At 36.4% G+C, this 252,404-nt stretch overlaps 17 protein-coding genes and 1 long non-coding RNA gene across 22 annotated transcripts; 10 read left to right on the plus strand and 8 right to left on the minus strand.

Annotated features, from left to right (window-relative positions):
- Positions 1-5,378: 5,378 nt before the first annotated feature.
- LOC112056283 (glucose dehydrogenase [FAD, quinone]) lies at positions 5,379-47,548 on the plus strand. Its single transcript, XM_024096688.2, has 11 exons — positions 5,379-5,532; positions 34,711-34,860; positions 39,423-39,543; positions 40,273-40,418; positions 40,534-40,792; positions 41,566-41,827; positions 42,888-43,123; positions 43,825-44,068; positions 44,619-44,883; positions 45,729-45,869; positions 46,398-47,548. The coding sequence occupies exons 2-11, from the start codon at positions 34,711-34,713 to the stop codon at positions 46,485-46,487; spliced, it is 1,914 nt and encodes a 637-aa protein (XP_023952456.2). The 5' UTR covers positions 5,379-5,532; the 3' UTR covers positions 46,488-47,548.
- On the minus strand, positions 47,543-66,878 carry LOC112056282 (microprocessor complex subunit DGCR8). Of its 2 annotated transcripts, XM_024096686.2 has the most exons (11): positions 66,522-66,878; positions 59,884-60,151; positions 58,780-58,911; positions 58,549-58,691; positions 57,205-58,004; positions 56,532-56,647; positions 56,076-56,198; positions 55,267-55,454; positions 54,470-54,607; positions 53,446-53,565; positions 47,543-52,592 (listed from the first exon to the last, which is right to left on the minus strand). In XM_024096686.2, exons 2-11 carry the CDS (start codon positions 60,137-60,139, stop codon positions 52,311-52,313), a joined length of 2,298 nt encoding a protein of 765 aa, XP_023952454.2. In that variant the 5' UTR covers positions 60,140-60,151; positions 66,522-66,878; the 3' UTR covers positions 47,543-52,310. The 2 variants fall into 2 exon arrangements, with proteins under 2 accessions (XP_023952454.2, XP_052739221.1); XM_052883261.1 differs by lacking the exons at positions 47,543-52,592; positions 53,446-53,565; positions 54,470-54,607; positions 55,267-55,454 and adding an exon at positions 55,496-55,841 and having other exon boundaries at positions 66,522-66,872.
- Positions 66,879-68,784: 1,906 nt separating this feature from the next.
- On the minus strand, positions 68,785-79,733 carry LOC112056281 (BRCA1-associated protein). The gene is made up of 11 exons (XM_052883262.1): positions 79,395-79,733; positions 78,446-78,683; positions 77,749-77,913; positions 76,914-77,089; positions 76,134-76,310; positions 75,768-75,870; positions 75,115-75,206; positions 73,526-73,712; positions 72,423-72,572; positions 71,501-71,618; positions 68,785-70,712 (listed from the first exon to the last, which is right to left on the minus strand). The coding sequence occupies exons 1-11, from the start codon at positions 79,471-79,473 to the stop codon at positions 70,560-70,562; spliced, it is 1,638 nt and encodes a 545-aa protein (XP_052739222.1). The 5' UTR covers positions 79,474-79,733; the 3' UTR covers positions 68,785-70,559.
- Positions 79,734-81,106: 1,373 nt separating this feature from the next.
- On the plus strand, positions 81,107-84,214 carry LOC112056799 (protein unc-45 homolog B). Its single transcript, XM_024097287.2, has one exon. It carries the CDS (start codon positions 81,295-81,297, stop codon positions 84,112-84,114), a length of 2,820 nt encoding a protein of 939 aa, XP_023953055.1. The 5' UTR covers positions 81,107-81,294; the 3' UTR covers positions 84,115-84,214.
- Positions 84,215-84,264: 50 nt separating this feature from the next.
- Positions 84,265-87,186, plus strand: LOC128198342 (protein unc-45 homolog B-like). The gene has a single exon (XM_052883260.1). The coding sequence runs from the start codon at positions 84,276-84,278 to the stop codon at positions 87,084-87,086; it is 2,811 nt and encodes a 936-aa protein (XP_052739220.1). The 5' UTR covers positions 84,265-84,275; the 3' UTR covers positions 87,087-87,186.
- Positions 87,187-87,236: 50 nt separating this feature from the next.
- LOC128198341 (protein unc-45 homolog B-like) lies at positions 87,237-90,258 on the plus strand. Its single transcript, XM_052883259.1, has one exon. It carries the CDS (start codon positions 87,248-87,250, stop codon positions 90,056-90,058), a length of 2,811 nt encoding a protein of 936 aa, XP_052739219.1. The 5' UTR covers positions 87,237-87,247; the 3' UTR covers positions 90,059-90,258.
- A 1,664-nt stretch (positions 90,259-91,922) lies between these two features.
- LOC112056798 (MOG interacting and ectopic P-granules protein 1) lies at positions 91,923-96,954 on the plus strand. The gene is made up of 2 exons (XM_024097286.2): positions 91,923-92,081; positions 93,204-96,954. Exons 1-2 carry the CDS (start codon positions 92,060-92,062, stop codon positions 95,849-95,851), a joined length of 2,670 nt encoding a protein of 889 aa, XP_023953054.1. The 5' UTR covers positions 91,923-92,059; the 3' UTR covers positions 95,852-96,954.
- A 4,610-nt stretch (positions 96,955-101,564) lies between these two features.
- On the plus strand, positions 101,565-104,898 carry LOC112056801 (uncharacterized). Of its 2 annotated transcripts, XR_008251072.1 has the most exons (8): positions 101,565-101,703; positions 102,964-103,025; positions 103,211-103,282; positions 103,486-103,558; positions 103,764-103,836; positions 104,041-104,113; positions 104,318-104,390; positions 104,596-104,898. It is a non-coding gene; the product is annotated as an uncharacterized LOC112056801 (long non-coding RNA). The 2 variants fall into 2 exon arrangements; XR_008251073.1 differs by lacking the exon at positions 103,764-103,836.
- Positions 104,899-105,846: 948 nt separating this feature from the next.
- Positions 105,847-119,156, minus strand: LOC112056796 (phenoloxidase 1). The gene is made up of 12 exons (XM_052883265.1): positions 118,939-119,156; positions 115,699-115,894; positions 114,869-114,977; positions 114,252-114,372; positions 112,897-113,105; positions 112,024-112,276; positions 111,167-111,319; positions 110,549-110,683; positions 109,675-109,856; positions 108,707-108,849; positions 108,103-108,338; positions 105,847-107,018 (listed from the first exon to the last, which is right to left on the minus strand). Exons 1-12 carry the CDS (start codon positions 119,047-119,049, stop codon positions 106,788-106,790), a joined length of 2,079 nt encoding a protein of 692 aa, XP_052739225.1. The 5' UTR covers positions 119,050-119,156; the 3' UTR covers positions 105,847-106,787.
- Positions 119,157-125,670: 6,514 nt separating this feature from the next.
- Positions 125,671-135,620, minus strand: LOC112055261 (phenoloxidase 1). Its single transcript, XM_024095287.2, has 12 exons — positions 135,389-135,620; positions 134,483-134,678; positions 132,881-132,989; positions 132,552-132,672; positions 129,438-129,646; positions 128,822-129,074; positions 128,576-128,728; positions 128,343-128,477; positions 128,069-128,250; positions 127,858-128,000; positions 127,121-127,356; positions 125,671-126,792 (listed from the first exon to the last, which is right to left on the minus strand). The coding sequence occupies exons 1-12, from the start codon at positions 135,497-135,499 to the stop codon at positions 126,565-126,567; spliced, it is 2,076 nt and encodes a 691-aa protein (XP_023951055.2). The 5' UTR covers positions 135,500-135,620; the 3' UTR covers positions 125,671-126,564.
- On the plus strand, positions 130,752-133,241 carry LOC112055264 (2-(3-amino-3-carboxypropyl)histidine synthase subunit 1). The gene is made up of 2 exons (XM_024095289.2): positions 130,752-131,115; positions 131,531-133,241. Exons 1-2 carry the CDS (start codon positions 130,869-130,871, stop codon positions 132,544-132,546), a joined length of 1,263 nt encoding a protein of 420 aa, XP_023951057.2. The 5' UTR covers positions 130,752-130,868; the 3' UTR covers positions 132,547-133,241.
- Positions 135,621-136,970: 1,350 nt separating the features above from the next.
- On the minus strand, positions 136,971-139,481 carry LOC112055265 (protein ABHD11). The gene is made up of 3 exons (XM_024095290.2): positions 138,972-139,481; positions 138,068-138,435; positions 136,971-137,241 (listed from the first exon to the last, which is right to left on the minus strand). Exons 1-3 carry the CDS (start codon positions 139,395-139,397, stop codon positions 137,103-137,105), a joined length of 933 nt encoding a protein of 310 aa, XP_023951058.2. The 5' UTR covers positions 139,398-139,481; the 3' UTR covers positions 136,971-137,102.
- Positions 139,482-140,220: 739 nt separating this feature from the next.
- LOC112055260 (protein ABHD11-like) lies at positions 140,221-143,709 on the minus strand. The gene is made up of 3 exons (XM_024095286.2): positions 143,405-143,709; positions 141,012-141,382; positions 140,221-140,356 (listed from the first exon to the last, which is right to left on the minus strand). The coding sequence occupies exons 1-3, from the start codon at positions 143,612-143,614 to the stop codon at positions 140,221-140,223; spliced, it is 717 nt and encodes a 238-aa protein (XP_023951054.2). The 5' UTR covers positions 143,615-143,709.
- A 1,419-nt stretch (positions 143,710-145,128) lies between these two features.
- LOC112055252 (protein ABHD11) lies at positions 145,129-149,006 on the minus strand. The gene is made up of 4 exons (XM_024095276.2): positions 149,000-149,006; positions 147,802-148,133; positions 146,938-147,302; positions 145,129-145,272 (listed from the first exon to the last, which is right to left on the minus strand). Exons 1-4 carry the CDS (start codon positions 149,004-149,006, stop codon positions 145,131-145,133), a joined length of 846 nt encoding a protein of 281 aa, XP_023951044.2. The 3' UTR covers positions 145,129-145,130.
- Positions 149,007-150,082: 1,076 nt separating this feature from the next.
- Positions 150,083-186,515, plus strand: LOC112055259 (elongation of very long chain fatty acids protein). Its single transcript, XM_024095284.2, has 7 exons — positions 150,083-150,235; positions 157,250-157,328; positions 162,708-162,898; positions 164,150-164,290; positions 167,268-167,373; positions 185,170-185,303; positions 186,251-186,515. Exons 2-7 carry the CDS (start codon positions 157,268-157,270, stop codon positions 186,419-186,421), a joined length of 804 nt encoding a protein of 267 aa, XP_023951052.1. The 5' UTR covers positions 150,083-150,235; positions 157,250-157,267; the 3' UTR covers positions 186,422-186,515.
- A 1,736-nt stretch (positions 186,516-188,251) lies between these two features.
- Positions 188,252-195,299, plus strand: LOC112055258 (splicing factor ESS-2 homolog). The gene is made up of 8 exons (XM_024095282.2): positions 188,252-188,541; positions 188,656-188,809; positions 189,996-190,136; positions 190,882-191,075; positions 191,927-192,097; positions 192,971-193,161; positions 193,709-193,837; positions 194,922-195,299. The coding sequence occupies exons 1-8, from the start codon at positions 188,389-188,391 to the stop codon at positions 195,241-195,243; spliced, it is 1,455 nt and encodes a 484-aa protein (XP_023951050.2). The 5' UTR covers positions 188,252-188,388; the 3' UTR covers positions 195,244-195,299.
- Positions 195,300-195,811: 512 nt separating this feature from the next.
- LOC112055256 (uncharacterized) lies at positions 195,812-210,901 on the minus strand. 3 transcript variants are annotated; one of them, XM_024095279.2, is made up of 6 exons: positions 210,616-210,900; positions 207,190-207,310; positions 199,863-200,069; positions 198,409-198,645; positions 197,415-197,701; positions 195,812-196,978 (listed from the first exon to the last, which is right to left on the minus strand). In XM_024095279.2, the coding sequence occupies exons 1-6, from the start codon at positions 210,626-210,628 to the stop codon at positions 196,578-196,580; spliced, it is 1,266 nt and encodes a 421-aa protein (XP_023951047.2). In that variant the 5' UTR covers positions 210,629-210,900; the 3' UTR covers positions 195,812-196,577. The 3 variants fall into 3 exon arrangements, with proteins under 3 accessions (XP_023951047.2, XP_052739227.1, XP_023951048.2); XM_052883267.1 differs by lacking the exon at positions 207,190-207,310 and having other exon boundaries at positions 210,616-210,901; XM_024095280.2 differs by lacking the exons at positions 207,190-207,310; positions 210,616-210,900 and adding an exon at positions 200,593-200,627.
- A 7,815-nt stretch (positions 210,902-218,716) lies between these two features.
- Positions 218,717-243,610, plus strand: LOC112055250 (fatty acid synthase). The gene is made up of 38 exons (XM_052883266.1): positions 218,717-218,970; positions 220,478-220,670; positions 221,439-221,559; positions 222,183-222,386; positions 226,977-227,093; positions 227,262-227,443; positions 227,603-227,745; positions 227,979-228,182; positions 228,269-228,455; positions 228,949-229,111; positions 229,407-229,576; positions 230,444-230,595; positions 230,679-231,011; positions 231,837-232,021; positions 232,585-232,704; positions 232,775-232,884; positions 233,028-233,215; positions 233,323-233,477; positions 233,560-233,811; positions 234,170-234,287; positions 234,383-234,634; positions 234,726-235,157; positions 235,242-235,391; positions 235,506-235,621; positions 235,816-235,966; positions 236,352-236,523; positions 236,678-236,790; positions 237,097-237,261; positions 237,610-237,782; positions 238,500-238,649; positions 239,712-239,912; positions 239,997-240,099; positions 240,211-240,352; positions 240,769-240,919; positions 241,652-241,799; positions 242,003-242,179; positions 242,288-242,390; positions 242,603-243,610. The coding sequence occupies exons 1-38, from the start codon at positions 218,794-218,796 to the stop codon at positions 243,208-243,210; spliced, it is 6,981 nt and encodes a 2,326-aa protein (XP_052739226.1). The 5' UTR covers positions 218,717-218,793; the 3' UTR covers positions 243,211-243,610.
- The last annotated feature ends 8,794 nt before the right edge of the window (positions 243,611-252,404 follow it).

Here is a 252,404-nt window from a genome sequence, read left to right on the forward strand (position 1 = left end):
ACGTTAAATGTTACACGGAATATAATATTCTTTATATATATATTTTTTATTCTTTACAAGTTAGCCCTTGACTCACCTGAAGGTAAGTGATGATGCAGTCTAAGATGGAAGCGGGCTAACTTGTTAGGAGGAGGATAAAAATCCACACCCCTTTCGGTTTTTACACGGCATCGTACCGGAACGCTAAATAACTTGGCGGTACGTCTTTGCCGGTAGGGTGGTAACTAGCCACGGCCGAAGCCTCCCACCAGCCAGACCTGGACAAATTAAGAAAATCTCAATCTGCCCAGCCGGGGATCGAACCCAGGACCTCCGTCTTGTAAATCCACCGCGCAAACCACTGCGCCACGGAGGCCGTCAATATTACAGCTAAACAAAATAGCTTTATCAAAATCCTATTGCAATATTTTCATTGAAATACAATTTATTAACATATCAATAATAATAAGTCACGCTCTGGTTTGTTAAAATTTATCTGTTGATTTAGTGCGATTGTTTGAAACACTTCCTTCATTTATATCAATTCAATGTCTTCGTTAAGCAATTAGAATGAAATTGTTAATTAATTTTTATTGCCACAATACATCATTCTTTAACAGATTAAATAATGATTAAATTCATATTATGCTAAAACAATTTATAGGTGTAGGCAATCTCTGATTCTACTTAACGGATTGACATTGAGATTGAAAATTCTTTTAGCCACAGAAACTCACGTTATTTGCAAGTGCCATAGGCTATGTTTTAACGAACGAAGTTCCCGTTCCCGTATGCCTACGGGAACTTAACAGGTGAATCCGCGGGGCGTCTGCTAGTTTATTCTATCAATCAGCTACCTACCCTTCAATCCGAATCATAGCAATGCTGCTTAGTGGTACAATAAGTATAAGTAGTAGTACAGACAATAATAATTAAAAGACTTAGTCCCGTGTAAATAACTAAAAAGACAATTTTATTTAAGGTAGTATGGTATATCAGTGGCGAAGGATGGAATTTAGATAAAGGTAAGCTGTCTCAAAGAAAAGGAAATGCATACAGCGTGATACAAACTCCGGTTTCTCATATATCTAGATACAGTACAACAATGAATATGTATGAATTTTAAAGGTAACCCGGCGGGAATCGCCTTGCATGAACCCTTCGCCGCTGGTATATACTCGTAGGTTATTGATATATTGATATTATTAACTAAAGCTACTGTTACACATGCTCATTTCAAGCACGAAAGCATGCTACTATTGAGCAGTTGCTACTTATTAGCATGTATATCACAACATTGCTAATAATGAGTATGCTTATTTCGAGCTTGCTCAAGAATCAACAGTCGTGCGATTTATGAGCATGCTACTTGCTGCGCGGGTGGAAGGTGCTTTTAGCGCGTCTGAACAGGTTTGCTTATTGAGTATGCTAGTCGATCAGCATTGCTATTCTGTATTCTCTTCACCTTCATCACTCCCTGTCTAACACGATACTATAGACAGAGAGCGATAGATACAAATTAGCATGTGTAATTGGAATGTTTGCTTTAAACATGCTTATTCAGGAGCATACTTAAAAATGGCATGCTTATTTGTAGCAAATGAAAACTGATGATAAGCATGCTCGTATGGAGCATACTTAATAGCACGTTCTTAGCATGCTATTTTAGAGCATGTGTAACAATACCTATAAGGTTTATTCTACGCGTCAGCTTTAGCGTTTTCCAAGTACTGTGATTTGATTCTACACATATTCAATTATTATAAATATACTTTCCAATCTCCCAGACGGGTCTTGTCATTTCGATGGCTGATTTTCGTAATAATTACTGTTCACTTAGCTAATAATGGTTTTAACATTTAGTTGAGATTAAAGTACCCTTAATGTCAGGGCTAGCAGGACATAAGTCAGTTAATCCGAGACGGATTTCATGTCTTTCTCTATAGCTCACAAGCTGACTTCCGCGACTTCGCTTGCGTGGCAATCTCTGGTACTAACTTAAAGAACAGACTTTCAGTTTTAATATATTTAAGAGCACACCAGCTTTACGAACCGATTCCGGAACAGTTTCTGTGTCCGAATATGGCGTAGCAATCAATCAACAACTACAACTTGTGAATCAATAGGCGTAATAGTATGTAACAGTGGTGTAGTAGTTTCTATAATAATAATCAGTCGCCGAGACGAGAATTTAGTGGTAGTCGTTAGTAGCACAGAATACATAAATATTACAAGTAAGTAAGTAGTCAAATAAGTCGTCAGTATAACGTCAGTTACCCCTCATTCGCACGAGAGTTTTTTAACGGACGTTAAAAAAGCATTAAATTAAGGTCTATTTCCAACGTCCAAAATTGAAAATGCAACAAAATTTAAAATGATTCTGTTCTGACGCGTCACGACACGACACGTCAGACAAATGTTAATCCGGCTTAAGCATATTTCGCTTGGCAACATCTTCATAACTATATCAACAGGTGAAATCGGAGTCAAACGTCAAAAAGAAAAAAAACAATAAGTACTCTCTATTTTTAATGCACGACTTAAATAGACTCTGCGTTATCTGATTTGCAATATTGACCTTTACGTGAACGTAATTAGTACATAGCGAGTTAGTACGGAGCAAGCATATTAATAACAAATCTGCAATAGATTTTGATAGAGTCAGAAAAACAATAAATAATGTAAAATATGAAACCCCAAACAGACAGACAGACGTCTGTCTGTTTATCCTTTTTTATGTTAACCGAGCACCACGCTGACAGTCAGACAAAAAAAATTTTTTTTTTTGCTTCAGTGTCGAAATTATGACAGCTCCAACTGTAAGTACTAGCGGACGCCCGCGATTTTATCTGCGTGAAAATCGATGTGAACTTTTAACCCGTATTTTACCCCTTTCTTTTTATATCTGTGCACGTTTTTTATATCAAAAATAGTCCATTAATCATTTTACAATATATAACTTAAAACAAGAACGATTTATATTAATAAATTTCAACAACATATCGGCAGTTTTTTGAACAATCTTGAATGACATTATTTTTATTATAATTTTTGGAGTGGATGTAACAATTTATACAAATGCAACTGAAAAAACGAAGGACCTTCCATACAAACTTTCAATCCCTGTTTTAACACCTTAAGACTAAATTTTCGCGACTAAATGTATCCATCCATATAACCATATTCATATTATCTTCGTCTACAATCGTGCACTACTTCGTCTACAATTATTTGAATTAATTCAGTAGTTTCAGCGTGATGCCCAGTAAACAAATACACGGACAGACAGACAAATAATAAAAAAAATATATTTTTGGCTTCAGTATCGATATTATATAATGAAACAAACAACAAAAATTTTCAAAATATCTTCAATGTACAGAATTTGACCTGTTACAGTTTTATTACAAGTATAGATTGCTTTTGCTGTCGCTACCGACGTAGGTGCGTCCAGTCGTCCACATGTGTCCTACGTGTGGCGCAATCAGTGGAAAGTTGCTCTGCACTTATCTATGTATCGTAAACTTTACTGCTAAGCCCGTATGTTAATATTATATTTAAGATATTATACTAAACGGTAGATAGATATGTATATTTTATGCTAAGACTTTAAATTGTTTATTACTTCGCTGTGTCCAGATATCACCACGCAACTCCTCAGTAGGTGACGTGTAGTCGAGACAGATTAAGTACCTATAGTCTAAAAAAAAAATATTCATACAGCCGAACGTAAAACCTCCTCCTTTTTGGAAGTCAGTTAAAAAGTGGAATTCATAGACGTTGTAGGGGCACCCCCAGGGAATCATTCAGCCGCTGAGTGTTGAATTTAACCTCAATTTTTTGATAATTTACAACGTCTATGAATTCCACTGTAAGCTCCCCTCTATAAGATGACCTTCACCGACTTGTCTGCCAGATGAAAAGTTTATCAAATTAAATATATTGCCAATGCCTAAAGAATTTCAGTCCTAATTATGATTAATTAACAGTTTATTAATTTTTTAACTTTTTACAGGTTTGGTTAATAGACAAATGTCATACCAATAAAGTATGAAGTCTATAAAATATGCAAACATTGGATATTTTTTCCCGTCACAACTCTAGAGTATGTAGCTATAAACAGGTAACTTGATAGTAGTAACTAGCACTAGTCTGTTTAATGATTAAAAGTTAAGTTGAAATTTCATTAGAAACACGATAGTATAGGGTTGTCTGCGAAATATCAGTCCTGGATCCCGGACATCATCATAATCCTTATTATTAATATTTCCTTGACTGATTTTTTTTTGCCAACCTATTGACAATATATTTATTGATATACTTAAAATTTAATTTAATAATGATGTGTAAAAACATAATAACAAACATTTTAACTACACGCGTATTACTTAATAGTATTCAAAGTATTCAATATTCAGAATGGCTACACTGTTGATAGCTCGACGCGCGTTGAAATCTTTTGTACAACGAATTAACCCATGGTTATTTTTACTTCGTACGTAAAAAAGAGTGTTATACGTTTGACGTTTGTGCTTGGGTATCTCAGTGTTTGTCTGAGACATCGTAGCTTCTAAAATCTAGATAATAATAATAATAATAAAAACATTTATTTAGCCAAAACAACATAACATAAATAAGAAAAAAACATGAGAATTAATACTAACTTAATACTAAGGCTTCGGCTGAATGGGGCGCTGCCTCAGCTCTATGCTACAGCTAAGTAACTGTAGTAACTAAACGAACATACCTATCTTAATTAGTTTTTTTTTTATTTGGTTCTTAGCTAATTTGAACTAAAAACTAATTTTAATGTATAAAGTTACATAATATATATAATTTTTTTTATATAAAATTGCACAGAAGAAAAATGTTTGCTAACTTCGCAAACTAAGAACTAACTAAGAAGAAATAATTATATTAGTTACACATTTATAGTAATACTAAGTAACCACACCGGGTCATCATTATATTTTGACGGCCTCCGTGGCGCAGTGGTATGCGCGGTGGATTTACATAACGGAGGTCCTGGGTTCGATCCCCGGCTGGGTCAATTGTGATTTTCTTAATTGGTCCAGGTCTAGCTGGTGGGAGGCTTCGGCCGTGGCTAGTTACCACCCTACAGACAAAGACGTACCGCCAAGCGATTTAGCGTTCCGGTACGATGTCGTGTAGAAACCGAAAAGTGGTATGGATTTTCATCCTCCTCCTTACAAGTTAGCCCGCTTCCATCTTAGACTGCATCATCACTTACCATCAGGTGAGATTGTAGTCAAGGGCTAACTTGTAAAGAATAAATAAAATAAAATAAATAAAATAGCACACTTATGTCTTAATCAAAACCGAGCTTAATCTGTAGATCTTTCATTCAGGTCTGAAAAATAGGATTACATAAAGAAGTATTTACTATTTACCGGCGGCAGTCCGTCGCAGTCTGTGGCTAAAGTGCGCGAGAGACGCACGCGGACTTACAGTACGTGTGAGTTTAGAACGTTCGTTTTCATTGGTCTGAACTTTGACAATTTTGTGTGTGTGCATTTGGTTTGACACAGTAAGGTAAGTGTTTGTTTTCCTTCAATTTATTATAACATATTAATTTACTTCATTAAGAGTTGAATAGCATTACTTACGAGCATCGGCGGAAAGTTGCCAGTTTATCGGTGTTTTATAGGATATATTTTGGAGAATGTGCTCAGGAGCTATTCGGTGTCATACCACCTTCGCCTTTTTACCATCGCACCGCAAGACATCGGGTGGGTTTTCATCCCTATGTTGTAGATGTCCCTAGGACCCGTACAAAACGCTTTTCGTCTTCTTTTCTCATACGCACGGCTAAGGTTTGGAATGCCCTTCCCAAGTCTGTGTTTCCTGAATATTATAACTTGGGTATCTTCAAAACAAGAGTGAATAGGCACCTTCTAGGCAAGCGTGTCCCATCTTAGACTGTATCTACACTTACCATCAGGTTAGATCATGGTCAAACGCGAGCCTATTTGCATTAAAAAAACAAAACTTTTCGGAAGTTATCCATTATAAATAGTGATTAATTGATTTATTAATTGCGAATCTTTGTAGCGGCATTTTTTACATCTCCTGGGGATGCTACGGCATTAACACAGGGCATTAATACAGGATTTTTTACCGGATCTAGGTGGGTGTGTGCTTTGATTCAGTCAGTCATGGTTAATAGCAAAATTAATTAATTAGTCCTAATCTTTAAGAAACCAAAATTTTGTAATCAATATTTAATTATTCTCTAAGTTCTCGTTCCACACATCTCCTCTCCAGATCAAAATTATTTTAAAGTTAAACTAGCAAAATATTCCGTATAATAATCCTAATTTTCTGTGTATTTTCAGTTTTATAATTTAAAAATGTGTTTTTATATTAATTCGTGGTTTGAAAAATATAGTGCAAAGTGTAAATATTATATTTTTATAGTATTTGAAATAAACCTATAAACACATGAGATTAAAAAACTTTTCCTCAGTAACAAACACAATGTAGATCATTATTAATATATTCTTTTTTTTTTTAAATAATTGTAATCACTTTAAAATGAACCCTGACCCGATAAACTTGAGCAATATTCCATTAGCATTGTAACGTCGTACCGGGGTTAATCTATTTCGTATTAACATCACCGCCAAACTAAAACTATGTCTCATACTTATTGTAATCTTTCATAAGCCATTGTCGGCTTCACTGCACGGTTGAATCTAAGAGCTCGGAATTAAGTCCAGTTTTTTAGCTATTGTGGCTTGTTTATAGGTTTAATTTTAATCTCAGGGTTGCTCACGTCAGGCTAAAAAAAGCCCAGGAATTAATATCACTTACGAGTATATTAAAGGTATTGATGAAGTTTTATTTTATTCCAGGATTATCTACCTTTAATTAAATTTAAGTTATTAAGAGACAAATCAATGATTTCCTAAAAGAACAAAAAAAGAAGGAATTGGATGGAGCTTTTATAGGAATTCTTGATTTATGTTATTTATAAGTAATTTGTCGACTATTATATCTTTGTGACTATCAGCAGATAATGTAATATGGTATCGATTGCATCGACTGTCAGTCTATCTATTATTTGATTCGAAATGAATCTCTTGACCTTAATAAGGTAATATCATCCGATTTCATACAGTATTTTGTAATGTATACCTAATATAAAGGTCAATGGTTGCAAGCTAATCTGAAATATAACTACTTACAGAGAAAAATAAGTATTCATATACAATTCATAGAACATGTTATAAATAAAAAACAACACTGTACTGTTTCCATAATGCTCTACTGTTTGTATAATGCTCCACTATATATCGTAAAGTGCTATTTTAAAAATTCCGTTCTATCGCAAAACAATACGTTTCTAAATGTTTAATTACAACATGTCCTAAAGATACCTTTCCCACGATCATTTCATATCAACTTACCTCACTGTCATTGCGATCATTACCAAAAAAACTGTAGCACAGCGCAATAAATCCTAAACAGACATTAAAATGGGTGTTAACGATGGGAAAACGTGTAATTGATACTATTTTTATAAGAACTAAAGCATTGTTTCAAGACCTTTCACATTCTACACATATAATATATATCACCTCGGACTAATTACTTAAGGACCTGCCTCGCTATAGCTTGGCAACTTGGCAACTTCGTTAACACTCTCAATGGTCCGCCCGGGCCAAGGGGTATGTAGCGATGAATGAAAAACCCACGACTGATGCACCTCACTTCTCCGAATTAATGTTAGAAAGCTACTTTTTATACTGGAACAATGCTCCCCTTTTCCTTTCAACTAATAAGCTAACCTGATAAGTGTATATTGACTTTTCCTTTTAATATTACTTTTTCACACCAATTAATTAATCTTTTATCTTTTCGTCGTCGTCGTCGTCATCAACCCATATTCGGCTCACTGCTGAGCTCGAGTCTCCTCTCAGAATGAGAGGGGTTAGGCCAGTAGTCCACCACACTGGCCCAATGCGGATTGGCAGACTTCACACACGCAGAGAATTATGGTAATTCTCTGGTATGCAGGTTTCCTCACGATGTTTTCTTTCACCGATTGAGACACGTGTTATTTAATTTCTTGAAATGCACACAACTGAAAAGTTGGAGGTGCATGCCCCGGACCGGATTCGAACCCACACCCTCCGGAATCGGAGGCAGAGGTCATATCCACTGGGCTATCACGGCTTTTATCTTTTACCAAGGGGAAATTTAGTGAGATATTATTAGTAAGCAAACTAATACTAGATATTATTAGTTCACTTGACCGTGAAAACTAATATGTAATTGAATCACGATTACAATTATTATAGATGACAAAGAAATAACGGAAGTTTATTGTGAAAAAAAAAATTGTTTGATAATTTGAGATTGTATTTTTATAAATGGACATGTTCTCATTACCATCAATTTGAGGTGTAGATGTTAGAGTTTGGCTACTGAAAGACTAAAGAAGAGACTAAAGTCGTGTGGCATTATTAATATTTTTTAAAAAATGCATATGTGTGAATACATTACTGCCTATAAAAAATGCAATTGTATCTAGCAAACTGTGTTATTTCAATATTTGCGATATCAGTATCCAGTTCCATTAGCCAAATACTAACATCTACTTCAAATTAGTAGTGAACGTTGAACATGTGTATTAGTAAAACATTAATTAACAATTATTTCAAAACATGAATTTCGAAATCATAAAACATTTTTTTAATAAACATCCGTACTTTATGTACCTGTAATAACCATACCCTGCAGACTGAAATACAGCAATGCTTCTTGACTGTTTAGATAGGCATACAATGTAATAATAAAACTTTCTGTGTATTCTGTTTTGTAAAGTTAGAATGAAAATCGAAAATCGAAGCTGGAAATGTGGTCCACTCAATTTACTAACCGTGATGTAAGTTAGCTACCTAATAGAATTCACATCAAATCAATAAGAACCGCATTTTTCTACTGGAAACTGTAATTTACCTACTGTATGATATAAACGATAGGATAGGATATGACGTGATAGCCCAGAGGATATGACCTCTGCCTCCGATTCCGGAGGGTGTGGGTTCGAATCCGGTCCGGGGCATGCACCTCCAACTTCAGTTGTGTGCATTTTAAGAAATTAAATATCACGTGTCTCAATCAATCAATCACGTGTGTGAAGTCTGCCAATCCGCATTGGGCCAGCGTGGTGGACTATTGACCTAACCCCTCTCATTCTGAGAGGAGACTCGAGCTCAGCAGTGAGCCGAATATGGGTTGATGACGATGATATAAACGAGCGGTTGTCAATGGGCATCGGATGACATTTTTTTTCATAGAACTTCAATGTTGATCAGTTATCTATCCTAATCTATATTGATATTATAAATGCGAAAGTAAATCTGTCTGCCTGTCTTTTCACGGCCAAGCGGCTGAACCGATCAAAATGAATTTTGATATTATGATAAATGGGACCTTGGAGCAGAACATACTACTACTATCCCTTTAGTAGTACTTTTTATCCCTAAAATAAAAAGAGAAGGGGGTGAAATAGGAGTTGAAAGTTTCTACGGAAAGGCGATAGCGATAGCGATAGCGTAGTCATTAAATAAATAGTGAATACGAAATCAGGTGATTTAAGAATAACTAACAATAGTCTAGCTGGTAAATTTCGTATATGTCAACTAGCTTACGTCAAAGATAGTGAATTTCCCTGCAGACCTAAGAAGCAAATTCTACTTTGACCTTTTTCCCTTAGCCTTCCATTCCTAAATGTTTTTAAGCAACACCAAACGTGCGATTGTTAACAACCTTAACGGAAATCCGGCCAACAAAAATACAAATCAAAGTAAACTTGTAATTAATAGATAACATAACTTACGTGTTTCTAATTCTTTTTTTGTGAAACAAATACCTTTATAATTTCAACATAATCACAAAATCTCACATGATTTTATCATTTAGTTTTCCTTTCAACGCATTTTTGCAATATTTTCTACGGTTTTTCCATTAACTCGTTTCCTAAGCATACGTCTTACATCCTTAGCTCTTGTAACTATATTCATAAGAACTATAATTCAATATCACTTATCAGAATAGTGTTTTTGTCAACGTATCAGTACACTGCAGTGTCCCAATTTTCTCACACACGTATTTACTAGTACTTCAAAGAAATAAATACTTTATACACAACCATGTAAGTCATATATTTGCTTGCACATTTGGATGTTTTTGCTTTATTAACTTTAAACTGCACTTCAGCTTTAGATATACAAGCAAAAAGCAAGTGCAAAGGTAATAACGTATGTTGTGCTTATTTATATTTTGCCTAATCACAGATTTAAGAGCAAAATTTCAACATTATTTTCATTTTCATAACTGGCGGAGAAAACAGATGGTCAAACTATGAAGTAGCCACGTCATCAGCAATACTCCATAAGAATGCTAGGAATTATTAAACTAAATCATATTACACAAATTTTTTTTGTTAATTTTATAACACTAGTACTCGCTTTCTTTTTAAAAGATCGTCGGCGGTAGGCGTCGATTAATCGCTCAATCGACGCCTCCCGTGCCAGAAGGCTGGCCTATATTTAGGCCAGAGAATTAGTATTGCCATACAACGTGGCAATACCGCCAGCCTCCTGAGCATTTTACCAATGAACATCGATTCGGACGAATTCTACGACGCCTAAGTCTGTAGATATAATGATATTTCCTTTTATAAAAATTTTATAATTGTGTAAGGATCGTTTTCCCAAATTCAATTACAAAATATCTATTGTTTCTCACATTTCAAAACACAAACGTGTGTGTACGCCATTGTTGCGTGTGTAATTGATCCTAATTAACACAGATGTCACACCTAGATTAGGAATAAATACCTGCAAATATCTTGCGTGCCGTGCGCGCCGTACGCCAGCTATTCTACTTACCTACGTAGTAAATACATAATATAATCTTTTAAACAAAAAAAAATCAACCGACTTCAAAATCATAAAATAGACTAAAAAGCGAAAAATAAACATCGTAAAAAAAAGGATAATAGCACATACGATGTTTATTTTTTGCTTTTTAGTCTATTTTTGTGATTTTGAAGTCGGTTGATTTAAAAATAGACTAAAAAGCGAAAAATTTACATCGTATGTGCTATTATACTAGTTAGTACAGTTTGTTGACGAATTTGATATGAATACTATTCATATAAAATTACAGCTTTCTAGCTCTACGATAACACACTAGACTACATGGCAAAGACATAAGGGCTCCTTGTTGGCTACGGAACAATAAAAATCAAACAATCTATTCTAATATTATAAAGCTGAAGAGTTTGTTTGTTTGATTGAACGCGCTAATCTAAGGAACTACTGGTCCGATTTGATAAATTCTTTCAGTGTTAGATAGCCCATTTTTCGAGGAAAGCTATAGGCTACATTTTATCCCCGTATTCCTACGGGAACGGGAACCACGCGGGTGGAACCGCGCGGTGTCTACTAATCACAAATATATACCGTCGTCTACCAGGAAACGAGCTGTATTGTTATGAAAATACTTATTGTAAAACGAATGTTCTAAATTATATTTTTATGACCTTCCTTTATAAATTATTACTACGAGTAGGATCTCAATCATTTCAAACTGAACACACTTTGGAACTAAAAATACTTTTTCAATAACATCAAAATTGTTTTTGTAATAATAAACTAAATTGAACATTGTTGATTAAAAAATAGCAATCGCTGTTATTTTTCTTTCGGTTTTCTTCTAAACTAAGTCTGAATAATAACCCTGAAAAATAGTAATAAAAAAAAACTCAATTTGGATTACTTTTTTAAGAAAATGCCCAAAATAGAAACGGGCCGGACACAGAACCTCCCATTTTTTATCAGTTAAAAACAAACAATATCGTGTACATCAAATAAAAATTACTGTGCACTCTGACTACCATCTACGTCGTTAGTCCCGTGGTCTTTGGATCAGGAGGTAATAGGTTCGAATCCTGGCTATGAAATACTGAACTTTTCTTTCTTTCTAGAAACTTTGAGTAGGGAAGTTGGCTGTGTACCTATCTTGGAGAGCACTATCAATATTATTATCATTAAGATCTGCTATCCCGTCAACCTGCATTGGAGCAGCGTGGTGGGTCTAACCTCCATACCCCTCTGCTTTAAGGGGGGAGGCCTGGCCAGTTACGAGTACTGTGCCGTCTAGGCTAGGGCCAATTGGTAAAAAAAACTTAGCTTTTCGAAGCGTTTAAATTAAACACACACGTTCCACTCTCACTTATGAAATGTAATTAAGAATCGATTATCATTATATTTTTTTCAATGTAGTATAGGGAAAATGTGCAATATCATTATACAATAAGTCTCTTTTGTGGCCCCTAGAAAGTCAAAAGTACATATTTCCACATTCTTTAACTATGGCATATCAGAGTATAATATACCGGAGTTATATAAAAATTCATGAAATCGTATCGTCTATTCCTTTCTACATACTTATTACTTACTTAATTTTGCGGGATTTGTGAGAAACTGAATTTCACGCAGACGAAGCGCGTAGGGCGTCCGCTAGTAATTCAATATTTTATAGCTTAAGTAGAATACTTGAACTAAGGACCTTTTAATCTGAAGGTACATAGGCTAACCACTGGACCAAACAAGGCAGTTAAAGCAAGGTATAAAATAAACCGCAAAACGGTTCATCAAATATTTATTGGCCCTTAATGTCAACAAAATGTCAGTTAGCTCAATGGCTGTTCAAACTAAGATTAATGGTAACTTAATAAAATAACTCATTAATTCGCAAAGTTATGTAGGACGAAACAAATTGCATTAATATAGAATGTACTTGCATCACATTAACAATGATCGGTCCTAATCGAGTACAATATATAAATCGACTGAATTTTTTATAGTGAATCTTGATATCAACACCGAACCGAATATGGGTTGATAATGATGATTATGATGATCCCGGTTGCTATACAAGGTTCATTAATCTCTAACTCCTAACTAGATATTGGATTGAGAATTGGGCAGTTCGATTTGTCGACAATAAAAACGGAAGTAACAATATTTCCATTCGTTTCCGTAACAATGTCTTATTAACTTATCATCAGTGTGAGTTTCGAATAAATCCGTATCTTTTTATCTAGTAGACTAGTTAGTTTTTGATGTACCGGTGACTCTTGAACCAAATTTCAATGGAAAATTTGTACCAAAATTATTGTTGTAAATATTTTTTTCAGGTTTCGGACATTGAAATAAATAATGAAAATGTCTATAATCTATATTCTAATTTTTAAATTTAATAGAATTTAATAATATAAAGAAATACAGAAGAATTTCAAATTCACACTGCCGAGTTATTAACGTAACGGGTTGGAGACTTTAGAATGCCGTAAACGTAGATATGTCTTTCATTGTGCGTGAAATCATCTTTATGCTTAATAAGTGTAAGTGTTCTGAGAAGTAAAATTTTACCACACTTTGATTGTAGTTCTTATTAGTAGATACAAAAATGACAGACATTACATTGTTAATTCATCATCATCATCATCATATCAGCCGATGGACGTCCACTGCAGGACATAGGCCTTTTGTAGGGACTTCCAAACATCACGATACTGAGCCGCCTGCATCCAGCGAATCCCTGCGACTCGCTTGATGTCGTCAGTCCACCTGGTGGGGGGTCGGCCAACACTGCGCTTACTAGTGCGGGGTCGCCATTCCAGCACTTTGGGACCCCAACGTCCATCGGCTCTTCGCACTATGTGCCCCGCCCATTGCCACTTCAGCTTCGCAACTCGTTGAGCTATGTCGGTGACTTTGGTTCTTCTGCGGATCTCCTCATTTCTGATTCGATCACGCAGAGATACTCCTAACATAGCTCGTTCCATCGCGAAACTTGCGAAACTTCAATACCGAGCGTATTAAAAATGCGATTGAAAACAATCGCGGCTCAAAAGTTTTCGCCAGAGATCTGTCTATTGGACAGAGGCAGCTGACGCGTTTGAAGACCGAGCACGGTAATCTGATTTCTTCCAAGCCCGAGTTATTAAGTGAGGTCGAGAAGTTCTATGGACAGCTATACACGACTACTCAGCAGCCTGTTAACAACTTGGCTAAGGACCCCAGAGCCAAGTTGACCCGACACTATACCGAAGATATCCCGGACGTCAGCCTATACGAGATTAGTGTGGCTCTCAAACACCTGAAGAACAATAAGGCGCCAGGTGAGGACGGAATCACAGCAGAACTCCTGAAAGCGGGTGGAAAACCGATACTTAAAGTCCTTCAGCGATTGTTCAATTCCGTCATTCACGAGGGCACGACGCCTGAGGCGTGGCATAGGGGCGTGGTGGTTATGTTCTTCAAAAAAGGTGACAACACCTTGCTGAAGAATTACAGACCCATCTCGCTGCTAAGCCATGTTTACAAATTGTTCTCGAGAGTCATTACGAATCGTCTCGCTAATAGGTTTGACGACTTCCAGCCTCCCGAACAAGCCGGTTTCCGAAAAGGCTTTAGTACCATAGACCACATCCATACGCTGCGGTAGGTTATACAGAAGACTCACGAGTATAACCAGCCACTTTGCTTAGCGTTTGTGGACTATGAGAAAGCCTTCGATTCGGTGGAAACCTGGGCTGTGCTAAGGTCATTGCAGAGGTGCCGAATTAATTACAGGTATATCCAAGCGTTGAAGTGCTTGTACGAAAACGCCACTATGTCAGTCCGTATTCAGGATCAGACTACGAGGCCAATCCAGTTGCAGCGAGGAGTGCGACAGGGAGATGTGATCTCTCCGAAGCTATTTACCGCCGCATTGGAAGACGTCTTTAAGCTTCTGGACTGGGGCGGACTTGGCATTAACATCAATGGCGAGTACATCACTCAACTGCGGTTCGCGGACGATGTAGTCATCATGGCACAGACTCTGGATGACCTTAGTACCATGCTTAATGACCTCAGCAGCGTTTCTCAACAGGTGGGCCTGAAAATGAACATGGGCAAAACAAAAATAATGTGTAATGCTCATGTATCGCTCCACCCAGTTATAGTTGAGAACGCTGCACTCGAAATTGTAGACGAATACATATACCTAGGACATATGATCCAGTTAGGTAGGTCCAATTTCGAGAAAGAGGTGAACCATCGAATCCAACTCGGCTGGGCTGCATTCGGGAAACTTCGTGACATCTTTTCGTCCGAAATTCCTCAGTGCCTGAAGACAAAAGTCTTCGAACAGTGCGTGTTGCCAGTGATGACCTATGGTTCCGAGACTTGGTCGCTAACTATGGGCCTCATAAGAAGGCTCAGAGTCACACAGCGGGCGATGGAGCGATTGTTAATTATTGCCCTTTATTTATATTATTGCTGATACAAATTAACTGGCCTAGAACTTAAGTTACAGATAAGTATTATAAAACAAAAAAGCTTTTCGGAACGGATCAAAAACAAACGTGCCAAAAGTACGTGTGGAGATTGCAACTCCTTGACATTAGGTAAACGATCATCTTACGTTCACTCGAACTTGGAGCTAGGGTTGGCAAAACTCGATAGATCGTCGCGCCAGAAGGATAATTAGTAATGAACCGATGACACAGGCCAAATTGCAGAGTTTCGGTTCAGTTGTCTGTCGGTTTTTTACCGGATATACTTACATTGAGAAGTGGAAATTTCCTCTTTTGAGCGCCTCATTTTTCATGACCCGGCACATCTAAAATTATTTAACATCATTAGTGTATACAGGCAGGCGTTAGATAGATCGCACGAGAGATTTTTTTAAAGACGTTAAAAAGCGTTTAAATATAGTATGAAGTTAAATGAAGTTCTATTTTCAACGCCCAAAATTGAAAATGCAACACTGCTCGAAAAAAACGTCGTGTTGTGTGAACATATACTTGGAAATGCATTTGTTGTATTTGAACGCTTTTTAACGTCTTTTAAAAAAACTCTCGTGCGAATGATGGCTAATTTTAGTTTGCACAACTGTAGTTCAATTTAGGATGTTACATTTTCTGATATGTCTCTTGTAAATAGCCTATAAGCAAAAACTTTAAAATTACAAACAATATTTTTGTTGTATAATTTGTAACGCCGATAATATCATTAACTTATATCAAAATGTTTCGACATTTTCTTCCGTTTTCTGCCTTCACTTTTAATCAGAATTAATATTTTATCTGTTAACTGAATCAAGTTACATGAGGGCTTTTCCATTATTATATGAACCTAATATAAAGACAAGGTTAATTTACTTAATTTAATAATTTAGTTTCTTTATCTCTTAATTGAATTTTACTTATCGTAAAATCGGAATGTACACGTAATTTAATTAAAGTAATCTCCATTTAAATATCAGCCAAATCTTATTTGTAAGTACATTTTTCATATATTTTTTTTTATGCATGTAGATGTTATTTATTTATTTATTTTATTTATTTATACTTTATTGCACAAAATAAAACAAAAACAATAACAAAGGAAAACATAGAAAACAAGTATGTGCAAAGGCGGTCTTATTGCTTATAGCAATATCTACCAGACAACCTTTGGATAAAGGAATTAATGTAATTAAATGCGGGATAGTGCAACAAAAAAAAATATATATATATAATAATAAAAATAGTATATTTATATATAATACATGTATAAATATAAAATATACATAATATATAATAAAATAAATAAATAAATATATAATAAAATAAATATATAAATATACCTGAGTAATAATTATAAAGAAACTACGAATTACAACTATACAGGTAATATTTGAATAAACGACTTTTAAAAGTTCCCAGTGTCTTTGAATTACGTATTTCATAAGGAAGACCATTCCAGAGAGTAATTGATGTACGTGTAAATGACTTATTATAGAACTTAGTGTGGCTAGGAGGAACATGCAACCGACTGTTTGTACAAGCTCTCAAATTTTGGCGCTCAGTATTTGAGCCATGAAAAGAAAATTTCTGTTTTAATAAGAAGGAGTGCAAGGATGATAAAGGATGGAGTATAAAAGAGACAGAATATGCAGTTTACGACGTTGTCTGATAGGAAGCCATTTCAAACGAGCACGATATTCAGATATGTATATTCAGATATGTATATTCATGATATATATATTCAGTTATTTTCTCATTATCTTTATTTTTTTTTTAATAATACTCGCCGAAGAGACGAATATTATAAAGGACCCAAAAAACCATGGATTTCCCGTTTAAAAACTAGCCAGTATACAATCTATGTCCAATCAAAGTTTCAACCAAATCAGTTCCGAAAAATAAATATTTTAAATAGTGTAAATAAAACATACTTAGCAAACTATTTATTTTAGATAATTTGTATATTTTGACGACCTCTCTGGCGCAGTAGCTATGCTGTTCTCAACAGTGAGTTCTTAGGTTCGATTCCCAGATCAGTTTAGGATTTACATTTTCTAATTTGGCCCAGATATGGTCTGTTGGTAGGCATCAGCCGTGGCTAGTAAACACCCAACCGGCAAAGACGTACCGCCAAGCAATTCAGCGTTACGGTACGATGTCGCGCAAAAACCTATATCTCTTCCAATAAAACCCGTTTTCGTCATTAAATATTAGGTGACATCACAGTCAAGAGCTAAATTGTCATTCAATTAATAAAAAAAAAAAAAAAATATTTAAATTTTGACAACCATACGCTACGAGTTTAATGATGAGACGGTTTAAACATTGTTATGGAAAGGCCTTGCAATACTTTCGCATATCGAACGACTAGCGGACTCACGCAACTCCGTTTGCATGAAATTCTAACTTTAGTAGTAGTAATCCAGGATATAATGTAAACGTATTCCAGACTTCATCCACATTGTAGTTGCAGTGTGAAGCAACGAACATTTAGATACACTTTTATAATATTAGTATGATGTATATTTTAAAGTGTAATATAGAATATTGTTTTTTTTTATAATTAATTTGTTAGGTATTTTGTTAGATATAATCATGGGGGACAAATGAGAAATAAACACCGCCAACCATTTAAAATATTAGCTATATAAAAACATATTTATTTAACCCATTGAACGAAAAAATACTGTGCTGTTAAAATAATAAACAATATTTATTTAAATCTCGAGAATTTGGCCTATTAGAGAGTTCAACGCGCTTGCAGTTCCACTATTTCATTATAAAACGTAATAAATCATGTTAACACTTTATATTCATAGTACATTAAGATGCTTGTATATTAGTAATATAAGATGCAATAACATGAGGTGCTCCTGCTGCAATAAGGTACTGTATACAATTAGTTATTATATTAATTTGTCCAATGACAAGTTAGCCCCTGTTATTTTATTTTTTAATTATTAAATAAAGTTTTGAAATAGAACGAATTAAACAAAACAAAAAAAAAACACCGTGTTTAAATTTCCGTCCCTAAATTTAAAACTCAAGCTTCAAGAAATTTATTTCTGTTTAGCGCAAATTACCAGCATACAAGGACCACAGTCTGATACGATTATGCATCTTGAGAGTAATGGGTCTAAATTGCCTACCTCGGCGAATGCCGGCGCACTGAGTGAAAATTAATATAATTTATCTGGTAAACCTGTGGAAAGCATAATCTTCTAGACTCTAATAGATTAACATTAGAATCCGATCCAATTTAAATTCATAAAAACTGGACGCAACATACGTGTACCTTCACGCAACTTTGGTTTGTTACATTTCATTCACCCCCTTCTACATATTTAAGGGTTACTTACTATTATGAATCGCATATAAAAAATGATAAAATAAAAATTATAGTACATGTTTGTAATGCCTACTGCCAGGACCAATTATTAGGGATCTACATAAATTTACGAACAAATCTCTCAAAAATCTCTAAATCAAAAATATTTAATACCCTATCTCTGAACAGAAACATAAGACCCTGATAAAACCCATATCTTGCCCATTTTTAAATTCACACTGTTTCTTCATATTGGAAGAAGCCATATTCTAACAAAATACCTAGTTTCAAGCCAAGGTACTAAAGGTTTAAATGTTACCTTCGTACTTATAAACGCCACAGCCTACCTTATAATTACACGTAGGTACTAATAACAACAGCAAATGACAACTTCAGTATTTGTGGTTAAGGAACATAATAGTGTATAAAATACCGTAACAATATACCTATTCTCTAACCGACAAAAATACGGGAAAGATTCTCAATCCAACCCGTATAGGTATTTTTAAGTACTAACTTTTTACTTATCTTTGACAAGGTCCAAATTTGATGATCCTTTTTATTGGAAAGCGTATACTTCGAAATTGATTCCATACAAATTTAGAATAAAACCTAAGGGTAGGAAAACAGGAGATGATTAATTGTTTACTCATTACTTTTAATTTTACAGAGTAATTTGATTTTAATCGAATTTATATGGACAAAAGAGATGTCATTACATAATGACATTACATCTTAAATAACAAGATCTTATTATAATTGGATTTTCTTAAGAATAATTAAAAATGTGATGAAAAAACGACATAGTGCCGAGTGCATTGGGTCCGTTCCCGTGATCCAGTTCACACGGCACTGAGCGAGATAACATTTGCAATTTGTATTGTTATAAATCAGCCAAAAATTACGATGATTACGATTTTCTTTTGCATTAAAAAAAATTTCAGTCAATTCACAATTTGATTTACATTTCGAAGTATTGTTTGCTAATGTTCTGTTATTGTAGGATTGAATTCCGTAAGTTACTTAAATTAGTTTGTTTTTTTAAATCAAAATTGTTCCAGCTTTTCATTTAATTTTTTTTTAGATTTGTTTATATACCTAACTCTCAAATATGACCAATCTGTGCATTATTTTCAGTTCCAAATCTGGGCATTATTTTTGATGTCCCGGTTGTTAAAAATCAATAGAAGTATCAATAGTAGTAAAAATAGAAGTCAATAAAGAGATAATTCTACTGAATAAAGTATAGATTTTTTCCCCGGCCTAAATATTTTTAGGGTTCACGAACCTCCGAGGACAAAAACGGAATCCATAAAGGATCACCTATGTGTGTCACAGATATTTTTTTTAATTGAGCAAAGGTTCTCTCATAATGCAGCAAGCCAACAACCTCTCTACAATTTTATTTTCTCACTTACTATTAGTACTACACGACGTTGATACCTAGATAGCCTTTTCCCTTAAAACTGTAGCATGTTACTTATTGCAGTATGTGCGTGTTGCATAATATCCCGACATGAACTTATCTAACCACTAGGCGTTGAACCTTAATCTAGATATCTTCCAGAGTCTGTACGTCATATATGAGAATGTTTTCTACAATCTGACTTCGTAATCTAAACACGAGATAGTTTGGTGCGTATGCGCCAACAACTTTTTAACATTATACAAGAATCAAATTAATAATTTTTATGTATATTTTTTATATTTACCGCCAACCTACGCTGGTGCAACGTGGTGGGTCTAAGCTCCAAATCCAATAGGCCAGACCAAGTAGCATGTCATTAAAATAGGCTTATCATTATCAATTACTAGCCGACGCCGCGCAGTTTTACCCACGTGGTTTCCGTTCCCGTAAGAACACGGGGATAAAATATAGCCTACAGCCTTCCTCGATAAATGGGCTATCTAACACTGAAATATTTTTTTTAATTGGACTAGTAGTTCCTGAGATAAGCACCTTCAACCAAACAAATAAACAAATAAACTCTTCAGCTTTATAATATTATAGTATAGATTTAACTATAAATATAAAATTGTTATATTACTCGTCAATAGCTCCAGGGATAGGGGCTAGTATCAACCGAAGCTCACTGGTTCGATCCACGTTGAAATACGACGTACCCATTCGTAACACAGTCTTAAAACTAATCGAAAGGGAAAGGAATATTGCTTATATTAATAAAACAGATAAATATAGGTTCATTAAATCTTATATTCTTTAAAATATATAAAATCAAAAATTTTTAACCTTTAAAAGTAAAGCTTTATCTTTTTAAAGCTAAAAGACATTCTAGGCGTTGAATCAAAAACAATTTAGAGAAAATATTCGAATTTCAGGACCTCACAATTTCAGTTCACCTAGGGTTTTATCTATACTAATATTATAAAGCTGAGTTTGTTTGTTTGTTTGATTGAACGCGGTAATCTCAGGAACTACTAGTTCGTGATAGCCCAGTGGATATGACCTCTGCCTCCGATTCCGGAGGGTGTGGGTTCGAATCCGGTCTGGGACATGCACCTCCAACTTTTCAGTTATGTGCATTTTAAGAAATTAAAATATCACGTGTCTCACGAAGGGAAACATCGTGAGGAAACCTGCATACCAGAGAATTATCTTAATTCTCTGCGTGTGTGAAGTCTGCCAATCCGCATTGGGCCAGCGTGGTGGACTATTGGCCTAACCCCTCTCATTCTGAGAGGAGACTCGAGCTTAGCAGTGAGCCGAATATGGGTTGATGACGACTAGTCCGATTTGAAAAATTCTTTCAGTGTTAGATAGCCCATCTATCGAGAAATATAGGCTATATATTATTCCCGCGTTCTTACGGAAACGGCAACCATGCGAGTGAAACCGCGCGGCGTCAGCTAGTTATTTATAATTTACACTGAAAGATTTTATTTTTAATTGCTTCTAAGAGGTTTTAGATTACCGTTGTTCATATTATACTTTCGAATGTAAGATTAGATTATACTTAAGGATGCGTGATAGCCCAGTGGATATGACCACTGCCTCCGATTCCGGAGGGTGTGGGTTCGAATCTGGTCCGGTTCACGCACCAACATTTCAGTCGTGTGCATTTTAAGAAATTAAATATCACGTGTCTGAAACAGTGCAGGAAAACATCGTGAGGAAACCCGCATACCAGAGAATGCGTGTGGAAAGTCGGCCAATCCGCATTGGGCCAGCGTGGTGGACTATTGGCCTAAGCCCTCTCATTCTGAGCGGAGACTCGAGCTCAGCAGTGAGCCGAATATGGCTTGATAACGAACGAACAAATATTATTCTTTCATTTTTATGTATAGTACCAAGTAATTTTATCAAAGTTATATTTTTACGTCTTATAATAAATGTTCTTAGGTACATATAGGTATATATTATGATAAAAGACAATAGTGTACCTAATTAAGTACAAGTTGGATACATATCCGAGCTATGTCAACATTGTCAGGGGTCAAGCTCAGAACAACTTTTCTCTCACGACAGTCTGGTATAAAAGTATGAGTCACGACTCACATTAATGTAACAACATGTAACTTTGTGATTTTATGCACAAAATCTTAAAGAGCTCGCAGCAATAGCTATTATCAAATCAAATCAGATCTTACTTTAGTCCTGAAGGCCCTAATGGGTCTTATGGGCTCTAAAAATACTCTCTTTGCGAGGAATAACGCCAGCCAATGACGATCAAGTCAGCAGTGCTGCCTCCATAGCACGTAGGGATATAGGTAGTTAAAAAACTACCAACCAAAGCAATAACCATATTTCGACATTACCCAGTGCCCACATACCTACGCGCTTTAGATATCGCTGTATACTTGAGCATCTGTGGCCGGCGTAAGATATTGGTTGATATATTTTTTTTATTATTCTATACAAGTTAGCCCTTGACTACAATATCACCTGATGGTAAGTGATGATGCAGTCTAATATGGAAGCGGGCAAACTAGTTAGAATAAAAGTCTACACGACTACGTACCAGAACGCTAAATCGCTTGGCGGTACGTCTTTGCCGGCAGGGTGGTAAGCTTCCCACCAGCCAGACCTGGATCAATTAGAAAAATCTCAATATGCCCAGCAGGGGATTGAACCCAGGACCTCCGTTTTGTAAATCCACCGCGCATACCACTGCGCCACGGAGGCCGTCATGTTACTGTGACAGAAGTGAAGAACAACATAAAGTAGCTTTCGCCTGCATCGCTAGCGGCGAAGATATAATGCAACAAAGACTCATTTATAACGTCTTATTTATTACAGTATCCGGCTTAAACATGCGACGAATAATCTAATCTAGATGTAGATCTAATCCATTTAACTATCGCACTAAGACGTCGGGTGGGTATTTAGGGACTTCTCGCACTATACAGCCACGACCAAGTCGTTGGACGTGGTCGCAAATGCTACGGTTTGTCTACGACCAGATTAACGGTCACGACTCCGGTCGTAAATTGACCAATGGTCAATTGTTATTCGGCTTGCACAACACTGGCTGGCCTGAGTGCATTCGCTGTCACAAAACTACAGTTTATTTCTTTTTTTTATTATTTACAACTGAGCCCTTGGCTACAATCACACCTGATGGTAAGTGATGATGCAATCTAAGATAGGAGCGGGCTAATTTGTTAGGAGGATGAAAATCCTCATCCCTTTTGGTTTCTACACGACGTCGTAACGCTAAATCGCTTGGCGGTACGTTTTTGTCTGTAGGGTGGTAACTAGCCACGGCCGAAGCCTTCCACCAGCCAAACACTCTGTTGTTTCATGTAAGATGGTGCGGGTTCGTTTCACTCTTGAAAGTTAGTCGCGATTCACGGTAATAGTGTAACACTACCAGCTTTCCAAGTTATTCTAAAAAAAGAATTTTATAAATAAAAGAAAATATTAATATTTCATAGCCCAACCCAGACCTATTAATTCTAAGCCGCGTATTCTAACCACAGGAAAAACGAGGCAGTTATGGTACACACTTTATTTATTGTAAACTAGGGCAAACCAACGTTCGTTATGCTATATGATGTAAAAATTTACCTAAGAAGAATACAAGAAGCGATGCAAAAGGTGCAAGGGCGCTACACTTTCACGTATAGCCTTACGTTGACTCGTTGAGAGTGTAGTTCGAAGATTATAGTGCTCACTCTTTGGCCTTGCAAACAAAACATCCCGTAGATAGTAAACGTGGTAAAAATGACACATAAACGCTGCTTTTCTAAGGCCGGACTCAACACCCACGGCACTTGAACTGGGTCCTAACTGAAAATCAGTGCTGCATAGTTCTTTTTTGTGTAGGAAGTATGTGGCAAAATGCTGAGTTAGAGCCTTTTTCTAGGTTATGCCACATATTGCAAAGCATTCTTCTTTTATTGCTCCACTTTTTGCGTGGACAATTAAGCTGTGAAATAATTTAGAATTTAAGAATGTAATATGTGGCATTACTTAAAAATAAAGATCATTCTATCTTTCACCCAGAGGTCAGTGTTCGATCCCTGCAGCTGGACTATTGTCATGCCTACTCCTAACAGACTTTCAGATGTAAATATTGGTCGTATTTAAAAAGATAACAAACATTATTTTCAAATATTTTTAAATAATACACAGAATTTTGCTTCATTATAGGTGATGGAATGTTTTATAAAGATTATTATTCATTACTAGCAGAAGCCCGCGACTTCGTCCGCGCAAAAACCCTACTACTACCCTACCCTACTCCCACTCTACAGCTACCCTACCGTACAGGGGATGAGTAGGGACTCAACCCTTACCCTACTCTACCCCTGACCTACTCCTACCCAACCCCTACCCTACCCTACCCCTGCCCTACCCCTAACCTACCCCTACCCTACCCCTACCCTAATCCTACCGTGCCCCTAACCTACCTTACCACCCTACAACGCGACGGAAGTGGTTAAAAAATGGAGTAATTTCTCCCGTTTTCCCAACATTTCCCTTCACTGCTCTGCTCCTATTGATCGTAGCGTGATGAAAGTATACTATAACCTGCCCAAGAGTATGAAAAATAATTGTACTAAGTTTCATTAAAATCCGTCGAGTAGTTTTTGTTTCTATAAAGAAAATACAGACAGACAGACAAATATTTTACTGATTGCATTTTTGGCATCAGTATCGATCACTAATCACCCCCTGATAGTTATTTTGGAAATATATTTCATGTACAGAATAGACTTCTCTACAGCTTTATTATAAGTATAGATAGATGATTAATATATTTTTTTTTATTTTACATCTCGAAAATCCCTATTCTATTGATGAATGTATGAATGTGGTCACAAATAATGGTCATGGGAAAAGCATTCGCTCTATTTTAGGTAAAGTATATCGTCTAAGTGTCTCACAGTTCGCACTCCCGGTTTGGGCATCAGTGCATTTCCGTGCCGCACCGGTCTGGCGGGATCTCAACTATTTTCTGTATGTGTAATGTGTATATAACTAAACCATATACCGTCAATTATATCATCACTGTTACTTCCTCATTGCTTATTTGAACATCTATAAATATACGTAAATATTCGAAAACTTAAATTACATACAGTTCTCCTGATTCATTTCATTTTAAAAAGTTACGTGATAGTAGTGTTATTTTTTTTAGTAAATAATCTAAATCTAAAAGTTCCATAAAACGCATTGTTAATAACTATATTATTTCTATAACTTGTTCATTTCATGCAAAAATTGTTAGACGACAAAAGAGGTTACATTAACCACATTCGATGTTTACAACTGTCAACGGCGCGATGACAATGCGGCGACTGAACTCAGGTTTGCTAATTAGCATAGTTTTAACGTACCACTCGCGGTCTGCGTAAACCTTTCTACCTCTTTTTTCTACTAACATCATTGATTTCATGAACAAATATCCATTTTTATTTAAAATCATAGTAAATTAGTTTAAATCTCTTAAATAACAGTGCTTAGAACACGTTTGTTTTTACGCAAGATCCTACGAGTAAATACTTAAATAGATTAGAAGTAAGGTTTCGAAGAGTTAAGTCGATCGAGACGAATGCAAGACTCACTCTGTTGAATAGCGCTTTCCTATGAAAAATAGTATTGACAGGCACAGACAGATAAGCAACTATGTGGTCATAAGGATTCCGGTTTTTACTTGAATGCTACGGAACCCTACCCAGACTAGTTTTCAGCCCATCTTACCACAAATATGTTATAACGATGGCCGGTGTTATGTCACTTCACGTGAGAAGCGATCATAGACCACTGGCGAAAGCTCACGCGATGTTTCACACAACGATGTAATCTACTTAGTCATATCTAGTACATCTAGATCAGGGTTTCTCAAACTTTTGGCTCCACGAACCCCTGTTAAAATTTCCAAGTGGCAGCGAACCCCTTACTAACTAATGAACACACCCATCAGACCCCACTTTACCCCACTTTGAGAAACCCTGATGTAGATTAATTAAGGTAAATTTTCTCAAGACTAAATACTTAATAGCCTAATATTGGTCCAGGATCCGGGTAGCATTGATTACTATCAAGTTAATTTTTGTGTAAGTAGCTTCATCTTGATGATACGCTAAACTTTTTTATCCACGAAAATTCTTGAGTCTGGTAGCTAACAGGGTTACTAAGTAATAAAAAAGTCAGAGCATACGCACGAGATAACGTGCCGTGTAACCATGCAATTTGTAGGACGATGTGGCTGTTAAGTTTTCAGGCATAATATGTAAAAATAACAGTTAGTTAGTAATAATTATAATAATAGCTACCAGAATCAAGAATTTTTGTAGATAAAAAAGTTGAGCGTCTCATCAAGATGAAGCTACTCACGGAAAATTAACTTGATAGTAATCAATTGTAAAAATGCTTCTCGGATTCTGGACCAATATTTGACTATTAAGGCTCTTAAGTATTTAGTCTTGAGAAGATTCACGAAATGTTCTTCGGATCCTGGTCTATCTGTGTGTAGTTGGGAAATACACCAATTAAAAACCTACTCCGTCAAAAACTATTATGCGCAATAAAACGTGAACTATTTATCTCTCGTAATTTGCAGGCGAGGGAGGGAGGGAGAGAGGGCGCTACTGTGCCGGCATTCACTTCGACGTCTGTGTTTTTAATTGAATTAAAAATAGTATTTGTGGCGAAACTGCGATAAAGTAGTGTTAAATCGACGTGCAATACTAAAAATCATATGGACAAAGAATTATTTTACTGTGAGAGTGCGTATACTGTGCAAAAACCGTCAAAAATTAAAGGACTTGCAACGGACTTTTTTCAATTGACTTGAAGTGTAAATAATTTAGAACTTGTTAAATACAGTGAAGTGGACAAAAATAACCATCAAAAACATTATACTGTTATTGTGAACCCAAAGATTATGTGTTGCATCAAAGTGTATAACCTCAAAATAAGTATTTTTTCCGTTAAGTCATCCATCTCATATAAAAACAAATCAGCGCCATCTAGTGACGAGTAGCTCAACAAGAAAGATTTGAACACGTCTTTATAGTGAATGTAGTTTGCGCTACTTACCACAAGAGGGTGTTAGTATATAAAACGTATTAGCAACACCAACTTACATTTTACGATAAAAATGGATGAAATCAAAAATATACTTAGAAATATGCAATACGACATGAAACAACAAAAGGCTGACATGCTAGATATGAAAGAAGAACTTAAAAATACCATTATTAGCACCATAAATGAAAGGTTCCATGGTCTTGAATTAAGAACTGAGTTATTAGAGCAACAACTTGATTTGCAGAAAAATAAGATAGATAATATGGAGAGATTCATGAGGAAAAAAAATCTACTATTTTTCGGTGTCGAAGAACGTGAAAGATCATATCAGGAGCTGTTGGAAATTGTGCTAGAAATAATAAACAAGTATTTAAATATTGAATGCAACGAAAATGGCGTTGAATTTGTAAGGCGACTTGGAAAAAGAGGGGAAAATATGAGACCCATTGTCGTTACGTTAAGCACTATGGGGCTAAAAATTAAATTACTAAAAAGCAAGAAAAAGTTGACACCATCACCTTTCTACATAAAAGAAGACTTTCCTCAAGAAGTACTAAAAAAACGCAAGGAACTTCAAATAGAGCTAAATAAGGAGAGAGACTTGGGAAACAGGGCAATCATAAAATACGATAAACTTATCGTTTTAGGAACCAAAAATAGAGTAAAGGAAAATGTCTCAAATGAACACAGTGAACAAGGGAAAAACGAAAAGAAAAGGAACTCATCAGAATCACCAGAATCACTGAGAGGCTCTAGCATTAGCGGAAACAAGAAACAGGCAACAAAAACAAAAACTACAAAAAACATGAACATGACAAATTACCTGTTCAAAAAACCAACGCTTAATTTTCAAGGATCCTCCTCCCAGCCAATACCCCAACAAAACAATAAGGAAACAACACAATAACAATTAGCGCGAACCCCTCTCTACTCCAGTCTCCCAAGACGGCTGGTCACCGCGGGAGAACCAGACCGAAACCCTCCAGAGATAAATAATTTAGTAACAAAAAACCGAAACTTATTTTATATAGCTACATACAATGTAAGAACTCTATCGACTCATGCACACCTCCTAGAGCTATTAGTCGCACTAGAAAATACAAAGTTCGACATTATCGGCTTGTCGGAAGTGAGACGTCTGGGCAACACTATACAAGAATATGAAAACATAATTCTATACTATATAGGACAAACCCCAGGACTATACGGTGTAGGATTTCTCGTAAATAGGTATCTTAAACACTTTATAGAGAGTTTCATTGGCTTATCAGAACGAGTGGCGCTCTTGAAATTAAATATAAACGGATTTAAAATAAGCCTTATACAAGTATACGCGCCGACAGACGGAGCCACTGACGAAGCAAGAGAAGCTTTCTATGACACTCTCGAAAGAGCTGTAAAATTATCTGATGAAAACATGATAGTTATGGGCGACTTTAACGCACAAATAGGGCAACCGACACGCGAAGACAGTCAAGTTATAAGCAAATATGGATACGGCAAAAGAAACTGCAGTGGCGAACGACTGATTCAGTTTGCACATGAAAATAACCTCAGTATAATGAACACTTTCTTTAAAAAGAAAAACAAACAAAGGTGGACATGGAGATCGCCCGATGGAAATACCAAAAATGAACTAGACTACATACTTACTAACATACAGAAATCAGTGCAAAACATAGAAGTACTAAATATTCAGTATCCTTCAGATCACAGGTGCGTCAGAGCAACTTTTAACTTAAAATCTATTAAAAAAAGAAGAAACAAATACTCAAGTTGCCCGAAAAGCACTTTGAAAAGTACTGCAGAAACGTCCAGATACTTAGAAACACTGAGCTCATATCAAGAGGTTCTTAACCATCATGAAGACGACACAGTCCAGACCTATTACAATAAAATAATAAACGCTATTGAGAATAGTCTAAAAACGGCTGTTTCACCTAGCAATAAAAAGATACATTGTAGTGTTATATCTGAACGCACAAGAAGGCTAATAACGCGTAGAATAGACCTACAAAAGACCAAACCTAAATCAAGATCAATGAAAAACGAACTAAGTGCTCTCTACAAACTTATAAGCAAGTGTATAAGACATGACTACAATAACCACCGACACCAAACCATAGAAAGACACCTCAATGCATCAGGAAGCTTAAAAAGAGCATACAAAGCATTAAAACCACATAAGACGTGGATTGAGGGTCTCAGCGAATCAGATAGAGTCACACAAAATAGAAAAAATATACTCCATATAGCCACTACGTTTTACAAAACCTTATATGATGCCCCAGAGATAGAAAACGCAAGTACTCTACATTTTCATATGTCTCAGGAAAAACATATTAACACCACGGAAATAAATCCAGTAGAAGAAATAGAAATAATAAGAGAAATTAAGCACCTTAAAGTAGAGAAAAGTCCAGGGCCGGACAAAATAACTAACGAAGCTATAAAAGCGGCTTATACCATTCTTGCCACACCTCTGATGATTCTCTTCAATAAAATACTAGACACCTCTATAACGCCTCAGCAGTGGTCAGAGTCAGATATTATATTGTTATATAAAAAGGGCAATCCCAACGACATAAGCAACTACAGACCCATAAGCCTTCTGCCGTCGATATATAAACTTTTCTCTTCAGTTATAAAAAATAGAATAATCTCTACACTTGATTCACATCAGCCAATAGAACAAGCAGGCTTTCGAAAAGGATACTCTACAGTAGATCACATTCACTCGGTAGAGCTACTTATTGAGAAGTACCAAGAGTACCAACGACCACTCTACATAGCGTTTATAGATTACCAAAAAGCGTTTGACTCTATACTCCATTCATCAATATGGGAAGCTCTGTACTCGCAAAATGTAGAGGCCAAATACATTAGAGTGATAAAAAACATTTATAAAAACAACACCAGTAGAGTAAGGCTAGAGTCAACAGGAACCCCTATTCCAATTAAAAGAGGAACCAGACAAGGGGACCCGCTGTCACCAACGATTTTCATTGCAGTACTAGAGACCGTTATAAACAAGTTAAACTGGAATACGATGGGCTTAAATATAAACGGAAATTATATAAACCATTTGAGATTCGCTGACGATCTAGTCTTGCTCTCTGAAAACAGCCTAGAGCTAGAGCATATGATATACACGCTGCAACAATCGAGCCGACAGTCTGGCCTAGAAATCAACTTCAAAAAAACAAAATTGATGACAAATGCATTAAAAAATGAAATTAAAGTTGAAAATACTTCGATAGAGTTTGTCGATTCGTACATTTATCTGGGCAAGCAACTCTCTTTTGATAATAAAAGTAACGAGCAAGAAATTGAAAGAAGGATAAAAGGGACATGGAAGAAATATTGGAGCCTTAAAGAAATTTTCAAAAGTCAAATGCCAACAAAAATTAAGAGAAATGTCATGAACACCTGTCTCTTACCGTCTCTCACATACGCCTGTCAAACATGGAAATTCACGCGAAATGTCAAGAACAAAATAAATTCATGCCAACGGAGCATGGAAAGAAGTATGATGAAAATCCGAAAAATTCAAAAAATTCGCAACTCTACTATAAGAGAAAAAACAGGAGTAATAGACGCACTAAACTATTCTATGAGATTAAAATGGAGATGGGCGGGCCATGTAGCAAGAATAAATGACGATAGATGGACTTCTCGGCTAACGGCATGGACAGGGCCTGTAGGTGCTAGAAAAAGAGGAAGACCTAGAAGTAGATGGGCAGACGACATTGAAAGGACGGCTGGAAAACAGTGGAGGAAAAAAGCCACAGATAGAGAGTACTGGTCATCTCTGGAGGAGGCCTTCACCCTCAAATAGAGGGGTTCGCACAAAATTTTTTTACAAAAATTTAAAAATTGTAATTTATTTTTTTATAAATTTTATTAACACTAATATGTATATGTGCTTACTTATGTGCGAAATAAAAGGCTTTTTATTTTTTATTTTATTTATTATAATTTGCAGGCAATAAAAAGTATGTACAAGTCTTGTTGCGTTAGCAATAATCGCTACAACAGGTTCAAATTAAGAGCAAATCTCGTGTTGACTAAGTATACTGATTATTGAGAACTGATTAAATAGATTGTTGCATTGGTGTGCTACCAAACATCACCTATTGGTTTTAAGAGTGTTCAATATGTAATTTGGTGGTTACAAATGGTTCTGGATCTCAGATTCTAGAAAAGTTAGGAGGCTGATATTTGGGTAAATGATATTTCAAAGTGTTAACTTCGTTATGACTATACAAAATACACAATTTGTAAAACTTTTCTCGATAGTTTATTTTTTTGAAAAATACATGTTTTGCTCACATTTTGCTTTCAATATCAGGAAAAGCAAACTTATTTTCTTCAATTTTTGTTTTGTATAGAAAATTAGATATATATCTTGAACATGGCCATTTTGTTTTTCGTTATGTTGTTTAATTTACTTGCAATTAGGTAAAAAATGGTTTTGGTGCTCATGTCATAAAATTTGCGTCGCGCGTCAATCGCTCCGTGCTTTTCACTCACGTGAAAGTCATAATTCGGCGTCTCGCTTGCGCTTCGAATTTTATCCATATCGTACCGACGCGCTACGCGCTCTTAATATACGTTCACTGCCTATGATGTAGGAAGGGTACCTTTTGCGGACGTATTGTTTTAATTATAACTCGCAGAACCCCCGCGGTTTCTGTGGGAATACGGGAATAGAATAGGGAAGCCTAATACCAAGTACAGTATAGGTCGTTGCCTAAGACACTTTCAAATTAATAACGTTGCTTACTATTGGTAAAGGAATTTTCAAAATCAGTTCAGTAGATCCAGAGATTACCCCGTACGACCTCAAAAACTTTACCTCTTTATAATACTAGCTGACGCCGCGCGGTTTCACTCGCGTAGTTCTCGTTCACGTAGAAATACGGGGATAATATATAGCCTATAGCCTTCCTTGATAAATGGGCTATCTAACACTGAAAGAATTTTTCAAATCTTATCAGTAGCTTCTGAGATTAGCGCGTTCAATCAAATAAACAAACAAACTCTTCAGCCTCTTAATATTAGTACAGATTAGAATAGACAAATAATAAATTACTCTAATTTGAAACTATTATATTGTGTACTCATTAAACCTAATAGTTTCAACTGTTTCAACCTATAATATCAACGTGTGTTAAACTTCTGTCAAGTTTTTCATCCACCACCACCACATCTCCATTAGTTGAGTTTTCACCATTAAGTTCAACATTTTCACCACAAAGTGTGGTTAATCAGCTTCACTTCAGTGAAGCGGAGCTAAGAGAAAACATAGATTATTCATAGATTATTAGATCAGAATCTTGATTATTTTCTTCTCACGTTATTTTTAATAGTAGTTTCGATACGGATTACATTCTTTGGTAAACTGTTGGGTTATTTGCTAACCCAGTTTCCAAAATAGTAGCCTTTTAGTCTAGTAGAGATTTATAGATCCTGCGAACATTTTTTAAAATGGAAACAAAATAATAACCGATAGTTCCTTCGACGCGCAATAAAATTCTCATGAAGACGTATTGTTTTTCTTTACTACAAACCAATAACGAAAAGCAAAAATGCTCCTCCCAGCTTTTTGATAATAACTTAAAAACCGTAAGTAATACTGTAAATCTGACAGAGATCCTTAAGAAAGAGAAAAAATATCTGTAAGGAGGAGAAAACTGCATCTAAATCGGTTCACTCGTTTAAGTACTACGTTGCCACCTCTTTTTTTTGCGACAGGGGTTAAATACACACAGGGACAGCCTTCAATCCTTTCTACTGGTATATACTCGTAATTCAGTCGTAATTTCCTACATTTCGTCCTCGACATTAAGCGCCTCTAGACTCACCGACTCAGCCCAATTATGTTCATCGACCGATCGATCAACGAAACCTATTAGATATATTTACAGATACCGATCTAATCGTACTTTAGCGTTAATTTTCTTCAATTGTGATTGTATGTAACGGACAAGGTCTCTGATCGAGATAATGTTGTGTTTGCTTGGCTGCCCATTGAGTGCTTGTTTATGGTGTTATTCTACCAATGTGTTGGTTTAAACTTGAAGGTTGGCTTGTCCCTTTAATAGGGTTTAAATCTTGTCCATTTTATTTTTTGGTTAGTAAATCAAAACATATTTGTCAGCACCTATTATAATATCTAGAAAATATAAAAAAAAATTTTGTTTGTATAAATTTATAATTTTGTTTGTTTATATAAATTTATTTTGATTACCTTATGTTGGCTTGTTTGTAAAGGATGTAGTTAATGCTCAACGACATATTATTATTATTTGCGTCGTTTTGCAAGCGATGTGTTTTTTTTTCATTTGACATGCGACCAAAGACATAAGTTGCATGGCGTAATGGCGAGATTAAGCGCCCTGCCCGAAATCATTTATATTGATCGCTAGCTGCCGCCGCGAGGTTTATCCCGCTTGGTTCCCGTTCCCGTAGAAATACGGGGATAATATATAGTCTATAGCCTTCCTCGATAAATGAGCTATCTACACTGAAAGAATTTTTAAAATCGAACCAGTAGTTCCTGAGATTAGCGCGTTCAATCAAACAAACAAACTCTTCAGCTTTATTATATTAGTATAGATTGAGGACTTCTAGAATATTAATACCGATAATTACAAAACAAGTTATATTATGTTCTTACACATATTGAGTTAGCACATAGAGGTTAGAAGTTTACCTCAACGTTCCGCCTGCAGCAAAGTTTACCAATACGAAAGTTCGCCAAAGCATGATTTAACCGGCTCGAGATGACAGAATCATATCTATAGTATATTACGTTACAAGGACAGAGGTTAACTAGTTTTTTTTATTGAACCGCTTGTGCAAATCGCACATTGAAATGTATGTCATAATTAAGTACCGTAAGTAGAGTAACTTACATAGTAATTAATCAGTTTGTTATTTATTGTATGGTTAGTTTAACGAGATACAAGATTAAGGATAATAGAATAAAATTGATAGATATTCTATTTTGGGTAAGACAGTTTGGTTTTAGTTTTTTATAGAAAGGTTCTACACCTTACAGGCGCGTTTGTGTACCTAGTGGGAGTTTTCAATATTTTCATACTGTTACTATCACGTTGACGTAAACGCGAATTTATATGTAATTGAAACAGTTGTGCAGTAGTGCCACTAGATGGGCTGTTTCAATTCCTAAGAAATTCGCGTTTACGTTAACGTAATAGTAACATTATCAAGCTGCCACTAGGCCCTCTGAGAGAGTGTCAGCAAAGCAAAACCATGTTTAAAAAAATACTAGAACCGCTGTTTCATCCACGTAGTTCCCGTTCCAGTGAGAATACGGGGATAAAATATAACTTGTAACAATCTCAAATAACGTGGCTTTTGAGTGGTCAAAGTATTTTGAAAATAGATTCATAGATTCACAGATTACCCCTACGATACCACAAACTTTACCTCTTTACCTCTACCTCGCTCCACGAAATATCTCCCATTATAAAGACTATTTACGTGTTATTCCAGATGGCAATAACCTGCGACTGTCCCATGGCGCAGCCGGGGCCGACACTCGCCGCGACGTGTGGCGGCGGCGCCTTCATGCTGTTCATGGGGTTGCTCGAGGTGTTCTTGCGGAGCCAGTGCGACTTGGAGGACCCTTGTGGTAGAGCACAGGTATGTACATCAATATCGGACTATTCAGGCCTCTTTATAGGAGAGACTATTTTATACTTAGACCCACTACGCTGCTACAAAGTGGGTTAGCTAGCGTTAGGTGCGTTGGTTAATCTTTTCACGGCCATTATCAGAAGATTTTAGTCCATTTATTTAGCAACTATCATATATAATATATACAACAGGTTATTCAGGCCTCCTTATATGAGAGACTATTTTATACTTAGACCCACTACGCTACTACAAGTGGATTAGCAAGCGTTAGGTGCGTTGGTTAATCTTTTCACGGCCATTATCAGAAGATTTTAGTCCATTTTTTAGCCACTATACATATACAAGTTTAGTTTAAAATTATACTAAAACTATCTACTTAAATTGACTACCTAAACCTATATATAAACTACATATGTATTATAAAAATAAAAAAGGGAAATATACTAAATTTAAATTATATCTAGGGACTTATCGTAGAATTCGTCCGAATCGATGTTTGCATTTGCATGCATTATTATGCGCTCCGAGGCTTGTGTGTATGATGCATAAGTATGCATCTATTAAAATAAATTTCCAAAGTAAAGCACAAGAATTTGATGAGTTCTGATGGATTTTAGCGAATATTTGTATGAATGGAATGTTTATGGGTTTATGCACGGTTTATAAATAGAACTGGACACGGTAGATGACAATATTACTTACTCTGTCTATGCCAACCCATGTGGAGTTATCACGGCGTCAAAACGTAGTCGACGTCACGCAATCATCTAGATCAGAGGTTCCCAAACTATTTTGTCTCATAGACCACTTTCTCTAGCTAGCTAGCTGCTCCCGGTGGACCCCATGCAGCTATTTGCCAAATTTCGACAAAATGTGTATTTAAAAATAGGTATGGAAATTTGCGTTGCGCCTCAGTTCCATACAAATTAACAACAAAAGTAACAGTTTTCGAAAAAAAAGTGAGATTTTATTTCTGAATTAATTAATTTATTCAATAAATAATTTATTAATTAATTTAGAGAAAAAAATATCACTTGTTTTATTTAGATACCGCCTCATTTGAACTAGATGAAACTAGATGAAATTTCATGGAAACTAGAAAAAAAATGGGTTTTTTGTCAAACCAACGTAGACCCCTGTTGAGTCTCTCGTGGACCCTCCGAGGTCTACCTAGATCACTATGGGAGCCAATAATCTAAATGAACCGCAAGAGTAAATGTTACGTATGTCCTAAATGATCGATCGCAGCGGGTCATAGCAGTCGGTCTCAAATCAACCGCAAATCATCGCCGGCAGCGGTTGGTTGCGACGTACCTCGACGACGGTGCTTCGTGAAATGACACGTAACTATCAGGGCTATGAACTAGTGAATTGGTGATATTAATAACACCAAAATCATTGTCATATTAAAGAGCTGTGATAGCCCAATAGATATGACCTCTGCCTTCGATCCAGAGGGCATAGGTTCGAATTCAGTGCGCCCTTCATACACCACCAACTTTTCAATTACGTGCTTTTTAAGATATTCGTTACGTGTCTCAAACGGTGAAAGAAAAACATCGTGAGGAAACCTGCATATACCTGAGAATTTTCTTAATTATCTACGAGTGTGGTGTCTACCAATCCGCATTTTGTCCCAGCGTGGTGGACTATTAGCCTAACCTGACAAACTGAGAGGGATTCCGTGCTCTACAGTGAACCAAATATTGGTTGTTAATGATGAATCAACCTACTTTATCAGCCCACTTCAAGTTCAGGGCTCCCTCCTTATACAAAGAGGGGTTTAAGAAGCTTAGAACCACGCTTATTCAATGCGGATTGGTGGGGTTTAATATGCCTTTAATTGAAACATCGTGAAGTCGTGGTCCGATTCCCGCCCGCTAGGGTAAATGTCGTACCCATGTCATTCCCGTGCATTTTTCTAGTTTTCGAAGCGTTTGCCATCGTTGAAAGAGAATCAACGAGCCATTTGACTACTAGGCTGATTCGACGACTTATGACCTATCGCACCGGAAAACGCAGTGTTGGTCGACCCCAGTAGATGACCCGATAACATCAAGCGTATTGCAGGGAGCAGTGGATGCAGGCTACTCGAGGTTTTCAAAGTTCTTACAAATGGCATATTCCCAACAGTGCACGTCTATCGGTTGCTAATGATAATGTAAAGTAAAAAACAATTTTAAAATATTTTTTTTTATTGAAATAACATAATATGTAGACAGCCCTGACAATTTATTACAGCAATACTGCACGTAGATCGAGCCTACAGGCATAGCAATGAGACAACTCGCGTCTTTTGTTCCAAATATCTTCCGTAATCAGCATTATTATGTAAAATTCGCGTAATTTATTTAGCTTTGGACACTAGATCCAACTGATTACGATGCTGCCTAAACTTTTTTGTTCGATCGTGATTCCTCTGAAATAGTTAATCGTTAACGGTCACGGAGTTTTTATAACTAAATAATCGTGACAGTTTTTATTAATAACTGAAATTTAATGATTTCGTAATTGATTACATAATGTATGAATTAAATGTAATGAATTCATCGTGATCGGTAGTAATTGTAATAAAGCTGCCTAGAAAAAAATTAACGTAATATATTCAAAAAATCGCATATTTTGACGTTCTCAAAGGTATCAAATCTTATGGGCCTGGGTATAGGGGACAGTCCTATAGCTTGTTAGTAGCAAGTTCGTTGATGATATGCGGGCGACGGGGGGAACGGATTGCGCGGGTGTAAAATCGAGCGCGCGGGGGTAGAGGGAAGGACTGCGCGGGTATGAAGTCGTGCGAGCGGGGCATCGCTGCCCCCCTCCCGGCCATTGGGAGTGTTACGAACGAATTTGCCAAGCTATAAAACGTTAAGTACTTGCCAAATGATATTAAGTACTTGCCAAATGATACTTAACATCGTTATAGACCACATGTAGGTTAAAGAAAAGGTCTCAAAACTATACATTTTTAATTTAAATCTTAAAAACATATAGTCTGAAATTTGGGAAAATCTCGACAAAATCTGCGCAATTCGATTCCTGAACTATTTATAATGATCCTACATACGGTACAGAACCATTGATGGACGAGTCCGAATCACACTTGTCCATTATTTGGTTAATAAATAAACAACATTAACGTGTTTATAATCTGGCAAGTTCGTTGATAACACTCCCATGATATGCGGGCGACAGGGGGAAAGACTGAGCGGGTGTGAAATCGTGCGTGCGGGGAAGTGACGTGCATCAGTCGTGGGTTTTTCATTCATCGCTACATGCCCCCCCCCCCGGGAATGTTACGAACGAAGTTTTCATGCTATAACATTATGACAATCGCTGATACGCACACAACAACTGATAAGTTCACAAAGTACACGTATTCAATCACATCTAACAACTTATCGTTCACACAAGTGTGTGAAATGTTAATGCTCATAAATGAAAATAATTATATCTTTGCAACGGCAACGTATCGCTATATTACGTTAGAATTTATCATCAGATTGTTATACAATCACCGGGAAGTGTGAGAACGGAAATAGAATTGGAAGATAACTGCTTGAGACTTTATTGTTGTAAGCTTTCATTTGTTTTAATAGTTTAATTAGGTAATATAATTAGATCGTGACGACCTTGTCGGTCGAATCAGAAATGAGGAGATCCGCAGAAGAACCAAAGTCACCGACATAGCTCAACGAGTTGCGAAGCTGAAGTGGCAATGGGCGGGGCACATAGTGCGAAGAGCCGATGGACGTTGGGGTCCCAAAGTGCTGGAATGGCGACCCCGCACTAGTAAGCGCAGTGTTGGCCGACCCCCCACCAGGTGGACTGACGACATCAAGCGAGTCGCAGGGATTCGCTGGATGCAGGTGGTGCTCAGTATCGTGATGTTTGGAAGTCCCTACAAAAGGCCTATGTCCTGCAGTGGACGTCCATCGGCTGATATGATGATGATGATGATGATGACCTTGTCGGTGCAAGTATCCGAATGAAGGGATCGTTGATTTTTATCTTTCTTTCAATATTAAAAAAGCTTCATTTAGCTGTTTAGAATAGAATAGAAAATACTTTATTTGTTAACATAACACATTGAAGACTTAAAACTAATACATGTACTGATACTTATAACTATTATTTATAGAATTAAATGTGTTGTGCCAATAAAATGGATCCGACTCAGCTAGAATGTTGCGGGTACATCACTACCTACAACGCTGATATTCTGCCAGATCCTAGTGAGAGAAGAACAGAACATAGAAACTTAGCTTATAAACCTAATTTAAGAGTAAATAGAGAAAGCAGTGTAAAACCATTATGAAAGAAAACAAAATTTAAATATAGAAAACAAAAATTATAAATAACGTTAATAAAGAAACCCTACATACTTACACACTTACAAACAAACTTTCGGATTTATAATATTAGTGTGATTTATATATCATATTACCTTAATCACTTAAGCTAAACGAAAAACTAACGTTATCATGTTTCAGGACGAGCAGGCCCAAATAAGACTCGCTTAGACTTCGCTTAGAGTGGGGAAAATTTGACTTTGAATTTGTTATTTACAGTACCGTCGTCACATGGACTCGGTGTATGACTTCATAGTGGTGGGAGGTGGATCGGCTGGCTCCGTGGTAGCAGCTCGGTTGTCCGAAGTGCCCGAGTGGAGAGTGCTGCTACTGGAAGCTGGTAATGGAATTACAACATCATCCTATACCTTAAAATGAATCTAATTGCCAGAAATTTAAAATTACCAGGGACACTGCGCTTGGTCCCTTGAAGAGAAAACAAAGAGCAGTGTTGGTCGACCCCCCATTAGGTGGACTGATGACATGAGCGGGTTGCTGGGAGCCGCTGGATGCTGGCGGCTCCAGACCGTTGTGCTTGGAGGTCCATGCAAGAAGCCTATGTCCAGCAGTGGACATCCATCGACTGATAATGGTGATGATGATAATGGTGAGAGCCAGGAAGTTGACAGGGCAGCGTTCGGGAAACTTCGCAACATTTTTTCGTCGTCGAATTGGACGTTGAGGACCCAAGGTGCTGAAATGACCCCGTACCAGAAAGAACAGTGTTGTTCGCCCCCCCCCCCTATTGGATAGACCGAGGATATCAAGCGCATTGCAGGGAGACGCTGGATGCTGGCTGGAGTCTGGTCTTTGCATGTCCTTGCTGGATGCCTGGGTCTAGCATGGACGTCTGTCGTCGTGGTTGCAACAGTATCATCTTTACAAAAGTCAAGTCTGTCAGTGAGTTGACTGGTTCGGAAGATAGCTGGCAAAAAAGCGGAACTTATTTCTGCAAATAAAACAGTCATCATAATTAGCTACACATACTCGGCTCACGAGAAAAAAAAATAGCGGAGTATTTTAAGCAAGGATTTCAACCATTAATCATCTGGATTTTCCATATTTTTAGGTTTTGACGAGCCCACAGGTGCTCAAGTGCCATCTATGTTTCTGAACTTCATCGGGTCCAGCATCGACTGGGGATACCAAACGGAACCAGAACCCGCCGCTTGTCTCGGGGAAAAGGACAAAAAATGCTATTGGCCTAGAGGAAAGGTAACTACTTTTTTTTTAATTCTTATTAGACTTGCGCTTGACTACAATCATGACTGTATGTATGTTTTTTTATGTATGTCCAGCGATATTAACTCCCATTCATTATATGATCCAGGTACTAGGCGGTACATCAGTTATGAACGGCATGATGTACATCAGAGGATCCCGCAAGGATTACGACGACTGGGCGGCGGCTGGGAACGAAGGCTGGGCCTACGAAGATGTGCTGCCTTACTTCCTCAAGTCCGAAGACAACAAGCAATTAGACAAGATGGACAGGGGCTACCACGCGACCGGAGGACCTTTGACTGTGTCTCAATTTCCCTACCATCCACCTTTGAGTTACAGTCTTATTAAAGCCGGAGAGGAACTAGGTACATACTTGGATATTGTGTTTGAATTTGTCATCACTGAAAGGTTGTCGTCCCCGTCCGCTGAACTTTGTCGTACTCCTAACACAGTCTTTTCCGACTAATTGGAGGGGAGTGGTCACATTTAAAAGATATGGCAAATATTATTTTGAAAAAAAAAGTGTCCCATTCCCGTAATCTCAATTTTTTTGTACAACAGTAATTATTATCATTGCTCAACGCGACCAGTTCAATCTTAAAGCTACTGTTACACATGCTCATTTCAAGCACGAAAGCATGCATGAAACAATTGACCAGTTGCTACTTATTACCATGTGTATCGCAACATTGCTAATAATGAGCATGCTTATTTCGAGCTTGCTCAAGAGCGTCAGCGTCAGCGTCGTGCAATTTATGAGCATGCTACTTGTTGCGCGGGTGGAAGGGGTGTGCTTTTAGCGCGTCTGAACAGGTTTTCTTATTAAGTATGCTAGTCGATCAGCATTACTATTCTGTATTCTCTTCACCCTCATCTCTCTTTGTCTAACACGATACTATAGACAGAGAGCGATAGATACAAATTAGCATGTGTAATTGGAATGTTTGCTTTGGACTTGCAAAAAAGCATGCTTATTGCTAGCAAATGTAAACTGCATAGCAGCATACTTAATAGCACCTTTTTAGCATTTTAGAGCATGTGTAACAGTACCTTAATTATATTTTTTGTTGATTGCTCTATCTTCTATGTTCTAGACATTTCAAGCAATTTCCGTACACAAGTATTTTTTTATAAACAGGGTATCAAGCGGTGGACTTAAACGGAGAACATCACACTGGTTTCTCCATCGCCCAAACGACGAATCGCAACGGGTCCCGCCTGAGCGTCGCCCGCGCCTTCCTCCGCCCAGCCAAGAACCGCCCCAACCTGCATGTGATGCTCAACGCGACGGTCACCAAGGTGCTCATCAACCAGACCACCAGACAAGCCTACGCTGTGGAAGTGAGGAACAGCTTCGGTGGCACGGAAGTTATATTTGCCAATAATGAAATTATTATAAGGTATATATGTCTGTTTGTTTCTAATTTATATTATACTTACTATTGTAATGTGGGTTTTTAGATAATTAACAGATAAAGATGTAGTTTAAACGTTTGAAGAAGTTGATAATGACTGGGACCGGCGGCTTATCATTATTTTCAAGGCTCGGGGGTGTAGCAGTTTCACTTAGGTAATTACGACCCAGGACTCAGGCCCAAGACCCAGTATTTACTAGATACATGAGTATTAAGTACAGTTATGTCTTTTACTTCGGCGGTTCACCTTCTTCTCGACACCGTCGATCGTGAACCTCCGAATCCAACTCGGCTGGGCCGCATTCGGAAACTTCGCGTTATCTTTTCGTCCGAATTCCTCAGTGCCTGAATACAAAAGTCTTCGAACAGTGCATGTTGCCAGTGATGAGCTATGGTTCCGAGACTTGGTCGCTAACTATGGGCCGCATAAGAAAGCTCAGAGTCACACAGCGGGCGATGCTCGGAGTATCTCTGCGTGATCATCGAATCAGAAATGAGGAGATCCGCTGAAGAATTTAAGTCACCGACATAGCTTAACGTGTCGCGAAGCTGAAGTGGCAATGGGCGGGGCACATAGTTCGAGGGGCTCCAGGTAAAGGAATGGCTGCCCCGTACCAGAAAACGCAGTGGTCGACCCCCCACCAGGTGGACTGACGACATCAAACTAGTCGCAGGTATTCGCTGGATGCAGGCGGGTGTGCGAGTGCAGTATCGTGATGATAGGAAGGCCTATGTCCTGCAGTGGACGTCCATCGGCTGATATGATGATGATGCTGATGGTATTCACTTAAAAGTACCTACCAAACGGATATTGCATTAAGATTTACAAAGAAGTAACAATTTGTTATATACTCAGAGGCACAATTATCCGCGCCCATTTTAATATACTGGCGTCATATTAAACAAAATAGAAAGTCAAGCAGGAAAGTATTTTCAGAAATGGATACCGACTAACGATATAATATTATGGTCCCATTCCGCCAGAGGGACATATCTACTACCGTCATTGTAACAATCTTAACACTAAACGACGCACTGTTTTCAGCGCCGGTGCAGTAGCGTCACCCCAAATCCTCCAGTTGAGTGGTATCGGAGACCCTGAAGTCCTCTCCCGCGCGGGGGTCAAACTGGTCCACAACCTGCCAGCCGTGGGGCGTAACCTGCACAACCATGTCGCCCACTTCCTCAACTTTCACGTCAACGATAACAATACGACACCACTTAATTGGGCAACCGCTATGGAGTATTTGTTATTCAGAGACGGACTCATGTCAGGAACAGGTAATACTTGAAACACTAATAAAGTCAACAAGCGAGACGAAGATCTAAGCTATTAATTACTAACTCATCAAAAGTATTGTCAATAATCAATAATCATTTATTTCAATTAGGTTTAGTTTACAAGCACTTTCAAATTGTCAGGTAGGTTATTAATATTATAAAATAATGGTGATAATAATTAGTCGAAAACTTAAATTAAAACGAGGGTCCCAAATGCGCCTTGGTCCGAGAAGAGCCCACAACAAACTTAGCCATTTTTTTTTCTTTTTTAGTTTATCACCATTTAACAATAGGTATAGGTATAAGTAGCCAGTCATGTAATACATTTCATTTCCAAGTTTTTTTATCGTTTATATAACACTATAATACGACTTTTCTATAAGCTTGCGTTTAATAAAAACTTTGAACTTATTGGTATTCTTTAAAATCTATCAATCAAATAAAATCGTTTAATCAAGTGCAAACAGCAAGAAAAGATCTATTCTTCTTGTACCTAAATTCAATAAAGTTTCTCTGATTCGTAAACCATGCCTTTGAGACAAAAGTGAATAGACATATTCTGATACTTTGTCCCACCTCTCAGAAGGCTACATCTCCATTCACCATCAGGTGAGATCGTGGTAAAGAACTAAAGAGCTAGCCTTATTTAATGTTAAAAAAAACACAAGATAAGTACGGATTCACACGTTTGTTATTTCCAGGAATATCGGAAGTAACAGCTCTCATCAATACGAAATATTCGAAACCGGCGGACGACAATCCAGATGTCCAACTGTTCTTCGGCGGATTTTTAGCGGATTGTGCGAAGACTGGCATGGTTGGGGAGAAACTTGGCGACGGCTCCCGCAGTGTGCAAATGTTCCCAGCCGTCCTACATCCCAAGAGCAGAGGCAAACTCGAAATTGGCAGTGCAGATCCATTTGCCTATCCCAAAATTTATGCAAAGTAAGATTTACGCACATACCTACCAATTTATGGAATACTTACATTTTTAGTACTTTACATGTAGATTAAGAACTTATAACGGCCAGATTATCTTCGTTTTATGAAAGCTGAAAGTGTCTTTCGTGCTCCTATAACGGTAAATACAGTAGATAGACAATTATTGAATTCGGACCGTACTTGCTCTAGACTTTCTATCTATCTAGATATCTAGACTCTCAATATTCTCCAAATATTATATAAAGCAATTTTTATATATTTTCTACCAGGTAGATACTACATGACAATAAAAAGATCAAACTTTGAAGGTCTTTAGCAAAGGATGATATGACATGATTAATTCACTTTTCTTTATAAGACTAGGTATGCTGACGAAAATATTAAAACAAAATACTAAAACGGTTACAGTTTTTTCCAACTTTAGATATATCATACCTGCTTGCCCATAGTGGAAACGTACGACGAACGAACGGAACAAACTTTAAGCTTTTATAATAAAGTATGTGTGGCTATCATAGACCTTCGTTCTATATCGTTATATTTTTATTCACAGCTACCTTACTCACCCGGACGACGTCAAAACACTGGTCGAAGGCATCAAGTTTGCGATAAAACTGTCAGAAACGAAAACCCTCAAGAAATACGGCATGAAACTTGACAAGACACCAGTAAAAGGTTGCGAAAAGATCAAGTTTGGGTGCGACGCTTACTGGGAGTGCGCGGTGAGGATGCAGACTGCTCCGGAGAACCACCAGGCTGGATCCTGCAAGATGGGACCGAGGGGAGATCCTACAGCTGTAGTGGATAACTTACTGCAAGTTGGTGTTACATTCTCTTCCTTACTGCTTAGGTTCTAGCATGTAATATAGCCTAGAGAGCAGTGATATCCCAGTGGTATGACCTATGTGTTCTAATTTGGCACGGGGGCAGATAGACAATAAAACTTCTTCTTGAGCTTGAATCACATTTATGTAATAATATTTAACATTTATAAAATACAACAATTAATGTAATTTATAATTTAACATGGCGATGACAAAAAGGTCAAAAGAGTAAGAGTGACATCTCGACAGAGTTGCCAGAGTGCAAAAATAAACAGTGTTGTCACATTTAATAGGAGCAATAATTTAGGGCGTACATACCTTATAGATACATACATACACACAATTCAACACTCTGAAAATCGAATCAATAAATCCTGAGCTGATGTTTTAAGCTTAGATACCCATCTATTAGTCAAATATATTCTCATTAATTTAGGAACGAGTTGATTAAAATTATTATTACTTGTAAATTGACTGGCCTAACTTTTATTTTGATTGTTGATAAATATTCCACAGCAAGTTTGGCTAATTACGTTTGCCGACGCAGGGGTGTCGAGAAGATTATTAATTTAATTATTTTATTATTATTAATTTAATTAAAGACATTACAAATCTATTTAAAACTAGTAACGATAACGGTCGAGGTGTGAAATAGAGTGTCCGGTAAAATTATGTTCCCAGACATTCTACACGTTTTGCAGATTCGGCGGTTTAGTTGCTACACGTGTAAGTAAGGCTGCGGTTCCAGCACGAGCGGAGCGACGAGCGTAGCGAATATTGCAGCATAGTACCGCGGCATGTAACAGGCTTTAGTATACAAGCTATTTGTTGTCTCCCAGGTGCAGGGCATCGACAGACTCCGGGTAGCAGACGCGAGTATAATGCCTGCGGTGACTTCGGGCAACACTAACGCCCCTACCGTCATGATCGGCGAGCGAGCTGCAGACTTCATCAAGAAACGCTGGCTGGGAGCTAGCAATGTAAGTTTATTATCTGGCTATTTTAACAGCCCACTTAGTGCTAGGTCTCTCTGCTTAAAGGAAAATCAACCAATGATGTTAGAAGAAAAAAGAAGTAGATATGTTAAACGTGGACCGCAAGTGGCATTTCAAACTATGCTAATTAGCAAAGCTGAGCTCAGTCGCCGCACTGTACGGTGTTTGACGGCCTCCGTGGCGCAGTGGAATGCGCGGTGGATTTACAAAACGGAGGTCCTGGGTTCGATCCCCGGCTGGGTCGATTGAGATATTCTTAATTGGTCCTGTCTGTCTGTAACTATCATTCATTTTTATTGAAAACTATCGTACCGGAACGCTAAATCACTTGGCGGTACGTCCTTGCCGGTAGGATGGTAACTAGCCACGGCCGAAGCCTCCCACCCATACCTGGATCAATTAAGAAAACCTCAATTTGCCCAGCCAGGGATCGAACCCAGGACCTCCGTCTAGTAAACCCACTGCGCCACGGAAGCCGACAAAATGTGATGATAATATGATGTTCCTTTCCAGGCACCGTATCCTGTGAGCGGTGAGGGTGGCGTCTCCAACTTGCTCTCAGCGAGTGAAACCCGTTACCCAGGGTGGCAATTATGGGGTTGACTCAACCTTAAACCCGCCTAAGAAGAATTATCACCAGCCGCCAATTGTTCACAATATTTTTGTTTACATCTGTACAAATTAGAAAAAATAGATTTAAGTAAATAAATATGTTTTGAATATTAAAATATTCACGAAATTTAATATATCTAATAGAAGGACAGCCTGTAATAGTCAGACCTCCCTCATTTTATAATAGCTAAAAGTAGTTTCAGCCGATGCTCCTACTATAGCCTCCTGCCTACCAGAGATATTTTTTGTCTATTACGTTCTTTTGCTCTTACGTACTATTAGTACAGATAAGTATTGTGGGCAACTAAGAAGTTTGGTCATTGGTTGCTTTGTAACATAACGCCTTTGAAGGGTCGAGAACCCTGAACAATGCAAGTACAAAGATAAATCGAAAGTTATATGTTTCTCGGCATAATTTAAGATATCATGTCCTAAGTCGTCAGCCACTCACTTGGTTTCGTGGTAACTATTCGAAAAACACTATTATAAATATTTTTTTTTTTTTTGAAATTTGAACTTTTTAAGGGAGGGTAAACCGCTTCGTAACGTAACACCTCACGACGCCACTGACTTCCATTTTACTCGCTCATATGGCAGTATAATAATGATCCAGTTAGGTAGATCCAATTTCGAGAAGTAGATGAACCGCCAAATCCAACTCGGCTTGGCCGCACTTGGGAAACTTCGCGATATCTTTCCGTTCGTCAGAAATTCCTCAGTGCTTGAAGATAAAAGTCTTCGAACAGTGCGTGTTGCCAGTTCCGAGTCTTGGTCGCTAATTATGGGCCTAAAAGAAGGCTCAGTCACACAGCGGGCGATGGAACGAGCTATGCTAGGAGTGATGGAAATATGAAAGTCTCTATAAAGAGTTGAATTGCAACAAACTTTGCATATGAAGTCGTAAAAAAAGTCTGGCTAATACAGGCTGTTTAATCCAATAAGTATTTTAGAATTTACTTAATGTAATAATTTATCTACGAATATAAGTTGTAAAGTACTGCGCTTTTAGAAAATTAAGTTAAATATTTATAAATAAAAAACCAATGTGTTGATATATGTTGTTTATTTCGCCCAAATAGTATAAAGATAAAGTCTACTGCCCTACTAGAATCAAAATGCAATACATGTTTCTTATATTAGGATACATGACTCATTTGATAAGATATTTCTAAATATAATCCATCCTACTTGACGTAGACGTGTATACTTACTTTGTGATAATTATAACATAATTATATTTAAGTCAAGGTCATAGCTCTTAATAAAAAGAACGTTCTCATAAAAAAATATCAATATTGATTTAAACGATTTTTTCTGAAGGTCCTTTATGCTTTTTTAAAGCAAGTAAAACTATTATAAAAAAAAATCAGCAAAATAATCTCGTTATCTCAAATCGCGCATCTTAGGTTAGGCTATCCATGACTAGTCTAGACCTACACGGCCTTATTTATAAACATGGATTAGGATTTAAGCCTCAAATATCTTCAATATAGTGAACTTTAAACAATAGTGATGAAAAAGTTGACGTTTAAAACTTATCCATATTTATGAGAATGGGGCACTCCCCTATACTCATAAATATGGATACAGCGAGTACAATGAGTATGTTCACACTTACACATGTGAAGCATACATTTTCCATTTACAACAACATATTCCAGTTGTCACCGAAAATAAGACGCAAGTCACAATGAAGTGACTAGAGTGACATATTGACTTTTAAAGTTGTAGGTATAATATGACTGTCACCTGCGTACGCGACATTTCTATAGACTATATTCTATGGCCCTAAGATGCGCGCTACTAGATAACAAGATAAGTTTGTCTCTCTCACTTGCGATTGATAATAGGAATGATGATTGTGCTAATGGTAAAGCAATTTTGTAAAAGGGTATCTGACTCATTACCTACTTTCGGAAATACAGGAATTTAAAGGGTCAATTTTGCGGTGCTGCCACGAGTCACTAAAAACGCTCCACAGTAAATGTCACGAAAGAATGAAGATGTCATAATTTCATAAGATCCTTGGATTGAATGACCTTATTTGCCCGAATGTCTTGTAAAGATTAATATATTCAAACTTAGTCATCATCCCTATTATCTCTTGGCACGAGATTTATGCCCGAGTATTGCTAAAACTCACATGGTACAGCCACGGCAATTCTACTTCAGAACCAAAAAAAAACATACAGACGAATTGAGAACCTCCTCCTTTTTTTGTAGTCGGTTAAAAAGGAAATACTTTCGCATTTGCCGGGGCTGGTTTTTTAAAAAGAACCCTAAAACTAGAGCAATGTACTAATTAGGTATAATTCTCGCCAAATAAATACCACTCTACACACGAGGCGTATCTATATATATTTTTTTTATTCTTTACAAGTTAGCCCTTGACTACAATATCACCTGATGGTAAGTGATGTTGCAATGTAAGATGGAAGCGGGCTAACTTGTTAGGAGGAGGATGAAAATCCACATCCCTTTCTGTTTCTACACACCATCGAACCGGAACGCTAAATCGCTTACGTCTTTGCCGTTAAGGTGGTAATTAGCCACAAACCAGCCAGACATAGACCAAGTAAGGAAACCTCAATCGGCCCAGCAAGGGATCGAACCCAGGACATCCGTTTTGTAAATCCATCGGCATATCGGCCAAGTAGGCCGTCAATAGAGCAGACTAATTGTTTGGCGCTAATTATACTACCATTATATACCAATATCCATTTAGATGAAAGCATGAAGTCTTAAACACTAGGTATATTTTGACACATAGAAATCCTACTTTAAAAACTACCACAAAATAGAAAAAGTACATTTACACTACAAGTATTATGAAATTGAATGACTAAGAAAAGCAGTTAAAAACAACTCTTCGAAAGTTAGATACAAAAATCATACCAACTTACTAAAACTAATAAATTAATAATGTCACCAAAATGGTTTTGTAAAGACCACAAAAAAACGCATTAAATTGAGCAATTGCATCCGCTTTATTACAAGTCGGTTAAATAACTAAATATTGAAATGCTGAATTAAAACTTCTAGTTAACATAATATTTTTTAATAAAGTAATTCTTAGTATTGTGGAAACAGTGGCGTGCTTTTCATAGATACATAAACACAATGCATACCTTGAGAATTTTCTATTTTGTACAATTTGTACCTATAGTGCATTCCCTAGTTAAAAACCATGTGCACGCCATTGCGTGGATATAACACTAACTTCCACATGATTCCGACCGGAAATCGAATCTGGGTCTACCTGATAGAGCACTTCAGACCACGCAGACTTGCGCCAAAGAAACCAATTCGGTCACCAACCATTCAAACACGGATTTGCATTTGTAATAGGTTATCCATAATTTACTTCACTCAAATTTCATAATTTTTGAGCCCCCGCGTGGTTGCCGTTCCTGTAAGAATACGGGGATAAAATATAGCCTACAGCCTTCCTCGATAAATGGGCTATCTAAAACTGAAAGAATTTTTCAAATCGGATCAGTAGTTGCTGAGATTGGCGCGTTCAATCAAACATACAAACTCTTCAGCTTTATAATATTAGTATAGATGTAAATATAGGTTATGATAACTTTATGATTTTTAGGGTTCCATACTTCACAGGAAAAAAAATGGAACCATTATATCACTTGTCTGTCTGTGTTTCAAAACCCTTTATTTCTGCAACGCGGGGAAGTATCGAGTTAAAATTAAAACCATATAATCAGGTCTACGTGTTAAGTTGTTTCAACACCGATGCATGCACGAGGAATTAAATTAACATAACTAAATGCTATTAAATTAATCCATTCATAGCCCTAAAAAACCCCAAATGAAAACTAAGAATATTATAACGAATTGTGATTTTAGGAAACAGACGAAGTCTACTACTTAATATTATAAATATGATATGATTTGAAATTTCAATTTCCACTTGATATTATAAATGTCACAGAGAGCCCCAAATGCGAGCAAAAATTCGCATGCGATGATTTGTCTGTTAGAAATGTCAACTTTAAATTTACCGCCTTACACATACTGTCATTTGATTTTGTCTTTTTATTTCATAATCTGGTTTACTTTACTAGCGTAAAACATTGTTATATTATATTCATTATATCCTTTTGTATCTTACATGAAGTGGTGTTATTTCATACTAAATCAATACTCTCAATATTTATCTGGTCAGTCAGGTCAGGTCAGGCGCAGGGAGAATCAACGAAGGGTGACAATTTATCATGGCGATATTCAACCATAGACTCTCTATATTCAACTATAAATCACGTCATAATCAATAAAATGTAAAAATTTTCGCTTCCAAAACTTGGAAATTCGCGTTTGAATGTTTATTATTTCTCAGGTAAACTTGATCAGTATGTGGTTATTTAGAAATGGGCTCTTTCACACTCTGGACAAGTGCCCAAGGCCCCGGAATGTAATATTGATACCCCTCGCCTCTAGGTTGCACTAACTAGTATATGCCTAGGTAGATGCCTATAATGTATATCTCTTTAGTCTATCGTTTGAAAGAGAGAGTCAAAATCATAGGGTCAAATTATTCTAAAAGTTACAAAGGTATCAGAGTGACCTCGTAATTCTACATAAATATCGATTATCGTATTTCGACTTGCGTAAACAATGGTCGGTCAAGAACAGCAAGAGTCAATGGTTTTAAACAAATGACTGTATTGCCTTTACCATAGAGATTCGCCATGTAAAAATAGCGAAACAATAAAAAAAAATTATAATCAAACATGAAATTCACTGGTATTTGGGAAACTCTGTGAAATCTGCCCTTAAAGAACAGAGGAAGAAGGAAGATGACACTAACACTTAATTTAAATTCCTAAATACATTTATCAAATAGTTAAATAATTACTTTTCCCCGACTGTACAATATTTATCTAAAGTACAGAGGAATTTTGGAATTTTGTTTGTAAAATATATCTCAATTCAATCAATTGATTAACAATTTTCTATATAATTATGTATATAATAAGATTCGTCTCCGTTTTAGGACGCAAATAAATTAATTCCTGAATCTTTTAATTCTAAATTTGTAAACGCGTACCATAGATCATAAAGTTCTTTACATATACAACATCAACATAAAAATAGAAAATACAAATTACTATATTAGCAAAAAAGTCAATCAGTCCTCGTTACGAGTGATATACTATAATTTGATTTTTGCTTTCATTACAAAACTATTGCATGCGAGTATTGTAATATTATTAAAATAATGTCTTTCTTTATTTCATTAGTTTTATAATAAATGAGAGTAGATGAAATTTAATAAATTATATAAATCATAAAGTGATTAATTCAATAGTCCACTACAGTCTCTAAATTAAAGATTTGGACTAGAGATTATCATTTGAATCGTCCAATGGATATGATAGATTTGGACTGGAGTGTGGCCGACAAAAGTAATTATTCGATTACATAATTATAATAAAAATACACGACACATTTACCTCTTATAATAAAAGAACGCACAATCATGTAGAAAATTTCACTTAAAAACTGGCCAATCTTGCTTTGACAGTTAACCTTTTAACCTTTAAACATAGTCCAATATTCAATAAAATCCCAAATTCAGAGCAAATTCAACCTTAAGGTTTGAGCTTAAGGTTGAATTTGCAAATGTGACTACTTGAATTGAGTGCCAAGAAGTTGTGTTTAACACTCATTGAGTGGGGACGTTTTTTGGTCGCTGATTGTGCATCCACTTTTTAATAGGAGATCGATGACAACTACAATATATAGACGACTATAAGGAAACGGCTAAATATTATATTGATTAACATATGAACGCATTTAGAGATCAACGTTGTTAAGATTGGACCCCGAGTGTGTGGGGAGATCATTGGTGACCAATAGGGTACCAATTGGCACCACGGCCTCATCCCTTTCCTTCAGCTTCCTCATCTCATTGCGAAGCTTTTCCAGCACAGCGTAGTTGGGCTCGTTGTGACGAGCCTTGTCCTGGAGGAGGGTTATCTGTTGCTCCTCGAGCTTCTTCTCTTTGCAGCTCTTAACAGATTTGGAGCCGTACAGACGTAGCAGGGAGCCCCAAGAGCGTACATGTGGATGCAACGCCTAGGATACAAGTAATTTCAAATTGTTAAAGTTCGTCTGTGTGTTTGGTACCTTATCATGCTAAGCGCAGATGCGGTATCTCAATGATAGCAAGTTTCGAGATAATTGAAGTTATGTAAAAGTGAAATAGAAAAAGCTTTCTTAAAGGGTTTTCAATACTTTAAAAATAAAATACCGCTATAATATTTAGTTCATTAGATGCATATTATGCAGCTATCCGATGGAATAAAAATCAAATAAATGGTTTTTTTTATATACCGTTTTTGCGCTTAGCACGGCAGCGCTGAGGCCCATTTAGATGAATAATAAAAAAAATTACTGTGATAAAGAAATAGAAATAGAAATATTTTTTTTATTATTCATCTAAATGGGCCCCAGCGCTGCCGTGCTAAGCGCAAAAACGGTATCTAAAAAAAAACATTTATTTGATTTTTGGTCCTAAGAGCAGTACTGCGAATTTATATCCCAGAAAAGTTCCTGCGAGATTTTTTAATTTTATTTGCGGTGTATAAAATAAAAGTAATATTTAAAACAGATGAGGCTGCAGCATCATTCTATATTAAATTATCATTTGTAATCAAAATTGTACATATATGCAAAATATGTCTGGACAGACATGAAACTATGCACTAACTGTTAAAGGATGGGTTTCTTCCTCACCCATTGGACTATTTCCGTATTCACATTTACTTACACTGACTAAGAGATATAGCAAAGATCCTTTAGATTTCTTCTATTATAAGAGATATCAATAATAAATTAGGAACTCATATCTTAAGAATTAATCATATAATCTCAAATGAGTAGAAAAATAATCTTTATTTATAAAATAAAAGAAACATAATGGCAGTACCTGCAAAATAGACTGCGAAGCGCGCTGTTTGGCGGTCTTCTTGTTCTTACAGACGACGGTAGCGCTGTGTTTGCCCACCTTCATAGTCAGCTCGATCTCCTGGCAGGCTATCTTCTTCATCTGTTGTACAACAATAAAAAAAATGCAAATTATACGAATATGTCATATTCAGGAATTTACCTAATGTATATGTCGTATATGTATTTGACGGGTTAGCAAGATCAACGTTAATTATTGCGATAATATTAGAATCAGGCGACGCTCGACCAATAGGAAACGATCACGTGACTGTCCATTAGCATTGCGTCCATAAAGGCGCGTAGCCGGTACGCTTAACTTAAAGAGTGAGGCACCCTGCCCCCACTATAGTCTGCTAGTTGAGCAGTTCAGTTGTAATCGCGTTCTCGAAATGGATAATCGTCTTCCATTTGTTAAATAGTAATAGTGATATAGAAGATAGTGGGCGAGTTATCCGTATAGTCCGGCCGTTGCATTGTTAGTTACTTGGCTGGGAGGCAACACGAGCGGGGAAGGGGAGCGTTTACATGTTGTAAAAGGGCCCTTTACCCTGCTACTAGCGGTTGCCTGCCGTAATTCCGCTCGTGCTTGACTACCTGCCCTATGATAGTTAATCCTGGTTTACATCTGATAGTATCAGTGCAAGTTAGATTATAAACTAACGTATTTTACAATTTAACGGTGACATATACATATTTTACTATTGGTCGACGCACCACCAGGTGGACTGACGACATCAAGCGAGTCGCAGGGATTCGTTGGATGCAGGTGGCTCAGGATCGTAATGTTTGGAAATACCTACAAAATGACTATGTCCTACAGTGGACGCCCATCAGCTAATAAGATGATGAAGGTGATATATAATTGACAAAATCATGGCGCTTGGCGTCGTTCAGGGCCATGACACACCAGCCCCACTAGCTACGGAACCTCATCCTTTTATGAAGTATGTTAAAAAAGATTTTTAATGATGATGATGATGATAATGATGATTATGATGCCTTACCTCAGTGTGAATATGGCGGTCGCTGGCGCCAAAGTTCCTCAGCAGGCAGGTACGCAAGATGGCGTGCGGCGAAGGCTCACACGTCGCCGCGCAGAACTCCGCGATGCGGGGATCCTCAATAGTCACGTAGTCGAAAAACTGAGAAACAACCAAGTCCGAAATTTCAAACTAATGTATCCAGGAAAAATATGTCAAACGCAAATAAAAACCTATAACACCACTACCACCTATCTACCATTGCCTGAATTAAGTCAATAAAAAAACTACACACTGAAGCAGAACTTAATAAAAGATACCGGCGAATTGAGAGCCTTCTTTTTTAATCGGTTAAAAATTAAAAGAAATACATCTAAGCATAAACAGCATCGCAACAAGTTCTAGAAGTGTACAAAAAGGGATTGTTTCAAAGTTATCTAAGAACGCCATCTACCTGTACTTTTAAATAACAAACACCGTTTCATTATGCCTGTAGATGGACGACGACGACGAGATGGATGACGCACATACCGGACTTGACACCGCCCCAGCGCAGGATAGCGAGTAATTGCAGTCCGCGCGGGGCACATGATTGACATCGTCGACTCAAGGTCTCAGCCCCGAAAGGGGCTGGAAGAACATGACCGGGGGAACAAGATCCCCCGCGCCTTACCCGGGCAAGGAGGCATAGCCTCGAGGCCCGTACCCCCACCTGGATTTTTGTCCGGGAGGAGATGACCTGCCTGCTGCCTGTAGATGGCAGGATCGCCCGCAATATACGCGCGTCATATTTTTAAAAACATAGATAAATAAAAGCTTACGCCGAAGTCGGGGTCAGCGTTATTTTCCGAAGGAGGCGCGTCGAGGTACTCCCGCATCTCCGGGATGAGGATGTGTATGGAGGCGCGCGCGGCGGCGTACTTGGCCTGCCGCTTGCTTGTGCCGTGCCCCACGCCGTACTGCATGCCGCCGATGTACACCGTCGCTTGGTACGGGGCTTGCGCGTTCTCTGCAAGTTAGTTCTTTATGGCAAAGCTTGGTACGGGGTTTGAGCGTTGTCTGCAAGAAGTTACAGTTGTTTATGACAGAGCTTGGTACGGGGTTTGAGCGTTCTCTGCAGGAAGTTAAAGCTCTTTATGACAGAGCTTGGTACGGGGTTTGAGCGTTCTGTGCAGGAAGTTAAAGCTCTTTATGACAGAGCTTGGTACGGTGTTAGAGCGTTTTCTGCAAGAAGTTAGCCCTTGGTGCGAGATTTGCGAGTTTTCTGCAAGCGAGTTACAATAGTAGAGCCCTTTATGGCAGAGAGTGATACGGGGGTATGCGCATTTTTGCAAGCAGCACTTAACCGTACCAAGTATTTGCACGAAAAAAGTTTTGTACAGGGTTTGCGCGTTCTCTGCAACGTTATTTTGTACTTAATCTAAATGAAAATAAAGCATATTATTATTTATAGATAACTAGATGGCACTATGGAGATATGGAAAGCCTAAAAACGTAACAAAGGTGTCTCTGAACTGAGAAATTTTAATAATTCTTTAACGATCACTATCAGAAATTTTTAAATGCTATAGTATGACGATTCATACCAAGCAGCATTATATCTTAAAATCATAGAGAAAGTTAATGTTACCAAGTTGCTTGTACTCGTAGACGGGCTGTTTCTGCAGAGCACGGCACACGTACTCGTGAAAAACGGATAAGTAACTGCCGCCGTTCATGTTCATCACCCAGTCGCGCTTGGCTCCCTTGCCGCCTGCAACATTCAAAGCGAAGCTATGTGACTAATGGGCCCGCCACAATGTGCTTTACGTATTGCGCAATTGGGTATTTGACAATTTGTTTTATTGTGGATCACTCAACGAACGCCCCATACTAAATACTTTACGTTGCACACACAAGCGCAATGCTGTAAACTTACTGTTACTATACAAGAGGATAGTGATGGCCCTTCCTTTGATGTCGTACATTTAAACTAAAGGCAAAAGCGTCATTCAGGAACAGAAGTTCAAATACAGTATGACTATAAATTACCTATGCTACACATAAAACAAACACTATGAAAGTAATATATAGCAGAAGCCCTTACCATTACCATCTTGACCAGAATTTACGGGTATCGTGATGAGTTTGGTGCCTTCAGGCAATTTAGGAAATTGCATTGTTTTCTTTGCCTTTGCATACTTCCGACGATCTGCCCAACGACTGAAATTATTTCAATATTGTATAAAAAGTTCAAATAAAACTATAAAACGACTACTTCAAGCGTGTAAGAAATCCTAACACTTGTAAGTTCTAAGGTAGACAGGTAGGAGCGGAGCGAGGTTGCGGAGCGAAGTGACTTCCCGAAGAAACTTCGCCGCTCCGCTTACCGGTTTTATATGAATTTTTAAACTAGCTCTCAAGTCCACTTCAGAGAAGCGGAGATTTTGTGTAATCCTATTTGTTAATATTTCTCCGTCTCTGGGTTCCGCTGCCTCGATCTGTTTCGGTGGATTGGCAGCCTAAAATTGAAATTCGCAAAAATCCTTTCTTAATGAATCGCTGTAAAAACAAATTACTCGACTGAGTGTTTTTGTCAATCACTAAAGTAGCGTGCGCTTATTAGATGCAAAAATGCACTGCCTATCCTGAGAACCACAAGGGACATTTAAAACTGAGAAGCACAAGGGACATTTACAACAATTCTATTAGTTGTGTAATATACAATTTAGATTCATACATATAAACGTGAAGCCTATTAAAACGTGAAATTTACTTACTTAAATTGTAGAACATTTACGGACTTAAATTTGAAAAGCTTTTTGCAGTAGTCATTAAACTGTTCTGGTGTCAAACACTGTGTTTTCCAACTGTTGTTCACAGACTCGACCCGCGGTGCTGGTATTATTTCACCGCTGGGCAGTACCACTGGCCGTCTATTGATAGGTATTTGCATGTCCGAAAGAACGTCAGATATATTTGCCTTATTGTCTGATTTTTCACCACTCCCTCCTGCTGAAACCTCATCTTTAGTCGCACTTGAACCTGCTTCATTAATTCCCTCAGTGTTTATCTCTTTCTCATCGCTCGATTCTGTAGCATTTACCGAAGTAATTGTAGTATTTTCACTTTTTGTTTCATTATGCACAATTAAATCGTCAGTAAAGTCTAATTCCGCTGGTCTCTTGAACTGGCCGCCGGTATCATTATCATTTAGTCCTGTCGACGTGCTCGTAGTACCTCCCTTTATCTCTCTGGTATTCTCTTTGTCTGTATCAGTTTCCATTAAATCATTTTCATCCTTCATCTTGTCACTATTTTCAGTTTTCTCACGTAAATGTTTAAAGGGGCATCTATTTTTATAATTATCGCCTGCACCAGAGGTTTTACCAGGAAACAATAATTGCCCTTTTTTCTCGTTACCTTCAGGTTTATTACCAATATTTTGTTTTGTCACTTTTTGTGATAGATTTTTGATTTGTTCTTCTAATTTACGATCCATTTCTTTTTGTTTCTCATCCTCTTCTAACGCACGTTTATATGCCAAGCAAGGTATGGCGCTAATAGGTATATCGTGTCTCTGAAATGCATGTAAATTATTTGAGATGGATATTCAGCATTGATCTTTGAAGACAGAAGATGAAAATAATTTCAACAGATAACTGATTAATTATTTATACATACTTACAGGATTATCTTGAGCCAAAAGATAATTCTACGTGGTCATACACCTGTGATTTTTGGTTGAAACCTTTTGTGAGATTCTGTTATTTAATTTTACGATCATATGATTTACATGACAAGTTACCATACATACTTTATAAATTAAATCGTTTGTTTAAAAAAATATATATTACTACTAATCTGTTTACAAAAGTTTTATTAATGTACACGAAAAGTATTTAAATGCCAATGATTTAGTAAGACAATTCTTATGAAGGTGTAGTAATTTAAGGAATCTTTTGACATTTTCACAATTTCGTTATAATCATGTATAACATTCATGCCAGTTTTCAGCTTCTTGGATATTTATGCAAGAGTAAATAAGTGTTTTGACAGGACAACTGATGGCGTAACATAAACAAAATCCAAGTTTTCCTTTGTTTTCTTTTTCAATCGCTTACCTTAATATTACCCTTTCCAATGAAGTAGGGTTTTGAAAGGGTACATACTCGTGTACCCTTGTGTAGGTATACAGGCATTCCACTTTGATGTCTTACAGTCATCCAATCTATAGGTAGCACTTCGAACTGATTGACTCCCTTTTCTAAAATGGATGGAATAATTTAGTAACATAAGTTTTGTTAAATTAAAATAATATAAATCACTAGTCAGTCCAGTAATACTTGCATTACCTTCAAGCACAGTTTTTGTACGTGTAACATATGGTCTTGCTTTAGGCTTAGTAGGTCCTGCTTTGAACCCTTCTGGTAAATCTTCCTCTAGCATTTTTTCAATCTCTTCCTCGGGTAAACCTTCGGAGTTATCTAAAAATTTATTTGAATTCATCTTACCTATTGTAGTAACAATTAAAATGCACTTAATGATAAGTTTAGTTTATCTAGTTATCTATGAAATCAGACTTTTATAACCAACATTTTCTGATTTATTTATACGTGGATTGGCGCGCAATTCTAATTTCGGAACGATAGAAGCTAGACACACGAACTAAGCGACCAACATCGCTGGTGGTTGCGTACTTGCGCGTCGAAGCATGCATTTTACTACTGAATCAGCATATAAATAAAGAAATTCTAAATCAAATTGGATTGGTCGATTGGAAAATAGAAATCAAAGTGGATCAAGCGTAAGCGTTTGTCTCAGTGGGTGGAGCCGGGCACTGCACCTCATAATATCAGTGCGCTAAATAAATACTCATAGAAAGATGAGATGGTGATTGTCTGCTAGACCAGTGATGGACTTGTAGATCACAGCTTCTTACCGAATGTCACAACAGTGACGGCAGATGTCTATTGCCAAGAATTGCAAACAATGATGGAGAAGCTCGCAATTCGCAAAAGCAACCAAGACTGGTCAGTCGCTCTTCCCGTTTCTTCTTCACAAAGCTTCTATTGCAAAGCTACAAGAGATACAGCTGGAAGCTCTCCATCATCCACCGTATTCACCGAAACTTGACCCAACAGAGTTCTACTTTTTTCAAAATCAAGACAACACTGTAAAGGGATAAATAAACGATGGTAGTTTATTTATCCCTTTCAGTAGAAGTCTGAAAGACGGGAGCCGATGAAGTCAGCGAAAGTATTTTGTAATAAAAAATAGCGAAATTGTATAAATAAATATTTTGGGCCAATACTTTACAGTACAAAAATTTTTATATTTTAAAATTTCCATACGAATCTCCAATTTCATAGGTAATAAGACCTACTAAATTACATAAATAGCAATTTAATCTCAAAATCCAAGATAAGCTAAGAAAAAAGTACTTTTAAAATAAATACCATCAGAACTGTCGGAATCTTCTGCATTGCTATCTTCCTCATTAGACTTCACCTCATCTAAGACTTTGAATTCTCGTAGTTTTTGTATGTCGTCAGAATTAACAAAGCTGTTAATCTCTGGGTCAACCTTGTCTTCATTTACTTCCATATCATGGTCTACTTCTTCTTTTTTGGTTTTAATCTCAGGAGTAATATTCTCATTATCCACTTTTGGTTTCTTTAATGGTGGAGATGTAACTTCGGTTTCTTCATTCATTTTAACAATTCCCTTGAAAATTTGGTACAAATTTGGTCACAAAAGCTAGGCATATGATAATAAAAATAACAACTTACTAAATTCTATGATTGGATAGAAGCAGGCGTTACTTTGCGGAAGTTCATCATGATTATATAATGATTTATTTATTTTGCTATCATCCGCGAAAATTCGGCGAACCCACGCGACAACGTCACCCAGGTCCGACAAAATACTCTCTACGTACGTTTCACCCCGAAACCGGAGCATCCTCAGGAGATGTTGACTCTACAACGTAGACTTTGCAATTGCACGTTGTAGAGTCAACATCTCCTGAGGATGCTCCGGTTTCGGGGTGAAACGTACGTAGAGAGTATTTTGTCGGACCTGGGTGACGTTGTCGCGTGGGTTCGCCGAATTTTCGCGGATGATAGCAAAATAAATAAATCATTATATAAATTCTATGATGTTCAATGTAAACGTATGTAAATGTAAACTTAATAAAGTTTATGTATGCAACCTAAATATTATATGTTTTAATTAAATAAACAAATAAAAGAAAATGTAACCTTTTTTCGCTTTAAATGGACTATTTTTGATAATTTTATATATGATCCTATTGTATTTATGATTCTTGATTAAAAACAGTGTGTACATTTAATGATAAAACTTGAAATATATTATATAGTACAGGGACTATGTTTGACCACTTTATTCATTAACAACCTATATTTGGCTCACTGTGAGCACGAGTCTCCTCTCAGAATGAGAGGGGTTAAGCCTTAGTCTGCCAATCTGGCCAAATGCGGTTTGGCAGACTTCACAAACAGAGAATTAAAATAATTCTCAGGTATACAGATTTCCTTACAATGTTTTTCCTTCACTTTCACAAAACTGAAAAGTTGTAGGTGCATTCCCCAGACGGGATTCGAACCAATGCCCTCCAAATTTAAGGCAAAGGTCATACTAGGCTATCATGTTACACCATTCTTTTACTACTTATTACTATCAAACTAACTTTCTATGAATAGCTTCATCTTGATGAGATAGCTAGTCTTTTACATTAAGAATTAATAAGCAGACTTTGTGACTTTATAAAAGCTCATGCTATGGAGTTTGGACATCTGCTTTGGGAGGTTGCAGGTTTCAAGGACCCATACCCACAAATGTCCATTGTCCATGTATAAAGCATGATTTATTATATTATCATGGTGGTTGTATTATTGGCATAATATAACCACAACCATGTCAACACACCCAGTCGTCGGTCAATTAACTTTGTGGCAACCTTTGAAAAAACACTGTTAAAGATCAAACTAAATCTATAGCATCACTAATCACTTAGAACTCCAACATCTATAAATTCTTCTAACTGTGACCATCGTTACCACAGTTTTGTAACAGTTTTCTTGTTCACCTGATGATTAACTCTGCACTATCTTGAGCTTCATAGTCAGTGATCTCATCTCAGATTCTTAAGTCATAACTTATATTATTTTTAATCAAATAACATAATATTAATAGATTTGAGCATTAAACAATCTTGGCCTAAAGTCTTATAATAATTTTAATTTGACGGCATTACTACTAAACTTAACTAACTTAAATGTAATAAAGTTGTGTAACATATTTATTCCATTTGAATAAAAATTATATAAATATTATACAATACATGGTTTCATACACATCAATAATATTTTAAACTAACTGAACTGTAATCCATTACAATAACCATAAGTTTAATAAATTAAATAAATAATCATTTGACAAATAGAGACAAAAATCATGAGAGATTGGTAAAAAGAATTTGTTTCAGTGGGAATACAGGGATAAAATATGACAAAAAAATTTCAAAACAGATTCAATGGATACAGAGATTACCCCATACAACACACAATTTTTGGCTCTTTAAAACATTAGTATAGATTAATATTTATAACTCTTATAGTATTTATACTGGCTACCTAGCTGTCTATAGTCCAAGAGCTGGTAAGAATTTTTGGGTAGGTATTTGAGGCAAGCTGAAAACTTGTCCTGTACCTCTCCCTTTATTATAGATATATATTATAGATTATATCCCAATACGAAACTGCAGACCTGGCTGGTGAGTAGCGGGGCTAAATCAACCCCCAAATTTTTAAAATTTTTTTTTTTTTTTATCCAAAAATATACTTGAGGCAATTTGCAATTTTTATATGTTGTAGTTTAATATTTATAGAATATAAAAAAAATAAGCCAGACGATTCAGTCGGGGTTTTAACATTGCCAGGCGCGTTCAAAAATATTTTGCAAAAAAATATAAAAAATGTATTTGAGGCAACTTGAAATTTTAATAGAGTATTATTTATAACTAAAAAATAAGACTCTCAAAAAGACAGATCATTTCGGTGGGACTTTTTACCTGCCAGGTGATCTTATAAAGTAATGATTACAAAAATATAAAATTACAAAATCAGATTTATTGAAATAGAAAAATTATATACTAATAATACAGCTGCAGAATTATTATGAGTATACAAATATCAATGTAATTAATTCCCTGTCATATCAGAAAGAAATTGTCATTCTTCTTCTGTAGATGCTCCTTCATCAGAGCTATCAGAATCAACTTCAGATTCATCTGTGTCTAATTCGGATACCCCTGCATTATCTGCGAAAAGTAATATATATGGATTGATTAAATAAATCATAGTAATTAAAATACAGCGGTTAAAAAAAAAAAACTATGTATACGCACCTGTAGTATCATTTCCAATATTATTTTGTTTATTGTTTTCATGAACAATAGCGTCGAATACTGATTGCGGCATACAATCTCCGTCGAACCAGTGGAAATGTAGCGTATCCTCATGAAGTGTCCATCCGTTTCTATTCGGTGTCAAACTGCTGGGGAATCGCAAATATGCATTTCTCCAAATACTCGTTATATATTGCGTTCTTAAAAGATGTTGTTGTAATTCAGCTTTGCACGGAGGTAAAGTAGAGGGATCACAATTTTTTAAAGTTTTTTTGAAAGGTTCATCTTCAGTGTTAGCTTTGTAAGTTACACAAAATTTTTGAAACCGTGCTGCATTTATATTTGATATATTTTTATATCCATAAATTTCACAAATAAATGCTTCCAAAATTGGCAAAATTTCTTCACGTGATCCGGTAATATGTGCAACTCCAAGATCTGTTAAAGCTTTCTGATAATTTTGATTTTTTAACTAATTTTCCACTAGACATTTTAAAATAATTTAACTTATAAATCGTGTAGCACAAATATTAGAATACGACTGAGAATAACAACTCCGAAATTCCAACTAAAAATCACATGGTAGTATGGCTGTAGTAAGTCACGTGACCTCGCCAGAGCCAATAGTAACGCAGCTAGCAAGAACGCAGACAGCTGCCGATAAACGCTCTATCTCACTCTACAGTTTGTCTATAGCGCTTCGCACTCGCACCCATACAAAATTTGTTAGATCACCTGGCAGGTAAAAAGTCCCACCGAAATGATCTGTCTTTTTGAGAGTCTTATTTTTTAGTTATAAATAATACTCTATTAAAATTTCAAGTTGCCTCAATTACATTTTTTATATTTTTTTGCAAAATATTTTTGAACGCGCCTGGCAATGTTAAAACCCCGACTGAATCGTCTGGCTTATTTTTTTTTATATTCTATAAACATTAAACTACAACATATAAAAATTGCAAATTGCCTCAAGTATATTTTTGGATAAAAAAAAAAAATATTTTTAAAAATTTGGGGGTTGATTTAGCCCCGCTACTCACCAGCCAGGTCTGCAGTTTCGTATTGGGATATAATAGGAGAGGTACAGGACAAGTTTTCAGCTTGCCTCAAATACCTACCCAAAAATTCTTGCCAGCTCTCCTACTACTAAGAGATAACGACATACTAAAAAGTATAGAACCTCACTATGATGAAATCAAACAAAATAAACAAGCTTTTTACAAACATTTTCAACAACAATATCAATGATTCATTTGTATTTCAAAATTGGCACATATTGATGCAGTTCCCTGAGTTTGAGAGCCTGGGGCCTAGTTACCGCTGTATCAGCCGTATTAATAATATGGGGCCTCCAAATTTTGTTTTGGAGATTTCTCACTATCTATTGATTGAAATTGTTTCAAATGCTTTATAAAATCTGAGTTTGGTAAAGCTCTTTTAAAAATTTTGTTCATAGCAATTGTGGTTAAATCAAAAACAAATACACTGAAACATTTCAAAAAATCAGTTCAGATTTTGGCTGTAGTTTCGGCCCGATTTTAGCTGAAAAATTTTCACCGAACCTAGACCAAAAGTGAAACCGAAAGTTTAGTCTGACACTGTATTGACAATCTTGAATCACATTATGGATAACCGGTCTATGTTTATAAAATGATGTCTGAAGTTTCATTTGAATAGAAACCAGTGGCAAATGCAAGCCGATTCTCACCGGGTTAACTTTAATAATCCATGCATATTCATTGTTGTACTGTATCTAAATTTATGAGAAACCAGAGTTGGTATCACACTGTATGAGTTTCCTTTTATTTGGGATGGCTTACTATCATCTAAATTCCATCCTTCGCCACTGATAGATAGTACTGATTATTTTGTTTATTTGATTTTATTTAGACTTTTGCAGTTTTCAAAAGTTATTAAGTGAGCAGTTTGATTCTAGCACAGCACAACCATTTGAAAGTTATTTTTTTTTATATCAGTGCTGTGAAAGCAGATAAATAATCTTTAATTTGCAGATAAAGACACTTAAATTTTATTACATTTAAAGACAACATTTTCAGGTTGACACTTCAACTTTTGACTTACAAAGGTTCTACTGTTTATGGATTCCATTTGGTTTGGTACTTCAAAATAGGCTACTCGACTGCTGTACAAAACTAAGAAGATTTTTGCATATAGGCAGTTTAGAAAATCTAATCACATTTTTATTTGTGAAAATAATCTTGTAATTGTAATATTTTTAAAAAATAAAATTGTATTTTTATCACGTCACCACAAACACAAATAATAAACTGTGACAGCATCTGTTTGTGATTGGCGCTTGCGGTGATGTGATATATCACATCACTCCAAACGCCAATCAACTGTTATCTCTATGAATGACGTCACTTGCTAATGTGTTGTGTTTCGGTGGCAAAAATTTCAAGTAGATATTTATTCATTTATATTAAATTTTTTACTGGTTATTATTGATGGTACAAAATAAAATATAGCTTATGATACTTCCATAATTCAGATTACACACTGTTTACAAAAGAGGCAAGTAGCCTATTGCTAAGATGACAATACAACTTAACTTAGATTTGTAGTCATGACAGAAGATTCAATGTTAAACTTAAGCGCAGCAGCAGCATTCAGTTTCAGTCACTTAATGATGTAGAAATGTAACTTATGCCACAATATTAACAAAAATAAAAATGCAAACCATATCCAAACTAAGCTTTTTACATATTTTACAATGGGATGTTTTGATAGAGGATATTTAACAAAAGTAAATGCACATAACACTAAATAGTGGAATACGCAGATTGGTTGACTAATGGCTTCCACTGTACTCTAATGATATCTGTTAATATCAAGCCTCCCACCCAAAGTGCCTCAAAAAATTTCTTGTCTGTAAAGTTGGTTTACTGACGACAGTTGAACGTGACAATGTCATAAGAAAATACTGATGGAATGGTTGAATTTTTCAAAAGAAAATGTTTGTTTTTCTAAAATACTGTAATAATCTTCATAGACCAGAATATACTTTATTTCTTGTAAAAAAAAGTTGGCAACCCTAGAGCAAGGGAACAACGCATGACGTCATCTTTTTTCGAGTGTGCAGACTGCTCCATCGAATTTTATGACGTTGTCACGCCAAAAGTATATGACAGTGAAAGCATTATGATAAAAAAGTTACAGTAACTAAAAAAAAAGTTAAGAAATGACTATTTGTGGTAACAGTTTACCGTACAGTTTAGAATAAAAATAAATAGAAGACAAAGATTATCCACAAATAACGATAGCATAAAAATCCAAAGAAAATACAACATTTGGACTTTTCCCATCGCTAGCTGCAGACTTTCGCCGAATCACTCGATAAATAGCCATCAATCAAATATAGCGACGAAAGATACGGAATTGCGAGAGACTTATTCTGGGCGACTGCGGCATTACAGTTAAATCTCTGACAAAACCGTAATAAAATGCAACATCGTCCACTTTGGCCGCAGACATCCATAGACATCCATATACAGTTGCGTCCTGAAAAAATTTCACGTCAAGCGTATGCAAAGTGGTCCGAAAGCATTTACAGTGTGTACCATCTACATTTTTAAAGTTTTCGATTCTTTGCATTACAAGACCACTTTGCAAAGGAAGACAAGCACAAATGTTACACTCTCTCACCTTTTTTACAGCAGTATTAGGAAATTGAAATATAGAGGAAGGAAAATTCTTTCTGGATGAAGGAACCCCGCCTGTTGCCTATTCCGCAGGCGCAACGCAATCGATCGGTCGGTTAGTGACCTCGGGCTCCGACGATCAATAGTCCAAGACGTTGACGGTTGACCTACTTCAGTTTGGGTTATATCCACGAACTTTAAAGTACATTAAGTTTGTTGCATAGTAATAGTAGACACAATTATAAAATTTATACAAAATTAATTAATTTTATGATTTTAATAATGTTAAAGTAGAGAATTTTTAAAATTATTTGACGACCACAGACAAATGTGTCGTCGTCTTCATCAATGTCATCACAATGTCATTCTCATTTCTCATTCGTCCCAGATTAAATAATAGATACTTCATTTGTCGTCTATGGATACTACGTGTATCGTCAAAAATTTATTTGTATCGTTATCGGTCAGTAATAAACTTATAGGTATTTTTATCTATATTGTCGGCCATAGAGGAATTAGAAGGAAATCAATTGGTCTGAGTTGTCGGCAGAGTTGTCCACTAGTTTGTAATAAAAACAATACTAAAAATCATCGATTCTTTCGACGGAACAGCGAAACATCGATTCTATGTAACGAGTTATGCGATGTGTTTGTAAGTTTGTTAGTCCGTGTAAAAACATTAAAAGTCAAACACGTTTGATCCTTTTGCAAGTGGTCTGAGATTTAGATACTCGTTTCGTTAAGGTTGCCAACTCGGTGGAATTTTTGGGTCATCTTTCCTGAGCTTTTTTTCTAATGGCATAAAATAGGACTTCTTTTGTACGCGACTCAGATCGCCACCCCCTGCTCATACTCGCTTCAACGCAAGCGTTATGCGTTAGTATATTGGCACAAGCAACCTTTCTACGTGAATATGGTGCAGTGGATTTAGAAGACTGAGGTCCTGGGTTCGATCCCCGGCTGGGCTGATTGAGGTTTTCTTAATTGGTCCCGGTCTGGCTGGTGGGAGGCTTCGACTGTGGCATAGAAAACATATGTAACCCTGGCTAGTTACCACCCTACCGGCAAAGACGTACCGCCAAGCGATTTAACGTTCCGGTACGATGTCGAGTAGAAACCGTGTAGATAAAAGATGTGGGTTTTCACCCAATTCCTAACAAATTAGCCCGCTTCCATCTTACTCGTAGCTTACATCATTACTTACCATCAAGTGAGATTGTATTCAAAGGCTAACCTGTAAAGATTGTCTAACAAAATACGCCCATATACACTTAAGAGGCAGCAAGTTCCAAGGGTCCACGTCCAGCCAATGTATATTATGGAATTGAAATTTCGTTTATGGATTGGATATGGATATAGGAATGATTTATTATACCGGATACGGATATGAAATTATTTTTGATTATCCGGTACTTTCAGATAATTTCGGTTTCGGTTATTACATTTTCAAGGAATTTCAAAAGTAAAATACAAATAGGAATTCGATAAATTCCTTAACACAACACTTTAATTTCAATTTGACAAACTATTCGTGAATGTAAAATTGCTAGTTAGATAAAATTACAAGTTAGTCTTAAAGTATGTTACGACCATAGATTTACGATTAGGTAATGGTTACGACAACAGAAGAAAACAAACAGTGCTTGTGTGGATGCTTCCGACGGATCAAAACAACTTGTCATACCGTGTTTCGATTTCGCTCCGCCTCTATCAGTGTTACCAACTCTCAAAAATATTTATTCCTAAAATTTGTGTCAAATACCACTAAAAAAACTCTGTGTCTCCGTCAGTCGCCACAGAGTGGTTGTAGAATTACGTATTATATGTCGTTATAAGTCGCTAGGTCAAGAAAGAAAAACCAATATTATCAATTTAAAAAAAATAAAGAGTCAAAAAATCCCTGAAAATACCCCTAAAAAAATCCCATCGCACTTTTTTACCCCCTAAATCTGAGGTGAAAACCACTAAGTTGGGAACCCTAACCCCTATCCGGTATTATCCGATACTTTTTTTCGGATTTCGGATTACGGATATTTTTTCATATCGGATATCCGATAGTTTTTAAAGACGGTTACGGAGCTCATCCCTGATATCTACAACTATTTTATATTTTCTAAGGCATATCATAAAAAACCATGCACCCAGTCGGCAGATAGTTTCGTGATAAACTTCCGCTAAAGACACCTAAACTTTAATCTATAATAATGTTTTTCGAAGGGTTCGTGAAAATAACGATCACTAATTTTAAAAGAAAGAATAAACAATACAACTTTTGTACTAATTTATTTTAGCTTAATAAAAATATCTTTCTATAATATTAATAATTATGTTTATATACAAACAGACAGAAATACAAAAAATAATAATTTAGGTTTAGACGCCGCCTTTCAATTCGAATCCAAACCCTTTGACTACTTTCAAGGTATTTTACATACAGAACTATTTAAAACTATACTATGTGCGCCGTAGCATGGTGCGGACGACAGTTGCCTTATGACGTTCATAATACATACTATTATCGTGAAGCGCGGCAAACTTTCAAGCGTGAAACGAACTGTCACCCGCACCTTGCTACAGCGCACGAACTGTAGCGAACTCGGTCAAGCTTCGCTTGATCCCTACCCTACCCTACTCATGTACCAAATAAGCGTAAAGCAATGCGCAACAATACTGCATAGCTTTATGGACTTTTCAAGTTTAAAGAAACCTTAACCGAAAATTAAAAAAAAGAATTCCCATATAGACCAATAAAAACTTTGTGTACGAAAGTTCAAAGGATTTGAATCAACTGTAGAGTTTAATTATATCTTTCAAAGTTTACTACTAAGTATTTAAAAAAAATAAGATTTTTAATATCATACTCTGAGAAGCCTGTAATGTCAAACATGTAAAACGTTGTCGACAAATAATGATGAAGTTGAAATATTAATCTCTCTTTCGCCCCTACGTAGCGAAATAGAGAGACATTAATTATTTCTCTCGTCTCGAGTTACGAGTATGTCATAGTGCGTAATTCAGGCCTAGATTGCAATTGAATTATTTTAAGAAAGTAGGTCTTTACTGCTCTTTATTCCATTAGGGTTCATTTACACGAGCAGCAACGAGACGTCTCGGCGCCACTCAACAGCAGTCAACGGCAGTCGACTGCAGTCGTCGGTAGCAGTTGTCAGCTGCTGTTGGCAATGTGCTGCTCGTGTAAATGAACCCTTACTAGCCGACGCCCGCGCATTTCCCGTTCTCGCGAGAATACGGGTATAAAATATAGCTTTCGAATGGTGAAAGAATTTCCACAATCGGTTCAGAGATTCAGTAGATACCCTACAATATCACAAACTTTACCTCTTTATAATATTAGTACAGATATGGATGTATTATGTAAAAAGGGTCAGAGTCTTTATCATCAGTCAATCGAGCGAAAAGCGAGCTTTTTCAGATTATCTCTATGTGATCGAATCAGAAATGAGATCCGCAGAAGAACCAAAATCACCGACATTCTTCAACGAGTTGGTTGAAGTGGCAATGGGCGGGGCATATACTTCGAAGAGCCGATGGACGTTAGGGCCCCAATTATTATTGCTGGATGCTGGCGGCTCAAAGCCATGTTGTTTGGAAGACCCTAAGGCCAAGTGCAGAAAAGGCCAAGGAAAAAGAAGAAGAAGAAGACGCTTAGGCTGTCTGTCCACCAAAGCAGACCGAGGGAGCGTAGCGGAGAAACAGAGTAATGCGGAGCGGAGTTTGCTTACTGTGTCTGTCCACCGTCTGTTGCGGAGCAGAGTTAAAATAAATGAAAAATGTTAAATTTAATTTATTTAACCCCACTCCGTTTCCCGCACCGCTTACTGGTTTTATATAAAAGTCCCTGTCCACTTAACAGGAACGGAGATTTTGTGCAATCCTATTGGTTAATATTTCTCCGTTACTCGTCTCCGCTGCCACGCTCCACTTTGGTGGACTGGTAGCCTAAGAGAGGGGTCTAGCTGACGTCTATCGGTTGATAATGATGATGAATGACGTAAAAAGTCCCTTGTGTGAAAAGTTCAGTCTACCGTCGTCTGCGACGTGGCTTGACGGGCGGTTGCACGGTGACGCTGGCGGATGCGATCTCGTCTTGCGTGGTCCCCTCCACCTTCTCCAACTGTCCACGCGCCTCCACGAAGAACATCACGTCGCGGAGTTGCTCTTTCAGATCAGCCACCTGGTTAACATACAAATATCTTACACTATTCGCGAAATTGATTGATGTTAATCAAATACGATAGTCTACTCTAGACACAAATTTCGATTTACTACTGCAATTTTTAATTGTTGTCGGTTTTGCCCGAATCGAAGAATTCGAAGCGATCTTATGTTTGAACACGAAGCGCCGCATTCACTTTAGACGCGAGGCAAGGCAGAGTTGCACGAAGCGAAGCGATATTTGACACCTACATATTTAATTAATTTACTTCGAGAGTAGGGTATTGGGGGTGATAGCATTTCATGGATTAGTCGTGCGGGTCTATGTGACACAGAGAAAAATGTACCCTGTACCCGAGTGTTAAAGAGTACCTTTATAACATGCTAAAACTAACATTCTCCTTAGAACCTTACTAGAGCAGCTTTGGAAAAAGCAGCAGGAAAAAGAAGAAGAAGACCCTAAGGCTGTCTGTCCACCAAAACAGACCGAGGGAGCGTAGCGGAAAAACGGAGTAATGCGGTGCGGAGTTTGCGTACTGTCGTCTGTTGCGGAGCAGAAAGAGTGTAGAGTACCCGAGTGTTAACTAGTACCTTTATAACATGCTAAAACTAACATTCTCTGCTCGTATTATTCTCTTAGTATTATTCGCTTAGCCACATTTCATAAAATCTTACAAGAGCAGCTTTGGGTACCCATTCTAATAAAGAACTAGCTGCAGTTGCTAGTAAGGCCAAGGTTTTAAGGTGGTGCTCCTCCAAAGACACCCTGCTGTAGCTAGTGACAATGTATGAACATATAACAGTTACCTCTGCGAGGAAGGCTTCCTCCCGCTGCTGCGCGCGCTCCTGCCACTGCTTGTGTGACGAGGCCAACGCCGCCGCTAGCCCGCGCTCCTCCGACGCTTCGTTTTGTAGCGACGACACTCTGCCAGAAAGCAATTTAACCTTATTTATTGATTTATTCATTAAGATATATCCAAATGATAGGAATTTCAATTAATAAGGAGAGTTTGGGCGAGCACAGAAGCATCGCCCAATGGGGCGGAACCTCAGTGGCGTCACCGAGGAGTTTGGGCGAGCATAGAAACATCGTCTGATGGGGCGGGACCTCAGTGGCGTCATTAGCGAGTTTGGGCGAGCACAGAAACATCGCTTGATGGGGCGGGACCTCGGTGGCGTCACCGGGGAGTTTGGGCGAGCATAGAAACATCGTCTGATGGGGCGGGACCTCAGTGGCGTCATTAGCGAGTTTGGGCGAGCACAGAAACATCGCTTGATGGGGCGGGACCTCAGTGGCGTCACCGGGGAGTTTGGACGAGCGCAGAAACATCGCTTGATAGGGTGGGACCTCTGTGGCGTTACCGGGGAGTTTGTACAATCGCAGAAACATCGCTTGATGGGGCGGAACCTCAGTGGCGTCACCGGGGAGTTTGGACGAGCGCAGAAACATCGCTTGATGGGTTGGGACCTCTGTGGCGTTACCGGGGAGTTTGGACAATCGCAGAAACATCGCTTGATGGGGCGGAACCTCAGTGGCGTCACCGGGGAGTTTGGACGAGCGCAGAAACATCGCTTGATGGGGCGGGACCCCAGTGGCGTCATCAGGGGGTTAGGACAAGCGCAGAAGCAGAATAAATGGGCGGAACGACTCGTAAAGGGCATCTTCTCTAAGACTGAGAACACCGTAGCAGTGTGGTCACACTCTGAAGTCTAAGCTAACAACACTAACTTGCTAGTGAGATGGCTCAGCTTGCGCTCGAGGGTTTTGTTCTCCCGCTCCAGCGCAGAGACCCGCTGGCGCAGCGCCGTCGACTCCGTCTCGGCCGTGAGCGCGCGCTCCTCCGCGGCGGTGTGTTGAGCAGTGTGCTCACACTCTAACCTAAAAAAAAATTGGTGTTCTGTAAAGTCAGTGATAGTGATTTAAAAAAAAACATGTGCATTTGGGGACGCTCGACCTTTAACTATTTAGACTATGGACCTGTTTCGCACCCAAAATCACCAACAAAAAAGTCTGTCGTTTTGAGGGGGAAGAAACTCACACATCGAAAATATTTAACACCACTAAATATATTCTGTGTCCAAGGTCCATACACTACACGCGTTAGATCATTGATTTTTGATCTTTGCCAGAGGGGTAACGGTTAGCGAGGCAGGTCCTGTTATTAATGGTCGAAGAGCTCGACGGCTGCCACCTTAGACCATTTATAACAGGACTTGGCTCGCTAACCATTACCTCTCGTTTAGTGTGGAGGTAATACCTAGATGGCATCACCAAAATAAACATATGAATACGACCTATCTTTCAAGGTCAATGATTAGTATCAGCCTTATTTATCTACCAATAAAAAAACAACACGCGTTTTATTGATCCTATTTTACTACAATTTACAAAGTATTTTATTTGTTTACATAAAAAATGCATAGTTACAATCACAAAACTAAATGAAAACACAAAGTTGGCAAATGTAATTAAAATGCTGGAGACGGGCAGCCCTTTCACATGTTTACGTACCGCGCGGCTGTAGGTATTTATTTCAAAAATACGGCCGAGTTACAATACTGCTTGTATATATTTTTACTGTGGCAATGTGTTTGTTAGTCTGTGTAAAAGTTACGCGTGTGTGTATTGCGAGTCAAATTTATAGTTGCGTGTAGTGTATGGACACTTAATGGTGTTAAATGTTTTCGATGTGTGAGTTTACCTCGTCCCCCTCAAAAAATGACAGACTTTTTTGTTGGTGAATTTGGGTGCGAACCAAGTCCAGTTATTAATTGTCTAAGGCTGCCACATACGTGAGAGAAAGTGCTTCCTCTAATAATTAATATACTAACTGTGCGATTTTCTCCTCGTAGTACATCCGCTGGCTATCGAGCTGCTGCGTCAGTATGTACGTGAACTCCAACTGAGCGGAGTCCAGCTTCTCCCCCCCGCACGCCGCGTCCGCCGCGAGCCCCCCATCAGCCGCTACCAGCTTACCATCCGCCTTGTTTTGGACCAAACGGTGAACGAAATTGTCCCCTGAAAATTTCATTTTTTTTTTCATTTTCTTTACAAAACAATCTATACTCTATATTACTTATTACTTATATATAAAGCTGAAGAGTTTGTTCGTTTGAATAAACGCGCTAATCTCAGAAACTACTGGTCCGATTTTGAAAAACTCTTTCAGTGTTAGATAGCCCATTTATCGAGGAAAGCTTTATTATTCCCCGTATTCCTACGGAAACGAGAACCACGCGGGTGAAACCGCGCGGCGTTAGCTAGTATTATACTAATTATAAAAGAAAATACAATCATAATAGATAATACATTGCCAAAAAATACTTAAAAAATATAATAAAGAGTTTTTAGCATTGAACAGCGGAAATAGTGAGTACATGAGTATTATTCAAAGTATTGTTATTGATACTTTTAAAACGTGCTTTTTTATTTACATTTAAAGAGCTATAATTTAGGTCTAAAATAGAAAATTCGTAATAATATTATTATCTCTTAGCTCGAGAAACAAATGCGTGTATATTTTTTATAAAAGATGGGAGGTAAAAATAAATTTAATTTACGGTTGGGGCGAATAGGAAGTTTTAATCGGTATGAAAAATTTATTTTAGATTATTATTTATTTAGATCATAGAGCCCGGGACAATCGATCATGCTATTCATTACTTTTTAAAAGAATGTGATATAAAATATAATTTTTTTTAACGTTTTTAGGCAGGTTGGGCACTTCTAGGAAGACAAAAAGTACTGAACGTTTCTCGGTTGAGAAAAGCACTACTGTGGGCTTAACATGCGACCAACGACTTATCTCGCGCAGAGAAATAGACAAACTTAAAAGCAATAGCGGCGCAACCGCAAATATCGCTGTATTATTCATTGTGTTGAGGCTGGGACAACTCTGCATCCATTGGTCTATGTTTTGTCTATTTGGTCGCATGATAGGCCTATCGGCATAGAGAAAACCACTGAACGCTTTCGAATAGGGAAAAGCATTGAACAACTGGCTAGTTAACAATTTTTTAAATGGTCTTAAATTGTTCATAATCGTTCTACTAAGTTGAAAAAAAAATGATCATATTTTTTTGAGAAGTGATTACATGAAAATTTCAATTTTTAAATATTTTTTGACAATACGAGCCAAAACGCTGTCGGCCATGATGGTCTATTTTAACTGTTTCATAACATCACGTTAATTGACAAAAATATTATTTATCAATTATTTATTGGTTATAGACTTTAGTACATCAAGTAACATTGTGACGTCACAAAATGGATGACAGAGTTTTTGACGTTCGTTTCGTCGAGCATAAACAAAGACACAAAATTACAAAAACTTTTTCGTTTATAATATATGTTTTTGACATCATATATAATGTTAACACAACATGTTTACAAGTTTGCTATGAGTATGTTATTTATTTACCTGCATAATCCCAAACTCTATTTGAACCTAATTGCAATGCGTATGTGTGATTTGAAGCAAGGAAATGTTTGGCTGCATGCCCTTTTTCATATCTGAAAATAAAATAACGTATAATGTATAAGTTACAAAATTAATTAAACATTTTTCTACAACAAATTTTAATTAGATAAATTTATAGAGCAAATTAAACTTATTCCACTTTTGGCAACAACTATTGAATTGTAATATGGAATATATGAAACAATTAGAAGCAATATTGGCGAAATAATTATTCAATTTTATTGAAATTGCTTCAGATGGCACCACTTACTTGCTTTATTGTCGTTTGTGTTGCTCCAAAAATTTCCCATGCAAAAACTTGTTACATTCTTATATATTAATCTATGACATCTATACTAATATTGTAAAGAGGAAAGATTTGATTGTTTGTATGTTTTTAATAGGCTCTGGAACTACTAAACTGATTTGAAAAAATCTTTTACTGTTGGAAAGCTACACTATCCCCAAGTGCTATAGGCTATATTTTAACCACCAGGAACCACGCGGGTGAAAACGTGCGGCGTCTTCTAGTATTTCATACACACACACACACACACACACACACGCACTTTGGAATTTCCAATTTAAGTAGAAATTGTTGTATATGTACGTACCTGCCGCATCCAACATGTCCACAGATGAGACAGATCCACAGAGACCCGGCTTCTAGACCCTCCGCTATCCCCGACGCTTCCTTCGACTCATCACCATCGCCCTCTGCAAATCATTTTCACACGATAAGTTTTGTTTGGAACTACAAGTTACGGAACGTTTTTAAGAACATGTAAATTTTTAAAGAACGTGCCCCATGCATTGATTTCAATAATAGTTATGTAAAGCACTGCACTGCACGCCGGCAACGATCTCTACCTGCGGCGGTGCCGTCGCTCTCTCACCGCACCAGGCACTCCGCGTGGAACGCGTGCGAGCACTGCACGCTCAGCACGCCGGCCACGCTCTCGTCTGTGCGCTATGCCTACCTGCGGCGGTGCTGTCGCTCTCGCACTGCATACAGAGCGCGTGTTCCCGCGGCTCGGGCGTCTGCGCACATCGGCACACGGGACAGCGCGCGTCGCGCCATCGCACTAGGCACTCCGCGTGGAACGCGTGCGAGCACTGTACGCTCAGCACGCCGGCCACGCTCTCGTCCATGCGCTCTGTAGAGATAAAATTCGATTTATTTACATGGTTGGCCTTAAAATGATACATTTTATATTACACATCATACCATTAGAGCATTTATATGCCTGACATGCATACAGAGTACAAACTCCTCTGGACTACAGGAGAGATTGAAACAAACCCTCATCAATGGCAGTTAAACCAGAACCAAGGTAAGATTGTATTTTTCAACAATAAGTATCTCTATTTTTTATATTTCATACTGCTTTGTCTTTGTTTTTTGTATTTGAGAAAAACATTCCATGTCCTTTATGAGCTGTTTTTTACTGTTTGCACATAAACAAAGTAAGTGTAAGTTTGTAAGCTCTATCGGCGGCCTGCTGAGTTACTGGAGCGAGCTCGGCTGGATGCAAATGAATCCAGCAGTGACCTACACATAACGGCCAATCACAAGGCCAAGTGCGGAAACGGCCCAAAAGGAAGATTGTAACGAAGTGTACGGAACACCAAGCAGCTCGAGCAAGGATTCCGACACTCGCATTCTTGGAACATTCGAGAAGCCAGCTGCCGGCGCAGACTACGTCGAGCGGATGACTCATCGCAGACTAAACCGAACCCAGAGGTAAGTTGTAAGGTACCTAGACAGACAGGGCAGGTGGGCAGCTCCGTGTGCGAGGCGGGCGGGCTGCCGTGGCGCGCCCACTCCACGCGCGACACCCACGCCATGTGGCACAGCGCGTGCGGCTCCAGGCTGCTGTACGGAACACCGGAGAACGCTGCGTGGAACTCGCGCGCTGACTGACACGTACGGAACCTATTATTTATAACATGTTATATAGACTCGAATGACCACGGCGCTAGAAAAACTGATGACACAGTAAAAATTTAAAACATTTGCAAAAATAGGTGCAAGTTATATACCAATAATTAAAACTTCTCTATAAACTGCTTGAAGACTGACTAATAATGCACAGTTCTATATTAAAACAGCATTCTATTGTAATATAGAACTAGTGACTCATTTTCTGAAAGAAACCAAATTTGAGAGAATATCTTGACATATAAGACAAAATGTTGTAACCAATTAAGTAACTGTTTTTGTTTATCAACTGCAGTCATTTGCTTTAATTTCTAATGTATCAGTTATTTTATTCAGTACCTAAAGACCTTTTCGTCATAGAGGTTGTCCAGAGGTACACAATCATATAAATTTCAGCTCTCATGCAGTATTACTTGTTTCAGCCTTAAGGGCATGGTTGCCAGTGTACAGGCTACTTGCCTGCTGTACAAAACTAAGAAGATTTTTTGCATATAGGCAGTTTAGATGCCTAGAAACTCTAATCACATTTTTATTTGTGAAAATAATCTTGTAATTGATGGGTCATCTACTTGGTTTGTTAATTATTACCATGGACAAAATTTTTTATTATAACTATGCACAATAAAAATCAAACTCAAGTAAAAAAATCTTACGTGAGCAGTGCCATATAATGGTCTGGTGAGCCATCCCTCAACACTCTGACATGTGAGATGTCATTTTGGCAGGCTGCAGCAAACGCCAGCAGATCAGGGGCCCCCAGAGCACCGGGCACTGACAGCAGACACAGTGTCTTGGCCTCCTCGGCTTCTTTTAGCTCACTACAACAATAATAGTAACATCCATCATTCCATAATATAAGCATTCATGTTAAGAGTAAGTCTCGGCGGCAGTCAACGGCAGTCGTCAACTGCAGTCAACGGTAGTCAACTGCAGTCGCCGACGTCTCGGTTGCTGCTCGTGTAAACGAACACTAACTCAAACACATGAAAAATGTGTATCTAGAATTAAATATTAAATAATTTGAAAATATGTATGACTAGCAGACCCCGGTGACTTCAGCCGCCCTTTCTGAATCTGGCCCTGTCATAAAATCTGTTCTTACTTGATGTCTAGTTTGATTTTTAACAGGCTTCAAAAAAAGCAAAAGGTTTCAACACTGTTATTTTAAGACACTTATCAGGTCTCATATGCACAACAAGAAAGGTAAAGAGGTATTTTAGGTCTACAAATCACAAGCTAAAATTTCTTTGAAAATTTTGATGCTGTGTATGTGTTAAGATTAAGTATTTTTGTAACAAATATTGTTTACACATGAAGAAAGAAAGAAATATAGTTTTACAAAAGACTTACTTTTCTTTATAAAGATGTAGGATCCCTTTAGTAACTTCAACTAAAGGGTTACCGCAGAAGAAACTTATAGATTCAATATCCTCTGATGTGCTAGTCTCTTGAGGTGGCCGTCTAGAGCTAGTGGGCAGGATGCCAGTGTCAGTGTTTGGACCAATAAGGACACTGGCATATGTCTCCACTGTGATTGTTTTGGAGTCCCGAGCACCCCTGTCTCGTTTCTTTAGCTCTTTGGCTGTTTCTGGTAAAAAATAACACAATTTTGTAATGTCATTAAACAGCTGTATTGTTGGTCCAGGGTTAACTAAATTGACTTCATATCACAAGGTCCAGGGTTTGAGTTGTAGGTAAGTTTATGATATGCTGAGTTTTTTTTGTATAAAATTTCCAATCAAATTCTCAGCATGGTGTTATTGTCATTAACATCTGATGATGGTTGTTAAAGAAAAATATTATAACCTTAAGCCCGCCAACCAGCTTTGGAGCAGTGTGGTGGGTCTTGCTCTATATCCTCTCTACTTTAATAAGGAAGGCCTGGTCCTGTAGAGGGCCATCAAAATTTGTATATTTATTTTTAAAGAATTGTAGCCATGTCTTCTTGTAAATATTAAAAAACAATAATATTTTGCGATTTATTTGAGAAAATAAAAGTGAAAAACTAAATTTTTTGCTTGAAATACAGGATTTCGTAATGATTTCACCCAAGAAGAGCGAAAACGTAAATACGAAAAGCAGCTCAAACAAAGAGCTTTGACTGTTTAACAATGATTTTTACATTGATAATACAGTCAATACTAATGATGGCAATCTCGATAAATTATTTAAAGTAAACGAAATGGTGTATGTACTACATAGGTAAAACAAGTAGGGTATGTGTATTTCTACAACGTTGTAATACGCGTATTATATTATTACGGGTACCTTTACTATTAAGAAATTCAGATTAACTTACCTTTTTCAGCTACAGAATCGCACATTTCGGGTAGCTCTTCATCAATTTCTATACGTAAAACACACAAAGAGACAGACATTTACACAATATTGTTCCAAATAATTGGCACAAAAATAAATCTTAAATCCTATGCCAGTCTGGAAGGACTGCTCATTTGTAAGCTTCAGTTTTTACTTTATGAAACAAGAAATAGCATTTTAATTGAACACAGACTGGATCACATTTCCTAAACTTTAATAATGCTTTACAATTTTACATGAATTCTTTAATTCTTTTTATACAAATAAAAACAGCTGGAACCTTTGTTTATTTTCTAATAATTTCTGAAGGATTATGCTGTAAAACTTTGTGAGCGATCAATGACGTGACAACCACAGATTATTATTATACTAGCAGGATTATGCTGTAAGATTTTTGAAACTCATTTTAGAAAGAAAGAAAGAAAAAAGCTTTATTAGAGAACAATTTGTTCTTTGAACAAATTTTGTTGTGTGAATTTAATGTAAATTTTACTGCGTTGAGAACATTTTAGGCCCCTTGAGATGCTGATGTTTGATGACTTACAAAGGATTTACAGAATAGAATAGATATGTATGGATTATTACATCGATGGATTCACAAAACGATAAACGCAACCACAGATTCAACTCATTTCCCTCTTCTACGATTAGTAACATAAACTTCATAACATAATCATAATAACAGGACCTGTCTCGCTGGACATTACCCCTCTGGCAAAGATCAAAAATCAATAATCTAACGCGTTTATAAAAACTGTTGCTATAGAATCGATGTTCATTCTTATAATCGTTATCGTCGTGTAAAGAGCTCCGTACAAATGTCGATTTATGTAGTTGAACGGCATAAAAAAACGGTCAATAACTTGTATTTAAGTATAGTATGGCGTAACGTTTCATTTGACGGCCTCCGTGGCGCAGTGGTATGCGCGGTGGATTTACAAAACGGAGATCCTGGGTTCGATCCCCGGCTGGGCAGATTGAGATTTTCTTAATGTGTCCAGGTCTGGCTGGTGGGAGGCTTCGGCCCTGGCTAGTTACCACCCTACCGGCAAAGACGTACCAAGCGATTTAGCGTTCCGGTACGATGCCGTGTAGAAACCGAAAGGGGTGTGGATTTTCATTCTCCTCCTAACAAGTTAGCCCGCTTCCATCTTAGATTGCATCATCACTTACCATCAGGTGAGATTGTAGTCAAGGGCTAACTTGTAAAAAATAAAAAAAAAAATTGTAAGTATTTCTACCTTGATTTTATCAAGTGATAAAAATAATATCTGAAAAGTATCGAGTCTTTTGACGGCAAAACATCGATCAACTAATCGAATATTCTATGTATATATTCTGTGGATAGTCTAAGCGATGTGTTTTTTTAGTCTGTGTATATATGTGTATACGCGTGTGTGTATTGCGAATCAAAAAAGTTGTGTGTATCTATCAGAATATATATAATGGTGATAAATATTTTAGATCTGTGAGTTTACCTCATCCCCCTCAAAAAACGACAGACAATTTTGTTAAATGTGATGCATCTTCATTATCTAATTACTCTATGCCTTTCCCTTATCCCCCAGATTATAATTACTATAACTGAACCATAGACTCTGGAAGAAATGAAGACAAAATGTTCAAAGTCAAACAACTGTAACTGTCAGTGTCATGTGAAGAGTGTCATATTTGAGCTACTTGTCAATGTCATAGTAGATCTCATCATTTGACGTTTGTGGTTCGGATCTCGGGTTAGGTTTACAAAAATACATTTTCTATTTTAGTAATTTAGTGAGATGTACGAGAACTTGCTAGAATACTCACCAACATCAAGTATATAAAAGCGAGTCCGATCGCCAAAGTGAATAAAACACCGACCTAGCAGATATCTGACAACAATGATAGATCTTACAGAAGCTGAAAGTTACAAGAATAAAGGCAATGAAGCCTTTAAGTCTGAAAACTACGAAGAAGCCGTATCACTATACAGTAAGGCTATCAATTTAGCTCAGAAGGACACACGTGAGTACGCTACGTATTTGAAGAATCGTGCAGCAGCATATCTTAAGATGAAAGAGTACCATAAAGTAATAAAAGATTGTGATGAAGCTTTATCAATTGTCCCCGAAGATCCAAAAGCTTTGTTTCGCCGCTCACAAGCGTTAGAATGCTTAGAGCGTTTTGAGGAGGCATATAGAGATGCTAAAACGATATTCACAGTGGATCCCAGTAATAAAGCGGTACAACCAATTCTGTCGAGATTGTATGCTATTGTTCAGGAAAGAGTTAAAAATGCAGCACAAACAACTTCAAAAGTGGACCAGATGTTTAAACTAGCGTTTGAAATGAGTGAAGACATTGAGAAACGTGAAAAAGCTATAGTTAACCTACTTGTTCTGGCGAAGGAAAACACAGGTGCAGAAGTGATGATGAAAAATGGTGTTGTCAACAAAATACAACAATTGGTGAAGATTGAAAAGAATATGGATATATATGTGAATGCTATTAGGGTTATTGGCCAACTCTGTAAAAGAAATGTAGATAGGACGAAAGAAATTATCAAATTGGTTGGAATCCCATGGTTTTTAGAAATCATTGACAGTGAAAATGAAACAAGAGTTAATGCTGCTCAATATTGCTTGCAGATCATCCTGAATACATTTTCAGGAATGGATACCAAAAAAGATACAAAACCGGACACTTCTCTATGTGAACAACATAAGAGTGAAATTGATACACTACTGACATGTTTGACATACTCTATTACTAATAGAGTCATAACAGGCTTAGCTAGAGATGCGATTATAGAACTGATTATGAGAAACTGCCACTATAGTAGCCTTAATTGGGCTGAAAGGTTTGTTGAAATTAGGGGCCTACAACGTTTACTTGAAGTTTGTAGTGAATTAGAAGAATACAAGTATGAGTCTGCAATGAATATCACAGAATCGTCAAGGACAGTAGCTGCTGCCTGTATGGCGAGAGTCTACGAAAACATGTATTATGAACAGGCAAGAGAAAAGTTTCACAGTCAAGTTGATGATTTTGTCAAAGATAAGCTTTTGACTCCTGATTTGGAATCTAAAGTAAGAGTAACAGTAGCTATAACATCATTACTACGTGGACCTCTTGATGTAGGAAACTATATTATATCAAAAGACGGTATCTTAGAGATGATTTTAGTCATGGCTCAAACAGATGACCCTTTACAGCAAAAAGTTGCTTGTGAATGCTTAGTGGCTGCTGCATCAAAGAAAGACAAAGCAAGAACTATCATTAATAAGGGTGTTGATATTTTAAAAACCTTATATTCAAGTAAAAATGATGCTGTGAAAGTTAGAGCATTAGTGGGTCTTTGTAAAATAGGAAGCTTTGGTGGAGATGATGCATCTATACGTCCTTTTGCTGATGGATCTACAAAGAAATTAGCAGAAGCTTGTACTAAATTTTTAACCAATCCAGCTAAAGACAAAGATATGAGGAAATGGGCAGCAGAAGGTCTTTCTTATCTAACTTTGGATGCAGATGTAAAGGAGGCATTGGTTGATAATAGACTAGCTATCCAATCTCTTATTGAACTAGCAAAATCAGGTGATCAGTCTTGCTTATATGGTGTAGTTACTACATTAGTTAACTTATGCAATGCCTATGAAAAGCAGGAAATGATGCCAGAAATGTTAGAACTTGCAAAATTTGCTAAACATCATATACCAGAGCAGCATGAACTAGATGATCCAGATTTTGTTAATAAAAGGTTGACAATTCTTTGTAAAGCAGGGGTGACAACTGGCTTAGTTGCCTTAGCCAAAACAGAAAGTCATAATTCAAGAGAGTTGATTGCTAGAGTTTTCAATGCCATATGCAGCTTGCAAGATTTAAGAGGCATTGTAGTGCAACAAGGTGGGGCCAAAGTTCTTATTCCTCTGGCACTTGAAGGTACCAGCAATGGAAAAAAGCAAGCCACACAAGCTTTGGCTAGAATTGGCATTACAATTAATCCTGAAGTAGCATTTCCTGGACAAAGAAACTTGGAAGTAGTAAGACCTTTAGTAGCTTTGCTGCACCCTGAATGTACTGCCTTGGAAAATTTTGAAGCACTGATGGCACTTTGTAATTTAGCAGGTATGAATGACACTACAAGAAAGAGAATATTAAAGGAAGGTGGGTTAGCTAAAATTGAAAATTACTTATATGAAGATCATTTAATGTTATCTAGAGCTGCAGCACAGTGTGTATGCAATTTAGTTCAATCTGATGAGGTTATAAAAGCCTTTGAAGGTGAGAATGACAGAGCTAAGTATTTATATTTACTGTGTCAGGAAGAAGATGTTGACACAGTCATGGCTGCTGCCGGTGCACTGTGCATCCTAACTTCAGTCAGTAAAATTTGCTGTAGAAAGCTATTAGATCTGAACTCTTGGGTTGAATCATTAAGATGCCTATTAGCTAACCCAAACAATGAAGTTCAATACAGAGGAGCGTACATGCTCTATAATATCATAAATGGTGACCGAGATACAGCTGCAAAAATATTTGAAACTGACATAATGGAAATATTAATGGCACTAACAAAATTAGATAATCCAGAACTAAACAAAGTCAAAGAGTATGCAGAAAAGTGTTTAGCAGCAGCTGAAACTTTAGGAGTTATTAGAAAGCCAGAAGAAGGAGCACCTAGCCAGTCTATTCAGGAAGAAAATATAGAAGAAGAAGACTAATATCAGTATAAAATACTACTATTATTAAATGAGATTAATATGAATAAAATAACTGTATTTAGTATTAAAACATGTGTGAAACTTTTTGTAGAATGAAAAATGAATATTTAATTTTTTTATTACTGTCTTTTTTGTGTTATCATAAATAAGTAATATTTTATATGTTTGTAACTAAACTAATAACTAATAAAGGCAATGAAGCCTTTAAGTCTGAAAACTACGAAGAAGCCGTATCACTATACAGTAAGGCTATCAATTTAGCTCAGAAGGACACACGTGAGTACGCTACGTATTTGAAGAATCGTGCAGCAGCATATCTTAAGATGAAAGAGTACCATAAAGTAATAAAAGATTGTGATGAAGCTTTATCAATTGTCCCCGAAGATCCAAAAGCTTTGTTTCGCCGCTCACAAGCGTTAGAATGCTTAGAGCGTTTTGAGGAGGCATATAGAGATGCTAAAACGATATTCACAGTGGATCCCAGTAATAAAGCGGTACAACCAATTCTGTCGAGATTGTATGCTATTGTTCAGGAAAGAGTTAAAAATGCAGCACAAACAACTTCAAAAGTGGACCAGATGTTTAAACTAGCGTTTGAAATGAGTGAAGACATTGAGAAACGTGAAAAAGCTATAGTTAACCTACTTGTTCTGGCGAAGGAAAACACAGGTGCAGAAGTGATGATGAAAAATGGTGTTGTCAACAAAATACAACAATTGGTGAAGATTGAAAAGAATATGGATATATATGTGAATGCTATTAGGGTTATTGGCCAACTCTGTAAAAGAAATGTAGATAGGACGAAAGAAATTATCAAATTGGTTGGAATCCCATGGTTTTTAGAAATCATTGACAGTGAAAATGAAACAAGAGTTAATGCTGCTCAATATTGCTTGCAGATCATCCTGAATACATTTTCAGGAATGGATACCAAAAAAGATACAAAACCGGACACTTCTCTATGTGAACAACATAAGAGTGAAATTGATACACTACTGACATGTTTGACATACTCTATTACTAATAGAGTCATAACAGGCTTAGCTAGAGATGCGATTATAGAACTGATTATGAGAAACTGCCACTATAGTAGCCTTAATTGGGCTGAAAGGTTTGTTGAAATTAGGGGCCTACAACGTTTACTTGAAGTTTGTAGTGAATTAGAAGAATACAAGTATGAGTCTGCAATGAATATCACAGAATCGTCAAGGACAGTAGCTGCTGCCTGTATGGCGAGAGTCTACGAAAACATGTATTATGAACAGGCAAGAGAAAAGTTTCACAGTCAAGTTGATGATTTTGTCAAAGATAAGCTTTTGACTCCTGATTTGGAATCTAAAGTAAGAGTAACAGTAGCTATAACATCATTACTACGTGGACCTCTTGATGTAGGAAACTATATTATATCAAAAGACGGTATCTTAGAGATGATTTTAGTCATGGCTCAAACAGATGACCCTTTACAGCAAAAAGTTGCTTGTGAATGCTTAGTGGCTGCTGCATCAAAGAAAGACAAAGCAAGAACTATCATTAATAAGGGTGTTGATATTTTAAAAACCTTATATTCAAGTAAAAATGATGCTGTGAAAGTTAGAGCATTAGTGGGTCTTTGTAAAATAGGAAGCTTTGGTGGAGATGATGCATCTATACGTCCTTTTGCTGATGGATCTACAAAGAAATTAGCAGAAGCTTGTACTAAATTTTTAACCAATCCAGCTAAAGACAAAGATATGAGGAAATGGGCAGCAGAAGGTCTTTCTTATCTAACTTTGGATGCAGATGTAAAGGAGGCATTGGTTGATAATAGACTAGCTATCCAATCTCTTATTGAACTAGCAAAATCAGGTGATCAGTCTTGCTTATATGGTGTAGTTACTACATTAGTTAACTTATGCAATGCCTATGAAAAGCAGGAAATGATGCCAGAAATGTTAGAACTTGCAAAATTTGCTAAACATCATATACCAGAGCAGCATGAACTAGATGATCCAGATTTTGTTAATAAAAGGTTGACAATTCTTTGTAAAGCAGGGGTGACAACTGGCTTAGTTGCCTTAGCCAAAACAGAAAGTCATAATTCAAGAGAGTTGATTGCTAGAGTTTTCAATGCCATATGCAGCTTGCAAGATTTAAGAGGCATTGTAGTGCAACAAGGTGGGGCCAAAGTTCTTATTCCTCTGGCACTTGAAGGTACCAGCAATGGAAAAAAGCAAGCCACACAAGCTTTGGCTAGAATTGGCATTACAATTAATCCTGAAGTAGCATTTCCTGGACAAAGAAACTTGGAAGTAGTAAGACCTTTAGTAGCTTTGCTGCACCCTGAATGTACTGCCTTGGAAAATTTTGAAGCACTGATGGCACTTTGTAATTTAGCAGGTATGAATGACACTACAAGAAAGAGAATATTAAAGGAAGGTGGGTTAGCTAAAATTGAAAATTACTTATATGAAGATCATTTAATGTTATCTAGAGCTGCAGCACAGTGTGTATGCAATTTAGTTCAATCTGATGAGGTTATAAAAGCCTTTGAAGGTGAGAATGACAGAGCTAAGTATTTATATTTACTGTGTCAGGAAGAAGATGTTGACACAGTCATGGCTGCTGCCGGTGCACTGTGCATCCTAACTTCAGTCAGTAAAATTTGCTGTAGAAAGCTATTAGATCTGAACTCTTGGGTTGAATCATTAAGATGCCTATTAGCTAACCCAAACAATGAAGTTCAATACAGAGGAGCGTACATGCTCTATAATATCATAAATGGTGACCGAGATACAGCTGCAAAAATATTTGAAACTGACATAATGGAAATATTAATGGCACTAACAAAATTAGATAATCCAGAACTAAACAAAGTCAAAGAGTATGCAGAAAAGTGTTTAGCAGCAGCTGAAACTTTAGGAGTTATTAGAAAGCCAGAAGAAGGAGCACCTAGCCAGTCTATTCAGGAAGAAAATATAGAAGAAGAAGACTAATATCAGTATAAAATACTACTATTATTAAATGAGATTAATATGAATAAAATAACTGTATTTAGTATTAAAACATGTGTGAAACTTTTTGTAGAATGAAAAATGAATATTTAATTTTTTTATTACTGTCTTTTTTGTGTTATCATAAATAAGTAATATTTTATATGTTTGTAACTAAACTAATAACTAATAAAGGCAATGAAGCCTTTAAGTCTGAAAACTACGAAGAAGCCGTATCACTATACAGTAAGGCTATCAATTTAGCTCAGAAGGACACACGTGAGTACGCTACGTATTTGAAGAATCGTGCAGCAGCATATCTTAAGATGAAAGAGTACCATAAAGTAATAAAAGATTGTGATGAAGCTTTATCAATTGTCCCCGAAGATCCAAAAGCTTTGTTTCGCCGCTCACAAGCGTTAGAATGCTTAGAGCGTTTTGAGGAGGCATATAGAGATGCTAAAACGATATTCACAGTGGATCCCAGTAATAAAGCGGTACAACCAATTCTGTCGAGATTGTATGCTATTGTTCAGGAAAGAGTTAAAAATGCAGCACAAACAACTTCAAAAGTGGACCAGATGTTTAAACTAGCGTTTGAAATGAGTGAAGACATTGAGAAACGTGAAAAAGCTATAGTTAACCTACTTGTTCTGGCGAAGGAAAACACAGGTGCAGAAGTGATGATGAAAAATGGTGTTGTCAACAAAATACAACAATTGGTGAAGATTGAAAAGAATATGGATATATATGTGAATGCTATTAGGGTTATTGGCCAACTCTGTAAAAGAAATGTAGATAGGACGAAAGAAATTATCAAATTGGTTGGAATCCCATGGTTTTTAGAAATCATTGACAGTGAAAATGAAACAAGAGTTAATGCTGCTCAATATTGCTTGCAGATCATCCTGAATACATTTTCAGGAATGGATACCAAAAAAGATACAAAACCGGACACTTCTCTATGTGAACAACATAAGAGTGAAATTGATACACTACTGACATGTTTGACATACTCTATTACTAATAGAGTCATAACAGGCTTAGCTAGAGATGCGATTATAGAACTGATTATGAGAAACTGCCACTATAGTAGCCTTAATTGGGCTGAAAGGTTTGTTGAAATTAGGGGCCTACAACGTTTACTTGAAGTTTGTAGTGAATTAGAAGAATACAAGTATGAGTCTGCAATGAATATCACAGAATCGTCAAGGACAGTAGCTGCTGCCTGTATGGCGAGAGTCTACGAAAACATGTATTATGAACAGGCAAGAGAAAAGTTTCACAGTCAAGTTGATGATTTTGTCAAAGATAAGCTTTTGACTCCTGATTTGGAATCTAAAGTAAGAGTAACAGTAGCTATAACATCATTACTACGTGGACCTCTTGATGTAGGAAACTATATTATATCAAAAGACGGTATCTTAGAGATGATTTTAGTCATGGCTCAAACAGATGACCCTTTACAGCAAAAAGTTGCTTGTGAATGCTTAGTGGCTGCTGCATCAAAGAAAGACAAAGCAAGAACTATCATTAATAAGGGTGTTGATATTTTAAAAACCTTATATTCAAGTAAAAATGATGCTGTGAAAGTTAGAGCATTAGTGGGTCTTTGTAAAATAGGAAGCTTTGGTGGAGATGATGCATCTATACGTCCTTTTGCTGATGGATCTACAAAGAAATTAGCAGAAGCTTGTACTAAATTTTTAACCAATCCAGCTAAAGACAAAGATATGAGGAAATGGGCAGCAGAAGGTCTTTCTTATCTAACTTTGGATGCAGATGTAAAGGAGGCATTGGTTGATAATAGACTAGCTATCCAATCTCTTATTGAACTAGCAAAATCAGGTGATCAGTCTTGCTTATATGGTGTAGTTACTACATTAGTTAACTTATGCAATGCCTATGAAAAGCAGGAAATGATGCCAGAAATGTTAGAACTTGCAAAATTTGCTAAACATCATATACCAGAGCAGCATGAACTAGATGATCCAGATTTTGTTAATAAAAGGTTGACAATTCTTTGTAAAGCAGGGGTGACAACTGGCTTAGTTGCCTTAGCCAAAACAGAAAGTCATAATTCAAGAGAGTTGATTGCTAGAGTTTTCAATGCCATATGCAGCTTGCAAGATTTAAGAGGCATTGTAGTGCAACAAGGTGGGGCCAAAGTTCTTATTCCTCTGGCACTTGAAGGTACCAGCAATGGAAAAAAGCAAGCCACACAAGCTTTGGCTAGAATTGGCATTACAATTAATCCTGAAGTAGCATTTCCTGGACAAAGAAACTTGGAAGTAGTAAGACCTTTAGTAGCTTTGCTGCACCCTGAATGTACTGCCTTGGAAAATTTTGAAGCACTGATGGCACTTTGTAATTTAGCAGGTATGAATGACACTACAAGAAAGAGAATATTAAAGGAAGGTGGGTTAGCTAAAATTGAAAATTACTTATATGAAGATCATTTAATGTTATCTAGAGCTGCAGCACAGTGTGTATGCAATTTAGTTCAATCTGATGAGGTTATAAAAGCCTTTGAAGGTGAGAATGACAGAGCTAAGTATTTATATTTACTGTGTCAGGAAGAAGATGTTGACACAGTCATGGCTGCTGCCGGTGCACTGTGCATCCTAACTTCAGTCAGTAAAATTTGCTGTAGAAAGCTATTAGATCTGAACTCTTGGGTTGAATCATTAAGATGCCTATTAGCTAACCCAAACAATGAAGTTCAATACAGAGGAGCGTACATGCTCTATAATATCATAAATGGTGACCGAGATACAGCTGCAAAAATATTTGAAACTGACATAATGGAAATATTAATGGCACTAACAAAATTAGATAATCCAGAACTAAACAAAGTCAAAGAGTATGCAGAAAAGTGTTTAGCAGCAGCTGAAACTTTAGGAGTTATTAGAAAGCCAGAAGAAGGAGCACCTAGCCAGTCTATTCAGGAAGAAAATATAGAAGAAGAAGACTAATATCAGTATAAAATACTACTATTATTAAATGAGATTAATATGAATAAAATAACTGTATTTAGTATTAAAACATGTGTGAAACTTTTTGTAGAATGAAAAATGAATATTTAATTTTTTTATTACTGTCTTTTTTGTGTTATAATAAATAAGTAAGATTTTATATGTTTGTAACTATTACATAAAATAAACTATGAACAATATTTTTTTTTCTCTTAGCACATTATTTGATTATTCTACTCAGTATGAAATCTAGAAACAGTTTAATTAAGTAGTATTGATTCTAGAAAAAGAAACCATTGACCTTATCATCATCATCAGAAAATAACCGCTTATTGTTTTTTTGTATTTATTTTCTTATAAATTTTTTGTAGTCAAGGGCTAATTTGTAAATAATAAAAATAAATAAATAAATTTCATGAATATCCTTTCTCATAACATTAAGGGTCATAACTTGCATAATATATTCTGCATTATACCTATCCACATTGGGCTAGTGTGGTGGACTATTGGCCTAACCCCTCTCTTCTGAGAGGAGACTCGAGCTCAGCAGTGAGCCGAATATGGGATAATAATTATGATGATGATTCTGCATTACATAACACTACTACTACTATTTCCATTGCAAACCCAATAATAGTTGATTTTGACATATCGGTAGGTACAATCATGAATCAGTGATCAGTCTTTCCTTATTTTTAACATATAAAATAATATCTACAGGTACTAATATTGTAAAGAGGAAAGAATTGTTTGTTTGTTTGCATTGAATACTGAAACTACTGAACCAATTTGAAAAATTCGTTTACTGTTGGGAAGCTACATTATCCCTGGGTGCTTTATGCTATATTTTATCCCCGTATTTCTACGGGAACGAGAACTACGTGGGTAAAACCGTCGCGTCTGCTAGTACTATAAAATATAATTGCTCCTTGGTCCAGTGGTTCAAATCTTGGATTGGGCTATGAGATAGGAACTGATTTTTTCTTTTAAGAAATTTTCAGTCCTGAGTTGAAAAGTCGTTGGTATTATCACTGACATATTTAATAGTGATAGTTAATGAATTTAACATTATCACTCTAAACTCGCCAACCCACATTGGAGCAGTGTGGTGGATCTAAGCTCCATATCACCTCGCCTATAAGGAGGGAGGCCTGGCCCTGTTATGGCTGCGCTGTTTATGATAAAATTAAATAAGTAAGTATGTACCTACCTACCTACATATCATTGCCATGACCTTAATCCATTCCTAAGGTCACTTACTAAATGAATATCAAATTATCAAGTAAATAAAAGTATTTCGTGTTTTCATAAGTAAAGGACGTAGGTAATCATTGAAGTCCTATTACTCATTTTGTTAAGATTCATACTCATAATTTCATAAAAAAAATTTCAAGAAAAGTTGCACTTTTTGCGGCTTAATTGATTATTTGTCTTCAATGGTTCTGGTTCATACACAATGCAAAAATAATTATTAAAACCAAAATGAATAAACTCCATAAATCTGAGGACTCATAAGTTATCCGGTTAGGTTTTTAGAAATCCTCTCAGGTACGGTACAATTTAAATTCCAACTCGCACTTGGCCATCTTTTTTAAATTTAGCGCTCCTTTTTTAATCAGTCTTCCCATTATGGAATACCGCGTCCTTTCCCCGCTGAGAACTCTCCCATTCCCCTCTATCTAAGCAAAGGTCTTTTTCATGTCGATTTTCATCCAGAATATATTTTACTTGATTATTAGTCATATTTAATAATCAATTTATAATATAAGTTTTATTAAAAAAACAAAACTCAATATTGTTTATTCAGAATTAATTTAAAATTTAAAAAGCAATGTATTTTTGTGAATACACTGTGAAATAAGTCATAGAGCGTCTGTTTGTTAATCGGTACAGAAAATGACGTTGATAAAAACCTTTTAAATTGACAGCTTGATTTGGTTTGGTTTCCGCTACTGTGCTATTGTGCTATTTTTTTGGTTTTACGTTAAATAACTCAAGAAAATGTCTATATCTACGGCTACAGGTACCAAAACTGATTAAATACTCGTATCTATTATCGAAATTTTGAGGTGTTCCTATATAACTACCATCAAACATGATGGAACTATGTTTTCGGAGTAATGCCATGGAATCCCATATGGCGGTCCTTACTCCACATGATTTAGCGACGCTACGTAACGAAAAAAATGGATTTTTTTGTAGGCTCCAACTTGGGAACTACTTGATTGCTTCATATCTGCCCTAATTTCTAGGTTAATTTCGTAGTTCAAATTACGTTAGGTTAATTTTGTATTCTACTTTTTTTTTACTTTTTGGCGTCAGCCGAGTGCTGACGCCGGACACGGACAACTTTTGAAACGTAGACGCTGCTAAAATACTGTGAAAAATAGAACTTTCAAACTGTTTATTTGGACGAAATTCCAAATGATGATAAGTTATGTATGTTCTATATTGAAAAAGTTTTAAATATTAAAAAAAAAATCTTCAAAATAAATTCTCTTTCTCCTTTTTTATTACTTCCATAAGTCAACCAGTACCATTCATACAAGAAGCCCCATTACAGAAAGTTACAACACATATAATTTTTCAGTGATTTTAGATGAACATACTTAAAATGCTGAAATTCAATTTAATTAATTTAAAAACAATCTCTAATAATAGCAGGAGAAGTAAACACTCCATATATCTCTTTTGAAAATATGAATTCACCATACTATATCTTCAAAAATGCTAAAGAAGCATCATACTTTGTAATGTAAACACATATACTAATCTTTATTACTAATGCATGATGTTAATAATAAAATAAATAAATATATATTTCCTCATATAAATAAAATCTCTTTGGATCCTAAGCCTCCTGATCCATCTTGGTTGAAAATTATGGTAGTTTTCAATGGTCTATCTTAAATATGTGTCAGTTATGCAGCATTTACAATACAATATAACAATTTACCTGGTTAGTCAATTTTTTACAGGTAAATAGATTATTGAAAGCTAGTCAGCATGAACTTAACACTGGAGTACAAGTTAAAAAAGTTGATGACAATAATATCAGTCAGAGAGACTTTCAACTTTCCACTATGTATGTCTGAGCAAAGTTATTTGTGATTGTCCTCTTAACAGTTTGTTGTTTGTTTTATAGATGAACGCACTGAAGGAGATGACGATACCTCACAGGGTAGCCAACCCAAGGATGACAGCAGTGACTCAGAGAATGAAGAAAATGAGATTGAGAATGAAATTCAAAACCAAAATGGTGGTTCCATTGGCAGAGACAGTCCTGAAGTGCATGAAATAACTAGTGATGAAGAAGATTGTGTAGTGACAAATGACGATGACAGTTCAAATTCTAGTTCAGACTCTAACGATAGCTCTGAAGGGTCTCAACAAAGCAATAAAGATAGAGATAAAGAAAAAGACGAACAGCCTCTAGAAAATGGAGGTGAAGAATCAGATGTGGAGGAAGTTTCCATTGAGGACCCTCTGAACCAAACCCACAACAAGGTGAAACCTATTCTTATCAGTGATACTAAAAGTCTGTCAGGTTTAGCAACAAAACAGACTGAATCAAACAATGGTGAAGATAACAAAGAGCCTACAGTAGTTATTATTGACACCAATTCCATTTTATCTGGTAAAGGATCAACCCCAGTTGCTAACAAAACTTCAACTAGCACATTAGATGCACAGAACTTGTGTCAAAGTATTGCTGCTAGAGGAACAACAATCACACCAATTAGTTGTAAGTCAACTCCTCCTCGATCTAATCAGAACAATGTGCCTGCAGCTGCACAACCAAATATTTTGCCCTCTTTAACAGATGACATGTTTGTTGTTGAAGCACCATCTTTCATTGTTCCCTATGTATATGAAAAACCATCTGTTAAACCATTCAGGGAGTTTGTAGATAAGCTAGGCAAAGAGCTTGAAGAACTGAAAATAAAAGAAGAGCAGGAAAAGCTAGAAAAAGAGAAAGCAGAAAAGGAAAGGAAAGAAAAACTCAAACAGGAGAAAATTGAGAGTGGTGAAGAAGTTAAAGATGAACAGGACAGTGATGAGGAGGGCAAGAAAGTTGCTGAGGAGGCAGCAAAAGAGAAGAAGCTTGAGAAAAAGCAACGAAGGAAGCGTAGAACTGAAGAGGATGACGATTCCTGGGATGGAGAGTCTTCCAGTGAATCTGAAGAGGAAGGCCTCAGTGATTGTGATATGGTTGTAATTAAAGAAAAAGAGGAAGATATAAAAGATCCAATTAATATGATTGTAAAGGGGATCAAGGGTAAAAGTGACAGTTATTTTGATTGTTCTTTAGGGCAGTTTTTCATAAACATTGGACTTAACTTGGTCCAGGAGTATGTTCAGAGTGATTTGTTAAAAACACAAAATAGAAAGTTATACAAAGAAAAGAAGTCAGGTCGCAGCACTAAAGCTACTGAAAGTGCTATTGCATCACTGAATCAGAATTTAGCATACAGTAAGAAGCTCAATGCACCGTATGCTCTAGAACAAAAGAGATGTGATTTCTGTAGCTTTAAAACTGAATCCATTTTAGTTATGTCTCATCATTTGGAAGCACCGCATATGAAGAACAATATTTACAAGTGTAACACATGTCCATTTGAGATTCGTAGTCCACATGACATTTTGTACCACATGGAGGCTGAGCATAACATCAGGGGACGACTGGAGCGAGCGCCTGCTTATCAGCAGTGTCCCAGTTGCCATTTTGAAGATAATAGCAAAACTAAACTGGCACGTCATCTTATTGCTTGTGCTAAGAAGTTTAAACCTGAATTCAACCTCTCTCCACCTCTCGAGTGGGAGCCCCCAGCAAAGATACCAAAGTTATCCAGAGCCCGGAACAATGTTGTAGGACCATATCAATCCAATTACAATAGATCACAAGTGGCAATGGGTCCTCTAGGACGTCCACCAATGAATATGTCGAACCCTATTATGCCGAACATGCCAGTATTGGGACGTCCACGAGGCCGACCTCCCCTCGCTGGTCCTGCACGTGCACCAGTTTCAGGAGTGCCCATAATTCGCAGTGGAGTAATGATCATGCATAACAACCCTCCTAGTGGGACCACAATATCTAATTATCCAATTTTACCCAATAGCCAAGGAAATCTGTCTGCTACACCTAAGATATCCATTACACCCTTACCACGTGCCCCACAACCCTCTTCGTCAAATTCCAATGTCAACTCCAAAGCTACATTTGTGATTTGTGAGATTTGTGATGGTTACATCAAAGATCTGGAACAGCTGCGGAATCACATGCAATGGATCCACAAAGTAAAGATCCATCCTAAGATGATTTATAACAGACCACCACTTAACTGCCAAAAGTGTCAATTTAGGTTCTTCACAGACCAGGGTCTGGAGAGGCACTTGTTGGGCTCGCACGGATTAGTGACAAGTTCTATGCAAGAAGCTGCCAACAAAGGCAAGGATGCAGGTAGATGCCCTGTATGTGGAAGAGTTTACCAGTGGAAGTTGCTCAATCACGTGTCCAGAGATCACAATATGACTCTGAAGCCTGCCCACTTGTCGTACAAATGTACAGTGTGCACTGCAACCTTTGGTATGTACAAGCAGTTTGAGAACCATGTCTACTCCGCCCACAGTGTAGTGGCCAAGCGTGTGATAGACAAGAAGAACTCTGGCCCACCTTCCAAGGCCCCCGACACAGATCCATTGCTCAAACCACTCAAAATAAGTGATGAGATCACTATTATACCTCAACCTGCTAAATCATCAGTGACCATAACCGCTAAGGGTAAATAACATTAAAATTTGGAAGTGTGATAACTGAGTTATAGCCCATATTGATTTGCCCAACTTGTTTGTCAGTGATGCACTTCCATGGTTTCAGGCAGTATTGTGTATATACAAGCTATGTAACACCATTCATAGATTTAACATTAACATTTTAATGTTCAAATCTAATGATATTGTGACTATTTTCACTAACCAAGCAAACTTGTTATTTTATAAAAAAAAAAAGAATTAAATTAATAGAGTAAGGTGTAAATTCAGTGTATAAATCCAATAATAACCAAGAAAAGAATAAAATGTTTTTTATAATCCTTCCATGTCTTAGCATCATTTGACTTGTGTATGTGACGTATGTGATGTGGTTTAAATGTCACAAATTAAAATTTCCGAAGGTAAGATCTGCATTGTGGCTGTAGTATAATAGTTGATGAAAGTTATGAATGTGCATCTTTGCAAGATAGACTTATTATTTACAATAATCATTGTTAAGTAATTTATTTGCAAACTTTTCTTGTGTAACCTGTGAAAACTATAAATTATTGTCTGCCTATTTTTATTTATAATAATACTTAATAATTTTTATTATTAATTTCAAATAAATGTATTATGAAAATATATTATAGGTAGACATTAATGTTAAATGTAAATCAATATGTAAGGTGTTAGTATAAGAATATGTTGTAGGTTTAAAATTATAAGAGCATAAAATATCAATTGAATTTCCTAATCCATTTTAAATTTTGGCAAAATGCTTCCAATTTGGATACAAATTTTGAGTAACACATCTGTTTTATTTATTCTGATCTCAGGCTAAACTGGAGTGTTCATTTGGTAAAAGTTTACTAAATTGTTAAAGTACTTATAGAACTGAAATTATGTTTTTTTTTATTATTAAATAAAAAAGACCATTATAAGCCTATTTGATTTAGAAACTTCTTTAAAATTTGATTGATATACTCCATTCAACAAACACATTTGGTAAGAAATCTTTTTTTGTATTTATAATTATGATAAACTGCAGATGTGCATCTTATGTTCAACCTTAAATAAATGATTTTTTTATTAATTTCGATGTTTTGTTTCAAGTTTTTAATAAATACATTTACATATTATTTTGCTTTAATTGTATAAATAGCTGTTGTGACTGGAAAAACAAACAATTCATAGTATTCAATGCTATTTTTTTTAGACACAAGTAATCTGAAAAGTAAGAGCCTGTAATGGTCAGACCTTCGTCTTTATAAATGATAGCAGAATCCTGCGGTTTCACCCGCGTACTACAATGTATCTAGCTTCATAGTGATTTCTTAGGAATGGGTAGTTTTCTAAATAAAATTAGTAAGAAGTTAAGAACTGATTAGTGCTTCTTGCTGTGTTAGATGAAATCACTTTTTTGATTGGATAACTTTACTTTTTTTAGTCATATATTACATAGACATATAGACAGCATAATCAATTAATTCATTAATCAATTCTCTTTTTTTTTCTCGAAAACTTGAAATTTTTACTCAGCTGCAACATAGACATATCCAAACATATCCAAAGATTTTCCATGGTTACAGATAGGTATAATCTTCCCATTTTTTGTTGAGTTTTGGGAAATGGTAGAAATGTAGGTGGGGGTCCAGAGGTGAGGAGGTCTACCGTAACCAGCTATGTAAAAAAAGTTTTGGAACCTCTGGTATAAATGGAACGCTTATGTTCTCACCATAGGTAAATTTGGTAGGCAACTATGGAGATTGTACCGTAGTGGATTTGAGCGGTAAGTAGCTTATTTCAAGGGTCCCTTAGACCTATGGTAGGAGCATGGTCAGAGAAAGGTCATTGAACCTATCTGTCATAAATCGACCCGCCGCCATTTTGATTTTTACTAAAACCGCGGCATGTCACGTAGGTATACTGACGTAGTGATTATATATAGCTATATATTATACTCTTTGATAAACTGTACGTACCTATAGATTTACGATTCGGTACAAGTGTACGTTGTATGGGTAGAGGACAAAAAAGGTTAAGTAACATATTTTATAGACTATATTAGTTTATCCCCGTATTCTCACGGGAACTATGCGGTTAAAACCGCGGTTGGTCGGCTAGTGTAGGTAGGTACTAATACCTAGGCCTAATTCGGACTACTTTAGTATTTTAGTTGAGTATGAACAATTTTTGAATTTACCGCCCAAAAATCGTTCGTCTCGACTAACATACTAAAGTAAAACTAGGCCTAAGTAGGCGAAATGTGCGTATTACATCTACCTGCGAAAAAAAAAACTAAATTAGTAGCTAGGTATTTTAAAAAAGTTTTATAAAATAATAGTTAACTTAATTAGCAGAGCTTTATTTGACTTCCGTGGAGCGAAAGACCCGTAACCCCACGTATCTTTTAAAATATCATATGTTGGTAAGGTACTTATGGATTTAATGCCCCAGAAACACAATGCTTCTCGCGCTGCCTCGATTTTGCTGTGTCCACACACTATTCTACTCGCGTAAATAATCGCGATGGCACCTATTAGTCCTTTGACTCGCACTCAATAACGACAAAATAGGGAGTAGTGGGCAGGACGAGCGGCATGAAATAAAACAGTACGAGTAACGATTGGGTCGATGTTACGCCGTATGTAACGCCGCTGAGGTCCCATCACAGAGCCTACGACAGTTACAATCAGAAAAAAACCTCTCTGCCTATTTCCGACGGCACTCATGCACCGTGTGGCAGGCCGCTTACAGAGTTTCTGCTCACAGGATTCGATTGCAAGGAACGCTGCAAAGAAGTCGTCAAACTGTAGCCTATTTGTTGTGCCTGTAAAGTAAATCAGTAGTGCCTAGGTAGTAAATCTATTTATGTATGAGCCGTGATAGCCCAGTGGATATGACCTCTGCCTCCGATTCCACAAGGCGTAGGTTTGAATGCAGTCCATTATGTCATTTTAAGAAATTAAATATCACGTGTCTCAAACGGTGAAGGAAAAACATAGTGAGGAAACCTCTATGCCTGCGAATTTCCTTAATTATCTACGTGTGTGAAGTCTGCCAATGCGCATTTGGCCAGCGTGGACTATTGGCCTAACCCCTCTCATTCTGAGAGGAGACTCGTGCTCAGCAGTGAGCTGAATATGGGTTGATAATGATGTGATAGAGCTCTACCGGGGAATTCCCCGGGAATGTAAGGCCATGCTAATTTCTGCCGCCAATCAACAATGTTGCGTTTCGGTCTTAAGGTCTTATTTTAACATTTCCGTATATTGTGCGTTATGCTGCGCAATATAAGATTTTAGGTATCCCCGGTTACATAGGGGCGCGGCGGCAGGGCATCACCGCGCGCCTCCCACCCACCCGAAGTCGCCTCACGTCTCGATTTTTGTACGATTGTTGTAAATCGTACAAAACCATAACCTAGACGTCATAAAGCTTGCATCTGACTATACCTGCTTGTTATCTACTATAATATTACCTGATGACGATGCAGTCTAAAATGGAACCGGGTTTACTTGGAAGAGATACTTATTCCATCGCGTACTCGAACTTCTGACGTATTCCACGTGACATCGCAAACGAAGCTAAATCCATTTGCGGTACGTCTTTGACGGTAGAGTGGTAACTAGCCACGGCGCTTGCCTACCACCCAGACCTAAGCCTATTTAACTGAACCCAGGGCCACAGTAATTGAGTAGGAACACTACCAATTGCGGCCAGAGAGGTCGTCAAATCTAGTTAGGTTTCAGGCACATGAGGCTCAGGTAGATGGGCACAAGGCGACACGAGTATAGATCTCGGCAAGTAAGTTGCCGGCAAAATGGCAGTCATGTCAAAGTATTAACGCGTACTCCATGGTTGCCTAGTAAATTAAAGATGTCAAATGTAAGTGATTATAATATCGTCACGGTATTGCTGTGGAATTACTCTGTGTTACTTCGTCAGTCGCGTCGCTAAATTCCTAAAAATGTTTTTCTGCATAAAAGCCAACTTATAAGCCGCTATTTAGTTTTTGTTTTCATTTTGAGTAAGTGCCGATGGCTCTATGCGGGACCACTGCGTCGACACCGAGGGGTTTGGGCGAGCGCAGAAGCATCACCTGATAATAATCGCTCGCTATTAAGACCTTGCTTGCCATGTAAATTATTGCTAAGTGTTGTGTCAGAAATGGTATTGAGGTATGCCATCTGCTTCATTCACACCTATAAAATAATCTTTTGCAAGTTGTAACCATTATTCTTTAGACTGAAACATAACGGTGCATGGGTGTACCAAAATCTATACTTAAATATTTCTGTAGAGAGGTCAATTCTGTACATGAAATATATTTCCAAAAAGGGTAGGGTAGGGGTAGGGTAAGATAGGGTATGGGTAGAGTAGGGGTAGTTGAAAGTTTACATCTACTTTCACGCAGACGAAGTTGCGGGTGTCCACTACTCTACAAATTGATATCAAGGCCTATTAACGAAATATATTTTAGCCGAAATTTCACGATTTTTAAGTTATATTGTTTTTTCTACAAAAAATCACTATGCAATTTAGTCGTACCTACTATGTGCTGAAATAGTACCTACATTAAGATACATATAAGTTGAAAATTACAGCCGAGGCGATATCGCTATCCCGAGCTGTAGGCGAGGGTTACAAGTAAGCTGAGGCTGTAATTATCAAAGCGCACGTATGTTATAAGATGTTTTACAGCATATTTGTGGAGAAACACACTTTCTGAAAATGAATTTGCATCTTTGTCTGTTTTCCATATGATAAAATTTTGATACGCATGTATGTATCTATCGGTCGATTTTTCAGGCACGAGTCTCAGAGTAGGTACTCTTTTTACGCTACCTTTGGGACTTCTAGCGATGTCGAATTAATAAATTCATCGATACTTTAAAATTAAACAAATACAGCAAAAAGAATAATTTTTACTTTTTCACAGACAGAGAAGTAGCGCACCAGCTTAGAGCAAAGCCAGTATTACTAGTAAAGTAAAATAAGATGAGTGGGGGAAGATCGAACGGTTTTTTGATTAGTTAGCAGTGTTATGTTTGACGACTTGTAGTACAGTACATATAACTTATGCTAAAATTATATCTATAGTGAATAAAGTACAAAAAGAAAAGATACTTTCATGTCATATCGATAAATCCCTGTTATATTTATTCGAAAGCAAAAAAAAAAACAGGGGGAAATATGAAAAGGTGGTAAGTAAAGAAAAATAATGAAAAAGAAGTCTCAGTGGAATTCAAAGAGTTTAAAATCACTATGTTATTTAAAATAAAACTAGCTGACGCACTGACGCCATGCGGTTTCACCTGCGTGGTTCCTGTTCCCGTAGGAATATGGGATTAATATATAGCCTATAGCCTTACTCGATAAATGGGCTATCTAACACTGAAAGAATTTTTCAAATCGGACCAGTAGTTCCTGAGATTAGCGCGTTCAATCAAACAAACAAACTCTTCAGCTTTATGTATGCAATCGATGTTCATTGGTAGAGTACCCAGAAGGCTGGCAGTATTGCCATGCCACGTTGTGTGGCATTATTAATTCTCTGACCAAAATATAGGCCAGCCTACTGGTTACGGGAGGCTTTACGTCAATGACACCGAGAGATTGAATGGACGTTTCATGGCTGTACGGTGTAATACCTTTTCCTTTTCCCTATGGGAAAGAATAAAGAAAAAAAAATTGACCTGACATTGACAATTGGCAGTTGACGTTTGACATTTGTCATTTTCAATTTTCATGGTGGAGGGAGTGGTGTGACTGAAAAAATAATTTCACATTTTACGTTATTTATTATTTATTTGTAATTTGAAACTGCATTACATGCGATTGAATTTGAAACTACAGCTCAACAAAATAGGAATACATCTTAAATTGTACGTATGAATTATTGGTTTCTCATATTTATTTTGTTTGTGTTAGGCAAACACCACGTGGATTGGTTCCTGAGAAGTTTTAACTTTTTCGAAAGTTTTTTGCTGCTTCCAGCTTCTTTTCTTATTAATATTATTATATTTGCTCCATTCTAGAACTCCAGATTAAAGAAGTTCCGAGACTATTCTATTCTCACCAGTTAACTATTGTTAAGGTTATGTACCTACATCTATTCAAAGATTTTATATTTTATATTATTAGATGAGTCACTAACGCGTCGAAACTGAGGCGAACCCAAGTGGCTAATTGCCTTGATTTCATCTGGTCTCATAGTATACAACGAAAGTTATTAAATATTGTCTACAATGTTGAGTTGTGGGTTTAGGTAGTGTAAAAACTATATTTAGATAAATATATAAGTAATGTAAGTAAACACAAAATTGCGCATGTGTGCGTTCAGTGGAGTAGATAAATTCAGATCACTTTTTTCAGTGATTTTGTAGGCATGTAATATATTTATAGTTTTTATTATTGTTGCATCCATTGAAAGTAGTAAGAAGTGATAAAATTAAAACCAATGAATTGTATTTTGAAAGAATAGAGCTAAAATTTAGTAAATATAATAAATAAGACAAGTTGAAAATACAGCCCAAGTAAAAATAGAAAATTTGACAAATTCTAAATAAAATATTGGCAACAAAAATATGTAATGCATGTAGATTGTTTGGTGAAAAAATTCATTTTATTTGTGAATTTGTTTACAATTGAACTACATTATGTGTATATGTCGGAGACCGGATGACATCTGAAGTGGTGAAACACTATTGTCAAATGAATTGCCTATTCTCTGTATTATAGATCTCACAATTATCACTAAGAATGTAACCGATAACCCTTGAATGGCAGAGCATAACCTTGAGGAGTTCTGGGGGCTAGTGACTCCAGGTGCAGTTTTAAAGGGATCCCTTGATGACATACATTAAACATTCACAGTTACTGCTCAAGTTATTCCCCGAAATATTCCATGAAGGGTTATCTAACATAAGGAGTGAACGGAGTGGAGATTAATAATACTTAATAATTAAATATAAAGAGCCAATGCCAACATTTTTTATTTATGATGATAAATAACACGAGCCAAAAAAGTGTTTATTTGAAAACTATTTGATAACTAATATGATAGGTCTGAATATTTTAATTAGGCCTTTGAAACTAGATCCATTTTCTGTCTTGTTCTTAATTATTGTTTTATTATTTAACAGATGGAGGAAAAGAAAGCAGCCCAGAAAAATTACAAAATTTATAATTTGCAACAAAAACCAAAGTAAGTTACAACAACATCATAATTTCATTTTATAAATACTATGATGATAATTAACATGAGCCGAAAAAGTGTTTATTTGAAAATCATTTGATAACTAATGATAGGTCTGAATATTTAAATTAAGATTTCAAAAATGCCTAGTTGTTCTGCAATGTTTTTAATTTTATGGTTTCATTATTTTACAGGAAAAGGAAGGTGGGATTGGAAGCAATTTATCCAGACAGGATAAATTAGAAGAATACATAATTTAGATCAAGGTAAATTATCATTACAGACAAAATTATAATTTTATTTTAAACATATTCTCCTTTTAATTATGATGATAATTAACACGAGCCGAAAAAGTGTTTATTTGAAAACTATTTGATAACTAATGATAGGTCTGAATATTTAAATATGATTTCAAAAATGCTTAGTTGTTCTGCAATATTTTTAATTTTATGGTTTCATTGTTTTGCAGAAAAAGGAAGAAGGGACTTTTAAGCAAGTTATCCAGACAGGATAAATTACAAGAAAACATAATTTAGATCAAGGTAAGATTATCATTACAGACAAAATTATAATTTTATTTTAAACATATTCTCCTTTTAATTATGATGATAATTAACACGAGCCGAAAAAATGTTTATTTGAAAACCATTTGATAACTAATGATAGGTCTGAATATTTAAATTGACACTTCAAAAATTTGTAGTTGTACTGCACTGTTTTTAATTTTATGGTTTCATTATTTTACAGAAAAAGGAAGGTGGGACTGTTAAGCAATTTATCCAGACAGGATAAATTACAAGGATACATAATTTAGATCAAGGTAAGATTATCATTACAGACAAAATTATAATTTTATTTTAAACATATTCTCCTTTTAATTATGATGATAATTAACACGAGCCGAAAAAGTGTTTATTTGAAAACCATTTGATAACTAATGATAGGTCTGAATATTTAAATATGATTTCAAAAATGCCTAGTTGTTCTGCAATGTTTTTAATTTTATGGTTTCATTATTTTACAGAAAAAGGAAGGTGGGACTGTTAAGCAACTTATCCAGACAGGATAAATTACAAGAATACATAATTTAGATTAAGGTAAGATTATCATTACAGACAAAATTATAATTTTATTTTAAACATATTCTCCTTTTAATTATGATGATAATTAACACGAGCCGAAAAAGTGTTTATTTGAAAACCATTTGATAACTAATGATAGGTCTGAATATTTAAATATGATTTCAAAAATGCCTAGTTGTTCTGCAATGTTTTCAATTTTATGGTTTCATTGTTTTGCAGAAAAAGGAAAAACGGACTTTTAAGCAAGTTATCCAGACAGGATAAATTACAAGAAAACATAATTTAGATCAAGGTAAGATTATCATTACAGACAAAATTATAATTTTATTTTAAACATATTCTCCTTTTAATTATGATGATAATTAACACGAGCCGAAAAAGTGTTTATTTGAAAACTATTTGATAACTAATGATAGGTCTGAATATTTAAATTGAGACTTCAAAAATTTGTAGTTGTTCTGCAATGTTTTTAATTTTATGGTTTCATTTTTTTACAGAAGAAAGAAAAAGGGACTTTTAAGCAAGTTTTCTGGTCAGGATGTATTACAAGCAAACACAATTTAGTTCAAAGTAAGATATTATTGAGTATGCTGCAAAGAATCGTGTCACTTCATCCCCAACTGATGCTGGACCTTCCAAGAACCAACTTGTAGGCACAGAAAACATAATATGTAGTTAGGTGTTATTGATGTGGTATTGTAGTCAATGTCATGTAATGTATTTATCTAGTACTATTATTATTAATTTTGCTAGTATAAAAGTTGTAACTATAATTTTATTAATATATTTGTTAATATTGTTTTCTTTGTTTGTTATAGTACATAAACCCTTATTCCATGTAGGTACTATACGAAATTAATATTGTTTATATTTATACTAATATTATAAAGCTGAAGAGTTTGTTTTTTGGTTAAACGCGCTAATCTCAGGCACTACTGGTCCAATATGAAAAATTCTTTCAGTTTTAGATAGCCTATTTATTAAGGAATATATATTATATACTAGCGGACACCCGCGACTTCGTCCGCGTGAAACTCGATGTAAACTTTCAACTACCCCTACCCAACTCTACCCCTACCCTACCCCTACCCTACCCTACCCCTACCTTTTCCTGATTTTTTTTGCTATAAACCTCACGGAGCCCGAGACCTTTCCAATGAATACAAAATCGTGGAAATCGGTTTGTGCGTTCTGGAGTTATAGCGTCAGGAAGGAAAACCCGACTTATTTTTATATAGTAAGATATTAACCCAGTATTCCAACGGGAACGGGAACCACGCGGGTGGAACCGCGCGGCGTCAGCTAGTTTTTGACATGAGTCAATTAGCCTCAATAGCTCAACGGTAAGAGCGTTTGGACTCATCACCGAGGGGTGGTGGTTCGATCCCCGCTCCGTTGGTCTATTGTTGTACCCACTCCTAGCACAGTCTATTCCGACTAGTTAGAGGGGAATGGGAATAGTGGTCATATTATAAAATATATGGCAAATATTCTTTAAATATATATATATATATTATTAGCTACATGGATTGCAGGGTAGCTATATGTTTGGGCTGCCACGGCACACACGTAGGCAAGGCCAAGTGGAAGCTTTTTGCACCAGCGCTGCAGTCTGGTCTGATAATAATTAGGTTATTAGGTTATCACATAATCGAGAATGAAGCCAAGAACATAGAAATATAAATCTTAATCTTATAGATTGTGTTTCGAAATGTTAAAATTGTCGTGTCGTAATAAAAGAATGCAAATGGTGCAAAATATTTTATTGGGGTCACTTACATTATAGCTATTTACATACGTTTATTTACATCAGTTATACATATATCTAAATACCTACATAACCATGAGCATTTCAATTTCAATTTGCAGTCTATAGTAATTCTTTATTATACCTATTCGATTCGAAGATTAATTTTCTACGACCGGCCGCCATTTTTAAATTTTCCTGTAGATAGTCAAAAATCCGTTCAGTTGCGTTCAGTATTGTTTGAGTTTATCGCGAACAGACAGACATGCGCGTCCTTTGTCTTAGTTGTAGGGATAGAGCTCCATTGCTACGAATTACGATGGAGTGTTTCATTTGTTTCGATTGTTTCTTGAGAGTGACTGGGTGCGTTCGTCTAACTCTTGCACAGCGACGTCGTATATCATCGCGACCATAGATTAACGATTCGGTACAAGTAATCGCGACGCAGCGCAGGTGTGACATACAATGTGCTGGTCTGTTGCGGCGACGCAACGCAACGCACTTATGAGACATCTCCCTAATACACCATCCGTCAATATTGTTTGGTACGTACGACAGCTGTGATACTAATCCAAAAGATCAAGATCGTCAGACTACGGCGTAGTTAGTAGGTATAAAAAAACCTCATCATCGATTCAAACCTAAAATATTAATTTTGGCGGTTACCTAATAGCCGCGTTATTATTTAAAAAAGAAAATAATAACACACAAGAATATTTGTGCTTATTTTTTTCATCTTTCACCATTTTTATTATTCGGAAAACTCATGTCCTCTCGGAATTTAATTCCAGCCTCTTTATCGTGGAGCTATAGAGGATTAAATTAACTATTGCTATTTCTGGCTAGTTTGATTGAACGGCTATTTTATCTAGTTAAACATACGTCCGTGACTTATTCAATTTAAATGGCGGTCACAAGGTCGTTTGTAAGCAGGCGGAAACTTTAGTTCGTAGGGTTCCTAGGGTTTTGTTCAGTGACGTTTTGTAGACGGATGGTAATGTCGGTGAGGGACATGTTGGGTAGGGTGGCGAAGTCCTGGATGTTGGCAGCGGAGGTGGAAGGCCGGTCGAATGGATATCCCATGTTGCGTCTATCGGGGTATAGCCGGTCCTTTAGACCGCAGAAGCTGGATGCTTCTACACAGGACAACTGTTGACCTTCGGGGTTGTTTATCTGAAATTGAGTTAAACTATAATTAGAACAGTGATATTTTCGATTAATGCTGATGGTCGACATTTGTAAGGTGTTACATACAAGTGTTTAATAGTAGACAGTTGAAAGTCGGCGCGTTGGTTCAATTAATTGGATTCGAAACTTCTCTCTTAGCTATTTCTAGCTAACCCTAGGCTAGGTACTAACCCAAAGTCCCTAATCCGTGTTCACGGCAGGCGAATAGATATCAAAGTCAGGGGGCTTTGCTCCGAAACTGTTTCCACTATAGCCCGACGAGTGTGAGAGAAGAGCCAGAGGTTCAGTGTGCCTAGTGGTACTTTTCAATGTTTTCATATTGTTACTATCGCGTTATCGTAAACGCGAATTTATATGGAATTGAAGTAGTTGTGCAGTAGTGCCACTAGATGGCGCTGTTTTAATTCCTTAGAAATTCACGTATACGTTAACATGATCGTCACAGTATCAAACTCCCACTAGGCCCTCAGTTCATTCACACAAACGCGCTTGTCATCGTACCACTACATACTTTTACCTACCTACAAAGCATCCGGACTTTGCGGAACGATTGTATACAGTTTATGAGAACTAAAAGCGTCAAGTTTGTAGTTGGAGAGCATGATAAAGAGATCGCAGGGCGCGCCGGGCTCCGTGCCTCTGGGCGTCAGCATGTGCTGCGGCCAGCCGCAGCCGCAGAAGTTGAAGCTTGTTAACGTGGGGTTGCGGATTTCCCGTAATGATTAACTATAAGATAACTTACGGCGTCAAGTTCGTAGTTGGAGAGCATGATGAAGAGCTCGTAGGGTGCGCCGGACTCCGTTCCCCTTAGCGTCAGCATGTGCTGCGGTCAGCCGCAGCCGCAGAAGTTGAAGCTTGTTAACGTGGGGTTGCGGATTTCCCGTAATGATTGACTATAAGATAACTTACGGCGTCAAGTTCTTAGTTAGAGAGCATGATGAAGAGTTCGTAGGGCGCCCCGGGCTCCGTACCCCTGGGTCTCACGTATGTTGCGGCCAGCCGCAGATATTGAAGCTGGTCAGCTACAGTTGTGGTATTCCCTGAATGATTGAATTGAATGATAACTTACGGCATCAAGTTCGTAGTTGGAGAGCATGACGAAGAGGTCGTAGGGCGCGCCGGGCTCCGTTCCCCTTGGCGTCAGCATGTGTTGCGGCCAGCCGCAGCCGCAGAAGTTGAAGCTGGCGAGCGCGGGGTTACGCGCGTCACTACCCTGCGCTCTCAGGTCGCGGAATGTTTGCTCGAACGGGATGGTCAGCGATGACTGCGACGACTGACGGACGATTCTGTTTTGTCCAGCGTTCACTGGGGAAAAGTGTAAATATTGATGAATAATAGAAAAATATGTACCATAGAAATAATAATTAAAAGTCTGTAAGGCTTGTACCAGTGAAAACCTTTCACACGATACCCAACCTCACACGGTTAACTCAATTCAAAAGGCCTGAGTAGGGAGGTTGATGTGGTTTTATTTTTTTCTTTTGAGATACGGAACCCTAAAAACGATTTAAAATAAACGTCACTCATGATTTTAATGCTATGATTATGAGGTTCTTATATTCGAGGCCTGGGACGTGCTTAAAAATATTAAATTATTTCTTACTTTAGAAGCAACTCTCAGTTGGAGAGTTGATACGAATCTATTCAATAATATAATAAAAAAAAATTATTACATGGCACAACGAATCTGTCCATCTCTATGAACATCTTGCGCTGGTCGTTGAGGATCCACGGCAGGTTACGTTCGTCGAACTTCGGGCAAATGAATATACGGACAGTTGTGCGGTTTGCGTTGCCTGTGTTGTTGGCCTCGATCCTGGAAGAAGATAAAGTACATTAAAAGAGTTGTTCATCAAACTTGTAAGGATCGAATTGTAGCTAAGTATAAGGAATGATGAGGCAATGTCGTAGCTGCCCAGGGGCTAGGCAGTGCAATGTCCTGGGGCGCTCAACCTCAGGGACCCTTGAATGCTTACCACAAAATTGCGATCGAACTGTACTTAAAAAATTTCGAAAACGAAAAAGAGCTGATGAATATTTTTAATTGCCAAAATGTAACCAGTTTAAATAGTAGTGGGACTCCATTTTTTAATTTGCAGCAGGGCCTTTGGTTACCTAGCTACGTCGCTATGATCATGTTTAGCAGGCACGGATACAGCGCTCTTTTTCTTCTTCTTAATTTAGCATCTCTGTAGGTCTATCAGGAAACACCGGCGCCGGAAGGACATTCCACATCTTTTCTTCATTTCTTGTTAGGAACGTTGACGCAAACGTGGGTCTTAGACCCAAACGTAGACCTTGGGTCTTAGATGGTCGCCAAACGACTTAAAAATGTGCCGGGTTGCTCTAATAGTTACCACCCTACGGCAAAGACGTACCGCCAAGCGATTTAGTGGTACGATGTCGTGTAGAAACCGAAAGGGGTGTGGATGTTCATCCTACTCCTAACAAGTTAGTCCGCTTCCATCTTAGATTGCATCATCGTTTACCATCAGTTGAGATTGTGGTCAAGGGCTAACTTGTCAAGACCAAAAAAAAATGGTCCAGCAATGATACCGCGGACCCCCATAAACATACTCGCGGACCCCCAGGGGTCCGCGGACCACAGGTTGGGAAACGATGCTCTAATGTATATACGTACACATATTGGTAGGGGCGATGGTTGAGATGGGTGAAGCGCGCGTACACGGCGCCGCGGTCGGAGAAGTCAAGCCCCCGCGACAGATCCACGTCGCTCTGCATCCAGAACGTGTTGATGGTGTTCATTTCGCCCGTGCTGCTTTCGATCCTAGCTGACGTGATTTGAACGCCTGGGTTCTCTAACTGAGAATTACAAATAATAAACACAAGCATTACTCAGTAACCTTCATTTCACTTTCGATATAAGCTGGTGACAGTTTAAGCCGTGAATAGCCCAGTGGATATGACCTCTGCCTCCGATTTCGGACGGGATCCGGTTCAGGGCATGCACCTCCAACTTTTAAGTTGTGTGCATTTTAAGAATTTAAAAATCACGTGTCTCAAACGGTGAAGGAAAACATCGTAAGGAAATCTGCATACCTGAGAATTTTCTTAATTCTATGCGTGTGTGAAGTCTGCCAATCCGCATTGGGACAGCGTGGTGGACTATTGGCCTAACCCCTCTCATTCTGAGAGGAGACTTGAGCTCAGCTGAGCCGAATATGGGTTGATAATAATGATGAACAGTTTAAGAAATAGGTAAGCATATACTCGTAATTTGGTAAATAAAATATTTAAGGTGTTTTAAAGGTACGTAACGACTTATTTGTTTTGCAAAACCTAAAGTAGTTATAACGCACAGGCCAGAGTCGTCAAAATTAAAAACTAATCTTTCCCACTGCAGTTGTGGCTTTAGTATAGTAGGTATGTTTTACGAGATATTAACATATGCGCATCAAAATCAAAGGTTGCAATGTCAAAGAAGACTAGAAGTTTGGTGCATACTATTGGTGAGTACCTACCTAAATATATTTAATTAGGTATAAATTATATACCTCAGATCGTGAGTAAGGCCGAACGTTGCCAGATTCCTGGAATCTCTGGAAAAGGTCGTCGACAAAGGCGTGCCAGCAGTAGAAGAAAGGATCACGCATGTTAGTTGACTCGTCAGCCATTACTTGGAAGGATTCCTAAAAATAAACCACACAGATAGGTAAGTAGATACCTACGTACTCACAAAATACTTAGGTACTATAAGATCTCGAAAATCCGAGTATTTCAGAAGTTCGTCTGGTTTTTCAGCCATCCTGGATTATGTACCTACCTATCTAATACCTAATGATTAGAACTGAAGGAAATAAAAAACCGACATTCTTGAGAACTAGCTCGTCTCGTTGGTCACATCTTCGGATCACGAGGACTGAGGTCAACTCATGGGTTCATCAGACCGTGGGCTAGCTTATGCCCGCTAACGCACATTGAAGCAGCTTGATAGGTAGTGGGCAGATTAAATAGGCTGTCGAATTGACGATGATACTTCCTGAGAATTAAATTAGGCTAATAACTAAGATGTAATACACTATGTATATCTTAGTTACTACCTTAATTTATTATGTGCTAAAACCAAGAAAAATATGCGTTTTACTGTTTATAAAGTACGAGTAGGTGATTACCAGATATTGCATGTTTGGATCATGCATGTAGCCAGCGAAACTGTGTCCGTTATTGTGGAGGGAGCCGTAGAAGTCGCGGTTCGGAGACAGAATGCTGGACTCCACAATGTTGCCCAGGGTGTCGATGTCCAGAGTTTGAGTCGAGCCGTCAGCCTGCAAGATAAAGATGCTTTAGTGAAAGTTCTTTCACTCTAGAGGTGGGAAACCTGAGGCTTGTAAGCCACAGTTTCCCCTTCATGTAATATTTACGTATGGAAAAAGAGATGCGACCTTATAATCAAAGAAAGGCTTCTTTTGGTTATGTGGTCGCGTTTCTTTTTCTATACGTAAATATTAAATAGGCACTCGACAGTAGATAGAAAATCTGTGTAAGCTTTCCTGCTTTCAACTCCTATTTAGGCTCTCATAGCCAACAACCCAACAAGACATGGCTAAACTAAAAGGAAACAGTACATGATCTGTCTGTTAGCGGATTAACTCAGATACCTGTAACTGGGATGTAAGTCAACAACGTCGACAAAGTCGTAGAATAAATTTCGGGAAATGTTTTACATGTAAAGCAGGGATAATTTTTTTCCCGTTTAACTCATTATGTGGGGAGTCGTTAGATAGGTCTTGAAAAATATTGTAGGCCTGTAAGCACCGCAGTTCGATTTAGTGATCTGTTTTGAAATATTAACATTTAAAGTGTTATTTTGGTTAGAGTCGTATCGCCCTCTGCCAGATAATTGGAAAACTGTCAGCTTATAAACCCCACAATGGTACGGTGGGCTTAAGCTCCACATCCACACCTCTCTCCTTGAGAAGCGTTGTTGTTGTTAATGATGAAACAAAATATGAACAAATGTTTCACCCACCATTCTGACCAATCCAGTAGAGATGGCCTCCTCAATGTTTCTCCTCCAACGGTTCATATCGTCGATGGACACGACGAGTCCGTCCACTGGTCGGTTGAGGTCCGACCACCGCATGTTGGCCTGCCGCGGCGGCCAACCGCGCGATGTCGTCAAACTGTCCAGCTTAGGGAAGTACGCTTCAGGGATTGGGTCGGTGAAGTTGTTAAACTTCTTCACTCTCGCTAAGCTGTTTAGTAAACGTTCTCCGTTGTACCTGGGAAATAATAAGAGTACCTACATAAAATTATCTCACATCGTTCGTTCGTTATCAACCCATATTCGGCTCACTGCCGAGCTTGAGTCTCCTCTCAGAATGAGAGGGGTTATGCCATTAGAGCACCACGCTGGCCCAATTTTGGCAGACTTCAAACACACAGAGAATTGAGAAAATTCTCAGGTATATCTGGTTTTCTCACGATATTTTTCTTCACCGTTTGAGACATGTGATATTTAATTTCTTTAAATGCACTTAACTGAAAAGTTGGAGGTGCATGCCCCGGACCCCATTCCTCACACCCTCCGGAATCGGAGCCAGAGACAGAGTTTTACTTTCTTAAAGAGCACATAAGTGCATTTTAAGAAATTAAACGTCACATGTCTCCAACGGTGAAGGAAAAACATCGTGAGGAAACCTGCATACCAGGGAATTTTCTTAATTATCTACGTGTGTGAAGACTGCCAATCCGCATTGAGCCAGCTTGGTGGACTCGGTCGCTCGACAGTGAGCTGAATATGGGTATGGGATAATGATGATGATGATCCGCGATTTAGCGTATATTCTAAGATTTTACTTTCTTAGCTCACAAACTCACAAATTAATAGAGAAACAAATACCTGGCAATTATTTGCTGGTGCATATAGAAGAACAGTTCACCGCGGCGATCTTTAGCGACGATTCGTCTTTGGGTGGACGAGAACGGATACACCAAATGCCAATGCCAGTGGTGAAGGTTGATGCCAATGTCCTCACGCCAGTATGCCAGTCGGTGTTCAATGTCCAAGTCCGTGGCGGTGTAGTCTCTTGGAATGATGATCGGGATACGCTGGACAGATAAATTGTTAGTCGAAATATTTGGTTAGCAATTTTAGGGTTCCATAGACAACAAGGAACCCTTATTCGTCAAGTCCGCGGCTTATTAAATGTATACTCAGTGGCACAATTATCCGCCCACTTCTCGCGTCATATTATGGTGGGCGGTAGTGACTCTGAGTATATAAATTATTTTTAAAATTCAAATGATTGTGTAGATATTACCTATATATTTTTATACAGTCACATTATAGATAAAACCATCGTCAATGATGCAGGATGTTATAGTTAAGGATCGTTTTAACATAACAATGTTTTATAAGGAAAAACCACGTTTAAATAATATATGAAAGTTCAGTGTGCCTAGTGGGAGTTTTCAATGTTTTCATACTGTGACGATCGCGTAAACGTAAACGCAAATTTATATGAAATTGTAATAGTCGTGCAGTGGTGTCATTAGATGGCGCTGTTTCAATTCCTTAGAATTTAGCGTTTACGTTACGCGATCGTCACAGTATGAAAACTGACACTAGGCACCTAGCTGCACTTGGATTGTGGTCCCAATTAAAAATCAGCGGTGCATGCATTTTTTAATATCATTTAACAAACACCGTTGAAATAGAAATGTCTTCTTTACTCGTATTTGCAATAGCTGAGCCATGGGATCATTTTCTAGGCTGTGTCATACACCGCAGGGCAAGACTGCCAGTATTAGGAGAATTTGTGATGCGAGGCAATATTTAAACAGAGATATTTTCTTATTAAATTAATAAATAACTTAGCCAGCATTTAAGCGAACTTTTTTTCTTTTAACTAACGGTTTTAGGTATTAGATGCGTAGGGAGGAAAGTCATATTACTAGAAAAATGTTGAATGTGCAAGTGGAAGGACAGAAGTATTGTGTGAAAGCGGACATGGGTGTAAAAGGAGTGGATGATGAGTTAACGAGTAATAGAGACGAATGGAAAAGATTGATATATTTTTCCGACCCCACTTAAGTGGGATAAGGGTAAGGAGATGATGATGTTTTCGAATAATTATTATGACCATTATCTTAAGTTTAATATACCTGACGTTTCGAAAGAGCTTGTAAACTAAGCCTATTTGAAATAAATGAAGTTTGACTTTGATGATTTTTTATAGGTAAAGGTATACATACCGGAGCTCCCTTATCGGCAACGGCCGCGGATTCGCGAGCTTTAGCAAAAACTTTGGAATCCACGAATTTGGATGGAAAAGTTTCGGCGAAGTTTTGGATTGGAATATTACTAGTATCATTTCTGTAACAACAATATTCATTATAATGTATTTGTTCCTAGTTTAAAATTGAACTTCGGGAGTGTTACGAACAAATTGGCCAAGCTATACGTACACATATAGTAATTAGCTGACGCCGCGCGGTTTTACTCGCGTGGTTCCCGTTCCCGTAAGAATACGGTGATAATATATAGCCTATTGCCTTCCTCGATAAATAGGCTATCAAACACTGAAAGAATTTTTCAAATCGGACCAGTAGTTCCTGGGATTAGCGCTTTCAAACAAACAAACAAACCAACTCTTCAGCTTTATAATATTAGTATAGATACTAAAATTTGCGTGGGATTTTACATCTGTACCTACTAAAATGTTCTAACCTGATAACTCTCGACTGTATATATGTTATGAAAAATGTGAGCAGGGTAGCGAATTTCAGAGGTCAGTAGGAGGCCAAAATTCAACAGCCTACTGACGGCATGTTTGTAAATCAGCCTCTGAGCCATGAGAGTAGTTACCCACCTGTGCATCAAAGCAACGGAGTAGCAGTAGTTGAACAGCTGAGGGTTTAGGTTGACCCGGGCGAACACGCACGTTGACAGCAGATCCTGCAGCTGATTCTCTGGTACAGCTGAGAGAGAAAAAAAAGGTTACCTATATCTCCTTCACTATTATCAAGCCATATTCGGCTCACTGCTGAGCTCGAGCCTCCTCTCAGAATGAGAGGGGTTAGGCCAATAGTCCACCACGCTGGCCCAATGCGGATTAGCGGACTTCACACACGCAGAGAATTAAGAAAATTCTCTGGTGTGCAGGTTTCTTCACGATGTTTTCCTGCACCATATGAGAGACGTGATATTTAATTTCTTAAAATGCACACAACTTAAAAGTTGGAGGTGCATGCCCCAGACCGGAATCGAACCTACGCCCTCCAGAATCGGAGGCAGAGGTCATATCCACTGGGCTATTACGGGATTCCTATATCTCCTTAAGTAAAAACAATTAATACGTACACTTATCTTTAAAAACTGTGTGGGCTAGTGAAAACCTTTTCTCGCATGGATCTCAAATAGGTACAGACAGTTATACGAGTATATCCCTACTATACATAAATATTTATTTATTTATTTTTGTTTAAAAAAAAATATACATACATGTAAGTAAACAAATAGTATACATACATGTAAGTAAACAAAATTGTGCATGTATGCGCTCAGTTGAGTCGCTAAATTCGGATCACTTTTTGCGGTGATTATGTAGGCACGTAACATATCATAGTATGAAATAATCATTGCCGTCAATACTTCTCAAATGGGAGGATTTTTCCCCGTACGAAAAAAAAACAGTCATACCTAGAAGTTCATCGATAACTTCGTCAGCCATTTCTTGGTGAGCGGGAAGGAACACTGAAAATTCAGCATCGGCTGGCAGTTTTCTAGCCTTTGTGAATGCGGGGACCCTCTGCAGACTCTTGAGTGGAACCACGCGGTTGGCCTTTTCTCCGAAGCGATTGTTGATCTCGATGCCATTGGTTTTGTAGTCATCGCCCTGAAAATTCGCATCTGTTTTATATCGCCTCTTTTATTAAATAGTTACTCTTTATTGAGAAATAATTTAATTATGCCCACAACAAAAATATGCCAATGTGGAATGGTGGCAAGAATACTGGCGGCATTTCCGCATTTTTCTTACGTCTTTCCCAATACTTATTTCATTGATCTGCTTCTATTGGTCGTGTGTGAGTAGGTATTATTTTTTTTAAAGTATTTTTCTTATTACTTATGATTTAAATATCCTTTCTCAGTGGCGTAGCTAGGTAACCAAGGGCCCTGGTGCAAATGAAAAAATTGGACCCCACTACTATCTAAACTGGTTAGATTAAATAAATGAATAACCGCCTAGCGCCTGGGTAGCTACGCCATTGCATCTTCTCCTATTAGTTGTGAGTTACCTTACTTATATGTATACCTACTTCAATAAATAGTAAATCTTGGTTACAGGGTGTAGGTACGTAAGTAGTAAGGTATGATATACAGTATACTAGTATAGAATGTAGGGGCAAATTCATTTTATGTACATATCCATTGTATATCTGTGTGCTGAAGACATAAGGAAACAAAATAAACTAGTCACCTTATATAATAGGTAATTAATAACACAAATCAAAACATGTTGACACATAGCTGCCTACCTAGCTACAGTTTAGGGAAGAACCGCTGTTAATTTAATCAATTAATAAATATTATGTATTAGGTACTTGAATACCTATTGCTTGCAGAACTGAAAAACAAAGAGTTATTCTTTGCATAAGCTTATTTGCATAAGCTTATTGACATGGTACTCAACTGCCGGCCAATATGGATGATGACAGTTTTTTAAATCTTCTATACTTATAATAAATCTGTAGAGAGGTCAATTCTGTACATGAAATATATTTCCAAAATAACTATCAGGGGGTGATTAGTGATCGATACTGATGCCAAAAATGCAATCAGTAAAATTTTTGTCTGTCTGTCTGTCTGTCTGTCTGTCTGTCTGTCTGTCTGTCTGTCTGTATGTTCTTTATAGAAACAAAAACTACTGGACGGATTTTAACGAAACTTGGTACAATTATTCAACATACTCCTGGGCAGGTTATAGTATACTTTTCATTGCGCTACGATCAATAGGAGCAGAGCAGTGAAGAGAAATGTTGAGAAAACGGGAGAAGTTACTCAATTTTTGAAGCTTCCGTCGCGTGTACAGCCTTAATGGTTAAAGCTACATAGAAATCATGTATGACGGAAATGTTCTCCATAAAATTATCTATAAAAACACAACAGCATATATATGTCTATCTTTTATGGTTGACTCACAATAACACGTGTCACTCCCTATAGCTTAGCAGTTCGGAGATTTCTAATTATATTTGTCTACTCTTATGTTTATAACACTCATTACTCATAAGAAAGTTAACATTTTTACCTATTCAATAAAAAAAGAATCATAAAAATCGGTAAAGAAACACCAAAGTTATACATGAAATATGCTAAGCCATCGCGCGTGAATACTAATTCATGCTTTAAGGATTATTTTTGTGTAACGGTTGCCGCGCTCGACGCGACTCGCGGTGGGAGGAATAAATAAAGAAGTGCAGCCTTAATGAGTAGGGTAGGGGTAGGGTAGGGTAGAGTAGGGTAAGGGGTAGGGTAGGGGTAGGGTAGGGTAGGGGTAGGGTAGTGGTAGGGTAGGGGTAAGGTTGCTATAGGGTAGGGTAGAGGTAGGTTAGGGTATGGTAGGATAGGGGTAGTTGAAAGTTTACAACGACTTTCACGCGGACGAAGTCGCGGGCGTCCGCTAGTTGTATATAAAATAGGAGTACGGTAATTATAAAGCAATTTTGTAAAAGTAAAAGGGTATCTGCGATCATTACTTTCGGAGCTACAGGAATTTAAAGGGTCAGATTTGCGGCACTGCCACGGATCCCTGAAAAACGCCCCATACATAATGATACGATTTAATGACGTCGTAGGTGCATAATGATGGTTAGATTTGTATGGACGGTCAATCAAATCTCCGTATTCCCATGGGAATTGGAACTACGCGGGTGAAACCGCAAAGTTCTGCTATGGTTTATAAATCGCAAAATCCCTACAACCTCACAAACTTTACCTGTTTGTTTATAATATTAGTATAGACTAGTATAAACATTTATATACAGGGTCACTGGAAACTTATAGCGATCCCTTATAGCTAATGATCCCTACCATCACCCCGATGGTAGGGATCATTAGCTATGAAATTGAATTGTATTTGGACAAAAATGTACAGATTCCGAAAAAAAAGGCTTTACTCTGTTTTTTTTAAGAAATGTGCTATCTCTGTTTTCATTAAAAAATTTGGTTATAAAGTAAAATTTACATATTTAGGAATTGTTTTTGGTGTTTTTAAGTTGGCGATTTAATAATAGTACAAAAAAGAACCCAAACGTTATACTTTTGAATCATGACTTCTGATGATGAGCGAATCTAAAAATTTTTTCAAGAAACTGAAACTCTATGAAATACAATTTTTCACTTAATTCTCCAAATCTTCATTTACAAATGGTACGGCATTTCTGTTATTTTTTTATATTATTATTACGTAATATGGTGTTATCAAACAAAAAAAACATCAAAAACAACCATTATATTCACTTTGAAGTAGCGTTTACCCACATTTCTTTCATTTTTGTACTAAAAACACCAAATAAAACCCCGTAAATACGTAAGTTAATTCACTTTAAAGTGGAGTAACCCACATTTCTTTTAAAAATAAATCCTCTTTATTTTGATATCGGTACATTTTTTCCCCTTAAAACCTAATGCAATTTGATAGCTAATGATCCCTACTATCATCCCTTAATCGCTAGAAGTTTCCAGAGACCCTGTTTATATAGGTCATACATACTCGTATAAAATACAGGCAACAAATGTTTTGAAAAGCTGAAAGTCCGAATTCGAATGCAGAGAACGTGGTTTTAGGACAAGATACCTACATAAGTTCAGCAGTGGACGTCCATAGATAATGATGATGATGTAAGATTCAGGATGTTTAAGAATTTAAAAACTTACCAAGAACTGTTCAGTAAGTTGAAACAGTACATTTTCGTTACCCTTTGGCGAAACCATAGGTTCATTTGGGCGGTCGAAGAGCACCTTGAAATTTTCAACTATGTCCGACATTTTTAATCCTCAACACCCGCTTGAGGCGACAACAAATAAAAAAAAATATATTTTAAAAGGAAATACAAATAGAAACACACTTCACAGAAGCTGTGAAGTGGTATGGTTAGGTTTACACTGGCCCGTATAATTTATACCTACTAATTGAATAGATCCGAGTGCAAAATTGTATTTAAGTACATTGATGACACAAACCACAACGGTATCGATAGTATTGGCGTGAGAATAAAATAAAAACATACATGAGTAGCTTATGCTCATACGGATGTGGTCTTTAACCGAAATCACGAGGTGAAATGCAAAGTCACAACTGTGTATCTACTTATGGAACGTATGGGAGGTGGTCTTCAAAATACTACAGTTCGTGCGCTGTAGCATGGTGCGGGTGACAGTTCATTTTAGTCTTGAAAGTTTGCCGCGATCCACGTTAATAGCAGGTGCGTATTATGAACGTCATAGGTCATAGGGAAACTGTCACCCGCACCATGCCACAGCGCACCAACTGTACGGGAGAGATGTCTTATGTTTTTGTCACGTAGTAAATAGGAATTCTGGATTTTTTTTATTTATCTTGTTTTTTTTTATTGAGAAAGAATACAATAAGGAACTTAAGCTAACTTACCCTAATAACTATACAAATCATGCCCACGTGGAATGGTGGCAAGAATACTGGCTGCATTTCCGCGCTGGACAGCCAGGCTGATCCTTTAAAAATGAGCCAGCTATTCTGTCACCAGTCGAGGCTACTAGCCGCGGTGAAATTATTCGGTAAAATTTTTTGGTACAAATATGTAACTCTCTGTCAGAGAGGCATACTTGAGCCACTTACCGGTTTCAGCTTTTTCTGCTGCGGCTCCCGGTCTTGATTCTGTCTCCCTGATATGACACGGTGCTAATATTGTGTCGACGCATGTAACGTCCCACATTCGGGCCCGCCCCATTTCCCAGGGAACCAGCGTCAATCCATCAGGTCTCTTGCCATCATCCCGACTGATTCCTGACGGCTCGATTAGCGCAGGAATATTTGTGGTGGCTAGAGCCCTTTTTATTATATCATTAAGAGAGCCATGCATTAGAAATAGCCTACCGCCACTCCTTTGGCATGAAAGCTCGTGGATTCCAAATGTACTCACCTCTTTTCCACATGTACATTAATTGTGCTCTAAGCACAATGGTGTAGGTACCCAATCTGAGCCCTAGAGTAAACTAAACTTTCATTGTCTGATAAAGTGCCAAGATTTTTCAATGGCAAGGCATGGAGGCAATACCCAGATTCCTTTTCGGATAATGCTAGAAGCCTGGCTTTATCTACAGCACATGTAAGATTTTGAACTAAATTTTCATGTGTCAGCTGAACCAATGGAGCATCCCAAAGTTTTTGTGTAGTACGTTCCTTTGGGATGTCAACGTTGGGACACCTGACCTTCCAACTCTCTAGAGCCTCTGTGGCATAGGTTATGCAAACTGAATTGGAATTAAGAATACGAGAACTTGGCTCTTTTATACTATGCACAGAGGAAAGAAAAGCCGGAAGAGCATTTATCTTGGATAGGCTTGACTACAATCATGCCTGATGGTAAGCAATGATGAGGTCAACTCACTTGCCTAGAAGATGCCTATTCACTCTTGCCTTGAAGGTGCACAAATTGTAGGTTTCAGGAAACAGAGACGCCGGAAGATACACACAGTAAGTAATTATCTAATAATAAAATTAAAAAAATACAACCGACTTCAAAATCACAAAAAAATCCAATATTTATTATTGTTATTGTTATCTAAGCTAAAATACAACCGACTTCAAAATCACAAAAATGTTTATTATTATTATTATAAATGCTTATATTATTATTTTATTTTAAGTGACTAGCGGACGCCCGCGACTTCGTCCGCGTGAAAGTCGTTGTAAACTTTCAACTACCCCTATCCTACCCTACCCTACCTCTACCCTACCCTATTCCAACCCTACCCCTACCCTACCACTAACCTACCCCTACCCTACCCTTCACAACCTCTACCCTACCCCTACCCTACTCATTAAGGCTGCACTTCTTTATTTATTTCCCCCCCCCTCCCCCCCGTGAGTTGCAATGAGCGCGGCAACCGTTACACAAAAATAATCCATATAGCATGAATTAGTATTCACGCGCGATGGCTTAGCGTATTTCTTGTATAACTTTGGTGTTTCTTTACCGATTTTTATGATTCTTTTTTTATTGAATAGGTAATAATGTTAACTTTTTTAGTTAGGGATGAGTGATGAGTGTTACAAACATAAGAGTAGACAAATATAATTAGAAAGCTCCGAACTGCTAAGCTATCGGGAGTTACACGTGTTATTGTGAGTCAACCATAAAAGATAGACATATATATGCTGTTGTATTTTTATAGATAATTTTAAGGAAAACATTTCCGTCATACATGATTTCCATGTAGCTTTAACCATTAAGGCTGTACACGCGACGGAAGTTTAAAAAATTCAGTAACTTCTCCCGTTTTCTCAACATTTCTCTTCACTGCTCTGCTGCTATTGATTGTAGCGTAACGAAAAGTATACTATAACCTGCCCAAGAGTATGTAGAATAATTGTACAAAGTTTCGTTAAAATCCGTCCAGTAGTTTTTGTTTCTATAAAGAACATACAGACAGACAGACAGACAGACAGACAGACAGACAGACAGACAGACAGACAGACAGACAAAAATTTTACTGATTGCATTTTTGGGATCAGTATCGATCACTAATCACCCCCTGATAGTTATTTTGGAAATATATTTCATGTACAGAATTGACCTCTCTACAGATTTATTATAAGTATAGATAAATTATAAGTGTAAAACAATATTAAACATTTTGATTATAAATCCTTAAACCATGTTTAATCGTTATTTTCTTACATTAATTTTTCTTAATACGTACAATCAACCAAACAAAATTTAAAAATACTACTTAGTCGTACGAAATATGAAGATTCAAAATCTTCTTTGTTTATGTTGACAGTCCCAACCCATATAGATAAAAAAATATCATCAGTATGAATTAATCTAGCCCCATTACATGATAGCTACTGTACACTTTTGAGAAGTAACCTTAACAGTCTTTCGTACCCATCATCAGACCCCTAATCATAGTCTCGAGCGCGACCCATCTAGATGTAATGTTCTTATCAATATAAACTAATCAAGCCCAATCACAAGATAGCTATTGTAAAGCGTTCTGGGTTCACTTTCTTTCGTCTCCGTTACTAGACCCTTTATGACAGTCACAACACATCAAGATGTAAAGTTCTCATCGATACAAATTAATCAATCCCAATTACAAGATAACTACTGTAAGCCGCTGAGGGGTTCCCTTAGCTGTCCTTCGTCTCCATCACCAGATCCCTAATGACAGTCACAACACCTCAAGATGAAAGTTCTTATCAATACAAATTAATCTAGCCCAATCACAAGATCATCATCATCATCATCATCATCATCATCATCATCATCATCATCATCATCATTGTCAGCCGATGGACGTCCACTGCTGGACATAGGCCTCTTGCATGGACTTCCAAACAAAACGTCTCGTGCCGCTAGCATCCAGCGGCTCCCTGCAACCCGCTTGATGTCTTCGGTCCACCTAGTGGGGGGTCGACCAACACGGCGTTTTCCGGTGCGGGGTCACCACTCCAGCACCTTGGGACCTCAACGCCCATCGACTCTTCGAGTTATGAGGCCTGCCCATTGTCACTTCAGCTTTGGGACTCGCTGAGCTATATCAGTGACTTTAGTTCGTCTGCGGATCTCTTCATTTCTGATTCGATCACGCAGAGAAACCCAAAGCATAGCTCGCTCCATCGCCCGCTGAGTGACTTTGAGCCTTCTTATAAGGCCCATAGTTAACTAAAGCCAATCACAAGATACATACTGTAAACCGTTGAGTTCCCTTAAAAGTTCCTCGTCTCCATCACCAGGCCATTATGCCAGTCATAACTCATCTAGGTGTTAAGTTCTCATCAATACGAATTAAATACGTCCAAACACAACTCCTGTAAATCGGTGAGGAGTTCACTCGTCTGTGCTTCGGCTTCATCATCAGATCGACACCAGACCCTCATTGAATTGTAGTGCTTTAATATACTTAATGAAAACATTAACAAACGCACTATTTGCCCCTGTAACATTCAAAAGTTCCTCTCGATTTCTCCAGGATTTCATCGTCAGACATGATTACTATGGGACCAATTGAAAAGCAAACCCTTTCAAACAAAAAAATAATTTATCAAATCGGTTCAGGCGTATTCGAGTAAAAAAAAGATTCCGACGAATTGAGAACCTCCTCCTTTTTTTGAAGTCGGTTAATAATATTGCTAGGTAACGCCGTATTGATAAAATTAAAAATAAATATGAGCCAAATATTTATTTTACTTTGTTTGAAAATATTTAGAACCAGTTTTCAATTATGATCAACCCATATTCGGCTCGCTGCTGAGCTCGAGTCTCCTCTTAGAATGCGGATTGGTAGACTTAACTCACGCAAAGAATTAAGAAAATTCTCTGGTATGCAGGTTTCCTCACGATGTTTTTCCTTCACCGTTTCACCGGACCGGATTCGAACCTACACCCTCGAAAATCGGAGGCAGAGGACATTTTTTTATTGTTTACAAGTTAATCCTTGATTACAATCTCACCTGTAGGTAAGTGATGATGAATTCTTAGATGGAAGCGGGCTAACTTATTAGGAGGAGGATGAAAATCCACACCCCAAGTGAGACTGTCCGGGTGTAAAATCGTGCGTGCGGGGATGTGAGGTGCATCACTCATGGGTTTCTCATTCATCGCTACACGCCCCCCGGATCGCGCAGATCATCGGAGTGTTACGAACGAAGTTGCCAAGCTTATACCTACGCTTGTTGTCTGATATGTACCTACATTCGCAACCAGCACATGCATTTATCACCTATGTCCAAAAGTCTTTGTACTGAGACTTCGACCCCTTGATATAGGCATAGTATAGATTAACGATACAGAAACACAAAAAGCATTACAAAAACTGGCTCTCTGTACCTATACAGAAGTCGTCGAATATTGGTGGCTCTCTCGTCTAGCTGTGTACTTTTGTAGGTAAGCGGTGTCTTGTATAACTGTTCTGTTGTAGTTACAAGTTTATGATTCGTAACCGGAAATAGCTAAAACTAGACCGAGGCTTAGCCATTTCCGGTTACAGTTAAATGCTACCTACACTACAGGCTCAACATAGGTGGTCTATTGATACTTACGAATTAGGTGATTTTACGTTGCAGATTTTCGTCGCTGACCGCTTGAAACTGCGTGCGTGGAGTCATTACTTCATTTTACCTTATTTACCTACCTAAATACAATTGCGATAGATAAAGTACATACCAGCAAGTCAGGAAGGGGCAACATAGCAGGAAGAATATTAGATTTGTTACACACGTAGGTAAATACCTAAAACTATAACTTTTGTAACTACACACACTATTTACCTACTAGTATTTTAGGTTTAAGATGATATTATGGCTCATAAAATGGCTTAACCGCTAACATGAGAACATAATTTTATTTTGTACTAGCGGACGACCGTGACTTCGTCCGCCTTTAGACCTATTTAATCCAGCCCTTACAGTAGTATCGCTGTAAAAATGGAGTAACTTCTCCCGTTTTCCCACCGTTTTCCTTCACGGCTCTGCTCCTACTGATTGTAGCGTCATGAAAAGTATACTAGGTAGGTATAACCTGCCCAGGAGTATGAAAAATAATTGTACCAAGTTTCGTTAAAATCCGTGGAGTAGTTTTGTTTCTATAACGAACATACATACAGACAGACAGACAAAAATTCAAAGATTTTGTATGTAAAATGTACCTATTTGGCCGCAATTTAAATAGTACAGCAGTCATTTTAGTCAAAATTAGATTCTTTTAGTTGTCTCAAAACCTATTTAAATGGTAGGGACGTCTATCAAAGAGTACAAAAGTCAAATGCAAATATCTCATTTCCAATGGGATTTTCGCTATTTGTATTTATTATCAATATTGTAGAAAATTAAATTCCCTACAACTTTTGTTTTAAAGCTTTTTGCGTTGAATCGTTTTTGATATAGAGGGTGGAGACTCGGAGAGTGAGCGGTTAAAGGGGTTTTGAACCAAGTTATTTTTTTTCCATCTAAGACCTTGGTTGGAGGTTGACTCATGACACACTCACGGATTTTTTTTTATAATAAGTAGGTAGTATAGAGCCGTGATAGCCCTGTGGATATGACCTCTGCTTCCGATTCCGGAGGGCGTAGGTTCGACTCCGGTCCAGGACATGCACCTCCAACTTTTCAGTTATGTGCATTTTAAGAAATTAAATATCACGTCTCTCAACCGTTGTGAGGAAAACTGCATACCAGAGAATTTTCTTGATTTTCTACGTGTGTGAAGTCTCCCAATCCGCATTGTGCCAGCGTGGTGGACTATTAGCCTAACCCATCTCATTCTAGTGAGCCGAATATGGGTTGATGATAAAGTAGAATAGTACTTAAGTACCTAAGAAAGAACAAGTCACAAAATTAATTATTTTAAGGTTGCAACTTTGTCGTTCATTGCGTTGTTTGCAGACGAAATGAAAATATAGGTATGTGTTTTTTTAAATTGCTTTATTAAAATTATAACTACATAATTAGAGTATTGGATCACGTTTTGCTTAAAATAGTTAGTAGCTCCTTAAAAGTTATGCACAATACTAGGTAAAGTAATTGTGTACCTAATTACAAATACATTTGACTTATGACTATCAGCCTTTCTTTTAGTAACTAGGTTATATTCGATTATCGGTAATTTATTACAGTAATCTATGATTATAAAATATTAACTGTAATCTAAAGCTAAATATAAAATAAAAAAATAGTTTACACAACTGTTTACGAAAATACGATTTTTAAGTTTACCGTACTTTGCATGGGCTAATTAAGTAACTCAATTCAATGATTGCGATTATCTCAATCATCTATTTATTTAGCTATTAATATTGTATTGTCTATGGGCGGTAACATTTTAAACTTTCTGTGGTAGGTTCTGAGCTTGTGTTATTTTATAAAAGCTGAAAATAATCAGCACATGCCCAACTATCAAGTTTGGATCTTAGCTTCGGGAGGTAGCAGGTTTCAAGGATCCAGACCTTCAATCATCTAGGTTTAAAGCAAATTCTAGTTGCTAACTAACTAACTAAGTATCTTAGTTACAAACATACATTTTTAAAGATCAAACCTTAAAGTGTATCTAGTGAAAGATTGCCACGAAGCTGTGTAGGGCGTCTGGAGATGATTTGAGTCATACACCGTGGAAAAAACAAGTTTTATACTTGGACAATTGAGGGTCAAAAATCTTGGAAACTGTAACATCCTGGTGGAAAAGCTGGTGGTTTTTGCCGAACTACATACTTACCTACCGTACCTATAGCTAATAGCTAATATAAAACCGTTTATTTTGTTACTTTGCATGGAATTCGTAAAGTTGGTAAACTTTATTAAAATTAGTTTGCAGCATTTTTAGGATTCGGTTCAGTAACATTTTGTAAGCGAATTGTAATGTCCTGGCGGAACATATTTGGCAGGATGAAATCGTCAATGTTGGCCGCAGTGTTAGATGGTCTGTCAAAAGGATAACCCATGCTGCGTCTATCAGGGTACAGCTTATCTTTCAAACCGCAATAGCTGGAAGCCTCCTTGCAGGTTAATGTAGAACCATCTGGATTATTTACCTAATGGATAGAAATTGTGTGTAATTAATTCAATGGTTAAATAAGAAAAGTTGTGAAGATTCATTTAATTAATATTTTGACAGTAGAAAAACATTTTAATATTACAACTGGATTTTAAACTACTATTTTTATACAAGTATATCCCGGTTTTGAGATTAAATAAGAAAGGTTGTGAAGGTTAATTTAATTTGATTAATATTTCGAGAGTATAAAACGTGTACGACGTGTATAAAACGTGTATAAACTATTTTGTTTATACGAGTGTAAGACGGAAGTTAGAATTTATTCATAAAAAGTCATAAAAAATAAATATATGAAGTGAACTTACGCTATCCAGGTCGTAGTTAGAGAGCATAACGAATAGATCATACTGTGCACCCGGCTCCGTGCCCTTTGGTACCAGCATGTGCTGTGGCCAACCACAGCCGCAGTAGTTGAAACTGACCAGATCAATCTGGCGAGGGTCAGTACCCTGCTGTGATAGGTCTCGGAATGTCTGCTCGAATGGAATCGATACGGATGATTCTGACGATTGGCGGACGATTGTGTTCTGGCCAGCATTTACTGTTACATAAAATTGATGTCATTAAACCTCCAAGATATTTTATTGTGAATCCTTAGCGAAGTAATTTTGTATTGGTGATTGCATTTTATTTTTTGTCCTTTTAAAAATACTGAAAATATTTTGATGTAATCTTATACTTTTAAGGACATAAATACATCTGCGTATGAATCACCATCGTCGTAGTCGTCCAATTTATTGCTGACTGTATTTTGCGTGTATCTTTCAGTTATTTTGCTTTGTATTATAAAATATGATTTAAGGTATAATCGTAATATATAAATGCGAAAGGTCATCAACACAAAATTTCGTAAGCTACTTGACGTACAAAGATGAAATTTGGCAGGGAAGTAGTTTACAGGTAGTCCTTAGATGTCCGCTAAGAGCGGATTTTCCAAGAGGGCCGGATTAGACCTAAGGGCTAAGGGCGGACGAAGTCGCGGGCGTCCGCTAGTATTGATTATGAAAAATTCTGAAAATTTTAAAGAAGTTGTAATAGTTACGTGGAATGACGAATTTGTCCATTTCGATAAACATCTTGCGTTGGTCAGACAGCGCCCAAGGAAGGTTGCGTTCGTCAAATTTGGGTGCGATGAAAATGCGCACAGTGGTACGCCGAGCGTCACCAGTATTGTTCACGTCAATACTGTAAAAATAAAAAAATAAAAATCAACTTGAAAAATAAAAAAATATATAATTTTAGGCCATACATACACATATTGGAATGGGCGATGATTAAGATGGGTAAAACGAGCGAAGACGGGTCCTCTGTTGGAAAAGTCCAGACCACGTGACAGGTCAACATCACTCTGTGTCCAGAAAGTGTTAAGGATATTCTGGTCCCCGGTGCTGCTCTCAACTCGCACAGACGATATTTGAACTCCTGGATTTTCCAGCTAAAATAATTGATTCGTTATTTTAGTATTAGTACCATAAATTAAGGTATTAAATATTAAATATACTTAGTAAAGTCTGAAGATTACTGTACCTCAGATCTTGTGTATGGCCGAACGTGAGTAGACTCCTTGAATGTCTGGAAAAGATCATCAATAAAAGCGTGCCAACGGTAGAAGAATGGATCACGCATTGTTGTTGCTTCATCAGCCATTACACTGAAAGATTCCTGAATCAAATAAAAACACACATGTATAAGATATATTGATAACCAAATAAAGTAAGAAAAAGATAAAGGCATATCATACATGCTTTAAAAGAACTCACGAGATACTCATGTTTAGGATCGTGCATATAAGCAGCAAAGCTGTGCCCATTATTATGGAGTGCGCCATAAAGTTGCGGATTTGGCGACAAGATGCTAGACTCCACCATGTTGCCCAATGTATCGATGTCTAGAGTTTGTGTTGTTCCATCTGCCTAAAAAAGATAAAATTGACATAACAAGATTTAAAACGGCTTATATTACGTCACTTTCATTTGCGTAATAATTATGTTAATCATTACACTTACTTTTTGAGCAAATCCAGTAGAAATAGCTTCTTCAACATTTCGCCGCCATCGTCTCATGTCATTGACGGTGATGTTGAGGCCATCAACGGGACGATTGAGATCTTGCCAAAACATATTAGCTTGCCGTGGAGGCCATCCACGCGAAGTGGTAAGACTGTCCAACTTCGGGAAGTATGGTTCAGGAATTGGTTCATTCCAATTGCTGAATTTTTTAACTCTAGGGAGTGAGTTGTTGAGGCGTTCTCCGTTATATCTGTATACAATTTTTCAAGGATTTTACCTTATTTTTTAATTTAAATAATGAATTCATGAGGAAGGAGTATGTAATTTGTCAAGGTGTTGAGTAACTTGTTTCAAATACGACATATTGTTGGAATTCTGATTTATGGAATTGTTTCTCGGAATTCTTTAGAGTCAGAGATTTCTAAACAGATGAAATAGGTAACGTGTAACTACTGGTAGTCCATAATAAATCGACAAGCTTGTAATCTTCCGAGAAACTGAGATTTCATTTTCTTAATTGAATTCCTCTAAATCTAATAAATGAAGAATATAACAGATTAATTGACCGACAATCACAAAAGCTTGTCGGTCAGTATAACGAATAAAACTTTACCTAGCGATTATTTGTTGGTGCATGTAGTAAAATAGTTCTCCTCGTCGATCTTTGTCAACAATGCGTCGTTGCCTAGCAGAGAATGGATAAACAAGATGCCAGTGCCAATGGTGAAGGTTAACACCAATATCTTCCCGGAAATAGGCCAGGCGGTGTTCATTATCTAAGTCTGTTGCAGTGAAATCTCTTGGTATGATGATAGGTATACGCTGTAATAAAAGAATAATTTCCTTTAATAAAATAGATTAATGCCCAAGTAATATATATCTAACTAACCTAAACAATATATCGATATTCAATACATCAAAACTACTTAAGTAGATAATAGTTAAGATAATAACTACATCGAGTTAGTACATAATTTTAGCTTTCATATAGTTATTAAAAGCAAATTATTTGGAAAGGGTGAACCAATCCTAAAGTAAATTTCACTGGAAGATAGAGGTGGTTTTTGAGCAATATAAAGGCTTATCCTGAATATCTTTCTTACAGTATAATTTATTATGGCGCCTTAATAATGAGTAGGTAGATAAGAAATAACCAAACAATTTTTAAAGTTTACTTAAATCTAATTGTTCAAATATCTGATACATATTTACAATTATTGGTTTTAAGTTCATAAACCTAACTCTGATTTTTAATGGAAATTATGTGATAGCGACGATTGTGAAAAATTTTGTACACGTAATACATATCACTTAATTGAGAAACGTTTCGTTCCATAAAGTTGTTGATATAATTACTTTTGTTTAAAAAAATAACTATATTACATTTTTTATTAGATACATATTTTTGTATATTTTGTGAAAAAGAAAAATGACAGAAAAGTCCATCTTTCAAATGGTATTGGGAAACGAAACGTAATTTGGCGAAGGAGGAAGAAGTCACGTACACACTACACAGCGTAGGGATGGTCGACATTTGTAAAACATCGATGTTGGCATCGATGTCATTATCGAAAGCTCAACTTCGATTATCATCACAAACCAAACATCGATTTTGGGGAACATCGATAATTTTGGCAATGTTAATTAACAACACAATAAAATACAATGAAATCGTTCGAAATTTATTAAATACAGGTTTATTTACTAATAAATAAATCTGTATTTGTGAATGCGTTCATAAAATACATAATTTGTTTGGCACGTTGGCGTTGGTCGTGGTTGAGGCTGTGGGTAACATCGATGATTGATTATCGATTCCATTAACATCGATGTTACGATATTTTTCCTATAGCAATATCGATATTAAAACATTGACTTTTTCCTTTCTGTGATCATCGAGCATCCTTATAAACAAGTCACAGCACAAACGTCAAATGTCAATTAAGCCCTCAAAAAGTAAAAACATTGGCGCGTTTTCATTTTTTATTTCCCAAATTATAACCTGCTCACGGTCGATAAATGATAAAAAAATGTGCTAGTGAAAATGAAAATGGAGGATTTAGAACTGAACCCCAATGTAATTGTAGTTCGCGCTAAACCAGAAGGTCAAAGGAAAACATTCAAACCAAATGTTCGTTCAATAAATAAAATTCCCGACGATTTGCTGAACGATCCTCTAATTAATAGAGCGTGTGAAGTCTTACCACAAAATTACAATTTTGAAATACACAAAACGATATGGAGGATTCGATCTTTGGGGTCAAAACGGGTGGCTCTACAACTGCCAGAAGGTTTGTTTACATTTACTGTGAAACAGAATAAATAAATAAATAAACATTAAAGTGAGAAAAGGCTAATGATCTAAATAAAGTTTATTGATCCATTCAGAATGTCTTCTTAGATTTCATTACGAAATAATTAATGAATTTGGATTAAGGATACTTGCTAATTTACAACTATTAAGTGTTCATTTACACGATTAACAACTGCTTCCGACGACTGTTGACGCTACAGTTGACTGCAGTTGCAGTCGGCGACGTCACGGCGGCAGTCTACTGCAGTCTGCGGTAGCAGTTGCTGATCGTGTAAATTAACCCTAGGCCTACCTACCCTATTACCCTATTTAAATAAGTAGAATTTGGAATTACAATATAACCTATTTGCGATATAAGTATGAGACTAACTTTTGAATATTCATGTTTTCAGGTTTAACAATGTTTGCAACTACACTCTGCGATATAATAGAGACGTTCACTGAAGCAGACACGGTTATAATGGGCGATGTTACTTATGGAGCGTGCTGCATAGACGACTTCACTGCAATTGCACTGGGTGTTGATTTGCTAGTGCATTATGGACATTCTTGCCTCATACCCATAGACCAAACCAGCAATATTAAGGTGCTGTATATATTTGTCGATATCAAAATTGATCCCTCACACTTCATAGATACAATCAAACTTAACTTCCCCCAGAAAACACACCTCGCTATAGTTAGTACAATACAGTTTGTCACAACTCTACATTCTGTTGCAAAAGTGCTTAGGATGGAAGAATACATAGTTACAGTTCCACAATCAAAACCATTGTCACCAGGCGAAATACTGGGATGTACTGCGCCCAAACTGTCGTCTGACTTTATAATCTACCTCGGTGACGGAAGATTTCATTTAGAAGCTATAATGATAGCAAATCCAAGTATACCTGCTTATAAATATGATCCATATGAGAAGAAGTTCACATCAGAGCAATATGAACACAAAGTCATGCAAAATAACAGGAACAATCAAATTAAAATGGCAGAGAATGCCCAAAAGTTTGGTTTAATTCTTGGTACATTAGGAAGACAAGGAAGTACAAAAGTTTTAGCCAATCTCGAAAAGCAAATACAGAACTCTGAAAAGAAATACATAAAAATATTGCTATCAGAAATCTTTCCCAGCAAATTAGCACTATTCAAGTTGGATGCGTTTGTCCAGGTTGCGTGTCCTAGACTGTCAATTGACTGGGGCACAGCATTCCAGAAACCATTGCTCACGCCATATGAGTTGTCAGTGTCTCTTGGGAATAGTAAATGGTTGAAAGATGATGGGACATATCCTATGGATTTCTATTCGAATGACAGCTTAGGGCCGTGGACACCCAATTATAAGCCAGTATTGTGTTCAGGTACAGACAAAAAGTGTGAAAATTGTTGTGGCGGCAAGGAAAAAGAGAAATGACTCACTGGGGCACCCTGTGAGGACACAGCGGCTGCTTCTCTAGCTTGAGCAAACACTCGGGAATCCATGAATTTAGATGGGAAGGTCTCAGCAAAGTTCTGAATGGGCACATTTTTGGTGTCGTTCCTGAAACAAATAATATTTACAATATGGTGGACTGGGTCATCATTTCTAACACACTTTATTTTTTTTTACCAATTTTGACATATTATACAGCTATGAGGTATGGCTATACCTAAAACCAATATAGAAATACTTGAAAGGTTTCAGAGAAAGACTCTAGTTGTGTTATATATTCCATTCTGCGGCCAATAAATATTACTTATCAACATACCTGTGCAAGAGTGCAACAGAATAACAATAGTTGAATAATTGTGGGTTGAGATTCACTCGGGCAAACACACATGTTGACAGGAAATCTTGTAGTTGGTTTTCAGGTACAGCTGTAAAGAAAAATTGTTACGACAATGCTATAATTTATTATAAACTAGCAAATCCGGTCAAGCTTTGCTTTGACTTATGTGCGCTTATTCCCTACCCCTAGCCCTACCCCTACCCTTCCCTACTCCCACCTTACTCCTACCCTAAATAAAAAAATTGTAAAAACCATCAATACTTTCATTTTTAAATATGTATATAGATTGTATTATTACTTATTAAGTAGACAATTTATAAATATTATATTTTATTTATGACTGCATTGTTTTTTTTATAATTTGGGAAGTAATAATGTTTCTTCACATTGATTTCAAAGTTTTTACAAAAGAAGTACTAAATATCTATGGAAGATTATGTCTATTGGAACATTCGGGCATGTATATTTTGGTAGAGTACTAAACAGAATGAGAGAACAGAGGCTTATATGTATAGACTTGGGTGAAAGTTTATCAGCCATACGTCTACCATAAGTAAATATGGCTGTCAATTATAGAGTTTGGACTGTGGTAGCTTTGTAAAGTTTCAATGGTTTTTCAATTGTAACAAAACAAAATGTAATTTTCTGACATTCCACAGGATACATATAAAGAGGAATCATGATATCCTCATCATCAGTTATTATTGACTGTTAAATTTGTGGCAGCCATTTGCTAGACCCTAAGTTTAATCTTTAATTATCTTTTGTGAAGGTAAATAAGTGGTCACTAAGTAGGTACACAATTTAAGAAAATATAAAAAAAATACTTAATATCTCGACAGTAGATTCTTCGCCACTGCTACCTCTCAAAGTTACCACAGTTCAAACTCCATATTTGGCTACCTTAGTTATCTATGGTAGGAAACAGCCTTCATAAAATGAGACTGGCTATTGCAGACTGTCCAATACTTTTCATAGCAAATTTTTTTATTTTTTTTATTTTCAATATATTTTTATATATTGTATTAAATATTATTATCTACTATTTTCACATGAGAAAAGTTTAAACTCTGCATCTAATGCTAGTTGACACAATGAACCAGAAGTTCTCAAACTTTTTTCTCATAGACCACTTTCCTTTCTAATTTAACTGGTTACAGTGGACCCTGTGCTAAATTTCTATTCAAAACTCGACAAAAAATATGATTAGATTCACCTATGGAAATTTGTTGCAACTGAATCACCAGAATTGATTACTTAGTTAATTAATAAATTGATTGTGTGTTGATGACAAAAAGTCAATACTATTGTCCAGACAAATATATAAACAGCCAATTTTAATTTTTGATATCAACTCACAGCACAAGGAAGCAATTATTTAATTTAGAAAACTACTCATTCAGTATGAAACCAGGTAAATTTTCTTGGACCCCCACTTACGAATCGTGAACCCCTATTTTTATGTCACGTCAACGTAGACCCCGCCGAGTCTTCCGTAGATCTGAGGGTCCATGTGGACCACTTTGGGAATCTATGGCCTGCTTAAAAACCTTTGAAGGTAGGTATTCTTTAATACTTTACACAGCAACTCGTCGATGACTTCGTCCGCCATTTCCTGGTGAGCCGGCAGGAATGTCGAGAACTCAGCGTCGCGTGGCAGTTGTCGCGCAAGAGTGAATCTCGGCACCTGTTGCAAGTCCTTCAACGGTATGATCTCGGTTGCCGTGTCCCCGTAGCGATTGTTGATTTCAATACCATTGTTCTGATAGTCTTCACCCTAAAACATTTTGAAAAGTAAAATCTTATTAATATATCGAACCTTGATATTTAGAAATTCGAAAAATGTTTGTTCCGTTCCCTCCATTACTCAAAACCGTACTCTAACTCAAAAACTATCCGTGTTTTTGTTGACCTCACGTTGGCATCACGCTGAAAGTACTGAATGAATTCAAACGAAACTTGTCATTGATTTGAGACCGTAATACGAAGAAGTTTAGGTAAGGGATATTTTTTGTCGCGAAAATTTAATCAGAAGGGGGTGAAACGGGGTTAAATGTTAGTATGGAAAGTCCTTCCGTTTTCAAATTACATTTGTAAATAATGGTATGTGTATTGTGTACTACCAGAAAAAATACTAAAAATAATATCATTCAAGATTTTTCAATTTTATACCCATAATGGGTTAAAGAGGGGTTAAAGTTTTTAAAATATATCATTCATGTTTTGATGGACTTTTTATTTATGTATACCTATACCTAAAACACGCGAAAATATAAATAAAAGGGTGAAATAGTTGTTCAAAATATAAAACATCATGTTTTATGCGGACAAGGTCGCGGGCATCCGCTAGAATAAATATATAGTTGTGGGAGTCGAACCCACGGCCTTGCAGAGGGTACGGTCACTCGATACCCTCTGCGCTATTGACATTCTAACTTAGACAGAATGAAGAAAGGTATTAAGAATTAAACAGAAAGTTGAACTTACCAAATATTGTTCGGTGACTTGGAAAAGTGCATTATTGTCGCCCTTGGGTGAAACCATCGGCTCGTTTGGCCGATCGAAGAGCAGCTTTAGACTATTCACCACGTTAGCCATTGTGAGGTCTATGCCACTATTAGTTTTCTATAAAATTGGTATTGAACTACAAAGAGGAAAAACTACAAAACGTTAAACGAATTTAAGTCCTACTTTACAATGATTGTAAAGTGGATATGACATGATTTTTGGTCAATAAGGGAGTTATATACCGGTGGCAACAATACCTACATAGTTCCGAGTGCAACAATGTTTCAAAGCGCAAAACCACAAAAGAGGAAATGATAAGATACATATGAGAAATTCGTTGGTTTCCATGCCGTCTGTAGTGTCGGTCCATCCGAGAATTATTGTAGTTACCGACAACTTCAGTATTGCGCGACCTTTAGCTGCTTCCACATTCACAGTTAAATCTGTTGTTATTTTTTTTTTATTCTTTACAAGTTAGCCCTCGACTACAATCTCACCTGATGTAAGTGATGATGTAGTCGTAAGATGCAAGCTAACTTGTTAGGAGAAGGATGAAAATCCACACACCTTTCGGTTTCTACACGACATCGCACCGGAACGTTAAATCGCTTGGCGGTACATTGGCGCATCAGGTGGGATTGTAGTCAAGGGCTACCTTGTAGAGAATAAAAAAGTCTACTAACCTACATTACAAAGGGTGGTGAGTTGAAGTCCTATAATCCCCTATGGCCTATTGGTAGGTGGCGTGAGACCTTACGTCAACGTGTACTGTTTACTCTGACACGTTCAAAAATAGAATTGGGTAGGTATGAACCTAGGATTTCCTTCAAAATGATAGTAGGTATTGTCTTGTTTCCAGGTAGGTATTGTTAAAACATTGTCTTTTTCACAAACATTAAACCTTTGTATCTACCTATTTTCCTGTATTTTGTTTAGGTAGTTACAAGCCAAAACAAGCTCATTAAAATTTATCTTGTTATTTATTTTAGTAATAACTACCGGATGCCCGCAACTCTGTTTCATACAAATCCCGCGGGAACCATGGATTTTTTGGGATAAATAATATCCATGCTCTCGTCTAAGTTTCATTGTATCTATCTCATTAAAATTTCATCAAAATCGGTTCACCGCTCTAGCTGTGAAAAGTTTTCAGACTTTTTTTCATTTTTATTCTTTACAAGTTAGCCCTTGATTACAGATTGTAATGAGCTGTTGGTAAGTGTTGATGCAATCTAAGGTTGAAGTGGGCTAACTTGTTTGGTGGAGGATGAAATCCACAGCCCTTTCGGTTTCTACACGACATCGTACCGGAACGCTAAATCGCTTGGCGGTACGTCTTTGTCAGTAGGGTGGTAACTTGCCACGGCCAAAGCCTCCCACAGACCTGGACCAATTAAGAAAACCTCAATCGGAACTACCCCGCGGTTTCACCAGCGTAGTTCTAATCAATAATATATTAACGTGTGCCAATTTCTAGTTTAGAAGAAATAATTGAGTAAGAAACTAGCAAACATAGGTAGGTACTAGGGAAAGTTTTCAAATAAATTGAACACAAAAGAAAAACGTTATATTAGTTATTTATATTTAACATGAAATTGTAATGTACATAATAAATTTTACTAATAACTATTAATAATTTATATAACCTAATCAGAACTAATAAATTTGAGCTAGGTAACAGATTGTCTCTACATCATTTATCTTTGAGGAAACTGCAGGCAATTTCGAGGAACTTCTCAGGCTTTTGACTGTGAACCCAATGGCCTGCTCCATCAACAAATTGCAGCTGGGCCAGTGGAAAATATTCTTGGATTTCTGGCAGATCATTTTTTCTAAAAAAAAAAAAAATTTTAATTTATATCTACTAGTGGAAGCCCACAAATTCATTGGAATAGAATGCAGTTTTTATATAATTTTTCTTTTCAAGTTTCAACTTTATATAGCAATGGCCACATGGTGCAGTGGGTAGTGACCCTGCTTTCTGCATACATAGTTGTGGGTTCGGATCCCACAATTGGGAAATATTTGTGTGATGAGCATAGGTGTTTTCCAGTGTCTGGGTGTATTTATACATTATATGAGTATAAGTATTTATATGTAGTATAAATATATAATCCGCTATGTTAGTAACCTGTAACATAGGTTATATGCTTACTTTATTGTTTAAGTATATTTTTATAGACCCAAACAGATACAACCACTACACAAACTCTAAAGGATGATTGGAAGGAAAATGTCCCACCACCATGGTTTCTCTAGTTCATAGTTTTGTCTGATGCACTCATTTTGTTCCTGGCCCCAATTTTAATTATAAAATTGATGTGGCAGTAAGATGTTGTTCAATCATGCTGCAAGCCAGAATGGTATAACAGATCTTGATGAAATTTGGCATAGAGATATAAAGTCTGAACAGCACTTAACACATTCGCTGCGGAACTCATTTTTCTTTACTTTCCTCTGGTGTGGTACGAGGTTATTGACCTCATACTAGAACTTTATGTGGTCCGGTGCGAGGTCCATCAACCTTGTAACTCTTGAGTACACTAGACATACAAAGTAAATTGACCTCGTACCACAGCAAATGTGTTAAGGGAAGTTTCCCTTATGTGCTGTACAGTTGTAGGCCATGAATTTTTATATTAAAGAAAAATGTATTACCCTATGTAATCTGACAATGAGCCTCCTATGAAGAGTGTTGGTCCACAGTACTGAAGCCCTTTCAAAGATGACGGAAAGCTTGCAATATTCTGCTGGAAATTCTCTTTCAACGCTGGTATGTTTACTCTCCACGAATAAGACCCAGTGTTTGTTTGAATCAAATTTGTAATTAGGAAGTTTCTCAGATTGATATCAGGTATAACAGCTTTTAACTGTTCGTCAGCAAGCTTTCTTGCTTTGGACATTGCTATGCCTGACCTTAAAGACACAGCAGCCATGGCGTCAAAGAGATTCACCATTGAAAATATTTGTGGGCTTGTTTTAGCTGGCGATATATCAACCACAATCAGGCTTGAGACTAAATCGGACTGAAACAATTTATTAATGTTAATTTTCATACACCATCTTAGTGGTAATTGCAAGTAAAACTTTATATGTTAGTTGCAAGTAAAATTTTCTGAAATAAACTGATTATTAATGAGGAAAATCAAGTCTTAAGAACTTCAGAAAAGTATTCAGATCCATAGAGCTAAAAAGTTGTATGAATGAAGTCAATCAATACAATTTAGGATCTGAGAGAGACTTTAGAGCCTTATATCAGTCAAAGGACATTATTGTGTACTAGCAGATGCCCACGACTTCGTCCTTAGACCTCTTTAATGTAGCCCTATCGCAAAATATGTTCTTAGGGATTATCTACTAACTATAAACTACCTCCCTGCCATTACTTCAGTTTTACATTTCAACCCCTTCTCTTTTTATTATTGGGCATTTGTTCTGCTCAAAGGTCCCATTTATCATAATACCAAAATTCATTTTGATCGGCTCAACAGACAGACAGACTTACTTTCGCATTTATAATATTAGTATAGATAGTAAAGTGCAGGTACTACGTACAACTTACAGAGAGCAGTGACAGCACCATGGCAGTGCGGCCACCCATACTGTGTCCCAAAAGGGACACTTTAGATATCTCAAGTTTCTTCAGGAGCTTTATCACATCCTGGGCCATATGCAGATAGGTATGCTGAGACGAATGTTTGCTGTCGCCATGGTTACGAGCGTCTATGCTTATCACTTTCCGCCCAGTCGATTTATGTATTGCTTTGCTCATACTGTTCCAGTTATTCTTGGAACCTAAAAGCCCGTGTAAAATAACTACGGGAGGTCGTACAGAGGTCTCGTCTTCAGTACTCTCGTATGAAGAATATGCTAAGTCAACGGTTTCGGCATAGCTGGAAGGTGCAGTCGCATACCGTAGGGACGAAATTGATAATATTTTTGGACATATTCGGAAGAGACTTTTTGTGTAGAGCTTTTTGAATAACATATTTTGAATTTAATTTTCTTTTTAATTTAGGTTATAATTTTGACATTTTGAATTTTTGAATGACAATATTGACATTTGACAATGACAAGTGACAACGAGAGACAACGAGAACTTGACAACGACAAGCTTTATAGCTCTGAGTTCTAGCCCTTTTAAGTCTCGATTTTTTTTTAATCTGAGATTTTTTGAACCTACCAGCCAGTCTAGCACATGTTATCAGTGACTGTCAGTGTCAAGTAATATTACGAGCAAACAATATCCAGGTTCACTGGAAATATAAGTCAGACGCGTATATTTAGCACCTGCACCGCGCGAGGGCTTTAAGTAGCGTCACAATTAGATATGTACTTAATTACAATGGTTATCACCATCATAATCAATGCAATTTTTATAGCAAATATAATATAATGCATTGTAATAGAAAATACTGTGTTAGGAGTGGGTTCTACAGTACTTATAATTCTATGGTACTACAATAGTCCACCGGGCGAGGAATGGGGATCGAACCTACATGCCTACCCTCTATGCATAGAATTTACTTTTTGGATCGAACTCACGACATTTCTTGTGTTGATTGAGGCTTCAAAATTTTCGTAACCTAATGAAAAATATTTTAGCTAGAATTGTTAATTTATGGTTCGGTTTCTTGAAGCCCCGGATTTAAGTAAAGTTAAGGTAAAGTTAAGTAACAGGTCATAAAGATATAAGTAGGTAATTCTGCAGAAGATAATTCTACTATTTAAGTACCTATGTGGCAAGTGCTTGTGCTCGTGGTATTCAGAAGATTTTTCTATACAAAGATTTTGCCGCAAATAAATAATTTTTAAGTTGATAGAAAATCTTTTATTAGAGCAAGAAATTCATCAGGAGCTTGCGCGTGCACGTTGTGACCAACACCTTCAATGTATTTGAGGTTTACATTCGGAAAGTATTTCTTAATTCCCGTTAGATCGCCTGGCCTGAAATAAAATTAAAATGTTTGTCTAACTTAAGTACTATAAAAATCTTTCTCTAGATGTCATTTATTATGGAAAGTAGGTAGTCATTCAATCGAAATTAGCGCTAGAACACTTAATACATTATGCTAGACTGCGATATCATCTGGTGACGATATCGTATGTTCTTTTTTTAACCGACTTCCAAAAAGGAGGAGGTTCTACGTTCGGCTGTATGTATGTTTTTTTTTTTTTTTTTTTTTTTTATGTATGTATGTCCAGCGATAATTCCGTCATTTGTGGACCGATTTTGAAAATTCTTTTTTTGTTTTTGGATCCATTTCTGCCCGTGGTCCAATTTACTATATAACTATAATATTAAAGTGCCTACATAATCCTCCCAGATAAGTAGGTACATCATTAACAACCCATATTAGGCTGACTGCTGAGCACGAGTCTCCCTTCAGAATGAGAGGGGTTAGGCCAATATTCCACCACGCTAGCCCAATGCAGATTGGCTGACTTCCAACACGCTGAGAATTATGAAAATTCTCAGTTATGCAGGTTTCCTTACGATGTTTTTCCTTCACCGTTTGAGACATGTGAAATTTAATTTCGTTCCTAAGTAGGTAAGTATATTTTATGAGAACTAATTATGAGCTATCATAATTTTACTCACGGTAAGAATTTAGACTTTCCGCCCCCAATGAACAGAGTTGGACCGCTATATTGTTTTCCAGACATCTCGCTTGGAAATCTCGCTATCTCCGTTGAATATTCCTTCAGCACGTTTACGTTACTTATCCAACCAATTGATTTGTCTGGTTTTATACCTATGTTCATCAGGACATATCCAATAGAATCGTCTTTTATTACCCCTGATGCCACCAGTTTCTCTTTAGCGACAGCTCTGGCTTTGACGACGTTGGTTATGTTTTTAAAATGAATGCTTTTCATGGCGTCTATGAGTTGCGGGAACGTCTCGTTGAGGGCGCTTGTTGTGGACACTGGGGAGATGTCGACCACAACTAATTTTGACACTATAGAAGGCTGGAATATAAATCATGTTTTTATAATTAAAGCACAAACCCAAGGTCTAAGATGCGCGCTAACGGCCAGTTTCTTCATCGCAAGTAACAGTCAAAGTAACGTCATAAATCAAAAGTAACTGTCTTATTCACTGAAAAATTAAGTCTTCTTTACTACTTACTACTTTTACTGTTACTTTAGCTTTACATAAAGAAACTGGCTGTAAGAGATAACGAGATTTGTCCATAAACAACGTCATTGTATACTCTCGACTCTGAATTTGCCCTGAGTGCGAGCGTTTTTAACGGCCTGGTAGGGCCTAGACTATATGGATTCGTAAGGCCTAGGTCGCACTACGGTTTGTTTTGTCTGGCGGAAAAGCGCCAAATCGCGGAAATGCCCGAACCACACATACTACAATTTTATCCATTAAATTGGATATAATAAAATTAGCTATTAACAAAATTCGTTCCTGCAATTTTTAAAAGAGAATATTTTAAAATGTGACCAATATTTACGTTCCCATTCAATTAGTCGAAAGTCTGCCAGAGATACGACAATAGAACTGCGGGGGGAATCGAACTACCAACGTGAATAATTATAACTAGCGGACGCCCGCGACTTCGTCCGCGATTTATCGATATCGATTATAATATAATGCCCTTAATCTTCTAAATGCCATCTTCAACCGAATTTTAAAAGAATTTTACCTGTTACAGTTTTATTATAAAGTAGCGGACGCCCGCGACTTCGTCCGCGTGAAACCTTACTACTACCCCTGCCCCTACCCTACCTTATACCTACCCTACTTCTACCCTACCCTACCCCTACCCTATACTTACCCTACCACTACCCTACCCCTACCCTACCCTCGACGGCGACGGATGCTCAAAAAATGGAGTAACTTCTCCCGTTTTCTCAACATTTCCCTTCACTGCTCTGCTCCTATTAATCGTAGCGTCATGAAAAGTATACTATAAACTGCCCACTGCATCAGTATCGACCACTAATCACCCCCTGATAATTATTTTGGAAATATATTTCATGTACAGAATTGACCTTTCTACAGATTTTATTATAAGTAGGTATAGATATAGATATTATAAACTGTGATAACTTCGCTGAGCAATGATTAAGTGATACACATCCATAAAATAGTCATAAAGTTTTTTTAAAAATTGATATTCTACAATTTTCGTAATTTTTCATTTCGTACGAACCTCCTGCAGAGAGTATTCTCTGGTGTTGCACTTATGAGACTTAAAGAAACGTGATAGCCTTGTGGATATGACCTCTGCCTTCGATTCGGAGGGCGTTTGAATTCGGTCCGGGGCATGCCCCTTCAACTTTTCAGTAGTATTCATTTGAGAAATTACGTAAATATCACGTGTCTCAAACGGTGAAGGAAAAACATCGTTAGGAAAACTGCATAGTATTGAGAATTTACTTAAGTATGTCTGCCTATCCTTATTAGGCCAAAGGCTTAAACCCTCTCATTTCGAGAGGATACTCGTGATCAACAGTGAGCTGAATATAGGTTGTTAATGATGTTGCGCGTATATGCGTAGTTCTCAAAGTAAATGACTATAAACTCATTTACTTTGAGAACTACATACTTATATTAATTTACAAATTCTATGTTACATCCTCAGAATACAGAAAATGACCAGAAGGGGTGATAGCGCAAAGAAGTGAAGCCATTTAAACTACACATAAGCCATTTAAACTACACATTTTATGAGTTAGTCCACTACCAAGCGATTACTCACTCTGTGTTTGTGAGTATGTGTTTAACATATAATGTGATGAACTGTACACTTATTGTTTTCCTTCTAACATTATAAACTTTTACCACAAAATAGGGAAAAATTTAACAGCGTCATGTACTAGCAACATTACGCGGGTGGGAAGGGCGACGAGTGCGGGATGTTGCTAAAATTTTTGGACACTGCGTGCTATATAATGACATCTTAACGTGGCTTCTGGTGTTTTTCTGTATTCTGAGGTTACATCTACACTATAAAAAAGTAAACGTAGCTCGACCTCAGACAGTGCTATAACCATGCCAGTCCTGCCTCCCATGCTGTGGCCAATAATTGCAGCTTGTTTTATAGATAATTGACTTATTAGATGTGACACGTCCGAAGCCAGATCTGGGTAAGTATGGCTGTCGGCGTGTGGACTTTCCCCATGATTCCTCGCGTCCACAGCAATTACAGGCTTCTGAGTTGCGGCGTTGATTCTTTTAGACATACTTTCCCAGTTTTTCTTCGAACCCAACAAGCCATGGATGATGACAACCGGCTCCCGACTGTTTGCCTTCTCAAATTCTCCATAAACTTTATATGCTAGATCGACTGCATGTCGCACATTATTGTTTCTCAGTATTTTTACATACAACATGAGACGGCTTCTATTGCATGTTAAATTCATAGCGAAGTATTTTATAAAAACCTTACCAACTAAAGTGACAATTGATTACTTTTACAATACATGAAACAGCATGAAACTCACACACTGATTAACCACAGATTAATGATATACCTATCAACGGTAAGATCATAGATATACCCGTGGATAAGATTATCTGAAGTACTTTGATTTTTGATTATTATTTTTGATTGCAATATAGATATTTTTTGATTACATTATAGATATAGTATCTACGACGCAATACGTATAATTTTGACATAAATTTTTTCCAAATGTAAATTTCTCATAAAGATATAAGTAGCAGATACAAGGGGTTAAAAAGACCCATTATATGTGAGGTATTTTTAGGACACGAGCCGTAAGGCGAGGGCCGCCAAATGGAAACCGAGTATATAATGGGTTTAGCCCCGCGTATTACACTCTGCTTTTCAATATGATTGCGAGAAAATAACATAATTCAATGATTTATTTTCATTGAAAATTAAATGTACATAAGTCTACAATTTTGGATGCGGGAGATGCTTTTACCCGGTAACATAATTTCCGACTGCTGTGAAGATGAATAATGTGTAGGTATGTGAGCTAAACGTGGGAGACAGTAGTTTAAAAAACTCCATTCGTAGTGAATCTATTCGTTGTTCTTTTCTCCACTTTACCTAGGTAGGTATTTAAGTAAATGCGTTTCGACTTTGATGGTGACAGATTGAAAATTTCATCCATCTCCAAATTAGGATCACCATTCTCACTAGATGAAGTAGTAGTATAGTAAGAAGTCTATAGAATTCTATCTATTCTATAGTCTATAGAAGTCTATAGAAGTAGAGTAAGTCACAAATTTACAGTGAATTTCTTAAAAAAAAAATCAATTAAGTGTGTAGGTATTATTCACGCCAATTGTTTTTTAAATTCCCGCTTTCTAATTTTATTTTTCTATAATCTTTCACACGAGAAAAGCAAAGGTATTACATCTTTACACCGTACAGCCATGTCTTCAAATCTCGCTCTTGAAATTCGCAACTCAATGAAAATCAAATGAAAAAAGGGAACGCATTCCACAGTCAAGAACGCTGCATTTCATTCCAATTTCAAGTTTTTATTTTTATTAAACAATCAGGGCCTTACCTATGATGGTTCTATTTACGAATAAAACCTCCTCCGTTATAAAGTAGGCTACTACTTGGCCTCGTACTCGTAACAGACAAAAAAACAAAATTACTTTAGCCCGCTGAAATGGTTGTTTAGCCCCGCTGTGGAGTGGTAATATGACAGTGTTTATGAGCAAGAATAGATACCTTGCTGAGAGGTTATGGAATGAAAATAGTTTTTACATGAAGCTTTATTTATTTGTCTTCAGGAAAGCAATGGCAATTTCCAAAAAAGTTTTCGTGTCCTCAGAATGCAAATTGTGTCCCACTTCAGGAATGTAGGACACCACCGCGCGGGGGAACATCTCTCGGATTGCGGGCAAATCATCAGCTCTGCAACAGTTGAGGATAAATTATATTAAAAGATCTAGGCATACTAAAAAACAAACTCTTCCGTTCCTCTGTTTGTTGACGATAAACTGGACAGTACCTATTTGTTACGAGTTTCTAAAGTACCTACGGGTAACATTCATATAATTAAACTAGTTTAATCGACAAACGTTGTTTTGCCTTATAAAAAATAATTTAATAGTATGAAAATAGAAAAGTTAACCTCATCATCATCATCATATCAGCCGATGGACGTCCACTGCAGACATAGGCCTTTTGTAGGGGCTTATAAACATCACGATACTGGGCCGCCTGTATCCAGCGAATCCCTGCGACTCGCTTGATGTCATCAGTCCACCTTGTGGGGGGGTGGTGGGATATATATTTTTTTTAATCTTAATAGACTTGCGCTTGACTATAATAATGCCTATTCACTCTTGTCTTGAAGGTGCACAAATCATATGTGTTAGGAAAAACAGAAGCCGGAAGAGCATTCCACATCTTCGCTGTTCTTATTAGAAACGTCGATGCGAAACGTTTTGTGCGAGTCAACTGGACATCGACAACAAAAGGATGGATTTGCACGGTGTCTCGCTGTTCTATGGTTGAATGGATTGACTAGAATCTAGATTGAAAAGATCCTGTGCGCACTTTCCGAAATATATTCGGTAAAAAAACGAAAGACAGGCAACGTTATGTCGGTGTTGAAGACTTTGCACATTCTTTCCCGCCAGAGATTCATCACCAATCATACGTCTAGCGCGACGATCAACTGAGTTATGCGGAGAGCTGATATTTAGCAGACCCATCCCATAGGTACTGCAGTATTCCATACTTGTTCGAACCTGAGCTTGATATAGGGTAAGAGGCTGTTTAGAAGTGAAATACCGCTTAACCTTGATATAAATGAGGGTAATTGTTGGAAGTGTAATGCATACCATTGACGATCAATTATTCTCACGTCTCTGCAGCACCCACGACTATAACTGATCGTGTATTGGTCACAGCGTGCATGACTCGACTTATGAAACGTCTTCGCTGCCGTTTGTGCTGCAGAAACGTGAGAATAATTGACCGTCAATGGCTGACTTTACAAGGGCTAGAGGCTTTCACGCGGGCGAAGTTGCAGCAGTCTGATAAACCCGACTAAAGACTTTGTGATCCGAAGTCGTGTAGGCCGCTGAACTAATCAGTAGATTTACTGTAATAACTAATTTTATTTAATTATAGACTAGCTGTCGCCTCGTGGTTTCATCTGCATAGTTCCCGCTCTCGTGACTCTCTCAATGTGAGAATATGTCACTCACGAATACGTGGCTTCCTAGTGGTAAAAGAATCTTCAAAGTTGGTTCTGTAGAGAGAGATCAAGAGATCTCTATCCCTACAATACCTCAAACTTTACCTCGTATTATTAGTAAGTATAGATAAATTGAATATTCAATTTCGAAAAACGCACATGTCCGAAAATTTTGTATGTCCAGGAATTAAAAAAAAACAATTATTTTCCAAACTAGTGTTTATTTTCTAAAGTTGTGTTACATTTTGGTGTTAAAATTAATCTAAATATGTTATTAGATATTTTATATTAGTGCGATGTTTATATAGAATATCCATCATGTGCCCTTTTCGATATCGCATATTCAATTATAGGTACTTTTGGTTGCTTACGGAAGATATTCCGATAGCTGCCCGCCTATGAATAACGTAGGCCCGTAAAATGATTGCTTTCTCATTATGTCCGGAAACGATTTTATGTATTTGAAATGTTTGACCAAAATATCGAGGTTGCACGCCCAACCAATCTTGTGATTAGATTTCTTTATTACGTTCCATAGTATTGCCTTTAACAAGTGATGGTCTTTCACTATAGGTTTTAGTTGTTTTTTGACTTCTTTTTTTGCTGCACGTATTTTCTTAGCTTTCTTAAAATCTACATTGTTCATAGCTACTAGGATTTCTGGTAAGGAATCTGAGTGTCGGGCGGTCGACACCGGAGAAATATCCACGACCAAAAGTCCAGCTACTTTGTCGGGCTGGAAGTAAATAAAATATTTGACAAAGACGACTTATTTTGGCCAGTAGTGGGAGACAAATCTAAGATTTATGTTTTAAAATGTATACTTTCTTATAATAAATATGTAGAGAGGTCAATTCTGTACATGAAATACATTTCCAAAATAACTATCAGGGGGACAATAAAATTTTTGTCTGTCTGTCTGTATACAAACAAAAACTACCTACTCCACGGATTTTAACGAGACTTAATATAATTATTCTTCATACTGCTGGGCAGGTTTTAGTATACTTTTCATCACGCTAATATTAATAGGAGCAGAGCAGTGAAGGGAAATGTTAGGAAAACGGGAGAAGTTACTCCATTTTTACAGCGATACTGTAAGGGCTTGATTAAAGAGGTCTAAAAGTGGACGAAGTCGCGGGCGTCCGCTAGTTAAATAATAAATTAATAAATAGCCTCAATGTCTCAGGTCTCAAGTCTTTTCTTTCATAAAAAAAAATATTACTAGTACTTACCGCTGCAAGCGATACACCCATCACAACTTTACCACCCATACAATGACCAACGAGACTAGCTCGCTTTATTGACAGTTTGTCTAGCAGTATCAAGATATCACCCACGAGATCTTCGTATTTGTGCGAGTTGGCATGTGGACTGTGGCCGTGATTTCTTAAATCAATAGATACAACTGCTTTCTTTACAACATTCACTATTGTCTTCCCTATATCGTCCCAATGCTTCTTGCAACCTAAAAGGCCATGTACCAAAAGTATCGGTGGTTCATGGTATATCGTTGGTTCCCCATAAATTTTGTATGACAAGTTAACTGCAGATTTGGTTGGTATTCCTTTAAAGTTAGTTATACGTCGAACGCGTATGACTGAGCGTAGTGTGGAACGTATTTTAATAACAAATGCGTATTTGGGTAATTTTAAGGTTAACATGTTTTGACAAAATAAATGTCATAGCATTTTATTTTTACTCAAATTTTGACTGTAGGAAATACGTATCGTAAGGTCAAACAAGGGCCATGCCTATTGTAATGTCGGAAGATACTTTCTATCCATTATGCTACGTAAAAAAATACTACGTAAATATACGTACGCTACGTAAATTCGGTGAAGGAAAACATCGTGAGGAAACCTGCATACCAGAGAATTATCTTAATTCTCTGCGTGTGTGAAGTCTGCCAATCCGCATTGGGCCAGCGTGGTGGACTATTGGCCTAACCCCTCTCATTCTGAGAGGAGACTCGAGCTCAGCAGTGAGCCGAATATGGGTTGATGACGACGATGCTACGTAAAGTATCAGTAGGTACAACCTATGTGTTGCACTTTTCAAGAGTCAACGATTTGAAAATACCTATACATTACATAAATAGTTTCTAAATTGTACAGGGTTCAATTGTATTTTAATACAGAGACACTATCGTAAATACAAGTACACTAGAAATTTAATCCAAATCGTTAAATAAAAATAATAATAATCGTTAAATAATAATAAATAAATCGTTTCGAAGTTTAATTATTATAGTTGTAATTAACTGAACAAGAAGATCGTAAGTGGAAAACCATTGCCTGTAAACAAAGTTAAGAATTCGCTGTATATATGCAAAACGTCCTTTAAAAATTTGCTGTCCTTTAAATTTAAATTAAATAAATTTAAATCTACCTGGGAACTTAATGTATTCTGAGCCTGGGAAATAGGATTTACGCTCCATGTGCTTGTAGTTACTTTGGTTACAATACCAGTATGCGAAGTAATCGGCCAACGATATATCTCATGAAAGAAATAGACAAAATGTCATCCAATGGCGGCGGAGTACTCCCAGTCCGATCTCTTTGTTCACATCGCAACGAAAGAGATAGCGATATTTCCAGTTGCGTTACTAAGCGTTACTATTGGTTTTCATATTTCTTTTCTGTCACAAAAAGCTCTAGCTTATAATACTAACCTATACAGAGTATGGGTGATAAACACACGTATAGAAAATATATGTTTAATAGGCATATAAAAAATCTATCCCATCTAGAGTATGGTCTACTTCTGTAGCGTTTTCCCGCAGGAGCTTTCCATGATATCACTGTTTTCGTTCATCTTCGGTCTTTGAATCTGGCTATTTGTCCCGCCCATTTCCATTTTTATTTTTGGCTGTGTGTTACAGCATCTATGTGATCGCAGGTCTTATTTTAGTGTGATTTATTTTTTGTTTTGTACCAAGATGGATTGTGACTGTCATTAGGGGTCTGATGTAGGTATTCGTTTGAGATGAAATTTTATACTAAAAATGGAAAAATAATAAAAATTTTAATAAAAAAAATACAACAGACTTCAAAACCTAAAAACGTACACACTAAACTAAAAAGCGAAAAATAACATCATAATATGTTCTACCTGCTGATCAGTATGAAGGCGGTGCTTAGCCGGTGTTGTCTTAATTTAAGCCATTTCTGACAGGACATGAAACAACACTGTCTGCAAAATTCAATTCCATAAGATATTCTCACCTGGCTTGAATTAATACATCACCGGCTTAGCACCGCCTTAATACTGATCAGCAGGTAGAACATATTATGATGTTATTTTTCGCTTTTTAGTTTAGTGGGTACGTTTTTAGGTTTTGAAGTCGGTTGTTTTTTTTTAATTAAAATTTTTATTATTTGTATTTTCTTAATATTAAGCATACTGCGTAAAAAATATATATGTACATAACTTATTAGCTACTTGTTACATATATGACTACAAATCTCCGTTGTATCGATCTCATGCATATTAATTTCTCCACACTCATTCAAGTCTCGATATCCAGTGTGAAGTTTATTATTATTTATACTTGCGTTAAGTTTCCAAGGCGTTTAAAGTTTAAGTAAACGGCCCCGGCGGAGGTTGTTCCTTCAGTTCGTAAGACAATCTTGAACTTCGTAGTGTGTCGAACGTACGCCGAGACAGGTAAATCGTGTAATTTTAACAATATTTAACATATTTCCGCCATGAGAGTGAGAGTGTAAACTTTGTACGGAATGCCGAAAGTGAGTTTTAGTTGAAGTGAGTCTTTATAAATTTTCTTTAATCGCAGAATTGTGTGTAGGGAAATTAATTTTCGATTTTGGAATTTGAACTATTTTGTGATTTGGTACCTAGGTAAATCAAAATGTTTTAATTTAAATAAAATTACATATACGTAAAAAACTTACTATAAAAACTAGATGACCCGGTGAACTTTGTTTTACTTTTTACCTAAATTCACTCAGGGGTATTGAAAATTGATGTTGCCCGATTATAACAGACCTACCAGAACACACAAAATTTCTTTAAAATCGGTCCAGCCGTTTCGGTGGAGTTTGTTAATTCCGACACGAAAATTTTATAATATAATTAGATATTTCCCCCAATTTAAGTTTATAAACTTCGGTCATAATAATAATATCTTCTGATTATGGAATCCGATTATAACTGAATATATTATTTATCCGAACTATTTTAAATTTCATGCTCTACGGCCTAAGCCAAGGACATAAGATGTTTGATTCGAGTCCGCTAAGGCACATCAGGTGTTATCCCATTATTAGTTAATTTCTATCCATCAGGGTAAATGTTTTGATTTAAGAATAATTTTATTTATTACAATAATAACAATTGTTAATTATATTATAATTATAATAAATAATTGTTTTATGTGTAGTTACTTGCGTATAGGAACAAATATTATTTGCTCACTATTATGCTCTCAAAAATACCTACCTACCTGGATACCTACTCGTATTTTATTTACAAACGTTTATAATTATAATTACATTTGCTTGATAGGAAGATAGGTAGGATATTACCAACTTTAATATATTTTTTTAAATTTATATATTTTCTATGCATTGTAAAGATGATTTAATTAGTACCAAGTAATTATAATTACTTAGGTATAATACCTATGAAATACTATACATATTACATATACATATCTACCTTAAAATCTTTGGCACATAGGTAACTACATGCCAAAGATTTTTAGTAGTTATTATAGTCTCTGAACTAAACCGCGGATGGACATTGGACGGACAGACGGACATGGCGAAACTAAAGGTTCCTTGTTAACTATGGAACTCTAAAATACATGAATTAAGGCCGATTTCATCGCCTTCTAAGGTCTAAGATTCGGCATTACAATTATATACCTACCATCATCTGTTGAAAAAACTGATTCAAGGTAGAAAAAAATATAACTTGGTCTCCCTAGGGATTTTTGGAACTATTCAAATTAGTTTATAGATAATTAGGTGGGGCAACTACCATTTGCGTTTTATCCATTACGGGACACCCTGTATACTCTCATCTGTTATTTATTATTGATAAGAAATAAATGATAGATAGGTAATATTTAAAGTGACATTTTGCTAATATATTGCCTAGTTAAATTGCGGCTAGATACGTTTTACATACTAAAATCTAGGATACTATGAACTAGATCAGAGGCAAATTGATGTAGGTAAATAAAACTTTCATTTGACATAATAAGACGACTAAATAACTGATGAAGGAATATAAATAACACTCTCCTGTTTATATCTGACAATGATAACACCATAGTTGCAGTAGTGAAAGCAGGCAATCTTTGCGGTAACAATTCTGTTGGGTATATTATTTTAACTTGATAATTTACGACGTAAATAAGTAGATTAATTAAATTTAATTAATAAAATATCATTTAATATTCATTATAAAACCATATTCGGCTCACTGCTGAGCTCGAGTCTCTTCTTGGAATGAATATACTATTCTAGCTGACGCCGTGTGGTTTCACCCGCATGGTTCCCGTTCCCGTAGGAATATGGGGATAATATAGCCTTCCTCGATAATTGGGTTATCTAACACTGAAATAATTATTAAAATCGGACCAGTAGTTTATGTGATTAGCGCGTTTAAACAAACAAACTCTTCAGCTTTATAATATTAGTATAGATTATAGAATTGTTGAAGAAAATTAACAATATTTAAACAAAGTGTTTGTATTGTTTTTGACGTAACCTTAACCATGGTTTTTAGTTAAAAAAGCTAAAAAAAATACATTTCAGATCTACTTTTTTAAGATTGCTAGTTGAGATGTTATAATGCCTTACTTTATGGAACGTTAATTCGTTCGGTCACCGACACGTTTAGGGTTGCCATCTCTGTTATAAATCAGTGTTGTACGTTATTTCGAGTAATTGTACTCTATTCTATGAAAAAAATATGTAAGTACACAAATCTACAAAAACGTATGCTTCGCTTTAGCAATGAGAATCATTTGTTAATATTAAGGTAAAAAAAATATGTTTAAAAGTAAAACAAATTATTCGTTTCTACTTTATTTTGAATGAACATACTATTTTCTACATTTACTTACATGAAATAATGAATTTTTATGCTTTTTCTTACATATTAGTTGAAATCTTAAAAATTTTGTATCAATAGAATATCACGCTAGTTGGGGATTAAAACCACTTCGTACGTAAAATCCATTACCATTCAATCGTAGAAACAGACGATATTAAAAGGGAAGGCCCATCCTCGGCCCTGGCCTATCATAACTACCCCGCAATTTAATTACATCCCCAACTAACCTTATAATTTGTCCTCAACGGGACAAGTAGATCGTGGACCATACAGCCTAAGATTTACAACATTTTTTGAAGATTCATGATTGGTTTGTTTGTTCGTTTTCTTGTTTGTTTAGCTTGTTGGTAATGGAATGTAATACAAAAAGAAAATCAGCTTTAAATGTTAATCAATTTTGGTAAACCAGCAAACTTTTTGAGCAAGAAGAGTGATAAAAAGACGTATTTTCGAAACATACTTTTTATTAAGCCAATTATTTTACCAGATCGTTATCTGAAACATCATATTATTATCATCTCCATATGCTTTTATATGGGGGTACTCATACCTGCCCCTGTAACCAAGTGGCACGTAGATTCTCTTTCTACGATCGAAAACGCTTCGAAAACTAGACAATTGTATGGGAATGACAGATCTTCATTACGTGACCTGTCGATAGCAACTGTCATTCCTGGATCCGGTGGTCATTTCCTTTGTCCGGTGAGAGAGTAATGCGTACCCAATAAAAATATCGATTAGTGATAACTGCAAATATTATACAAAAAATAAACCGTGCATTTTTCATTAAACACAGGTGGCAACCCTAGTCACGTTGCATGTCATGCAATTCTGCAAAGTAACGTTCGCTTCTCTCAATGATTATATACCTACTTGCAGTTGTGTGGGATAGATGTAATTAATAGTTATTTCAATTTAAAGCTTTTACTACTAGTGAAGTTATTAGCAATTTATATTTATTCAAATTCGTATAAACCTGTGAAAAAAAATATTAAAATTACTAAATAAAATCCGGTCTAGAAAGATATTACATAATTTTTTGGACACATTGGGACTTCACATTTTCGATATATTAGTGTCCATAAATTTGCAGCTTTTTGGAAGTTAAAATTAAAAACAAAACCCCTGTCAGGAATTGAATATTCCATCCTGTTTAAAGAGCCCTTAATTTTTGTAAGCTCGCCGCATTACATAGAATAAGTAAATTACCAAAAACTAACATCGTAAGTGTTCTACTGATCGTTATGAAGGCATTAGGGTTAGCTTTGTAACATTTTTATCTTCTATGGAAAACCTTTCAAGACGTTGCATTTACTAAATAATTGCGAGCCATCAAATCAATATCAAAATTAGATTTACTTTATTTTCTTGTTAGCCGTTGCTGATAATGCGTTGTTCTTCAACAAGCAAAACTCACACTGCACTGCACTGTTGTAAATATTTTCTTATAATAAAAACAATTTTCGGAATAACCTACTTATTTATCTAGGTACTAAAATTAATTAAATTTCTGTCGTGGTTCCTAAGCATTTGTTTAATTATTTCATGCTGCGGTTAACTTTTAATGAAATAGTTATGCGGCCTTGTTCGCAAATCTGCCTTTGTCTCCCTGGTTATCATCAAAATTAAGTGTTAGCATAGAATTAATCGTGATAGCCCAGTCGATCGGAGCTCTACCTTCGATTCGTAGGTTCGCATCCGGTCCGGGACATGCTCCCAACCAATCAAGTTTTCAGTTATGTGCATTTTAAGAAATTAAAAATCATGTGTCTCAAACGTTGTTAAGGAAAAACATCGTGAGGAAATCTGCATACATGACAATTTTCTTAATTCTCAACGTGTGAAGTCTGCCAATCCACATTGGGCCAGCATAGTGGACTATTAGACTAACCCAGGGGCGTAACTACCGCGGTATCAGCTGTATCAATGATACGGGGCCTCTGAACTACAGGGGCCCCTTACGTCTGAAAGCAAAAATTTGTAAATTGTAATCTACGATCGCACTGAATCTGGCGCTTGCCAGAAAAATCAAAAAACTGCCTATTGAGTTTCACTTCAGTACGTAATCCACGATCACACTGAATCTGGTGCTTCCCAGAAAAATTTAAAAACTGCCTATTGAGTTTCACTTCAGTACGTAATAGAAGAAGAGGCCCGAAAAAGCAATCTCTTTTTTCCCGAGTTAAGCATGCGCCCAAAAGCTGGAAACATCCTATCAAGTGACTGTCATATTTATATTAAGCAAGCATTTTTGTTTATGTTGTAAGATTTTTTTACCCATTATTTGGGCCGCCAAGTAATTTTGATACAGGGCCTAAACATGTATAAATAGTTTCCGCGGGATAGCTAAAATTTCAATTTGAACTAATCACTTATTTCTTCTTCTTCCTTTTTTTCATATGGTGCTCTTATTTACTAATATTCTAATAATATTATAATACTAATTTTTGCTTTCACACGTAAGGGGCCTCTGTAGTCCGGGGGCCCCGTATCATTGATACGGCTGATATTTAAAAAAAAAAGAATATTTGCCTTTTATAATATGACCAATATTCCCATTCCCCTCTAACTAGTCGGGAATGACTGTGATAATGTCAAGGACATATCATTGATCACTTTTTAGATGATTAGATCGGAAAAACGAAAATACCATGAAAACAATATAATGTTCGTATACATACACTAGCTGACGCCGCGCGATTTTACTCGCGTGGTTCCCGTTCCCGTAGGATTACAAGGATAATATAAAGCTTATAGCCTTTCTCGATAAATGGGCTATCTAACACTGAAAGAATATTTCAAATCGGACCAGTAGTTTCTGAGATTAGCGCGTTAAAACAAACAAACTCTTCAGCTTTATAATAGTATAGATAATTGACATTGAGCCATTCTGGCTTCGTTGAGTAACGCGACTGCAAACTTCCATAAACTCGCATTCAAAATATTACTTAACATAAGTATGTGATGCATTTGTACTTTAAATGCATTATATTACGTTCATGAATATTACAAGTAGATATTGTTCCTTGACTTGGTGTTGAAAATGATAATACGGATTTTAAAAATTGGCAATGCATCCGTTTGTTTTGATAGCATGTGTGTGTTGCCCAACAAGTCTTTATTAACTTGTTTGTGTTGACTTCACAATATTAATTCTTTTACGTGAGGCTGTTGTGTAGTAACTGTATTAAGTCAGTTCTCTTTTTATTTGCATACTAATCTATTTCTCATTTATTTGTGAAAATCGTTTACTTTGGCCTGAGGACAGATTCTGGCGTCTTGTAAGTAGAGTTTTCATAAATCATATCCTCTAGAGAAGAGTATTGACACCTTTTTTGCGATTGGTTGCTTGCGTAATTGTCAGTTGTTATATAGGTAAGCCAACGCCACACGGTTTCACCCACGTAGTTTCCGTTTCCGTGGAAATACGGGAATAAAATCTATCCTGTACCTACCTTTTACAAATAACGTTGCTTTCTAGTGGATTCTAGAGAAAGAGTTTTTTTTTGTACAATACCACAAACTTTACCTCTATAATATAATATTAGTATAGATTATTAAAATCGTTCAAAATCCAATAATTTGTTCGCTATATACTTTCATGCAAGGAAAATTAAAATCGTATAACAAAATAAGTTAATTTTTTTATAATAATATTATTTTTATATTTTCGCTTAATTGGTATGTGAAAACGACAGTCATAGTTTCTACTATCTCTCTGGATAGTAAATAGTAATAATTTTTTCGGTTGAATTTTTTCTCACCGCTCGTTCTTCCCAAAAAATTCAACCGCAAAATGTTCTTTAATATCTACTCCTGCCAATATTTTTTGCGCTCTTAAAATTATTTGATTATTTGAGTCATTCCATCTTACATAAATAATTAATTTAGAATGAAAATAAAATCGCAAATTGAAAATCAAGTCATTTGTGTAATCAAGCACCCTATAAAGCCAGCCTCTGTAGCCAAGAGGTACGTCGACGCTTCGACAACTAGAAAAATGTATAGGAATGACATTTGCTATCGACAGGTCATGTGATCAAGATCTGTCATTCCCATACTATTTTTGTAGTTTTCGAAGCGTTTGCGATCGTAGAAAGCGAATCGACGTGCCACTTCGCTACAGGGGAACTTTTGTGGCCCCTTCTTGCTTCTTGTAGCGGCATTTGTGGCTGTCACGTGAGGCGCGTGTGCGGCGACACTTAGACCTCTTTAATCGGGCCCTATTGCATTATCCATTTTTAGCAGAAGTCTATTATAAACTTCTTCTTCTTTGCCGTTACACTCTTGACAGAGTGGTCGTGGTCGTCATTTGGGTGCGGTGGCAAGCCTCACTATTCGTCGTCATTCCTCCCGTAGTGTGGCTCTCCTAGAACATTCGTGGAGCGATCCATGGAGAGCGGTTTTTACTTGGTCAGTCCAGCGCATTGGTGACCTGCCACGCGCTCTTGTGCCGTCCACCTTTCCTTGCTATATAAACTACCTCTCTGACAAATTTCATATTTGTGACTGTGATGAGTGACCATGCACATTTACAACTATTTTTAGAACTAATTCTGTTACGCACTTAGTGATTTTATAATGTCTTTGTTTCAGACGAAAGGGGTCAACGAAATGGGAACTCTTATAACCAACGTAACCAACTATTATAAATACATTAACGATGACTTGGCGGGTAAGAAACTTTATTGTATGCCGTATTAATATTAATATATGAACTACTATGTATGGAGTCAAAGGTCTTGCTTTGAATTTCAAATGATTATTTAACCTGTTTATTGAAATGACATATTTATTGTTACAACAAAAATATCTGTAAGTTCCGTAGAAAGAGTTTTCTGGCTGGTTGAAGGTTTCGATCAACGGGTGGGCCGATTGGGGTTTTCTGAATTAGTCCAGGTCTGACTGGTGGGAGGCTTCAGTCGTGGCTAGTTACCACTTTATCGGCAAAGACGTACCGCTAAGCAATTTAGAGTTACGGTACGATGTAGTGTAGAAACCGAAAGGGGTGTGGATTTTCATACTCTTCCTAACAAGTTAGGCCGCTTCCATCTTAGATTGCACTTACCATCAGGTGAGATTGTAGTCAAGGGCTAACTTGTTAAAGAATAAAGAAAAAAGAGAGAGAAGTAAATACACGGATCCATCACACTCACTCAACATATTTTTATACCTATTAAAGATCTTGCATGATCATCCCAAACCTTTCACTAAAAATAATCTATACCTACGAGTTTGTAACAAATCTAATTAAAATAATTAAACTGAAATATTTACTGCTGAAATATATTTAATCTATAATATAAAAAAGGAATCGCAAAATGCGTTGGTAATGCGCATAACTCAACAACGACTGGACGAATTTAGCCAATTCTTTTTTTAAAATGTTCATTGAAGTTCTAGGATGGTTTTTACGGCGAGAAAAATTCGAATGATTGCCGGAAAAACCATATAAATAGCCCTTTTCTTTTATATATACCCATACAAATGTTTTTTAACTACAACTTAGTAAATTTGAGGTTTATTGTTATTACATAAAGTTCATATTAAATTACAAGCACTGTTGTCTAAGCAATGTAGGTGTTTTCCTAACGTCACGAATTAACGTACGATTAGATCGGTATCTATATAACTATATATAAAAATGAATCTATGATATATCCCTTGGTCACGCCATCACGCGTGAATGGCAGGACCGATTTCACCATTTTTTTTGATGAGTTTGTTATTGTCAGGAGAAGGTTCTTATGACAGAAAAGAATTTAAATGAAGGGGTAGGGTAGGGGTAGGGTAGGGTAAGGTAGGGTAGGGGTAGGGTAGGGGTAGGGATAGGATAGTAGCAAAGGTAGGGGTAGGGTAGGATAGAGGTAGGGTAGGGTACGGTAGGGGTAATTGAAAGTTTACATAAAGTTTCACGCGGGCGTCCGCTAGTTAAACATAAAAATAACATTTTACTGTGTGTTACAATAGTTGTGTGATAGAAAATTGGGTACATTATGCCAGAATTTTTGAACGAAAGCATTCAGATGCACATTATAAACACATATGGTCTTTGATATAAGGTATATATTCTAAGGTTATGCAATTATATTTTTGCACAAGTAATTTCCTTCGAAATAATTGAAAAATATAATTTAATCGTATTTCTGTAATTTTTTCAAGTTTTTTGATATACTGTACAAGACCTAGCCAGAAATGAAACAATCCCTTTTACCTCTTTTTATAATATTAGTTTGGATGAATTTAAGTAATTACTTAGTTATTTTCGAATTTGGTCAGCGAGTCCAATTTACACTTGGCCGGTTTTTTAACATTAATATAATTATAGTAACGGCCCATAGTAACGGCCCATTTCGATAAACTTATGGTATTTTATCATAGGCAGCGGTCAACCGCAAACGATAACATTGTATTGCATCGCCTAACTATAAATAAATAAATAAGAAACAATAAATATAAATAATCTATCCATACTTAAAATAAAACTGTAATGGGTCAAATTCTGTACATTGAAGATATTTTGAAAATTTTTGTTGGAGGGCATTATATAATCGATACTGAAGGCAATAATATATATTTTTTTGATTTTTTGTCTGTTTGTCCGTGATTTTCTTGGCCGGGCATCACACTGAAACTACTGAATGAATTCAAATGAAACTTGGCCCGGTTTAAGACCATAATACGGAAAAGGTTAGATTAGGATACTTTTTATTGCAAAAATAAAACAAGAATGTATGGAAAGTCCTTAATTTTTAGAGTTACAGCTTCGAAATTGTGGTGAAATAGTGCTTGAATGTTTACATCGATTTCTACGCAGACGAAGTCGCGGGAGTCCGCTAGTATAATATAAGTATAGATGGAAAGCAGTATGAAGCACATGTCAGAGCATTCACCTAGACCAGAGTTTCCCAAACTTTTTTGTGTCGTAGACCCCTTGCCATGTTAGGTAGACCCCCTACTTATTTGATATTGATTTTCTGTATCCTACAACTTACACAATTTTATAAACATAATATATAGTATTTTTTTACTTCATAGTTACTTTTAAAATAGTGTATATGTTTTGATATTATAAGATAAAAAATAGGTACTATCAGTGTATGTGTTATGATCCACTATCGTGGAAACCATTTTCATTTAATGGACCCCCAATTTTTTTTTCGCTGACATAGACCCCTTGCAGTTTGTCACATTGGGAATCACTAACCAAGACCCTTGCCTTGAAGGTGCTCAAATTATAGCTGGCAGGAAACACAGACGCCGGTAGGGCATTCCACACTTTTGCTTTACGAATTAGAAACGTAGATACAAAACGTTTTACGAATTACCCGGAAACGGTGAAACCCTTGCGTGGAGCACCCGTTTTCAGTGTCTTGCTGTTATCTATACTAATATATGAAGCTGAAGAGTTTGTTTCTTTGTTTGTTTGTTTGATTGGACGCGCTAATCTCAAGAACTACTGGTCCGATTTGAAAAATTCTTTCAGTGTTAGATAGCCCATTTATCGAGGAAGGCTATAGGCTATATTATCCCCGTATTCTTACGAGAACGAGAACCACGCGGGTAAAACCGCGCGGCGTCAGCTAGTGTGATATAAATGGGAGACTAATTAGATAGTGGAGTTCCTAAGAACATTCTTCAAAGTATTCATATATCTACACTAATATTATAAAGAAGGAATATAAGAATATTTATAAAATTTTCAATATTTTTTTGGCTATATTTTATCGCCCAAAGCAAAAGAAAATCAAAAGAATTATAATTATACCTAGGCCATGTATATTTTTTCTTCGGAAGACTAATTGTATCGTACCTACCTAGTACCTACTAATTTTAAATACTCGTTCAATATAATATCGTACATATTAAAATGATAAAAATAAAAATATTTAAAAAAAAAATCAGGTATAAATAAATGCTTTTTATTTTGACATTTATAAAAGGATGAGATATTTGTAGCCACGATAAAAAGATTAAGGAAACAACTTGTTAAACAGTAGGTATGTAGTTAACCAGGTTAGCTTTGATTTTATTATTTTTTCTGTTCACCTAGAGATGATTCTGTTTTGTAAAAAGAGGTTAAAGTATGAATATATGACAGGTAGTGAAACATGTTTTCTTTATTTTTTTAGTTGTGGGTTACAGAAATAGGTTGAGGTACCTATCCTATATACCTGTAAGAGTATAATGTCATAGTTCATAGACCTTTACCAATGAACTTGATCTTGGAAATAGTAGATAACTAGCTGACGCCGCGCGGTTTCACTCGCGTGGTTGCCGTTCCCGTTGGGATACGGGGATAATATTTAGCCTATAGCCTATCTCGATAAATGGGCTATCCAACACTGAAACAAACTCTTCAGCTTTATAATATTAGTATAGATTTACCTAGTTGTAATTCAGTCAAATAGTTATTCAGTCAGTTGTTTGCATTGTAAAACGTCTTCGAGAAATTTGTATTAAGTACTTCTATCGTCTATAAGATTTCTACTAAAATATTAAACAAATGGATAGGTATATTGATTTATATTACGAAATATAATTAATAGGTTAGTTGACACTTTTTTAAATGGTCTTAAATTGTTCATTATTGTTGTACTAGATTGAAATTTTATTTCATATTTTTTTTTGAGACGTGATTGCAGGAAAATTTTAGTTTTTAAATATTTTTAACAATACGAGCCTAAACGTCTGTCGGCCATGACAGTCTGTATTTCAACTGTTTCATGACGTATAATATATTAAATCCCTTACAAATGGAGCGTTGGGCAAAAATATTTTAAAACAATAAAATTTGTTTGACGTTAAGTATGTTAGTGACGTCACAAAATGGACGACAGCGTTTTTGACGTTTGGAAAATTAAAAAAAATACGTGATACCTAAATAGGTATCACGTATTTTTTAGGTTTTTTAAGAAATCCTTAACTTTTATTGATTGATATCGATATATTTCGAAGTTCGGACCCTTATTCCATGTACTACACGAAATTAATATTTTTTAAATTAAATTTGATATGAGTCAACTACCCTATTGTGACAAATAAGGCTGCTTTTAAAGCATATATAAATGCTGCGATTAATATTTTTGTATAATAAACGGCAATTTCATAGGCAAATAACTAATATTAACGACCTTAGGTACTTGTAAATCATTAATGTCTACCTCTACAACTACATGCAAAGGTTAGAGTTGTAACTTGTATGCATTTAATTTTAGCATGTAGCTTTACCAGTTTTAAAAAGCAAAAAATACCGGATTTCTTTTTTTTTATTATTATTATAAGCATTAATACTTCTTGAAAATATTAATAATAATTAATTTCATCGTATTTTTTTTGTAACTTGAAATACGTATTATTATTATATATTGCGCAGCCAAGATGATTCGAATTCATTTTATTAACGGACTTACAGTATACGTTTTAGTTTATTTTTATTTTAACGAAGTAGCTATTTATAGGCAACACAGATATAAAGGTTAACACAGATTTTTTTTATTTTATTTATGGTTTTGTGTTTATTATTTTTATCTTTTATTCATTTATGGTAAAGTTTGAACGAAGACGGAACTTTAAAAAGCTAATTTATGTTTCTGCGAAATCAAAATCAAATGAATACAATAAATGTTTTTTTAGTTTACAACCGCTTTTGAAACATCAAGATCTATTATTTTTTCTTGTTATAGAGATCTTGTTGTAGTAGAGTGGGTGTACTCTACTAACTAACGAAAGTTTTGTTTATTTTTTCCTAACTTACAAATTAAATGTACCTAATTCCTAATCTTATATGAAACTAGCGGACCCAGTCAAGCTTCGCTTTGACTTTTGAGCACTTCTTTCATACCCTTACATACCCTACGTCTACCCTATGTCTACCCTACGTCTACCTAGTCTTCTGTCTAGTCTTGCGCCCCCGAGAGTCTTCGCCCTGTGCCCTGGGCACCGGTGGCACCGCCCTATTTACGTCACTATCATAACGTCCTTATACTTTGACATCAGGTCCCGATCTAATTCGTCTGAGGCTTCCATAGATTCACTAAAGAAAGTTTTTCAGATCCCCGAACGAATGGCTTCTTCCTGGTGGCCAGCCCAGTGCCGTTGATGGTGATAATGTTCCTGTACCACCAGTTCGTGCGCCACTGGGGGCCCGCCTACATGGAGAACAGGCAACCCTACGTGCTGAAGAATATCATCATAGTGTATAACATTATCCAGATCATCTTATCAGGAATTTTAACGATAGAGGTAAATATCAATTTTTAACCCGACTTAAATAAAAATTTTTTTTTCTTAATTTTTTACAAGTTAGCCCTTGACTACAATCTCACCTGATGGTATGGATGATGCAGTCTAAGATGGAAGCGGGCGAATATAACAAGACATACCGCCAAGCGATTTAGCGTTCCAGTACGATGTCGCGTAGAAACCGAAAGGGGTGTGGATTATCATCATCCTCTTAACAAGTTAGCACGCTTCTATCTAAGATTGCATCATCACTTACCATCAGGTGAGATTGTAGTAAAGAGCTAACCTGTAAAAGTATAAAAATAAAAAAAGAAGCGAAAAATAACGTTGTACGTGCTACCTTCTGATCACTTTGAAGGCGGTGCCAGCACACTGATGCATTAACTAAAACCGATTAAATCATATGGTTTTCACTTTCAGAAACGGCTTTAATTAATACGTCACTAACTTGATACCGCCTTCAAAGTGATCAGAAGGTAGCACATACGATGTTATATTTTGCTTCTTAGTTTAATTTTGTGATTTTGAAGTCGTTTAAATTTTTTTCTTAAAAAGATTTTATTTCAAAAGAATATTTGACGTCACCTTTTAAGTATGATCAATAGTTCCCCCAACTTGTTTCTGTATGTCAGAAAACTATGTTTGAAGTAGGTACGATAATAATCCAGTGGGCGGGGATCGAACCATGATTATCATTATCAACCGTTAAGCAAGACTCTTCTCTCAGAATGTGAGGGGTTAGGCCTTAGTCCACCACGCTAGCCCAATGCGGATTGGCAGACTTCACACACGAAGATAATTAAGAAAATTCTCTGGTATGCAGGTTTCCTCACGATGTTTATCCTTCACCGTTTCAGACACGTGATATTTAATTTCTTAAAAAGCACACAGCTGTAAAGTTGGAGGTGCATGCCACACCCTCCGGAATCAGAAGCAGGGGTTATATCCACTGGGCTATCACAGCTTTTTTTTTAAATAATCCCAATTAAAAAAGAAGTCTAATAACAACAATTTTTTTTCCTCTTATTCAAACGATTCCTAATAATAAGCAATTAAAAGTCAATTTGAACCGTATTACCATACCATAGTTCGAGTGTTAGTGAAGAGGTTTCGTGAAGGCAAAACAATTGAGTGAGGGTTTGTGTATGCCCCGGACCCCGGACGGCAGAGGTCATATCCACTGAGCTATCACGGCTCCAACGAAAGCAAACTAAATAAACTAAGCTAATTATTTAATTTATTGTTTGCCAGTGCCTCAGATGGTTGTACCTGCCGGGCTACTACAGTGTTTGGTGTCAGAAAATAAACTACGACGACACGGAAGTAGAGCGAAAGATCATCGGTTACGTGTGGCTCTACTACTTCATAAAAATCGTCGATTTGTTTGACACGGTACGTAGACTTCATTTATTTAAGACTAGCGGACGCCCGCAACTTCGTCCGCCCTTAGACCTCTTTAATCCAGCCTTTACAGTATCGCTGTAAAAATGGAGTAACTTCTCCCGTTTTCCCAACATTTCCCTTCACTGCTCTGCTCCTATTGATCGTAGCGTGATGAAAAGTATACTATAACCTGCCCAGGAGTATGAAGAATATTTGTACCAAGTTTCGTTAAGATCCGTCGAGTAGTTTTTGTTTCTATAATGAACATACAGAATGACAGACAGACAGACAGACATACAGAGAAAAATTTTACTGATTGCATTTTTGGCATCAGTATCGATCACTAATCACCCCCTGATTGTTATTTTGGAAATATATTTAATGTACAGAATTGACTTCTCTACAGATTTATTATAAGTATAGATATAGACTAGATACTGACGCCGCGCGGTTTCACCCGCGTGGTTCCCGTACCCGTAGGAAAATGGGGATAATATATAGCCTATAGCCTTCCTCGTTAAATGGACTACCTAACACTGAAATAATTTTTCAAATCGGACCAGTAGTTCCTGAGATTAGCGCGTTCAATCAAACAAACTCTTCAGCTTTATAATATTTGTATAGATATGTAGCATGCAGCCTCATTGGTCTAGTAACTGTCTCTATGGTCCATTGGTGATCCTATGCGGCATCGGATTACAAGGTCCTGCGTTCGAGTCCTGGGTCGGGCTATAAAGTATTAATCTTTTATTCTACAGTATAAATTCTCTGCTCGGAGTTGAGAAGATGGCAGTTGACGGCCTCCGTGGCGCAGTGGTATGCGCGGTGGGTTTACAAGACGGAGTTCCTGGGTTCGATGCCCGGCTGGGCCTATTGAGGTTTTCTTAATTGGTCCAGGTCTAACTGGTGGGGGGCTTTGGCCGAAGCTAGTTGCCACGTAGCAATGATACGGGGTCCTCGGACTACATGGGACCCTTACGTGTAAATGTTTTTTTTTAAGCAAGCACCCAATAGTTGGAAACCTCTTACAAAGGTTAAAAAGTCACTGTTATATTTTTATTTCAACCTAGCATTTAGGTATGTTTCTTTTGTGAGAAATTTACATTTTATTTAGGCCCCCCAGCTAATTTTGATACAGGACCCCTTTAAAGCCTCAATAGCTCAACGGTAAGAGCGGTCGGATTCATCACCGAAGGGTGGTGGTTCGATCCCCGCCCCGTTGGTCTATTGTCGTACCCACTCCTAATACTGTCTTTCCCGACTAGTTGGAGGGGAATGGGAATATTGGTCATATTTTAAAGATACGGCAAATATTCTTTACCTTAGAAAAATCCCAATAACGTATAACTGCCTTAGTGGTTAGCTGGTTCAGCTATGGACAATGAGGACCAGGGTTCAAAATCCCGGGTCAGGTCAACAAATACTCATAATATAATGTATGTAAAGACCAGGCTTACATCAGTTATTGGACGGACTACGGAAGGAGTGCCGTCTAAACTAATTCCTGATGCCATTAATTATGTCACTGTGGAATTTGATTAACATTGTATAATTCTAACGAAGAATAATTATTGAAATATTATTGTTACATTTTAGGTTTGATTTGTGAACGGAACCAATTTTATATTTTAGATATCAAGAAGGTTAGTGTTAAGTTAAATCAAAAGTGGGGTTGCTACCCTTGTGATACGGCCGCCATCTTGATATAAGGGATATAGGTATGGTTTCCCAGGCAGTATACACATTAGGTACCTATAGGTTAACATCTGTAAAAAAAATATTAAAAAAATACAACCGATTTCAAAATTATAAAAAATGTTTTTACTAAAAGTGTAAAAAAACTGAAAAAAAAAACACGCTCAGTCCAGAAGTGTAGAAAGCAATTAGAAAACAGTCGGGACCTTTAGTTATGGGATAGAATTATTTTCTCCTACATTATTTAATAGGTCCCGACTGTTTTCTATTTGTTTTCTACACTTCTGGACTGAGCTTGTTTTTTTCCCGAGTTAGATTCTAGTGTAATGCTCATGTATCGCTTCACCCAGTAATAGTTGAGAACGCTGCATTCGAAATTGTAGACAAACAATATATTATTATAATGTTATTTTTCGCTTTTTAGTTTAGTGGGAACGTTTTTAGGTTTTGAAGTAGGTTGTATTTTTATTATTTTTTTTTATTGTATTTAAAAAAAGAACAAAATATAAAACAAAATGATGTATGAATACAATACATCAGCATACTTATATAACTTGACCAATAGGTACTTATTCAGCTGTACTTTGGTTCAACGGTTCACCTTGTCATAAGTCGGCGTAAAAAGAAATCAATTGGTAGGTTCATTGAATTTATAATTTCTTGTTCTTGTTTATTTACATACAAGCAGGTAAAACTAATAGGTATACGTAAACTTTTGTATTTAATGTATTTAAATTAGATTTGTTATTTGTTTGTCTAATTTAGGGCTATTTAGATTAAATATTTGGAATCTTAACGACTGAACGAAGGTAACACTCCTGTTTTATACATTTTTTTTTTCAATGACACGTCTTTGACAGTGACTTCATTGACGATGCCGTCTAACTAGACCAGACCAGACTAGATCAGTATACCTATACATATCTCTGACAGTTTCTACGCGGTGTTATAGGAACCGAGCCATGATAGCCCTGTGGATGTGACCTCTGCATTCGATTCGGAGGACGTAGGTTAGAATCCAGTCCGGGGCATGCACCTCCAACTATTCAGTTATGTGCATTTTATGAAATTAAATATCACGTGTTTCAAACGGTGCACCCCTGAGCCAACCTGCCTGAGGAAACCTGCACACCTGAGCTTTTCTTTTTCTAAAAAAAAAGTTTTTTTTTAAAAAAGTAAAGCTTTTCGCTTACTGTCTCGCGTAACTTGTTTCCAAATATAGCGTGTATTGGTTATGAACTTAAAAATACTCAAAAGAAACATTTAATCCATTGTCTGACTTTCTTTTCAGGTATTTTTCGTACTCCGTAAGAAATATAACCAGGTGACGTTCCTTCATGTATACCACCACCTTGGGATGTGTCTGCTGGGATACATTGGCACCAAGTATGTGCCGGGTAAGTTGAAAGACATATACACAAAAAGAAATAACTAAGCGATACAGTGTCTTTTTTATTCTGTTTATAATAATAATTAATCCATATGACGAATTTCATCAGCCTGAAAGCCTCGTTCTATATTGGTATGCTATTGTTGAATCCTCAATAGATCCTCGGCAAAGCTCGAGCTGCAATATCGCCTCGGCTGTAATCTTCTACTTAGCGCACTTATATCATAATGTAGTTCATTGTTATATTTAAATGCGAAGGGTTCCTCACGAAATCTCGAATACTACTAGACCTAAGATGAAATTTGGCAGGGAGGTAGTTTATGATTATGGTGTCGTAATTGAACGTAATTGAAACCGCGGGGCGTCATATAACGGCATTTCTGCATCTTTTAGAAATTTTGTATTATCTCCGAAACTAAGTTATATAACTAATTAACAAACTGTAAAGGGCAAATATTATCTCTATAATATCCTTGTCATTTTTAAATAATTTATTTTGTTAAGGATTTAAGTTTAGTTGTATAATAAAAGACAAACCTAAGTATATAAAATTAATAATTTTTAAAACATAAAAGCTACTAAATCTGCTAATATATAGAAGATAAATATATGGTGTCGCGGTCTTTTTTGTAGAATTTTTAAAGTTAAATAAAACCTTCATACATTGATTTCAATGTTACACAATGGTTATGGCAGCGCATGCGATTAAGACTGTTTAAGAGGAGTTTCGGTCCGACCGGTATGACAAAAACTGTGATAACTCTGCTAATATATGTGATACCAATATAAAATAAATAGCCTATAGCACTTCTCGATAACGTAGCATTATACTGGTGAAAGAAATTTTGAAATCGGTTCAGTAGTTCTGAAGATTACCCCTTTTAAAGAATGTTACAAACTTACAAACTTTACCTCTTTACATGATTAGTATAGAAGTATAGATATAGATAGTTGATTATAATATGATTCAAAAAAATTTAAAATTCAACACCTAAAGTGGTGAAATAGGGCGTGAAAGTTTACATTGATTTCCACGCGGACGAAGTCGCGGGCGTCCGCTGGTAAATATATAATGGTGATGAGTATACCCGATCAACTACTTCGTTTCGCATATTGATTGATGGTGGTTGCATAAACTTAATATGTACGGTATGGGAAAATCACGCAAGGTTTTATTAATTGAGAAACGTTGTAATGGCTTTGTAAACGGTTAGAACTATAATAAAAGAATCATATGCAATAATTATAATATTTTAGCCATATTTTGTATTTATAAACTTGTATATTATTATTTTTTATAGTGTCTAATGGAAGGCGTGATTCTTTGTATATAAAAACAATATACTGACGCTGTTTTTATACCTAGGTTTCGTTATTTTTGTATATTTTTATGTGTAGGTATAAGTTAAAAATACTATTCGAGTATAAGTTTACAATTATTATGAAACGGTTCGAAAAAAAAACATGTATCGGGATAAAAAGTAGCCTTTATGGTACTCCATACCGTCCTCTGTCTTCCAGTGAAAGTTTCATTATATTCGGTTCAGCAGTTGCAGACATTAGCCCGGACAAACAAACCTCCGACTCCGATTTCGGAGGGTGTAGGTTCGAATCCGGTCCAGGGCATGCACCTCCAACTTTTCAGTTATGTGTATTTTAATTATTAAATATCACATGTCTCAAACAGTAAAGGAATAACATCGTGAGGAAACCTGCATACCTGAGAATTCTCTACTGTTTATTATTCGTCGATATGATTTTTTTTATTTCATAAATAATGCTTTATGACGCCGGAGTAGACAAAAATAATTATAAATAATAATAGACACTGCTCGTTTTTATAATTTTTAGGTGTATAATTTATTTAACTAGGTGGAAATAAATTATGCAGGGTTCCGCATTCATTTTAAATCTACATTAAACTGGCGTAGAATATTAATCGTAGACGATCACGATAATCGAAAATACTAATAAAATAAATAATAATATTTATCTATTACAGTATTTAAAGCTTCAAAGTTCAATAAGATCGTTTATAAACAGTGTAAATAATTAGGAATCCGTAGAACATTTTGTACAACGGATAATATGAATTAAGCAACTGTAAAAAAACAGCTATTAATAACCTCCTTATTGGTACAGATTGGGAGTTCAAAAAGAAGAGGAAATTTCCTAAAAAAAGTCTTAGTGTTTGTAATTATAGGACCAATATTTATACTATTTACCAAGAGTTGAAAATACGTCTGAAAATGGGTACTCTGGTTTGCGCTAGTCAAGACCTATTCTTACACTTCAACAAAAAATATTATTTAATCATGTTAAATATTAAAATTAAAAAAAAATCAGACACTTACAGGAGAGATGGACGAATAATAATCTTATGGTGAAACATTTTCATCGCGATTATTCAACGAGTTATGCGTCAGTTAATAAACAATTTCAGTAGAAGCTAGAATATTAACAATTTCAGAAGTAGCTAGAATATTAACATTGCAAGTGCGATAACTGTTAAACCACGTTAAACAACAAACCTCGGATTTTTATTCTTTAGTGGAGCTATTCGTCAAGATCGTAATTATAAAGACCTTGGCCTCTCTAGAAGTGCAGCTAGTTCTATATTAGAACGAGTATCCAAAGCTGCTCTAACAGAATCTTAAAAAAATTGGCTAGGCAGGGAGAACAACACGAGCAGAGAACGGGGAGTGTTGATTGCGAAGGAATTCCTTAACCCTACATCCTGTAGTCACAAGTTCGGGACTCTGCTCGGAGTTCTTCTCTCTACCACGCGATGGACCCGGCACCCGCACGGTGAATCCATGGAATGCTAAGATATTCGTCTCATTTACATTGTTATACATATAGTGTAGTATAAATTGTTGTTTTGTTATATGCAAATATAATCTTGGATGAAATATATTACGATTAAAAAAATGGTTATTTTTTAAAAACGGTTTTATTAATTAATATTTTTCAAGTAAGTGTTAAATATATGTTAAATAAAAAATAGAGTGATTTTCAAGAGATGTTTTTTTAAATTAATTATTTTTATGAAATTACTTTTGGAGAAACTGTACCTACTGGCTACTCAATGTTACTAGGCCATGGTCAAAGCTCGCTGACATTTTTGTACGCTCATTGTAACGCTTCCTTCTTTGGTTATATTAAAATAAATGTAAAAGCCGCCGAAAACTCGTTTACCATTTACCGTTTTTACGTACGTAAAGTATTTAAGGTTAAGGTACTATGCCAAAAAACAATCATCATTATCATTATAACACACGCAGAGAATTAAAAAAAATATTTAGAATTGTTTTTCACAAATCCCGCGGGAACCATTCGGATTTTTCCGGGATGAAAAGTAGCCTATGTGTTAATCCAAAGTAAAATTTATAATATTAGTGTGATAATATGGCAGTGGAGGCACGAGAGTGTATATAGTAGTATAGGCAAGTTCGTTGATGCGGGCGACAGGGGGAAAGACTGCGCGGGTGTGAAATCGTGCGTGCGGGGAAGTGAAGTGCATCAGTCGTGGGTTTTTCATTCATCGCTACATGCTCCCCAGCCCGCGCGGACCATCGGGAGTGTTACACGCGAAGTTGCCAAGCTATAACAATAACTTCCCAACTTCGGTCTATGACTGACTTATCAAAAATAAAAGCTCACAAATCGACATTGGATTCGAACCCAGAACCTCGCAATCGGTAGAAAAGCAGTTACAATAGAAAATTTTTATTTTGTTATATTTATTTATTTATTTTTATTTAATACTCTTTATTTGTACACCACAATAAATAAAAGAAAACAAGCAAAACAGAAACATATGAAAAAGTAGAATACAAAAGGCGGCCTTATCGCTTAGTAGCGATCTCTTCCAGGCAACCTTAGGCTTAGGAACTTCTTAAGACAACTGTAGGTGGTGTATATTATGTCGTTTACGGCCAGTTTTTTTTTTTTTTTAATCTTTACAAGTTAGCCCTTGACTACAATCTCACCTGATGGTAAGTGATGATGCAATCTAAGATGGAAGCGGGCTAACTTGTTAGGAGGAGGATGAAAATCCACACCCCTTTCGGTTTCTACACGACATCGTACCGGAACGCTAAATCGCTTGGCGGTACGTCTTTGTCGGTAGGGTGGTAACTAGCCACGGCCAAAGCCTCCCACCAGCCAGACCTGGACCAATTAAGAAAACCTCAACCGGCCCAGCTGGGGATCGAACCCAGGACCTCCGTCTTGTAAATCCACCGCGCATACCACTGCGCCACGGAGGTCGTCAAAAGTTTCTTCATCGCAAGTAACAGTCAAAGTAACGTCATAAATGACGGTCTTATTCACTGAAAAATAAAGTCTTCTTTACTACTTGCTACTTTTACTGTTACTTTAGCTTTACATTAAGAAACTCAAACAATCAAAACAGTGCAGAGCATTCTGTCGTTTATTTAATCAAAACAGTGCAGCATATAGGAGTAACCTTGTTACAAGTAACTGGATATAGGTAAACCGAATTCGGAAGTGTATTATGTGTATTCGGCCTTTACCTTTTTTCCTTGCCATGAAAATTAAGCTGCTACATCAACCGAATCGTTACCTAAAGGTTGGCAGGGTTGACCGTACGTGCAGATGATGCAATCTAAGATGGAAGCGGGCTAACTTGTTACTTGCTAAATCGCTTGGCGGTACGTCTTTGCCGGTAGGGTGGTAACTAGCCACGGCCGAAGCCTCCCACCAGCCAGACCTGGTCCAATTAAGAAGACCTCAATCGGCCCAGCCAGGGTTCGAACCCAGGACCTCCGTCTTGTAAATCCACCGCGCATACCACTGCACCACGGAGGCTGCCAAAGACCCACATACTCGTAATAGTAGGGGAGCCAAAGAGGGGATTTTTGAAGTTACTTGAGCGCGGCAGATGAACATAAGGGAATATACCTTGCACGTTGTTCAGTACCTCTACCAAGTATGAGCCTTTAATATTGGTGGGTATATTTATGGCAACCAAAAAAAACTAACTTCAGAAATAATTAACCAGCGCGTCAGATAAATGAAGCTAAAAGGTGTGCATTTCGAAAATCTGACGATTTGAACGTTACATATTGGAATGGGAGGGTTCCAAAGTTACAAAATAAAACCCTTATATTTCTGTTATCCAGCCACGAGCGCGGTTAATTTTTTACTTATTTTTAATGAAATAATCTCCTGAATAATCGCTTATATTTTTTGATGATTTCAGTAAGCCAAAGTAATAAAAATTGTCTTTAAAGTCTGTAGTTTTAGTCCCCACCGTTAAAAGCAAAAAAAATATATAACCATTTAATTTTTCTATCATCTAATCTACCAAATCTAATCGATTCCAATGATGCTGCAGTAACTGCAAATTTAGCATCCCGGGCTCCCCTACTATAATAGAGGACGTCTCTACAATGTTCTAAAGTCTTTTACGTTTTTACGAATGATGATATGATTTAAATGTTATGAGATTACGGAATACCAGTGAATGACACAATTCGATTTCAAACGATGCATAAATTTTTCTAAAGCCTACCACGTTAACGTTAGGAATCTTTAAAGATTTTGTAACGTTAGCAAATGTTTTGTAATATCAAAACCGATAGCTTATAAGTGTTATCAAATATCACATAAAATATCTACAAGAATTATGTTATACCTACTTACTTAATCAATTTAATATTTTTCTAAAAACTGTTCGTACATTTTTTCTTGATTTTCGTTTGTTTTGGGATATACCATATGATTGATTATGTATTATAATGTTGCCCGCCAATATGCATTGAATGGCGAATAATTTTATATTTTTCTGTTCGTACCTTTTTTCTTGATTTTCGTTTGTTTTGGGATATACCTTGTGATTGATTATGTATTATAAGTAATATTGCCTGCCAATATGCATTGAAAGGCGAATCTCTGTAACCCTGTCATTTTTAGGAAAGAGGCCTGTAAGGCTTTATATAGGTACCTATTCGTATCATTTAACTCTTGTTACTAAGAGAAATATGTATAGTCTCAATAGCTATACGGTAAAGGGGCAGGACTCACTCCGAAAAGTCACGGGTTCGATTTCGCTGGACTATTGTCGTACCCTTACAGTCTTTCCGACTAATTATAGGAGAACGGGAATGTATAAAATATATGGCAATTTATTAAATAAAAAAATATAGTAACAGTAGGTACGAAACCGCAAACAAAGTTGCGAATAAATTGTATATTAATAGGGTTAATTAGTAGTAAAATAAGTAGATTAATAAATTATACATCGTAAATAAAGCAATGTAAAAAGATTATTATGTTATCCACATGCTTTCATTTTTATTGCCTACGCTATAAAATATTACTCTTAAACTTGACCTTATTTTATATGTTCATAATATTAATTACACGTGAAAGATATTTCATTAAAATATTGGACAAAAGTAATAGTAAAGTAAGTAGGTAATATAAATGGAAGCATACCTACCTACTCGTATTATAGAAACAATGTAGTTAGCAATTTTATAGCTGAGCTATAAATATTCGTATTGTGGTCATTAGGGTTTCCAAGATTTTTTGTTAGAAAAATAATGTTTTACTTGCTCTGTGTTTTTAAAACCATAACATCTATAAACCTTTTCATACCATCAAATTATCTAGGTACTTTTAATCGAAATCTAGTCCAATTAAAAACTTGTCATTCTATTTTTTTTTATTGAGAAAGAATAAGCACATTAAGAAACTTTAACTAACTTATTATTATCCTAATAATTATACAAATCAGCTCACTGCTGAGCTCGAGTCTCCTCTCAGAATGAGAGGGGTTAGGCCAATAGTCCACGACGCTGGCCCAATGCGGATTGGCAGACTTCACACACGCAGAGAATTAAGATAATTCTCTGGTATGCAGGTTTCCTCACGATGTTTTCCTTCACCGATTGAGACACATGATATTTATTTTCTAAAAATGCACACAACTGAAAAGTTGGAGGTGCATGCCCCGGACCGGATTCGAACCCACACCCTCCGGAATCGGAGGCAGAGGTCATATCCACTGGGCTATCACGGTATTCAAACAACATACAAATCATGCCCACGTGGAATAGTGGCAAGAATACTGGCTGTTTATCCGCGTTGAACAGAAAGGATGATCCTTTGCGCGAAAAAGGAACCAGCCCATTTTGTTACATTAAATTTCACCTCCCATAATTACGTTTGTTTTAGTTGAAAGAGTCGAAAGAAGTTAAGCCACCTTGGAGCTTTCATAGAAAACACTGCCTAAAAAAAGTACTAACCTTACCATAAAGATATAACAAAACAATGCATGGTGGAGTATTACTTTTATAGCTCGACGTTAGAGCTGTGATAGCCTAGTGGATATGACCTCTGCCTCCGATTCCGGAGGATGTGGGTTCCAATCTGGTCCGATACATGCACCTTCAACTTTACAGTTATGCGCATTTTAAGAAATTAAATATCATGTGTCTCAAACGGTGAAGGAAAAACATCGTGAGGAAACTTGCATACCAGAGAATTTTGTTAAATCTCTGCGTGTGTGAAGTCTGCCAATCCGCATTGGGCCAGCGTGGTGGACTATTGGCCTAACCCCTCTCATTCTGAGAGGGAATCGAGCTCAGCAGTGAGCTGAATATGGGTTGATAATAGCTCAAGGCAGGCGAATTTGCGTTCGCCCGTTAGTTTAAACATTAATTGAATTGTGTTGTTCATGTTTGGAAAAGGGTAGACCCTTAGATTAATAAACATACTGTTTTCTGAGGGTTGACCATGACTCAGTTTTTATCTGAAGACGTCAACGACACGGATGCATATTTTATTGTGTTTATTATAATAATTATCTAAACGTTTCTGCAACTGCCGATTGGCCTTCACAATTCGATACCTATTAACCCATAGCGATCTTTTATGAGAAATATTCCGTGGAAACAAGTTTAATAAGTCAGGTATGGGCCAATAGATCGTTATTTATTGAGGACATAAAGCCTAGATTTTATATGAATTCACGACATAAAGCTATTATTTATTAAATTAAAATGCTAGTTGTACAAAAAACCACCAATGCTTGTTTTCTGATGATGTTATTACATACTCTCCTTATTATCCGAGGAGTTTGAGCGATCGAAGCTCTGCCTGATGGAACTTTATGGCTAGATAAAGATGAGAGGAAGGAACGACTCTTTATGGGTAAAGTCAGCTCCTGGGAGATTTGGACCTCGGCTTAGAGGGCTAATCGGAAATGTGATGTGATGTGGTGGTGAAAGTATTTTTTTTAAATGTTAGATTACTTCGGGGCTCCTGGCCTCTCGGTTCAAGGTCGCCTTCGAATCGGGGAACCGTGTTATTGGCCAGATTATCCACCCTATGTTATGTCTTCGCTAATTCCACAGAACTTAGAAAACGCTAAAGCTGACGTTTTATTCATTATCTTGTACATAATCGTATTCTGTTAATATGGGTCGCTCCGTACCTATTAGGACATTTTTAGGGTCTATTTCTGCTTGTAGTATTGCAGTTGGCGTTGCAATGTTGCTAGATTATAAAACCTTCTCCTTGTAGTAGGGGAACCGAAGAGAGCATTTTTGCAGTTTTTCGAGCGTGGCAGAAAAACATAGTTGTTGATATTCAAAACCCTTATATTTTAGTTCTCGAGTTACAAGCGCGATTAATTTTTTACTCATTTTGATGGATAATCTTTTAATTAATCGCTAATATTTTCTATTTCAGAAAGCCAAAGTTATAAAAAACCGCTTTTAAAGTCTGTATTTTTTTTTTCCACCGCTAAAATCGAAAAAAGTAAACAACCTTCTATCATTAATCTACCAAAGTAATCGGTCCCCATGACGCTTTAGTGACTGCAAATTTAGCATCCTGGGCTCCCCTACTGTTAGAACGTGTAGTCGAATGCACTTTACCACCTAAGTACGTTGTGTAGTTTCTTATGTTGTGGTGTACAAATAAAGTATAAATAAATAAATAAATAAGTACAAATTAAATAGCCTACAATCAATGAATCACAAATACATAATTATACGTGACTTAATTAGGTTTTGTTGTTCAATATAGTGATGAAATATCTTTGTTTCTAGTGTCATGGCATTGTCCTTTGCCTCGTTGTGGAATTAGGTTTATTTTCAATTTAATAGGTTAAGGTATGCCTTTGTAAGTATTTTTTTTATTCTTTACAAGTTAGCCCTTGACTACAATCTCACCTGATGGTAAGTTATGACGCAATCTAAGATGGAAGCGGGCTAACATCGGTTTCTACATGACATCGTACCGGAACGCTAAATCGCTTGGCGATACGTCTTTGTCGGTAGGGTGGTAACTAGCCACGGCCGAAGCCTCCCACCAGCCATAGCCAAGTAATAGGTAGGTAGCATTTAATTTTCAACCACCGATACAGAAAGAGGGGTGTTAATTGCTATACTTATGAAGTTTCTGCTTTTTTAACTGTGTACATGTATGTCATAGCGTAGCTTCTAAAGTAATTAATCGATTATGATGCGGTTGTTTTAGTTTGAAAGCTAACGTGATCGAGATGGCTCTTAGCAACGTTGAGCTATCGGCGTTTTTCTATTATGTGGAAATAAATTCTGACATAAAAGTTGTTGTTCTAGCTATTTGTATTAGAGTAGCTGACCCGGATAAATTTATAATAAACCTCAGAATTCAAAACCAATCAGGACCCCATTGAAATATACCGTCTACACACAAAAGTTCATCTAAATCGGTTTAGCCGTTTTGATAAGTCAAGTTAGGTTTTCATCAATTTTATCGCGGATGAAGTCCTGGCTTAATAAATATAATAATTAAAATACCATCATCATCATTAACAACCCATATTCGGCTCACTGCTGAGCTCGAGTCTCCTCTCAGAATGAGAGGGGCTAGGCCAATATTGCACCACGCTGGCCCATTCATCATTGACAGACTTCATATACGCAGAGAATTAAGAAAATGCAGCTCTGGTATGCAGGTTTCCTCACGATGTTTTTCCTTCACCGTTTAAGACACGTGATATTTAATTTATTAAAATGCACACGTGATATTTAATTTATTAAATTCAATCTTGATTTGTACTTGGTACTTCAGATTTTATTTCAATTAGGTTATTCTCATCTTTAAATAGGTATACAAATATATGTGAAATCAATATTTATATACCTATTTCATACAATCTTATATTTTTTAAGATCTCATGCGAAATAAAAAATTGCACAAAATAAATTATAATTTTCCGAAAAGTAATTATTTTTAAGGTATGTAGCACTTTTTGTTACATATTTTTACTATTTGCCAATGGCCTGAAAACCGAAATGCTCTTCTCGTTAATTACAAGTAGGAATTAATAATAGGAATAAATTCTGGTTCTTTGAAACCAAGATGGCATTTACTGTGACATTTAGCAGTTGTTTTATTTACGCACTATTTTATTGTTGATGTCAAAGACCTAATGAGGAAGAGCAATATCAACCAGTTCGTTGATCTGCACTGAATCTGCACTTCACGCAGCATACCTACCTGGCTACTTTTGAATAGGATACAGGGTATTTGTACCATTAGGTCTTGGTTATTATTATTAGTAACCATTATCTGCCTATTTTAGTGTCTTACTAAAGTAACTTTAGTGTTTATGAGGGTTTCTCAAACTTTCCACTCCACGAATCCCTGTTTAAATTTCCAAGTGACAGCGAACCCCTTCTTACTAACGAATGAAAGCCCCCCCCCCCCCCCCCCAAATAAAATAATTTGACTGTTGAAGAAAATAAGGTTTTTATTTGAATAAAAGGTAACACATAAAGTACCAAAAGAAATGTCTTTGTTATATTAATGTGATGTTTCTTATCGCAAATGGACTCTATGTTAGGAGTGATTTTGGAGACTTAATTGGCAAAAATGTTTGCTACAATGTTTTACGACATTTTTAATTTGTCCACTACGTATACAAGCTAAAGATCGTTGACCGTATAGCCTGAGCTTAACGATATTTTTTGAAGACTTATGATTGATTTGTTTCTTCGTTTTCTTGTTTGTTAAGCTACATCAGTACACCAGCAAACATTCTGCCCTAAAAGAGTGATATAAAAATGAAGAAGAAGAAGAAATATACTTTATTGTACATTAAAACAAAAATAAACAATAATTTATAATAACACTTAGAAACTAATGTACAAATGGCGGTCTTATCGCTAAAAAGCGATCTCTTCCAAACAACCACTGTGGAAGAGAAAAAACGTTACCGATTCGGGTATACGCACACAAAAAATAAGACAAAGTTAAGTAATTTAAATACATAAATAATATGCAATAATACATAATAATAATACAAACAGACTATACTTAACTACATACATACATATAAATAAATACATATATACTAACATACATACATACATACATACATACATACATAAATAAATATACACACACATACATGAAAACCTGCAAAACATAAAAACAAGATGGCATCTAAGGGAAGACACAAAAAATAAATAAATACACAAACTAATTACAAGCGTAATTTGGAGTAACTTATTAAAAGGTCAGGGAGGAAAAAGTGCATGTTCACCAGCCGTTTGAAAGAGGTTAGAGATTGGACACTCCGAGTGTCTAAGGGCAATGAATTCCAGAGCCGAGCAGCTTTAACAGAAAAGGATTTAGAATAGAAGGAAGTATTACGGGAAGGAATTTTTAAGATTAGGTTGTCTTCGGAGCGAAGGGAGCGACAGTGAGTATCACTTAGAAAGCTAAAACGCTTTTTTAAATATATCAGAGTCGTAGGATTAAACAGGACATTATACAAAAAAGACAGAATGTGAGTATTCCTGTGAAGGCGAGTCGAGGGCCACTTGAGTTTTTCGCGAAATTCGGAAACATGGTCATATTTGCGAAATCCAAATATGAATCTTATACAAACATTCTGAATGCACTCAAGTTTATTTAGTAATTCTTCACTCAAATTTACATAACAAGTGTCCGCGTAATCGAGAATTGGTAACAGGAGAGATTGTGCAAGCGCAATTTTAGTAGATAAAGGAAGGAAGTTTTGTAACCTACGAAGTGACCCCACGGATGCAAACATCTTCCCGCTTACTCTGCTTACCTGAGGGGCCCAAGTGAAATACTTGTCAAAAGTAACTCCGAAATTTTTAACCGTGTCACTAAATAGCACACGCGTTCCATCCAAGACTACATAAGGAATATTATCCCAGTCAATATGTGCAACCAATAACCTTTAATATTATTCATATTAATGCTCAGAGTATTCCTGCACATTATTCAGATATGCTCTCATCTTTTGATAACACGAACATCCATGCCATTCTGATATCAGAATCATGGCTTAAACCGTGTTTGTCTTCAACGTCCTATGCTCTTCCTGGCTTTCGATTAATACGAAATGACCGTATTCATCGGACCGGTGGTGGTGTAGCCATTTATCTACGTTCCCATATCCCTTTCACCATCATAAACTTGTCAAATCCCCTGACGGCACCGGGAGCGGAACATTTATTTATTGAGGTACTTTTTTCAAACACTAAAATGTTACTGGGTGTGTATTATAATCCTAGTCTCACAATAGATTACTATTCTGCTTTTGAAAACCTTTTAGATAAATTTATTCCTTTATATAAACATACTATAATTATGGGGGATTTTAATACGTGTTTACTGAAATCGGACTCGCGGTCTGTGCGTTTAAAAACTCTTGTGAGGGCAGCTAATTTACATATACTCCCTCTGTTAGCTACACACTCATTTCCTAATTCTTGCCCAACTCTTCTAGACATCATATTAGTCTCTTCCCTTGATCATGTTGCCAAACATGGTCAGTGTTCCGCTGATGCTTTTTCATACCATGATTTGATCTATGTGTCCTATAAAATGCGTCCCCCAAAAGCTAAACCGAGAATTCTTCTGCAACGTAATTTTAGTAATATGGACATCGATAGCTTAAAGGATGATGCAGCAGGGATAAATTGGACAAGTGTTCTTACCGGAGCCTGTATTGATGATAGAGTTAATAGTTTCAACACTCTCCTAACGCAACTATACGATGTGCATGCTCCGATTCGCCCAGTTCGGCTTAAGCACCTTCCTGCTCCCTGGCTTACTCAGGAGCTTAAAGCTTTGCAAAATAAAAAGAATTCTGCAAAAGCTAAATATAAAAGTAACAACTGTGATGTTAATAAGAACAAGTATCACACTATTCGGAATCGATGCAACAGGTTATGTAGAGATATGCAACGACGCCATATCCATAAGTCCATACTCGAAGAAGAAGATTCCGGTAGAGTGTGGAAATTTCTCAAGTCACTTGGAGTTGGGAAAGCACGTCAGAATAATGATTCCTGTAAACTTGATTTAGATCAGCTTAATAATCATTTTTCTTCTTCTTGCGCTATTGATGACGTCACAAAACTAAACACTATAAATAATTTAATAGCTTTACCCACTTCTGACGATCCTTCTTTCATTTTCTGTCATATCACTGATAGTGATGTTGTGAGAAGTATTAGCGAGGTCAATTCCAATGCCGTTGGTACTGACTGCATTAGTCGTAAGATGATCGTTCCTATCATTAACATCTTAGCCCCGATAATCAAATCCTTATTTAATTTCTCTATTCTTTCCGGGAGCTTTCCTTCGTCTTGGAAAAATGCTCAAGTTACTCCTATTCCTAAGAAAATAAATCCTTCCAGTTTCTCTGAATATAGACCCATTTCCATCCTCCCGTTTCTTTCAAAAGTGTTTGAGCGAATAGTTCACCGTCAATTAAGCCTTTTCCTAACTAGACAAAATCTTTCGAACCCATTTCAATCGGGTTTCCGGACTGGTCATAGTACGACTACTGCATTAATCAAAATTACTGAAGATATTCGCCTTGGTATGGATAATCAATGTGTTACGGTGTTGGCCTTACTTGATTTTAGTAATGCATTTAATAATGTTGATTTTGATCTTCTATTGGCTAAACTAGGTTCTCTCAACATATCTCCTGAAGTGATTGACTGGTTTCGTAGTTACTTGTTTGGTCGCCGGCAGTGTGTGCGAGTCAATGACTCTGTATCTAACTGGTGCACGATTTCTGCCGGTGTTCCACAAGGTGGCGTGTTGTCTCCTCTCCTTTTTTCAATTTTCATTAGTTCTATCACTCTTCAGCTTTCTTCTCTCTACCACCTGTATGCGGATGATCTCCAAATATACGTTCAGGCCAAACTGTCTGATTTGCCTAATGCAATAAATGTTATAAATAAGGATTTAGATTCGATAGTACAATGGAGCAATTCATACGGTCTGAAAGTGAATCCTTCCAAAACTCAAGTTATAGTTATAGGTAGTCATAATTTGGTAGCACGCATTGATTGGGCTTCTATTCCTAGTGTAGTTTTTGATGGAACGCATGTGCCATTTAGTGACACGGTTAAAAACCTCGGTGTTACTTTCGATAAGTATTTTACTTGGGCACCCCAGGTAAGTGAGGTCAGTAGGAAGGTGTTTGCATCTATAGGGTCACTTCGAAGATTAAGAAATTTCCTTCCAGTATCTACTAAAATTGCGCTTGCACAATCACTCCTACTACCAATTCTCGATTATGCTGACACGTGTTATCTTAATTTGAGTGAGGAACTGCTTGATAAGCTTGAGCGCATTCAGAACATTTGTATAAGATTCATATTTGGACTTCGCAAATATGATCATATTTCCGAATTTCGCGATAAACTCAAGTGGCCTTCAATTCGCCTTCGCAGGAATACTCACATTCTTTTTATTTTATATAACGTCCTTTTTAACCCTGCTACTCCCCCATATCTAAAGGAGCGATTTAACTTTCTCAGTGATTCTCATTGTCGCTCACTTCGATCTGAGGATAATTTCATTCTAAAAATTCCTTCCCATAATACTTCCTATTATTCTAAATCATTCTCTGTAAAAGCTGCTCGCCTCTGGAATTCCTTACCTCTCGAGGCTCGGCGTGCGCAATCTCTAGCTTCTTTCAAACAACTGGTAAATATGCACTTCTTTCCTCCTTGACCTTTTTATCATTCCGTATTTATTTTCGTTTAAATGATTTTATTTATTTGTTCATGTTTAAATAATTGTTGATGTTGTCTTGTTTCTTACTTTTTACATCTAAATTATTTAAATAAAATTTTCGTATGTATGCTTATGTTATATATATATATATATATATATTTATTTGTAAGTATCCTTATTTATGTAGGAATATATGTAATTGTTGGTAGGCATGTATGTATATTTGTATGTGTTCATATATATATATAAAAATATTGATTTTGATTTTATATATTATTATCTAAGTGTAATATATCTTCTACTTCTCTTTTTATGTGTACACCCGTCATTATGCATTATTCCTTGTATTTATTTTCTCTTTTTTCGATTGGTTGTCTGGAAGAGATCGCTCATTAGCGATAAGGCCGCCAATTGTACATTAGTTTTTAAGTAAATTTCTTGCCTGTTATTATTATTTTTGGTGTACAATAAAGTATATTTCATTCATTCATTCATTCATTCATTCATTCAACCAAACTGTGACTGCCTATAATTATAACTTGGGTTTTAGACGGATTGACTTCAAGGCCATAAGACTTACTCCATTGCACTATATAATCTAAATTTTTATTTATGGCGTCTATAGCATTGGGTAAATCAGTCAGTTTGGACTGAGCATATATTTGGAGATTATCTGCATACAGATGATAGAGCGAGGTAAGTTGAAGAGTAATAGAACTTATAAAAAGGGAAAAAAGAAGAGGAGACAACACGCCACCTTGCTGTACGCCGGCGGAAATTGTGCACCAATCAGACACAGAGTCATTGACTCGCATACGCTGCCGACGTCCGAACAAGTAACTTTGAAATCAGTCAATCACATTAGGAGATATGTTGAGAGAAGCTAGTTTGGCTAGTAGAAGTTCGAAATCGACATTATTAAATGCATTGCTAAAGTCTAGTAAGGCCACCACTGTGACACACTGATTATCCATATGAAAACGAATATCTTCAGTAATTTTTACTAATGCCCTAGTCGTACTATGATCAGTACGGAAACCAGATTGAAAAGGATTTAAACGATTTTGTCGGGTTAGGAAAAGGCTTAATTGACGATGGACTAAACGCTCAAAAACTTTCGGAAGGAATGGGAGGATGGATATAGGCCTATAGTCAGAAAAGCAGGAAGGATTTAATTTTTTGGGTAATGGAATGACTTGAGCATTTTTCCAAGAGGAAGGAAAGCTCCCGGAAGACATGGAGAAATTGAATAAGGATTTTATTATGGGAGCTAGTAGGTTAATGAGAGGAATAATCATCTTCCGACTAATGCAGTCAGTACCAATAGCATCAGAGTTGACCTCATGAATACTTCTCTCAACATCACTATCAGTGACTTGACAGAAAATATAAGCAGGATCACCAGAAGTGGGTAAAGCTAGTAAATTATTTTTAGTAGTTAGCTTAGTGGCGTCATCAATGACGCAAGTAGAGGAAAAGTGGCTATTAAGCAGATCTAAATTTAAGTTGAAGGAGCTATTATTTTGACGCGCTTTCCCAACTCCTAGAGACTTAAGAAATGTTCACACTCGACCTGAATCTTCTTCTTCGAGTATGGATTTGTGGTTATGGCGTCGTTACATGTCTCACACAACCTGTTGCAGCGATTCCGAATAATATGATATTTTTCCTTATTGGCATCACAATTGTTGGATCTATACTTGGCTTTAGCCGAGTTTTTTTTACCCTGTAAAATTTTAATTTCCTCAGTAAGTCAGGGAGCAGGGAGGTGCTTATAAAATGTATTTTTAATTCTTTTATTAAGCCAATTATTTAACCAGATCCTTAAATAAGGAAGATAATATTATGTTGTACATCTTATAATCTTCATATACTTTTACATATACATGTACTATACGGGGGTTTATCTGGGTTCCCTGGGTCAATGTTGTAGTAGCCGGTGGACTTTTCCCTTTACCAACTAGCTATTGTAAGAAAGTCCTGTGATTTCGTATTCATTATTAATTTATTGCTAACTGAACAAAATAACTAACCAGAATGTTTGCAACGTTAGTGATTAGGCTAGCATAATGATGATGAGTCCATTTTTATATTACACTTTAACCGACGTCAAATAGAGAGGAGATTCACAATTCATAGAAATATTTTTAAATATTCTATAATAATAGATAAAAGTTAGTGAATAGGCTAGCATAATGATAATGAGTCCATTTTTAAATTACTTTTTACCCGACTGCAAGAAGGGTTATGTTTTTCGCGCGTATCTTGTATGTATGTATGTATGTATATATGTATGTATGTATGTATTATTCTTTATCGTTAGATTTGTCTCAATAGCCCATGTGTTCTTAAATAGAGAAAACTAAAAAAAAAAAACAAGACGACTGTGAGACGCTATAGACTCGAGATGAATTTTTTTTTTTCTAATATTGCAATATTGGTATCAAATTCAAGAACTTTTTGTGAGGATTCTAAATTGGTATATCATGGCCATGTTTAAAAAAAACTACAATTGTAAAAACGTTATTTATTAGTTGTCCTTAGATATTGGATAGAATGATTTTTTTCTACATTATTTAATAGGTCCCGACTGTTTTCTAATTTCTTTCTACACTTCTGGACTGAGCTTGTTTTTTTCTTTTCAGTTTTTTTATACTTTATGCAGTTGGGTTTTTTCATTTGTTTAATTAATTTTTAATCGACGTCAAATAGGGAGGAGGTTTTCATTCATCGGATTATATTGGAATATTGTTTTGTGTTCCAGGTGGTCACGGCATCATGCTGGGCTTCATCAACTCCGTGGTGCACGCGCTCATGTACGCGTACTACCTGGTGGCCATCGTGCGGCCGCAGTGGGTGAAGCTGTGGTGGAAGAAATACATCACGCAGATTCAAATTGTGAGCTATTTTTAACCGACTTCCTCTTATAACTACAACTCGTAGAGTCGTGATAGCCCAATGGATATGAGCTCGAATCCGGTTCGGGGCATGCACCTCCAATTTTTCAGTTGTATGAAGGATAAACATCGTGAGGAAACCTGCGTACCAGAGAATTTTCTTAATTCCTTGCGTGTGTGAAGTCTGTCAATCCATACCAGCGTGGTGGACTATTAGCCTAATCCCTCTCATTCTGAAAAGAGATGGGTTGATAATGATAATGACAACTCGTACTCCGAGATATGGTCCGAGTATCCTTGCGTGATCGAAGCTGAAATGAGAAGAGAGAGAGCCAAAGTTACCGACATAGCGCAACGAGTCGCAAAGCTGAAGTGGCATGGGCGAGCATATAGTACAAAGATCCAATGGATGTTGGTTCCAAAGTGCTGGAATAGCGACCTCAAAACGAAAAACGCAGTGTTAGTCGACCCACATTACCGATGCAATCTAAGATGGACCGACGACATCAATCTGATTGCAGGGAGACACTGGATGCTGGCAGCTCGACACCAGTGTTCAGAAGTCTATACAAGACGCTTATGCCGAGCACTAAAAGTCCATAGACTGATGATAATGATGATGATGATGATGATGATAATTCGTCCAATTGAGTTGAGGCTCTCCGCAGATCGTATTACCAGTACCATTGACCAGATGGTCTTTTGCTGGAAGGGGCAACGGAAGGCCAAAGCGAACGTCCCTGGAACAAATCCAGGTCAAGTTAGGGTAGGAGTAGAGTAGCTTCCCTACTCTACTCCTACCCTAACTTGACCTGGATAGAGATCGGGTTGGATAGGGGTGGGGTAGAGTAGAGTCTGTGTAGGGGTGTAGGGTAGGAGTAGAATAGGATAGGGGTAGGGAATAGCTCTAAGGTAAGGTAAAAATAATTTTATTATTATTTGTTACAGGTGCAGTTTCTGCTTTTGATTCTACACTTCGGTCACATACTATTCGAACCGTCTTGCGGATATCCCAAATGGGTAGCATTTATGTTTTTGCCGCACAACATATTTATATTGTTCCTCTTTACCGACTTCTATATCAAGCAGTACATCTTAAACAAGAAGAAGGAACAATAAGGGACAAAGTACACTTACTAGGTAATTACGAACTAAGCGTAATCTCTACTAGTTAAATATGTAAAATTTAGTATAATAAAGCAATTAATTAATTTCTAGTTGTATTTTTTGCACGAAACCCTTGTAATGTAAGCCCTTAAAGTGTTTTAAGTCGTAGTGGTCGTAGCTTAGTAGTTAACGTGGTTTAACGGGTCACGATCATGGGATCCTGGGTTAAAATCCTGAGTTGGGCTGACGGACTGGATTGGGCATACCTACTGCGTTTTCTTTCATCATCATCATCATCAATCAGCCGATGGACGTCCACATCATCCTGATGGATGGACTTCCAAACATCATGATCTTTAGCCGCCTGCATCCAGCGAATCTCTGCGACTCGCTTGATGTCGTCAGTCCACCAGGCCATCGATAATTATCGCATTAACTTAATATTTTGATAGAGGCCAATAATTAAAAATTATGACCATAGTCCCGCGTACTCGCATTAGAGCAGCGTGGTGGTGAGTAAGCTCCATATATCTTCTCATTTATGAAAAGAAACTTGACCTTGACACTTTAGTAGGCCGTTAAACTAGGCTGATGCTGGCTACGTTCCACTTGGCGTTCAGTTTTTTTTCCGATTGCGAGTGTTACACATTTTGAAGCGTTTAGACTTTAGAGCGTTTATGGTAAATATACAACGTGGCGAGTTATAACATTTTTTCACTACCTACTCTTGCTTAAAAACACTTATATTACCACTCTACAGGGGTTAAACAATCATTTTAGCCTGGGCTAAAGTAATTTTGTTTTTTTTTTAGTTTTTGTCTATTACGTGTACTAGCTTATTATAAAACGAAAGAGGTTTAATTCGTAAGTAGTTTAATCATACTAATGGAATGTCCAAAGGTGGAATGCGTTTTTCTTTTTGAGTTGAGAGCTGCATCTGCAAAGAATTTGAAAAACAATTCGCGGGAATAATTCTCATTGGATTTTTTTAAGAAATTCAACATGATCGTATCTTACATATTTCGCAACATTAATTGCAAAGTCTTTATCTAGTGAAAATGGTGACCCTAATTTGGAGATGGAACAAAAAGGAAAATAAATTATTTTTAATCTGTTGTTAAGTTACCGAGTAAAAGCATCTCCCCTAACATACAAAATTGTAGCATTTGTACATTTAGTTTGTAGTTAAAATAAAACATTGAAAACTGTAGGTACTGAATTATTTCATTTTCTTGCAATCGTCGTGAAAAGTAGGTATAGTGCAACGCGACCGACTTCGAACATGCATTTTTACTCTAAAATCGAAAAATACCATCGTACCTATGTCCTGTTTATTGACCGATTTGAAAGCAGTGATAATCAAATAGACTCTTACAGTTCATTCTGTTTTGTGGCACCGCCTAGATTTAATTTTTTTGTTTTTAGTGTGTCCTAGCATAGTGACCGAAAACGCCACAGTACGGGCAATTTTGTTCACTTATTTACTTAACCGATTTTCATGAAAATTAAATGGATGAAATAATAATACTTTTTCAATTAAAAAAGGTATTTTAAAATAATCGTTATTAAGAGAGAAACATTAAAAAAAAACATACGCTTCGAATTGAGAACCTCCTACTTTTTTTAAAGTCGGTTAAAAATACATTCTACTTTATGCAATAAAACTCTAAAATGCAGCAAATCAATGAAAAAAAAAACGAGAGCTTATTTTTACGATTTTTCCGCCAAACTCAAAAATGTTAGTTACTCCATACTGTGACTCAATTATTTTAAAAAAAAGCCTACGATAAACTGTCAACGTCATAAATGACGTTTATTGTCAATCTGTCAAGTTGTCAACGAATGTTATCGATGTATTTTTTTTTTGTGCAAAATGTGTTTTCTTGATTTTCTCAAAACAAAAATTTGCTTCAATTTACATCATGAATTTATAAATCTCTAAATATTTCGTAATAAACACTTTAATATAAAAAATAATAATGACGTCAGAAAACGAATCACGGCCTGGAGTTGGGGCGTTGCAAAATATGCAGTTGCTGAAGAAAGAAAGTACTGTTTTCAAAGTTCCTAAAGTGCCCCCCAAAAAAGTGATAAAAAAATCAAAAGTTCTTGACGAGGAGGATTATGTAGAGGTAAACGAACTAACTTATATTGTGACTATTTTATCAATTTATTGAATGCACTAATTCAGTTTAACTTGTCACAAAATTACATACATATTTTATTAGAATAACTTTTACTTGCAGGGTATTGCAAAAATAATTCAAAGAGACTTTTTCCCGGACTTAGAAAAACTAAAGGCACAGAATGATTTTCTTGAGGCTCAAGAAAACAGAGACTATGTGAGACTTAGGGAACTAACAAGAAAGTATAGTGGAACTAGACCTCCTACTGAACCATGTAAGTATATTTAGTATAGAACTCAGAAGAATAAAGGTTAAGAATAAAAGACAGATGGAGCGCACGGAACATGACAGTGTTGTAGCAGCTCTAAATACAAAATTAAAAAACAAATACATGCTCGAGTCCGTACGACACGCAGCTTCATATCAGTAACTTTCAATATTATTCAAGAAAAATGGCGTCTTATGTTTTTCAATATTTTAAAAACTGTTCTCAAGAACTAAAGAAATAAGATGAAGTATTTTTTTTTTATTGGTAATTATTGATTATTATACTAACTTACGTAATTGTTGTTAGTGTTAAATTTTGAAATAAAAATTATGAAAAAATTTTGTATATGCAGATGTGAAGGAGATGCGTGACGTTTTTTTTTATTTTATTTAAATAACAGGACCTGCCTCGCTAACCGTTACCCCTCTGGCAAAGACCAATAATCTATGATCTAATGTGTTGCTATAGAACCAATGTGTCATTGGTTTAATCGTTTTTGTTGTGTAAATAGCTCCCTAAAAATGCCAGTTTGTGTAGTCGAATGGCATAAAAAATGGCCAAAAACTTGTAGTTTAGTAAAAGATGGAGTAACGTTTCATTTGTAAGTATTTAAACCTAATCCCTCTATGGCTTGTAAATACTCACTCTATTTGATCTTTACTCTGTGATATAGAAGAATAGCACACTGTGATCCTGTAGCTATCATTTTAAGCAGCGTTATCAGTTGATACAGTGTCTAGTGATCAGATGTGTTGTCTGAACTTACACATCTGCACATCAGATGTCACACACTGTATGGCTATTTTCATGCACCAAAGTTTGTATCTTGAAACAAGGACCTCTATTGAAAACCACAGCACTATTAATGGTTAGGGTTTAATATCGCTCTGCACGAGTAACTGCTAAGAGGGATCTGCGGTAAGAGGAAGGGATACCCACACTCCCCTAATTCTGCCACAATACAATAATATGTAATAATAAACATTCCTTACTATGGAAAGAAATTTTTTAGCAGAACCATTTTTTTCTAACTGATTCTTATTAAACAAGTCTAAAATTTGCTCCAGACTTACTATTAAAATAGTAAAAGCATGAAAATTGGTTTAGTAGTTTCTAAAAATTTTCTTTATTTTTAATATGGAATTTGTTTTTTATGTGATGAATATGACAATAATTTATTATTACATTACAGATAATTCTCCAGCGACGTTTGACACACCTGGTGCTGACAGGCCATATTCACCATCAGCGCAGGAAGATCAAGGTGCTTCCTCTACTGTTGGATCTAATGTCAAGGAAAAACCAAAAGACGTAACTGAAAACCATACATTAGGTAAGACAAAATAATATAGATCAGAGAAAACACAAACAACAATTTAACATTAAAAAAATTATTGTTTTTGTGTTTTATTACATGAAACAAAATAATATATTTACGAGTAAATTAATATAAAATCAAGTACGATAGTAGATGTCTTTTGAACAATTTTGCAACAAAATATAAAATTAAATTTATAGTTTGATCACCTACCCTACCCTAACCTGCCCTAACCTATATCTTTGATTAGCATAATAAGCATAAGTGGCTAAAAAGTTATTGTCGCATCTCCGATTCAGGTTTTTTATAATTTATACTAATATTGAAGACAGGTTTTGCTGGTGGGAGGCTTCGGCCGTGGCTAGTTACCACCCTACCGGCAAAGACGTACCACCAAGCGATTTAGCGTCCCGGTACGATGCCATGTAGAAACCGAAAGGGGTGTGGATTTTCATCCTCCTCCTAACAAGTTAGCCCGCTTCCATCTTAGACTGCATCATCACTTACCATCAGGTAAGATTGTAGTCAAGGGCTAACTTGTAAGGAATAAAAAAAAATAAAAGGTAAAGTTTGTGGTGCTGTAGGGGTAATCTCTGGATCTTCTGAAAATTCATACATACACCACGTTATTTGTGAGTGTCATAGGCTTTATTTTATCCCCATACTCTCATGGGAACACGAAGCTAGTGAAACATTGGTACATCAGTTGGTTTACATTTTATTGACATATTTGTACCATATCTCTTTTTATTTTTAACAGATTCATTCCTTGCAAGTCACACGAGTGAAGACAACGCAAGCTACGACCGTGTGATCGCTCTGGAGGACAAGAAGCGTGCATCAAAGTTAGCGTCGCAGTTGCAGGCAGAAGTCACCTCTGCAGCTCTGGCTAACTCCGCCCTTGCTCTACCGTCCATAGAACAGCAAGCAGACCAGACTGACAGGCCTGATGAGGTATGTTTGGGTGTTAACATAATCCAATCTCGTCTTCGGGAAATTCATCAAGAATAAGTTCAGGACTCTGCCCGATGTAATGCTAAGATATTCGTCTCAAGACAGCCGCTAGAAAATTAGGCATCCTAAAATTGAGCAATTCTCCCAAATCTATCTATCTAACTTCTATATATATAAAAATGAATTGCTGTTCGTTAGTCTCGCTAAAACTCTAGAACGGCTGAACAGATTTATCTTATCTTGGTCTTGAAATGTTCGTGGAGGTATAAGGAAGGTATAAAGTTGAGAATAATTGCCAGGAAAACTATAAAAACGACCCCACACAAATGTTTGAGAGTCAAGTTATCTTAAGAGTAGGGGTAGTAGTAGGGTAGGGATAGGGAAGAATTGAACTTAAGTCAAAGTGAAGCTTGACAGGGTCCACTTGTATCTCATAAAAATTAATATACATATTCAATATAGTAACGTAAAATAGTAATATCATCATTATTATCAACCCACATTCGGCTCATTGCTGAGCTCGAGTCTCCTCTGAGAATGAGAGGGGTTAGGCCAAAAGTCCACCACGCTGGCCCAATGCGGATTGACAGACTTTACACACTCAGAGAATTAAGAAAATTCTCTGGTATGCCGGTTTCCTCACGATGTTTTCCTTCACTGTTTAACACACGTTATTTAATTTCTTAAAATGCACACAACTGAAATATTGGAGGTGCATGCCATGGACCGGATTCGAACCCACACCCTCTGAAATCTGAGGCAGAGGTCATTTCCATTGGGCTATCACGGCTCATCAAAATAGTAATATAGTAATAGTAATCATGTACGTAGTCATCTATCCCTATTTCCAGTTGGACACGTGGCGCTACCGAGCGAAGAACTTCATAATGTACGTGCCGGACGGCGCCGAGCAAGCCCCTGCGGCCAAGCCCGAGCTGCAGCACCGCAACACGCGCCTGCTCGCGCAGCCCTTCGACTACGTGAAGAACCAGGAGACCATCAGCGCGTTGGCTAGGAGTCAAGTCAGTATGTTTTGGGTTCTACAACACTATCTATAAAAAAATAAATATTCAGGCTAGTAGACACTTTTATTGTATGGTCTTAAATAGTTCATTATCGTTCTACTAGTTTTATTTTTAAATATTTTTTTGAGATGTTCATGAAAATTTTAATTTTTAAATTTTTTTTTGACAATACGAGCCAAAACGCCTGTTATGCCGGTCCGGCCATGACGATCTATATTTTAACTGTTTCATGACGTAACTATAACAAATCCCTTACAAATGGAGTTATTGACAAAAATATTAGTTAACAATTATTAGTACATCAAGTAAAAATGTGACGTCACAAAATAGAAAACAGCGTTCTTGAAGTTTGGAATTTTATTTAAAATATTTTTAACCTGGAGTCTATAGCGTCTCACAGTCGTCGTGTTGTTTTTTTTTCAACTTCACCTATCTTAGAAGACTTGGGTTATTAAGACAAATTTAAAGATATCTTAATTGTGTAAATCAGTTCAGAGGTTTGGAAGATAAATGATATTAAAGAGTATTACATACATACATACTAAATACGCGCGAGAAACATTACCCTTGCTGTTGGGTAATAAAAAAAAAAAAAAAAAATAAAAAAAAATTGATAAGCCTTTATTGCTGTATTACATTTGTAAATTTCAAACGTTAATGTATTCTAGTTTAATAATTAATTATTTGAACTACTTATTATTATTAAAATCAGTTCTCTATTATACACCTGGTCCTTCGACAAAGCCTCCTCTAAAGCTTTCCATTTTTCTCTATCCTTGGCGATGCGCTTCCACTCTGGACCGGCTATCCTTTTCATGTCATCTTCCCAACGTTTGAACTGTCGGGTAATAACAGAACAATTTTCCCCAGGACGCGAGTATTAAAGGCAAGATAGGCGTGGACGGCGTGAGCGTGACGAGCGAGCGCGCGGGCGAGTACGCGCCGCTGAGCACGCCGTCGCCGCGGCCCGGCGCCGGCCCCGACCGCTCGCCGCTCATGACGTGGGGCGAGATCGAGGGCTCGCCCTTCCTCCTCGACGGCGGGGACACGCCGCTGCCTGCGTGAGTGCCTCTCACTTAATAATAATAGTAATAAAGCCTTTTATTTTTTTCTCTAGAGTTACCCTAGAGCAGAGTTACTCAAACTTTTTTGTGTCTAGACCTTTGCCAGGTAACTAGATTTATAAAGTGTCAATTATTAGTATTGAAACCAGCGTACCCAGGGACGTGGCCTAAATGGCTGTTTAATATTTAGTGAAAAATGAAATATGTCACCCTTACTTTAGAGTTGAATATTATTTATTTCTTTTGTCACAGAACAAAACAAGACTGCTAGTACTTAAATAAACATATATAATATTTTTTTTACTTCACAGTTACTTTTAAAATAATGTATATGTTTTGATATTGTAAGATAATATGATGTAAAAAATAGGTAGTGTATGTGTTATAATCCACTATCGTGAAAACCATTTTCATTCAATGGACCCCCAAATGTGAAGTGTTAAATGTTAATTTATGCATCTGCCAATAGTCCTGACCTTGCACGGTTCTAATTTTCACCACTTTTTAGATTACTTTGCTGAGAATAATAAAATGTCTGTGATAGGTTGGGTGCGGGCGCGGCGTACCGCATGCTGGAGGGTGGCGCTCGGGAGCGTATAGCGCTGCAGCTCGCCGAGCAAGTTGCCAAAAGGCGAAGACCCACCACGCCACGAAGTACCACTCCCACACATAGGTAAGTCTCCTCGATAGCCCATTACGACTGTCATCGGCTCACTCAGTACTTTGGTATTAGCAAACTTTTTAGGACCCTAAAAACACTACTAGTACTCATATAGTATTTAAATAGAAAATATACCTAGGCATCTATTTTAAATTGGTTATTTCTTACAAACATGGTCAATACTTCACTTTCTTCTTAGCTTAGTAAGAAAAGCCTGTTTTAAAACTGAGTAGAAGGATACTCTGGGGATTGAAATCAGTCCAAACTCATCATGTTATTGGGCTCAAGAACAATAATTATTTATAATCATACTTCTCAAACTTTGTGTATGTAATATTAGCTGACGCCTGCGACGTCTTTCGCGTGGAATTCAGTTTTTATGTGTTAATCCAGAGTAAAATCTATTTCCATTCCAAAAGCCCACCCGCCCATACAACGTCGGCCCAGGGAACCCAGGTATACTCCCGTATAAAAGTATATGGATATGATAATATGAAGTATAAATAAGGATCTGGTTAAATAACTGGCTTAATGAAAGAATGTTTCTTATAGAAAAATATATTTTTTTATTACTCTTCTATGGCAAAATGTTCGCCGGTGTACAAAAGCGTATTATTTTTTTCTGTTACTAAAAAGCTTAACAAACAATAAAACGAGCAAACAAACCAATCAAAAGTCTTAACAAATAAACTCAGGCTGCTTGTTCAATGATGTTAGCTTGTCCCGTTGTGGACAAATTAAAGATGAATTAAAAATGTCGTAAAATGTTGTAGCAAACTTTTCTTGATAAAGTAATGATTTCATTATTAAAGTAGAATTATCGAGATTTTTTAGATATAAATTGCTGGGTGGTCAGAGAAGGCCTGGGCCGGGGATTGGGCATTCCCCTGTCAGCCAAATCGGTTCAGTAGTAGCGGCGTTAAAGAGTAACAAACATCCATACAAACTTTTGCGTTTATTAGTAGTAGGAAGTAGGATGTGACGCCCCACCAGAAGGGTTTGAAATGTTTATAATTTGATTCGCCATGAATATGTATCACAAACTATACACAAAACGAGTTATTGGGGCTATTATGTATCAAAATTATCTTTATAGTTTCAGAACAAACACCGAACGTCTGGCGAGCATGTCGCCTGCGGCAAGGAAATTGGCGGCGAAACACTTACTCTCTCCAAGACTCAAATTGACCCCCAACGATATGGGGATATCACATCCAACCCCAAAACGGACCCCCATTCAGAGGACGCCCTTAGTCGCCACCCACAAACAGACTGATGGTAAAACTACCCCATACACTTCAAACTCAGATGCCAACAATGGCACTGGTTTGCCAGAAAATAACAATATCACAGATAACCTCTTGCAAATTAATGTTGTGAAGCGAACTAGGTTAAAGGCGCAAGATTTCTTCAAGTGATTATTTATAGTTAGGTTATAAAAACAATTTTTCTAAATAAATTATTATAAGATGAATTATTCTTTTATTAATGCCTTTAAAAAATTCCCAACATTTGGTCGGAGGCTTAATTCAAGATCCTTAGTCAATAACTTTACTTACTTTTTACACGCTTTATATTAGCTTCCCTTGTAACTATGTATGTAAGAAAATCTTGGAATTTTAATTTGACCCACTTCCCGGTCTTTGATTAGGATGAAATTTTGCACACGCTCTCTTTCTAAACATACCATCATAATTATGTTTGATTTAACTTAATTGCTATTGTCTTTTTTATTTTAGTTACTCGTGTTTTTGTAACTGTTGTATGCCAGAAATGGTTGAATACATAATTTTACTGTTTGTATTCTCAATAAATAAATGAATAAATGAGTTCTGATGACAATACATGACTAGCTAAGAAACGTCATTACACATCCAATATGGCGGCCTCCCCAAGATGGTGGACTAGCTGTTTGAAATCCACCATGATATGGATATCAAATGAAATGGTTTGCCGTCAGGAATACGAAATGAATAGTCACGTGACTTAAATCCAATATTTGTAATTTTTAGTGCGTGTTAAAAGCGTGTTTTTAAGTTTTTGAAACTATTTAAAGATTTTTAAATCAAAGTTAAGATGCAATCTATTCTATTTATTTCCAATCGTAGTTTATCTCTAAACCATTCTTCAGATTTTCTTCAGCTTTGATCAAAAAGGTAAGAAATATACCTATTTAATAATACTGACATTTTTTAAATAATAATCTTTATTAATAATATAAATATAAAACTAAAATATCTTAATAACAGCTAACGTTTATATAAACATAAACTCTACATAGTCGTAATACTGTTCTGCATAAAGCCGGATTTATATTTGTCTGTCGTGTCGTGTCGTGACTCATCAGAACAGAATCGGTATCATACATTTTATATGGCAACGATAACACTTATGTGTTGTGACATGTAGCGATGGCTTCATACAAATGTATGGATACCGATTCTGTTCTGATGCGTCACGACACGACACGTCAGACAAATATAAATCCGGCTTAAGCCATACTTCATAAATTTTTTGGACTGATTTTCTTGATTCATAATCTCGTCCGTGATATGTCATATTGGTATATTTTAGTAGACAGACCACTTGATATGCACTTATAATTATACCTAGTTTTGAACGAGAGCAGATAGCTAGATATACTAGAATTTCATTTTATAGTAGAAGCTTGTAGCCTTCATAGAATGGGGATGAGGCTATCGTAGTCCATTTTTTATATTTTTTTATTCATTCAAAGCAACACATTCGTAGGTCACCATATTAGAGACAATATTTCCTTATACAACGGCGGAGAAGGTCGCGGTTGGTAATAATAAGAATTCGGCTTCAGCTCTTCGTTGTCGATCGGATCTTCCACAAAAATGTTCACGTACGATTGGAATACGCCGAATCTAAAGAATGCCATATACGGGAAGTACTTCATGAGAAGTAAACTAAACCTATATTGCATATTGAAGTATAAACGGCCTAAGTATGTTCTGTAGAGTGCGACGATTCTCGCTTTGAGGCCAATTTTGTATTTCGCTGGGAACGGAAGTCTTTTGTATGCTGGCACTGTTTCTAGTTTGTCGTAGTCATGGAGGTATAACAAACGAGGCGGGTTGTTGGGCAGTTCGAATGGCGCTTTTGCTATTAAACTTGCACTGTCCACACCTGGAAAAATACAATATCTATGTAACTAATTGCAGTCAAAGCAAATCTCGAACCCTAACAATCCCCTAAGTATGGATGTACGACATTAAACTTGTGTCTGAAATGCTAATCGAGACTCTTACTCGTCAAAGTTTGAGATCAATGACTTAAAGAAACTTATAAATATACCTCTCATTACACACTATATTTTGGTGATTTTATAAAACTATGCCATAACATTAACACAAAAGATAATAAAAGGAATCTCCAATTTTCATGAAATCACCGAAAATATCGCTAATTCCTTTCATTGCTTTGGGATAGATGGGACTGACAATACTCCTTCGCCATTGGCCGACATTTGTCTATTTTTTCTCCACGAAATATGTCGTTGGTCACATGCTAGGCCTACAGGGCAGATGCCCTGTTTGCAAAAGTTCGATTCGTAGTTACTTACCAGTGTCTTCCGATCTGCCTTTCAACTGTTCTCTAATCCTTTCTTGCAACTTCAGTCTATCAGCCTCAGTGTAAACATACCCGGGCACGTCGCACATGTACTTGGTCCAGTATATCATGGAGTCGAGGTGGATGGTCGGGTTGACGCACCACAACCCGTCCAACAACACCCGAGCCATGTGCTCGAAGTATTCGGGCACATTCTCCAAGCACGGCGTCCAAACTCTATGGAGAAGAATTTGACAAACTTCCCGAGTTTCTTGGATGTTCTTTCGGCATATATTGTACCTGGTAAGCAAGAGTCATGAGAATAGACTCGAGTTCAGCAGTGCGCCGAATATGGGTTGATGATGAAGTAACGGTATCAAAATGATTACAAAAGTGTTGGTTAAGTGGAGTTATTAACCTAATAACATCGACGAAGAGCCCTTTTTGATATTCAAATTATGTACAGCTTTTTCATATTACTATTTTAGCGCTTAGCTACAACTCTATCTAACTTGATAGTAATCGTGGATAAGGTAGGGTGACAGGGACATAGGGAAAACAAAAACATAAAGAGTATCTTAGATGATTAGATCTTCTTAGTGTGACAATTCTTGAACTTCATACCTACTTCAAGAATTGTCCTGACACAGATCATTGCGCAGTTTGATAATAATATTGAGGAATAATAGAGGATGAGAGAAGTATTAAATTATTGGAAGTAGAATCAAGACTTTCCACTGATTGCTGTAACCATCGCAGTTCATCATCATCATCATCATCATCAGCCGATGGACGTCTTCTACTGGACATAAGCCTCTTGTATAGACTTCCAAACATCACGGTCTCGAGCCGCCAGCATCCAGCGGCTCTCTGCAACCCGCTTGATGTGCTCGGTTATCTAGTGAGGGTCGACCAATACTGCGCTTTCCGTGAGGGGTCGCCATTCCAGCACTTTGGGACCCCAATGTCCATCAGTTACTGCATATTAATTTTGTCATATTCGTTACCTGTCTTCCAAACCGATGGCGCTTCCAACAATACTCCAGAAGTGGTTGTATGCTTCCCAATCGCTCTCCTCGATCTCATGCAGACCGAATTTCTCTGGCTTAAGGATGGTAAAGCCGACAAAGCCGAACTGAGTGAGGGCTAGGTCACGTTGCGATACGATTCCCTGACCTTTCAGGTTAGCGGAGACGCTGGCTTTGGCGTGTCGTGTGCGAACTGCTAGCAGTGATCTCCATGATCTATAATAATTTAATAAAAGTAATTCGTTAACGCTTAACGATAATTAACCTTAAGTGCTTGTAAAGTAAGCCTAATTGAAATAAATTAATTTTGAGTTTAAGTAACCTTATATTAACTGTCAACACCAAATCCCAACCCAGCTGCTTCGTCGGTTCAGTAGTTAGCATATGTGCTTTCGGTTCTCAAGGTCCTGGGTTAGAGCCGTGGGTCGAGATATAATATACGCAGCCAATTAAAAGAAAACCTATAGGTATTTTCATAGTCCGATTCAGGACATGACAAAAGATGTTGATCTAAGTACCTACATAATATTGGACTAATAAAGCACGTTACCTACGATACCTCTGCCTTCAATTCGATAGGTTCGAACCTACGCCCTGCGAATATATTGAATGGCTGAGCGGGCCTTTCACCCTTGTCACAAATGTCACATTTCAAACGGTAAAGATATAGTAGAGCATATGACTCACACACTGCCAGGTGTCAACTCATTATCGATTCAGGATATGACTGAACATGATCTAAGTACCTACTTATTGGACTAATAAAGCACTAATAAGTTGCCTACGATACGTGATACTAAAAGACGTGATAGCCCAGTGGCCTGACCTCTGCCTTCAATTCGATTGGTTCGAACCTACGCCCTACGAATGTACCGAAGGGCCCGGTCCCCCTTTCACCTTGTCACAAATGTCACACTTCGAACGGTAAAGATATAGTAAAGCATATCACTCACACACTGTCAGGTGTCAACTCATTCTCGATCCAGGATATGACTAAAGATGTTGATCTATGTACCTACATATTGGACTAATAAAGCACGTTACCTACGATACGTGTTAGATAGCCCAGTGGCCTGACCTTAGCCTTCGATTCGAAAGGTTTGAACCTCCCTTGTCTCAATTGTCACACTTCGAACGGTATATTTATAGTAGATCATATCACTCACACACTGCCAGGTGTCAACTCATTATCGATATGACTGAACATGATCTAAGTACCTACTTATTGGACTAATAAAGCACTAATAAGTTACCTACGATACGAGATAGCCCAGTGGCCTGACCTTTGCCTTGGATTCGATAGATTCGAACAGCGTTAGCTTTTAGCGTTGTCTGTTCTGTGGTTCGAACCTACGCCCTACGAATGTACTGAATGGCCGAGGGAGCCTTTCACCCTTGTCACAATAGTCATATTTCGTAGAGTATAGACTCACATGCTGCCAGGTGTCAACTCATTCTCGAACCAGGACACGACGTGCAACAGAGTGGAGAGGTATCTCTTGTACGCCGTGAAGGTGGAGTTGGACCGCCGCGTGCTGACCAGCACTCGCAGGATGGAGGGCACCGCGAACACGGCGACCAGGCCCAACAGCATGGATGACGTCAATTGGAAGCAGTTGTCCCAGTAGAATCGACGTGCCCTGCAATTGATACCTATCAAGAGTATGCCAATAGTGGATTGATTCAATAAAGTCTCATCCGCGTAATTTCCGTTCCCATGAAAATAAGGGGATAACAACTTTAACTGCCTTTAGGCAGTGCCTGGTCTATAATAATACTATATTTATTATTATAGACCAGGGTTTCTCAAACTTTCGGCTCCACGAACCCCTGTTAAAATTTCCAAGTGACAGCGAACCCCTTACTAACTCCCCCCCACCCCCCCCCCCCCTATATAAATTTGACTGTTGAAGAAAATAAGATTTTTATTTGAATAATCGCGTACCCCACTGAGAAAATCTTTGAGCGGTAATACATATACTTAGGCTAGCTAGATGATGTTCTGGAAACTTTACATCGGTACGTCTAGAAAATAATAATATTGTGTATCTAGCATAGAGGTGTTAGGTAACTAGGTACATCAATCAATGGTAACCTTGATAGCAGCAAAATACTGTAATGAAACCTTCATAAAAAATACGTCAATTTTATTTAAGTACTTACCTACAGTATTTTGCTGACATCCACGAACGCTTACCACCTTTTTACTCTGCAATTAGCAAACAGAAACCCAAGCAGAGAGAACCCACCTACATAATATGAATTATTGCTGAGGTGGAAAACTAATAACTAAACCTACTTTAAAAAAATATTTTTCAAATAACTACGAAATATTTAAAAATTACGGCGGCCACAGACGGTCAAGTAATTATAGACTTGACTGTCTGTGGCCAGTGTTAGAAAAACGAAAGCTTTTTATTCAAAATCAGCGGGAAGTTGCAGGGATGGCCGGAGCTTAGCCTTCTTTGGTGAAATAAAACTCAAAATCGGTTTAATGGTTTAAGTGTAAAAGTGTAACAAAAAAAAAGTGAGCCGTTACGGGACGCCTGGCAGATGTGAAACATCGACATTATTTTGTATAATAAAAATTTTAATAAAAAATACAACCGACTTCAAAACCTAAAAACGTACCCACTAAACTAAAAAGTGAAAAATAACATCATAATATGTTCTACCTGCTGATCAGTATGAAGGCGGTGCTAAGCCGGTGATGTATTAATTCAAGCCATGTGAGAATATCTTACAGATTTAGATTTTGCAGACAGTGTTGTTTCATGTGGTCCTGTCAGAAATGGCTTTAATTAAGTCAACACCAGCTAAGCACCGCCTTCATACTGATCAGCAGGTAGAACATATTATGATGTTATTTTTCACTTTTTAGTTTAGTGGGTACGTTTTTAGGTTTTGAAGTCGGTTGTATTTTTTATTAAAATTTTTATTATTTTTCCATTTTTAGTGTAAAATTTCATCTCAAACGAATACATCAGACTCCTAATGACAGTCACAACCCATCTTGGTACAAAATTCTCAGCAATACAAATTAATCAAGCCCAAGCACAAGGTAGCTACCGTAAACCGTTAAGGAGTTCCCTTAATTGACCTTGGTCTTCATCATCAGATCGACTTTAAACCTTCATGAAATTATAGTGCTTAAAAGTACTAAATGGAAAAGTATACGAACACACTAGACACCCATATAATTTTCGAAAGTTCCCCTCAATTTCTCCAGGATTCCACCATCAGATCTTGACATGATGGCAATGGGACCAAATGGGGGCTATACCGTTTCAAACAAAAAAAGAATTTTTGAAATCGGTCCAGGCGTCTTTGAGTAATCGGTGTACATACATAAAAAAAAAAAAAAAAAACAAAAAAAAAAAAAAATACCGACCGAATTGAGAACCTCCTCCTTTTTGAAGTCGGTTAAAAAGTTAACAACACTGTATCCACTACGGTGTAAAGGTACACTATAGGTATCCGAGTTCAGTGTAGCGAGAGAGAATCGCACAGTCGATTGCGCATGGCGACGCGTCGCCACACCGTACACACTAGTGCATATAGACTGTATATATATACCATCATATAGCCTGGCGACGCGTCGCCACGGCATGCGTCGCCACGTTAGAAATCGGTTTTATGTGTGGCTATAGATGTTTCACATCAAAAACCAACTTCTATCTGTACCAATACTAACTAGCAGACGCCCTGCGTACTTTCCGTTGCCATGGGTAGGTAAAGGGGATAAAATATAGTATATGACTCTCACAAATAACGTAGCTCTCAATTGGTAAAAGAAATTTTGAAATCGGTTCAGTGGATCCAGAGATCCAAGGATTGGTAAACCTTAAAACCTTAAACTCTCAAACAAGAATGGCCCACATGGAATCTCTTTGACTGTTCATGTACTTGAACCAAATATTATTATTGAAATTTTCCAATTTCATGTTATTTTTTATACAATTTATTTATAATACTAGCGGACGCCCGCGACTTCGTCCGCCCTTAGACCTCTTTAATCCAACCCTTACAGCAGTATCGCTGTAAAAATGGAGTAACTTCTACCGTTTTCCCAACATTTCCCTTCACTGATCTGCTCCTATTGATCATATCGTGAAGAAAAGTATATGTCGCCGGGGAAGCTTGGCTCACTGAGGGCTCTATGGCCTCAGACCTAATAGTTGTCATGTTTGCTCTGTGGTTATTTCGAATCGACTTGTTATCTAGTGGTCTGATCATTTTGCAGTCAAAATACTATTCCGTTTTGATTTAATTAATAATTAGTCTCTCAAGTAATGATGATAGGTGACAGCAGTAGAAAAGAAACTCTTTAGGTTCTGTGTTGAGATTTTGCTGTCGTAATGGTCAGCAAAATCTACGTTAATTAATTTAATAAATTTAGAATCAAGTTTTCATGTAATTAGGTTTTGATTATTTACTCTTGAAGTAATTAAGATTGTAAAACGTTACCACCATAACGAACGTGGCGGCGATCGACCAATAGGAGATCACGTAACCCTCATCCAATGGCATCGCGTCCCAAATGGCGCGTACGCGTGTATCGTCACTGTGTATTCACTCTAGTGAGGCATCCTGCCTCCGTCTGTCTCCGTAGTCTGCTGATTTAGTAATTCAGTTCTAATCGCGTTTTTAAGATGGAATAATCGTCTTCTACTTGTTAAGTATAGTGAAATAGTGAAGTGTTAAGTAGTGTTATTAAGAAAAGGAAAGTGATTAGTGACTTGGGCTATTAATTGGTTCAATTCTTTGTTGAGCAGCTTGAGGCGTCATGCTGCTTGTCGCGTTAGTGATTTTGTTCGATAATGTTTCGTGATGAAGTAATTATTGATCTTAAATTGTTTACTGTGGGCATGGAGAGCATGTCGGGCAGGGTTGGTGAGTGTTTACTAGTATTAAAAGGCGCCTTTAAACCACACCCAATGGTCACAAGTCCTGGGACTTGCTCGATGTACTTCCTCTACCACAACTACCAGGGTAAAATAGTAAAATTAAGAGTAGTATTGTGTAAGCGATTAGTGAGGTTAAGCATAGCATACCTATTGTAATTGGCAGAGCCGATGACCAAGGTTAGGTCAGCGGTTCTGTCCATATTTTTATTAATGGCTCTACGATTTTTACGACATCAGAAGTGGTATCGCTCCAGCGATCCCTTTCTGCCGGTCAATCTGTACCAAATCCTGACATTGACAATGAAAGTGCAACTTAATTTGAAATTTGTGAAATCCCTGATGAAATTAATTTTATTTGATAACTACCCTCAGTTACCGCTTAACGGTTTTTCTTGTGGTAACTAAGTTGGACTTAAAACCGTAAAATAGTTTTGACAATTTAATATTGATGCGTCATTGAGTTGAATCGGCAATGGTTGCCGTGATGCCCGTGTCGCCATATCGCATCCAAATAAATAATGTAATAACGTAAAAGACAAAGAGAAAAATAAAAAATAAAAAGAAAAAGAGAAAAAAAAAAAGAAAAAAAAAAAAAAAAAAAAAATTGAGAAATGTTCATTACGTTGCAATCTGTATTACTTTTAAGATTTATCGTTTGCAAACGTTATGCGTTTGCGAGTCGAGTACTTTTAGTTAAAAACCGCGACGGTTTGAGCCGAGTGTGCGAATCTTTTACCGATAATTTCAAAATAGATATTGCGTTTACGTGGCGTACGGCATTTTCCTTAGTTAGATTGCGTCTCTTACTTTTCATTTAATTCAGATTGTACCAAGGGTTTACTTTAAGAACTTCTCCGCCTCTTTACATCCCCAAAATAAATTATTGATGATGGAAGACAATTCCTCAGAAGCTTCCAAGACTTATTGTGACAGGCATTGCAACGAACTACACATAGTGACTCCAGGTAACGAAATACTATCTTTGGTTATTTGCAATGCTCTTTTTACTGTAAAGTACATACAATATTTGGTATAGCTTCGTTAACACTTCTTGTATGTAGTCAAAATTGTGTAGTACCTAAACTTCTCAGTCTAGTTGACTTTGACAGTAGGGTCATCAATATAGAAGCCCTGCATGTTTACATCCAAAGAAGAATGGCCGAGGCGGTTGTAGAAAAAAAAAACACTATTAGTAAGGAGACTACTTGGTTTTAATTAAAAACAATCAAACGTCGCTTCACCTTTGTTTAGCAATCCTTATAGTGAAGTACACAGTGCTCAAGAGCGGTATCTGGTCGTCATTGAAGGCCTTGCAGGGTCACAGATAACCAATTGAGGCGACCTGCTCGCCCTGGTGATCTTCAGGCGGCCGAGTTGCCTCTGGTATCAACGGTGTCAAACGTCTAACGCCACTACAGCCGCGCAGCCCGCTACTACTTCTGCAGTCGTTGCAGCCTGCGGCTATTGCGACCGCTGGAGCTGGCGTGCTGCCTGTGTCGTCTACTACATCGACCACTGCGTGGACTATTTATTCCCGGTGAATATAGTTTCAATTATTTTAACATTTACACAAACATCATCACAAACACTTTAAAAGAAAGAGTAATGAGAATACTTATAATTTTACTTATTGGCGGCGTGGAGTCGTTTATAACTGATAAAAGATGCCATGTGGCACTCAAAGGACACAGCATCGACCTTCCCAAACTCCCCTATAGCCTTCTACGTGGATCTATCTCACCTGATTCCCTACCTATACTACACACCACGTTATAACTGTATTCATATGAAAATTATGAGCAGTGTCTACGTGTACACTTAAAACACAACATACTTACTTATTTTATAATTATAATATTTACCTGTTGTCGCGTGGAGCGAGCAGTGTCAATATAAATTATTATTATCTGTTGTCGCGTGGAGCGAGCAGTGTACATATGAATCATTAGCTGTTGTCGCGTGTAGCAAGCAGTGTCAATATGAACTTATAATTATTCTCTTTCTCAACATTCATAGCAAGTTTGTGTTGTCACACGTCTTATAGTTCAGCCTTGTCACGTTCAGCCAAGATAACTAAACATTTTAATTTTAGATACTAAAGTTCAGCCTTGTTTAAGGTAACTAACTATTCGAAAAACACAAGTTTCTAGATTCAAACAAAGCCTAGGTTAATTGTGAAAGTACCTAGCTTCAGAATTTTTTTTTTTATTTACAGAAAAGAACTGGAGGCGCTGCAGAGCACGCACCGCACGTCAGTATGGCCGTGTCGCCGGGGAAGCTTGGCTCACTGAGGGCTCTATGGCCTCAGACCTAATAGTTGTCATGTTTGCTCTGTGGTTATTTCGAATCGACTTGTTATCTAGTGGTCTGATCATTTTGCAGTCAAAATACTATTCCGTTTTGATTTAATTAATAATTAGTCTCTCAAGTAATGATGATAGGTGACAGCAGTAGAAAAGAAACTCTTTAGGTTCTGTGTTGAGATTTTGCTGTCGTAATGGTCAGCAAAATCTACGTTAATTAATTTAATAAATTTAGAATCAAGTTTTCATGTAATTAGGTTTTGATTATTTACTCTTGAAGTAATTAAGATTGTAAAACGTTACCACCATAACGAACGTGGCGGCGATCGACCAATAGGAGATCACGTAACCCTCATCCAATGGCATCGCGTCCCAAATGGCGCGTACGCGTGTATCGTCACTGTGTATTCACTCTAGTGAGGCATCCTGCCTCCGTCTGTCTCCGTAGTCTGCTGATTTAGTAATTCAGTTCTAATCGCGTTTTTAAGATGGAATAATCGTCTTCTACTTGTTAAGTATAGTGAAATAGTGAAGTGTTAAGTAGTGTTATTAAGAAAAGGAAAGTGATTAGTGACTTGGGCTATTAATTGGTTCAATTCTTTGTTGAGCAGCTTGAGGCGTCATGCTGCTTGTCGCGTTAGTGATTTTGTTCGATAATGTTTCGTGATGAAGTAATTATTGATCTTAAATTGTTTACTGTGGGCATGGAGAGCATGTCGGGCAGGGTTGGTGAGTGTTTACTAGTATTAAAAGGCGCCTTTAAACCACACCCAATGGTCACAAGTCCTGGGACTTGCTCGATGTACTTCCTCTACCACAACTACCAGGGTAAAATAGTAAAATTAAGAGTAGTATTGTGTAAGCGATTAGTGAGGTTAAGCATAGCATACCTATTGTAATTGGCAGAGCCGATGACCAAGGTTAGGTCAGCGGTTCTGTCCATATTTTTATTAATGGCTCTACGATTTTTACGACATATACTATAACCTGCCAAGGAGTATGAAGAATAATTGTACCAAGTTTCGTTAAAATCCGGCGAGTAGTTTTTGTTTCCATAACGAACAGACCGACAGGCAGACAAAATGCTACTGATTGCATTTTTGGCATCAGTACCGATTACTAATCCTGATACTTATTTTGGAAATATATTTCATGTTCAGAAATTGACCTCTACAGATTTATTATAAGGATAGTTTAGTACCTATATTATATACTAGCTGAAGCCGCGCGGTTTCACCCGCGTGGTTCCCGTTCCCGTAGGAATACGGGGATAATATATAGCCTATAGCGTTCCTCGATAAATGGGCTATCTAACACTAAAAAAAAAATTTCAAATCGGACCATTTCTTCCTGAGATTAGCGCGTTCAATCAAACAAAGAAACTCTTCAGCTTTATAATATTACTATAGATTTAATCGGTAGGATTTATATTTATTACCTACCTACCGCATTGCAATTAGCATCATTGCACGCGTCTAAGTTACGAGATCGTGTTCAATCAAAGTATATAATTATTATTATTATCTGCTATAAGTGGCTTATGTACTTACTTGCTGTATTTTATTTCATCGTACCATTCCGGTATAGTTATATCAAGGTCTTCGGGCTTTTTGGTATCTGAAGGCTGCTTAAATGCTTCATCAGAGAACAGGCCCTCAATGTACTCGTCAACTGAAAACGAAATAGGTATTGTATCAAATACTAAATCACCTGTAAACTGCGTAGTACATAAATGCCTTATGAATTATGATAGTAGAGACAAATCGGATCATTGGAAAAATACTTGGACTATTGCAAAGCCCGCTCAGTGGGCCCAGAAATCTGTAATTAGGCATAAGTGACTATTACTTAAATAAAATTAGTACAAGAAATCTGTAATTACTAATAAGTGAGTATTATGGCCCTCTTAAAAAGGCTCGCGACCGTTAGCGGGAGTCGATATTTATGCGTACTTTGAATGCATGTAAAGTCATAACTATTTGGTATTTTTAAATAAAACAAAAACTAGTGTATCTGTATATATAAAAGCTCTAATGCAACGAATTTACGTACCTAATAACATTATTCATTATCAATAAAAAATACTCCATCTTATTTCTTTAGTATAGTTTTTGTAAACACTTTTTAAAATATATACATAATTATATGTTTACTAAATGAAAACATAAATGCCGGTTTTACAGGCTGGCTTGTCCGAACTTTGATTTGATTGTAGCCTGGCGATCCTAGTACGTCATCTTCACAATATTTATGCAACCAATTTACAGCTTATTTTATAGACAAGTCAGAAACAGATAGGTACTAATTAAATTTTCTTTATTTATATATTAGAAACGACCTTCACTTATCTATTTAATGGATGAACAGTGTTTTATATCAGAACTAGCTGACGCCGCGCGGTTTTACCCGCGTGGTTCCTGTTCCCGTAGGAATATGAGGATAATATATAGCCTATAGCCTTCGTCGATAAATGTGCTATCTAACAACGAAAGAATTTTTCAAATCGGACCAGTAGTTCCTGAGATTAGCGCGTTCAGTCAAACAAACAAACAAACAAACTCTTCAGCTTTATAATATTTATATCAGAATTAGGATGTTGAAAACACCCAGCAAGTGAGGCCGTATTCATTCGTAACATTAAAAACAAATTAGGTAGGTACGTGACAATTTTTATGGGGCCCCATCCAACGCGCCGCGGGTCTCAGATGGTATTTAAAACGTATAGTGTACCCAAAGAGTATCTATATATTATAAAGTTTGTTTGTTTAGTCGAACGCGCTAATCTCAGGAACTACCGGTCCGATTTGAAAAATTCTTTCAGTGTTAGCTATTTATCGAGGAAGGCTATAGGCTATATATTATCCGCGTATTCCTACGGGAACGGAAACCACGCGGGTGAAACCGCATGGCGTCAGCTAGTAGTATTATACTCTTTGGGTGCACGACTAAGGCCGGCCGCACACTCGTTTTTCGAATCCGTTTTCCGTGTTCGGAAAACCGAATGTATGAAATACCTATATGTATATAAAATACATTAAATGACTCATACGTACGTTTTTTCCGAATGGGACAAATTCCGCGAGTACGTAACGAATGTTAGCCCTTGCGGCAATATACATTCCGAATGAAAAAAAACGTAGTTTGCGGTAGTCTCACGGAATTCCAAATCGATATTACGCATTAGGAAAACGCATACGGAAAACGAGTATATGCGGCCGGCCATAGACACAGGCTAATATTTTAAAAATGCACTTGTTAACTATAACTGGGACCCAAAAATTAAACTTTTTTTGTCGATTTTTTTTTTATTCTTTACAAGTTAGCCCTTGACTACAATCTCACCTGATAGTAAGTGACAATGCAATCTAAGATGGAAGCGGACTAACTTGATAGGAGGAGGATGAAAGTCAACCCCTTTCGGTTTCTACACGACATCGTACCGGAACGCTAAATCGTTTGGCGGTACGACTTTGTCGGTAGGGTGGTAACTAACCACGGCTAAAGCCTCCCACCAGCCAGACCTGGACCAAATAAGAAAACCTTAATCGGCCCAGCTGGGAATCGAACCCAGGACCTCCGTCTTGTAAATCCACCACGCATACCACTGCGCCACGGAGGCCGTCAAATACAAACACGGACATTAACCTACCTGTATGTATTAAAACCAGTTTCTACTTCTAGGTAAATTGCGAAGACGTGAGTCGTGAACTTAGGAGAAAGTTCTATACAAAGTTTATGTTATATTTATTTATATTTTAACCAGTGCACAGTAAAACCAACTGTGGTTTGTGTTGCACTATGGTTAGGCTTAACTTAAATATGTTTTTTGAAGAATATTAACTAAATAAAAATAAATAATATCGCGATGGTTCAGTTGATGTTGGCGAGTAAAAGAATGTTAATAATTAAGTAAGTATATTTGGTAATTAATAAAGGTAACGTAATAGGTAATTAGGTAAGTATATTTGGGAACTAGCGGACGCCCGCGACTTTGTACGCGTTGAAATCTATGTAAACATAGAAGAAGATGTAAACATAATAGAAGGGGGTGAAATAGGTGTTGACTCATTTCGCCCCCTTCTATTTATATTTTCGCATGTATTATATTATAATAAATAGTCCAATAATCATTTTACAAGACTATAACTCAAAATACGATTTATATTTTTATAAAAAATCAACTCTTTAGGAGTAGAAATTTGAAAATTTTTGAATGACAATAATTATTTTTAATATTTTTCATTTTTCACAAATGTAACTTGAAAGCTAAAGGACTTATCATATAGACTTTTAACCCTGGTTTACCCCTTCTGATTTCAATTATGCAACAAAAAGTATGTCAAAACTTCTTCGTATGTCAAATCGTGCCATGTTTAATTTGAATTCATTTAGTAGTTCCAACGTGATGACCGGTCAAAATAAAATACGGACAGACAGGCAGACAAAAAATAAAAAAAAAATGGCTTTATTATCGATTATACATAATAATGTCCTAATAGTAAAATTTTCAAAATATCTCCAATATGCAGAATTTGACCTGGATTTATTATAAATATAGATGGATAACATTTTTATATGGCGTAGATAATGCACAATCTCATCACGTATCGAGAGGGTTCCGTACAATAAACTTATACTAGTAATTTTAAAATGTAATAATTATTAGAGGTACATTCAAATTCAGTAAGGGTGCCGTATTTTTATTTTTACTTAAGCTTGGAATTTAAAAAAGGAGAGCAGACAATAGAGTATAATAAAAAATGTATAAAATAAATAATATAATTTCATTTAAGAACACAAACAAAGCGATAAAGTAAAATAAAAAGCAAAGTGGCAAGTAGCGAAAGTATGTAACAGTTTCGAGAGCATTGGACTGCAGTATATGTAGGTACGTGTCTATTTTGTTTTGCTAATTCGACATAAATACGTCGATATAGACAATTTACATGTGCAAGTAATGCATAGACCAAACTCACCGGTTAAATCCATTTCTATGGCACTTTTTCAAAACAATAACCATAAATATAGAGCAGAAAACGTTTTAATAAAGTAAAATTGTAGAGTCTTTGACCGAAAACCGGTATTCTAATTCACAATTCACTAGCACGGTACGTCGTAGTCCGCCGGATGGCACAGATAACTGAATAATGTATTTTTATGAAGTAGGAAATAGGGATAGCGTCTTGTCACGTCTTGTTGACGTTATTAACTGTGAGTTTGACGCATGACCATGACTACTCGTATAGAATATAATGTTCATAGGGCTCGTCAGTTCGTCACTGACACAGACCACAAATGAAGGTCACTGAGCCAGTTACCGCTCGCTCAGTGTGGCCATTTGTGGCAGTTTCCTGGTTTTTCGGCAGGATTGCGATGTAGGAAATCATTTACTAATTTATTTGCTGTATCTCAATAATAATATGTCGAAATTCCCTGTACGTACTTCTCGTGTTCTATTTATAATATCTCTTTACTAATAAGTAAAACCAGTAATATTACATAATATTGGATAAATTAAAGTTGAAGCACGAACAACTTTTGTAATGTTACATATTTAAAATATTTAGGTAAATATTGCCAATTTTATAAAGTGATTGATGTTTGTATTAAAATAGTAGATTGTTATAAAAAGACTCATTATATACGAGTTTATAATGAGTTACAGTTTAGTTACACAATAATTCTTTTCAATACAATTTTCGATACGATACAATCACAAAAATATTCAATGTTAAAATTCTTTTTGCAGACGCAGCGCAACTCAATAAAAATTAAATGAAAAAAAAATTACGCATTAAATAGACAAGAACGTATCATTTTTATTTACGAATTCGTTATAAAGAGGTCATTATTTTAGCATGATAAAACTATTTATGAATTAAACCTTTTTCGTTTTATAGTAGGCTAGGATCGTAGCTCATTAGACCCACCCGGGACCCAACCTGCACCCGTTAAATTGAAAAAAAAAACACACACAAAACACGATTCAGGTTTTTTAACTATTTGTGATACACGTTAATTAAGACATTGGTGAACTTGGCGATTGTGCTTGCGTTGCATTCGAACCAATTAGTGAAATTATGAAACCCAAACGAAGCTACAGTCAGAATATTAAGAATGCTCAAGCCTAATTTAAATAAATTATTCTCTGTAGGAATAAAAATATAATAGGTACATTTTTTTAATCTACTATTTAAGTATTTGGCAATATTTTGGAATTTTTACTCCAGTATGTGGCAGGGTTTGGTAGGCTTTATAACAAATTGTAGTAGAATCGTTAAATTGAAGATGGTCACACTGCGCTCGCTCCCGGCTTCACAGTTCGCTGTTGCCATAACCACAGACTAAAACATCTGTCTCAAACGTAGACGGAGTATACCACTGATTTCCTTGTCGACGTAAAGCTTCGTACTCTAAAATAATAAAGAACTAATTTATAGTAGGTAGTCCGGTTATTTTAGACATTCGAAGTTACATAAATTCCCATACAAGGTGTAAATCAGTAAGATTGTTTAAAATATGATTAAAAATAAAATTTAAAAGTTCCCCATATTTCCCCTATAAGGAAAACTAAAGGTCAAAGGTCAAAAACATTTTTTTTTCGCGATTTTCAGGATTTCTTCCTTAATGATAAATATACCAAAGATAAGATTGTATACCATAAAATTATCTACAAAAAATGCGTAATTTATTTATTACCTACGAGCCTCCGTTTTTGAGATACAACGATTCAAAAAGTTGTAAAAGCTGTAATGGTTTTTTTTTAAATAAAATACCTTTTGTAAATTAACACAGTCTTAAATATTGTCAGAGATATATTAAGTGTAGTAAAAAAAATCTTTTCTATAAACATCCTGAAAGAAACATGATTGTATTTAAATACAATACCATTCTGTTGAGATCATTAAGAAATCAAAAAGAGGTCTAAAAAGAACGAAACAAGAAAATATTTCAGATCGAATTACAGAAATGCATAGGCTCAAAAGCCTCTCTTACTCGCTGTTCCTCTTGTGTCTTTCCTTGGCACGAAATATACACCATGGATAGATCAATTCATCACTTAGTGCTTTCATGCACTGACTTCCATGCATTGGCTTTTAATGGAGTAAAATAATAGGTACATAAAGTAAGCGTTAACTCCGATTTTGATGATTTTCTTTTTAAAAGTTATGTTTTTTATGTTATTTAAAATCAGAAATGTTTTGGCGCGGGGACGAAATTATTTATTGTTAAAATATATCTATGCTATTTATATAAAAAATAATTTAAAAATACTACCCACTTCAAAAATACAAACGTATGCAGAAAACTAATAAGCAAAAGAAAATATTGTAATATTTTCTATCTATTGATCACTTTCAAGGCGGTCCTAATGGTCTAATTAATGGGCAATCAGTCATCTACCTAATAAAATAAATAAATACCTCATCTCAAGAGTTGATTGGGTAGATCTCCGGCCAGTTTTGTATAATGGTACCACTATTCCTTTTTGTGACACAGTTAAAGATCTTGGGGTTCATCTTGATAACCAGTTGTCGTGGTGCGTGCATGTCAAAGAGTTGAGTAAAAAGATGTTTGCTACTTTTGGCTCACTGAGACGTTTAAGATCATTTTTACCAATTCCTACTAAAGTTATGTTAGCACATTCTCTTCTTCTTTCGGTTTTAGATTATGCGGACGCGAGCTATCTAAATATAACTGAGGACCAACTCAATAAACTTGAGCGACTTCAAAATCTTGCTATTCGGTTCATATTTAGCCTACGCAAATATGACCATATTTCTGAATTCCGTCAGAAGCTCAAGTGGCTCCCTATTCGTCGTCGCCGGGATCTGCATGTACTTTCACTTTTGTACTGTGTGTTGTTTAATCCAAAATCTCCTGTGTATCTGAAGGAGAAATTTACGTTTCAGGGAGTGCAGTCTGAACTGAGACAGTGTCGATTACTAACTCTATGTTTACCCGTGCATAAGACGAAATTTTATAAACATTCTTTCGTTGTGCAAGCCGTTAAGTTATGGAATGCTCTCCCTTTAAACATACGGCAATCAAAGACACTGGTCATTTTTAAAAATGCCGTAAAGACTCATTATCTGGTGCAGTAAAGACGATCTGTATATATTATTTCTTTTCAATATAAGGTATTTATTAGTATATTTTGATATGTATTTTATTCATTATTGTAGGTATTTGTGTAATATTGTTTATGTATTAGGATGTAAATTATTTGTATGTATGTGTATTACTAATACTATGGTTATTTTTGTTTTACGCCACCTGCTGATGTCCTTAAGTTTTCCTAAACCGAAGGTTGCCTGGAAGAAATCGCTACTTAGCGATAAGGCCGCCTTTTGTATGCTGATCTCTTCTTAATTTGTTTTTTATTTCACTTGTTTTTGTCTTTGTGGTGTGCAAATAAAGTATATTTATCTTTATCTTTATCTACCGTTTTCCTAGCTTTAGGTTTTGAATTGTTTTTTCATATTTATATGAAACTATCTTCGGACTGTACCCTTTATAACAAAAAAAGAATTATCAAAATCGGACTACTCAATAAAAAGTTACACTTGGTTTTATACTAAAATTAATGGACTAAACAATCAATCGTCCACTGTTTTTCGTAATGTAAAACTGAGCATAACTTTTTAGTGAGTTGTCCGATTTTGATAATTCTTTTTTTTTTATAAAGGGTACATTCCGTACATGGTCCTATATACATTAAAAACAATTTAAGTTCTTAGCGTAAGAAAACAAGGTATGATTGATTGTTTACCCATTAATTTTAGTGTTAAACCAAGCATAGCTTTTTATTAAGTTGTCCGATTTTAATAACTCTGTTTTAAATAGAAAAAGTATCATCCTAATATAAATTTGGAAAAACAATTTCAACCCTAAGGATAGGAAGATAATAATATCCATTAATTGTAATGTAAAACTATGTGCAACTTTTTCTGAGTGGACCGATTTTGATAATTCTTTATTTTTTGTAAACGGTAAATAATCCACCCCACGCCCACTTTAATATGACGCGAATATATTAATGCGGGCGGAGAATTGTGCCTCTGAGATATCATGTCAAAACTTCCAATAATAATAAAGAAATCCTTAAAAAACAGTTAACAATAATATGGTAGTTGACTCATATCAAATTTTATATAAACAGTAATTTAATTTTAAAGGATTTCCAATTTTTTATAAAACTTAATTTAAAAATCATTTATTTTTTTACATTTTTCAAACATCAAAAACAGTGTCGTCCATTTTGTGACGTCACAATGTTACTTGATGTACTAAACGTCAAACTAATTGTTAACTATATTTTTGTCAATCGCTTCGTTTGTATGGGATGTGTTATAGTGACGTCATGGTACGGGTGAAATATCATGGCCGACAGGCGTTTTGGCTCGTATTGTCTTTTTGTCTAAAAACATATTTAAAATAAAATTTTCATGTAATCACGTTTCAAAAAAAAATATGAAAAAAAAGTTTTCAATCTAGTAGAACGAGAATGAACTATTTAAGACCATTAAAAAAAAGTGTCAACTAGCCTATAATAAGGATTGCCTCGCAGGCGATCTAATACTCTGTAACTCGCCAAGGATAGGAGTAAGCGAGAGGCGCAAACTTATAACTAGCCAGGGGCGTAGCTACCGCCGTATCAGCCGTATCAATGATACGGGGCCCGCGGACTACAGGGGCCCCTTACGTGTGAAAGCAAAAATTTGTAAAATGTAGGTAATCCACAATCTCTTTTTTTCCCTGGTAAAGCGTGTGCCCAAAAGATGGAAATATCATTCACAGGTTATGTCACTAAGATATTTCAATTAAGCAAGCATTTTTGTGTCTTTTGTGAGAAATCTTGACCCTTCATTTGAGCCCCCAACTAATTTTGACACAGATCGTGAGTGCCTTCTAAGGCTTCTACGCTACTGTAACCATCCGTACAGACTACTTTAGTGTTTTAGTCGAGTACGACAATTTTTGGGCGGCAAAGCGTCGCAGGGGGTGCTGAGTTGAGCGCAAGTCACAACCGTCGCGCGATTAAAAAAAAATAATAATGATTTTTTTTTAAACTTTAACTTTAAACTTTAAATTAAAACGCGGCCTCCTAGACGGTAATTAGTATTCTAGACTTAAATAATAAATATGTATTTGGGATATAGCCTTGTAAAATTAAGCATGAGCTATGAAATAAGTGAACAAAGGATATTATGCAAAATTTAAAACTAACCTTTGATCTTTCAGAATAAAATCAAGATTATTCGTAATACCTATACAGGATGTCTCATAAATACGAGTAGATAAAACTGAAGAAACCATTTTTTATTTTTATTATCAATCACTTGCTGCTCCAGCAGTAAGTATTTCTGACGCCATTTCCAAGTTGAATTTAGACTTACAACGGATTTATACATGGAGTCATTCTTATGGATTATGTGTTAATCCACTTAAGTCAAAAGTGATGGTGATTGGCAGCCGTATACAGTTGGCTAAAGTAAGCATAAACTCCTTGCCACCTGTTCGTTTTAATAATACAGATTTAGAATTTAGCACTTGTGTCAAAAACCTTGGTCTATTTATTGATGAAACACTGTCTTGGTCATCTCAAGTGGGAGAGGTAAGTCGTAAAATTTTTGCTTCGGTTAGGTAGGTTAAATAGATTTAAAAATTTCCTTCCAATTAAAACCAAAATATCCTTAGCTCAGTCTCTTCTTCTTCCGTTATTGGATTATGCCGATTCTTGTTACCCAGACCTAACTGATGCACAGCTCGACAAACTCGAACGCCTTCAAAATTTATGCATTCGCTATATATATGGTTTGCGTAAATTTGATCACATTTCCGAGTATCGTGCTCGTCTTAAATGGTTACCAATACGATTTCGCCGTCAGTTCCATCTTCTTTGCCTCTTGTTTTCTATCCTTTATAACCCTCTGTCACCTTCCTACTTGAAAGATCGTTTCCGCTTTACATCGGAAATTGATCTTCTCAATCTACGTTCTCGAAGTGATAACCGTTTGGTCCTACCTTGTTCTAAGACAAAGTTTTTTAGCAAGTCTTTTACTTCTGAGGCTGTCAAAATGTGGAATAATTTGCCGTCTTTTGTCCGTGCCAGTAATTCACTTGCCATTTTTAAGTTTCGTTTGAAACGACATTATTTGTCGTTGAATTAAAATTTCATTTTTCGAGGTATTTATTTTATTGTTATTTATTATTTATGTAGTATATATATATATATTTGTATTAGTTGTAATATATTATGTAATACATATGTAAATTTTAATATTATATTATAGGGGTTGCCTGGTAGAGATTTTGTGTGCAATAAAGTATTTCTTCTTCTTCACTTTTTGTATTGCTGTACCAGAGTTGTGACTTATTTGAAACGTCTTCGTCTGCGTGGAAATCAATGTAAACTTTCGACCCTTATCCAGGCAGTTTTGCATGCGGCCCTAGACCGCCAATATTCACATATACTAGAGCCCCAGTCGGTATCAAACCACAAATTACCAAAATAGGGTTGTCAATTTGAAAAATATAGAACATTGTAATATTTAATATTTTTAGTTATACAATGAAAAATGCTTGTATACTGTTATCTGGAACTTAACTCAACCGTCCAATATGTAATATGAAAAAAATATCGCCTGAATTAAAAGTTATTATTTTATTTTTATGACTACGAGTACTTTGACAACCATAACTCAATGAGCGGACATTTCTTATTAATTTCGTAAGTAAGTAACATTTGGTCCGATTTTCATCAATAGTCAAACTAAAGATTTTTGTAGATTTGAAATATTACTTGCACCTAAGTATTCTGTGATGTAAGTAAATTAACCATGGTACTACTGCTATGATTTACCTTATTATAGAAACGTAAACATTTGTAAATTAATTACACACACACACACACACACACACACACACCCAAATGAAAAAGGTACATAGTTTATTACTAAGAATTACAGAATTTAACCTATTACAGTTTTATTATGAGTATAGAAAGCATATATACAATTTAATAAATATTATATACGTTCGCGTAGATATTAGGGTTTTTATTTTTAGTCACCTGCGTCTTATTAGACATTTGGAATCAAGGTTCAAGGCCTTATTACACGTTAAAGTTAAACCTAATCTACATTTGAATAAATGATTCAATAAGAATTTACATATTTATATAAAATATAATTATAATGAGACTTTGTATAAGTATTGCAGCGCTCACCCAAATCTTTAGTGTCAATCAATTCTCAGGATAAATCAGTTCAGCTAGCTAAAAGTTTAATTGACAGGTAAAATTATTTTAATTTTATAATTTTTAGTGGTGGTGATACTAGGGTTGCCAACCGTACTATAACATATAGGATTGTACTATATTTTGGATCTGCGTACTATTTATTGTTCAATAGGTCGCAAAATTACTATATTTTCAACACTGTTATCTAACAAACAAATTTTTCATTTAACTTTAATTTCAACAGACGCAATAGCGTCTAGCCTAGCCTATCCGAAATTGTCTATCTTACTGAGTTCCACACATTAAACAGACAAATTAAAAAAAAGCATATGGTTTTCAAAAATTTAATAATTTTATGTAAAAATGTATAATATGACACTCTTATTAAAGACCAAAATTATATTTGAAAAATGCAAAAAGAGTAAAAAGATAAATACCTACTATATTTTACTTAAGTGTACTATATTTTTTGTAGCTAAATCTGAAAATACAATTTTTTCTGAAAAAATATTGGCAGCCCTAGGTGGTCGCACATATAGGCCGAAAATAAGTGGCGTAAGCCAATTTAGAAAATTTAAATTTTAATCTTTGTTATTCAAGATTTTTTTTCGTTATTTGCACCGTCTACGACCTATTTTTTCAATCGTCAGAATGAAGATTTTTTGAGGACATTTTATACAATGAATATGTCGGTACCTACCTACACAATAGGTAAACATCAGTTTTTATTGTTACACGATTTTTCTTATTTTATTAGGTACGTGTATTTTTATCTAAAAATGTCTAAAGACCTGGGCCCGGACCACCTGGCCCACCCGCTATATACGCCTATGCTAGTAGTGAGTCCTTCAAATAGGCTGATAATGATGACTGTATTAATTTTTTAGTATTACACATTAAAGCAAAAGATATGACGCCGACGCCTAATGCATTTCCTCAAGAAATGATGAGAAGGAAAGAAGAAAGAAGTGGTGAAAGAAGTCCTGCAGCCGATTTACCGGGCGATAGAATTGTTATATCTGGCATGTCAGGGCTCTATCCGGAGTGCCACAGCGTTAAAGACTTATCAGATATTCTGTATAACAAGGTAATTATTATCGTTAATATTTATTAAGTATTACATTCATTAATATAATATAATAACCAGCTGGCCAATACGTTATCTTGATAGCTGCCTAATATAAGTAATTAACATCAAACCAATAACAACCTCATTTTTCGTATTCCGTAAAGTTAATTGGTAAGAACAATCACAATGTCAACTATGAAATGTCATCTACCTACTTCAGGATATCCACGAATTATCAGTAGCCACGGGATGATATTTTTACCTTTAATCTCAGATTGATCAGTTAGCATTAAATAAATAGTGAATAAGATATCACGTGACTTGAAAATTATTAACAATAACTACCTAGTTGGTAAATAATTTCGTATATGTAGACTAACATACGCCAAAGTTAGAGAATTGGTCTGCTGTTTAGTTATACATAATAAAAGAATTTATTTTGACTAGAGATTTAATAAAGAACGGAAAACTGTGACTATTTTCAGCTTTTTTTGTCGTATAACGAAAAAGTAAGTAAAATTTCTCTATAACTTGCAAGATCTTGCCCTCTCTAGAACTTGTTCCATATTAGAACGGGTATTTTAAGCTGCTTTAATAGGATCTTACCAAATTTGGCTAGGCAGGGAGAACAACACGAGCAGAGAAGGGTTTTTAATCGATTGTCAAGGAATTTCTTAACCCTACGTCCATTGGTCGTAAGTCCATCCTGATACATACTCACATTCATCTTGAGAAAATGATCTCTGAGATTGCACATCTCACGATTATGGAGATTCTTGGCGTTCAAAAAGCCACGTCCTCCACACTTGTGTAGGATGTACAACCTCAATTCAGATGAACGGGGGTGATGCATCCGGTATGACGTCAGCAGTTTGCCGACTTTACAGTCTTGTTCGGTTTGAGTCCACTTTAGAATGCCAAAAGTGTCGCCTCCACGGAGTGATTTGAGAATGACAGTTTCTGAAATAACTATATTCTCGGAGCTCATTATCCTGCCTCGCTCTACATTGATAACCGCACACTTGTCTATACCAAATTCCATCTCTATGTCATTGCTAAAGGTTTGAGTAATCTTCAGCAATGACACTAGGTCTGAACGCTTACGCTTTGATGCATACAATTTGAGGCCATCCATGTAAAGCAAGTGAGATATGAGCTCATCACCCCTGCGAAGGCGAAAGCCTAGCCATGAATCTCGCAGTAAAGTACTGAGAGGATTAAGAGCTATCCAAAACCATAAAGGGCTCAAACTATCGCCCTGGAAAATACCTCGCTTAATCCATATCAGTTCAGTCGACTCAGAAGCTCCTGGGTGACGAAGGATCGTCATCCACTGTCTCATACATGACTCAAGAAAAGAGCATAGTGTTGTATCGACCTTGTACATATTATTACGAATAGTTTTATGTGTGTAATGTAACTTTACCTCTTTGTATTATCAGTATAGATTAGTAATGGAGATTGGCAAGAGTTCAATAATAATACGCACAATTTAACTTATAAAATGCAGTATAACCTATTCTAGATAAACCCAATCAACAATGATAAATCGCGCTGGGAGTTTGAGCACCCCGAAGTATCTCAGTACTCCGGCAAAGTGCCCGGGCTTGAACTGTTCGATGCGCAGTTTTTCAAAGTCCACTACCGCCTTAGTCATAACATGGACCCAATGTCTCGCAAGCTAATAGAGCAAGCCTATCAGGCTATATATGATGCCGGTAAGATTGTTTCGGTGTTTAAGTTTTTCAATTCATCATCATAATCATCATATCAGCCGATAGACATCTACAGAAGGACATAGGCCTTTTATAGGGACTTCCAAACATCACGACCCTGAGCCGCCTGCATCCAGCGAATCCGAAGGTGGGGGATCGACTAACACTGCGCTTTCTAGTGCGAGGTCGCCATTCCAGCAACCAGGGACCTCTACGTCCATCGGCTCTTCGAACTATGTGCCCTGCCCATTGCCACTTCAGCTTTGCGACTCGTTGAGCTACGAGTATGTCGGTGACTTATGCGGATCTCCTCATTTCTGATTCCATCATGCAGAGATACTCTGATAGCTCGTTCCATCGCCCGCTGTGTGACTCTGAGCCTTCTTATGAGGCCCATAGTTAGCGACCAAGTCAATTATTTTCATTTATATTTATAGATTTACGATAAAACCTTTGAGGGATAAATAATATTTATATGATCTTACTCCAAACTTCAAAATATTGCTTTTAGAATGTCGATATCCAGATAGAAAGGATCTATTTTCCAAAAATTAGGTAATAACTTACATAAAGCCATGCTAACGAGCACTGATAAATTATTATAATTAAGTACTTATTTCTTAACTAGCAGACCCAGTCAAGCTTCGCTTTGACAGTTACGAAAGCAACCAAGCACAAGAAAGCTATCGGCGACAAACAAATAATCATTATCTAAGAAGAGTTATTATGATTAGCACAATAACAACTTATATAAAGTTTCTATTTAATCAGGTGTTTGTATCGAAGACGTTTTTGGAAAAAAAGTCGGTGTCTTTATCGGAAGTAGTATATTAGAGACGGAAAAACTTGGCTTTTATCACGCAAATGATAAAACTGGTACCAGTATTCCAGGGTACGTATACGATTTACAAAAAAATGTGCGGTCGGTTAAGCATCGTCAGGGACGAAGTTCTTTTTTAAAATTATACATAATTTCTTAAAGTTATTAAAAATGATAACAATAACAAAATAAAACCGGCCAAGTGCGTCTCATACTCGCGCACGGAGCTACATGAAAATCGACCTAGTTCTCTACAAAATAACGGTGACATTTCCTTAAGCGTGGTCTTAAAAAATCTATTGAGTGCGGTTGATCACAAAGTTTGTACATGTTACCGTTAATTTGTAAAATTTATAATCTTACTCGAAATAATGTAATCTGTCGATATATTGTGAACTGAACATACTGTTTACAATTTAACCAATCAGGGGCAAGTTCGGACAGTTGACGTTTTAAGATTGCAATTTAACGGTTTCACTTCGATAGATTACAATATACCGAAAAATAACACGTTAAATTGTAATCAGCATGTTCAGTTCACAATATATTGACAGATTACAATATCGCGAGTAAGATTATAGGATTCTGGGCTACCGATATAGAATTCTATTATAATGGACTTCATGTCGAGGGTCAGGCCCACCCTAGGAAATAATTCTAGATACGTCAATGACAGAGATACCTAATATTAACAGGTGCAGTAGGTCAATGTTTGCGAACCGCATCTCTTATTGGTTGAACGCCAAGGGCCCTTCTTTGGGTATTGACGCGGGCACGTGCAGTTCTACTCAGGCGTTGGAGCAAGCTTACTTGGCCATCAAAAGCGGTCAGTGTGAGGCTGCCATCGTCGGAGGGGGATTTCTTTGTATGCATCCTCACACGAGTATGCATTTTGGGAGGTAAGAAAAATCCATTTTGTATTTATTTCCATTCACATATTTATTTACTGAATTACATTCATTCGTCAATAGAGAAATAATTTTTCAGAGAATATCATGTCAAAGATAATATAGATTTCGTTGATTTGTTTAGAGTTTATATGTTATTAAGTCGTAACGAAAACGTTTAAAAATTCCAATACTGCAGGTCACACATGTTATTTACTTACTAGCTGAATCGGCAAACTTTGTTCTGCCTTATCGCTATTAAGACTATTTCTTAATAGGTGTCCCATAATTAATGGTTAAAATGGAAATAGTAGATGCACCACAAGTTACCAATAACTGCATTAGTAAGTTTAGGCAAGTAGGAAGATATTGTAATACTTTTTGAAGAAAAAAATTGGAATGTGCACACTTAAAGAATTTTTTCTTGTATTGAAAAATTAGAACTTCTGATACATGTTTACCAGCAACGTTTATTTAGATTTTAAAATTAGTTTATATGAGTTTTACAACGTATATAATAATTTATTTATTATTTTATATAATTTATTCTTTGTATATCATATATTATGTTATTACTATATATTCAAGATTGCATTTAACTATTATTTCCTATTTAAGTATACAATATATGTTTATTTTTTTAAAATACAACAGTATTAAAAATTTAAAAATTGGTTTCCTTAATGCTGGATCTCTTGGTTCAAGGCATGACGAGTTCTTGGTTGCTATGGATCGCTTTAGGGTAGATATCATGGCAATCAATGAAACCTGGTTGCGAGCTGGTGAGGAAGGTCGTGCCCCAACCGTTCCTGGGTATAGTTCATATTCCGCGTCCAGACACTGTTCGTGGCGGTCGTGGGGGAGGCGTTGCTTTCTATATTAAGCGAGGCCTCAGAACCAGAACATGTTCGTTTCCCCGACATGAAACAGTGGAACAAATGTGGATAAGCCTTAGTGTGAACTGTCATAAAATTGCTTTAGGTACGGCTTATCGACCTCCATGGCTAAATACTGACCTGTTCTTGGATGTTCTGACCGACACTATGCATTCATTGTCTAACTACGATCATGTGATATTGCTGGGAGATTTCAACATTAATTTATTAAATAAAAACGACTCTAAAACAATTAAATTAAACACTTTTTTCAACTATTTACAACTAACTCAACTAATATCCACTCCAACACATTTTACAGAAACAAGCGAGTCTTTAATTGACATCATATCGACAAATCTCCCAGTAAAAAACATCAACGTAGTTCATATACCGTCATTGGGTAAACATGCATTTCTTGAATGTGTTTTTAATATAAAAAGGAGTAAAATCCCTCCTAAATATCTTAAGTCGAGACCGCTTAAAAATGTATGCCAAGATAGTTTTAATAAAGATCTGAGCATTATACCTTGGGATAATATTTCCTCTTTAGACTGTGTTAACCGAATGGTTTCATCATTTAACTGTTATGTGTTGAAGCTATTCGATAAGCACGCTCCTAAGAAGTCATTACTGATTAAAGATCGTTACAGTCCGTGGTTAACGCACAACGTAAAGCTAATGATGACTTTGAGGGACGAAGCACATGCAAAATGGCGTAACAATAAGTCGGAGTTAAATAAAATTTGCTATAAAGAATATAAGCATTTAGTTATCGAATCCATTCACAATGAAAAACGAGCATATTTTTCACATAATGTTAATAGTAAAATTAAATTCCCAAATGTTATGTGGAAAAATTTAAAGACTACAGTACTACCCAACAAAAACATTGCATTACCAGCTCATTTCACCGATCCTGATTCAATAAATGTGCAGTTTCTTAATGTTCCCGGTTTTAACTTTACATCTTTTTCCATGCTTACATATTACGAATTTAATCGTCTATATACTGATACTTTTTCTCTATCCACTATCTCTGACCTAAGTTTATTAAAAATCCTTAAAAACCTTCATTCGAATGCTGAGGGAACTGACCAAATTACTCTTGACATGTTATTTATGATGTTACCACATTGCGTAGACACTATTAAATCCATTATTAATATGTCAATCACTACCTTTGTTTTCCCTAGTGACTGGAAAACTGCTTTAATACGTCCCCTACCTAAAATACCGGACCCCCAAACCCCAAAGGACCTACGACCAATTAGCATTTTATCTTGCTTCTCAAAAGTCTTAGAAAAAGCTGTACATCAGCAAGTTCTAAGATATTTGGAGAAGCAGCAGATCTTGCCGGATTACCAATCAGGTTTTAGGGCTGGTCGTGGGACTGTGACGGCTCTCCTGGACGTTACAGACAACATTCTTAAATCGCAGGACTCAGGTATGTGCACTGTTATGGTGCTCCTCGATTTCTCCAGAGCATTTGACAGTATAAATATCGCACTTCTATTATCTAAGTTATCCTACTATGGGTTTGATGTTAATGCTGTCAAGTGGTTTGACAGCTACCTGAGTAATCGTACGCAGTTTGTAGAATTAGGATACGAAGATGGTAGCAAGCGTCGTTCAGCGTCAACTTCTGTCACCAGAGGCGTTCCACAGGGTTCAGTTTTAGGTCCGCTACTTTTTATAATCTATTGTGCAGATATTATACATGAAATTAGAAACTGCAAGTACCATATATATGCGGATGACTTGCAAATATATTACTCATGTAAGCCGGAGGACATAAACCAAGCTGTGAATAGTATTAACGAAGACCTTGATCGAATTGCAAATTGGTCTGACCGCAACTCTCTTGTCCTTAATCCATCGAAGTCCAAGTTTATGTTATTCGGTACAAATAAACTCTTGCACAAAGTCAACTTGGCTACTGTTAACATACATATTAAAGGCAATACATTGGATCGAGTTTTCAAGGCGCGTAATCTTGGTCTATTGATGGACTCAGATCTTAGGTTTGAAGACCATGTTGCAGAGGTAGTTCGTAATTGTTTCTACCGACTAAAAATCATTTACAAAATACGTAACTACCTCTCCCAAGAGCTGCGTATCCGTCTAGTAGAAGCCTTAGTCCTTTCTAAGCTGAACTATGGAGATATTGTTTATGGCCCGCGACTTCTATGCAGGACTAAACGTCTAATACAGCGTGTGCAAAATGCTTGTACTCGTTTTTGTTTTGATGTTCCCTCAAAAGCACACGTCACTCCATTTTTAAATAATTTTGGGTTACTAAAAATGAGATCCAGACGAAAGTATCATTTGGCAGGCCTACTTTTCGGTGTTTTTAATCAGGGTAAACCACTATACCTTCTAAATAAATTCACTTGGGCGGGTGATGGTGGCGGAACGGAGCGTCGAAGCTGCCGTAATCAATTACGGATACCACCTCACCGTACTGCCGCCTTTAGAGGTTCATTTACCTACTCCGCCACTAAATGTTGGAATAACATTCCCCCTCCATTGAAAAATCTTAAGTCTAAATTCGCATTTAAAAAACTGCTAAAGAGATTTCTACTTGAAAAGCAGATTGAATTCCAACATCATGTGGCGGAGTTTTCTTTCTTATAGGTAAATAACTGTAAATTCTGTATAAGAATTGCATAAATTTGTAAATACCTTTGTATATATGATATAATTTTATTTTTAATATTTTTCTTCTCACGTTGTTATTCTTTAGTATGGTATTTTATTGTCTTTCCCTTTTTATTTTAGTTAATTGTAATGTACTATTTTAAGTTTAAGTTATTATTATTGTTTATTTTAGTTAATAAGGTTGTTGTGTGCTGTGTTTGTGGCGGCATCTGGTCAACGGTTCCAACTGAAAACCAGCGCTGCATGCTCTTTTTATTTAAAGAGTATGTAGCATTATGCTGAGTTGGATCCGTTTACTGGGTTGTGCCACACATCGCAGGATATTGTTATAGAACAAATTGTGTTGTGTGGCATAATTCACTAATAAAGCTTTTTTCTTTCTTCTTCTTTCTTTTCTTTCAACTTTGGAACTACAAAGAGAACTAGATACAAGTTTTATACCAACTTACAAATCAAAATAATCTTCAGTTCCATACATTTATTTACAGGGTTTTTATTGAAATCGGGTCATCTTAATTAAAGAAAAGTAATTATTGCCCTCATAGCTTCTTCTACAAAACAATTAAAACATTATTTATAAAAGTAGTATTATACATACAGTAGGTAGGTATTGGTAATTTATTCGTAATGTTTAACAAAAATCAGACTCTTAAACTCTTAACTACTGCAGCTACTGCATTGAAAAAACTGATTTAAGATGGAAAACATTTTAAAATCTGAAAAAAAAATATAACTTTTCACCCTAGGGATTTATTCAAAACTATTCAAATCAGTTTTAGATAGTTAGGTGTTGCATTTACCATTGGCGTTTTGTTCATTAATTATGGGACACTTTGTATATTATTAATAATCTAGGTACCTATTATATTTTCTCTCAGACTGCAAGGTTATTTTCGTAGAATTTTAAAATGACAGTAACTGTCGAACTCCTTTGCGATTGGTTTAATTTAATTAGAATTCAGTTAAGAACGAATGTAATTCATCATCAACCCATATTTGGCTCACTGCAGAGCTCGAGTCTCCTCTCAGAATGTAATAATATTTTACAAAATCTGATTACTTCTAGGGTCATAAAATTGAATACTGACGATAAGATCAAATCATTTGATACTGAAGCAGCTGGGTGTGCAATGTCTGAGGCTGTCAACGTTCTGTTTCTTCAAAAAGCTAAAGATGCTCTCAGGTATTTCACAAAAACTATTGGCGTTGTTGATTACATCTATTCAAAGTTGAATGGATGTAATCAACAACGCTAAGGCTTACAAGTGTAAGCCTTACTTGAATATTATAAGTTTTCGTTAAGTTATTAAAAAAAAATCTAAGAAGACTAAAAAATATTTTTTTTATTCAGAATTTATGCTGAAGTAGTACATGTAAAATGTATTTACACGTCGTCTCTACAAGATGAAACTAAAGGTCAAAAGTATAGCTTTTATAGAGACCCTGAAGACATGGCCGATTTTTTAAACACTTTCTATCAAGAAATACAAATACCACCACAAGTCGTTGAATATGTCGAAGCTTTTGGTTTAGGTAATGTCGAGTTTTATTTAGTAATATCTGTGTTTGTAAAATGTTATCAATTATGTTACAAATATTTAATGTTATGTCGTTAGTCTAGCGGACGCCCGTGAAATTTAGCTTTTTACGTGAACCATGAATTTTTCCGAGATAAATCTGCTTTTATTATAGGTGAACTAAAGACGGATAAAGCAGAACTTGAAGCTATCGAAAAAGTGTTCTGCAATAACAGAAAGAGTACACTTTTGGTGGGCAGTGTTATGTCAAACATAGGATATACAGAGTCAGCATCGGGGATATCTAATATAACAAAGGTGAACAGATAATATTATATTGTTTACATTCATTTTTAGGTAGACTTTAGTAATATCGCACTATTTTATTATGGATTCGAAGCATCATTATCATCATCATAGCCGATGGACGTTCACTGCAGGATATAGTGTTTGTAGATACTTCCCAACACCATGGTCCAGCGACGCCTGTATCCAGGGACTTTTAAACCATTGTAACAAGTTTTTCTAATATATGCTTATTTAATCAACAGGTACTTTTAGGATATCACAATGGACTACTCGCAGGAAATTTAAACTGTGAGTCGCCGAGAAACGACATATCAGCATTGCGAGATGGTCGAATGCGCATTCTTACTGATCACCAGAGTTTTGGACGATCGTACACCGCTGTTAACGGTCTATCTGTAGGAGGAGTTAACGCACACGTTCTTTTAGATGGTCATTATAAAGCCAAGGTATTATATTATGTAGTTAAACACAGTGTAAACAACAATTTCAATATACCGTTATAATATATATATTTTGTTTATATATGTTTTAGGACCCTACGCGTTACAAGACAAAAATTCCTCATTTAGTTGTCATATCTGGTAGACAGGAATCTTCCGTGGAAAAAATACTTGAAGATTTAAAATCACGTTCTGTAGATCCTGAGGAAATAGCCCTTCTGCACAATATTCATAAAACCCGAATTTCTGGACATTTGGGGAGAGGATACATTGTTCTCGGTGAGACGCTTAGAGATATGTATCTATATGTTATCGTTAAATTATAATCTCATCTCATCTAACTTGAAGTATTTTATTTGACTGACTTATGTGTTTCTTTCCTAACTCTATGGACAACGAACGGTCTGCTGTAAAGCCGACCAATCAGGGGCAAGTTCAGACAGTTGACGTTTTAAGATTGCAATTTAACGGTTTCACTTCGACAGATTATAATATACTGGAAAATAACACGTTAAATTTTAATCAGTATGTTCAGTTCACAATATATCGACAGATTACAATATCGCGAGTGAGATTATAAACTAAAGTAGTTTACAATTCAAGAATATTTAAAATTCAATGGTGAAATAGGGGTTGAAAGTTTCCAAGCGGATGAAGTCGCGGGCTTCCGCTATTTAAAAGATTTTTTTAAAAATTGACGTCCTGTTCCATCCGATTTTAAACATATTATAGATGCCTCGAGCTTTACTTAATTTAGATGTATGTTTTCTAGACACAAATGGAAATGACGAAACTATTTGTCTAAGCGAACGATTGGACGACTTCGACGACGCTAAGCGACCGCTGTGGTTCGTATACAGCGGAATGGGCTCCCAGTGGGCTGGCATGGGAGCAACTCTTATGAGAATTCCAATATTTGCCGCTGCTATTGAAAAGTAAGTTTTCCTGCAATTCACAAAACTTGGAAATCATAACTATCAATCATTTGAGATCAACCTTGTGAAAAATTCCTGATTCTTTAATGTAATATTTTTTTTGGTACGATTTCAAAAAAATAAATCTGGCTAGAGCGATTTATCACCGTCAAAACCCCCCGCATACTAAATTTCTCTTCGTAACTTTAAAAATGATTAAATTTATTACGTAAAGCGCAAAAATTATTTTTATATTTTCAATGCTTAATTTGACTCGGCTATAACTAATCTATAATCTATTTTTCTATTATAACAGGTGTCGCCAGGCCTTGGAACCTAAAGGAGTAAACATCGTTCATATAATTACATCTCCAGACAAAACTATATTTGACAACATTCTAAATTCTTTCGTTGGAATTGCTGCTATTCAAATCGGCCTCACAGATGTATTAAGGGCCTTGGGAATTCTTCCTGACAAAATTATTGGTAATCTTATATTTAAAAATATCTAATGTTGAGGTGTGTCTTAAAATAGATAGATGTTTAACTGCAAACATAATTACAGTGTTAATAATAAATACTTAATTTTAAAAAAGACATTACTTTTTATACGTCTTACAGCTTGAGGCTAAGCCCTACGTCTCGGTGGACAAGGAGTTGTTTGTAAAATTTTTTGAAGAATAAACCATCAATCAACATACTCCTAGGTCGCGTCTCAGGTGTTGTGCCCTCGCGAATGATAGAATTGAATAATTGTTGAATTGCTTCATGTATCGGTTTCTACCCGCCATCAAAAGTTCTGCTGTGATTCCGTCCTTACCTGGCACCTTATTGTTTTTCAGATCGAGAGTCGTACTAATCTCGTATAGATTGTTGTCCAGGCTGCCTTCGGTACAGTGTTGGGTCAACTTGGCTCTAGAATATTAGGACAAATTGTCAACAGGCAGTTGAGTTGTGTATAACTGTCCGTAAAACTTCTCGACCTCACTTTAAAATCTTATAAATAAGACTACCCTATTCGGTCTTTAAACGTGTCAGATGTTTCTGTCCAATACACAGTAATTTATGAAAATTACTGTGTCTCGCAAGTATTTGCGCTCGTTATTGAATTTCGCAAGTCTCTGGAATGCGGCTTATATCAATCGTAAGCATATGGACTGAAAGACTGAAATCTCATTTGTTGTCTCTCTTCCATGAGCTGTGTTTGGTCTAAGAGTTTTGATTATTTTCATACGGTGGGTCTTAAAGAACTTAGACATAACTGTATTGACAGTTTTCATCAGCCAAATACGAAACATATTATAAAAATTTGTCCAAATATACAAAGATTTTTATATTTGCTAATATCCACAGGTCACAGTGTGGGTGAGCTGGGCTGCGCGTACGCAGACGGCTGCTTCACAGCCGAGGAGATGATCCTGTCTGCGTACAGTCGCGGGCTGGTCTCTGTGCAGACTCCCTTCATTCGTGGATCCATGGCTGCTGTGGGGGTTGGCTTTGAACAGGTATACATTCACATTTCAAATAAATATTTCACCAATAATATCTACTTACATAAAACATTGATTATATTATTGTTAATTTACAGATTTCTAAAATGTGTCCACCTGAGATTGAAGTAGCGTGCCACAATAGTCCCAACTCCAGCACAATATCTGGACCCGTTGATATTATGAAAGGATTCTTGGAAAAACTAACTGCAAAAGGAATATTCGCCAAGGAAGTGTCATGCTCCAACATTGCATTCCATTCGAGATATATCGCTGACGCAGGGCCAGGATTGCTGAAATATTTGAGTGAAGTTATTTCGTCACCCAAAGAACGCAGCGAGCGCTGGGTTTCCACTTCGGTTTCACGAGAGAAGTGGAATGATCCGATTGCAAAATATTGTTCAGCAGAATATCACACGAATAACTTACTTGTGAGTAACATTTCATCATCATCATCATCATTAACAGCTGATGGACGTCCGTCCACTACTGGACATTGGCCTCTTGCATGGACATCAAAACCCAACGGTCTCGAGTCACCAGCATCCTGCGGTTTTGTGCAACCCGCTTGATGTCCTCGGTCCACCTAGTCGGTCGACTAACATCCCCGGTCTCCCCCATGACACCCTTTGTCCCGTCGTTTACACAATCGTTGCCAAAGCCGGGAATAAAGGACTACCGGGGATTAGGGACTGTTTTGTTTTTAAACATAAGCTTAATGCCTGAAGAATTACCATGCTGGTTGGCCGGATGGACGGGTTCATCATTTGCAGGGTTGAATTTTTCGCACCAGTGTCGCCGCTTCCCGACACTGGCCTTTTTTATGCTATATAGGCTTGCGCTTGACTACAATTAAGGCTGATGGAAAGCATTAATGCGGTCTATGTTGGGTGCGTTTATTTAGATGATGCCTATTACTTTGGAGGTGTTTAAATTATAAATGTCAGGAAATAAACGCCGGAAGGGCATTCTAAATTCCAAAGACGTTGGGGGTCCCAAGTTGCTGGAATGGCGACCCCACACCGGAAAACATAGTGTTGGTCGACTCCCCACTAGGTGGACCGAGGACATCAAGCGGATTGCAGGGAGCCGCTGGATGCTGGTGGCTCGAGACTGTTGTGCTTGTAAGTCCATGCAGTCCATGCCTATGTTCAGCAGTGGATGCCCATCGGCTGATGATGATGATGATGAATCCTAACTTATAGTCAATTCAGTTTATTGAAGTGCGGATGTGAGTGAGGTATATTTTGTTGCAGAACGCAGTGCTTTTTGAAGAGACATCGCGACTCATACCTGCAAATGCTGTGGTAGTAGAAATTGCTCCACATGGTCTTCTGCAGGCAATTCTCAAGCGTTCCCTGCCTGAGTCCTGCAAACTTATGACACTAACAAGACGTGGACACCCAGACAATGCACTGCTCTTGTTGGAAGCTATTGGAAAGTAAGATAAGTACTACTGACCAAATCTAAACTCACGCCTGACTAAGATGTAGGGTTTGTAGCAAATTTAAATCTAAGGTTCACGCATAATAAACGAAGTAGGTACGCTTAAGAGTTAGATAGATAGAAGATAGATAAGGATGTATATAAAGCTAGATGCTTCGCTTATGAGATTTGATAACTATTCTATAGTGCAAGCAACATGATACATTATCATGGACATATTTTTGGTGGGATAAGTATAATAACAACATTAGCGACTGTTGGTCATCTTTATAATATATCATAACTCAGGTACTTAAATTAGTTAAATATTATTGTTTTAGTTTTAGTGTAAATAATTGTATTATTAATGAATATATTAATAATACAATTATTTACTTATATATATATATACTTTCCCAGCTTACAGCAAAAAAAAACATAACACAAACGTGTAGTTATTGTATATATATTTATGTAGATATATTGTATGTAGATTTATTTTTAGAAACTCAGAAAGTGGTGAAACTACTTTGATAAAGATTTGTGCATAAATAAGTTTTAAATATTTAATTCTTATAGTCTCTACATGGAGGGATACAACCCGCAAGTGCAAGTCCTGTACCCAAAGGTAGAATTTCCAGTTTCCACTGGAACACCAATGCTGTCACATTTAGTTGAATGGGCGCATCATGAAAAATGGTAAGTTGATTTGTAGTTTATAAGAAACATGACGAGAATGAGTTTCATATAATTAACATTTTTATTCCAGGAATGTAACACTGTTTACGTCACCACACATAAAAATTGCATCTTCATGCAATTACGTTATTTCGATTCATGATGACGCTCATTGTTACTTAAAAGGACATGTTATAAGAGGTATAGCGACACAGTTTAATAATAAATTTATAGAAATAATAATATAATCATTATCATATTTTTATATCTCTTTCAAAAATATTTGATACTTGTTGTTTAGAAAATTTGTATCCAAACATCCAAAGATTATTTTGTAATTTTAGAAACAAATTTATATCCGTTTGCTGCTACTCTGGTGGCAGTTTGGGATACATTAGCCATGTTTCTGGGAGTTCCAAAGAAACAACTCTCAGTTCAGTTCCATGATGTACATTTGCACTCCCAACCCGTGTTGCATGAGCAAAGGCAATTGCGACTGTTTATAAGTTTGCAAAACAGTGGGCGCTTTCAGGTAAATTAAATTCATTAGTTTCAGAGCTGAAGAAAAGTTTTGATGAAGTGCTTAAAATTTGATAGAAGCGGAAAATGTGATTCTAAAATATAATGTTTCACTTTCAGGTATTGAATGAAAATATTAAAGTTGCAACTGGGTATATTATCAGTGAAATAGACAAAGCTACGCCTTTAGAAGAAAAGTTGCATTCTAAGACAGATTTTGCATTGAAATCAAAGAATATTTACGAATTATTGGAAGTCAGGGATTATAATTACTCGTAAGTATGATAATAATTGTTTAACTATTATCATATGATAATATTTAATTTTGTTAAATTAACTACATTTTCTTTTTTATAGGAACGAGTTCCGTAGTATTCACAATGCTAATTTATCGCTAACTGAAGCGCATCTGTTGTGGAAAGAAAATTGGGTAACACTAATCGATGGTATAATCCAACTAAATGCGTTCAGACGCGGGCATGAGAGTGTTTCACAATTACATTTTATAAAAAAAATTGTGATCGATGTCAAAAAACATAATGATACAATCGTTACAGATGATGCACATGTCTTATCGGCGAAAGTGCATGATGATTTTAATAGTACCAGGTAATATATTTTTTCATTTGCTCGAATACTTTTTTTATCCAAGTAAAGAAAGCAAATAGTAATTGGCTCATTGCAGACAACAGGCTAGATATTTCCATCGAGGCGTTATCAGTTTCGTTGTTTAAACATATGTGAAATCTCAACAGTATTACTGTTAAGATTAAAAAAATAGGGTAATATATGAAAGTACGAGAACAAACAGTCTACTGCCACTATATTTAAAAAAATTTAGTTTTTCTTAAAGAACATTTTTGGAGACTAAATTAATGTGAATGAAAAATGAGTTACTGATGTTTTATCATATTATTTTGAGGTGTCCTCAATATTATATCTACAAATATCATTATTATTTGTTTAGATGTGGAGGAGTGATAATTGAAAACATGAAATACTATGACCTACCGTCAATAACTAAAGAACACATTTCTTTAAAAACTTTGAAGTTTGTTCCAAATATCACTTGTAACAAAATTGATGTAAGTACGAAGGACTTACTATGATTTATTTTTGTATTATCACAAAAGACAATACATACATTATCAATTAATTAATATTACAAAATGTTTTGCAGGAAAAAGGTGCTTTATATGTATTTCTGCAAATAGTTGCAGAAAATTTAAATAAACGGGTTATCAATATTGCAAACGTCATCAACAACAACGCTCAAGCAAAGCATAAAGACGTTCAAATAATTATTCATGATATACCTGACTTAAAGATCAATTTATTACAAATTAGTCAGAATGATTTAATAAAAAAGAATGATACTTATTTTAATGACATAGATACACTACTGATAACTGATTTGGCTGCTGATGATAGTGTAAGTACTATTAAAAATAACAATTTAAAATTTTAGATTATTTATAATAAATAAGATAAATATTTAAACTAATGTGGTAATCTTCTAACAGATATGGAAAGTTCTACACCGATTACTTCGTCCTGATACTTTACTGATCAACAAAGAGGAGTACATGAATTCATTAACTATCCATTCCTCTCTGCCATACCGTAGTGTATGTGCTCACACTATTGGTTCTTCACGGCTGGAGCTGGTATTATGGCGACCTTCAGATGTAGCAATTAATACAAGCGCTGTTACAGTGTTTTCACAAGCTGACCTCACTAAAATTTCTGCACAATTGTCTAAACTTCCTCCAAACCACAGACTTGTAATATTCACTTCATATCCAGCTTTTAGTGGATTAAAAGATACGTTTAAGGAGTGGAGAGATAAAGATTGTTGCAAAGTTAATCTAGTTATCAGCAACCACAAATCGTTCGACGAACAAAGTCTAAATCAATTGCCATTTACAGATTTAGCAGTAAATTATTTAAATGACGTAAGTATTACGTAATTCATATTATATTATGTTTAAGTGAAAACATTATTCGTTATTGATATGCATTTTAATAAATATTTTAAGGGTATTTGGGGTGGAGAATATTATTTGCCAATTCAAGGAAACATAGTTAGAGGGAAAGAATTAGCGCTACAAACGTCTTCATTAGATGATATAAATTTTACACGATGGATAGAAGTGAGCCAATCACACCAACAAGAAAATTCAGTAAAGGTAAAGGTATAATATAAGTATAACACCAGACAGTATGAATTTTAATTGACAGATTGAACAGATTGAACAGAATTTTTATTTTTTCATATTGTATGTAATAGACTAAAATTTTAGGTTCATTACGTTGGATTAAACGATGCATACATAAAGAAAGTATTAGGATCAACCGCAAGAGAAAATAACGCCAGGAAACGTTTGGTGGAATATGACTTTAGTGGTATAACAGAGAGGTAAGGAACTATTTACTTCTTTGAAGTTTTAGTACTTTTAAGGATAATGTCATATGCGTTTCAATAAAATACACAGAAAAATAAATCAAAAAGTAAGCTAATTTTAACTGATGATATGAAATTTGTTAAAATGCCAGGAAACAATTAAAAGAAACAGACATTTTTCTTTAATATGTTTTAAATGTATTTTATAGAGGAGAACGTGTCATGGGCATTGTGCAAGAGGAATCAGTCAAAGGTCTCGTCCAGGCAAAGCCTGAGCTGTTGTGGCCGGTGCCTGAGTATTGGACATTGGAGGAAGCAGCCACGGTTCCTTTGGCCTATTGCCTCGCATTCTACTGTCTTGTAATTATGGTTTTATTATGTTTGTTGTAAAGATTATATTATTCATAATAGATTTTAAAATCAACCATTCACTCCAACTTTATTCAGTACTGATTTTTTGTAGTCGGCATCGTGTGTATCATTTCTTATTCTACTTTTATTTTTTTTTCGAATACAGCAAATTTAATTATATTAAGAATTACAAGCAACTGTCTAAAGAACACTTCCACAAATACCGTCAAATGGTTATAAACAATTTTACATTGTTTATTCCAAATGGTTAACTTTACAACCATTTTAAAAATACTCTGTGTCTTAGTAGTGAATCTATCGACCTACCACTCCGAAGGTTTTGTTTTACGCTGATTTAAAACAAATTAATATTCAACCTATTTTGCCTTTTCAGTACTTTAAAAGTAGGCTCTACCATGGCAACAGTGTTTTTGTGCACAGCGGAGCAGGAGCTTTAGGTCAAGCGATCATCTCTATTGCGCTCGCACACGACTGTGACGTTTACACTACAGTGAGCAGTAGTAAGAAAAAGATGTTTTTGCTCACACTATTTCCAGAACTTAAAGGTAAGACCCGTTTACATCAGTTGATCTAGATCAAGATCCTACGTATGGTCGACATTTAACCATTAAATTCAAATAAATATTTTTATGGGTAAGTACCTAATATTATAAAGCTCAAAATGCTAAAAATTAATGCTATGGTAAAATTTTTTTTTAGAGGATCAAATTGGCTTTTCTCGAGATATCGCGTTCAAGTATATGGTTCTTAATAAAACGAATGGAATAGGTTGTGATATTGTAATAACCTCAGTTAAAGGAGACCTGCGAGACGTAAGTTATTATCTGTTAAGCAAACGATGTCCGATTTTTCCTAAAAATAGATACATGACATTTTAACATGAAATTTTAGTTAAGAAATGTTATTATTTAAAGTTATTTTAAATAATAAAATTTCTTTGTTTTTTATATTCTGAAAATATTTATTCATAAGGAGAAATATAAGGCAATAACGCATTTTAAATTTGTTACAAAAATGATTTTATGGGCATCTTACGCTTAAACTACGAGTCGGTACAGTTACACAGTAGTAGACAAACACAACACAGTACCTAATCAATTTTATTGACTTATTTACAGGCTTCAATAGATTGCTGTAAAGTTGCTGGATTTGTGGTGGATATTTCACTTTTATTGGACAATGAAGATTATAGCTTTAGTACATTTTGTTTGCATAAAATTTTCACTTACACTACGCAGCAATTTTCCTCACTATTCGACCCAACATATGTAAAAGAGCTAAACGTAAGAATCTTATTAAAAGTGCTTCAAAAATATTGTTTAATTATACCTATCTTATATACATATAAGTGGCAATAGTTTCTGTTTGTCACCGGCACCTTATTGGTTGCCAAAAGCAATAGCAATAATAAGCAACCATTGACTAGTACCTACTAGTTGTCACCGTTAGTTTTCAATGATCTACTCGTATTTTCCCAAGATCCAATTAAATAGAGGTAGAAAATGTATTAAGTATCGCCTATAGACTATTGTTTTTTTAGTCCAAACAAAAGAAGACAGATCACAGATAGAAGCAAATTGCTATACTTTGATCACTTTCAATGGATGTATTTAAATATTCCGCAATTCCAGAAATTACAATTGATGGTGAGCGAAGGAATAGCTCTCGGCTACGTGCGCCCGCTCTCTCGCGTGACGTACGCGGCGGAGCACGCGTCGCGCGCGCTCCGGCTACAGGCCGGCGGCAGACATGTCGGCCGAGTGCTGCTCGACTTGACTGCGGACGTGTCGTGTGTTCAGCAGAAGTAAGACGTACATTACATACAACTGCTGATTCAGATCCCTTTTGTATTTCAACTTTATCCCTAAATATTTTACTTTTGTAAGCAATTACATAGTGCTGTTAACCTTGAAATAAAACTGACTACCTATACAAGAACATTCAAATAGGTCATACTTTATCTTTGGTAATTATTTTTGACTGCGATCCCACCGGATTTGAAGTAAGGCGCATAAACCGGACCTATATTAAAATGGGGATTACTACTTAGAATATATTGATTTATAAGAGACATTCGGTTAAATAAGGTCAATGTTAACTAATTTATACGTAAAAAAAAAAAAAAAATAAGATTATAAGATTTCAAAATGTATTAAAAATCTTTTATCGTAATTAGATGAAAATTCATACAGGAATTTTAGCTTCCTTACATTAAGCGTGACATTTTCCAAAACATGAACTGTAAACATAAACGCACAAATAACAAAGATATCTCCAATTTTGTTTGGACAAATCTAATGATCATTATGATCTATTATTATCTATTATCGGACTTTTTTCAGGGATCAGTTCCGCAAATCTAACCCTTTAAATCCCCGTAGCTCCGAAAGTAACGATTGCTGATATCCAGTTACTTTTACATAATTGCTTAACTATTAGCATACTTATAATATAAATACAATTTAAAAAAATGACATCATTCCTATTATGTGCTAGATGACAGCGTTTTTCATTGTTTCAGAATAACCTGTTCAGCTGATCGCCTGCAGCTGTTATTGTCGGAGAATGATGTGCTAGGAATACAATTAGCGGACAGGTTAATTAGCCGAGGTGCAAGGAATTTACATCTCCATTGCACCGAAGAATCAAGTGGCCTTTTATTTAGAGTAAAGTAAGTAATTTTATGTGTAAACGTAGGAACGACAGCATTACGAGCTTTCTGACGTTTGTAATACTGGTGTTGAACCAGCACCGAAGGCTTCGTATCTCACATACTGACAGTGAAAACTTCTTAAAAATTTCGTTGGTCTGGGGCCTCAAGCCCTTATTCTGCTAGTCCCATTTCCTATTGAAGGTTATACATCCGTAAAATAATGATAGTGCAGTGTTTGCCCATTGCTCAAAGGCGTCTGTAAAACTCCTCCAGGTCCTTCGGAACCGATTCATGTGTCAGGCCACGGGCGCTCTGTAGTTTGTACGTAATAACAACTAACATATAGAGACTCTCTAGATCTCCTTAATAACCCAATAGGTATATGAAACAGCTGTCGAAAACTTATTTTGATAGTGCCGTCACCCACCCCAACCAACTAGTGGATGAGGCTTGCAACTACACACCCGATTCCAACGCTGAGTGTAGATCTAGACGTCCAAAAAACGTCCTTTACTACCCTGACGACAACATAATGAACGACAAAGCTTCTCGCAGGTAGCACAAACATAAATTACATAACGTCTTTGCCGGCGAAGACGAGGTCCCCGATATCTGACGCCACCCGGACGAGGGCTTTAAAACTCTCGATCTTGAGGGCGCCCGGACTAATACACTCAGCCCAAAACACCCTTCATAAACGTCCTTCTAAGCCGCGGTCTGAGTCTCGGAGGAGGAACCACTGGCATAAGTTCTTAAGCCAGGATGTAGATACCAGGCCGTCTTTTAAATTTAATTTTTTTCTGGATTCCTAGAGCAGCTATTATATCATCATGTCATATTAGGTGTCTTACATTATAAATCCGAGGTATTTCTTTGAATATATGTTATGTCTGTTGGCTTTGAATATATGTCTTTGAATATATGTTATAGTTGCACACCTGTACGCCAACACTTCGAACGCCTCAAATTTAATATTACTTAAGCCATACCGTCCGGTACCTTAACCGGATAACTCAAAGAACGCCAATTAATGATGGTCTTACAAATTCTATCAACCAATTTATTGACCCTAATTTACAGGTTTTGGGAGGATCTAGGAGTGCATTGTACAATATCGTACGGAAAAATATGGGATAAAAACATTTTAAATTTACTGAATAGCAACACATTACAAAAAGTTGAAGGACTATTTTGCATTTTAAACTTGCATGCAGACAATGAAGATCTTACATTATTAGAATCTGTGAATTTGGCCGCACAGAAATCAAATGGATATTTAAAGTTCGTAAAAATATAATATCACTATTTTGAATTAGTAGCAGCTACAATAAAATAGTTAAAATAAATTATTCCTATTCTTTTCAGGTATTTCGCAGTAATTGATGTTGGAAAAGAACATAATGTTACAAGAAAATTAACAACACCGTTCTACCAGTTCATATACATCAAGTTGTCATCGTTGAAAACCGTAAGGACATCTTTAAATTTAAAACCAATCTTTTGTATAGATTCTCTTACCTTCCGTCTTTTATAATTAAAATTGGATGACAAAAGATCTATTGGCCTAATTTATTTACAGATGGAAAATAAAGAATACTTTCTAATTACTTGTGCAATTGATGCCATAGAACAAGCGTTATGTCACAAGCAACGTGTTATAATTGCACATCGCATAAATAAACCTAAAAATAACATATTACAAAAAATTGCTGATTTAGCAGGTAAAATTTGGGTTTTTAACTTTGAAGGTATCGCCATGGAGATTATAATATTTAGGATATTGATATGAGGCGATGCTATTGATACGAAGGCGACGATTTTATTGATATGGATATTTATTCACTTTACTGATTATAACAATTGTATACGGATATAAAATAAAAGGTTTACCAAATAGATGAAGCGATGTGGAATGATAAAGTGGTAAATATGAAATGAATCTGGAATGTGAATGTAGATGGCCTAACCTAAAGTGGGCGAACGAAAGAGTTCGTTCGCCACGAAAGTATATAAATGTCATAATAACTTAGTTATGTTCCTCTAGTATTTATTTAGTTTTTATGGTTAATTTATCAGCTTTGTTCTGTTCCATATATTGTGCATGTATGATGATTATAATAAACTTCCTTTTTAACAGACTTCTCAGTTCCAAATATTATGTTGCCAGAAGTAACTCTCAAAGATATGGGAATGGATTTATCGAAATCTCAAATTGTTAGAGCTTATTTACGTGATGCTTATTATATTTCTTTAGAAGAGTCTGACATACCAATAATAACAGCAAAACAGTAAGTTTTTATAATAACAATAGAAGTTTAGTATTTAATATTAATCATTGAATTAGTGTCACGATAGTGACGTATGAACGAGTAGTATCAGGTAAGACTAATTCATCTCAATAAATTTAAAAAAAAATAATTAATACGCCGAACAGGAAATGAACTATAAAGCTAACAAAATAAAAAAGTAATCTAACATGATAATAATTACTCTAAATCACCGGAGCTCTATCATCTCGAAACACTTACACACGGACACCGCGTGGTTAGTGAAACTCCACCGTAAGGTCCCTTAAATGGATGTCATAAGCATCACTGTTACAGTAGCACTATCCTACAATGTCTTTTATAACACATTAAGGAAAACACATAAACACATAAGGAAAACAGGCAAAGATGCAAATTCCTTTTCTGAAAGTGTGTTCAAAGTGTGTTTCCTCGCAAATGTGTCAGATGACACGTCGTATGAGATACGTGCGCTTTGATAATTACAACCTCTGCTTCTTTACTATATATAGCTCTCGCCTTTGGATCGAGCTGCCTAGGCTGTAATTTTCAACTTACCGCACTTATATCATACTATTAGAACGCGCGTTCTTGTAAACAATTTAAGTATAAATGGATATAATATTTATTATTTTGAAAATTAAAAATGTCATGCAATGCCCATGACTAAATAATTTTTAACCAGTGCCAAATAACCAAGTAAGCATGCGTTATTTTGCTCTAATTACTTTCCAGGTTATGGCAACTAGATGATAATAAGGTACAATGTGAATTCGCTGAAACTGAAGGTTTAAAAACATTCATATCTGACATCCATTGTAATGAGCTCTTGGCTAACCAAGATATGCTATCAATACCAACACTAACTTCAAATAATTCTTTGGTACGTATGCTATTTATTTAGCACTAGCAGATGCCTCTGCAGTTTCACCCGCGTATTTTCAATACTCGTGGGAAAACGGTGATATAAAGTAGTTTATTTAAATTGAAAATGTATACGAGAGAAAAAATAAATGTGACGTAAAAAATATTTATTATTTAATAATTTAACTTGAGAACCTTTTACATCTACATTTAATGTTACAGAGCTTTGGTCAATTTGACCAAAACGCAACATACCTGTGCATAGTACCCGGTGTAGAAGGGCTACACGTGCGATTCCGTGAAATGTGCGAGCGACTCAAGGTGCCCGCGATAGTACTGCAACCGACCGTTGACCGACCGCATGAAACTATAAAAGAAATGGCGCATAAAAATGTCCAGGTCAGATGTAAATGCACTCATAAAAATTAACTTCCTCGTCATCATAACAATAAAACAGAAAAATTGTAATGTAAAATTAAAAATCATTTATTTTTATTGTTATTATAGATTCTTCAGAGAATGGTTCAATTGAAGAAGCGGTTTTATCTTCTTGGATATGAAAGTGGAGTTTTGGTAGCATTAGAAATGGCTGCAATTCTTGAAGATCAAGGTAAAGCTAAAAAATATAAAGCTAAATAATATTATCAGTAATTCGAGCAGGATTATTTCGAACCTCATCACCCACTCTGAATAAATTTTATATTGACCCCGACCACGTGCTTATTGGTGATTTATTTTTAAACTAAAACTACTTATTACATATTTGAAATTTAAATAACTAAGAGATTAAAAGCATAAAATAATCAAAAATATAATTCACAGGTCTGACTGGTACAATTTTTTGCATTGGCGGTGGCCCTGATGAAGTTCTACATGAAATTGTTGAAAAACTATCTAAGTTTGAAACAGAAGAATTATTGCAAGTAGCTATAGCTCATCATATATTTAAATTGATGGTCAACGATGAAAATCCAGAAGATTTGAATTTGGAAAGTGAGCTGAAGAACATCTCAACGTGGAAAGAGAAAGTATCGTTCTGTGTGCAGAAGTTGCTGGGGCGCATTGATCATTCTATTCAGTATGCGAAAGAATATATTGAAGCAGTATACGCTAGACTAGTTCAAGTACGGCGATATCATTCAGAGCCAAGTCCTCTGCGCTCCCTCCTGATATCTATTAGACCTTGGTCACGCACCAATGAGTCTAATAGCATTCCTATACAAAGCTACTCGCAGCAAAAAGTCGTGGAGTACGAGTTGCAAGTTCCTCTGGCGCATGCGGCGCATGACATGCGCTGCGCCGCTATTGTGAACCGCCATTTAGACAAAGATATTCTAGAGGAATTTGATAACAATAATTTGTGTGAAACTTATACTGTTTCGAACTTAGATTGCTTGTCTTCTGTTGATATGGATATAAATAATATTTAGATACTAGGAAACAAATACTTTTATACATTTTACGTCATTTACATCAAATACACAATATCTTAAAATGTTTTGTAAAATCAACCTAGAAACGTTAACTCAATAAAGGCTGAACCTGCCTAATATAGTCTTTGCGTGGACATGCAACATACTTCAAACAAATCAGATAGTGATTTTCCAAAAAATACACATAAAGTATGATGTTATCATTGACGATATAATATTATTATAAGTCAGAAAGTAAGAATGTATATCTGTGTCTATGTGTTAGATTTCAAAGCTGTCACTTGACTGTGTATGAAGTATTGTTTAGGTGTAATATACCTATATACATAATAACAATTACCTAAATGGTAACTATAAATTAAACGATAAAAAATATTGTTTACTGTTTTTCATTTCCTTTTGTTATAGCTACCTAGGTACATACTGCCTCGTCTGTACAATGGTTAGCATAATTATTTGACTTCCTATCTCGAGATCCTGCTGCCCTAATAACTATGTTTGATTAGGTACCTTTAGTTAACATAAAACGAACCGACCATGTAGCTATTGTTAGTAATTTCAAGTCACGGGATTTCGTATTCACTATTTATATCATCACTAGATATCTTATAGTATGACTACCTAAGTAGTAGATATTGCCCAGTTAACAATGTGATTTTCGTTAACAATGGGCTATACGGAATTTGAAAAGTGGGGTTGTTATTAATTAAATGTTAATAATTATATTAGGTAGCTATTCGTAACATAGTCATGGTTAGGTTAGCCGGGCCAGGCGGGTAGGCCGGCTTGTCATGGTCGATCGGGCCGAACCGGGTCGGTTATGGTCGGGCTATGAAATACTGGGCCTTCCTTCTTCTAAGAAATTTAAGAAACGTCGGGCCCGGTCATTATATCATTCAAATTTTATTGTAGTGTTGTGGTTGTGGTTGTGGTTGTTGTTGTTAAATAATTGAATATATTTACCCTAAGCCCGCCATCATGCATTGGAGCAGCGTGGTGTCCCAAGCTCCATATACTCTCACCTATAAGGAAACCTGACCTTTTTCTATCGTAACGTACCACTAACATGGCTTTTAACTATCATTAGAAGTCTGATGTTGGAGATGAAAGACTGTTAATGGAATTCCTCAACGTTTTACAGTAGCTACCTTGTGATTGCGTTCCACTAATTTCTGTCTGTTTTTCTGTTCCTATGAAAAGTGCTTATGAAAAAAGCTTTAAAATAAACAAACGCTGTAGTTGCCCTTACGCTTTTTCATAGTTCCTCTTGATTTATCCAGGATCATCATCATCATCATCAGATCTTGACATGTTCCGATGGAGGACAATGGACCTCTCTTCTTAGGAGTATACCTTTTGAACTACACAGACTAATTGAGAACCTCCTCCTTTTTTTGAAGTCGGAGGAAAGATTTGATTGTTTGTTTGAAAATTGAAAAAACCGATGTGAAAAATTCTTTCACTGTTGGGAAGCTACACTATCCCTAAGTGCTAATAAAGGCTATACATTTTTATATTACATAAAAAAAAATTCTTCCTAAAACTCCAAAAATATAACCCAAGGTGTAAAAAATACCTAATAGTAGATTGTTATACAAGGGGCTAAAAAGACCCATTATATACGAGGTATTTTTAGGGCCCGAGACGAAGGCGAGGGCCGCCTAAATAGAAACCGAGTCTATAATGGGTTTAGCCCCACGTGTTACACTCTGCTTTTCACTACGATTGCGAGAAAATAAAATAGTTTAGTACAATATTCAATGATTTATTTTAATTGAAAATTAAATATACAAAGTCTACAATTTTGGATATTAAGGGAGTTGCTTTTACCCGGTAACATAATTTCCGACTACTGTGAAGATGAATAATAAGTATGTAAGATAAACGTGGGAGATAATAGTTTAAAAAACTCCTTTCGTAAGTGAATCCATTCGTTGTTGTTTTCTCCTCTTATAAAATTTTTCGTAGGTAAGTACCTATTTAAGTAAATGCGTCTCGACTTTGATGGTAACAGATTGAAAATTTCATCCATCTCCAAATTAGGATCACCATTCTCACTAGATAAAGATAATAATAACAATTATTGTTGAAGAATATGTAAGTTACGGTCACAAATTTACAATGAATTTCTGAAAAAAATCAAGTGTGTATTATTCACGCCAATTGTTTTTTAAATTCTCGCTTTTTAATTTTATTTTTTTCACATGACAAAGAGGCAAAGTTGAAGCACCGTGAAGGATGTCCCATGTCTTCAAATCTCGCTCTATTCGCAACTCAATAAAAATTAAATAAAAAAATAAACACATTGCACAGACAAGAACGCTGCATTTCATTCCAATTTAAAGTTTTTTATTTATTTTTCAAAACAATCTGTGCCTTACCTATAATGATTCTATTTTCGAATAAAACCTCCTCCGTTTTATAGTAGGCTAGTACTTGGCTAATACTCGTAACAGACAAGAATTAAAAAAACAAAATTACTTTAGCCCCTAGAGGCTAATATGCTTGTTTAGCCCCGCTGTGAAATGGTAATATGACAGTGATTTTGAGCAAGAGTAGTGAAAAATATATTTTACATCCCGTGCGCTGCAAAAACTTGATGTTAGAATAAAATAATGTACAACAACTTTCCAGAACACATCGTTTTTAACAAAAAATGTCGCGACAGCAAACGCGTTAAGCGTTTTTTTATTTAAAAAAATAATGGAAATTCCGCCGTTAGAAAAGGCTCTTTATTTGTATCTTGGTATTATTTTTTATCAAAATAAAATACTTCAAATTCAAGACTGCTTAAATACCTTTATTTAACTTTCTGTATTATTTGATTCGAACATTTCATTTGAAAGAAATCAGTTTAAAAGTTGTTAGTATTAGAAAAAAGTTAAGTAAATGTAAGTAAGTCGCCACTCAACTCAAGAACAGCTGAACTGATTTGGCTGAAAATTGATGGGGAAGTAGCTTAGAACGAGGAGCTTATAACGAGCTTAGAACGGACATAGGATACATAAGGTAGGTTGGTAGTGGTAAGGGTAGGGGGTATGGCAGGGGTAAAGTAGGGTAGGGGTAGAATCGGATTGGAAAGGGTAAGGATAGGGGTAGGGAAGGGGAAGAGTAGATGTAGGTAACCGTAGGAGTCAAAGAAAAGCTTGACCGGGCCCGCTATTATAACCGTTTTCCCCCCAAAGGGCAGAAAACGATTATTTAGGTTTCAGCCGAAGCTTGATCCACTTACGAGATTACCCTCCAAATTTTGCCCGTTTGCAGTGTTCCTACCCTACATTTCATTGGGTAAATGAGGTTTTGACATAACATCACGCCGTCATCCGCCGGCATGTCGCTTGACAGTTGTCAATGTCAATCAGTACTCTCGTAAGCCGGCAAGGCATGAAATTTTAGTGGATCAAGCTTCGGCTGAAACCTAAATAATCGTTTTCTGCCCTTTGGGGGGAAAACGGTTATATTTAGGTGTTCGAGCCTTCAGCTTGATCCACTTACGAGATGTGTTTATATTCTGCCGGCGATGGCAAGGCGTACTGTGATGACCATTTTTATGATAGTACAAGAAATGATAATCATTATACATGTAAATTAATGATCAACGTTTAAATTATCAGTATATAAATCAGTATATTATCAGTGATTATCATAGAGACAAAATATTTTTCTCATCTCTGAAGTAATTAACTAGATATCAAATTTAATTGATATTAAAATTATTGTCATTTAATTAATCACAGTTATTAATGTAGATTTCACCCAAAAGTAACACACATATTTTTATTAATTGATATTTTATTTAATGGTAAAAACAAAACCTATACAACCCATATATTCATTTAAATTGGTGTAAATATGCTGCACTTAATGCTGTAAAGTAGTAACGTAAACCTCAAAACATCTGAGGAACTTCTTCAAGACAGCGTAGATATATTGACTACCTACTTTAAATTTCTATTGTATTTTATTAAATCTGTATTTACAGATGCTTTTAATGTTATCTGAGAAAGCTGAAAACGTGCTAATTTCAATAAGCTTCGCAGTTATACCAAAATGACTGCGAGCAGCTACTTTAATCTTTGTCTTCTGCTAGACATAATAAACAAACGAGATTCATTGACATGTCCAATAATTTCTTTACCCAAATATAACAAATTTGTAATATCAGTTTGTACTAATAGATATAGCCCTCTGACTACATAAAGGTAACCAAACCAATGTTTGATCTGTATTTTGTCAGAACCGTACTGTGTATAGTCAAAACATGAACTCTCCACTCAAGATAAAAACAAGGAGTCATGACATGCTACTTAAAATAAGCTATCAGTTGAGTATTTAAATAGACTCATAGGTGACCAACCATGTTAGAGGTTTTGGTTTTAAAATTGGTTTCAATGCTAGTCTAACTTTAGGTTGATCAAGTACCTAGGTAATTATCTACTCGATAATTTTTGGGTTTATAAACCTATTTGACTAAGGATTTCACAAAATCAATAGTTCCGAGTACGAGTTCTGATTTATTTATTAAGTATTTGCTAAAATGAAGTCCTACCGAAGTAGGATCTAACTGTTAACCCATTCCAACATATCCAGGCTTGATTACACGTATTAATTGTGAATTTACGCCAAGCTGTTTCTAAAATATTCTGTCCTCTGTTGCCAAGGACCTTAGTAGTACAGCAAGCACATACAATATGTTACTGAATGTGACCTGTTGGTACTCGCGAAAGAAATGTTAGATTGTTAATTGTAAATGGTTGGCTCTTGGTTCTCTGGTACAATGGAGACCTGGAGAAGAGGAATATCATAAACTTTCTCTCCTATCTGGAGCTACCAGAAGATAGGTTCTCAAGCAGTGATTAAGATGTCTCGAATTGAAGGTACTAGCGTTGAAGATGGAAATAAGCTAGGGCCACCAGAGCCTTTAGTTTAAGTCTTTACTGAAGACGTCGACGAATGGGCAATACTAGAAAAGCAATCATATTTTAGATTGGTTAGATCACTGCCCTTGTACTGGTAAACAAGTCTACTTCTGGTTTTTCCATCACCTTGAATGTTGTCTGAAGAGCTTCGTAACTTTAGAATTTAATCTAGCAATTCTAATAATCGCTATAGACCCGTCTATAATCCCAGAAAAGTACCTTATATTTGGTATATTTGAAGTTGGTTAGCTAAATCTAGAATTTACTGCTTAATGCAAAGAGGTATAGATTTATATATTTGTTATCTTCTTGAAATATTGCATACAGTTTTTTTTCTATCTAAGGTCCTTTCTCACTCTCTCTCTCATAGAAAATCCAATACAAACCATAATATCTCTTTAAGCTTGTGTCAAACATGTTGCCGTTCATTTTAGAAACTGTTTATGAATATTAAGTTTCTTATAGTTCTCTACTGAATCCTACTGCATCTGATGTTATAAAATTTCCAGTAGATGGTCTTCTCTAATACGTATGCAGATATATTGTATAATGTATACTGAATGAGGCGAGGAGCATGCATAATTTATAAATATTATACACTGCTATAACAGTTGCAAGCCACCATGCCCACCAGCGAAATTTCTTTATGAGTAAGTAGCATTTCTTGACTGTTCTTTTGTACTGTCTTTGGCGACATACAGGCGAATTTCCTATTTGTGTTGACATGAGATTGAATTTTCGATAGTTTATATAGATACCACCCAATATTCGGTAGCTGTATCTACCACCTATATGATGAATAGAGGCAGTATGCTTGAATCGTTGTTAAAAAGAATATCATCTATAAGTAAAGTAACTAAGTATAAGTAGGATGAAATCTGAATTACTTAGCTAAATATATATCCATTAACAAATCTATACAGAGTTATCATTCTACAAAGTAGACATTTTTCAAAAGTTTAAGAACAGAAACCGTCTATGAGGCAGGGAAAGATGTGGCTTGTGATACCTTTGCCTGTACATTCAAGATATATAAAGCGACGGAATGATTGTATCGGCAAATCAAATGAGCTTTTGTGGGCAAGAGTAATTAATTAATACGGCCATATTTTCCCCTTGAAGGAGAAGGAAATATTTATTCGTTCCTAACTCTCTTAATTTCCCCACAATATATGTATTATATGAAAAAAATTCCATAGATTAATTTTAAATCTATCATATATGACAGATTGACAAACTTAGAGAAGAAATGCAAACAAAGTGTAATTTTAGATCCAGGCACACTTAATTAAGTGCATGAATATTTTGAGCACTAAGATCTTTTCTGACTTCAAATATAATTTATTTATTTTTCCTTCTCATATTTAGTTCGTGGACATTTTCTCGAGCCAGAGCTTCTATGGAGTGACCTGTTTTAATTGGGTCTGGTACCGGGAATCGAAGCCGAGCCTTTATGTGTGAGCCAAGTATCTAGCCAATAATGACTAACCCATACCGGAAAATATTTATTTATTACATCTTGCATTTTAATATGATAAAGCCATTTGACTTTCGGTGGCTAAATGGGTGTTGTACAGTGAAATACATTGCAAAAGATTGTGGAATCTCTTATTTGAGGCTTTATATATAGGTCTCAGGCATTGTATGATTTCCACCCTTTTTGTATCTAAAGTGCAGTCATGTATCACGAGTATCTGAAGTGCAACATTTACTGTCACTGTCACTGCATTATGAAGTGATTGTCTGTGAACGTGGGGTCATCTTTGCTAATGCACTATTTAGTATTATCTTCATTCAAGTGAAGACTGGACTGTTGTTGTATATTCAAATATTCGCGAAGCTTCTGGGATATCATTCCCAGAAGCTTCGCGACTATTCGCGAATATTCCTTGCTTTGCTAGGAATTTTTACTGCATGTCCCATTTTGCTTTAAGATAAAGTATTTATCAAAATAAAAAGATTAGTTTCCTGGTCTTGCTTGTCTTGCTAAGATAATCTTCTAACTGAACGGGAGCAATCCAACAACATTCAGTATTTATATACTCTAATAACATTGTATGATGCTTGGTTCTAAGATTTTATTACGTTGCTCCAATAAACTTTCTGTGCAAAGTAAATTTTTCTTCCGATACAGTCAAGACGAGGCAACTTCGTCCATAAGGAAGGCCATCAACTGGATCTCTTAAAATATACAAAGCCTCTCAAAATAGAGGAAGGGCAGTAAGGACAAAGAACATCCGTTTTAAAGAACCTATTATCGTATGCATCGATCAAAAAGATTTGTTTCATTGTTGAAAGTAGGAAATAAATCAGGACTCACAGCAGTAGTTAAATAATTATGTTAGCTTCAAATGATAAGTATGCTTTTGCGTTCTCTAAGCCCATGCGAGCTTTAGACACTATAAACATGCGGTAGATGGAAAGTATGTATAGTGAAACGCAGTAAATGCGTAATTTTCATATTCCACTGAAATCTTTTCTTCGAACACATCCAGGTTTGATGTGTTACCAAGGAGCTTCAATATTGATAATAAAAATTCATCAAGCATTTATAACTTTCTTAAAGACTCCCAATCAACTTGAGTTTACATATGTTATGTATTCCATGATCTATAAAGATCGTCATTAAGCTGATTACTGACGTTCAGGGACCCTGGTAATTGAAGAGTACCCAAATACGCGCCTTAGACTTCAGGCGCGCAGCCGACAAGGCAGCTGTCAGAGGTCACTTAAAGGACAAGCAAATAGCAAATAGCTGACAAATAGGCATCGTAAACGCCGGCCGTCTCAGCCAAAGCATCGACGGACAACTCAGATGACGTCTCAGTTAGCGAATCAGCCGTGCAGCCGACATTCCAGGCGACGCGTTGGTCAACATCCCAGACGACGCGTCAGCCGATATTTTAGACAACGTCTTAATCAGCGAATCAGCCGACATATCAGACGACACGTCAGCCGACATCTCAGATGAAGTCCCATTAAACGACACCTCAGCCAACGTCTGAGCAGCCGACGTCTGTGCGGCCGACGTCTGCACAGCCGACGTCTGTACAGCCGACGTCTCAGCCGACGTCTGTACAGCCGACGTCTGTACACCCGACGTCTCAGCCGACGTCTGTACAGCCGACGTCACAGCCGACGTCTGAGCAGCCGACGTCTCAGCCGACGTCTGATCAGCCGACGTCTCAGCCGACGTCTGAGCAGCCGACGTCTCAGCCGACATCTCGGCTGACGTCTCAGCCGACGTCTGAGCAGCCGACGTCTCAGCTGACGTCTGCGCAGCCGACATCTCGGCCGACGTCTCAGCCGACGTCTGAGCAGCCGACATCTCAGCTGACGTCTGCGCAGACGACATCTCGGCCGACGTCTCAGCCGTAGTCTGAGCAGCCGACGTCTCAGACGACGTCCCAGGTGGGACGTCATCTGCTCATCATTCAGTAGGACTATACAGCGAGTCTGCCGTCCGAAGAGCGGGCATTCGCTAAGATGAAAAAGAGAAAAACTCTCATTCAGTATAGATCTACATAGCAAGTCTGCCGTCCGAAGAGCGGGCATTCGCTAAGATGAAAAAGCTTGTCGGGAGTCACGTGGACACTCGACAGCGAACAATACACATCGGTCGTACAAGATGGCTACGATTTTTTCGTTACTGTCTTCATTTGGTAACTAGGTCTATCCAGCGAGTCTACCGTCCGGAGAGCGGGTATTCGCTTAGAATTGAGAATAATCTCTCATCTAACTAGACCGTTGACAAAAATATTCTCCAACAAATTTCACTGTGCACTATCACTATTTATTAATATTCACATTTAACACTGCTCACTTAACAAAATTTGAAGACGTACTGATTGACATTGACAACTGTCAAGCGACATGCCGGCGGATGACGGCGTGATGTTATGTCAAAACCTCATTTACCCAATGAAATGTAGGGTAGGAACACTGCAAACGGGCAAAATTTGGAGGGTAATCTCGTAAGTGGATCAAGCGGAAGGCTCGAACACCTAAATAATTATAATTATGCATATGACAGTGGCCCTCTAAATCTATTGTTTTCTGGGTCATGTAGATAAAATCTACTGAGCAACATTCTGAATTTCAAATACCTCTACTTAAATGACTGTATCTTCCAATGACTATCCGTAGATCTGTATATACTGTTTTAGGAATGTAAGACTACAACAATAGCCTAACGTGGATAATAGAAAATAGCCCATAACTTAATCAGATTCAGGTCGTCCTATTAACTCTTCAATTCCCAGTGTCACCTGG

This window comes from Bicyclus anynana, chromosome 8, assembly GCF_947172395.1.
Source record: "Bicyclus anynana chromosome 8, ilBicAnyn1.1, whole genome shotgun sequence".
In the NCBI taxonomy this organism is placed as follows: Eukaryota; Metazoa; Arthropoda; class Insecta; order Lepidoptera; family Nymphalidae; genus Bicyclus; species Bicyclus anynana.

What these genes read in the sequence shown, in the direction of transcription:
- LOC112056283 (XM_024096688.2), top strand. Translation starts at nt 34,711, where the DNA reads ATGGCAATAACCTGCGACTGTCCCATGGCGCAGCCGGGGCCGACACTC. An exon ending in AGTGCTGCTACTGGAAGCTG is followed by an intron (nt 39,544 to 40,272) that starts GTAATGGAATTA and finishes CCATATTTTTAG; the next exon opens with GTTTTGACGAGCCCACAGGT. An exon ending in TATCCCAAAATTTATGCAAA is followed by an intron (nt 44,069 to 44,618) that starts GTAAGATTTACG and finishes TTTTATTCACAG; the next exon opens with CTACCTTACTCACCCGGACG.
- LOC112056282 (XM_024096686.2), bottom strand. Translation starts at nt 60,139, where the DNA reads ATGAATGAAGAAACCGAAGTTACATCTCCACCATTAAAGAAACCAAAA. An exon ending in TTGGAAAGGGTAATATTAAG is followed by an intron (nt 58,005 to 58,548) that starts GTAAGCGATTGA and finishes CATGCATTTCAG; the next exon opens with AGACACGATATACCTATTAG. An exon ending in CTACGAGTACAAGCAACTTG is followed by an intron (nt 55,455 to 56,075) that starts GTAACATTAACT and finishes ACTAACTTGCAG; the next exon opens with AGAACGCGCAAGCCCCGTAC.
- LOC112056281 (XM_052883262.1), bottom strand. Translation starts at nt 79,473, where the DNA reads ATGTCTGTCTCTTTGTGTGTTTTACGTATAGAAATTGATGAAGAGCTA. An exon ending in CATTATATGGCACTGCTCAC is followed by an intron (nt 77,090 to 77,748) that starts GTAAGATTTTTT and finishes TATAAATAATAG; the next exon opens with GTTCCGTACGTGTCAGTCAG. An exon ending in TACGAGGAGAAAATCGCACA is followed by an intron (nt 72,573 to 73,525) that starts GTTAGTATATTA and finishes ATTTTTTTTTAG; the next exon opens with GTTAGAGTGTGAGCACACTG.
- LOC112056799 (XM_024097287.2), top strand. Translation starts at nt 81,295, where the DNA reads ATGATAGATCTTACAGAAGCTGAAAGTTACAAGAATAAAGGCAATGAA.
- LOC128198342 (XM_052883260.1), top strand. Translation starts at nt 84,276, where the DNA reads ATGTTTGTAACTAAACTAATAACTAATAAAGGCAATGAAGCCTTTAAG.
- LOC128198341 (XM_052883259.1), top strand. Translation starts at nt 87,248, where the DNA reads ATGTTTGTAACTAAACTAATAACTAATAAAGGCAATGAAGCCTTTAAG.
- LOC112056798 (XM_024097286.2), top strand. Translation starts at nt 92,060, where the DNA reads ATGTCTATATCTACGGCTACAG. An exon ending in GTCTATATCTACGGCTACAG is followed by an intron (nt 92,082 to 93,203) that starts GTACCAAAACTG and finishes TTTGTTTTATAG; the next exon opens with ATGAACGCACTGAAGGAGAT.
- LOC112056796 (XM_052883265.1), bottom strand. Translation starts at nt 119,049, where the DNA reads ATGTCGGACATAGTTGAAAATTTCAAGGTGCTCTTCGACCGCCCAAAT. An exon ending in AACTTACTGAACAGTTCTTG is followed by an intron (nt 115,895 to 118,938) that starts GTAAGTTTTTAA and finishes GCGAATTTTCAG; the next exon opens with GGCGATGACTACAAAACCAA. An exon ending in ATCCAAACATGCAATATCTG is followed by an intron (nt 110,684 to 111,166) that starts GTAATCACCTAC and finishes GTTTATTTTTAG; the next exon opens with GAATCCTTCCAAGTAATGGC.
- LOC112055264 (XM_024095289.2), top strand. Translation starts at nt 130,869, where the DNA reads ATGAAAATGGAGGATTTAGAACTGAACCCCAATGTAATTGTAGTTCGC. An exon ending in GGCTCTACAACTGCCAGAAG is followed by an intron (nt 131,116 to 131,530) that starts GTTTGTTTACAT and finishes TCATGTTTTCAG; the next exon opens with GTTTAACAATGTTTGCAACT.
- LOC112055261 (XM_024095287.2), bottom strand. Translation starts at nt 135,499, where the DNA reads ATGGCTAACGTGGTGAATAGTCTAAAGCTGCTCTTCGATCGGCCAAAC. An exon ending in GGACAAATTCGTCATTCCAC is followed by an intron (nt 127,357 to 127,857) that starts GTAACTATTACA and finishes TTTATGTAACAG; the next exon opens with TAAATGCTGGCCAGAACACA. An exon ending in CTAACTACGACCTGGATAGC is followed by an intron (nt 126,793 to 127,120) that starts GTAAGTTCACTT and finishes TCTATCCATTAG; the next exon opens with GTAAATAATCCAGATGGTTC.
- LOC112055265 (XM_024095290.2), bottom strand. Translation starts at nt 139,397, where the DNA reads ATGTTATTCAAAAAGCTCTACACAAAAAGTCTCTTCCGAATATGTCCA. An exon ending in TGGTGCTGTCACTGCTCTCT is followed by an intron (nt 138,436 to 138,971) that starts GTAAGTTGTACG and finishes AAATTGTTTCAG; the next exon opens with TCCGATTTAGTCTCAAGCCT. An exon ending in TCATTGTCAGATTACATAGG is followed by an intron (nt 137,242 to 138,067) that starts GTAATACATTTT and finishes TTTTTTTTTTAG; the next exon opens with AAAAAATGATCTGCCAGAAA.
- LOC112055260 (XM_024095286.2), bottom strand. Translation starts at nt 143,614, where the DNA reads ATGTCTAAAAGAATCAACGCCGCAACTCAGAAGCCTGTAATTGCTGTG. An exon ending in TGGTTATAGCACTGTCTGAG is followed by an intron (nt 141,383 to 143,404) that starts GTCGAGCTACGT and finishes TTTATATTCCAG; the next exon opens with CCTTCTATAGTGTCAAAATT. An exon ending in GGAAAGTCTAAATTCTTACC is followed by an intron (nt 140,357 to 141,011) that starts GTGAGTAAAATT and finishes ATTTTATTTCAG; the next exon opens with GCCAGGCGATCTAACGGGAA.
- LOC112055252 (XM_024095276.2), bottom strand. An exon ending in TGGGTGTATCGCTTGCAGCG is followed by an intron (nt 147,303 to 147,801) that starts GTAAGTACTAGT and finishes ATTTACTTCCAG; the next exon opens with CCCGACAAAGTAGCTGGACT. An exon ending in CAGCTATCGGAATATCTTCC is followed by an intron (nt 145,273 to 146,937) that starts GTAAGCAACCAA and finishes CAACTGTTGCAG; the next exon opens with AGCTGATGATTTGCCCGCAA.
- LOC112055259 (XM_024095284.2), top strand. Translation starts at nt 157,268, where the DNA reads ATGGGAACTCTTATAACCAACGTAACCAACTATTATAAATACATTAAC. An exon ending in CAGGAATTTTAACGATAGAG is followed by an intron (nt 162,899 to 164,149) that starts GTAAATATCAAT and finishes ATTGTTTGCCAG; the next exon opens with TGCCTCAGATGGTTGTACCT. An exon ending in TCGTCGATTTGTTTGACACG is followed by an intron (nt 164,291 to 167,267) that starts GTACGTAGACTT and finishes CTTTCTTTTCAG; the next exon opens with GTATTTTTCGTACTCCGTAA.
- LOC112055258 (XM_024095282.2), top strand. Translation starts at nt 188,389, where the DNA reads ATGACGTCAGAAAACGAATCACGGCCTGGAGTTGGGGCGTTGCAAAAT. An exon ending in ACGAGGAGGATTATGTAGAG is followed by an intron (nt 188,542 to 188,655) that starts GTAAACGAACTA and finishes TTTTACTTGCAG; the next exon opens with GGTATTGCAAAAATAATTCA. An exon ending in AGTACCACTCCCACACATAG is followed by an intron (nt 193,838 to 194,921) that starts GTAAGTCTCCTC and finishes TTATCTTTATAG; the next exon opens with TTTCAGAACAAACACCGAAC.
- LOC112055256 (XM_024095279.2), bottom strand. An exon ending in GATGAAATAAAATACAGCAA is followed by an intron (nt 200,070 to 207,189) that starts GTAAGTACATAA and finishes TATCAATTGCAG; the next exon opens with GGCACGTCGATTCTACTGGG. An exon ending in GAGTTGACACCTGGCAGCAT is followed by an intron (nt 198,646 to 199,862) that starts GTGAGTCTATAC and finishes AAATTATTATAG; the next exon opens with ATCATGGAGATCACTGCTAG.
- LOC112055250 (XM_052883266.1), top strand. Translation starts at nt 218,794, where the DNA reads ATGACGCCGACGCCTAATGCATTTCCTCAAGAAATGATGAGAAGGAAA. An exon ending in AAAGCTAAAGATGCTCTCAG is followed by an intron (nt 227,094 to 227,261) that starts GTATTTCACAAA and finishes TTTTTTATTCAG; the next exon opens with AATTTATGCTGAAGTAGTAC. An exon ending in GGATATCTAATATAACAAAG is followed by an intron (nt 227,746 to 227,978) that starts GTGAACAGATAA and finishes TTTAATCAACAG; the next exon opens with GTACTTTTAGGATATCACAA.